The sequence below is a fragment of the Musca autumnalis genome, unplaced genomic scaffold (assembly GCF_047663935.1).
Source record: "Musca autumnalis isolate F117 unplaced genomic scaffold, ASM4766393v1 scaffold_2, whole genome shotgun sequence".
In the NCBI taxonomy this organism is placed as follows: domain Eukaryota; kingdom Metazoa; phylum Arthropoda; class Insecta; order Diptera; family Muscidae; genus Musca; species Musca autumnalis.
In genome coordinates, this window is record NW_027411755.1 from 6,220,221 (window position 1) to 6,508,578 (window position 288,358).

Here is a 288,358-nt window from a genome sequence, read left to right on the forward strand (position 1 = left end):
TCTTGTTGAAAAACAAGAAATAAGGGAACTGATGAAGATCTGTGGCGAGATCTGAAACTATAGTATTCCCTGCCTTACCCCTTGGTAAACATCGCCAATTTTTTCCCACTAATAAATTAAAGTTGTTTTAATAAAATATTAAAACAACGACTATGTAAATTAGGACCACAAGGACAACCGGTGGTAAAAATGTCAAAACTCTCACAGAAATTTTTTTGAATTGTATATAATAAACAAAATAAATGAGAAAAAGCTTATCACTGTAAAAAAACAACTTGTATTTAAGAAATTAAAAGTTCGACGACATAGAAGGCACTCTCCAGCCGATATGTCTAATGAGCTGCTACCAACAGCGAAACCGGTCACATAATGGTGGTTATGTGGGTTCGAATCTTCGGTTTTCCTTTTTCACTTGCAAATAATATTAGGTCTTTAAGCTCGATTCCAACGAAAAATTAGTTAAAAGAAACAAAATAATTTGTTTGGGGAAGTAATATAAAAATATAGACTATTTTTTATTTTAAAAATTTTTATTAAATTAAAATTTATAATAAAAAATTATATAAAAAAGCTCTAGTAACTAGGGCTTTCGGCTTTAAAAAATATTAAAATATTAGGTTAGGGTTACAGTCATGGCTAAATCGATTTCATATTGCATGAAGAGGATTTCGTCTTAACATATTTGGGGTCTAAAACCATTTTCAATCGTCTCAAAGAGTATAAAACTTCTTCAGCCATAAAGATGGAGGTATAATAAGTCTATGCTACGGTATGAACAAATCCTTTAGTAATATTTCAACATTTACATCTAATTATAATGCACAAAATAGAATTAAACACTTACAAAAAATCTCTTTATTTCATTCAACAACAAAAAATATTTAAAATTTCATTTTATACGTCATCCGATGATTATAAAGTACAACATTTTCTCACGCATTTTAACACCAATGTCTCAATCTGAAATCAGATAAGCGGTTCCAAATCATTAGTTTGCATTCTTTGGCCGTTTTAAAGATCGTTAACGATATAGCACGTTACCCTGTAAGAAGCAGCAGCCAACAACAACCCCTTTTCCAAGGACATTTCGACATTTCTTTGTGCAATTTTTGTCGAACTTTGTCTCGAACAACGATCAAGATTTCCCTTGAAGGCAAACCAAACTGAGTCAACTGAGAAAGGTGTTAAGTTAAAATAAGTAGTAAACGCCAAGGAGAAGAAGAAAACGCATTAAACATCGCATAATTTATGGAAGTCAGCAAGAGAGGCTGCAGGAGAAGAGATCTTCAGCAACTGATATGATGATAGGCAAACGAAAACGCACACACACGGGACGTGGAAAACGTTGAGTAAATAAAGATATGCCCAGGACACATCGGCAGCCATCATCCAGCAAGCAATATGCGAATGAATACTTTATACAGTTATAAACTGCTAAATGGGACAAACAAATGTACATATAATTTACCCAAAGACTACAATTAGAGGTGATGAAGGAATGGCAATACCCACAAAGTAAAAAAAACCTTTCTTGGAAGAAAGCAAAAAACAAAAAGAAAAAATAGGGACATCAATTTTGTGATGTGTGTGCAATTTTCGGGGAGGTATTTCATAAAAGATCTTTGTTTTTTCTGTTTGTGTCATTTGTAGCGTTGAAGTGTGTTGTGACTGAAGATAAAAAGGATTTACAAGGACTTTGTTTGCCAAGTCAAAAGAAGGAAATTAAAGGAGAAGAAAAAGGGTGGCGTCTGCTGCTTTGTTTTTTTTTTTTACTTTAAGACAAAGTTAAACGGGTTGCTACTTCCTTCCCCTGTTTTCACTCTGCCTGGGCTGTTGTCTTAAACAAAAGAAAGTAACAATTATTACTTATAAGGTGCCGACGACAACAACCATTCTTGCATTCAACCAACCAACCATTTCTCCATCCATTTACCCACTCAAAGAGTAGTTTGGTTATTTAAGAGTTGCCTAAGGGTTTTAATTGTGTGGAAAAGGTAAAGTAGGTGTGGTCGGCTAATTATGCCGCACAATTAATGTTTGACATTGTCAATGGATTAAATGAAATAATGATTGAAATAATTAGATCACACATTCATTTCGAAAGGTCAAATCCTGAGTCTTTACGAAAAGAGTTTGACGAAGAAAGGGATACAGACAGACAGTTATGACCATCACAACCACCATTAGACAACGCTTTTGTTTCGGCTGTGGAAAATTAAAACATTTTACCATAAATGTCATCATAAATTTGAAGAGTTTTTGATGAGTTTTAGAAAAATTCCGGTCATAAATACCGCCCCAATTTGAGGTTAAACTCAAAACACACAACAAAACAGTTTTCTTGACTCCAGTGGCCATAGTTTAACTTTAGTTTGTATACAAAATTTTTCTGTTCGGGTACAATGTGGCATCCTGTGGTGTCTGCACAAACTATAATTTTCCTGTGTTTTGTGGAAAATTATTTTCCATAGCTTATCTCTTTGTGTATATCATTACAGATCATGGGGATTTCTTTGTATTGTTCTACAGTTTTCCTCAAATACCATCATATTTTCGTTTAATTAACTTCTATTTCCCCGGTTTTGCCAATTGATGGCATCGGCATTCATGATGTGATGAGGAAAGGAACAAAACTTTACACACAATTAAAAACCACACATTCAGCAACCTTTTATGGGCTCTTAAAACTACTGAATTTTCAATCATCAACCGTTTTTAACATCCATCCATCGATCTTTCGATTCATACGTGAGAGAAGTTCCGGAGATGATCGCCACTGATAAGATGTAACGACAACAACGACGACAATGACTTGGCAATTCAATCGCACAATCAAACGCTGTTTTGTCAATGTCGTTTGTTTGATTTTGACTGGTTTTAATGGCACATTACCAGCCATCCGGCGTGTAATGTGTAGTCAATAACAACCCCATGGAAAACCTTTAATTAAGGCCGGCTCTCTACACATTGCCAGGGACTTGGGTTTATTAACCGCTTTTCATAAGTTTTCCTTAAACATTTGTATTTTAAAATCATTGGAAAGAAAGTCAAAGAGATGTGTTCGGGAAATTTTCACCACATCCCAATTCCAATACATCAATTGATAAATTTCTATGAAGAGTTGTCCAATTTGAGAATCACAGTGTTTTGAAAACGTTTGATGCCAAGTATGTTTTAGAATCATGAGTACAAGTTATTCCTCATATAATAGTAATTTTCAATTTGCCGTATTTAAGATGGGGCCACACTGCAACGAAGCATATCACAACGCCAATCCCACGACGCATAGTGGTTCAGAATAGTTTTTCCTGTTCAAAACTCTTTAACTTTTGAACGGATAGATATATTTTCAAAATTTTTTTGCTCGACAGATAACCTTTCCGGTGCAAAGGAATTAAAGGTCAAAGTTAAAGTTTTGAGTTTGTTATATTTTGCATCAAAAAATGAGTGTTTTTGAGTCTTTCATTTGTTCCAATTTATAAAAAAGTCAAACGCCAACAAAAAATTAAAAAAAAATAAATAAAAATAAATAAAAAAAAATTAAAAAAATATCAAAAAAAAATTTTAAAAAATTAAAACTTTTTTAAATATTAAAAAAATTTTATTTTGGTTTTCAAGAAACCCACATAACGCATATAAAATCTCATATATTTAAAAAATGCCCATTTGAGTAAAACAAAAAAAGAAACGGTATGGAAAACACAACTTTTTACCCATGTAATTTCAGTAAATTTAAAAAGTGTTAAACGGGTTCCTTTCAGTATGAAAGTATATATGGGCTGAAAAAGAGCACTCTCAGGCATTATTCTATGAATACCAAACCTTGTTCTATGCTGTTTCCTAAAAGTTCTAGTCCACTAAATTTGGAATTTCACTAAAATTTAGTACCTGAGCAAAAATAAAATAGCTCACTTGTTCGTGTAAACGCTACGGTATTTTATTATAACTGTTATGAAAGGCAACAACAACCTACCTTACAAAAAACAATGAACGCAATATCTGTTATAGTTTCTGAGAAATATATATTTCTTTCTCCAGAAATTAGCAAAAACGTCTTCTTTAGGAGCACGTCACGCCCACACCTTCCAATTATTTTGACCTAATTTTTTGGTTTCCTTACTTTCAATGTGTTTACTATTGAATCTTACACATAAATTAACAATCGGTGATGACAAAAAATTGGGGTTTGGCTAGGAAAATGTATTTCTGAACGATTGTGCGGCGGCCGGTTAAATACAGCGGATTGTCTCAGAGGAATCCTCGACCAAGGACCAACTCAACAATTATGTGTTTGTGTTCGTGTATTTTTTCCATTGGAGCTGCAATTTATCCCAGAAAACCTGCTCCGAGCTCTTTTGGTCCGTGGGTCTGTATGGACCTGTTCCGTTTTTCATATCCGCATCCACCACATGTCAACAATGGTGAGATGTAATGGATGTAGAGCATGGGTGCACTTCCGAGGGTGCTTTGGCCTTAGTCGCACCCAGGATTACTATTGCTGATTGTTCGCAGTGTGTCTCCAATGTCGTCGTTCGATTATTCGTCGTCGTCCTAAAACAAGACGCCCCACAGTCTCCTCAAGAACAACAAACGCAGCATCTAACACCACAAGTTGTTGTTTAGCACCCATCATTCAACATTTTCATCATTCCTGCAATTCAATTGCAACGGTCTTCGCAATAAAGTCCAGCACCGACCTATCTCGCTTGACTCTAATGGCCCATATATCGAATGCATGAGGGTGGCAGTAAAGTGTGGTACTGCCGAGGTAGAGCAGCTTAATGTGTACACACCGCCGATGAATAGCTGTGCTCTATATGCCCGATATTAGTTCGCTTTTAGATGGCAATAACCGTCTGGTGCAGGCCGACCAAATTGGTGGCTCCACATTTTGCACGGGAACGAAGACGCCCCTACGAGGATAAGATTAAATTCCACAGATCGTCAGATATCACCATTGTGGCTCCAGGTCTGATTAATGACGTATCCTGGCAACCCGTTATTTCCTTTGGCTCAGACCACCTCCCTATCATCGTCTGTGTGATTAGACCACCCGACATCATAACATCTGAACCCCGTACTTTTCTAATCCATGGGAAAGCTGAAAAGGGTTAAACGAATTTACCAATCACCGCTTCAAAGAGCTGTCCATTCCTTTAGATCCTCGGGTAGCTGAGAGAACTTTCCGGGACATCATCACGGCAACAACTGCTCGCTAGATACCTGCTGGTTGGTCGAATACCCGATTTCAGACCAAATTTCCCAGCAGAGGCGACTGGACTAGCAAATGAGCGTGATGAACTTTGTCGTACGAACCCTAAAGACCCAAAAATTAACAGGCTAGTTGGTGATAATAAGCGGAAAAGAGACTAGACTACCTGAATCAATGCAACATTGGCACAGAATTAAGTTAATTGTGGGCAACAGAATAAATCACTCTCGAATCCGGGAAAGAAGGATGATGGAACGGCTATTACTTTCAACGACTTTACAGAAGCTGGCCCAAATGACAGCACGTGTTATTTCAATTGGCAGTTTATAGAGCACCCCAAGAGCGATAGGACGAAGAGGATTGTCCTACGCCGTATAATTTGCGATTGTGGATGTTTAAGACATCATCCAAAATCATCGAAAGTGTTGGGCCAACACGGAATATCTATGGTAATGCTCAAGCACCACCTGGATGAAACTGGAGTTGAGTATTTAACAATTGTCCTCAACTTAACTTTAGCCAGCCATCTTGTACCAAAAGCGGGGCAGTTGGCAGGGTGCTGCTGAAGCCTGGCAAGAGGTGATTTATCTTCTGTCACCAGTAGCAAAAATTCTTGAGGCAGTACTCCTCCCCACGATGAGAAGCAGTTTTCCAGTTGCCCAACATCAACATGGATTCCGGAATATGCACAGTACTACAACAGCATTAGACGCCATATCCACACATATCAGTTGAGGACTGAACCAGAACAGGCCGTCAACCACGCGAGTCTGGTTGAGGATATAGAAAAGACCACGCTCCAGACGAAACGTTGGATAATCAACTATATGTGCGGATGCCAGTCGTTTGTGGACTTTAGAAACAAGAAATCCAAAACCCTTAGAGTGGACCATGGAGTTCCCCAAAGCGTGGTTGCATATCCGGAACAGTTCAGCCTCTACCTTTCTGAAATTCCACAACCCTCAGACGGTATTGAGATCTTAATGTAAGTGAATGATTGTACGATAATGGTGTCGGCTCCTATGGTCGATGGTATATGTGATAGGTTAAATGTCCACATAGTTGACCTAGTGCAGTTCTTCCATCTGAGGAATATGAAAACATCTGCCACTAAATCCAAATGAGGCTTTCACTGAAGATAGTGGTCGAAGGTGTCATGATTCCGACCACTAACTACCCCAAAATATTGGGTGTAACGTTCGAAGCATGTTTAAGTCGTCCGCACAAGCCTCAGCTATTTCCGATAATATCAGAAGCAGTTGGAGTGCTGTCAAAGAAACCTTGTTGACCTCTTACAAAGCAGTAGGCCGGTCTGTGTCGGCCTACAAAACAATAAGCCGGTCTTTGGTAAGCTATGCGGCGCAAGCGTGGTATGGAAATGTTAGTTAGCGCTACGCAGTGGAAGAATAGTTAAACCTGTCAGAATGCCGCCCTCGCCAGTGCAACATCTTCATGAGAAGACGAAGTTTTACCGGTGCATCAACTCAACAGGGTGTTAGCGATGCAGTACCTACGTGGTTGTTATCGCAGTGAACATCCCTATCACGATTTAATGGACAGGCTTCCCCCTCCCAGATCTTCAAGAGAGATTTTCATGATCAAGAGAAAGAGAGGCCCAAAGGTATAAACGGGAACTTCTAGACCAACGAGTCTATCAGCAGACTTGAATAGCATTTGTGCAGGCTGTGTAGACATACAGTATAAATGCATTTGTTATTTTTTCTAAACACTGTGACCTATGCAGTCCCAATACAAATGTCTAGTTATTGAGTTGGTAATAAAAACGCAACAACAGAACAATAGTCGAGAACAAGCTCATAAAGATCTACAATGATTGATAAAAAACAAACGAACGGACAACTAACAAAACAAGCTATCAATGTTTGGCACAAATTCAGCAGCGTTCAAGGCAAGGCAATTGCAATACAAATGCAATAAATTCTATGGCCACAGTTGGAAGTTCTATCCACATCACACTCAGGTTAATGGTGAGGTAAAATCAAAATAGCCTTCACATTACTAAGCTTGTACGCAATCGCCAACAATGAGAATGGTCTTAGGCAAATTTTTCTAGTCATCGACTACTCTCGATGGGTATGTGCGTGTGTGTCTCAGTAGTATCCTGCCGAGTTTTACAAAACTGGTAAGTGATAGACGACGTTTGCAGAGAACGTTACTTAGTTTGAAGTTGATATTTTTCAACTGATAACACAACAAGTTCGTAACAATAGAAAAAATTGACTTCATTTCTTTCTCTCTCAGTTTTTTTTTTCTGCTGGAGAGTTCATGGAAAGTAAAAATCTATACCACCGCTGTGTAAACTCATTTACTTTTTGGTCATTTAGGCAAAGGCAATCTTTGTCCAAAAGTCAAACCACTGAGTTAATGATAGTGAGCCCAAAGAAGGTACGGATTTCTGTGTTTACTATCTTTCATAACTGATAAGCTGAATGAGTTTTGTTGATGTTTTCACACCAAGCTAAAACCATGTAAAATTTTCGTATTTTCAACCTTCTAATGACTTATTAGAAAATATGACAGGTTTTTCGAGATAAACTACATGTTCTACGTAAGATGTAAACTGTTGCAAAAGTATCATATCGCATCGAAAAATATGTTGCAAAATTACAAATAAGTTGATAGAGATCCTCGAATTGAAGTAGTTGTGCAATTATTGTAACTGCTCCTGAAGTAATGTTATTCGATAATAAAATATGTTTTTTTTTCAGATTATAAGTTATTTCTTCGGAAAAGGTTCTTTATGTTCTGGGTTCTGTATTAAACCAGGGGCATAATAAAATATAAAATGTAGTGCTTGTATTGGAGTTTCATTAAACTCAAACGGATAATAAAACATGCGATACACTCAATACCCGGGAAAGGTATGGGCGATGTCAAAGAATATAACTTTGATCCGGGCTGTCAATAGTTTCACATTCAGTGGGATGAGATATTTTATCTGGGACAAGATATTTAGCAAATGGAAAACCACAACCCCCTAAGGCGAACTGACGTTTGTTGAGGCGTCAAGTTAATTCTATCTTCCTAAATTCACTAATTACAATACCTGTGAGAAATTCTACTTTTCATTAATGGTGGACTTAAAAAAAAATCATAAATAGTGGATTAAAAAATAATAAATCGGGGATTTAAAAAAAAAATCATTATTCGTATATTTTTATAAAAAAATATTTTCAAAAATCATTGATTTTTAAAAACTATTTCTTCATAAATCGTGGATTCAAAAAATATTTCTTCATTTTTATCAAAAATATAAAGTTTTTTTCATAAATCACGGATTTAAAAAAAAATATATTTCTTCATAAAAAATATTTTTCCTAAATAATCTTAATCTCCTTAAAAAATATTTTTTCATTAATCGTAAATTTAAAAAAAAATATTTTTTTTTCATTAAACGTGGATTTAAAAAAATGGCTTTCACAGTGGATTTGAAAAAATAACTTTTCACAGATCAATGTACGATTATTAAAAAGAATATCTTTTAATAAATCGTGGATTCTTAGAAAAAATATTTTTTCATAAATGGTAGGATTTGTAAAAATATTTTTTCTTAAATCGTAGATTTACAAAAAATATTTTTTCATAAATTGTGGATTTTAATAAAAATCTTTTTTCATAAAACGTAGATAAAAAAGATATTTTTCATAAATCAAGAATTTTTTAAACTATTTTTCATAAATTGTTCGTTTTTTTTTAAATATTTTTCATAATTTATGGATTGTTTTAAAAAAATATTTTTTCATAAACCGTCGATTAAAAAAAAAATATTTTTTCATAATTCGTGAATTTTTAAAAACTATTTTTGTCATAAATCGTGGATTTATAAAAAATATTTTTTCATAAATCGTGGATTTTTGGTAAATCGTAGATTTATAAAAATATTTTTTTATAAATAGTGGAAATTTAAAATAAATATTTTTTTATAAATCGTGGTCTTTAAAAATTATTTTTCATAAATGGTGGATTTGTTGAAAATTAGAAAATATTTTTCACAAATCGTGGATTTAAAAAAAATATTTGTTTCAAAAATGGTGGATTTGTTGAAAATTAGAAAATATTTTTCACAAATCGTGGATTTAAAAAAAATATTTGTTTCAAAAATCGTGAATTTAAAAAAATATTTTTTTTTTATAAATTAAAAATCGTGGATTTAAAAAAAAAAACATTTTTATAAATTTATAAATCATGCATTTAAAAAATATATTTTATATAAATTTAAAAAGAAATTTAAAAATCGTGGATTTTTTAAACATATTTTTTTCATAAATTGTGGATTTTTTAAAATATTTTTTCATGAATAGTGTATTTTTTAAATATTTTTTCAAATCGTGGATATTGGATATTGGATATATTTTTCATAAATAGTGGATTTTTTTTTAAATATTTTTTTGTTATACATCGTAGATCGGGGATTTAAAAAAATTCCATCAATACCATGTTTAAAAAGAATATTTTTTCATAAATAGTGGATTCTTTAAAAAAATATTTTTTCATAAATGGTAGGACTTGTAAAAAATATTTTTTCTTAAATCGTAGATTTACAAAAAAATATTTTTCCATAAATCGTTGATTTTAAAAAAATATTTTTTCATAAAACGTAGATAAAAAAATATTTTTCATTTATGGTGTATTTTTTAAAAAATATTTTCCCATAACTCGCAGATGTTATTAAAAATATTTTTTTTATTAATCCTAGATTTTTTTAAAAATATTATTTCATAAATCGTGGATTTTTTTAAAAAATATAATTTCATAAATCTTGGATTTTTTTAAAAAATATTATTTTATAAATCGTGGATTTTTTAAAAAAATATTTTTGCATAAATCGTGAATTTTTTTAAAAAATATTATTTCATAAATCGTGGATTTTTTAAAAAAATATTTTTGCATAAATCGTGAATTTTTTTAAAAAATATTATTTCATAAATCGTGGATTTTTTTAAAAAATATTATTTCATAAATCGTGGATTTTTTTAAAAAATATTATTTCATAAATCGTGTTTTTTAAAAAAAAATATTTATTCATAAATCGTGGATTTTTTTAAAAAATATTATTTCATAAATCGTGGATTTTTTTAAAAAATATTATTTCATTAATCGTGGATTTTTTTAAAAAATATTATTTCATAAATCGTGGATTTTTTTAAAAAATAGTATTTCATAAATCGTGGATTTTTTTAAAAAATATTATTTCATAAATCGTGGATTTATTTAAAAAATATTATTTCATAAATCGTGGATTTTTTTAAAAAATATTATTTCATAAATCGTGGATTTTTTTAAAAAATATTATTTCATAAATCGTGGATTTTTTTAAAAAATATTATTTCATAAATCGTGGATTTTTTTAAAAAATATTATTTCATAAATCGTGGTTTTTTTTAAAAAATATTATTTCATAAATCGTGGATTTTTTTAAAAAAATATTATTTCATAAATCGTTGATTTTTCTAAAAAATATTATTTCATAAATCGTGGATTTTTTAAAAAATATTATTTCATAAATCGTGGATTTTTTTAAAAAATATTATTTCATAAATCGTGGATTTTTTTAAAAAATATTATTTCATAAATCGTGGATTTTTTTAAAAAATATTATTTCATAAATCGTGGATTTTTTTAAAAAATATTATTTCATAAATCGTGGATTTTTTTAAAAAATATTATTTCATAAATCGTGGATTTTTAAAAAAATATTATTTCATAAATCTTGATTTTTTTTAAATAAAAATCGTGGATTTTTAAAAAAATATTATTTGATAAATCGTGGATTTTTAAAAAAATATTATTTCATAAATCGTGGATTTTTAAAAAAATATTATTTCATAAATCGTGGATTTTTAAAAAAATATTATTTCATAAATCTTGATTTTTTTTAAATAAAAATCGTGGATTTTTTAAAAAATATTATTTCATAATTCTTGATTTTTTTAAATAAAAATCGTGGATTTTTTAACAAATATTATTTCATAAATCGTGAATTTTTTTAAATAAAAATCGTGGATTTTTTTAAAAATTAATTTCTTATAAATCGTGGATTTTGTAAAAAAATATTTTTTCATTAATAGTGGATTTAAAAAAAATATTTTTTCATTATTAGTGGATTAAAAAAAAATAATTTATCGTGTATTTTTTTAAAAAATATTTTTTCATTAATAGTGGATTTAAAAAAAATCATTTATCGTGTATTTTTTAAAAAAATGTTTTTTCATAGTTCGCAGATTTTCTTACAAATCGTGGAGTTTTTAAACAATATTTTCTTAAAAATTATAGTTTTAAAAAATCATAAATCGTGGATTTCTTAAAATAAATATAAAAATGTATTTTTAATGAATCGTAGATTTAAAAAAATATATAAAAAACAAGTAAAAAAGTATCAGTCGGCTTTGCCGGCAGAGATATACCCTCGGCCTGTGTATATTGAAACAATTTTTTCCCAAAATACGTATGTATTAGGGGGTTTTAAAAATTTTGGGCGTTTTAACCGACAAAAATGTTGATTAGGATTAAAGATCAAAAGTTTTGCGGAGGAGATATGTACTAAAAGGAATGGATCGACATTGACCGTTATGGAAGTGGATCTCCAGCCACAACATATGGTGACATAGGGGGTTTGTATACTCTTCGGGCTGTTTGCTCAAGAAGTATGGACTTGCCCCTAAAAAAAACTTTTACCATCGTAATTGAGGCAGCGAATGCAAGTTGCCTCAACAAAAATCAAAGTGATTCAATAGCAGGTCTTAAAGTGAACTTATCCGAAATTTTGTGTGGGAGGTACCGGATGGAGTGGACAAATATAGTCCATATTTGAACCTGATCTATATCTAGTAGATATATTAGGATGTGTAAAGTATAGCCCAATTCGGCCACTCCCTTTAAGAGTTACCGTACGAACAATTTTTCCGAACATTTTTGAACTTTTGTGGGGGAGGTACCTGAAGGAGTGGACCGATATGGCTTATCTTCAAACTTAAATCATGTTTGGACAAAATATTACTAAGGCCAAATTTTGGACCGAATCGGCAGATCCGTTCGAGAGTTATCTTGCGCTCCAACCACCTCACGAGGTGTCATAGGGGTTTTTTTGCAACTTTCATGCTATTTTCTCAGGAAGTGTGGACTTGCCCCTAATGAAACTTGTACTGTCGTATGGAGGGCAGTGAATACATGTTGCTAAAACAAAAATCAAAGCGATTCCAGAGATGGCCTTAAACTGAACTTTTCTAAAATTGTGTGTTGGAGGTACCCGAAGGAGTGGATCGATTGAGCCCATATTGAAACCTTATCTTAGTCTGGTACACATTTCAGGATGTGCAAAGTATGTACCAAATCGGTTACTCCTTTCAGGAGTTATCGTGCGCACAAATTTTCCGAACATTTTCGAACTTTTGTGTGGGAGGTACCGGAAGGAGTGGACCGATATAGCCCATCTTCGAACTTAAACTAAGTTTGGGCAAAATATTACGAAAGCCAAAATTTGAATCGAATCGGTTCATCCGTTCGAGAGTTATCGTGCGCTCCAGCCAGCCAGGCAGGCAGACAGACAGACGGACGGACATTGCTCAATCGATTCCAAATTGTCTGAAACACATTTCGTCCAAACATACTTGGGGTCTAAAACCATTATTTCGATGAGGCACATTTTGCCCGTATGAAAGTGTATGTACATATATACCCTCGTTAGCATAAATGCTGAGGGTATAAATATTCTTTCATAAATCGTGGATTTAAAAAATATACAAAAAATCTTAAATTGTGGATTTAAAAAATATATAAAAAATTTCATAATTCGTGGATTTTAAAAAATATATAAAAAATATTTTTTCATAAATCGTGGATTTTGGAAAAAAATATGTTTTCATAAAAAACTTTTCTTTGGAAATCCATATGCCCAAAAAGATACACATTTTTATATATTTTTTAAAATTCGTTCACGTTTTTGTTTTCATAGAAAAATATTGACATGTTCGCCCCCAAAACACTACTGGAATTTGTTTTACAATAATCTAGGGATTAGATAAAAAAGGAAATAATTCTGAAAAAATTCCTATTTGGTGTAGTTTTTTATCTAATCTCCTGAAAACATTTGTTAACAAAACAGAAAACATGACCTCGTTGTGCAAAAACCAATTCTTTTCTACGATACAAAGAGACAAATTTCAAATGAAAGTAATGACCTTTCCATACATTGAAATGGATTGATGGTGATCTTTGTTTCCTGTGAATGTAATGTCGACTACAATAAGATTATGGCCAGTGTAACTGTGCACGTGTACAGGTACACACGGAAGAAGTGGAAGAAGAATGTTAAACATTGTGTCATTGTTAAATACCCTCAAAAGAGAACAGGAGGACAACAGGGGACAATGGCCGAGACAAAACAATTACCAATGCCAATGAGTTTGTTTTGAAAATAAATATTAAAACTAGAACAAGAGGATCTACAAACACACAAAGAAAGGATTAGCGAGGATGTTGTAAAAACAAATTTTCTCACGATTATGGCTAATAGATTTTAATTTGAATAGCGGAGATTTAAACTACAGTATGGGTTCTATAACCTTAAATTGTGTTTCAGATATAGGAACACTTTTTAACAAGTGTAAAATAATAAGGGCAAAGGACATTTAGGCTTGCGAAAAATAATGTATGCGAAATTATGTTTACATGAAACATAAAGAGTTGCTTTTAAGGAGATCATACTGTAACAAATAGATCATTATAAAAAACTATGCAATTTTATGCAGAAAAAATACACATTCAAAACTTCGAATGAATACCCAAATGCGGCAATTGAAAAACAATAATCCTTGGAACTACACAAAAACTCAACAGAGAGAGAAAAAAGATTGGGCATTTTGTAAGTGAGTGGACAATTGATGATCATCGTCATCATTGTCACTTTGGAATCAATCAATAAAGGAGCCGGATGTAGTTTTTTCAATTCAATTCAAAACTACACACATCCACAGAAATGTGTACATATTCAAAACATAGCAGTTCAGTATTTTTTTCATTCTTTTAATTGGTGTGAAGGGAGATTTTGTTCTTTAGTTTGTTTTTTTTTCTAGGCTGGACCATTGAATCATCTATTCTCATTATGTTCCCATCAATAGCTAGTGTCATTGTTTGTTGTTGTTGTTGTATCCCATTAATAAGGAAATCAATTTAAATCACAACCCACCAAAAACCCAAATTACAAACACTTCACTCTATACACTCCACACCACTCCAAGCCAACCAACCAACTTCCCTGCTGCCCAAAGCAATGGGAACTAAATACTGAAATGTAATTGAATTCAATGTCAATGAAAAGCTGCGGGCGTAGGATCATTCTGGTAACACATAACTACAGTTACATTTTAAGTAAATTGCAAAAAAACGCATAGAAGTGTCAACGTATTTTTGTTCTCAAATACACGTCGATGCGCAGGCGCATGCCTTACTTACAGTTCATTGAGTTCAATCATAATACCCATTCAGATTTAAAAACAAAATATTCCTAGTGTTTCGTGTTGTAATCTCTTTTACTATGCGGTGAGAAATTTTTGAAATGGAAATTATGATGGTTGTCTGTATAAGCATGCTTGAAACCTATGTAGTATGTGTGTGTGTGTGAGCGAAAGTAATATTTTTCAATAAAATTATAACACAGGAACTGACTGGTGTTGTAATGTTTGTTTTTCTAAAGAGTTGTCGGTGTTTTAATTACCGACAAAGGTTACCCCCTCACAAAAAGAATAACAACAACCCCTCAGCCTGCCAGAAATCAATTGCATAAAATTTGATTATTGGGTCATAGACTTTTTCCTTTGGGTAATAGGATTCTTTAATGCAGTTTTCATGGCATTTTTGGTTGGAAATTACTAAGCATTTTCGCTGGCTTACCCTTAAAGAAATTTTGCTATGCGGGCGAAGGATCAAGTCAATAAATAACTAGGATATGGGATCATAAGTTTGTGAATTAATGGCTGTGATGAATTCAATTTAAGGAAATACATAAGGAATAAGAGAATATTATTGTTTAAAATGAAAGTGGATGAGGGACATTTTGGAGACAGAGTTGAAATCTATGAGAGGAGAAGAGAGTTGGCGAGCCGAGTAGAAGAAATGTACGAATGAAATATACGCACTACCATTAAACAAATACAATTTATCTTATAATTGTAACAAGTTTTGTTTTACTTCAAGTTATATAATATGTTTTAAAATTGTTTAATATACATACATAAATCTTCAGTTATGATACAAAAATATGTTCACATAGTTCTGCATAGTGGCAACAGCTTGTTGCTATTCTTTTTATAAACTTCATGCCACACTCAACATGTTACAAATTTATACAACGACCTCTTGACAAATTCTCCATAGCATCCCTTGATGGTGCTATAGAAGTAAAGAAGGCAGTTTGATATGCTTGGTGCAATGGCTAGCATGTCCACCTCTTGTCGAAGAGGACAACTTGCATACATTGAAAAATATATGATATTACATATATACCAAATGATCCTAAAATAAGAAAAGTATTGGCCGGCTTTACCCTCAGCCTGCGACCGAAAAAACAATAACAGGAGCGGTAAACCTAAGAACAGTTCCCTAGTTTTAAAAATTAATAGAAAGTTCTTAGATGAAAAAATAAGTTTTTGAAATTTTCGCTGTGAATTTTTAGGAGTTTGTGGGGTGGTATCATAAACAATGGACCTAATTGTTCCACTGACAGACCTATTCAACACTAAATAATCGACAAAAAGGTGGTAAGTGTCGATCTGCATCTCTTGGGTCTTCTCCAGGATTTGCCGCAGTGTAAATATCTGGTCAATTGTGGATTTGCCAGGTCTAAAGCCGCATTGGTATGGCCCAATTATTTTATTGACCATAGGCTTTAGTCGTGCGCACATTATTACTGGCACTATCTTGTAGACAATAGGGAGAAGACTTATGCCCCTGTAGTCTTATCTCCTTTCTTGTGGACAGGGCACAGGATGCGCAGGTTCCAATCGTCGGGTACTCGTTCTTCCTGCCAGATGGTGCTAACTAGCTGATGAATACACCTTATCAGCCTGTCGCCTCTGGTTTTGAACAGCTCGGATGTTAAGCCTCCGGATCCTGCTGTCTGTATTGAGTGTAATACCATCTTCTGGGATTGGGACTGTGGTATCTTCGTCGTCTTCGCTACTATCGGATACCAACAGTTTGGAGAAATGATCTTTCCATATCCTGAGCACATTATCTGTATCAGTTATCAAATTACCTTGCTGGTCTCTATAGGAGGATGTGCCTGTAGCAAAGCCATCAGTTTGATGTTTCACACTTTGGTAGAACTTTCGGACTTCATTCTGGCTCCTATACATCTCGATTTTTTCACACTCCCGTCTTTCCATTTTTCTTTTTTTCCTGGGGAAAAAACGTTTCTCCTCTCTCCTTTTCTCCCGATACCTCTCTCGTGCGCTACGCGTTGCTATTGATTGTTGATTAGCCCTATATGCCGCATTTTTCTCTTCGGTAGCAGCGCGACACTCCTGGTCATACCATGAATTCCTTGGTGGAGGTCTTTGGTATCCAAGTGTGGATTTTGCGGCTGTTTGCATGGAGTGGGCAATATTTCGCCATTGTGCTAATATGTTATCGGGACGAGGAGTTCTTTCATTAAGCAATTGGGCTAATTGAGTGGAATATGCTGTGGCTAACTGTTGTGTTTGCAGCTTACCGATGCCCAACTTCCGCGTTGTATCTGTTCGTGCTTTATTTGCAACGTTTATACGGGTACGTACCTTTGCTGCAACAAGGTAGTCGTCCGAATAAATGTTTGCTCCTCGGAACGATCGTACATCCAACATCAATTTGATTACTTGTTCTTTGATCTGAAGACAGCCAGGTGCCCTTATGATTATCGAGATGCTTAAATCTGTTACTGCTAACTACCATGTTTTTTGCAGCTGCAAAGTCTATCAGCCTCATACCATTGTCAGATGTTTCACTGTGGAGACTGAATTTGCCGACTGTTGGGCCAAAGATATTCTACTCTCCAATTATGGCATTAAAATGGCCTAGAATAATTTTAATGTCATGGAAAGGGCAACGGTCATAAGTTTCTTCTAAGCGCTCGTAAAATATATCTTTGGTCTGTTCGCCCTTATCTTCAATGGGAGCATGAGCGCAAATAAAGCTGATGTTGAAGAATTTTGCTTTCAACTGAATTGCAGCGAGCCTCCGACCAACTACAAACTCATGCTTTGTGTCATGGCAGCTATAATACAGTGCGTCACTTTTAGGTGTTGTTGTGACGCGTTTCCTAATCCATCGTTTTTCCTGTATGTCAGTAATGTCGGCCTTGTACTTTTCAAGTACATCTGCCAATGCGTAAAGTGCACCTTCTCTATAAAGAGTGCGAACATTCCAGGTGCAGGTCCTAAAAACGTTTGCGGGGTTCGTCAACTTTAGAGGGATTTGTTTTTCTTTTCTTTCGTTTTTTCATAGTAGGCTGCTGTTTTTTTAGGGGAGGGTTACTAACCCGTCGCCCAAACCCAAGTTTTTAACGTTCTTATGGGTGAACGCGCGGCACATTTTAGCTCACTACATTTAACGGGTGTTAAAGGCAGTTCCCAAGGTGACACCACGGGGAGGTCAGTGTCCACTTTAGATGAGAGAGGGACCATTATAAATCCTGGACTTTGCCATGTTAAAGCCGGTCAGGACCGTTCCTTGGTATCTTTCATCCCCTACGTCACCCTTAAACTGTACTTAAGTGAATATTTTGAGCTTTTATGGGTGAGGTATCCGATGTTGTTGTCCAATAAAGACATTTTACCATGTTCAAAGTTTCTGCAAAATCGGATACTCAACTCGTAAGTAATCGTGATCATAGTTCTGGATTTTGAGAGCCTTTGGTCCATTATCTCACGAAGTATGGACTTGCACCATTCCGAGAACAAACTGCTGCAAAAAATTCAGAAGGTCGGAAAGATCTCCTTAAACTGCGTTTGTGTGAAAAATTTTGAAATTTTATTTGTAGGATGTACCCGAAGTAGTTGGCCAATTTAAGTCCATATTCGAACCTGATATATGTTTGAAAGACATATTAAGAGAACCACATCGGATGATCCGTTCGATAGTTATCGTGCACTACAGCCACATAGACAGGTCTAAATCGACTCCAAATTGTCTGAAACGGATTTTGTCCAAACATACAAACATACTCATTATTTCGTTAAGACGCATTTTTGATCGCGTCAAAGTGGATATACAACCGTTAGCCTCAGAGTATAATAAGTGGACGAGAATGAAACCTACCAAGCACAAACTTTTTAAGGCAGACCCACTTTGATGAGACCAAAAATGTGCCTCATCGAAATAATGGTTTTAGACACCAAAAATGTTTGGACGAAATTCAGCTCAGACAATTTGGAGTCGATTTAGCACACTTTGGTAGAACGGATCAACGGTGTGTAGTGGTTGGAGCGCAAAATAACTCTCGAACGGGTCTGCCGATTCGGTCCAAAATGTGGCCTTTGTAATATTTTGTGCAAATTTAGTTTAAGTTCGAAAATAAGCCATATCGGTCCACTCCTTCAGGTACCTCCCCCACAAAAGTTCAAAAATGTTCGGAAAAAATGTGCGCTCGATAACTCTTGATGGGAGTTACCGATGTGGTCCGTACTTTACACATTCTAATATATCTACCAGACATAGATCAGGTTCGAATATGTAAACTCCTTCGGGTACCTCCCACACAAAATTTTGGATAAATTCACTTTAAGACCTGCTCTCGAATCACTTTGATTTTTCTTGAAGCAACTTGCATTCCCTGCCTCAATTACGGCAGTAAAAGTTTTTTTCAGGGACAAGTACTTCTTGAGAAAACAGCCTGAAATTTGTAAAAACCCCTATTGCACCATATGTAATGGCTGGAGAGCCTGAACCGAATACTGCGTTCGTCCACACTTTGAATATTGTAATATTTCCTCGAATATTAGATGAAATTCTAAGGTGGTGTTTATAGGTCCACTAATTCCGGTACCTCCCCCACAAAAGTTCGAAAATATTCGCTAAAATGGTACGCGCGATTTCTCATAGACGTAGCAACCGATTTGGTCCAAACTTTGGATCTCTTAATATTGTCGAAACTTAGTTTATGTCCAAATTTGGGCCCTATCTGCCCAATCCTTGCGGTACCATCCACACAAATGTTCAACATTTTTGTGTGGTTCGAGGATCCTTTGGACAATTTTACCGAAGGTTTTCCTAGTGGTCCTGTTTACAGCCATATTATGTTTTTAGTAGGCTAGTGTGATAAAAAAAGCCCCGAAAATTTTTGAGCTTTAAAGGCTGTCTATGTATTTCGAAACGAAAATGTGTCCGCATGAAACTTTAGTTTTGGAAATATTATTTTCTTGGCCTTTGAAAAACACACTCAAATTTGGTTTTTTTTATGCATTCATTTTCTTATCGACATTCATAAACAGGCCCTTTATCCTATCCATACTATTGTCGGTTCATATAACCAAAATTTTGAAAACCTACCTAAATATATGTTTTTTGTTTTTGGAAAAAATATTTTAATCCACACAGGCTGAGGGTATATCTCTGTCGGCAAAGCCGACTGATACTTTTTTACTTGTTTGACATAATGTGTCAATGATTTGATATTGCCCCACATTACAGTACCTACAGATTCCACATATTTGGAAGCAAACTCGTGAGATAAAATCTATATATTTTATATGATGATTATTGTGTTTGCTTCTTGTTTGGACAGAGGCTGAGGGATTATCTCCGTCAGCACAGCTGACTGATGCTTTTTTATTCGTTAAAAGTCATATTTTATCGATCTTAGGGCTCGACCCATGATTTAGTCAGCATAGGCGACTAACATGTGATGTTTTGTATATAGGAACTCATATTACCTTTCTGCAAGGTTTTAAAAATTATACTAAGGCAGAAGTCAGAAACCTCGTTTATTGCAGCAAAGTTCCGATAGACTCTCTCCATTTATTAGTCTTCGAGTGACTACTGATGCCTTTACCTAAATTCTATAGCATTCTATTGGTCCGATAACAGATTATATTGCTCGTCTCTGTACATGGAGGGAAAAAAGCTTCTCTAACATATGTCCCAAACATATTTTGCAGCAAACATATATTTGTTCGCAATCAGTCCCAAACATAACATATGTTTGGGCCCTGCAAACAAATATATGTTTGGGTGCAAATAAATACAAAAAAAAAAAAAAAAAAACACATGTACTAGTGGGCGCTACATAAAAAATTCCAAAGAAATACATAATATTAATAAAAGAAAAACTGAATGAAATAATTTATAAAAATTCACACTTTTAAAAAGAAAAAATTACATAGAAACATCGTTGAACGCTTCTTTCTCCTTAGTTCTAAAATAAAACACATTTTCCTCAAAGTTGAAATCATCAGCGGGAAATCGCAGCTAGAATCAAATGATTATATAATATAATAAATAGGTACATCCATATTTCAAATATACATATGTATGTATGTATATGAAAAATTTATTGATGTAATTGCCAATATTAAATGCGATTTCTTCCTTGTCCAATAAAATATTTCGATTAAATGCATTGGGCATTTAATTTACTAAAAAGCACAATTTCTTTAAGAAAAGGTAAAACACTGATTTATTCACTCACTTTATCGTCTTTACTCAACGATTGTATTTAGACAACTGAAGAAAAAAGAACAACATAATTAATACTATTTTTTCTTTTCCTCTTCGCTTGCTACGTTGGTTTACAACAACAAAACACAAAACACACGTGTTTAACCGCATACGCAACACCAACGTTTCTGCGTCTCCTATTACTCCATACACACAGCTCTTTATTATAAACCAACATTCCGCAGCCGCGGGAGACCATAAGAAATATGTTCTAAAATAAAAAAATACGTTGGTACCCAAACAAATCAAATTGAGATATGTTACAAAATGTTGCCAACATATGTTTGTTTGAAAACAAACAAATTATGTTTGGATCCAAACATATATTTGTTTGCAATAAGCCTCAAACAAATATTTGTTTGGATCGTGTATGAAAACGTTTTCTGATTTTTTTTTTAGAAAAGCTATTTCTTCTTCCTTCTTTTGTTTTTGCACTCATTGGTATGAGAGAAGTCTCCCGTGTCCCTTCGGGAATGTGTATGGGAACACATGATTCCCAGATTCGGGTTTATCGTTTAGTCGGTGTTAAATGCAGATCCCCATGTGTTAAAGGCAGCTTTCCACTTGAGATGATAGACGCACCAAGATAAATCATGGACTTTGCGATGTTAATAACAGTCAGGACTGTTCTGTCGCTCTTTTAAGTACACCTTTTAGTGTGTAAACAGCAATTTCGGAGAGAGTCCAGCTGTAGTTTCGCAGGCCATGATACTTAAAATGTAACGTAGAAACTAATGACATATACATATATCAGACAAACAAACTACGCTCAGACAATTCTGAGTATGATACACAAGAGTTGAAAGATTTAAAACATGGGAGATTGCTGCAACTAAAGTTTGTATTTAGGTATTACTACTCAAAATTTTATACAAATTGTACAGCATCACTCCAGCTCAAAGAAATTGTGATTTTGGACATGGAGTCTTTATCCGCCTTAGTTTACCCGTTTAAATTTGAGCAGTTTTTGGCGATATACAGGTCTATTTTCTAGATGTATGCATTGTCTCAAACCCCAAGTAAGGCCTACTGTGATAAGGAAGAAGAGGGAGTATGATTAAAAAGACCATAAGAAATTTAAAAAAATATATATATTGGGGAAATTAATGACACTGTGATACACAATTTTGACCTTGAAGATGATTCGACGGGTTTTACGTTTTCTCTATGAAAGGGGTTATAAATTTGACTGTGAGAATAAGTTGAAGTTGAAGTTTATTGAGACTTGTATAACAATTAAAGAATTCGAAACGTTACAATGAAGAACTTAAAACTATTACGTATTATTTTAATAACAATAAATGGTTATCAACTCGTGTTTTTCACATAAAATGTATACGAAAGTATGTATGTGTTAGGTTAAAGAAGACACGCTTGCTCCCGGCGTTAACATATCATGGAGAGTTATTCTCCAAAAAATTTTATCTTAAAAACTAAAACTTACAAACTAAAACTTATATCTACATTAAAAAAATAAAAAATTAGCCCCTGTGTGTGCCCGCCAGAGTCTTAGTGTAAAAATGTGGAATAAATAAAAGGGAATTTGCATCTAATTCATTTTCGTTAAAACCGAGTGGTGAGATATAGTACGTGTTTGACCAATTAAAGGAGGATTGACTTAATAGAGCCTCTGTAACTAGGGGATTAGGCGATAGAGATAAACGCGAAACGAATGCAGCTACTCTATTCATAGCATAAGAGGCCAGAGGAACAATGTTCGCTTTGTCGTAAATGTAACGATTGGAATATCGCTTGTTAACAGATTGAAAATTACGATCGATACACAAACGAAGTATTTTCCTCTCAAACACTGAAAACTCGTTCATAACTGTAGGATAAATGCCAAACCAAATCGGAACAGCATACAATAACAAAGGACGAATGCTTACTTTGTATAACAAAAGTTTCGTTTCTGCTGGAAGAAACTTATTATTAAATAGACATGCAAAAGCAGCTTTAACTCCACAGGCTTTCCCGAGAACAAGTCGAGCGTGTTGGTTAAACTTCATCAATTTTGAAAAGTTAATACCCAAATACTTAAAACTATCTGTGAATGGAATATCCTGACCATTCAAGGATAAATGTAGGTTCTTACTTTGAGGAACTACATAGTACTTGCACTTTCCGGATGCATTCCTTAGACAAATTGCCTGACATTTCGAAACATTTATAGTGATACCCCAATTGGACAAAAAATTGTGAACTTTTTCTAAATATAGAGAAATAGCAGTCAAGGCTTTGTTAGGTGACTCATCATGTGTATAAAGTAAGGCATCATCTGCATATAGAATGCCCTGACATTCGCGGAATTGATGAGGAAAATCGCTCATATAAATATTGTAGAAGTGCGGCGCCAAAATTGAACCCTGAGGAACACCACAATTTACTTCTGCCATATGAGATTCACTGCCATCTAAATACAGAAAGAATTTTCTATGATTAAAAAAACTAGCACAAAGTTTTATGATATTATTTATGACAAAGCTTACCCTTGTATTTCTTGAGACTTTGATGCTTCTGCGTCTATCTTTCAAACGGAATTCGATATCGTCATCTAAATTGCATGGATGGTGTGTCAAGGATAGCTTAACAAACAACGTGAGAAGGAAGACTGTAGATGTAATGGGTCATGAGATATTTGCTCCCATATGGACATGTAATGGATTTGACAAAGCTTACCCTTGTATTTCTTGAGACAAACAACTTGAGAAGGAAGACTGTAGATGTAATGGGTCATGAGATATTTGCTCCCATATGGACATGTAAAGGGTTTGACAAAGCTTACCCTTGTATTTCTTGAGACTTTGATGCTTCTGCGTCTATCTTTCAAACGGAATTCGATGTCGTCATCTAAATTGCATGGATGGTGTGTCAAGGATAGCTTAACAAACAACGTGAGAAGGAAGACTGTAGATGTAATGGGTCATGAGATATTTGCTCCCATATGGACATGTAATGGATTTGACAAAGCTTACCCTTGTATTTCTTGAGACAAACAACTTGAGAAGGAAGACTGTAGATGTAATGGGTCATGAGATATTTGCTCGCATATGGACATGTAATGGATATGACAAAGCTTAAATTAATATATAATCCTGAAAAAAATATTTTTTTGACATCAAGGCCTCAAATCTGTGGGGGGCCATTTCTTCTTTTTTAGGGTCTTCTATCACTTTGAGGTGTCAGAATATGGTTAATTTTTCATGACTAAAAAATTGCAAATAGTATAATTGAAAGAAAATGTTTCAACGAAGATTTTCATTGACAAGTCTCAATAGATTTTAATTAGTTCGATTCAATTACTTGACCTAATTTTTAAGATTCCGTCTAAGCTTAATATAGCGTACTCTGAATTCTTGAATACCAACTACTACTCCAATACAAAATGCTTTTCATTGAAAACAAAACGAGCAAACAAAAAAAAACATATTGAAAGCCACAAAGCACTTGAAATGTCATAAGCATAAGAAAGGAAAGATCGCAGAGCACGGTCTCCTACTGTTAGGATAAGAGATGCACAAGTCGGCCACAGCAGACAAGGCATGAAGCGAAGCTTCAATTGTAACAATATTTAATTACAAACTACCACATTTAGGGGTTGAATCGCTTTTTTCCTACTGATGAACTTCAAGAAGTAGGCAAAAAAATCTCACGCCTCAATTGAACTTTGAGATGTTCCTTTTTTATGGGATTTTGCTTTTAATGATTAAATTGTGGTATTGCGGATTTATTTGTAATTAAATGTTGCATTTGAAATTTGCGCCGGGGATTTCGTATGGAATCCTTGATAACTTATTTTCGATATTCGCAGAATTAGCATTCAAAGAATCTCTCCGGCACTCTGCGGAGCATGTGAGGTCTTCTGAGTATGTTGTCCTACTAAATTGATATGTTGAGTATTGCGACATTTGAGATCTTTTCTTTTGTTGTGCTTAGCCTCCCCGAAAAAAAGGACAAGAACAGATCGTTTTCTTATTGTTGTGGCAATATAAGTTTTTATTGTTTTACAACAAAGAACAACACACAAAAAGAAAAAAAGGAAATACTGAAAGAAATTGAGGTTCTGTTTTGGGTATTTAAAGGCTACAAACAAAACAAATATTACAAACCACGAAGAAACGAAAAACACTTCACAACGAGACACACTTCTTTTGTGGTTGCACACACAGACACGTGGTTTTGTGTTTGACCCTAGCATAAGAAGGATCCTGCTACAAGACGCACATTACAAGGGCCTGTAATATGCATATGTAGAAAAGAGGAGTGGGTCTTGAGACATGTTTCAAAAGAATTGATTTTTTCTATTGTTTTTATCCGATGATTTAATTTATGAAAATCCATGAATTTTCCCCAGAGTATAGATTACAGATTCATTGAAGAGGAGTTTTCTGTTGAAAATGTCAAGGATTGGGCAAATTTCTAACATATTTTGTAACCCATGCCTCATTGTTTCGGCAAATCTTATTCTTATCATTGCAATAGCTGGCAAACCACCCCATAAGAATGGAAATTGTGTGTTATGCATGCTCGGATGAATCAATGAAAGATTGTTGAGCTCTCTTTCAAAGACTGTGAAAACGATATGCAAATGGGCTATGCAAACGCCTTTCCATTGTTACAATCAAAAAGACCTTTTTCTCAATTCATTCATTCTCACACACTCAATTCTTAAGCGGCAAAGGCAAGATCAATGTTCGGACAGACGAAGTAACATTTTCGAAAACATTGTTTCAAGTATCTTGTGCCTACAGAAATTGTAAATTGAATTGTTAAGATTTTTGGATTTGAATGTCGTACGACATGTGACCCTGCTGTCTTCTTACATATCGTATCGTTTTGATGGATTGCCTTTCCTTTCGGAAGAGAATATTATTTTATTATAATTGTCTCAATCTGTAGTATAATGTGTGGCTGCCCTTTGATGTGCTCTCATTGTTAGCATTGTTTCATTGAGTGGATTTCATATCTTAAGGCGTTTCTGAGCTCTTTAAGTGCCTAGATGGTTATACATTTGTATGTATATCGACATCATTGTCACCACGCACAGCCGTCGTTTGCATATAATTTTTGCCAATATTTCATGGTGGTCACTTGAGTTTGCATGGGCATATGAATTCGGAAATATTATACCTAATTATGAAATAAGATTTGCTTAAATAGTTTTAAGTGAATAACAGCTGCCAATGGAATGTAGAGGTGGAGGGCAATATTTTATGTGATTTGTCAATCTTTTTTTGTTTGACATTAACATACATATTTCACTGATATTCTTAAAAACAAGAATAAAAATTTGTTTGGGATAAGAGTGATATTGGCGTCCAACGTGGGTCCATGCTAAAAAAAAACTATTTTCCATGTACATATATCATCTCGATCGATATTAAGGAGACAAGGGGAGATTCGCCCCTATCATTAAGTGTATCACGATATTTAGTTCACCCTTAAGAACGATAAAAACTTGAGCTGGGAGTCGGGTTAGTAACCCACACCTATAAAAAGGACCATACTACGAAGGAAAAGGAAGGGTCGTACCAATGCGGTAATTCAAGTCCCAAAAAGATACCTAACAAATAGATCGGCACACACCATCTGTTTGGTCGCCTTCGAAAGCCCAATAATTTTGGCTTTCCAAGTCATGACTGAGTTTGACAAAATTCTTAAAAAGTTGAGAAAATCGGATTTTGATATAGCTCCAATATGCATATTTGGCCGAATTTGGGCCCTATATAAAAATCCGATGCAATTTTCATACATTTTTGTAGGAATCGTTTTTTAGCCACTACAATGAACTTTTTTTTATCGATTGGACCATAATTGCGGCCTTTAGAAAATTTGCACAATGCACCTTTGCACAATGGTTCCGCCCGTGTACAAAATTTGATTGTGAATGTATCCAGTTTTTTTGCCAGTTTACTGTGGTAATATGCCAAGTTGAGTCAAAGAAGTTGTAATTTGGTGTGGTACCTTAAAACGTAAAATAATTTGCAAAGTATTCCTAGTTTATGAGTGAAATTATAAACAAAACAAAAAAAAAAAAGTAAAAAATTGTCAGTCGGCTTTGCCGACAGATATATACCCTCAGCCAATGTGAAGTGAAACTTTCAACTACGTACATATCGAACGTATTTGAGGTCTCTTCAGAATTTTGTGGCCCTCTTTGGACATTTGAACTTGCCTACAAAAATGTGGATTAGGAATTAACTGCACTCAGACAAAAATGTTGAAACTTTTTGGGGGAGGTACCCTTAGGGAGGAACAATATGGGTCATTTTAGTAGTTAAACTAAATTTTGACAAAATATTTGGAGATCCAAAGTTTGGACCAAGTTGTTTTCCCCATTCAAGTGATATCGTCCTAGCATGTTAGCGACATTTTTAAATATTGGGGAGAAGTACCGGAAGTTGTGGACCGGTATTGCCCCATGAAACTAAGTTTGGATATAATATGGCGAAGAAATGTTCGAAAAATTTTTGCGCACGATAACTCTTGAAGGAATTAACCGATTTGGTCCATACTTTGCACAACGCGAAATGTCTACCAGACTTAAATAAGGTTTCAATATGGACTCAATCGGTCCACTCCTTCGGGTACCTACCACACAAAATTGCGGAAAAGTTCATTTTAGGAACAGTTCACGAATCGCTTTGATTTTTGTTGTAGCAACTTGTATTCACTGCCCCTCATACGACGGTATAAGTTTCATCAGGGGTAAGTCCATACTTCCTGAGAAAATTTCCTGAAAGATGCAAAAAGCCCCTATGACACGATGTGTAGTGATTGGGACGCAAAATAACTCTCGAACGGATCTGCCGATTCGATCCAAAATTTGGCCTTCGTAATATTTTGTCCAAACCTAATTTAGATAAGCCACTCCTTCAGGTACCCCCCCCCCCCCACAAAAGTTCAAAAATGTTGGGAAAAATTGTGCGCACGATAACTCTTGATAGGAGTGACCGATTTGGTCCATACTTTACACATCCTAATTTATCTACCATATATCAGATCAGGTTCGAATATGGACTATATTTGTCCACTGCTTCATTACCTCCCACACAAAATTTTGGATAAATTCACTTTAAGACCTGCTCTCGAATCACTTTAGTTTTTGTTGAAGCAACTTGCATTCGCTGCCTTAATTACGACAGTAAAAGTTTTTTTCAGGGGCAAGTCCATACTTCTTGAGAAAACAGCCCGAAAGTTGTAAAAAACACGTATGGCACCATATGTAGTGGCTGGAGAGATAGAACCGAATACTGTGTTCGTCCACACTTTGGATATTGTAAAATTACTTAAAATATTAGATGAAATTCGAAGGAGGTGCTTATAGGTCCACTCCTTCCGGTACCTCCCCCACAAAAGTTCGAAAATATTCGCTTAAATGCACGCGCGATTTCTCATAGTGGTAGCAACCGATTTGGTCCAACTTTTGGATCTCTAAATATTGTCGAAACTTAGTTTATGTTCAAATTTGGGTCCTATCTGTCCCATCCTTATGGTACCGCCCACACAAATGTTCGAAATTTTTGTGTGGTTTTTGAGGATCCTTTGGACATTTTTACCGAAGGTTTTTCTAGTGGCCCTGTTTTCAGCGATATTATGTTTTTCATAGGCTAGTGTGATAAAAGAGCTCGATATCCCCGCAAATTTTTGAGCTTTAGTCCTATTCATACTTTTGTCGGTCCAAACGCCCAAAATTTTGAATACCCTCCTAAAAACATAAGTTTTTTTTTTTTTGGGAAAAAAAGTATTTCAATCCACACAGGCTGAGGGTATATCTCTGTCGGCAAAGCCGACTGATACTTTTTTACTTTTGTGGGGAGGTACCGGAAGAAGTGAACTGATATAACCCATCTTCGAACTTAAACTAAGTTCGGACGGTTGATCCTTTCGAGTGTTGTCGTGCGCACCAGCCAGCCAGACAGACATACGGACGGACATGGCTAAATCAACTCCAAATTGTCTGATACACATTTCGTCCAAAAATACTTGAGGTCTAAAACCATTATTTCGGTGAAGCACAAATGCTGAGGGTATATTGAAGAGGTAAATGTACAATTTCCAATTTCTCGATATTTTTAAATACAGGGGAAAGTCTCTAGTTTACTATGATAAAAATTCCAGCTGTCCAAATCGGGAGGTAAGTTTATATGGGAGCTATATCTGAACTTGCATCTATATTGACCTTTTTTAAGGTGGTATTTTGATCACTCAGAACAGCAAAATTTTAATCAAATCGGTTGGAAAATTTGGCTAAATTCGTAAAAATTCCAAAAATCGAGCGGTATCTTTATATGTCGTCTATACCCAAATGTGGACCTATGTATATCCACTAAACTCGTATAAACCTATGTTTAAATTTGGAGGCGGTAGCTCGATTAGAACTATTTTTGACTCTTCTTTCCATGAGTGTACTGTGCTTTGGCCCCACATAAATTACTATGAAAACAAAGGTCGCTAGGTTGACACGGGTTAACGTTAACTGATCGCCATAAAATTTAATATATGTGGTTTTTGGATCAAAGGGAAAACATTAGGGGGGATAAGAGTTAAAAAATGTGTCGCTCTAACATACAATCAATGATACACTACATATAAAAATAATATTGTTGGCATGCGCAGATGATATCGATAAAATAGGTTGACCGAAGCCACCTGTAAAAAATTGAGAAAGAGTCTGCCAAAGTAGGTCTGACAGTCAACGACGGTTAGACAAAGTGTATAGTGTCAACACACAAGACGTCCAATTGACTTGGATCAAGATTTTGGAAATTAAAATTTTTAAGTTTTATTAACCACTGCCATCAATAAAATAAAGAAATACATTGGCCTAAGTGACTTTGCCTAAATAAAGAGTTTAACAGCAAAGTAATCTCTCGTCAAACAAAAATCGCACTTTATAAGACACTTCGCAAAATGTATCGATCTAGAACGATTGCGTTAGGTAGGTCATGCAAATGGAATGGATAAAGATGTCCCCGCCAGAAAGGCATATAGCATAGACGATTGAGCCGTTTGGAGAAGCGTCATAACAACATCACAAAGAATAGTACTCAATTATAACCTCCAGAACTTGCGCTTAAGTGCAATTTATGAGGTAAATGTTCTGAATGTACATCTTGTGATCCTGTTTACAGCAACATAATGTGGTTCGTGGGCAAGTCCATGCTTCCAGACTTATACCCTAGACAGACGGTGACGTTAATTTGCATTAAGAAGTGCATTTAATTTTACCATGACAGACGGCAGTTTCTGCTTTTATGAATCAGCTGATTGTTGGTTAACGTGTATTTTGTTGTTGTTTGCACTGCTACATCATTTAGCACTGCAATATCCATTCCTTGTTATAATAATAACTAGCTGACCCGGTCCGCGTTGCTGGCCCGTTGTTTGGGTTCTCCGTGTAAACTTTAGTTATCTATCCAGTATTGATACACCCATAAAATCAATGTTTAAGATATAAAATCGCTTTTATTATACCCTTCACCATAAATCGACAATTTAAAGCACTTTGTGACCCACATATAATGGTCAGTGCACGTCAATTAACATTGCTATCTATTGGATTGTTGGTGTCGGTTGGGGTCGTAATTATTACTGCAGGGAATTGTTAGTATAGGTCCACGTTTTGATATAGCTCCCATAGAACGGTACCGGCTGATTTTCGCTATTTTTGAGGATTTAACATCATTATCACACCGAAATGGCTGAGATCTGGTTTTCGGATCGACCGAAAGACTCGTCTTTTTATTTGCGCTCGGTATGTAAAAGTTATAGTTTCACGTTTTGATATAGCTCCCATAAAACAGTACCTCCCGATTCACGATAGTTCAGAGAGAATTATCAGTATACGTCCTCTTTTTGATATAGCTCCCATAGAACGGCGGCGCCTGATCGAGCGTAAAGCCTTTTTTCTTCGCGCTCTATATGCAATAGTGGTAAAATACCCCTCAGCGAAATGTATATTCCTTCGGAATATGTATGGCAACATTTATATAATTCATAAAAAAATACTTCTATAAATTGTAGTTGTTATTATAGAGATTTTGCTGTATTTAAAAAATGTATCTTTACCTAGCTATTCCAAGGACTGAAATCAATGCTCATGAAGTTTCGCTTCCCACATTTTGAGATTTTATCCGTAATTATAATATTTTCAAAAATCGAACACGATCGCGGTATTCTGATTCCAATGATGATATTGTATTGTATATCAATAAATTTGTCTGATTTCCAATGGATCTTTCTGGAATTTCGATCTTGTGACATCTCAAATTATCCGGATTTTACTGTATTCCAAAATGTGGAGTTGATCGCGCTGTCCCACTTATTGTTTAGTGTTCAGCGTTTATAGCGTTTTTTAGGCACACTTATAAAATTATGTATATTATCTGAAATAATAAATGTTTGCACATTTTGTGATGACCGCGATATTTCACTTCCGCGAAGACCATTCAGGGTCAAGACAGTAATTACAGTAGTAACGTTCAAAAATATCATGGACTTCAGATTTAAAAAAAAAATAAAAAATTTTGAAGGAGAACCTCCGGTCACTACACTTAGCAGTATTAAAATAGCTCACGGCCTTGCTATCCCACTTGTTCAAGATAGTGTTTATATCATTTTTGTGTCACGCTTACTAAAATTATGTATATTAATTGAAATAATACATTTTTGAAAACTTTGTGATGACCGCGATCATTTAGGGAAAACAATCTGTAAACAATACGTTCAAAAATATCAAAGATTTCAGATTTTCTTAAAAACATTGTGGGGGAGGACCACCGGTCACTACTCCTAGCCGTATAAAAACAGCTTACGACAGTTCTAATTAATTGAAATATAAATTTTTGAAAATTTTGGGATGACCGCGATTTTCACTTCCGCGACGACCATTCAGGGTCAAGACTGCAATTACCATATCATTGCAAACAATTTGTAAACAATATATAAAAAAATAGATTACGACCTATTCTCAGACCTAAAAACTCCACATACAAAATTTCATAAGATTTCCCAATCGATTTTTCGGAATTTCTATATAGTGACATCTCATGTTATCGGGATTTTACTGTATTCCAAACTATGGCGTTGACCACGTTATCCCACATATTGAAGCCAGTGTTATAGCGGTTTCGTAGTGACGCTTACTAAAATTAAGTATATTATCTGAAATAATAAATTTTTGAATAATTTGGGATGACCGCGATATTTTACTTCCGCGACGACCATTCAAAAAAATATATAGCCTATTTTCACCACCGGTGTTCCCAGTACATTATCTAAAATTTTCAAGAAAATCTATTCAGCCGTTTTTGAGTCTATTCGGAACATACAAACATACAAACAAACAAACATACTAACATACACACATTGTTTTTTATATATTAGATTGTTCCACAAACATCCTGGATGAGACAAGGGGGACTTCTCTCATATCAATGAGTGCTACTTTTACTACTTTTTTATCGCCGAGTCCGAAGGGCGTGTCGTAAGACACAACATGTAGAGAAGTTTTACCAACATTACTGAGGGGTATTTTGCCACCGTTGAAAATTGTTTGATGTTGCTTGGCCGGGGAATCGAAACCACGACCTTCAGCGTGCAAGGCGGGTGTGCATACCATTGCACCACGGTGGCACCCATCCATCCCTTTTTACTCAGTGAAAATCAATAGAATGTTGCTACAGTATTGACATATTAAAATTAGTAAATGCAGTTTAAATTCCGTTCGATTTTGTGGATTAAGAATGTGGATAATGCACGAATTAATTTGCAAATTAACGCTGCCGTCTGTCCAGGATATTAATCGTCCAAGAGCTCTCAACTTTGTAATTCGAAGCATTTCAATTGTAATTCGAAAATTTCATTTGTAATTCGAATTATCCCATTTAAGATTCGAATTATTTCGTTTATAATTCGAATTTTTCCATCTGAAATTCGTATTATTTCATTTGCAATTCAAGACATTTTATTTGTAATTCGAAAAACCAAATATAAGACTAACACAATTAAATGAAATAATACGAATTTCAAATAGAATAACCCTAATTACAATTGGAAACATTCGAATTACAAATGGACAAATTCGAATTACAAATGAAATCATTCGAATATCAAATGGAATGTAACAAATTACAAATGGAATAATTTGAATTACAAATGGAACTTTCGATAGAAATGCTTTGAATTACTAATGGAATTCTCGAATTACAATTAAAATGATTCCATTTACTCCAGAAAATGGTGTAGTTACTGTCTTGACCTTTCCAAATTACTACCGTCTTATATCCGCCCTATATTGATGGTTTTAGACCTACCTTCCTTACCTAATATATTCCTGAAAAGTATATGATATAACGCTAGATCATTCCATCACATTCGCCACATTAGTCATCATTGATTTTTCTAACACACTATGCAATCAAATTTTTCCCAGCACCTTCATTGTGGACGGACAAAAAATCTTTATTATCTTGCAAAACATAAAATCCCATCCATGTCTTTGTTGTGTGGTAAATTAGGAGGAAACTCATAAAATCTCCTAAAAACACCAAACATTTGAAATGGCATTCAAAGAACACCAAAACAGAAAAATCAATAGCAATGTTAAGATTAGAAAAATATTGGCCCGCATTTCCCACTGATAAGCGGCAGCAATTCTCTCCGTACAACAAAAATCGTTTTCAAATATTCGTTGGTTTGTTCGTTCACTGGTACAGCGTTTTGTTACAATCATCAAACAAACTGTTGTTGACAAAAATGTTGAAACATTAGAAAAAAACAACGTTACATTGGCAAAATGGACTTTAGAAGCGAGTAAAGAAGTGTCATAAAGTGGTGGGTTAAAGTTTTATTGATTTCTTTAAAACAAAATGAAAATTGAAAAATTAAAAAATACCAACCATAGAGCAACACCACTTACATGACAGCGGAGATCGGTTGAACATCACGCAAAACGCGTGTCAGCCTTAAGTTAGCGAGACACCCGTCCCGCTAAAAAAACACATTTATTAAATACTTGAAGTGCAATGCCTGACTGAGTTAATCTATCTTGTGGGCAATTGTTGTTCTCATCCTCACCATCCATTCCCTTGCTATCTTTCGCTTGATAAGCGTTAAAAAGCCTTTTTGATTATTTATGTTTGTTGTTTTTTTTCTTTTCTTCCTTTATAAAAATTTTCCCGTCACTCCTTTTGTCACTCACTTTAAAATTTGGTGTCCGTGTGTGTGATTGTCACACAATGGAATTACGACGCTACTCTCTCCGTCACTCCCTAATGTAATGATCACTACTGGGACTTTCCTACGCAATCATACGGATTTCCGTACATACGTAGAACATTAGTAATGGTTTCTGGTAGCGTTATCACTTTTGTTAGTGTTGTTGTTTTTGTCCGTCGTATCATGTCCTGTCACAAAGACGTTGAAAAAAAAAAACAATAATACATTTTACACTTTAAAATGCCAATTACATTTTTTAATATTTCATTTTATTACAACAACAGCAAACACAAACAAAAGAAGGACAATTGTTGTTTTTCTTTTGTTCACAAGAATATCGTTTTTTGAAAGTTTGCACATTTTTTTCTAGATTGTCTAAGGTTTGTTAAGGGAGCTAATATTTTTTGCAAGGGGTGATATTGTTGTTTTATTGGGCAAATGGGTGTGTGTCCTTTAACATGCCTGTGAACATAAGAGGGGAGTGTCCCATAGTTGTTGTTCTTAATTAAGGTGTGTAATGATCTTTTACCGTTTACATTTTTTCTAAATCCCGCTAATTGTCGTTTATTGCGTGTGTCGAATTTCGAAGGGAAAGGTAAAAAATTGTCTTAGGTGTTTTTTTGACAACTTTTCAAAAATTCATTGCTTATAACGAATTGTTGAGTTATAGCTGATTTTGTGATTTTTAGTTGGTTTTAAAATTTTATAGCTTATTTTTCAAAAGAATTATCAACATAAAAATCTGTTGAAAAAATAATTTTGTCAAGAATGATGTCTCTCAGTATTCAGGTAAAATGTTGAAAAAATTAGTTTTGTAATATATTTTTCATTATAAAGGCGTTGAAAACTAACAACTCCTGATAACAATGGCTTACAACCGACAATCAAAATGATTCCCAACACATCCTTGTATTTTAGCATAAATTCCAACCGGACTTAAAATAAATTAAATGGACACGTTATTAATATTTCTTTTTAAGTTTCCATTGACATTTACATACATCCTTAAATTCTATCGACACAAAGAAACCTTATTCCATTTTCGGAATGATTGTGATCTGCTTGTTAATAAGAAGGTTCAAATCAAAAGGTACATACGTCAGCCCTGCTCAAACAGAACAATATATAACACTGTACAACACAAAAAATAATTACAAGATAATTCGGCCAGATTATTAAAGAGGACCGAAAAAAAATTAAACACATGTATTGGCGTTTTGAAAGTTTACATTGTTGCGGGGTATCTTTTTATGAAAAAATTAACCCTCATGCGATTCACTAAAGTGGTCATTTTGGTCCCATTTTTGATAAAACGTTTAAAAATTCCTTAAAATATAATCTTATCAGATCAAAATATTCTACAAAATTATTTGTCATAAAATTTTACTATAGGTCTCCAAATACACCAAAAATCTAAATCGTACATAAACGCCAGGAATCTACCAAAATTAAAATCACGTTTTAGGGTTAATGTTGTACTTTATCTGTACTTTATCCCACAAAACTTCATTCTAGATAGAAGACGTCAAAGACAAAAATATTCTCCATCAATTTTCAATATAAGTCGACGATTAAATGAAATATGTATTTACAATATATATCAAGAAAATATATACATCAAGTTTGCCAACAAAACACCCAAATATTTTTTGAATAAATTTGCTTTGTTCTTTATTCGAGTTGATGCATGAAAGTAACATGGAATTTAGTTTTAGACGAAAGGCGTTAAAAGAAGAAATATTCTACACAAAATTTTACTGTAAGTCCCAGAACAAACTAGATATCTATGTAAAATAGTTTGTTAAGAAAATGACGTTACAAAATTATATATTATAGGTAGAAACTATTTGTTAAAATAAAATAAAATATTTTTGTTCTGGTTTTTTGTTGGGAAAGCCGAAAAGTGAGCATCATTCTCAATAAAATGAGAATACTCGATGCTTAAAGAGTTGAGGGTTTTAAGCAGCGGCAAAGTATACCCCATCTTCTTCAAACTCCCACAAAATCTATACTTGGGTATCAAAAATCAACAGCTAAAAATCCATGGTACTATCAGGAGTGTCGTAGGGTTACTAAATAGAAAAACGCAACACAAAGTGCCAACGAAAAATATCGGGTGAAGAGAAGAGAGTTATTTTTAGAGAAAAAACAAAGAGCAGGAAACACGCGACCGTGAGAAACTGGAGATGTTCTGGAGTCAGAATGAAGCCCGAAAATGTTACCAACGCACATTCTACTGAAAATATGATGACGGGATTCTGATAACAGATAGCGTACTGAGGATTTGGAAATAGCATTTTATCAAGCTCTCGGTACCGAGATCATGACAGCAATTAATCGATTAAAGAACAATAAAGGCCTCGATACACAAAAAGCATGCCATTCCCGCTTAAACCATTTTAGGCAAAAGAATAAAGAACGGGGGAGCCAAATTCGAACTAGGTTGACCTTTGCCTTTCAATATTTTACCAGAAATGATTTAAGGTAGTCGGAGCTGTATTGGAATTCTGTACCTCATTTCTGAGTTACCGACAAATATCGGTAATATGGCCAGGTCGTATATACAATATTCGAAAGATTTACGTATAAATGCTAGTTTCACGCTTAGCCTTCCTTCACCCACTAAAATAACATTCTAGTATGCCTGACGATCGGACCAGGGGGATATACCTATAAGAAGTATACATGATGATTACCAAAATTTGGCCAACGATTGGAGCCTCAGTCTGCTATTGCCTATACACAAGCAAGGTGACAGGATAGTTTGTGCCAACCACAGAGGCATAAGTCTACAGAGACATATGGTGTGAACGGCTTAAACCTATGGTCAATAGAATAATCGGGTCATACCAAAGCGATTTTAGATTTTTAACATCCGTACTCTTCGCCAAATCCTGGGAAACGCATGAACAGACCGACACATACCATCCCAGCAAACAAAAATCCTTCCTTAATAATGGGTTTTATAGTACTTTTTTGGTAGTCGTAAGTACTTACAAAACCCCCTACTAACCCATTACATATTTTAACAAGGGCATGTCCTCTGAATTACTGGTTATTCTGTGGCCACTAAAAGTTTAAAAATAAGCTAAAAAAATTATATTTTTAGAACAGTTTATTTTATTTCTCTCTGTTGGGTTTGATCATGCGAACTTCTGATTTGTAGCCGAAAACACAACACACTATGTGACGCGTAGGAACATTAAGGGTTGTTTAAACCGTACTCATAACTGAATAAGGAGTAATATACATAAGTAATTTTTGTACACATTACTTCGTAATGGTTTACATAATGACTAACGAATCCGCATTTTTCTGGGATCTGTTAGTCGACTATAAGACCAAAGGCCAATAATATCATAAGTGTTGTAAGCCTTGTCTGAATTTCGCATTCCTGCAAACTTATTACGATAATGCAGGATAAAATAAATTCACACAAGATCAACAGTGAACAAAGCAATTTTTCCTGAGTTTTTATCAAGAAATCTACCAAAATTTGATGACAATTTTTTTCATATGAAAGTTCGCACATTGAGCTTTTTTCGGATTTCTTTTTTTTTTTGAAAATGTTGCATAGTTTTCTGACAAACCGTGCACACTGTACCTGTAAGGGATAGTTTTTCGCCATAAATCCATCAAACAATATTAATAAAAAAAGACTTTTGCTTAAGAATAAGATTTTGATTTGATGCCACAAAAACATATGAAGATCCGATCATCTGTACAGCACTGATTTCAAAACTTCGGTTTCGAGAAAAACGCGTTTCAAGTTTTTTAAGAAAACCTATATTTTTTATAAACTTACAAGGAATTATCTATTCCTGGTCCATACAGAAAGAAGCTTTTGCTGACGTTTGGTGTTGCCTTCGCAACATTCTTCCTTTAAGAGCGCATTTGGCCGAACGCCTCTCTGCCAGTGCAATTCGTGCTTCGTCGATATTATTAGAGCATTTATGAGCGTTGTATCCACAGCTCCCTCCATCTAAGTTCAAATAAAATAATGATGTTGAACTTTCGCAAAAGAGATCAACGTCAATATATGCTGCTACAATACAATTGTTCCACAAACATCCCGGAAGGGACAAGGGAGACTTATCTCATATCAATGAGTGCACCCCGATTTATATTTGATCAGTGATATGGGACCTACTGTTTATCGCAGAGTCCGAACGGCGTGTCTTAAGATACCACTTGTAGAGCAGTTTTACATGGCTGAAATACTCAGAAAATGTCGCCAAAATTACTGAGGGGTATTTTGGCACCGTTGAGAATTTGATGTTGCTTGGTCTGGGAATCGAACCGCAGACCTTCTGAGTGCATGGCGGGTGTTCATACCATTGCACCATGGTTCCACGATTTTTAAATATAAATATTTGAAAAATCCAAGATTTTTCAAATACAAATATTTAATAAATCCACGATTTTTCAAATACAAATATTTAAAAAATCCACGGTTTTTCAAATATAAATATTAAAAAATCCAGGTTTTTTCACATATTAATATTTAAAAAATCCAAGATTTTTCAAAAATTAATTATTAAATTTAAAAAAATAATTTATTGGTCCATTGACCTTTCAAAACTATTTTTTAAAAATCCACGTTTTATTGGTCCTTTGTCATTTCAAAAAATATTCTTTCAGAATTCAAGTTTTATTGGTCCTTGTGCCTTTAAAAATCAACGTTTTATTGGTCTTTGGCCTTTATTTAAAAACCCACGTTTAATTGGTCCTTTGGTCTATCAAAAAATATTCTTTAGGGAATTCACGTTTATAAGTCCTTTGGCCTTGCAAAAAAATATTCTTATTAGTCCTTTCAAAAAATATTCTTTAAAAAACCACGTTTTATTAGTCCTTTCAAAAAATATTCTTTAAAAAAAACACGTTTTATTAGTCCTTTCAAAAAATATTCTTTAAAAATCCACGTTTTATTGGTCCTTTGGCCTTTCAAACAATATTCTTTAAAAACCCACGTTCAATTGGTCCCTTGGCCTTTCAAAAAATATTCTTTAAAAATCCACGTTTTATTGATCCTTTGGCCTTTCAAACAATATTCTTTAAAAATCCACGTTTTATTGGTGATTGTCCTATCAAAAAATATTCTTTAAATATCCCGTTTTATTGGTCCTTTGGCATTTCAAAAAATATTCTTCAAAAATTTTATTGGTGATTGTCCTTTCAAAAAATATTCTCTAAAAATCCCGTTTTATTGGTCCTTTGGCCTTTCAGAAAATATTCCTTAAATATCCACTTTTTTGGTCCTTTAGCCTTTCAAAAAGTATTCTTTATATGTCCTTTCTTTCGCCTTTCAAAAAATATTCTTTCAAAATCCAAGTTCTATTGGTCCTTTGGCCTTTCAAAAAATATTCTTTAAAAATAACGTTTTATTGGTCCTTTGGCCTTTCAAAAAATTTTATCGAAAAATCCACGTTTTTGGTCCTTCGGCTTTTCAAAAAGTATTCTTAAAAATCCACGTTTTTTGGTCTTTTTGGCCTTTCAAAATGTATTCTTTACAGGTCTTTTCTTTGGCCTTTCAAAAAATATTATTTCAAAATCCACGTTTTATTGGTTTTATCGGTTAAACTATGTATAATGAAGAAAGGTATTAATATAAGGTCTCACATAAGACGGGCTGGAGTTGTAGGATTAGGATATGGTAAAATATAGTAAAAAGTATAGTAAAGTGTAGTAAAGTGGTTATAATATTACGAAGTCCCATACAGGACTAAGCATAGGGGAATATGTAATATTACGGACCTGACATAGGAAAATAACACGGTGAATGGAATCACATTTTGAAATCTGAATTATTTGGTTTCTGACAAAAATTTGTTGTTGCAGCAACGACAAATATTTTTCCATAGATTGTTACAACACCAATGCTGTTATAATATGGTTCATGTGACCCTGTTTTCGTGAGCGTGAGGTGTAAGAGAATAAAATTCAGATCGCGAAATTAGAAGACAAGTTACATCTACAACATATTAAAAAATATATTCAAATGTTGAAAAACTAATCAAGCAAGTTCAATTTGTAAATCAATTCTAACTTCCAAAAACGTAATTAACTGTACGCTGTATCTTAAATAGTCTGCAACATGCATACAATAGTTTAATTTAAATATATTATGCATTCTCCAACAAAAATAGTTCATTTGTGTTAATTTCCCAAAAATAATTAGAAATATCATAAAAATCTCTTCATTTCATTTGAACTTCCCATTTTGACAAAGTTCCCAAAATGTATTGTCATTTCGTTGGGTGCATTCTAATTGAAATAAATGATATTCCTGTTCAAACAATAAAAATAGTAAAATTCAACTATCCATTAGTGCATTGACCTCTCATAAATGGATTCCTCCCAACTCCGACTACCACTGAACTGGGTAGTTATGGAGGAATACGCGTGATTTGCTTGTATCACCCCACAATGACTGGGAGGCTCGACAATAAGAGTAAACTATTATTCCCAAAAAACTCATTGACTTAATTCATCTGCAGACACAATACTTGCTGCGTATTTATAGAATTAAATGACTTGGGATCTGCATACAACAAACACGAGTATGTGCAGCTTCTCCACACATACCTCCCCGGAACTCTCCGCCTTTTCTAATTTAACTCCAGACTTTGATGCATTGGAATTGTTGGTTGGTTGTGTGACTGGCTGAGTTTATGACTTTGTTTTATAGGTTTATTATTTCTACTTTATTAAATTTAATTAAAGATTACGGATTATGGTTTTCGGGGTGCGTTTTTTCTCTATTTCTCACTTCTCGCTTCTTTTTTAACACAATAATTTCTAATAAACATTTGTTTGCTTATTAACAGCAACGACAACAACAACCAATTCGAAAAATATCAGTCATATTTTCAAGTGAATGGCATTGTTTTGTCTAAAACAAAATGGAGTTTTTGAGCTTCAATTTATAAAAACAAAAAAAAAGAACGAATAATGTAAAATGGGAATAGACAGACATTTACGTATCCCAAAATGAAAGATGAAAGGCCTAACAAAAATGAAACATAATTTCGGTGTTTTGTGTTGTTAAAAGTGACGATGATGATGAGCGTTGTTTTTCAATTAATTTCAATTAAGTTGACGTTGCTGCACACACGGCCACGGCCTCTGTCGCATCAAACGCATCTCTTAGTCCATCAAATAAATTGAAGTACATGATCTTAATGTTTGAAAATGGATAAATGTGTTTTTAGAATATATGCATAGATGTGGAAGAATTTTTATTTCGTTTTTGCTTGGCACATTAGGGTTCATTTCCCTTTGCCTAGGTTTTGTGTGCTCGCTCAGATCGGAGTGGGTATAAATTGCGTGTGAGCTCTAAACATTTGGCTTTTGGAAAACTCTGTTTGTGATCTTTGTTAATGCCAGGTTTTGGTATTGTGGATCTTAATTGACAATATTTTTCTGTTCAATTAAAATGATTTAGTTTTATTACTCGTAAATGTCCGAAAATCATCAATTTTCCAATGAAAATGAGTTGTCACTTTATTCATATAACTCGAAAACGTAAACTTTACTTTTTACATTTATTAACTTGATATACAGAAAAAGAGATATTCAATAATTTCCATTAATCAATATTTAAAAAAGTAAGGGAGGAACTAATGAGAAAATATAGTGTCTAACATCAGACACGTTTTAACAATGTCTTAATGCAGTTAAGTTTTATCCGAATTGTATGTGAATGTAGGTCTATTCTGAAAAATTTAATACCTTTCACCTTTTTCTACAAGTCTTTACCGATGGTACGCAGTTCGTGGGTAGAACTGTGTTTAGCTCAAAATAAAAGTTAGCAAGGGTTTGAAACGATTTGCCAGAGAGAGATACTAGTAAATTGTATCTTTATCTTTATATGTTTCACTAAGGACAGTATCAGATTTATGCTTCGGGATTAGTAATACCAACTCTTTTTTAAAGTTCTATTACCACCCATGAGCGAATGTTTATCATTTTAGAATACCAGAATACAATACACCCATGAGCGAAAGATTGTTTAGCATTTTAGAATACAAGATTTTGATGTACTTAATAAACCAACAAAAATGTATGAAGATATATTCATTCATTTTCGAAAAGTGACAAGTGGAGTAACCCTTTAATAAGCTGAGCGGTTCATTCGTTTTTCATGATCCCGATAACCAATCTTTTTAATATTAAAAAAAAAAAAAAAAATACTGAAAAATTCTTTAAGAAATTTTTATTCATCATATTGACATGACCCAGTCAACGCAATCATTATAGCTCGATGCGCTATACTATATGGATGTTGGTCGCCTTGTACAACTTGTGGTTAATACGACGCCACCGTTAACGCATATTGGTCCATAATATTTCTCTCAGGCACACCAAGTTCTGCCTCATCTACCTTCGCAAATATAAATGGATCCATAGTTAGTTATCGTTATAGTGTCTGGTAGAATATGATTTTTGTTCGACGAGAGGGTGGTTTGCTTTTAAGCTGTTGACATAGACCAATGTACCATCTGTTGGTCAATATTATTCTTCTCTCTACTCGTATTTCAAAACTGATATTTGTATTATTTCTGGCAGTGCCGATGCAAATAAAGTCATTAGCTACATTAAATTTTTAGTTTTTTAACGTTGGTCCTAGTCTGCTGGACGTCTTGAGAGTTGACACCAGAAATTTGGTCGTATCGCCGTTACTGTCAAACCCACATTGGTAGACCATTTTTTAAATTTTACCAAATGTTTTCCTATGGCTCGCTTTTATTGATTATGTATTATCATTTCTTTATTGTATATAGCGATTTTGTATGATTGCTTGTATATCGTCACCTGAAATGCCTTTTCATCTCTTCATCCACTTGTTTGCACCATCTATTCCTTGGCCTGCCAATTCTGCGTGCACCGCGAAGCGGTTCGTATTTATACGCCATTCCAGCGGGTTCATCTTCGCCCATTCTTATGATATGGCTTAGCCAACGCAATCGCTGCATCTGGATACGTTTAACTACATCAGCACGGATAGTATCAGTGTTTTGAAGAGCGTTATTTTTATTTGACGAGATATGGCTTTGTTTTTAAACTGCTTACTTAAACCAAAGTAGCATCTGTTGGCCAATACAATTCTTCTTTTTATTTCACAACCGGTGTCGAAGTGTTTTACTACCTCAAAATTATAGGAACCAACTTCCACAGTTGGTCCGAGCTCAATGGACGAATTGCGCGTCGACACCATCAGCTTGGTTTTCTCGCCGTTTACCGCCAGACCCACTTTAGCAGATTCTCTTTCGACCTTCATAAAGGTATCAGTTTCTTCTTTTACTGATCGTCCCATGATGTCTATATCATCAGCATAAGCAAGTAACATGTGTCTATTGGTGTAGATTGTGCCACTTCTTTTGACGTTTGCATCTCGTATAACCTTTTCCAGCAGGATGGTGAAGAGATCACACGAAAGGCTGTCTCCTTGTCTGATACCTCTTTTGGTACAAAACTCTTCGGTGAGGTTCTTTCCTATTTTAACTGAGGATCTAGTGTCCGTTAAAGTCATTTTACAAAGCCGGATGATACCAAATTCAGACATGGCTTGTAATAGCTTTGAACCCAGCGGGCTGTCGAAGGCTGATTTATAATCGACAAAAAATGTGATATGTGTCGATCTGCATCTCTAAGGTCTTCTCCAGGATTTGCCGCAGGGTAAATATCTGGTCAATGGTGGACTTGCCAGGTCTAGAGCCACATTGGTATGGTCCAATTATTTCGTTGACCATTGGCTTTAGTCGTTCGCACAATATCCCTGACACTATCTTATAGGCAATAGGGAGGAGACTTTTGCCCCTATAGTTGGAGCATACAGTCTTATCTCCTTTCTTGTGGACGGGACACAGGATGCTCAGGTTCCAATCGTCGGGTACGCGTTCTTCCTGCCAGATGGTGCTAACTAGCTGATGCATACACCTTATGAGCGCGTCGCCTCCGGCTTTAAACAGCTCGGCTGGTAAGCCATCGGCTCCTGTTGTGTTGTTATGTTATCGGGACAAGGAGTGCTCTCATTAATTATGAATGCTGTGGCTATCTCGGGTATCATTCTGTGAAAATAGAACATTGTTCCAAGGTGTTCCCAAAAACTTCTACACCTTTTTCAGATGTAATTCGAAACATTTTAGTTGTAATTCGTAACATTACATTTGTAATTCGAGAATTCTATTTTTAATTCGTAACATTCCATTTGTAATTCGTAATATTCCATTTGTAATTCGAATTATTCCATTTGTATTTCGAATTATTCCATTTGTAATTCGAATTATTCCATTTGTAATTCGAATTATTCCATTTGAAATTCGAATTATTCCATTTGTAATTCGAATTATTTTATTTGAAATTACAAATGAAATAATTCGAATTGCAACTGCAATAATTCGAATTACAAGTGGAATAATTCGAATTACAAATGGAATTCTCGAAATTTGGAAAAATTACGTATTTTTTAAAATTGCGAAAAAATGTTCGTCTTTAGGAGCACGCCACGCCCGGTATTCACCGTTAACGCATATTAGTCCATAAATCTTACTGCCAGGCTCACCTTGGCATACTCTTTTCCATTTTTTCTAAAGGTGTAGATGTCGTCTACGTATGCCTATAACATTTTTTCTGCAATGCAAAACCCCCCGCCGGCGGTTTCATTAGTACCTCATTGATCCGACACAAAAATCAAAACAATCCAGCATCATATGCTGCTACAAGAACAATTATTTCTTAACTGTATATATTGCTATTTTTATCAGTTTTATATATACAGATTTGTTTTTTAGGTACAAAAACCGCATTGGTATGACCACAATATTCCATTCCCCATATGTTTTGTCGTTCACACATTACGCTCGACAGCACTTTATATGGGTAACAGACCCATATTGTGCATGGGACAAAGCAGACTGAGGTTCTAGTTAGTGGGTACAGATTCCTCCAGCCAAATTTTGCCAATCAATTGTTGAACCGTACGGCAGGAAGTCCATCAAACCCTGCCGCTTTATTGTTCTTCAGCCGAATTGCTGTCGTAACCTCACTTTCGCTTTGTGGTAAATACCCGAGGTTGTTGTTTAGGATTGACTGTGGGATATCTTCATCGCCGCCAATGCTCCTTCTTCATTCTCAGCACGCTATGTGTATCCGTTACCAGTAGGCCTATTCTGTAACTTTTATCGATTGAAAAGTTGTTAAAATGTCTTTTGTTTTTGTTACAACTACAAAACAAACAAATGAAATTGTTGTAAAATAAACAAAAAGTGAAGTTGTTAAAAAGTTACAGAATAGGCCTACTGTAGGCCGATATAGATCGATATTGTTTAAATTCGTTTTGTTATTGTAACAAAAACAGTAGACCTATTCTGTAACTTTTTAACAATGCGACAATCGACAACGTTGTCGACACTAAAAATTGTTTGCAGTAACGATTGTGCTATTCTGTAAAAATGTAGACAAATTGTCTATAAACTTTCAAAAGCTTTCAATTTTGAATGTATTCGTAAACAAAACATACACACAAACCAAAGGCAAATCCAATATTGAACATTTTTGTCGATTTTTAACAACTACTATTTTGGTGTTGTTTTCCTAACGACATTTTTAACAAAAGTTGTTAAAATTTGTTTACAGAATACAAAGCTTGTTAAATTTGTTGTTAAAATGAGTTTCTCGAAAAAATAACAATATCGTTAATGTTACAGAATAGGCCCACAGAACAAAAAAATGAAATTGTTGTAAAATAAACAATGAGTAAAGTTGTTAAAAGGTTACAGAATAGGTACCCAGATTACTTTCTTAATATCTGCCGTAGAATAAGTCGAAACAATCCCTTCAGTCTAGTGTTTTACACTCTGGTAAAATGTTCGGACTTCATTTTTGAACGTATCGTGCTCGCATTTTTTCCTCTCTTTCATTTTCTTTTGAAAATACGCTTCTCCCGTTTCCTCTTCTCCTGATATTTTGCTATAGCACATCGTGTTTCTATTGACTACAGGCTTACCCTGTATGCCTTGCTATTATCTTCAGTAGCCTCACGACACTCCTTATAGATTGGATTGTTAGAAGGTGGTTTTGGCAGTTCGAACATAGTGGGATCGTCTTTGGGACTAGGCTTCCATATTATCGGGACAAGTAGTCTTCTTCCAGCGTGTGGATACGTTGAACGGAGAAGGCCTGTGCTATGTGTTGTGTTTGCAACTTTTCGACAACTAGCTTCCGTCTTGTGATAGATCGCGCTTTTGCTGCTACACGAATGTGTACCTTGGCTGCTACAAGGAAATGGTTCGCTCTTCGAATCGGTCGGACATCTAACACACTGAACGAATGCCTTTCGTCTATCACGACATGATCAATCAGGTTTCTGTTTTTCCATCTGCGGACATCCACGTTTGTGTAAAGGTGATGGAACCTGGTGCTGCTCACTATCATGTTCTTCTCTAATTTACCATAAATCCAACACCTAGCTCATGTTTCGTCTCAAGGCAACTTTAATACATTGTGTAAGCTTTGTGATCATTATGTCGGCCCGATTCCATCTCGGTCCCAGCAATGCTTTGTACATTTCATGTGCATCCGCCAGTGCCACTGCACCTACTATGTAAAGATTTCGGACGTTTCAGGTACAGAATTGCAGATCATGGGGGTCGTCAACTTTAAAGAGGTTCGTTTTTCATAGCAAGATGCTTTTTTATAGGGGTCGTTTACTAACCCGATAGCCAACCTGCATCTACCTCACACTATTTTTAGAGCATTTTATTAGACTAAAGCCGGCCAGGGCCGTCGCTTACGTCACCCGATCATGAAAAGTCGACATTTCAATTTTCTCCATAAACAAAAACTCGTCAACGATTTTGAAACCTTTCTCCAAATGTCGACTAATTGAAAGTCGACTTACCATACCGTGGAAGTGTCCGCTTGTGAAATTGGACTCGATATCAATGTGTGATATTTTATGTATAGTGTACCATTTCTAAACACAGGGACGTACGAAGGGGAGGGGGAGGGAGGGTTTACAACTGTACGAGTAAAGGTCTTGAGGCTTTAAACTCATTCTGTATTCAAAAAATGACGGGTTTATTATTGTGCGGATTGGAAGTGCATGAAATGACATGTTTACTGGACAAAGTGTACAATATATCAAGTGTTTTCCGTGGAGTATATCTCTAAAACCAATTAGAAATTTGTTTTACTACCTTAATTTTTTTATTATTTATTTAATAGAGAAAAATTTATTGTTGTGCGTCATAAAGTGCTAATATCTGCTATAAGTAGCATACCCACCAGAATTTCTTTCCTACCATTAAAGTTGTAGCTGAAAACAACCGTAAACGAAATTAATGCTCAAATATTGGTTAAATGGTAATAAAATCTGCTGTAATTTCGGTCTATAGGCTAACGATAAAAATGTATCTCATCGAAATAATGGCCTTTGACTTTTCATCTCTTTCGACAAAAGCCGCTTCAAATAATTTGGCGTCGATTTAGCCCAGTTCGTTCTTCTGTCGGGCTCGAGCGCATGAGAACGGATCAATCGGACTTTAAGTCATATTGGTCCATTCCTTTTTCCCACAAGACTACAAAATACTCGTATTTCACTAAAATTGTGCGCACAATAACTCTCGAAGGTCCAAATCGATTTCTTCGAGACATACATTAGGCTCGAATATGGATTATATCGGTTCACTCCTTCAGGTACCTCGCACACAAAATTTCAATATCCGATTTCACCCAAACTTTGAACATCCTAAAATTACTTCCAGACGTACATATATGTATATCAAGTACCAAGAGGGTTTATATTCGATAACATCTTCGGATACCTCCCTCACAAAATTTCAACATATGTAAGTGCAATTTATGGGCTGTTCGAGAATCCATTGGACATTTTGACCAATGCTACTGCTTGCGGTCTTGGTTACAGCGATGTTCTATTTTTCGTGGTAAGTCCATGCTTCCTGACATAACAGTTCAACAGCTCTAAATCTTACCATGACCAACTAAAATAACGGCTTGACAATATAACTATCAAAAGGAATGACTTCCAAAATTAGGTCAACTTCCAAAATGGACCATTCTTTTAGGTATCTTCTGCACAAAAGTGCAAAAGTTTTGCGCCCTTATCGAAGTCAAACTTATGAGCTCAGCATAAGCATTTAATCGCATAGCCCACAATCTTGAAGTTTTATACCCAAATGTTTCGATAATTTTGTCGGAAAGTTTATACGTCCAAAAAAGCCACGAAATTCTGAAACTCCCTGACTACACAATTTATGGGACAAAAAGTTTGGTTATGAAGCCCGTATTTTATCTGTCTATTGATATAAGTCTCAACTCACACAAGCTGTCGGCAAACCCGACTGATACTTTTTTACTTGTTTTCGAGAAAACAAAAGTTGTGAATTTTCATAAGTTTGCCTCCGCTGTGCCGACAGAAGTCATAGTCCTTGGAAAGTTTTAAATGTCATCGAGTTCATAAACATCTAATCGTACAATTAAGATAGAAATAAGGCGAAACAACAACCATTGGTATGCCAGTAGAGCGATTCTCTAACTCAATTTTTGAGTTACCGACAATTGTCGGTAAAATTAAAATACTTATAATTTCGGTAATTACCGATTTTTCGGTAAGTTAGCGACGAATAAAAAGCAGTCGTAAAGTTATACCGATAGTAAGACTCATGGTAGAATAAAGTAACGGTAGGCCACAGCTCACAGCTGATTACAATTTTTTTCTCTTTATGGCCTAATCTGTCAAAAGCAGGGTTGTCATTTTGTACTGTTTTTGTCATTATGCAATCATAAAGGTAGATGTATCGCTGAATTGTTCCAAGAAAAAACTTCTGCTGTAACACTATATCTTAAAATTGAAAACAAGGACAAAAAATGTGTATTCGCGTGGCAAAATAAAATTGTTGATTTTTTTAGCAAAACTTACGAAAGAAAGTTTTATCAAATATTGATATTAATTTAAATTTGTTCCAAAAGTACGGGAATGTAAAAATTAAAATTTTTGTAAAAATTCTGCTGACATTTATCTGCAAATCGGATGCCAGCAGTCACGATGTCAGATTAGCCAAACTTGTCAAGTAGAAAATAAGTGAATGACATTTTTTCACTGTCATAAGTTTGGGAAGAACTTTTGCTATTTTTGGAACACTTTACCAACAAGAATATTCTGGAGCCTAGCTAAAGAAATGTTTTTACACTATATGACACTTTTAACATATAAAAAGTGAAGCTCTAAGTTCCATATGTTTTTGTAATACGGCATAGCAGGTACATCTACCATTATTATTGTACCATGCCATTTGACGTTTTAAGCCATGGCTGCAGGGTGGCATTTCTCAGTGATTTTCATACCTGGCCTACCTCTCCTTTATTGTACCATGGTAAGACTGTTGTCAATTTTATTGAAATTTTCATACATAATTTTGCGTTGAAATTTTACCGATTTTTGTCGGTAACTCAAAAAATGTGTTAGATAATCGCACTACTGATGGAGTTTTTCGACTTAACCTATTTTGTCAGGACTTAGCTAAAATTTTGCCGAGACAGAATGTTGATTTCGTAGTCTCAAACAGTACTGCGAGTAGAATTCGGAGTCTATGAGTCGTAGTTGATTTCGCTCGACTCCAGACCATAAATGTAATTGTCTGAATTTTTTAGTTGGCTTGCATGGACTCTATCACTTCTGGTAAAATAGTAAAGTTTTGGTGTTTTTATGACATAAAAGAATATTATTTTCTAACAATAGTTCGGTACAAGCCCAATCTGCGCTCGCGGATTCGATTTATTCTTTTTTTTTTTTTTTGGAGTTATTTATTTTAATTAATTAATGGTACACAAATAACATTAATAGGTTTTTAGATAGATCTTCTTATCAGAATCAGTCCTCGTGGTAAAAATGTTTTCAATTAATTACTTAATAAGGCAAAATAAGACAAATCTTTTTTAATGGGACTGAAGTTAATGTGGGATATATGGATATGTACTTTAAAGAGGAAGAAATACTGAAAATCTTTGAAATATAAAGACTACTCGTAATTTATTATACTCTGTTCCAAATTTCAAAGTTACATCTAAAATATTGTAAACTCCCTCTATTGAAATTATATACTTTGTATCAATATTTCATATAAAATTTACTAAAAGCCCTTTAAAATAGCTTTATGTAACGCTACACAACATTTTTATACTCTCCACCATAGGATGGGGGTATATTAAGTTTGTCACTACGTTTGTAACTACTCGAAATAATCATTGTAGACCCCACAAAGTATATATATTCTTGATCAGCGTGCAATTCTACATCGATATAGCCATGTCCGTGCGTCTGTCTGTCTGTCCGTCTGTGGAAATCACTCTAGCGTCCGAACGGATTGACGTAGGTTGATGAAATTTTTGGGAAAATATGTTATATTTACGTAGGACTTTTGGTATTGAAAGAGGGCTATGTAGGTCCACGCTTTCGTATAGCCCCCATACAAAATGACGCGTGACGCGTTGTCGTTGGTTGTAATTTGGTACTTTGTGTCTCCAGAGGCCAAAAAATATTTTTACCAAAGTTGGGTTATATAGGTCCACATTTTGGTATAGCCCCCATATAAGGCCCCATATAAAGTACGCGTCATTTTAATATATTTTGAATGTATTAGACCCATTTGACCAAAGAATCGGTTGTAACTTTGTATTTTGTGTTTCCAGAGGCTAAGAAACATTTCTACCATAAAATGTTTATATAGGTCCACGTGTTGATATAGCCCCCATAATACAATATCTCCCGATTTTCGATATTTTGAACGTTTTAGCCTCATTATCACACCGATATGGCTGAAATTTGGTATTTAGTCTTCTTTAGGAGTATACAACTTTCCCCCAGAAATTTGTAGGTATAGGTCCACGCCATCATATAGCCCCCATAGAACGGTACCTTCCGAATTTCGGTATTTTGAAGGTTGTGGCCACATTAATCCACCGAAATTGCTGAAATTTGTGGTGGAGGGTATAAAAAGTTCGGCCCGACCGAACTTAAGGCTTTTCTTACTTGTTTAATTTCATAATTTTTGGTCAAGTTCTGCCCCACCCCAAACTTTACGGCTCTCTGCAGTGTTTTATTAGTTGCATAGGTTAAAATTCTAAAACATTTACAACTTAATAAAGTTAATGTTTTATCATAATCATAAAAAATAACAGTTGCGTTCGAGAACTAAAAAGTTTCTGTAATGTTCAACACTTTTGCACATTTTCCCGAAAAAAACGTCCGCCTAATTAAAAGACTCAAAATGCTCTTAAGAAACCTTTTGCTAACGTTGGGCAAAATGAACCAGTAGTGCGATTCTTTAACTCATTTTTTGAGTTACCGACAAAAATCGGTAACATTGAATCGCAAAATTATGAATAAAAGGTTCAAACAAAAGTTGACAACAACGTTGCTATTGATAGAACTTTACGACTACTTTTTATTGGTCGTTAACTTACCGAATAATATCGTTAATTACGGAAATTATAAGCAATTTAATTTTACCGACATTTGTCGTTAACTCAAAAAATGAGTTTGAGAATCGCACTACAGGTCGTTCATTTATTTCGTTGGTTTTTATTCTTCTATACTATGACATCTCTCATTTGAGTGTAAGGGAGAGCTAATGTAAAACAACCTGAAGAAAGTATATTCACTCGTTAAACTTAATAAACTAGATCTATTTGAAGGATATACTCTAAATGAACGATATAAACGAATGAGCTGGGTAAGTTTGCGTTTCTTTATTTCGCGGTATTGTTCCTTTGAAATTGTTCGTTAAGGAACGAAGCAACTCTACATTTTACACCAATAATTCTTGCGAGCAACAAGTTGCAACATGTTTGATGTCTTCTGATTGGCTGGTACGGTGTTTACGCTGATGTTTTTCAGCTTTTTGGTTTTTAGCTTGATCGATTTAGGCCTATATTGCTACCTATCTGTTTTATATTAAAAAACTCTCAAATATTTAACTAATTAATTTTTTTTCGATTGATTCAAAGAGTATTTCTCCTAAAGCAAAACCTCTTCCAATAGCTAATAAGAGTATTTACCGCTATGAGCGATTAACATCTTAAATGCCAAACAATCGAAAAAACACTCAACTTGGAGAAATCTTATCAGGAAAGTGTCCATAAAATGTTATGTTCGGACATTGTTTGATAAAAAAAAACGCTTATTTTAGTTTCAATTCGAAAGTCGATATGAAAGCATTGTGGCTGACAATATTCGTCAATATTTTATTATTACAATGCATTGTGCAAGTGCGGACAGACGATGAAGATCCCGATCCAGGTGTTCCTGTGGTAGAAACATCGTTGGGTAAAATTCAAGGCAAGGTGTTGACCACATTGTATGGCAAACAGTTTTATGCTTATCGTGGTATACGTTATGCCAAGGCACCAGTAGATGAGTTAAGATTCAAACCTCCTGTGCCAGTTGAACCATGGAGTGATACCTTGAAAGCGACTTCGGACAGTTTGGTATGTCCTCAACCGGGTGAATTGCAAATTGTGATGAGTGAGGATTGCTTGAAATTGGATGTCTTTACGAAGAATGTGACCGCACGTTTGCCTGTTATGGTTTACATACATGGTGGTGCCAATGTTTTGGGTAGTGGCCATAGCCTCTATGAAGCTGGAGCCAATTATCTGTTGGATCATGATGTGGTTATGGTGGCTTTCAATTATCGTTTGGGTGCCTTGGGTTTTTTAAGTACTCAGACACCGGAATATCCTGGCAATTATGGTTATCTGGATCAAGTCTTGGCCCTGCAATGGGTAAGAGATCACATCGGCAACTTTGGTGGTGACCCCGAATCGGTAACGATATTTGGCATGAGTGCTGGCAGCATGGCCGTGTCTTTGCACATAGCATCGCCGTTATCTCAGGGTCTATTTCATAAAGCCATACTAATGAGTGGTTCGGCAGCTAATCATTATCACATTGATAATATTTATTGGACAAGAAAATTGGCAAGAGAACTGTCGTGCCCCCAATACAATCCCGTTGATATGGTGGAATGCCTACGGGAAATAAGTTGGAAAACAATTGTCAGTAAATGTGCCGAATGGGAACCGTATTCCTTTGTCAATATGAAATGGAATTATGAAGTGGATGGCCACTTTTTACCCCAACATCCAAGTCAGCTTTATGCTGAGGGTAAATTTAACAAGGTACCCATGATTGTGGGTTTTGCACGCAATGAATTGGATTTTTCAGTGCAGCGTGAGTACAACAGGCACTATGTGGCTCTAAAATCATAACAATTTCCTTGTTTTTTTATTTTATAGACCAAGAAAACAATAGCCGTTTACTTAATGATTTATCTGTCAGTTTTGATTTATATGCTCCGGAAATTTTCCTTTACAAACCCGAGTCTGATGATGTACCAGAGGAACAACTGAAAAGTCGTCGCCTCTGGAATTTCTATATTGGTCCAGAGAAAACACCACTTAATGCTACAAATCTTAAACATTTTGGAGAAATATTTTCCGATGCCATTTTGGGTCATGGTATCCATCGCCTGGTAACGTTGGCCAATAATGCCACACCAGTCTATTATTATAGAACAGATTATGTGGGTCGCAGAAGTTTGTATCCGGATAATATGGGAGAATCACAGGGTAAGCAAAATATGGGTCAAGATCAACTATCTTCCATGAGGGGGAAGAAGTCATAAAAAATTTTAGAAAAATATTTAAAATAATTAATGCCTAAAGACTCAGCTTGCAAATTAAAAAATTTGTCAGTAAACCCCGGTTTAATGGGTCGGATGAGCAACCAGTCCACATCAAATGGCTCAGATTAATTCAAAAATAGTTTAAAACTATTCTTAAAAAATAACGGGTTGAAATGTTCTAATAAATCGCCTACAATGACTCTGAAAGATATTCTATAAAATTTGTTGAAGGCTAGTCCCTGAAAATTGACAATGTTGATTTTTTTTAAATCTTTCTTGAAAATTATGAATTGCCCATTTAATAACCTTGTCCAATAGTCATGGCCTGAATACATTTTTATATTCATTGATATTTCATTCCTTTCCAGGTGTTGGTCATGCCGATGATTTACAATATGTAATGCCTGGCTTATGGTATGGTACACAACTTTCGGAAGATCATCCTGATATTTTTATGGTAAAACGTTTGACCCAGCTTTGGACCTCTTTTGCCACAACTGGGTAAGTTTTCTAACAAAAATCCCCAACATAGAAATTGTATTTAGTTGTCAACTTTTCCCAACTCTAGAAAACCCACCGCAGATGACGTCAAAGAATGGCTGCCAGTTGGTCAGACTGATTTACCAATACTCTACAATGACGAAACACCCACAATGGGACCTTGGCCCTATCGGGAACGCTATCAATTATGGGATGAATTATTTCCCCTGGAACGAAGTGCCAGCAGTGGACGTGTTGTAGCCACATTGTGGACAATTACCTCATTATTGTTAATCATTTGGAAATTAAGTTAATGTTTTTAAAGATAAACAATAAGAAGATGGTGTTTTTCCCCCACCATTGGTAAGAAAACATTAACGGCCATTAAGATTAAATAAAATGTTCTCTCTCCTGTGCTTTTCACTTCAATTAATCAACAGCGTTTTTGTCGCCTTGATTTTGTTCTCTTGCTAAGTAAGCATATATGTAACACATTTATATTGTAATACTCAAATTGTTATCTCTGTATTTGTGTTTAAGTGCGCTACACCAAAGGATGGTAGGATATATAAAGTTTAGCATTCCATTTGTAACGTTTGTGGGGTGTCAAGACGGTGACGTAGTGATGCAACGTTTAGATTGCCAGCCTTTCTAAATGAATGTTGGAGTTCGATTCTCATGCAAGGTAAATAAAACCTCTGAAGGAAATTCGATTGTGAGATTGTGAAGTAAACAATTTTAAACGAGTTCTTTACGAAATCGGAAAGAATCTCTGCATAAGTAACCGATTCTGATGCCATTTTTATGCAATAACGGGGAAAGATTTTGTGAACCTGTTCCGCGACCACGAAATGTTTTGTCGGTGAAAATTTGGAATGATAAAACCGTCCGACAAATTTCAAAAAAAAAAAAATAGTTACACATGAACCAGACTATATACATCTGAAACTATAGGCAAAATGGAGTAAAATTGCAGTCAACATTTTTCGTTTACTCATCCTGTTAACCTGTTAAAGACATTCAAATTTCAAAGGACAACATTAAAAAAAAATATTTTAAATACTTATACTCACCACATCAGCATTGAGCGGTATCATATTAAAGATGAGAGTATTGACTTTATATAATATGTAATTATAAATTATTGCATTCAAGGATAACAAGGGCATCAAAAATGTCCTTGAAAAATTAAATACTAAACAATCCTTTGAAAACATCCAACAACAAAATTTTTCAAAAAATTATCAAATGGTGTTAAAGAATTTCATGTAAATATTTATTAAAAAATAACATACTAAGCTAGGATATTGAAATTTCGGGAGGTATTACACTACATAAAGGATTTTAACATTTTTTTTTTTTTTTTTGAAATGATGTTTTCAAACTATTTTTAGTATTTAAATGTTCAAGGGCATTTTTGATGTCCTTGTTATCCTTGAATGCAATAAATAAAAATTGTTATACAAATGCAATATTCTCCTCTTTAATATGACACCGACACCAGCATCGTGCGATGAGTACAAGTATTTAAAATATTGTCCTTTTGAAATTTTAATGTCCTTTAAAAGGCCAACAATCGAAAATTCTTAAATGCCACCTTATTCCATTTTGCCTACAGTTTCAGATGTATATAGTCCGGTTCATGTGTAATTTTGGCTATCGGAAGGTGTAATTGGAGTTTCCTTATGCAGTTTTTTGGAAGTTGTAAGAGAAATCTGAGGAAATTCTAAAAAACGTTAGATTTTTTATGCAATAACGCACAATGGCGACAACATTTCTGAATTGGATAACTATTTTGGAAACACCATGCAGTTCCGAGAAGGGGAGGACAAAGGTACAAAATTAATAACTTACACTGCGACACAAAATGGAGGTGAAAATCTGGGGCCGAGATAATTCCTTTTGGGGATGAAAGCCCTTGGTGAGTATATAAGAATCCGGAAGGACAGATTCGCCGTGAGTAGAACTTCCGAGTTATGCCGTCATGAAGTTTGTGCTGAAGACCTTGCAAGGCATCTGAAATTAGCGTTATATCTTTGTTAACTGTTGTTTTAGCTTATTTATGAGATGACATGTGCAAAAGGGCCATGAAAACGAGACCAAATCGATTAGTTGTCAATGAGAGCCGTACCTAAAATTTTCTTAGCGACATTTTCGCAGAACATTTCGAAGCTGAAAAACGTCATCCGGTGGTACTTTTATCGCGGTTCTCTAAATAAGGGACGAAAAGGACATTGAATGAAGCAAGTTAGAAGATCGAAATGCTCTACGAAAGTTATCCTCATTTGATTTGACTGAAGACATGTCATCTCATAAATAAGCTAAAACAACAGTTAAAAAAGATATAACGCTAATTTCAGATGCCTTGCAAGGTCTTCTGCAGAAATTTCATCACGCCATAACTTGAACGTTTGACTCACGGCGGATGTGTCCTTCGGGATTCTTAATATTCTCACCAAGAGCTTTTATCCCCAAAAGGATTTATCTCTGCCCCAAAATTTCTGTTCACAGTGTTATCGAACATAGTCTGGGTTATCAAGGCAGTTTGCGTCTAACCATTCTAGAGAAGACGGTGGCCCTAAGTCTCAGCCACGGTAGTTCTTCTGCTAGATCCGAATCAGTTTATCAGATGATTAACTCGATAGCATAGTCGTTCCAGCGACTGTAGTCGTCGATACACTGGCACCGGTATGGTGAAAACTAATCCTTTAAAACCACATACACTAGCCAGGCTGAGGATGAAACCCAGACCAAAACGTTTGGTCGATAGTGGCCTAGGGTTGAAGGGACAGCGGTTCCGGAATTTGTAAAGATAGTCTAGCTGAACAAAGCAGACAGCTTTTGGTATTTTCTAGAACAGACGGTGTCTCAGAGTCTCAGTCCTGTTAGTATGTTGGAGCCGATAACAGATTATCCGATGACGAGGAATCATATCACGCTTGCTTCGGTCTAAATGCAAATAGTAATCCTTTGAAACCAGTAGCGCCGAACACACAGGAGGATCGTTCATCGTACTAAGCCGACAGAACTGAGGATGGAACCCCGACCAAAACTTTAGACGATGATTTTCCCAGAAAACACCTAATCATGATCAATCTCAAGTTCGAAAGACCATATCTTCACTTTTACAAGAGAGATACTTACCTTAGTATGCTTCCTCCCATCCCAATGACCGAAGAGGAGAAGTCGAATTCAATGTCAACATCGACCCCTAAAGGTCACACCCGAGGCGACCACAACATCTGCCACCATACCGGCAGGACACCCCTCAAAGTCAAAGAATATTAAGTCGACAGGGATAAATCAGCCCCAGATTTGGAATGCAGAATATTACGAAGTCTGAGTCGGAACCGGCCTGTGTACATAAACGTGTAGTTCCTTCCAATTCTTCATTAAATAACAAGGTGAAGAGTGTTAGGTCAACGGAGGAATCACAACCCAAGGCAAAGTAACCCGAGCTACCAGATGAACTACGAGTGGCAGTCATCGATAGAACTGACCTTGATGGAAAGATCAGTGACAATCGATTGATGCTTAGCGAAGATCATCTTCGTGAAATTGTGTCCTCGATGGGGAACCTTCCAAACATACGATACCGCTGCCACCTACGGGGCAGTCAAGTTTATATGTCATGCCAACTAGTGGTTATCAGTGTGAATATTATCCCCTGCAAAAGGGTTTTTTTCAGCATAGGTGCCACCGCTCCCTATGGACCCTGCCCGCCAACTGACAATACTCTGTATTCAAAATCGCAATATCCAGACCTTCTCATGGAAACTGGTTAGCCAATGGACAATCAGGGACAAGAGTAGTTAAGGACTCACGAGGGCAATGAATTTTGGTCTAGGATGGATATGGTTCCGCCTAGCACAAAAGCAATACAAGATAGTAAGCAACAACTAACCACTTATAACGGCTGCTACTGAACTTCTTCTAGCCCATAAGAAGTCGGAAGTTGAGATAGACTTAGCCCAGAAGCCTTATTTATACAAAAATAGGGCTGGTGCGATAAACGGTGGCAACTTCGCTCCATCCAATGGAGATAATTCAGGGGAGGAGATATTATGGCTTTAAGGTTAGACACATTCCTTGTCGTGGGGAGCATAATACTCAATGAACACGGTGCGCCTGAACTAACTTTAAACGAAAGGTGCTTACACTTGGGTAGTTTTTGAGAAAAATCTAAAAGGAAAAAAATCACCGGATAGATTTTTTAATAAATCGCGGTCGACGGTCATATTTTTGTTTTTTTTAGGTTTCCACGATTTAGCTTGAAAGCGGGAAGTCTTATCAAAATGGGACTAAGGAAATCTTATCGCAGTGAAGATTCTCTACAAGATTGGTTTTTTTTTCCTAGGTTGTACCATTTCTGAGATCTATAAGTTTAAATTGGGACCTTGCAGTCATGACATTGTTCTATATGCAGGCGGCAATGTTCCAATTTGAACTTCTATATCTCAAAAATTGTAAAACATAAGAAAAATTCATAAAGGTCAGTCTTGTAGAGAATGTTCACAGCTACAACATTTTCTCTAATCCCATTTCGATAAGAATTGCGAAATCGTGAAAACCTAAAAACCCTGCAAATGCGAACTTTGAGCCCGATTTATTTAAAAATAAATAAAAACCTCCGGCGATTTTTTGGTTTTTCTCATCTATGAACATTGTATTTTCAGAATTTACAAAAACTTCCCAGGTGTAAGCACTTTTCATTTAATGTTAGTTCAGACGCACCGTGTGGACGTATAGTGAGAGTATTGATGCTGACACAAGAATATATTTTAACCCCGTATATATTCAAAATATATGTACGGAATTTTTGGAATGTAGGCGAAATTTCCTGAATATTTCAGCCAGGAAAAACACCTCTACAAGTCGTGTCGTAAGACACCCTGACTCATCAGTTCGGCTGGTTGTTGTTGTTGTAACAGTGTTTGTTATTATGTTTGTATGTTCGTTCTTCTGTTCAATCTGGCTCTGGGTCTATCTCTAGTTCCAGGAAAGTGGCTGCTTCGATGGGATGTAACCACAGATCCACTGGATTTAGATGAGTAGGTTGGGCTGGGCAGTTGAAAAGGTGTCTTGTGTCGTGCGGGCCCATGCCACATACTGGGCAGATGTCTTGCACGGCGCTGTCGATTTCCGCCCAATAAGAATTTAGGCGACTGCAATATCCCGAGCTAGTTGAGCCAAAACTACTCTAGTTTGTCGTGGCTGCAATAGATGGGGGATGTATATCGAGGACTTTATTCACACTATAATTGCTTATGGCCTTGGCAACTGCATCCGTGTGAATACTATTTAAACCTGCTTGATATGCTTGTTGATCTAGGGGTTATCTCCTGTATCGTTGGACCTTTCCCTCTAGAGCATGGATATCCTTCCTGATCTGCCTGAATGTGTCGGGCCTACCCACAAGGTGGTGATTGGGATGGCTCACAAGGTAACACTCGAACAAGTACTGCAAGAAAGCATCACATTGTGTTGCTGTACTGGAAAAATCTTTGCCTCCTCATTTGCCAGGTGGTCCACTGAAGATTTGAGCAGGCACCCTGTTGCTGTTCTCAGGGCGGCATTGTGGCAAGTTTGAATCTTTTTCCAATTCGTATCACATAATCTCGGGGACCAGACTGGCGCCGCATAGCTTACCACAGACCGACCTAACGCGTTATATGTGGTCAACAAGGTTTCTTTATCTGCACCCCAAGTGCTGCCGGCTAGGTACTTGAGGACCTTGTTCCTACTTTTCAGTTTGTCGCAGATAGCAGTGAGGTGCGCGCGCGCGCCGCGAAAGTTGTGTCGAATGTGACCACTAAAATTTTGGGGCAGTTTTTGGTCGGAATTCTGCTACCGTCGACCACGACATTCAATTCTCTTCCAAACTGCGCTATCCATGTGGTGAACAGAGTGGCTGTTGATTTTGTGGCGGAAATCTGCATATTCCTCGAATGGAGAAAGGTGGTTAGATCGGTTAAATAGTTGTTCAATCTCTCACAGATGTCATCAGGATAGGGGCGACAAAAGCGAAATCGGCCTGTACGATTCACTGTTGCTGGCATCCTTGCCGTGCTTCCGTAGTGGGACCATCCTGCCCATTTTCCAGACTTCGGGAACAATGTGGGTGGATAGCGACAAGTTGAGAACTTTATTGAGATAATCCACTCCCGGCTCATCCCGCTGCTTCAGCATTACCATGGAGATTCCATCAGGGCCCAACGCTTTGGATGATTTAGCGTTCCTGATGGCATTGGCAACAATTTCCATTGTAAACTGTTGTGGTTCCTCCTCGGCAGGAAGAGATCTGATGCGACGTAATACTCTTCTCTTCGCCCTGTCACTCTCGGGGTGCTCGACAAACTGTCGATTGCAGCAGTGATGATGTCTCGGAACGTCCTTTCCGCTACCCGAACATCAGAAGGATTGGGCAGTTCTCTGAAGCGGTGATTGGTGAACTCTCTGAAACCCGGCCGATTGGCGAAAGTACGGCGTTCAGATATAATGAAATCGGGTGGTCTGCCGATGGAGACAATTATGGGGAGATGACCTGATGCAAGGGAAATGACGGGTTGCCAGGTGACACGATGGTTATGTCTGGCGAACTGTGACACTCTCCTCTAATTCTGGTACGGACGTCCTCATTGACCGTGAACAACGTAGAGCTGCCAATCTGCTCAGCCACCGCTGTACCTCTCTGATCGTTTCCGAGGGCCGAATGCCACATATCATGATGCGCATTAAAGTCCCCCAGGACCAGACGATTTTGACCTTCCAAAAGCGCGCTAATGTTAGGCACGTAATCTGAGATACAGCTATTTCTCGGCGGGATGTATACGTTCAGCAACTCTATCTCGGCAGTTCCACACCTGCTACCCCCCATACATTCCATGTATGGGTCATTAGAGACAGGCTCAAGCAAGATAGGTCTGTATTGGACAGACTGGTGCAATAGGAAAGCTAATCCCCCACCTTCACTTCTGGTGCGATCGTTCCTTAGCACGTTGTAACCATCGCAACGTTGTAAGCTGCAGTTGTTGTTGAGCTTAGTTTCTTGCACCGCAGCGACCTTGATATTCCTCGGGCTCATAAAATCTACTACTTCCTCGATCTTAGCTCGGAGTCCATTGCAATTAAATTGTAAAAAGGATGCATTTTCCGGGATTGGGACAACAACGGCTGGTGTTAAAGGCTGCATGTGCGGTTGTTGTCGAGGGGACTGCGGGGGAGTCTCATAATCAGACGACGAGGGAGTTTCGTAATCCGATGACGACTCACTGGGGACTGTATTCACACAGCATGCAGCAATATAGTCCCTGTCGTAGTGGAGAAGTCCACCCACTCCTGACATCTATTGCATCTCGGCGAAGGCTGGATGCCAATCTCACGGCAACGGGTTCTTTGTACCGGATTGACCCGGAACTACACAACATCATTGTTCGGCCATCGGCTGCCACCTCAGTGGGAGCAGCATATCCCGGAATGCCTGTTCCGAATCCTTTTGGTCCCTGCCGGGACGGAGGAAAACCCAGGACCAATATATTTGTGCTCGGTTTGTCACATCCGCATCTTCACCCACATCCAGTTCGGCTGGTAACCCATTGTTCTTATACTTATTCTGGTTACTGTTGTTTTGACATTATTCTGCTTAGGCAGATTGAATACAATAGTCTAAGATCGTCATTTTTATTATTCTTCTCTTATCCTTCATTACCTGCGGATCATAAAGGCTCATCCTTTTAAAATTAAATCTTATGCGCGATGCCCGGTCGATGTCCACAATGAATAGTTTGCTACTTGTTGGCAGTTCTGCATCGAAGTACCTTCTACACGTTTTAACTAGTCCTCCTCCCTAAGGATTCCAACGATGTCTTTCTCAAGCAACGTTTCAGCAGGACTTCGATGCGTGGGGCCGATCCAACGACATTTCCGTTCACAGACCTCAGTAGAGACGGCGATTTGCTTAAAGTTTGACAGAAAATAGCTCAGAACAAATGTCAAACTTTAGTTTTGACAAGGCATCCATCATATGCTCCTTCCAGATGCTCACAAAATATATATTTGGTCAGGGGGTCCCGTCATTAGAAGGGACATGGGCGGAGATAAGACTGACGTTCAAGAATTTAGCTGTTAATGGTTACGCGTCTTATGCAAACTTGTTACCTTTAACGGAGAAAAAGTGGTTCCACAGGTGATAACAAGGATATAAAAAAGGAACAGCGATGAGTCCTGGAATCTTCAGAACCGTTGGCCTGTGTCTTACATTCCCCTACTTCACCCAACATTACTAGAGGGACGGTTCACAGCTAAAGCCGGATATCACCCACTTTACGAGAAGTGTCTTGAAGGGTATCGAAAATTCGTCATTACCTCTGCCTGCCTTTACTTGTGTGATTTCACTTCTTTTGTGAATGTGTGTTTGTCTTGTGTTGTAATTAGTCTTAAGGGCTTAGCTAAAAATCTCAGTGCCTTGAATTGGAAGGAAGGACTGTGCGGCATGAGTGTTTAATTTTTTCTTCTTTCACTTCTAAGGATATGAGCCTGTTTAGCATGTGACTGTGGCCTTGTGAGATTATGTGAACGAATGTTTGTGTGTGCAGATTGTATATTCATGCTATTTCTCTCTCTTGGATGGTTGTATTTACAAAGCTATTTGTTTATGTGTAATTACTTCCTTAATTGCCTTTGTATGGCGCCTTTCTTTGTCTTTCTCCTTAAGTTTGAGTGTGTGCCATAAAGTGTCAAAAGTGCGGCAGAAGAGGGGGATAACGACAGAAGTGTGGAGTGGTATCAATGGTTGTTTATTTGAAGGATGATACTGATGATGAAGTGTTATTGACATTTAAGATTACAGCGTATTATGTTCATTGCATAAACACTTTATAAAAGGATTATTTATCCATTGAACTCACCCCCACAACACCTTGTGACCTCTAATGGTTCTCTCCCCCTGACGATAACCGGAGATAGGTAATTTACAATCAACTTTAGAGTCTGTGTGCGATAAAGCTACAACCCCAAAAGCTTATTGAACCCTTTGTAGAGATGCAAAAGGAAATCTGGCAAACTTTTGTTTAAATCCAATCATGAATGGGAATTGTTCATTTGTCCTTTGACTTAACTGTGACCAAACAATTAATTCAATTTTAGATATGTGAACACTATGCCCTCCTGTTTTGTTCTTTGATGGCATACCTCGGCTCGGCTGCTACAATTGAGTTGTTTGTTTATCTGTATCTCTGTGCCTATTTGTATTTGAATGTTTAATTTAACAAAACAACGATGATTATCCTTTGTTTTAGCTCTTCATTTTGTAGAGGCTTTTGTTTGTGTTATCCTCACAACAGCAAATGTTGCCAACAAAAGGTTCCTTATCATTTGCTTTTTGGCTCTCCTTGTCACTCATTTACTCATATGTGTGTATGTTTGCTATGTGTGCCTGCCTATCACAAGCAACACTTTGAAGTTGAAGTTTGTTGTTGGTTTTTGACAAAAGGGCTTGTTGCTATTGTTCCCAGAGAGAGATTTTTGTCTGTCTTAATTTTTGTGTAAAAAGCCTGAGATAAATTCCAAATGTTCATTAATATTCGTTGGAATTTTGTAGTTGTTGTTGGTATTTGGAGATTACAATTCAAAGATAAAATGCCTACAGATAAATTTGTCAGTTGCAGGTTTTTTTCTTCGACTTTTGTTTGATCGGTAACTAATTAATCATTTGGGAGTGACTGACTGCTTGGTTGGTAGCCAGTTTAAGATAAAATATTCTTAGATTCCTGGAAACGTATGGTGTCCAGAGTTGTAGAGTAATGAGTCCTACAAATATGTATGTACATTCGACTGTAGCCACTGGGTTGTAAATATAGATAAAATTATGAATAAACCTGTGAAGCGGAAACCACTATGGGTTTGCATATTCACCTTTTATATGGAAGTTCGCAAGTTCGAGTATCCGACAAGACAATACCATATGCTTTTATAGTTTAGTTTAAAGGACGAAAAAACACGACACGAAAAAAATCTTCCTGGATAAACTTTTTTCTACGGAAAAAAATTCATCCTGGATGAACTTTTTTCTACGGAAAAAAATTCATCCTGGATGAACTTTTTTCTATACGGAAAAAATTCATCCTGGATGAGCTTTTTTCTATACCGAAAAAAATTCATACTGGATGAACTTTTTTCTATACGGAAAAAAATTCATCCTGGATGAACTTTTTTCTATACGGAAAAAAATTCATCCTGGATGAACTTTTTTCAATACGGAAAAAAATTCATCCTGGATGAACTTTTTTCTATACGGAAAAAAATTCATCCTGGATGAACTTTTTTCTATACGGAAACTTTTTTCTATACGGAAAAAAATTCATCCTGAATGAACTTTTTTCTATACGGAAAAAAATTCATCCTGGATGAACTTTTTTCTATACGGAAAAAATTCATCCTGGATGAACTTTTTTCTATACGGAAAAAAATTCATCCTGGATGAACTTTTTTCTATATGGAAAAAAATTCATCCTGGATGAACTTTTTTCTATACGGAAAAAAATTCATCCTGGATGAACTTTTTTCTATACGGAAAAAAATTCATCCTGGATGAACTTTTTTCTATACGGAAAAAAATTCATCCTGGATGAACTTTTTTCTATACGGAAAAAAATTCATCCTGGATGAATTTTTTTCTATACGGAAAAAAATTCATCCTGGATGAACTTTTTTCTATACGGAAAAAAATTCATCCTGCATGAAATTTCATCCAGGATGAATTTTTTTCGTATAGAAAAAATTTCATCCAGGATGAGTTTTTTTCGTATAGAAAAAATTTCATCCAGGATGAATTTTTTTCTATACGAAAAAAATTCATCCAGGATGAACTTTTTTCTATACGAAAAAAATTCATCCAGGATGAACTTTTTTCTATACGAAAAAAATTCATCCAGGATAAACTTTTTTCTATACGAAAAAAATTCATCCAGGATGAACTTTTTTCTATACGAAAAAAATTCATCCAGGATGAACTTTTTTCTATACGAAAAAAATTCATCCAGGATGAACTTTTTTCTATACGAAAAAAATTCATCCAGGATGAACTTTTTTCTATACGAAAAAAATTCATCCAGGATGAACTTTTTTCTATACGAAAAAAATTCATCCAGGATGAACTTTTTTCTATACGAAAAAAATTCATCCGGGATGAACTTTTTTCTATACGAAAAAAATTCATCAAGGATGAACTTTTTTCTATACGAAAAAAAATCATCCAGGATGAACTTATTTCTATACGAAAAAAATTCATCCTGGATGAACTTTTTTCTATACGGAAAGAATTCATCCAGGATGAACTTTTTTCTATACGGAAAAAAATTCATCCTGGATGAACTTTTTTCTATACGGAAAAAAATTCATCCTGGATGAACTTTTTTTCTATACGGAAAAAAATTCATCCTGGATGAACTTTTTTCTATACGGAAAAAAATTCATCCTGGATGAACTTTTTTCTATACGGAAAAAAATTCATCCTGGATGAACTTTTTTTATACGGAAAAAAATTCATCCTGGATGAACTTTTTTCTATACGGAAAAAAATTCATCCTGGATGAACTTTTTTCTATACGGAAAAAAATTCATCCTGGATGAACTTTTTTCTATACGGAAAAAAAATTCATCCTGGATGAACTTTTTTCTATACGGAAAAAAATTCATCCTGGATGAACTTTTTTCAATACGGAAAAAAATTCATCCTGGATGAACTTTTTTCAATACGGAAAAAAATTCACCCAGGATGAACTTTTTTCTATACGGAAAAAAATTCATCCTGGATGAACTTTTTTCAATACGGAAAAAAATTCATTCTGGATGAACTTTTTTCTATACGGAAAAAAATTCATCCTGGATGAACTTTTTTCTATACGGACAAAAATTCATCCTGGATGAACATTTTTCTATACGGAAAAAAATTCATCCTGGATGAACATTTTTCTATACGGAAAAAAATTCATCCTGGATGAACATTTTTCTATACGGAAAAAAATTCATCCTGGATGAACATTTTTCTATACGGAAAAAAATTCATCCTGGATGAACATTTTTCTATACGGAAAAAAATTCATCCTGGATGAACATTATTCTATACGGAAAAAAATTCATCCTGGATGAACATTATTCTATACGGAAAAAAATTCATCCTGGATGAAATTTTTTTCTATACGGAAAAAAATTCATCCTGGATGAAATTTTTTTCTATACGAAAAAAATTCATCCTGGATGAACTTTTTTCTATACGGAAAAAAATGCATCCAGGATGAATTTTTTTCCGTATAGAAAAAAGTTCTATACCGAAAAAATTTCATCCTGGATGATCTTTTTTCTATACCGAAAAAAATTCATCCTGGATGAACTTTTTTCTATACGGAAAAAAATTCATCCTGGATGAACTTTTTTCTATACGGAAAAAAATTCATCCTGGATGAACTTTTTTCTATACGGAAACAAATTCATCCTGGATGAACTTTTTTCTATACGGAAAAAAATTCATCCTGGATGAACTTTTTTCTATACGGAAAAAATCTATCCTGGATGAACTATTTTCTATACGGAAAAAATCTATCCTGGATGAACTATTTTCTATACGGAAAAAATCTATCCTGGATGACATTTTTTCTATACGAAAAAAATTCATCCTGGATGACATTTTTTCTATACGAAAAAAATTCATCCTGGATGACATTTTTTCTATACGAAAAAAATTCATCCTGGATGACATTTTTTCTATACGAAAAAAATTCATCCTGGATGACATTTTTTCTATACGAAAAAAATTCATCCTGGATGAACTTTTTTTCTATACGAAAAAAATTCATCCTGGATGAACTTTTTTTCTATACGAAAAAAATTCATCCTGGATGAACTTTTTTTCTATACGAAAAAAATTCATCCTGGATGAACTTTTTTTCTATACGAAAAAAATTCATCCTGGATGAACTTTTTTTCTATACGAAAAAAATTCATCCTGGATGAACTGGATGAACTTTTTTTCTATACGAAAAAAATTCGTCCTGGATGAACTTTTTTTCTATACGAAAAAAATTCATCCGGTATGAAATTTTTTCTATACGGAAAAAAAATCATCCTGGATGAACTTTTTCTATACGAAAAAAATGCATCAACAAATATCTTCTTAATAATTCAGGATTAAGGTTATGAAAGATCCCTTTCTCCTGCACCTGGTTATTAAATCCGCCTTAACAATGACCTATGCTCTAAAAACTAGGCAGCGTCGCATGGGGTCCTTTTGTGTTGCTTTTTTTGTAATAAACCACTAAAACATTCGATTACACACTGAGGCCAACGCCAATGTTTTTGCAACATGTCCTGCCACTTCAAATTCTGGATGACTTTTTATGAGATTTTTAAAAAACGTTTTGTGAAGCCACGGCACGTAAATGTTTTTCCACTATTAATGGCAATCAACCGGTGAAACAGGAATCGATAAATCGAAAGCGTTTTTCACGATACACACACTCACTTACCATCATTAGATGGTGGTTGGAGTTGGTGTTTGTTTACTGGGTGGTAGTGGTGGTGGTGGAAATAAAAATCGCAACAATCTCCGCTTCCGCAGTTGTCACATTAGATTAATAATGGACTTTTAATAACGTCACACTGGAGTGCAGGAAACAAACATTCAACCAACAATAATGGCAACAACAACAACAAATATTGCAAAACGTATGCTTCATGTCACAGAGGACAATAAAATGAATAAAAGGCTGGTTGCAGGGTGTGAGTCAAAGTCATCACTGGTAGCAATCATTACAGTATCTATTACCAGGGAGCTACAGTTGAACTACTGTGTGTACGGAAGGGGATGCAACAACAAAAGAGAAATGAAATTATTGATGTTTGTTTAAAACGTTACAAAAAAGAAGATAGAATGACAAACAGACAATGCTGCCAAAAAAAAAGTTTACAAAACAAAGGTCTCAAATGTTTGAAGGTCCCTTGGAATTTTGAAGTGGGTTTTACGGCTTTTGTTAATTTCAAAAACAAATAATCACAGATAAAAAAGGAAACTTGAAATAAGGGACAGGAGAGAGTTAGTTGAATATGCGAAATTGAGAATGGGTTAGTTTTGTGGGGTGACATATAATTTGTTTTTGACTTTTTCTGAACAAGTCAGAATTCCGCTGACATTTTCTCAGAATTATTTTTTTAACAAATCAATGTTACAAATGATTTGAAATTACAAGATTTTAGTTTTACCTTAAGGATAGTTTTTAATAGGGTTTAACTCCCCTGCAGTCTCATTAAGAATTTCATTGATGAAAACTAAAACAGTAGTCCAAAGTAGCCTTGGGATAAGGGAATGTCTTTGACAAATGGAGTATTTAACTTTTCATTCATTCAAAATGTTTTTTACTAAGGCGCCACTTCCATCAATTTGGCGTCTAATTTTGACTTCAACACAATATAGTTTCAAAACAAAATTGAATTTAAAAATCAATTAATTTGTCTGTGGTACCCACAAGCATGCCACAAAACAAGTGCAGACCCAAGTGTAGGGCTTGAGGTGCTTTGGTTTTGGGGGCTAAACTGTAACTAATGTTAATTTTGACTACTGTTTGGTCGGGTAACAATTAATCAATCACTCACTCACTCGGAGTCAAGTTGATCGAGAATCAATTAAAAAGAGATACCCAATGCGGAACAAAAATCTTCCCAGGTTGTAGGAACTTCTTGTTCTGTATTATTTGTTTTCCCTAAATAACAATTATTCAAAATTGTAAGTAAACAGTGACACACATACGCAAATACACACACAGACTCTTACAGAAACTACTAACCTCAACCTCATTTTCATTAATTGTTGCAGAGCAGCAAAAAAGTTAAGTTAGAGGAGAAAAATGATTGAAACCAAACCAACCAACTCCACACCCGCATGCCACTCTAGAGAAATTCCCACGACGCAATGTACTCAAAACAGTCAGCCAGCCATCCCGCCAATGAGCCCACCATCCATCCATCCATTTTAGGTTGATGTGAAGTAAAAATAAGTTGTTGTCTATTCTATGTCGTCTCCCTTATTCCAGTTTACAAAATTTGTGCTCATAGTTTGTGGCAAGTAAACGTTTTTAGTTTACTTTTTATTTGATTATTTATTTATTACTATGTCTACAACTATTTTGCTGTTGCTATTTTACCCATTTATTTGTGTTTTTGCTTGAAAGATGAACTAAATTTCCCGCTTCAGCCGGAAGGTGATCTCACATTTTGTTACGCTTTCTTAAAAACATGTGGTCGATTTCATTTCGTTTAACGAAAAAAGGAAACACCACCATTTCCACCAACAATGTTAGGAACTAAATTTGTAAAGTGGTTAATTAAAAGATCTAAGCACGTAGTACGAGTGGAATTCTCAGGCTCACGGTTCAAGGTGTTTATTTTAACTCCTTTTTTTGTGTGTAAGTTTCCTTGTGGCTTGTTTGTTTTTATTCGCTTGAAAAAAAAAGTTGTAATGCCTAACACGTGATGAAACATTCATAAGCGGTTTTTGTGCATCTGCCAAAATTAAATATTCTGTAAGTGAAATACCACTGAAATACCTATTTTCAATGGAAAAGAAGAGCATTTGCTAGAAATGATCTCAAATCGATCGATTATAAAATTTGCTGCTTGCGATTTAAAATCGAACAATTTCCGTTCAGAATTGTATAAAACCAAGGTACAGATATACTGGGTAGGTCCATAGTTTGGTATCGCATGCATCCATCTGTGATCAAAAATAGCCGCAGAACATTAAATATATCTGAGTAGAGTCTTTGAGTCAATGTCTGAGTGGCTTCTATTCCTGAATCCAATCTATGCAATGCCGCCTTCATCTATGAATAGATTAAAAGTGAAAAACATATGAAAAGTGTTATCACGGCGTGTTAGCGTTAAGAGCCAAACTCATAACTGCTACCAACATAGCTGCTACCAACTATTAGGGTTCTAGTGGACACTAACTATTCCACCAAAAATTGTGGACATTGGTCCACGTTTGGGTATAGCCCCATAATCGGTACCACCAAATGTTCACTATTTTTTAAGCTAAATTTTACGACCAAATTAGGTGTAATTTGGTATTTGGTGTTCCCAGTAGTCACAAGCATCCTCCACCAAAAATTGTGAACATAGGTCCACGTTTTGGTATTGCGCCCATATAACGATACCTCCCAATATTCGGTATTTTGAGGATTTTATCCACGTTTTCAGACCAAATAAGCTGATATTTGGCATTGGAGGTACATCTTCTCCACCAAAAATTGTGAACATACATAGGTCTACATTTTGATATAACACACCATATAACTGCCGCCAAAATTTGGTTATTCGGAATCTAAGTTCAATTTTAGTCGTTGAAAAAGAAAATTGGGAACCGATTTCAATATAGTTTATAAAATTTATTTCAAGACCAAATTCCTTCACACATCCAAAATATGGAGACATTAACAGGAGACATTCTATAAAAATCTAAATTTTTTGGAGGTACCTCCGATTCTGATGCTATATCTCCGCAACGCAAAATTTTCAGAAATTGTTATAGCCTTTCAGGCCATGTAGTAATATACTCTGAAATTTTCAGGAAGATCGTTTCGGCGGTTTTTGAGTCCATAGACTTCAAACAAACAAACAAACGTACAAACATTTTTCTACTTTATATACATATCGCTCATTTACTCAAAGAGTGACACATTTCAAAAAATCAAGTTTCGAGAAAAACGAGTTTTAAGTAGACGATTGAATTTTGACTTCCCAACTTGAAAAGATTATTACACAAAAACTAAAACAACTACTTAGACCATATTTTGTAAACAGCTTGCCAGATATCAGTGCTAAATTTATGTGCAAGATCAAGCATGATTTAAAGTGTTTTAGCGCTTCATAAACTCAAAAAACTTTTGTGTTGAATTATGAGAAACTCGTAGTAAATGAGATGTTACTCGTCGAGTTTTAGAGATATCAGCATGAAAATTTGACACAAGATAAAGTAGATATCGTAGAAAAAATAGAAATTGCTAACTCAGAAAACGCCTTTTTTGAGTTATGCCACTCTTTGAGTAAATGAGCGATATATAGACTAGCTGAACCCGGTGCGATTCGTTAACCTGCAGCACATTTACTTGTAGGCCCAATTCCGCTACACATTCCAAATTTCATTGAAATCGGTGCATCAAAAAACTTGAAATCGGAAGTTTAATGCATCAAATACTTGAATTCGGACGAAAATATATATGGGAGCTATACTCAAATCTGAACCGATTTCGACATATTTTGGCACATTTAGTTATAGGCAACATTTTGTCATACACTCCAAATTTTATTGAAATCGGACATATATAGCGTTTTTGGGGCATCAAATATTTGAAATCAGACGAAAATATATATATGAGCTATATCCAAACCTGAACCGATTTCGATATATTTTGGCACATTTAGTTATAGGCTAAATTCCGTCACACATTCCAAATTTCATTGAAATGGGACATATATAGCGTTTCATACATGCCCTGTGTTGTTGTATCAACGTAAATATGTTCATTCATATATTTATCAGTCATCTGATGCAGGTTCCTCTAATTTGAGATTCAAAAATTTTGCGGCCTGGACTAGTTGCATCATAAAGTGTATCTGACCCATACTTTTTATGTGTGTGGGTTAAGCTTTACATTTAAACAAATGCATCTCATCGTGCAGTCGCAATTCACATACAGGACTTTTATTGGATATAGTGATATCAATTCGTGCCCAATATGGACTGAGCCGCCTCTGTCGTCAATTAGATTGGCCTAAATCCAATCGTGTTTGCCTTGGTAGCTGGCTTTCTTCCGCTGCAATGGTTGGGGGTTGTCTCCTAGTACGCCATTCACACTGCATCAGTTTGAATCAGGGTTTCGGATTCGGTATCTACGAGTCGGAGTCGAGCAATTTTGCTGAAGTCGGAGTCGGAATTTGAATGAAAAAAATATCTCGACTCGAATCTATATATATAAAAGAGCTTAGTGATGACTGAGTGAGTGAGTGAGTGAGTGAGTGACATGTATATCATCGCCCAGACGAAACCGCTGAAGATAGAAAGCTGAAATTTTGACTGTGGGTTGCTGTCGGTGTGTAGGGGTGAGATAAGGCTGGGTTTTTGGAAATTCGAACTGGAAGGGTACGAAAAGTACTAAAAGGTACTAAATATGGTACCCTTTGTATTAGGCAAACGGGAAGAGCTAGAATTCTGAAATTTGGAATGAGTGTAACTGATGGAGAGCTAATAAGATGGGTTTTTGGAAATTCGACCTCTAAGTGTACGAAAAGTACTAAATTTAGTACAACTTGGATTTGGATGAACGGATACAGCTAGAAACCTGAAATTTGGAATTAAGGTTACTGACGGTGTATGGGATTGCGATATGGGGGTAGTTTTCGAAATTTGTACTTTAGATTACAGTCGATGTGAAATACGGGGGTAGTTTTGGAAATTCATACTTATGTGAACGAAAAGTACTTAATGGTACTAAATTTGTTAAAAATTGGATTTGGATAGACCTGGAAAACTGAAATTTGGAATTAAGATTACTGATGGAGTGAAGGACTGAGGTAGTTGTGGAAATTTGTAATCATGAAGGTGGTCCACTGGTGTCATAAGGAGTTTGAATATTCTTCCCCAGCGTAGCGCTCATTTCTACCATCGTAGTGATGAATAGTGTGGCAGTGGATTTTGCTGCGTATATTTTCATATTCCTCAGATGGAAGAACTGCACTATATCAGCTATGTAGATATTTAACCTATCACACATGTCATCGACGATATGAGGGTGTGGAGTTTAAAAATGGTCTAGTATAAACTGTTCCGGATATGTCACACTGCCTTGGGGAACTATCTGTTCCACTCTACTGGTCTTAGACTTCTTATTTCTGAATAAAAGCGGATGGAGGGAAGTCTTCTCTGTATCCTTAATGCCTTCTATAGGCCAAAAGCCACCATGACTGTTCGGTTGCACGGCCTGTTCGGAATCCCTGCTAATTTTGGGCAACTAGGAAACTGTTTCTCATCATGATGGGAAATAGTGCCTCTAGATGCTACGCTACAGGCAATAGAAAGGAAATCGGTCTGTACGATTCACCTTTGCTGGCACCCTTGTCTGGTTTCAGTAACGGAAACACACTTCCAACTTTCCATGCTTCTGACAAATACTCATCCAGTTTCTTAAGTATTACCATTGAGATTCCTTGTGGCCCAACGCTTTAGATGATTTCGCGTTACGGATGATATCTGCAACATCGCTTATCGTAAATTGTGTTGATACTTCCTCGGCTAAGAGGGATCTTTTACGGCTTAGAACACTTATCTGCGCCTTATCACTCTCGGCGTGCTCTATAAATTGCGGGTTAAAATAACACACACGCATCTTCGGATCTTCGTTGAAAGTAACTGCCGTTCTATTGTTCTTCTTTCCCGGATTCGGGAGTGACTTAACTGTTGCCCACAATTTACCTAATCCTGTAGCAATGTTAAATTTTTTCAGGTGTTTTAGCCACTTTTTGCGCTTATGCTCGCCAACTAACCTGTTCATACCAAGAAGCTCATAACCCACATTTGCTAGTATAGTAGTATAGTCACCTCGCCAGGGAAATTTAGTCTAATTTCCCTGTATTCGACAAGAAGATATTGGGAGCGGCTGCAGCTGTGATAATGATCCCGAAAACTCTATCAGCTACCCGAAAGTCAACGGGAATGGTTAGCTGTTAACAGATACGATGATAGGAAGGTGACCTGAACCCAAGGAAAGGGTGCCAGGGCACGTTATTTATCAGACCGCAATGTCAGACGTTTAGGAGCCAAGTGATGCTATGAATTTGCTAGGCTAGTGCTGTAGGTCTCTGGTCATTTCCACCTCTAGCACCAGGTTGTTATTGTTTCCCAAAAGCGAATTAATATGAGCCATATGTATAACGCAGGGCACATCTGTACAATCATTGAGTAACTCTACCTCGGCAGACCTATATTTTACTGCTACCCCGTCGGATAAATTCCATGTATGGGTCCCTAGAGTCCATCGCAAGCGAGATAGGTCTGCACTGGACAAACTGGTGTATAAGGACGGCAAGTCCTCATCATCCGCTTATTGTACGATCCTTCCGAAGTTCGAGACACCAAAATGTTCGATGCCAAAGATGCCATTCAATCATGGGTGCAAGTGATCTGGCATGTCATCTTTTTAGCATCTTCATCGATGAATTTTATATGAGCGTGGACCCCAAAAGATTCTATTCCTTTTTGGATCAAAAGCATGTCATTTACACCAATGCTTTGACACGCCATTTTTACCAATGCTTTGACATGTCATTTTCACCAAACCTTTGCAATGACATTATCATTACGACGAAAGTTTTAACAACGTTCGTTGTGATTTCGAGTCTCCGACAACATCAAGCCTATTGTAAATAATTAATCGTATATATCTAGAAAAATATGTATAAATAAAACACAAAATTCATGCTAATGAAAATATCGGATCTTTCACGACTTCGTTTGAACCAATGCAAAATATGCCATGAAATCACGTCATCGCATGGAACCCCTTCCTTTAAATTTTGCTGGGTTCTTGAACAGTGAACAGCAACAGTAGTCCTGGAGGCGGCTAAGGGCAGAGCGACAGAGAGGAAAAGACCAGCATAGTGCATTATAGGAGTGGATCTAATTTTGGTTGTCATTCCTTTTTATAGTTATGGTGCCAACTAGCCGTTTTAGTTGGTCACCGTAGAATTTTTTAAATCTCTTGGGTCATTGTGTGAAGAAGCATGAACTTGCCTACGAAAAAGATCATACCGTTGTAATCAAAATCTCAAGAACTACCTTCGATGAAAATAATCAACAATGTTTAAATGTGTTGAAGGTGTCCGTAGGTGTTGTCCGATATAGACTATATTCTATCTTGATTTATGTTTGAAAGAAATATTACGATATGATATAGGACCAATCTCAGTCACTCCTTTCGATTAGCATAACCACCAGCTATTTAAGTTGGTCACCCACCGTAAGATTTTTTTTTTAGACCCTTTGGGTCATCATGAACTTACCCACGAAACACATTATGTCGCTGTAAACAGGACCACAAAGAGTAGCTTCGGTAAAAATTTCAAAACGAAAACCTTGAACAACATTTAAACAGCGTTTAAGCGAACATTTCGAATTTTAGGGAGGGAGGTACCTGAAGGTTTACGAAAATTAAAGTTTTGGCCAAACAGAATACTCAATTCGTAAGTAATCAAGCTTTTTAGGTGTTGCCGGCAAGGTTATATTGAGTTTTTGGGACAATTATCTCAGGAAGTATGGACTTGTCGTTGCAAGGACAACATGATGCAAATTCAAAACGGTCCGAGATATTAAACTGCACTTGTCCGAAAAATGTTGAAATTTTTTGTTGTAGGTACCCTAAGGATTGGACAGATAAGGCCCATCTTCAAACTTGATTTAAGTTTGGACAAAATATTAAGCGAGTTACAGAGATTATTTTGCCTAATTTGGATGTTACATTAGAAAGGCTTCTGATGGCAGTGCCGGAAGACCACGATTAGCATTTATTCATAGGTTCAGTTTAACTCGTGAATAAGAATGTTCCCATTAGGAATGCCTACGACAACGAACCTCTGATAGCAGTGCGTGAAAGCCAAGGTTGGTATTTATTGATAGGTAACGGAAACGAAAAACAAAACAGCAGATTTGAGCAGATAACTATTCTTAGGATGTATGTACGTATAGGTGGTAATAACTAGACAGTGGAATCCTATGCAAATGCATATATGTTTAGGATGGTCGTAGAGAAAATCTGATTAAACAGAAACTTTTGCATGTTTTGAATATTTTGCATATCGTGCATATTTTGACATATTTTTACATATTTGCATAAAATAAGCATATACAAAACAATATGCAAAAATATATACAAGGATTTGTGGTCTACAAATCCCACCAAATGGCTGAAATGTGGTATTAAGTCTTCGTAAGGAGTATGGAACTTTACACCTGAAATTTGTCCGCATAGGTCCACGTCTCCATATAGCCACCATAGAACGATACCTCCCCATTTCCGATATTTTGAAAGCTGTGGTCTCAACAACACACTTAAATGGCTGACATTTTGTATAAAGTCTTCGTTTGGAGTATAAAACTTTCCACCTGAAATATGCCAGGATAGGTCTACGTCTTCATTAAGCCCCAATAGAACGGTACCTCCAGATTTCTGGTATTTTGAAGGTTGTGGCCTGCATATCCCTCCGAAATGGCTGAAATTTGGTATTAAGTCATCCTTGGAGGAATAAAACTTTCCACCTGAAATTTGTCGGTATAGGTCCACGTCTTCATGTAGGCCCCAAAGTACGGTACCTCCCGATTTCCGGTATTTTGAAGGTTGTGACCTCAATTACCCGCCAAAATTTTAATTTTACATACAAACATTTTTGTACCTATTATTGAAATATTTGTTGCATAAGAAAATATGTAAAATGCATTAATTTTGCACATGCAAAAATTTATGCATTTTGCATAATTTTGCATATGCAAAAATTTATGCATATGCAAAAATCATTGCATATGTCATATGTTTCGATTGCAATTTAATCAGAAGCCAATAATATGCCCAGTCCCAAAATTTGACATGAATCGGACCAAATATAGGGGTTGCATAAAATTCCGCTGTCTAGTAATAACAGAACGTTTGTTATTGCAGCCAAAGTCAAAATAAACTTCTTAATGACTCGGTCTTTAAACTACTGTAACTAACACCGAGTTTCGAGATTTCCATTCATGACAACTTTCCATTGTAATTGTGGCCTTTCTTTCCTTCCATTCAGTGGGGATCTTCTGGCACCATCGAGGAAATTTGGAGGCATTTGGGAATCTCAGTTCTGCAGATGTACTACATATCCTTAGGCCGTTGTATCTTATATGCTAAACACGATCTCTATTAACAAAAGTCAAGTTAAAGTAAATTTTCCCACATTTTACCTAACCCTTCAACAGCTATAAGAATAAAATTCCTCCGAACTTTCCCAATCAATACCTATTGGATTTCATAGACCGAAAAACTAACGCTTATTAGGCCACATCCTTATTGTGTTCCTTTGTTATGGTAATAAAACGATAAACCTATTTCCGTTTCGTTTTCTGTTCTGTCTGTTCAATACGGTAGCCTAATCCTCTTTGGTAGGGAAATTTTCTGTGGCTTTCTTTCATTTAACATTTGTGGTATTACAAAAACGAACATAACTAAGCGTGTGGTGCGAAGTATTTTACCGCAAAATTTCACCAGGTAATAAGCAGCCACCTTGGTATGAGTGTGTGTGTGTGTGTTTGTATGCAGCATGGAGTGGAAAGTGTGAAATATCTACCATAAGTGGGATAAACCTCGATACCAAACAAATTAACCCAACTTAAAAAAAACAACATATCACACATTGTGAGCCCGCCGCCAGTGATCATCATCGTCACATTGTGGTGTGTGGTTGATTGTTTATTTTTAAGCTAAGCTATTATTGGAGAGCAGTTTTGAAAAAACAAATATTAGAACACAGAAAAAACAAAAACACACATATGAAGTAATTTATCAGTTTTAGCGCGTGCTATATAAGCAAAGCATTCGAATGTCTGCCTGCTAGCCCGTATCCATTGCAATGCATTTAAACAAAATAAACTACAACTAACCACAAGTCTATGGCGTCTATTGCTGCGTTGAATGTTGTCGTCAAAACCTATAATTAGAATATTATCATCATCGGTAGTAGCTTTTATAGGCCATAAAGCCAACAATGTTAAAGTAGAGGAGTTACAAAATTTGCATAACAGATAACAGAGTAGATGAACTGAAAATGTGGATACACGTAAACATACACCCATCCATCACCCCTTTGCCCATTTGAACAGTAAGGCACGTTCCAACTTTTTGGTGTAAGACAATTTTCCGTTATCACCAAAAAACAAAAACTGTTATTAAGTTAGGTGGTATATATTCGAGAAAGGTAGTTGGTGGGGGTGATGATCATCAATATACAAAGGTTAATTTCCTTTGTACACAACAGGGATATGAGTTGTCCATCCTAGTCGATTTTTAGGAACATTTGCTTAGTTTAAATCTTTCAACTTTAGTTCAATAATTCGAATCGACACTAGGTAAACTTGATAACAAATACAAATACTTCATATCTGTAAATTTGCAATAATGTCCTTATAAATAGAAGTTATGAAACTTCGTCTTTGTCTTCTAGCCATTTACATCCGGTATGCCTGATGAGCTGAATTAAACCACCAGCGAAACGATCGTAGCATATTGGCAGGATGTGTGAGACTTCGCTAGAATTCACTTTTTCAATACAAACTCCTTAGGACATGTGAAGGCCTGGGTACATAATCTGCTTTGCCTTGCTTTCCTGCTTCATTTTTGACATAATAAAAATAAAAGAATAAAGGAGGCCGAGCAAATTTCAAACTGGGTTGCCCTTTTCTTTTTTATTCTTTTATCAGAAGCAAGCAAGGCAACCAGGCGAGGAAGCTTATGTACGTAGGTCTTTAGCTCGAATAATTTAATTAATCAACAAATTTCATAAATAATAATCTTCGTCCTAATAAGACAACAAGTCCTAAAGTTCTAAAATTTCTTTTCATTTTCTGTTATTTAATTTTGTTGTTTTTTGTTGCCTTAAAAATGTTATGAATTTATTTTACATGTATAAAATAGTTACATAATGATGGCAGACTCATACACCAATCCGGATATGACTAAAGGATGATGAAACTGGATTCAAATTAATACTAACCTGTTAAAAAAATATACTTCTTCTTTATTTGCAAATCCATATTCGGATGTTAGCGATCATACAATGTTATTTATTACAGAGTTGTTTTATTGTATATGTATAATAAAATTCAAATATTTCATTCAATTATAGCTAGATCTCTGTTTCTGGCGGCGCTTAAAAGGCTTATTTCATCTTGGTGTCCTGTCTATTCCTGAATGTTTTTGATCCATGGTATTTATCTTTCTATTTTGGATCTTATGATAGCTTGGAGGAGATTATATTTTTTATTTCTCATAAGATGTCCCAAATAAGCAGTTTTTCTCGTTTTTATCATTCTGATCATTTGGCTTTCGGTATTCATTCGCCTCAGTACTTCATTATATGAGATGTGATCTATCCAGGATATCTTTAAGATCCGTCGGTATATCCAAATCTCAAACGAGAGCAGTCTTCTCTCGTCTGCTGCTTTTAGTGTCCATGTTTCTGCCGAGTATAATAATACTGACCATATGTAGCATTTAACAAATCGTGTTTCTGTTTCCAGGGTTATGTCATGGCTCGTTAATATTTTTCTATAATTAAAAAATTGTTTCTTGTCATTTCAATTCGACATTTTATTTCCATTGATGGATCCCAGTTTTCATTAATTTGAACTCCTAGATATTTTAATGTTGAGACTCTTTCTATTGGAGTACCATTGATGCTTAAAAGAGTGTTGGATTCGACGCCTCTTCTACTTATAATCATGAACTTTGTATTTTTTATATTAATTTTTATGGCATATGACGTACTGGCATGTTCAAGAGCATCCATTAGTTTTTGTAGTCCTGCGAGGCTGCTTGCAAGTAGGGTGGTGTCGTCGGCATAACGAATATTGTTTATATTTGTGTTGTTTATTCTAATTCCGATATTTATACCCTCAGCCTTTAGGCTAAGGAGGGTATATACACTTTGATACGATGAAAATGTGCCTCATCGAAATAATGGTTTTAGACCCCAAGTATGTTTGGACGAAATGTGTTTCAGACAATTTGGAGTCGATCTAGCCATGTCCGTCCGTCTGTCTGTCCTGCTGGCTGGAGCGCACGATAACTCTCGAACGGATGAACTGATTCGGTTCAAATTTTGGCTTTCGTAATATTTTGCCCAAACTTAGTTTAAGTTCGAAGATGAGCTACATCGGTCCACTCCTTCCGGTACCTCCCCTACAAAAGTTAGAAAATGTTCGGAAAGTTTGTGCGCACGATAACTCTTGAAGGGAGTGACCGATTGGGTTCATACTTTGCGCATCGTAAAATTTGTACCAGACTTCGATAATGCTTCAATATAGACTCAATCGGACCACTCCTTCGGGTACCTCCCACACTAAATTTCGGAAAAGTTCAGTTTAGGGCCACCTCTCGAATCGCTCTGATTTTTGGTTTAGCAACTTGTATTCACTGCCCTCCATACGACGGTACAAGTTTCATTAGAGGCAAGTCCATACTTCCTTAGAAAATAGCCTGAAAGTTGAAAAAAACCCTATGACTCCGTGTGGGGTAGTTGGAGCGCAAGATAACTCTAGAACGGATCTGCCGATTCGATCCAAAATTTGGCCTTAGTAATATTTTGTCCAAACATAGTTTAAGTTTGAAGATAAGCCGTATCAGTCCACTCCTTCAGGTACCTCCCCCACAAAAGTTCAAAAATGTTCGGAAAATTTGTTCATACGGTAACTCTTGAAGGGAGTGGCCGAATTGGTTCATACTTTACACATCCTAATATATCTACTAGATATAGATCAGGTTCAAATATGAACTATATTTGTCCACTCCACCCGGTACCTCCAACACAAAATTTCGGATATGTTCACTTTAAGACCTGCTATCGAATCACTTTGATTTTTGTTGAAGCAGCTTGCATTCGCTGCCTCAATTACGATGGTAAACGTTTTTTCAGGGGCAAGTCCATACTTCTTGAGCAAACATCCCGAAGGGTGTAAAAACCCCCTATGGCACCATATATAGTGGCTGGAGATCCACTTCCTTAGTGGTCAATGTAGATCCATTCCTTTTAGTATCTCCTCCGCTAAACTTTTGATCTCTAATCCTAATAAACATTTTTGTCGGTTCAAATTCCCAAAATTTTTAAAAACCCCTTAATAAAAATAAAAATCGCAGCCAAATATCGAAACTAAATGTCAAATATTACTGTTAGTAAATTATATGGAAAAAGTGTTCTGCCGCCGCGAATTTTGAGGAGAAGGGAAGGTGGTAGATCATTAGGAGGTACCGCAATTTTAGTTAAAAACATCTAAAGGGCAAAGAATCTGCGACCATACAAAACAAAATATAAATATATTTTTTTTCATTTAAATCTACCTCTTTACTTATACCATGCCTGAAATTTGTGTTAAAAACCGTATATTTCGCGAATTGGTTTTTTAACCAAACTAGCTGTAATTTGACATTTGAGGTTCTCAGTGGTCACGAAAGTTCTCCACCAAAAGGTTTGGAAATATGCTCCAGATTCGGAGGAAGATAATCTGATACGAAAACAACCGTATTTCTGCAGACCCGTTTCAGATTTGGATATAGCTCCCATATATATTTTCGGCTGATTTCGAAATATCGACATTCAAAACTGACAATGTGTACTGCTCTTTAAACGTTGTTCTAAAAATTATGTTTTTTGGATTACAGTATGAATGTGTGTTTTCACATTTGTATGTTTTTGAAATATGGTGTTCAAAAAACTTTGTCAATGTCAGATCGCTAACCCTACTAGGGTTTTTGTAGTCTAAATATGTACTTTCAAAAAATGCATACTAGAAGTTGTTGGCGAAAAAGTTAGCATGAAAATATTCTACAAAAATGTTGCTAGGAAAATTTTACGTAGGGTCGGTCCAAAATTTCAGACAAATTACAAATGTGTCAATATGTGAGGTTTTTAAAAATGTACCTAAGATCTCAGTAAACAACTTTGTAGAACATATGAACATTCTAGAGGGCAAAAAAATTGTAAACATGTTACGTAATTATAGCGGCTTTAAAAGCCCCTCATTAAGTGCGCTAACCTTCTCAATATTCTTCTGTATGTCCACATTTCAAAAGCTTCTAGTTTTTTAATATCTGTTGCCAAATATTTTTGGGAGTACAGATTAAACAGAAGAGGCGATAGTAGGCACCCCTACCTTACACCTTTTAAAATTGAAACATTTCCAGTAATTTCACCATCTACTTGAATGTTTGCGGTTTGTTGACAGTATAGGTTTCTGATGCATTTTATATCGCTATCCTCTATCCCAATTGAAATCAAAATTTCCATCAATTTGTGGTGGTTGACCGTGTCGAATGCCTTTTCGTAGTCGACAAAACATACGTAGACATATTTTTGTACATCTAAGTAGGGCCTCTCGAGTTCCCATGCCTTTCTTGAAACAAATTTGCGTTTTCCCCAGATGTGCTTCGCATATTGGGTATATGCGCCTATGTATTATCTTTAAAAATATTTTTAGGGCATGACTCATAAGGCTTATTAATCTATAATCTCCGCATGTCTTCGCATTATTTTTCTTGGGAATCATAGTAAACGTAGATTTTAGCCAATCTTGATCTTTTTGAATATATTTCAGATGCCTCTTTCTTTCAATTTCCTGATACTGTTTGTTTAGTTGCGCATTTTTTGCGGTCCGAGTTGCGACTTTTATTTCTTGATTAATTTCCCAATATCTTTTATAGTTTGAATTCTTATGTTTGCTCCTTTCTTTGCGAAGTGCGCGTATCTCGTCGGTCATCCATGTGTCCTTATAGCTTTTATATGCGACTTTTATTTCTTGATTAATTTCCCAATATCTTTCATAGTTTGAATTCTTATGTTTGCTCCTTTCTATGCGAAGTGCGCGTATCTCGTCGGTCATCCATATGTCCTCTCTTTTAGATGTTGTGGTTCCAAGGATATTGCTGGTTATAGTATTCATGGAATTTTTTACATTGTTCCATAAAGTCTCGACATTTTCTCCATCAATATTTTGTAGTTTTGCATTAAGGTGATCTTTCATGGATTGTTTAGTAAAAGGATCGTTTAATTTTTGAATGTTAACTCTTCGCTTTGGTGTTTTCTTTCGGAGGGTAGTTAGCTTTATCTGTAAACAGAAGATTATGGTCCGAGGGAACATCACCTCCTGGATACGTAGAACACTTATTTATGCAGGGGGAATATCGCCTATTTATTAAAATGTAGTCAATTTGGTTTCTAACAATGTTTCCGTTATTGTCTTGTGGCGACTTCCAGGTGTAAAGTCGTCTTGGATGGAGGCGAAACATAGTATAAGCAACCTTAAAACTGTGTTCTTGACAGAATTGTATTAGTCGTTCCCCTCTTTCATTCCGTTGTCCGTTGTTGTTGTTTCTTCTTGCCCAACTTTAGCATTAAAATCTCCCTGGATTATTGTAATATCGTGTAGTTTTGTCATCTTTAATAAATTTTCAACGTCGTAATAAAACTTTTCCAATTCATCATTATCGCTATCACTTGTAGGTGCTTGTGGGTACTTATATTATGTTCATGTTTATTGGTTTTGCAGATATTTTTATCATCATCGCCCTATCAGATATTGGAACATATCCAGTGGCACAGGTCGCTATGTGACTTTTTACTATGCGACGCCCTTTCTATGAATTCCCTCTCTATTTCCGGAATGATAAATGTTTACGTTCTGGGAAATAAATTCCGCATCCTCCACCCACCACGTTTCACTGATACCCAGGATATCAATTTGTAGTCTTCCCATTTCGCTTATGGTGTTGTCTAGTTTTCCAAGCTCACAAAGACTTCTCACATTCCAAGTTCCTATTCTATGTCTGGTTTTGGTTTTACCTTCGGGGATTCTTAGCGCCCTCTGATTGCCGGAGACTGAGGGCCGTATGTTATTTTCTGTATTCATTGTAATTGTATGATTTTTCTAGGGATTATACTTCAGTGGTTTGCCGAGGCCTTCTGAAGGGTTTAGAGTTTTCCGTATCCGTATTCAGCCGCTCCTCCTGGAGTTCAGACGGTGTTTGCTGCCGCCAATCCTTTGGTCAGACGCTGCTGTTTTCCTTTTTTTTCTTTTGGTTCGCCCCGCATATTTTATTTGTGCGGTACCCGCCATATCTGATGAGCTTTCCCCTATCCACCACCTGGGGAGGCGTCCGATGGGAGAGAAAAAATAACTCCGTACGAAAAAAATATACATACAAAATTATTAATTAAGAAACAAAAATGCTTTGTAAGTTGTCAAAAAATAATAAAAATATATTTAAACTCTACGTAATGAGTTTTATTTGGGTACAAAATGTAGGTTTGTTTGACCCAGGACTTTTCAGCCCAGGGCTGATATTGAATATTTTTGCTCGAATTAGATTATCACAGCTTTCATTGGCCACCTTTTTCGTTGAAATAACAAATCTGGTTTCTGTGAGGCCACTTATTTTTCTCAAGATTAAATTAAAATTTTCATAACTGCGTAACTAATGGAGTTTTTTAGATAAGAATGAGCTCATGTGAAAGCTATGAGAATCTATTTTATATAAAAATATTTGAGTACTATTGGGCTGAAAGTGTTCGGACATAGCAATGAAAATATAATTGTTTCGTGTGGTGAGACCAAGACTTTTCAGCCCAAGTGCAATTTGAGTTTTTTGAAACAAAAAGGGATTTCTGACCTTTCATATGACACATGTTTGGTCCCGATACGACTATTAGTTTCAAAACTATAAGCGTTTAAATTAAGTTAAGAAAAAAATTTTGACTCCACGGGGGTTATGTCGGTCAATAGATGGCGTTGCTGTCGCATTTTTGTGAGGCCAACAATTTTGCCATGGTTGATTTTAAATGCTTGTAAGTTAGTAATTAATTATGCTATCAGCACTTAAGTGGTGTCATTAGAAAGGTGAGACATTCCTCTTTCTTATGAATAGACAAATTAAGACCTGGGCTGAAAGTTCCGGTCTTGACAAAGGAAAGTAATATTGTTTCTTCTGTTTAGTCCAGTATTTTTCAGCCCATATATAACATAATTATTTTCAATTAAAATTGTCTATCACAGCTTTCTTATGCCACCTTTTTCGTTTAAATAGCAAATATGGTTCCAAAATTATAAGCATTTTAGTTTGGTCATGAAGAATTTATTGGCCTCATGCAAACGCGACCGCAACGCCATCTGTTGGCAGACATGATGCTGTGGAGCCACTCATTTTTTTCAAGATTAAATTGAAAATTATATAACATCGCAACTAATGGTGGTATTTAGATGAAAATGGGCACATATGAAAGCTACGAGAGTCTATTTTATATGAAAATATTTGAATACAAAATGGGCTGAAAAGTTCCGGACTTAACAAAGAAAATATAATTGTTTCGTGTATTGAGACCAGGACTTTTCAGCCCAGAGGGGTTTGAATTTTGCGACACCAAGAGAGACTTCTGACCTTTCATATGACCCATGTTCGGTACCGATACGACAATTAGTTACAAAATTATAAAAGTTTGAAGTAAGTTATGAAAAAAAATTTGGCTCCACGGGGGTTATGTCGGTCAATAGATGGCGTTGCGGTCGTATTTTTGTAAGGCCAATAATTTTGCCATGGTTGATTTTAAATGCTTGTAAGTTAGTAATTAATTATGCTATCAGCACTTAAGTGGTGTCATTAGAAATGTGAGACATTCCTCTTATGAATAGACAAAATAAGACTTGGGCTGAAAGTTCCGGTCTTGGCAAAGGAAAGTAATATTGTTTCTTCTGTTTAGTCCATGATTTTCGTCCCATATATAACATAATTATTTTCAAATAAAATAGAATATCACAGCTTTCATATGACACCTTCTTTGATGAAATTGCAAATCTGGTTCCAAAATTATAAACATTTCAGTTTGGTTATGAAGAATTTATTGGCCTCATGAAATTACGACCGCACCGCCATCTATTGACAGACATGATGCCGTGGAGCCACACATTTTTTTCAACATTAAATTGAAAATTATATAACATCGCAATTAATGGTGGTATTTAGATGAAAATGGGCACATATGAAAGCTATGAGAGTCTATTTTATATGAAAATATTTGAATACAAAATGGGCTGAAAATTTCCGGACTTAACAAAGAAAATATAATTGTTTCGTGTATTGGGACCAGGACTTTTAAGCCCAGAGGGATTTGACTTTTTCGACACCAAAAGAAACTTCTGACCTTTCATATGACCCATAATTGGTACCGATACGACAATTAGTTACAAAATTGTAAGAGTTTAAAGTAAGTTATGACAAAAATTTTGGTTCCACCGGGGTCATGTCAGTCATGGCGTTGCGGTCGTAATTTCGTGAGCCCAATTTTTTTGTTCATAGCTGATTTGAAATGCTTATAATTTTGTAAATAATTGTGCTATCAGCACAAAATGGGTATCATTGGAACGCTGAGACATTCCTCTATCTTATGATTAACCACAGTAGGACTTGGGCTGAAATGTACCAGGCTTGTCGAATGCATTTAATATTCTTTCCTCTGTTGAGTCCAGTATTTTTCGTCCTATATATTACAGGTTTATTTTCAATTAAAATAGACTATCACAGCTTTCTTATGCCACCTTTTTCGTTTAAATAGAATATCTGATTCTAAAATTATAAGCATTTCAGTTTGGTCATGGAGAATTTATTGGCCTCATGAAATCACGACCGCAACGCCATCTGTTGACAGACATGATGCTGTGGAGCCACTCATTTTTTTCAAGATTATATTTAAAATTATATAACATCGCAACTAATGGTGCCATTTAGATGAAAATGGGCATATATGAAAGCTACGAGAGTCTATTTTATATGAATATTTTTGAATACAAAATGGGCTGAAAAGTTCCGGACTTAACAAAGAAAATATAATTGTTTCGTGTATTGGGACCAGGACTTTTCAGCCCAGAGGGATTTGATTTTTTCGACACCAATAGGGACTTCTGACCTTTCATATGCCACATGTTTGGCCCCGATACGACTATTAGTTTCAAAATTATAAGCGTTTAAAGTAAGTTATGAGAAAAATTTTGGCTCCACGGGGGTTATGTCGGTCAATAGATGGCGTTGCGGTCGTATTTTTGTGAGGCCAATAATTGTGCCATGGTTGATTTGAAAAGCTTATAATTTTATATATAATGGTGCTATCAGCACAAAATGGGTATCATTGGACGGCTGAGACAATCCTCTTTCTTATGAATAGACTAAATAAGACCTGGGCTGAAAAGTTCCGGTCTTGACAAAGGAAATTAATATTGTTTCTTCTGTTTAGTCCAGGATTTTTCAGCCCATATATAACATAATTATGTTTAATTGAAATAGACTATCACAGCTTTCATATGCCACCTTTTTCGTTTAAATAGCAAATCTGGTTCCTAATTTATAAGCATTTCAGTTTGGTCATGAAGGATTTATTGGCCTCATTAAATCACGACCGCAGCGCCATCTAATGACAGACATGATGCTGTGGAGCCACTCATTTTTTTTCAAGATTATATTTAAAATTATATAACATCGCAACTGATGGTGGTATTTAGATGAAAATGGGCACATATGAAAGCTACTAGAGCCTATTTTTATGAAAATATTAGAATACAAAATGGTCTGAAAAGTTCCGGAATTAACAAAGAAAATATAATTGCTTCGTGTATTGAGACCAAGACTTGTCAGTCCAGAGGGGTTTGAATTTTTCGACACAAAGAGGGACTTCTGACCTTTCATATGACCCATGTTTGGTACCGATACGACAATTAGTTACAAAATTATAAGAGTTTAAAGTAAGTTATGCCAAAAATTTTGGCTCCACTGGGGTTATGCCGGTCAATAGATGGCGTTGCTGTCGTATTTTTGTGAAGCCAATAATTTTGCCATGGCTGATTTTAAATGCTTGTAAGTTAGTAAGTAATTATGCTATCACCACTTGAGTGGTGTCATTAGAAAGGTAAGACATTCCTCTTTCTTACGAATAGATAAAATAAGACCTGGGCTGAAAAGTTCCGGTCGTGGTCAAGGAATGTAATATTGTTTCTTCTGTTTAGTCCAGGATTTTTCAGCCCATATATAACATAATTATTTTCAATTAAAATAGACTATCACAGCATTCATAGGACACCTTTTTCGTTTAAATAGCAAATCTGATTCTAAAATTATAAGCATTTAAAGTTGGTCATGAAGAATTTATTGGCCTCATGAAAACACAACCGCAACGCCACTGTTGGCAGACATGATGCTGTGGAGCCACTCATTTTTTTCAAGATTAATTGAAAATTATATAACATCGCAACTAATGGTGGTATTTAGATGAAAATGGGCACATATGAAAGCTACGAGAGTCTATTTTATATGAAAATATTTGAATACAAAATGGGCTGAAAAGTTCCGGACTTAACAAAGAAAATATAATTGTTTCGTGTTTAGAGGCCATAACTTTTCAGCCCAGGGGGATTTGCATTTTTTGAAACAAAATGGGACTTCTGACCATTCATATGACACATGTTTGGTCCCGATACGACCTTTAGTTACAAAATTAAAATCGTTTAAAATAAGTTATGAAAAAATGTTTGGCTCCACGGGGGTTATGTCGGTCAATAGATGGCGTTGCGGTCCTATTTTTGTGAGGCCACTAATTTTGCCATGGTTACATTTAAATGCTTATAATTTTGTAAATAATGGTGCTATCAGCACAAAATGGGTATCATTGGAACTCTGTGACATTCCTCTTTGTTATGATTAACCACAGTTAAACTTGGGCTGAAAAGTAACGGGCTTGTCGAATGCATTTAATAGTCTTTCCTCTGTTGAGTCCAGTATTTTTCGTCCTATATATAAAATGTTTATTTTCAATTAAAATAGACTATTACAGCTTTTATATGCCACCTTTTTCGTTGAAATAGCAAATCTGGTTCCAAAATTACAAGCATTTCAATTTGGTCATGAACAATTTATTGGCCTAATGAAAACACGACAGCAACGCCATCTATTGTCAGACATGATGCTGCGGAGCCACTAACTTTTTTCAGGACTAAATTAAAAATTATATAACATCGCAACTAATGATGGTATTTAGATGAAAATAGTCGCATATGAAAGCTTTGAGAGTCTATATTATATAAAAATATTTTAATACTAAATGGGCTGAAAAGTTCCGGACTTAACAAAGAAAATATTATTGTTTCGTGTATTGAGACCAGGACTTTTCAGCCCAGGGGGATTTGAATTTTTCAGCATAAGAAGGGACTTCTGACCTTTCATATGATTCATCTTGGGTCCCGTTAAGATAATTAGTTTTAAAATTAAAAACATTTGAATTTGGTTATGAAAAAATTTATTTGGTTACCTTTGGAATGGAGGAACAATTTTTAAACTTTATTTTTATTTTATTGAAAAGGAAACTCGAAAAATCCTCTATATAACAATAATGCTACATATCAATAATTATTTTAAAATACAAAATGATTTAAAATAATTTTGAAAAATATATTTATGAAAATGCCTCTGTAAGTGTTTTGTGCGGGAATCAGTCTCTGGTGGATTCATCAAGTCGTAGCGGAATTTTGAGATGTTGCATCTGGATGACCTTTGATGTGGATTTTTGAACTAAATGGCGAGGGTGTTGGGAAATTCGCACTGAAATGATAAGAATGAAGATACGTAAAGTTAAATAAAAGTCATGTTATATAAAGAAATAGTTTAAAATATTAATGCAATTAAAATATAAATAAAACGTGGGTTTACATAAAAATGTATTTAAGATAGATATCCATGGAGTATCTCATAGATGCATAAAAGAGAGAAAAGCAACCTTTTGGGTAAGTTGGGCTACAAAAATGGGATATTTTCATGATTCATCCAACTTTTTAGTCGCAAGTCGTACTCGTTTTTTAGTAAAGAAATTTTTATATACCATGTTTATGTAGACGTGTAAAACAGCCAGTCACTATATGTGTATAGTGTTCAGTTTAATTCCCAAAGAATTCTCCACGCCAGAAAAATTAGCAAAGAATTCCTTCAGTCCTAAGTACCTTATATACAATTTGTACACCATTTGCTCCTGGGGTGGTCCACCACTAGTCTTCGACATACAATCAAACAATTATTAACTACAAGGAAATTAATGGTGCCAATCTGTTTGATTTTGAATTTTAATGACAATATTAAATTATAGCTCACTCAACAGAATTTGAATTTTCCATTAGCAAATGGTTTTTATTTTGTTAAAATTATAATCCAACTGGAGTGAATATGGAACTCTCCTTTTCCATTCCAATTTAATTTGAATATTCCATCATTTTAGGATGATATACAACGTGCGATAAAACAATTAACACCAATCTTCCGGCACATACACGCACACACATATGGCAATAAGTGGAGGCCACTTAAGGCCAACATACCATACGCGAAGAATGATAAAGTCGACGATAATGATAATTACCACAAGTTGACACCCCAACACCCGGTCAGTATCTCACTTCGGTCACTCTATTTTCAAATTCAAATTTCATTCAAATGAAATTGTTTTCCATTTCTTTTGAAAACCATTAATATTTTTCCTAATAGGATCCCTTCAGACATTGCGTGTGGTACAAATTTTCAAATTGGATTTTTGGGTGCCTCACTGCTGTTGCCAGTCATCATAACTAACCCCCGCGACAAAATATAAAAAATGTATTTATGGTAATATGAGTAACAAAGGTATCATCATTCTGTTCAGGGGGATCCTCTCCATGTATGGCACGCGACATTCGTGTATTTGTTTCAATTCCATTCATCATCGCCGGCCCAGCGTCACATTGCACACAGTCAACACGAGAACATCACTATCACCAACGTCATCCTCTAATCATTTTCACGTTTTTGTGTCTTTTGTTTCCTCCTCTCTGGTGTTGATGCGCTTAAAGTTTCATCTGTTTATACACAAAGTCAAATTTGTATCCATTTTCAATGTTAAGAGAGGTGGTACCCTATATGGACGGACGTGTAGATAGATAGATGAAATTTTATTGACACAACATAACGGATCATATTACATGTCATCTTTTCTGTTGATAAAGATGACTGACTGACCATGTTCAGATGGTGTTGATGATTATGGATTAGATCGGTTTGTTGTTGTTTTAGATGTGGATGAAAAGGTAAATATAGGAAGTCAGTTAATAGAAGATGGAAATGTGCTATCATCCCCCGGACTATATTAAAAAAATTCAGCATCAAAAACGTTGCGAATATTCAGTAGCGAAGGGAACAAACTAATTGGAATACGAGTAAGACTCAGGAAAATCAAAAGTTGATCCCAGAAATAATCTACAGACCAAGGAATATGCAACCAGGAATATTCATAGACGACGTGAGTCTTTATAGACGAGCTAAGGGCCAAAAGCCAAAATATAAAGCTAAAGGTCGTCTTTATAGACGAGCTAAAGATCGTCTTTATAGACGAGCTAAAGGTCGTCTTTATAGACGAGCTAAAGGTCGTCTTTACAGACGAGCTAAAGGTCGTCTTTATAGACGAGCTAAAGGTCGTCTTTATAGACGAGCTAAAGGTCGTCTTTATAGACGAGCTAACGGTCGTCTTTATAGACGAGTTAAAGGTCGTCTTTATAGACGAGCTAAAGGTCGTCTTTATAGACGAGCTAAAGGTCGTCTTTATAGACGAGCTAAAGGTCGTCTTTATAGACGAGCTAAAGGTCGTCTTTATAGACGAGCTAAAGGTCGTCTTTATAGACGAGCTAAAGGTCGTCTTTATAGACGAGCTAAAGGTCGTCTATTTATCGACGAGCTAAAGGTCGTCTTTATCGACGAGCTAAAGGTCGTCTATTTATCGACGAGCTAAAAGTCGTCTATTTATCGACGAGCTAAAGGTCGTCTATTTATCGACGAGCTAAAGGTCGTCTATTTATAGACGAGCTAAAGGTCGTCTATTTATAGACGAGCTAAAGGTCGTCTATTTATAGACGAGCTAAAGGTCGTCTATTTATAGACGAGCTAAAGGTCGTCTATTTATAGACGAGCTAAAGGTCGTCTATTTATAGACGAGCTAAAGGTCGTCTATTTATAGACGAGCTAAAGGTCGTCTATTTATAGACGAGCTAAAGGTCGTCTATTTATAGACGAGCTAAAGGTCGTCTATTTATAGACGAGCTAAAGGTCGTCTATTTATAGACGAGCCAAAGGTCGTCTAGTTATAGACGAGCTAAAGGTCGACTATTTATAGACTAGCAAAAGGTCGTCTATTTATAGAAGAGGTAACGCGCTTCTATAGATTCTTTCTGAAAGATAGGGTGCTTCTATAGACCCTTTCTGAAAGAAAGGTTACTTCTATAGCCCTTTTCTGAAATAAAGGGTGCTTCTACAGACCTTTTGTGAAAGAAAGGTTATTTCTATAGCCCTTTTCTGAAATGTAGGGTGCTTCTACAGACCCTTTCCGAAAGAAATGTGACTTCTTTCTGAAAGAAATGATGCTACTATAGACCCTTTCTGAAAGAAACGGTGCTTCTATAGACCCATTATGAAAGAAACGGTGCGACTACAGACCCTTTCTGAAGGAAACTGTGCTTCGATAGACCCTTTCTAAAAGAAAGCGTGCTTCTATAGACCCTTTCTGGAGGAAAGGTTGCTTCTTTAGGCCCGTTCTGAAAGAAAGGTTACTTCTTTAGAAACTTCCTGAAAGAAAGGATACTTCTATATACCCTTTCTGAATGAAAGGGTGCTTCTATATACTTTTTCTAAAAGTAACGTGCCCCTTTAGACCCTTTCCGAATGAAATGTGACTTCTATAGACCCTTTTTGAAGTAAAAGTTGTCTTATGAAAAACGGTGAGTCTACAGATCCTTTCTGAAAGAAAGGATGCTACTATAGACCCTACTATATAACCTTTCTGAAGGAAAGGGTGCTACTATAGACCCTTTCTGAAGAAAGGGTGCTGCTATAGACCCTTTCTGAAGAAAGGGTGCTAGTATAGACCCTTTCTGAAGAAAGGGTGCTACTATAGACCCTTTTTGAAGGAAAGGGTGCTACTATAGACCCTTTCTGAAGGAAAGGGGGCTATTATAGACCCTTCCTGAAGTAAAGGGTGCTACTATAGTAAAGGGTGCTACTATACTTTCTGAAGGAAAGGGTGCTAATATGGACCCTCTTTGAAGGAAAGTGTGCTAATATAGACCCTCTCTGAAGGAAAGGGTGCTACTATAGACCCTTTCTGAAGGAAAGGGTGCTACTATAGACCCTTTCTGAAGGAAAGGATGCTACTGTAGACCCTTTCTGAAGGAAAGGATGCTACTGTAGACCCTTTCTGAAGGAAAGGGTGTTACTATAGACCCTTTCTGAAGGAAAGGGTGCTACTATAGACCCTTTCTGAAGGAAAGGGTGCTACTATAGACCCTTTCTGAGAGAAAGTGTGCTACTATAGACCCTTTCTGAAGGAAAGGGTGTTACTATAGACCCTTTCTGAAGGAAAGTGTGCTACTATAGACCCTTTCTGAAGAAAAGGTGCAACTATAGACCCTTTCTGAAGGAAAGGGTGCTACTATAGACCCTTTCTGAAGGAAAGGATGCTACTGTAGACCCTTTCTGAAGGAAAGTGTGCTACTATAGACCCTTTCTGAAGAAAAGGTGCAACTATAGACCCTTTCTGAAGGAAAGGGTGCTACTATAGACCCTTTCTGAAGGAAAGGATGCTACTGTAGACCCTTTCTGAAGGAAAGGGTGTTACTATAGACCCTTTCTAAAGGAAAGGGTGCTACTATAGACCCTTTCTGAAGGAAAGGATGCTACTGTAGACCCTTTCTGAAGGAAAGGGTGTTACTATAGACCCTTTCTGAAGGAAAGGGTGCTACTATAGACCCTTTCTGAAGGAAAGGGTGCTACTATAGACCCTTTCTGAAGGAAAGGATGCTACTGTAGACCCTTTCTGAAGGAAAGGGTGTTACTATAGACCCTTTCTGAAGGAAAGGGTGCTACTATAGACCCTTTCTGAAGGAAAGGATGCTACTGTAGACCCTTTCTGAAGGAAAGGGTGTTACTATAGACCCTTTCTGAAGGAAAGGGTGCTACTATAGACCCTTTCTGAAGGAAAGGGTGCTTCGATAGACCCTTCCTGAAGAAAGGGTGCTTCGATAGACCCTTTCTGAAGGAAATGATGCTACTGTAGACCCTTTCTGAAGGAAAGGGTGTCTTTATGACGGGGTTATGGTCGTCTTTATAGACGAGCTATAGGGAATCTTTATAGAGGAACTGACACGCCGTTCGCCATCGCCATTGATACAAAGAATTTCAGATCTTCATAATTTCTGATTTCATTTGCACTTTTTTGGCATTTTGTTCTTTCAAACCGAAAAAGGAGGCTTCTTCAAGGTGGCACTATTCGATCAATATTCAATCTCTAATGAATTTCATATGGAATACGACAAAGTTTTAATAGGTTTATCCCTCATGTTCTCAGTATTTGTTTAGATTTGTTTGTGTATTTTGTGTTCGAAATTTAAGTTAAATCTTTTTAGTTATTAAACAAATATTGAAATTAAGGGAGATGCGCTGCTGCTCTACACTTCTCACATTTTTGTATGCGTTTCCCAGAAAAATTGAAATCAAAACTGGAACACAGTGTGTGCCATGGTTAACAAACAAAAGGACAACAAAATGCATCAATTTGTATTGTCATTAGCAAGAGAGAACAAACGAGCGTACGAGCGTACGTTTCGACCAAATGCCTGGAAATCCATTGAAACACATCGTACATTTCGAGTGTGGTGTGCCATTGAAATTTGATATGTTTACGAAATATTGATGAAACATCCATTCCATTAAGGCCCTACCAGCCGCTAGCCAGCCATCCAACAACAAGCTGGAAAAGACCAAGCAAACGTAAGACAATTCTGCTATGAAAATCGATCTTCATGTTGTTGTTTAGCCTATTTGTAAAGGCAAAGAATGTGTGAGTGTTTGTTTTTGTAGTTGTGTATCCTTTAATAATCAAATAAAAAAACCCCAGAAACAAGGAGACAACAAATGGGATTCTTGGATTTTTACTCCTTTTCTCTTCTCGTACTCTTGAACATTTCATCTGGAGTGTTGTGTAATATCATCGTCATCATCGATTCGTCATAAGCCGGGTTGTTTCTTTTTTCCTAAGAAAGGCAAGGGAACCCATCACAGCCAAAGAGTAATCAAAACCAAAGCAAATCGAATTCATCAACGAAAGGAATCAAAGTGCTGCTCTGCTTGGTTGTTGGGCATGATTAGGGCAAGGTTGTATAATGAGAAATATATTGATATCGATGATGATGTTGATGCTGCCGCTGCTGATATGATGGTGGAACGGTTAGCCATGAAATGTACACAATACGAAAACAGGCTAAACAATAAGCCCGGCAATTGTGTTCTATGTCAAGAAGCAGCTGTAACTGTCAAAGCAATGTTGAACTCATTCACCACAAACAATCCTAGAAATGTTGTTTGCTGCTCATGCCATATTCTGGTCTCGTACAACAACACCTTGCAAAACACAGAGATAAGACAGACTACCATATATGCATGGAGTATAAAAACAGATAGACATACAGACAGACAGACAACGAGGATGATTCAAAGTCAAAAGGCTCGTGCTTGGATTCCTGATGTTCTTTTCAGTTGTTGTGTGTGTTGTCTGAAATATTTTACTTGGTTTTGGTTACTTCCTCCGAGTCTACTCTTCACCTTGTTTAGAGGATGCAAAAGGGGTTTTGTATTCCTCTTACCAATCAAACATACGATACATGGAAACACATCATTTATCCATTTAAGCAAATGAATGAAGTGTTAATAGACTTATAGACCCCTCTCTCTCAGAGAATAATAGCAAAATAATTGGGTAACCACTTCATATGCCAACCAAGGGACCCCTGAGTATCGAATAAAATACTTTACATGCCAAACAATATAATCCAATCAATTGAATGCACCCAAAGCAGAAAGAAAGGCAAAAAGGTGCAACGCAAGGCGGTAGCAGAAGGCTTAAGCCTATCAATCTTATAGGGCCATGTGTCAAAAATCTGCACACACAAAAAATTAAAGTATCAAATTTAAGAAAATTCCCACATTTTCGCAAGAAAAAAGGATTTGTTTCGTTAAGCCACCACTAAACCGCATAGAAATCCCTGGTTTGGAATGATGATAAACATTTGTGGGTTTGTTGCTGTTTAACCCCTTCTTATGCTTGGCCTAACATGTCACTAAGCCACTCAACAAAGAAATCTGCCTGTAATATCATACAACTCTATCAACGCTTAACCTCAGCTCCCTCTACACACATGCGTCGTAATAGAGTTTCTTTTTCCGCAGTTTTTTCCTTTCAACAGGACACACCTTTTTCTTGCTTCCTACTTTCATGTGGTAATATCCGCATATAAAGGATGTTAGGCTGCTGTCCCAAATGTGAATACTGCATCCATGAGTGGGATTCTATTGTCCTTTGTTAAACAAGTTAATTTGATTTTCTTTGTCCCAGGAATTTCTGATGATGACATTACGACATTTTGATGATACGACCATTGCTTTGCGGTTGTTACGCGCATTGCCTGTTGACATGACTTTGCCAAAAACTTATAAACAAAGCCCAAAAAATTATTATCGCTTACAGATTCCAGACTCCCTCATATGTGCTAGTTTTTGTTGTAATGAAAGGTGAAAGGGTTTAATTTATCCTTTCTTTGTTATTGTTAAAAGAAAAACCAACAAACACATTTTGCGATAAGAATTTCTATTTCAATTTGTGGTGGGTTGTAACTTAGATAAGATTACTTGATGTGTGGGAATGAACGATAGTGACTTGGCCATTCTTATAGGAAACGTATGTATGTAGATATTTAATCCTCAGGAGGATTGACTTCTGTTAATGTGGCTTGACTTTTGTAATCCTTGGGAAGAGATTGATATTTAGGAAGAAATTCCAGGTTTTATTTGATGCAACTAAAAGGGTTAAAATGATCCCACATAATCCGCTTAAGAACCGCAGGTAAATATTTGTATTTGTTTTGAATGGGCTTAAGATTATAAAAGGTTTGGCTTTTCCAACTAAAAGTTCTTACGTTTGGTTTTAAGACAAATGATGTCTTATTGGCTACGAAAAATAGTAGCAAGAAAAAAGAGGATAAGCCAAAGGCCGTATATATAGACGAGCCATAGATTGTCATTATAGACGAGACAAGGTCATCGATAAAAACGACCTAAAAGTCGTCTTTATAGAAGAGGTACAGGTTGTCTTTATAGACGAACTAACAACAAGCTAACAGTCGTCTTTATAGACGAGCCAAAAATCGTCGTTATAGACGAGCTTCAGGCTGTCTTTATAGACGAGCCTAAAATCGTCTTTATAGGCGAGCTTAATGTTGTCTTTATAGAAGAGCGGAAGGTCGTATTTATAGACGAGCGGAAGGTGGTCTTTATAGACGAACTAAAGGTCGTCTGATGAACGAGCCAATGGCCGTCTTTATAGACGAACCAATGGATAAGGCTTGTCTTTATAGACGAGTCAATGGTCGTCTGTATAGACAAGCCAAAGGTCGTCATCATAGACAAGCTAAAGGTCGTCTTTATAGACGAGTCAAAGGTAATCTTTATAGACGAAACAAAGGTCGTCTTTATAGACAAACCAAAGGTCGTCTTTATAGAAGAGCGAAATATCGCTTTTATAGACGAGCGGAATGTCGTCTCTATAGACGAGCCAAAGGTAGTCTTTATAGACAAGCTAAAGGTCGTCGTTATAGATGAACTAAAGCTTGTATTTATAGACGAGCTAACGCTTGTCCTTATAGAATAACTAAAGTTGTCTTTACAGACGAACTAAATCCATTTTTTATAGACGAGTTAAAGCCTAAAACAAGTATGGTAACATGGGGCGCCTTCGCCACTGGGGCGGCTACGCCAGTGCCGATTTTCTCACAAACTACTAGTGCGGTAAAAAATCTGTTAAAGGCAAAATTGTGAGTTTAATGAAGATCTATCATCTCCCAAAAGTTGGCAGTTGAGTCATAGGTATGATAGCGGACGCACGCTGTTTTGTGTTTTCAGGGAACTGGGAAAAATAATTATGGTAGGTATGTTTTGCGGTATCTTCTTTACCTTTTGTGATATCAAAAACATATTTTGTACCGTTAGAAGACAACTACTGAAGAATATAAATCCCAATAATTCGTATGAAAAAAGCAATTACAAATGTCAATATATTATTATTATGAAGTATGTAAGGGGTGGGGCGCCTACGCCATGATAGGGCTGTGGTGGATTAATGTTAGAAATTTGTAATGTTTAACTTAAATTCTTTATGCCATAGATATACCACCCTATAATGTGAAGTTAAAATCAAATATTATCCTAAACGTATCTTGTTTAGTAGTATTATGATTTTTGTACCTAAATTCAAGGTAACTAGTTCAATTAAGCACTAGAATCTGGTTCTTTTTGTAAATTTTAGAATCATTTTTGATTATTCAATAGAAAACATGTTCCTTTTTTCATAATGTTGGTATTTAAGGAAGAAGTATGGTAAATTACAGTTTTAGAGTTCGTTGGAAAATGTTCAATATCGATGGCAAAGCTGCCCCATGGGTGGGGAGGCTTCGCCACTTTTTAGACATTTTGTAAATTCTCAAAAATAATATTTAAAAAACAAAATTATAACCATTTATATATCAATACTGATAGTTAAGATATGCTTATATTTTTACCAAAAATAATATTTGGAAAAACTTTAACGGTGTCGATATGAGAACATTTTGAACAAAAACGTGGCGAAGGCGCCCCATGTTACCATAAAAAAGTATCAGTCGGCTTTGCCGACAGAGATATGTCCTCAGCCTGTGTAAATTGAAACACTCTTTTCCCAAAAAACTTATGCATTTAGGGGGTTTCAAAATTTTGGCGTATGAAGCGGCAAAAATCTTGATTAGGATTAGAGTTCAAAAGTTCTGCGGAAGAGGTACTTAAAGGAATGGACTGACATAGACCTGGGGGTGCCATTGGGGGTGGTTTTAACTCCTTTCGGACTGTTTCTCAAGAAGCATGGACTTGCCCCTGAAAAAACTTTTACCATCGTAATTGAGGCATAGAATCAAAGTGATTAGATAGCGGGTCTTAAAGTGAACTTATCCCAAAGTGTGTGTGGGAGGTACCGGATGGAGTGGACAAATATAGTCCATATTCGAACCTGATCTATATCTGGTAGATATATTAGGATGTGTAAAGTATGGACCAATTCGGCCACTCCCTTCAAGAGTTACCGTGCGAACAATTTTTCCGAACATTTTTGAACTTTTGTGGGGGAGATACCTGAAAGAGTGGGTCGATATGGCTTATCTTTGAACTTAAACTAAGTTTGGACACAATATTACGAAGGCCAAATTTTTGACGGAATCGGCATATCCGTTCGAGAATTATCTTGGGCTCCACCCACTACACATGGTGTCATAGGGGTTTTTTCAACTACTACTTTCTCAGGAAGTATGGACTTGCCCCTGATGAAACTTATACCGTTGTATGGGGGCAGTGAATACAAGTTGCTACAACAAAAATCAAAGCCATTCGAGACCAGGTCCTAAACTGAACTTTTCCGAAATTTTGTGTGGGAGGTACCCGAATGAGTGGACCGATTGAGTCCATATGGGAACCTCATCTAAGTCTGGTAGAAATTTCACGATGTGCAAAGTATGGACCAAATCGGTTACTCCCTTCAAGAGTTATCGTGCGCACCAATTTTCCGAACATTTTCGAACTTTTGTGGGGGAAGTACCGGAAGAAATGGATCTGTATAATCCATCTTCGAACTTGAACTAAGTTTGGACAAAATATTACGAAAGCCAAATTTTGGACCGAATCGGTTGATTCAGACAGACAGACGGACGGACATGGCTAAATCAACTAAAAATTGTCTGAAACGGATTTCGTCCAAACATACTTGGGGTCTAAAACCGCTATTTCGATGAGGCACATGAAAGTGTATATATCCTTGTTAGCATTAATGCTGAGGGTATAATGAAAGACGAGCTGAAGATCTTCTTTACTTACTTACTTAGTTGCCCTATTACAGAACATTCGTCCTATAAGCCAAACTTATAAAAGATTTCCATTACTGTCTGTTCGTTGCTTTGTTTTTTGAAATACAACTCTTTCCATCTCTTCTTCCACCTGTTTGATCCATCGAAGCATCGACCTGCCTGTTCGGCTTGTACCGCCATGTGGCCCGTATGTATACGCCTTTTTAGTAGGTCCAACTTCGCTCATTCTTATCATATGGCCTAGCCAACGCAATCGTTGCATCTCAATACGTTTATCTATACTGATGTCGTTGTATAGCAGATACAGTTCGTAGTCCATACCACGTCGATATTCAACGTGAACGCAGATTGGTCCGTAGATCTTTCGAAGATGTTTTTCTCTCAAACACACCAAGCACTGCTTTGTCTGCTTGCGCAAGTTTCCTGGCTTCGGAACCATACATCAGCACGGGTAATATCAGTGTTTTGTAAAGCGTTATTTTTATTTAATGAGATGTGGCTTTTTTTAAATTGCTTACTTAAGTCAAAGTAGCAGCTGTTGACCAATACAATTCTTCTTCTAATTTCACAACTGATGTTATTTGTTGTGTTTATGGAGGTGCCGAGGTCGACGAAGTCTTTTACTACTCTAAATTATAGGAACCAGCTTCCACTGTTGGTTCAATCTCTATGGACGCTTTGCACGTCGACGCCATCAACTTCGTCTTCTCGTCGTTATCCACCAGACCAACTTTAGCAGATTCTCCTTCGGCCTTCTTAAAGATATCAGTTACATATTTTACTGATCGGCCCATGATGTCTATATCGTCAGCATAAGCATGACCCATGATAAGCATGAGGCCCATGATGTCTATATCGTCAGCATAAGCAAGTAACATTGGTGTAAATTGTGCCATTTCTTTCAATATCTGCATCTCGTATAACCATATATTTCAGCAGAATGTTGAATACGTCACACTGCGGGGATACCAATTTCAGACATACCTTTGAACGTATGCTGCTTTTTTAATCGACAAAAAGGACATGGCTTGGAATGCCTTTGAACGAAGGCTGATTTTTTAATCCACAAAAAGGTGGTGGATCTACATCTCTAGGGTCTTCTCCAGGATTTGCCGCAGGGTAAATATCTGGTCAATGGTGGATTTGCCAGGTCCAAAACCGAATTGATATCGCCCAATTATTTCGTTGACCATGGGCTTTAGTCGTTCACACAATATTCCTGACACTATCTTGTAGGCAATGGGGAGAAGACTTATGCCCCTATAGATAGAGCATACAGCTTATCTCCTTTCTTGTGGACAGCGCATCCTGTGCAGGTTCCAATCATCGGGTATTCATTCTTCCTGCCAGATGGTGCCAGCTAGCTGATTAATACACTTTAACAGCGTGTCGCCTCCGGTTTTTGAACAGCTCGGCTGGTAGACCATCGGCTCCTACTGCCTTATTATTCTTCAGTCGGTTTATTCCTGTATTTACTTCATCTTGGTTAGGCGGTATACATTCAATGCCATCTTCTGGGATTGGATCTGTGGTATCTTCGTCTTCTTCATCTTTTTTGATACCAACAGTTTGGTAATATCTTTCCATATCCTGAGAACACTACCTGTATCAGTTACCAAATTACCTTGTTCGAATCTACAGGAGGTTGTGCCTGTACCAAAGCCGTCAGTTCGATATTTCACACTTTGGTAGAACTTTCGGGCTTCATTCTGGCTCCTGTACATCTCGATTTTTCACACTCGCGCTTTTCCATTTCTCTCTTTTTCCTGGTCATACCATGGATTCCTTCGTCTATGGTCTCGAACTAGTGATTTTGCGGCTGTTTGCATAGATCGGGCCATATTTTGCCATTGTGCTGATATGTTATCGGGACGAGGAGTGCTTGGATTAAACAATTGGGCCAGTTGAGTGAATATGCTATGGCTATCTGTTGTGATTGCAGCTTACCGATGTCTAACTTTCGTGTTGTGTCTGTTCGTATATTATTTGCTACGTTTAACCGGGTACGTACCTTTGCTGCAACAAGGTAGTGGTACGAGTCTACGCTCGATAAATGTTTTCCATCTATCACAACGTGATCAATTTGATTTCTTATTTTTTGATCCGGAGACAGCCTTATTAATGGCGCGATGCTTAAATCTGATTCTGCTAACTACCATATTTTTCGGCCTCATACCGTTGTCAGATGTTTCACTGTGGAGACTGAATTTCCCGACTGTTGGCCAAAGATATTCTCCTTTTCAATTTTGGCATTAAAATCGCCTAGAATAATTTTAAAGTCATGGGTAGGGCAAAGGTCTTAAGTTTCTTTTAAGCGCTCGTAAAATATATCTTTGGTCTGTTCGTTCTTGTCTTCAGTGGGAACATGAGCGCAACTAAAGCTGATGTTGAAATTTTTTTCTTTTATTCGAATTGTAGCAAGTTTTTCATATACTGGGGTGAAGCTGGAGATCAGATGTTTTAACCTCCGTCCAACTACAAATCCGCAATCAAACTCATGCTTTATGTCATGGCAGCTTTCCAAATCCATCGTATATCCTGTATAGCAGTAATGTCGGCCTTGTACTTTTGAAGTACATCTGCCAATGCTTAAACTGCACCTTATCCATAAAGAGTGCGATCATTCCAATCATTCCCCACCATAATATGGAGGTTATAATTAAATTTGGCATTCCGTTTGTAACACATCGAAATATTCATCAGCGTAAAATTCTAAGTCGATATAACCATGTCCGTCCGTCTGTTGAAATCAAGATACAGCTTGCAATTTTTAAGATAGAGCTTTGTAATTCTGTATAGAAGTTTCTATTACTCCTAGGATATTGGGTATTGCAAATGGGCTATACCGGTCCACGTGTTGATATAGCCCCCATAGAACGGTACCACCCGATTTTCGGTATTTTGAAGGTTTTAGCCTCATTAACACGCCGAAATTGCTGGAATTTGGTACTTAGTCTTCGTTGGGTGTATAAAACTTTCCCCCATACATTTGTCGGTATAGGTCTACGTCTTCATATAGCCCCCATAGAACGGTACCTCCCGATTTTCGGTATTTTGATGGTTGTGGCCACAATTATCCACCAAATGACCGACATTTGGTATTTAGTCTTCGTTTTGGATATAAAAATTTCCGTATGAAATTTGTCGGTATGAGTTCACGTCTTTATATAGCCCCATAGAACGGTACCTCACGATTTTCGTAATTCTGAAGGTTGTGAAGTCAATATTCCACCTAAATGGCTGAAATGTGTTATTTAGTCTTCCATGGGGTTATAAAATATTCCAGATAAGAATTATCAGTCTTCTTATATCCGCCATAGAAGCGTATCTTTTGATTTTCGGTATTTTGAAGGTTTTAGCCATATTACTTTACCGAATTATAGGAAATTTGATATTTAGTCTTATTAAGTCTACAAACTTTCAGTCAGAAATTTGGTGGTATAGATCGACGTTTTGATATAGCTCCCATGGAACGGAATTTGGGTATTTTGAAGGTTAGCCACTTAGTTTTTCCGAAAATGCTGAATTTTGGTGTTTGGTCTTCTTCATAAACAAAAGGAACTACTTGATCCATTTTACTTCATACAACTCGTAGTGGAGGGTATAACAAGTTCCGCCCGGCCGAACTTAACGCCGTTCTTACTTGTTTCATAGTAGGATGCTTTTTTCTAGGAGAGGGTTACTAACCCGACGCTCAGACCCTAGTTTTTATGGTTTTTATGGGTGAACGCGCGGCACATGTTAGGTCTCTACCTCTAACGGGTGTTAAAGGCAACTCCCCAGGTGACACCACGTGGAGGTCAGTGTCCACTTGAGATGAAAGAGGAACCAAGTTAGTTCCTGGGATTTGTCATATTAAAGCCGATCAGGACCGGCACTTGATATCTTTCATCCCCTACGTCACCCAGGTGCTCTTTACAGACTACCAAAAAACCTGTTAAAATTCTGAATGCTAAAAATTCTTTCCACCACAACAACCCATTCCCATTTAAGATGCCTTACAGCTAAAGAAATCAATTGAGTTGTAACATTTGTCTCAACGATCATCTTTGTTGACATTTCCAATGACACTTTGCAATACAACTCAATTCAATTGTGAAAAGTAACAACAACAAGAAAAATCAAAAGGAAACCACGACTCAATTGTGATGATGTGGTGAACTAAGAGTCGTCGTCAAAACACCAGCGTCTCAATACACTTCTTCGCAGTACTAAAGCAGAAGAACAAGATGACCGATAGTCAGATGTATTGACTTGAAACAGTCCACCGAATATCTTATTTCTCAATAAAAACAAGAAAACAAAAGAGCAATTTGGACTCTCTTTACTCCTCTCCCTGGGGATCCATGTGACCCAACTAAACTTATGCAGCACAAATTCAATCATTGCCTTCCGCATGTCACAAGTGTATCAAGATTGAAGTTCATTATGCTGCAGCAGAGCACATCACAGCACTCAGGAAAAAAACAAGCAACGGCAAGCGGCATTGCATTGCTCTGAAAGTAGGCAAACTTTGCCAGACCGTATGGAGTCAGTTTTTCCAAGGTTTATTTGTATTTTCTCTTTCACAGCTTTTAAACAGAAACAAATTGAATTTATTTGATTTTAGTTTGTTGAAGCTTCTTCTTCTTCTTCGCTTTCAAATATTTATTTTTGAGGCAATTGATTTTGAAGAACAACAAAGACAATGTCTTTGGACTACGATGACCAGTGTTTTACAGTAAAATGTTCATCTGAAATGGGTGATTTCAATCGCAAAAATATCGCGCACACCAGGAACAGCGTGAAATTTTCAGTTTTAAGCACGACTCTCAAATAAATTTTGTGAAAAATGCCAAACATGTTGCTCAATACCATGCCAAAACAAAAACGAAGTAAAACACTGGCTCAAACACCTCACTCACAGCTTAAAGTTTGGATCTATTGCTGTTGATATTTTTGTTGTTGTTTTTCTTCATGGCTCTGCATGCTGTAACTCACTGAGCTTTGTGTGAATCGACAAATGCAACGACGACTCTATTTAAATTCGTAGCTGGTCTGCGTTAGTTTGACTTAGTCCAAACCCATGATGACCCAATAGGTGCCACATGTCAATTTGCCACATTGTACATGGAATATACACATGTGAACTATACGCATACAATGCACACTAACCAAGGATATATTAGGGTGATGTGGATATACTATACATTTTTGGCAAGGGAATAAATTAAAAAATTAGGAATAATAATAAGAATAAGAATAAGCCTTTACCGAAGGCGAAACATGCATGTCACATAGTGGTGGGTGTGTGGGTTCGAATCGTCGGCTTTCCTTTTTCAGATGTATTATTGATCATTAAGCTCGATTTCAACGAGAAATTAATTAAACATTGATACTAAAAATGATCTTCGCCTAAAAAGGCAAAATTTTCAAATAAATAAAATCAACTGAGCCAGGCTGGGGTTTGAACCCACGTCCTTGAAACACACAGGAAAAAAGTGTTGTCACGTCGTGTTAGCGTTCAGAACCAAACTCTTTACTTTCAAGGCAGCGCTAAGCGTTTGTCATGAAAGCTCAACTAAATGGGAAAATCCCCATTGTTGTTGAAAAAAAAAAACAAAACTAAAATGCATTTGAAAGAAGAAAAGTTCGAGGACAACGAAGCCGCTCCTCATCCGATATGTCTGAAGAGCCTTTACCGAAGGCGAAACATGCATGTGTGTGTGGGTTCGAATGGTCGGCTTTCCTTTTTCAGATGCATTATTGATCATTAAGCTCGATTTCAACGAGAAATTAATTAAAAATTAATACTAAAAATGATCTTCGCCTAAAAAGGCAAAATTTTCAAATGATGAATAAATGTGGTTTGTACTGATCATGCAATTAACCTGGTCATATTTAAGTGTTTTAAAACGCGCAATAGAATATGTCAACGGATATTTTAAATAGTATCCATAGTGATATAGACATTCATGAAGCGTATGACTTCTATTTCGTCGTGGATCATGTCCAATAATCACAGTATAAAAATAATGAAGGATTTCTGCCAGTTATGTTGGCTATAAGCACAAATCGATAGGAGTTAGAGTCTTGAGAGCGTACGGGAAGTTGTATAGATGTGATGGCTTTATTGGCAGGAATGACACTTATTAAGAGTACCGGGGACAACGCGTTTTCAGTATGAGTTTATAATGCTACTGTAACTGGACCTTGGTTAAGCAAATATGGAAGGATTTTGCCTTGGAAGAAGACACTCTAATCCAAAATATTTGGAAGATGTTGATTTAAGACTTTGTTGAATCTCTACACACAGAGAAGACATATTGTTGGAACAATCATATTCTAAGAGCAAAATAGTGTATTTTAAAAATCTGAAAATATATATTGTTGTTTCAACCATATATTTTTTATTAGCAAACATGATGACACAAAATATATTGTTGCGCCAAAAATACATATTTTAAGAATTTTAAAATACACTATTTTGCTCTTAGAATATGATTGTTCCAACAATATTTTTTCTCTGCGTGTAGCCATTCATGGCTTCGGATACCGCCTTTTTGTGCACAGTGTTTACAAAGTTCGCTATCGACAGTCGGCTGATGTCCGATGGAATGACGTCTTAGAAGTTCTCACGATAGCTGAAAACTGATGGCAGATTTAAGCCATTCGTTATCTCTGTACTTATTTATTCTAAAGCCTTGGTTGTACTTATCATGATGATGTGAGATAGGTGGAAATGCTGTTTAAGGGATGGAACAATTGGGATTCTAAAACCTTTGCTACATGTTAAGGAAGGGAGATCGGGCGGTAGCGGATTTGCCTGGCTTTATGCTGGGAATTATGAGACCTTCCAAATGTCCGGAATTACCAATTGGGAAATTGATACTTCAAAGACCTTTTTCAAGTAGCTCAAGTCTGCTGTTCTCAACTTCTTTAAGATTACCATGGATACGTCTTCGGGAACAAGGGTTTCGGCTGGTTTGGTCTTGGATATAATTCGCTCAACTTCACTGAATATGAAGGAGATGACCTGCTAATCACGCTTAAGTGACTTGCATCTACGGAATACAGCTCGCCTGTACGTGTTCTGCAAGGATGGAATTACCAATTGGGAAATTGAAACTTCAAAGACCTTTGTCAAGTAGTTCAAATCTTCTGGTCTCAACTTCTTGAAGATTACCATGGATACGTCGTCTGGAACAGGGGCTTTGGCTGGTTTGGTCTTGGATATACATAATTCTCTCAACTTCACTGGATATGAAGGAGATGACCTGCAAATCAAGTTTAAGTGACTTGCATCTACGGAATACAGCTCGCCTGGACGTGTTCTGCAAGGATGGTCGGATGTAGTCGCGTGGAACGCTTTGGAACTGAATTGTACAATTATTTCTTCAGTTGGTTGGTTGGCACGTATTGAGTCACGCTGCTGTGCCAAATGTGATGTCCTGGATGGATAATCGGAACTCATAAGAGGAATTCTGCTCGCTGGAATGTAGTTCTTTACCACTTTGGGGTTTATTTCTATGAATCATTCTTTCTTGCACACCGTGATGGTGGTAAGTAACGTAGCATTATGCGCTGGTTGGGCTCAACGAAATCGCTAGGTTTCTCCACCGTAAACTGTATGAGAATGGGGTTCTAGGAACCTGGGACTCGAGACGAATATTAATTTCGGTAGCCCCCTAGACCAAATATGACTTTGAAGCAAAATGTTAAAAATATTATGTAAAACAAGTATAAAAGTGTCAGTCGGCTTTGCCGACAGATATATACCCTCAGCCAATGTGAAGTGAAACGTTAACCTAACAGATCGAATGCATTTAAGGTCTCTACAGAATTTTGTGACCTTTTTTGGACATTTGAACTTGCCGACAAAAATGTGGATTAGGAATTAACTGCACTAAGACACAAATGTTTAACCTTTGTGGGGGAGGTACCCTTAGGGAGGACCGATATGGACCATTTTAGATGTTAAACTAAATTTTGACAACATATTTGGAGATCCAAAGTTTGGACCAAATTGGTTGCCCCATTCAAATGTTGGACCAAATTGGTTGAACAGTTCGAGAGTTATCGTGCTCTCCGACCGCCACATATGGTGACATAAGGGTTTTTTACATCTTTCGGGCTGTTTTCCCAAGAAATATGGACTTGCCCTGAAAAAACTTTTAGTGTCGTAATGGATGTAGCGAATGCAAATCGCTTCAACAAAAATCAAAGTGATTCGACAGCAGGTCTTAAAGTGAACTTATGCGAAATTTTTGTGAGAGGTACCAGAAGGAATAGACAAATATAGTCCATATTCGAACGTGATCTTTATCTGGTAGATATATTAGGATGTGCAAAGTATAGATTACATCGGTCACTCCCTTCAAGAGTTATCGTGCGCAAAATTTTTCCGAACATTTTGAAGTTTTGTGGGGGAGGTACCGGAAGGAGTGGACCGATATAGCCCATCTTCGAGTTTAAACTATGTTTTGATAAAATATTACGAAGGCCAAATTTTGGACCGCATCGACAGATCCGTTCGAGATTTATTTTGCGCTCCAACCACTTAACAAGGTGTCATAGGGGCTTTTTGCTCAGGAAGTATGGACTTGCCCCTGATGAAACTTGTACGGTCGTATGGGGGGAAGTGAATACAAGCTGTTGCAACAAAAATCAAAGCGATTCGAGAGCAGGTCCTAAACTGAACTTATCCAAAATTTTGTGTGGGAGGTACCCGAAGGAGTGGGCCGATTGAGTCCATATTAGAACCTCATCTAAGTCTGGTACAAATTTCACGATGTGCAAAGTATGGACCAAATCGTTTACTCCCTTCAAGAGTTATCATGCCCACAAATTTTCCGAACCGAAGTGGACCGATATAGCTCATCTTCGAACTTCAACTAAGTTTGGACAAAATGTTACGAAAGCCAAAATTTGAATCGAATCGGTTCATCCGTTCGAGAGTTATCGTGCGCACCAGCCAGCCAGACAGACAGACGGACGGCCATTGCTAAATCAACTCAAAATTGCCTGAAACACATTTCGTCCAATCATACATGGGGTCTAAAACCATTATTTCGATGAGGCATATTTTGACCGTATGAAAGTGTATATACCCTTTCTAGCCAAAAGGCTGAGGGTATAATGAACAATTTGGGGGTCTCGTGCCAACTAAAATCAACCTACGTACGCACCTGCTCCAGTTCTTTGCTAAATTCATATGACACCAATTTTTGCAGCCATTGTACTGAAAGGATGTTAAATTTCTCCGCATCTCAAGTTTGCAGAACCAGTGCAACTGATCAGAACCAGTGCAACTGATCAGAACCAGTGAACAAGCTGAATATTTCGCCTCGAGCAGATAGAATTACTTTGAGCTGCAAGAGACACGTGCTTGATGTTGTTGTTGTAACAGTGTTTTTTATTTCAAGTTTGTGCGTTCATTTTCTGCTTAATCTTGCTCTGGGTCTATCTCCTGTTCAAGGAATTTGGAGGAATGCTTCGAGTTGAGTAGGATTGGCAGGACAATTGAACATGTGCAGTGTATTGTGCGGGCCCGTGTCACATGCTGGGCAGATGTTTTGCAGTGTGTCATCGATTCTTGCCGTAGAGGGATTAAGACGGCTGCACCATCCAGATCCTAGTTGAGCCAAAATTACTCTGATTCGTTGTGGCAACTGAGGCACCACAGCACAGTGGTCCCACTTGTATGGAAAGGAGTGCCAAAAATAGTTCTAATCGAGTTAACGCTCGAAATTAAACATAGTTTTATAACGGGCCCAAAAGGGAGAAAAACAAATTTAATGGATGTAGGTCCACATTTGGATGTAGCCCATATATAAAGTTACACCCCGATTTTTTATATTTTGATGATTTTAGCCAAATTTTCCAGTCGATTTGGCTGTAATTTTGCATTTTGAGATCTGAGGGAACACCATACCTCCTTGCAAAAAATTTTCAATATCGGTCCACGTTTCGGTACAGCTCCCCTATAAACGTTCCTCCCGATTTTCGATTTTATTTTATTTATTTATTTTACAGCCGTGGAATATAAGGGGAATAACTTTCAGGCTGGATTTTTTTTATCGTAAACTAGAGACTTTCCCCTATATTTAAAAAAATATGGACTTTCCCTTACACGGCCAACATTATTAAAACTCAACATAAATTTATAGCAAAGATATTAAAAATAGCACAAAAAGTCATTTACAAAGAATTTATTTTTAAGGAACTTAGAAAATGAATTTTGAATTTGTTTTTTCGTAAGAATATTGTCAGTGCCATCAACTATAGTTTTATTTTGGAAATTGTACATTTACCTTTTAATTTTTTTATAATTTTACTCATAAGCTACGATTGCTTTGCGGATCTTTTTTTTTCGTTTTTAAGATACCACATACAAATCTCAACTTCTTCGACTTAACTTGGCATATTACCGCTGTAAATTGGCAAAAATAATACTGCATAATAAAAATTTAATGTGTATAGAGAATATTTATTCAATTGCAATCAAATTTGTCGACATAACCTTCTTCGATTTTTGTCCACTGGCGGTTTTGTCCACAGTGCACAGCCGCGATAGATGGGAGATGTTCTCCGAGGATAGCATTCACATGATATTTAATTATGGCATCTGAGACTGCATCCGTGTGAATCTACGGGTTCTCTCTTGTAACTTCGGACCTCTCTTGATCATGAAGATCCCTCCTGACATGCCTGGGTGGGGAAGTCCTATCCACCATATGGTGATTAGGATGTCTCTCACTGTAACACCCGAGCAAGTACTGCAACGACAGCATGTCATTATGTTGATGTACTGCAGCATCAGGCAACCCATACTAACGCACATTGCGTTGTTTGCATTAGTTTTGGAGACTTAACATGCTCGATAGTCATTTCGCTAAGGGGACGCTACGCAAAAAACAAAAGAAGCGACGCACAACCTTCTTCTTTGTCTGCTCAGCTGTGACTAGAATGTTTTGTTCTCTCCACATGTTGTATACGTGAATAAATGTACGCTCCCAAAGATACTGCTGTACTGGAAGAATCTTTGTCTCCTGATGTAGATGGTCCACATGAGGAGGCACCCTGTTGCAGTTCTCAGGGCGATAGTCTGGCAGGTTTGAATATTTTTCATCGCGTTGCACTTATATTCCCGGACCATACCTGCGCCGCATAGCTTGTCACAGAGGTCGGTCGGTCGCGTTATATGTGGTAAACAAGGTTTCTTTATCTGCTGCCGGCTAGAGACTTGAGGACTGCGACAGGCTGATATGTAGGATCATATCAGCTTGTCGCAGATAGCGGCGGCATGCGCGAATTTTGGGGTAGTTTCTGTGAATTATTGTGAAGTGGTGTGAGGTGAGTCCTGTGTACCTCCCCAGGTGACTCCAGTTATTGCAAGCGTTGCCCCTTAACGTGATAGAATTTGCTGCAATAGGTCTACTGCCCAATTAAAAAATGCAGGGATTTTGTTCAATGCTGGCTCGAATTAGGAAGATGATGAACAAAGGTTCCGGCATATTTTGCTGCTTTTGTAATTGGCTAAATTTGTCATCAACTGTTGGCCATGTAGTCAATTAACTCTTCAATAGTTGTCCATTGGGACCATTTATTCTACAGTAACAGGCTGTGGTGGAAATAAAGTTTACAGAAGTTGGCCATGGATGCAGAAATTTGTGACCAGTAATTGGCGTCATGGCCAGTAGGTTGCCGCAATAGGGGCGGAACCAACATACCGCCAAAAAATCAAAACAATCTGAGGCATGTTCTTAAATTGCACGTTTAGGGCAAATTGTCAAATTTTGTACATGAAGGAGTGAACCGATATAGTCCATATATCATCGAGATCTATGCATGGAAGGATTGTTGCAAAGTTGGGATTAAATCGTTTACTCCCTTCGTGTGTTGTCTTGCTCACCATTTTAGCGACAATTATGGATTTTTTTTTCGGAGGAAATCGAACGTTCTGACCGATATGGTTTTGGATTTCCACTACTAAGTTTAGACAGAGTATTACAAGATCCAAAGTTTGGATCAAATCAGTTGATATGTTTGGGAGTTATCATGCGCTCCAGCTAGGCATACACGCAGCGCTAAATCAACTCTGAAACGGATTTTGTCCAAACATACTTGGTGCCTAAAGGCAGAGGGTATATTAATATATTCGGGTATGTTCTGATACACACTTCACCTCTCACTTCACGCCTCAAGAATTTTGTTCATCCCATTTACTCCTATTATTGCGAATTTATAGGGGCTAAGATTCTTTAGGTTATTTAAAAAGGAGAGTACACCCATAAATTACACGAAAAATAAGCGTAAATGGGGTGAACAAAATGCTTGAGGCGTGAATATCGTATAAGATTAGGTAGTCATAATGGGTTATTTAATCAAGGCTATTGAATCATATATTCTTTCATTATTTAACGGAATTTTGAGGAATGTCAATATAGCCCAATAATTGTTCAAATCCACACTCCTTTAAACCAACTCTTGCTTTATTAAAATGTGAATTGCAATGCCACCCTAATATAACCATTTCAATAGAAGAATATCACTGAGATATAAGACAAACATTGTTTTGTTTCTTTCACAAACTATTGGCACTTTTTGATAGAAGTTTTCTTGGGAAATCAATGAAATGGGAAATTCATTGGAAAATTGAGCCATCAAACTAAAAAAAACAACAACAAGCAAACCAATGACCAGCCAGACAATCCCGAAAAACATTTGAAACCGCAAAAGTAATGTTCTCATTTTATGGCATTCTGGCAAAGTTATTCAATTGCCAAATGTTTTCCAGTTGTTGTCGCTCGTTGAGAGGTTGTAGCGCAATCGTCATAACACATCTTTTGGACAAATACTTTGAATTGCTAAACAAAATATTTCTGTAGTGGATGACACTTATGCTGTTGCTGACTCTGCTGCTGATGATGATGATCATGGTCCATTTTTATTTGCATTGACATTGCCACCATATGGTCAAACAACCATCCTCCGATCATTAGTTGGAATGCATTTCCACAGGCACAGAGAAATGGAAAAAAAGTATGCAATTATGCCACACAGCTTATCGCACGAGCTAAACAAATTAGTTTGTCTGTCTGCTATGGCATGTGACACAAAACAATTAAAATTAAGTGGAAACGATAAAAATGAACAAAACTAAACCACATGCAAAAGAAGTGTTTACATTTATTTGCATAAATTAAAAAAAAAAAACAAGAACAAAATGTAAAATATAACCCCCAACCACCCACCAATATTCCAACCAACCACCCTCGCCCGAAACATATCCTTTGAAATTGAGTTCGGTTGGATGAGTCACATCCATCCTTAATTTTGAAAAATTAATTTATTCCAATATTGCGTTTGATGGCAGGCCAACAACACATGCTAATTGGAATTGAAAATAGCATCAGTGTAGGGCACACAAAAAAGTGTTGGTAATAAGTGGTATACAGGAATTTTATTCCTCCTCCTTGCTACTATTACTCCTACCATTCGGTTACCACCTCCACCAACCAGCCAGTCAACCAAACAAACTATCATCAGCGATGATGGTATTCTCTGATGCGTGACTTAAGTCCGATAAGAAAACAATTGGTGTAGTTAATTGAACAAAATATGTACGAATGGGTGACGACGGAATGTATTCCAATCTACATTACACAACCAACCCCTTTGGCTGGCTATCATGCCACCCATCCATCCTACAAATAGCACTCTGTCTGAAACAGTAGCCTTAATAGATTCCACTTTGAAGTTCATAATTTGTATAGACCATCTGTGATCGTAAAAGGATGAGTTGTGTTTTGCACTGAAAGAAATTGTGAGGAGGGTTCGGCAATGTTTATATGAATGAAGGATATCAGACCCATAATCGTGGATATATAAGAATACTTTTGAAAGAGACAGCAGGGTTCTTTCTTCATTTTTGGATTATTTTTTGTAGCATCTACACCACGAGGAGTGTTAAAGAATGTTTTCAAATTATCTAGGACCTCAAGCTAGGATTCACATGAATATGTCTCTAAGACCTCAATCGCAGATTTTCGAGAATATTTTCCGAGGACCTCAAGCATGGATTTTCAAGAATATTTTTCAAGGGTCGTAAGATTGGATTTTCAAGAATATTTTTGTAGGAACTCAAGTGTGGATTTTCAAAAATAGTTTTCTAGGACCTCAAGTGTGGATTTTCAAAAAAAATCTAGAACCTCAGGCGTGGGTTTTCAAGAATATTTTTCTAGGACCTCAAGTGTGGATTCTCAAAAATATTTTTCTAGGACCTCAAGTGTGGATTTTCAAAAAAATGCTAGAACCTCAAGCGTGGGTTTTCAAGAATATTTTTCTAGGACCTCAATCGTGGATTTTCAAAAATATTTTTCAAGGACCTCAGTTGTGGATTTTAGATTTTTAAGATTATTCTACTAAGACCCCAATCATGGATTTTCATGAATATTTTTCTAGGAAACCAAGCGTGGATTTTCGAGAATATTTTTCTAGGACCTCAGTCGTGGATTTTCAAAAACATTTTTCTACGACCTCAAGCGTAAATTTTCAAAAATATTTTTCTAAGACTTTCATTGTACATTTCTAAGAATATTTTTCAAGGGCTATGAGCTCAAATTTTCAAGAATATTTTTCAAGTACCATAAGATTAAATTTTCAAGGGACTTTCAAATTTCTCTCTAGGACCTAAGCTCAAATTGATAAGAATATTTTTCGAGGACCTTAAGTTCGAATTTTCAAGAACATTTTTCAACTACTTGGAGATCCAGGCTTGAAGTCTTTGTAAAATATTCGTTAAAATCAAAGCTGGATGTTCTAGAAAAATATTTCCAGGAATATGTTTCTGGGCCCTTGGATCTCCAAGTCCAATTTTCCATGTTTCTCAAGCACATATCCAATATTTTTTTTAATGAATGAAAGTGTGTGTTATTTTGTGGATAGTTATGATAATATAATAGCTGTTCCAGAAACATCCCCGAAAGTGGATGTGTGCACCCGATTTATGTCAGCTCAATGATATGGGATCTGCTAGTAGAGATGTTTTATATACGATTGTTCCACAAACTTCCCAGATAAGACAAGGGAGACTTCTCTCATATCAATGAGTGCAACCCGATTGACATTAGCTCACTGATATGGGACCTACTGTTTATCGCCGAGTCCGAACGGCGTGTCTTAAGACACCACTTGTAGAGAAGTTTTTCATGGCTGAAATACTCAGCAAATGTCGCCAATATTACTGAGGGGTATTTTGCCACCGTGTGCAAGGTCGTGAAAATTTGATGTCGACTGGCCTGGGAATCGAACCGGGCATTTAGCGTGCAAGGAGGGTGTGCATACCAGAACCACTACAGAAAATAATTTTAAGAAACTACAAACAACTTGGATACTTTTTGAACAAAAAAACAGACCTACAGTCCCGGATTTCTAAAATATTATGAACCATTTCCAGTCTTCAAAGCTCCTTGTAAACATACTCATCAAAATTACACATCATGTTCCCTGCATAATAATTTCTCACAGTGTACTTTATCCCACTTCTACCATGTGTTCTATGTATCTCACTTCATCCATAGAAATGTACCAGAAAACCCAACTTTACTTTTAACTGTTTGATAGTCCGCCTATGCGTGCTAGCAAGTCAGCAAAAAATGACTGCCTGACTGACGACTAGCTTTAGCTGGTTGAGTGCATACGCCAATTGGTCTGATCGGGATGACACGAGTTTTTCATTTTGGTGACTCGGCAGCTATTTTCCAATTGCATTTTCTTGTTTTCATTCAAAATTTTTGTTAATTTATTCATTGTTTGTTTGGCCATCAAACCGCTCATAAACAACTAACAAAACGAAAGCAATAAAATTCAGAGCATAACCGAAACTGATAGTGAAATAACAATTTTCCACCACCACCACCAGCGTCGCAACAATAGCAATAAACAATGCCACAAAACATACGATTAACAAATAATTTATTTCATAATTGATGACATTTTAATGGAAAAGGACACTTGTGAGGAGTGGGGGAGGCGAGATGGTCAAAAAAGCAAACAAATGGTTGTTGGTTGCTAGGTCATGAAGAATATGTAAATAAAGCCAAGTAGCCAATTTTAAAAATATTTGTATAGAAATTAAAAACACTTCTAATATTGGAGAATGAGATTTTAAACGGTAATAGGTCTTTTGGATTTGGAGTTACTAGTATCATTTTTATATTAATATGATGATTCTATGAATTCTTGAATGTCAGTTCTGCCCAAATGTTGCTAATTTCATGGTATGACCATTTGCGTTTGTCAGTCATTAGGTATCCACGATAATTTCCATGTGGTTGTTGGGCAGATCGATAAATAAAAGTGTATTTCAAAACCTATGGTGTCTAACGAGCTTTAATGAAGAAATTTAGAGATTTGAATGTCATTGGAAGTGACACACTTTATAAAAAAACCTTTTACTAGTAATGACAGCGATCAGGTGGGGTCGAAAAGTAAGACCGGTAATAGACAAGAATGAATCTCTAAAATTATAGTGGTAGGCAAAGACTCGTCGCCGAATGGACCAGAAGAATCAAGCTGCATCCATTGATAGGAGAGAATCCTCCCCTTGTATTTCGTGGGAATTAGTTTTATTTTGATATTTTTATAAAACTAATATATGCTGTGCTAGAGTTACGCAAGTTAGCAAGTAACGCTTGCCGAAATCAAAAAATGCTAAAAAAAAGTCTTTAGCTAGTCCATCTTGATTAATCCAAGAGATTTCCCATTTATATTTAAGAAGAAGAGTCAAACGTTTAATGGCATTTGCAACACCATACATTGTAACTTGTGGTGGATCTTCCTCGATAGGAAGAGATTTGTAGTGCGATTTTCTAACTAATTTTTTGAGTTACTGGCAATTGTCGGTAAAATTAAAATGCTTACAATAGTTATAGTAATAGTTATAATAATATAGTTACCGATGTTTCTCGGTAAGTTAGGGACGAATAAAAAGCAATCGTAAAGTTCAACCGATAGCAAGAGTGTTGTCAACTTTTATTTGAATTTTCATTCATAATTTTGCGTTTTAATTTTACCAAATTTTTGTCGGTAACTCTTCGTCTATGTTTTAATTAGTCTATGTTTGGCAATGTAGCACTCTCCGCTAATTCTTGTACAATTGACAGTGATATACCTATCTAGTTATTACCAAGGACAGAATGTAGCAACTCAAGATGTGCATTAAATTTCCAATATACCAGTCCGTTATGACCTTCCAAAATCGGGCTAATGTTGGGCCTATAACATGGAGTACAGTTCTTTTTCGGCGGGATGTAAATATATGTTAAGCAACTATACCTCGGCGGTTCGACAACTGATTGGTACATTAATACATAACATGTACTGGGCATTAGAGATAGGATCAAACAAAATACGTCTGTATTGAAAAGATTGTTGCAACAGGAAGGTGTCCTCTACCTCCACTTTTGGTGCGATTCATCATCAGTACGTTGTAACCATCACAACGATGTGAGCTGCAGTTGTTGTTGAGTTTAGTTTTTAGCACCGCCGCGTGATATTCTTCCTTCTCATCAAGTCCACAATTTCCTCGATCTTGCCTCGGAGTCCGTTGAAATTATGTTGCAAAATTTATGATTTTTTAGGGATTGGAACAGAATCGACTGGTGTTTGAGTCTAATGACGACTATGACAGACGTCCTTGTTCACGGAGCATGAAGGAGATTCACCTGCTTCCGAAAACTATTGTTCTCTTTCGACTTCATACGGAATGGGATCATGGATATGGTTTCGCATTCATTATCCAATGGGACATCAGATATAGTCTGATGGCACCTTCCCTCCCAATTCGACCCATCCTTGAAGTCATGAGCATGTCAGTTCGATGTCGAGATCATTAATTCATCATTCTGACGTCATATGCTCCAAGGGGATAATAGAATTGTCCTTGGCGATTTCAATGTTCATCACGAAATATGGCACTCTCAGTTGCCAAATGATCCCCCCTTAATGTTATTGCAAACAAGATAGACGAGTCAGACTTCGCTTCCATAAACATCCATGAATTAAAACTTATAAATAAATTGAATTCTGACAAAAAAGTGTGCAAAGTTTCAGTTCGATTGGTCAACTGCAACTGTGTTAAAAATGAGTTACAGATTTGAACTAAACGGACCAACGCACAGTGTCCGATTTTCCAAAAAACCTGGCCAAAAATCGAAAAAAATGTATCAATTTACACTAAAAAGGGTCAGATATTGTTTATAGGATCCCAGTGCGTGTAGTTATGAAAAATATATACATTTCTAGTTTAATATGTGGGTATAAAAGCAGGTCGAAGTGGCCCTATTTGGATTTTTTTTTTAATATTTAAGTTGTTTATAAATCTATGATAATATGCAAAATAAACAACGGTTATTAAATATTTTCTTTTTGTAATTGCAGTGAAAGGTATGTGAAACGTATTTAAGATGTTCAGTGTCGCCAATGAATTGTGCGTTCTTTAATAATTGATGTCCGTACTTGTTATTTTTTCAAGATCAATTTTCACAATAAATTATGAAAATAGTTGTGAGTAAGATCGAGTTGGGCCATGTAATTTATCATTTCATAAAAAAAGGAAGGGTTTTTTACCAATTTCCATCGAAACATCCTGCACATATTTGCACTTTTCGTTTTTATGTGGTATTATGTCTTGCAGGTTTATACAGATTTTCTTTCATTCAGAATGTCAGAATATAGTATAGGGTCACATTCCGGCGTTTGGGCATAATTTAGAGTTTTGATATATTTTAAGACCTTTAGTAAAATTTTATGGCGAACAAATGTCTAGAATATTTTGGTCTGATCCGACCACATTTTATAGAAGATTTTAAAGATTTGTGGAAAAGGGACCAAAATTACCCCTTTTATGACTCGCACGAGGGTTAATTTTTTTAAGACAAATATTCCTTGCATTCTTGTCAGTAAAGTTGCCAAAGACATTATACACCTAAAGTGCAAGGATTCCATGTGATCTTAACCCAAATATTTCCAAAACTGTAGAAATTGTGGAAGCTTGCACCCCTATTTTAGTTTCTTGGTTTTTTGGCAAAATTGATACCGATATTTCCTTGGTATGTAATGCAAATATAGATTTCTTTTCTTTGGTGACTTATAGTGAAATTTAGCGGAAACATTTTTGTCTTTGACGCCATTCTTCTAAAATGATTCTTTGTATGACAATTTTGCCATAACTTTGATGAAGTATGACATTAACCCTAAAATGTTTTTCTAATTTGCATATTTCTGGAGTTAAGGTAAGATATAGAGTTTTGATGTATTCTAGGACCTATAGTAAAAATTGATGGCGAAGAAATTTGTAGAATATTTTGATCCGATAAGATCACATTTTATAGGAGAAGGGACCAAAAAGACCCCTAAACCGACCGCCTGAGGGTTAAATAATATAAAAAATGTAATCAGCGGCCCGAAAAACATAAGAACCAAAGGTTAGGTCGAAATCCATTCATTTTTAGAGTTTTGGCCAGGTTTTTCGGAAAATCGGACACTGTGCAACGCAAGTTAAATAAAACACTGCAAAAATTAATGAATGAATGTAAAATTTCGAGCTCTCCGGATATTTCATGGTCAGCCCCCCACTCCTTCCATACAAATCCTGGTAAACGAAGGTGACACTAAATTCTGACCACATTCGGATCATGGTGACGGTTGAGTCCGACCAGCCACATTCGTGAATTGTAATAGAGCCAACTTATTCACGAATACGTCACTTGCCTCCGCCCTCATGAGCCAGATAGTGTGAGTGAGAAGATATTCAAAGAGATCTTCCTGAAGGCGACAAGGCGCTATATTCCAGCGGGCATAATTCCTCTTATGAGGGAACAACAGCGCTACCAAACACGTATGTGCAAACGACCCAGCTGACTAAATAATTGTGCAGTTCGCTTTAGGCAATCTTATTCTCGAATGTATGCCTTTCAAATGGCTCCAACATCTCGACCTCTAAGCAGATTTGGTTTGGACATTTAAAAGGTGGCTCAAATATTTCATATTCAAAAACCAGACAAATCCGCTAACAATGGGGGATCGTACCGTACGTAAGATTTTAGAATCTCCACTGCTTCCATCACTGAAGCAGCATTTCACCTTTCTTCACATGTACATGCTTTACAAGATATAATCACAATGACATGCTGATTTCCGACATCAAGAATTTCTTTCTTCCTATTGATGTAAAACGTTGTGGATTGCTAACTTGGTAGACATATCTTCGTTGAATTCCGAGGCTAAAAGTCCAAGTAATTGTGGTTAACATCAGTCTGGCAAATTTCCTACATCCAAAAGCAGATAATTTGGTGGTGGATGCACTATAATTTCATCCGGTGTCAACATCGGCAACGTAAGTGCTTAATTTCCAGCCATTTACCCAACATTACAAATTTCTTCCGTAATCCCGGAACGTAATCAAAAGTTATCCCCGATAAATTCCACAGTGTCCGTTTTTACTTCTTCATAATCCAAAGATTCTAATTTTCGACAATATTCTTTACTCTTCTTTGCACGCCACCCACATCAACCAGAAAGTGAAATCCAGGAAAAAATCTTAAAAACATTAACTGGCAGCTTCTGGACTTTCTTCCAGAGTGACACACAATTGAGAATCTTGAAAACATCGTAAAATAATGCTGTCCGATTAACAAAAATAAGAACTCAAGATGCTAGTATCTTTGCAATAATTTACGAGACGCATCTTCTGAATTGAGTGGAGTTGGAGTCCATGTCGAAATCTGATCTAGTAATGGGAATATAAAAAACTTTTGAATGATGAAGCAACATCGGTTGGGGTTGATTAAATGGAAAAGTGGAGGATATGAACTCAGATGCGGTTGAATTAAACGGAGACATTTTATAATTCGTGCTAATATAATAAAGTTCTTAATAATGTTAATATTAAGAACGCACTACAAATTCAATCCAAACGATTACAGTAACATACGATTACAGACAATTCAACTCCTAGAGAGAACTTATTATTCCAGACACCCTAAACAGATGCCCCTCCTGCCATCAAGCCCTTGCGACATCGTGCATGTAAAGCTCTCACGACAACAAAATAAGCTTTCAATTTTTAACAACCCGCAAAGGAGGTTCCTTCATGAATCAGAGGTGATACAGGTGAATCAGAGGTGATACAAAGTGATACAAGTGAGGAACCGCAATATAACTCCAAGAAACCAAATATATATAAATGCCATAGATCACAAACCAATGAAAAAGCAGAAAACTCAAGCTGTTGATTAACGCCTTCCAGGCTAAATAAGCTAAAACGTGGATAATGTAACAATTCGATACGAAACGGACTGATGTCGAAACAACACAAGGTACAGCAACAAAATTAATTGTATATCTTCTATATTAAGGAATTGATAGTTGAGTATTAATAAACAAAGGTACACAATTTTCCCAAACGTCTTTAGAATGTTATATTACGAAAGTGAAACACATAAAATGCGGTTTTAGAATATACATTTTATTCATATGACATGTAACTTTATGTGTGACATCCAATTACTAAGTGTTCTGTCATGTTATTTATAAAAATCAATAGATTTCGATGCATATTTTGTATCCATTCATTCATAATCCACATCATTTACTTCATGTTTGCTTTGACGTCTCCAATTCAAAGGAAACAGGCGTTTCCATAACTCATAACGTTGAGTATTCAAGCCGCCACGCATAACCAATTCATCACCAATATCCAAATAGTATTGTTTCTTATAACTGAAGGGGCGCCAGCGTATGTTGCCCAAATATTTGTCGCTTGGTTTGTTGGGGTCTCTGAAAAAGGATAAAAGATTTATCCTTCTTATTCAATTTTAAAATCCTTACCCTTTATAAGCAAAGGCACTAAACATGCGAGTAAATATGTTCACCATACTTGAGTCATCGTCATCCTCGTTGAACATACGACTTACCGAGGGTTCCACAAATAAATACATTAGATCATCGTGATGGACAACACCTAAATTCAAGATGATTCAATAAGTAATTCAAACTTTGCAATATATCAAACACATTACCATATGGTCCATTTTCCGGATAATAGATATGACTCTTTTGACCCTGATAACTAAAACGATAGTAATAGACTTTGGTGGAACGTGCAGCTAGGTGAACAAAACGATGTACCGGAAATCCAGTCAATGCATCTGAATATAGCTGTGTTAGATTTTCCAATGAGTCACTTAAAGTCAGTGTTATGTTGTCACCGAAATAGTAGGACCATAGCTCACGTGAAATGTTCGAAGCTCTGGGATTACTTTGATTGTACATAAAACATATGGGCGCAACTAATTCGAAATTTCCCACAAAATAGTTTAACCAGCGATAATTTTCCAAGAGGGCTGAAAGAAATTAAATTGTTATAAGCAGAGTTATGTCGTTCATGAATGAACTAGTTCAATGGAACGATTCCGTGAAATGAACGAACGAAACCATATCCAGGTCATTTGTTTTTGTCGTTCATTTAGCTCCTCTCGTTTATATAGCTCTTCTACTTTATAAGATTGAATATTTTTCTTCAGATTATTTTACTTCAGTTTTCGCTCTATCTCCTTCTTAAATTCAAAACTGAGAGATGTCATAGTGTAGAATAATGAACAATAAAAACATTTTGTTCATTTCGTTATTTTCTCTTGTTAATATCAAACAAAAAATAATAATAAATTATTTTAATTAAAAAGAATTTAATTTTTTCAGATAAATTTTGAAAAGTTGATATACGAAACATTTTTTATCTTTTAGACTGATGAAATATTGAATAAAAATAAGCCAACGAACGAAATGAACGACCTGGTTTCTTTTCGTGAGCTGAATGAAAAAGACCCTTCAATGAGCAAGATTGCCCAACACTAGTTATAAGTCTTCAAGATTCCTGTTGATCCTGTCGTTATCGTATACTTGAATTCAATTATTTTATACTCACACAAAGCCGGTCCCACAAACTCATCCTTGGTCATGCCAGTTATAATGGGTATCTTCATAAAATCACCATTCTGATATAAACGAACCGGATCTTCGGTAAGAAAACGCTCTTGACCAAAATCACGTTCCACCACAGGTTTCCAAAGGATCAATGGATTTTGGCGACCAAATTCGAACATATTCCTCAAGCTGTTGGCGTATTCCAAATAGTGTTTCTAAAACAAAAATAATTAAATTTGCATTCGGAAATCCAACCTCTACTTCTTACCCCCTTTAGACAATCCATCATTTCCGTTATATTCATCATCGGACACTTCAACAGCAAAGCTTGCCTTTGGGCCACATATAATTGTTCCTCTGGTATTTCCCATTGGCCCGTTGCTGAACCACTCATCACAATGGCTTTGTGGAAAAGATTCTTAGACATGGGTGAAACCATGTGCAAGGTAATACTCATCGCCCCAGCACCATAACCCAATAAAGTAATCGAATTGGGATCACCACCAAATCTTGAAATAAGTAATTTCACCCATCTCAACAGGGCTACTTGATCTTTAAGGCCCAAATTTCCCGGAGCTTCCTTGGTGCCAGTACTCAAGAATCCCAATGATCCTAGACGATAATTAAATGTCACCAACACCACACTGCGATCCATGAAATATTGTGGCCCTGCGAAGTTTTTACTTTGGCCCGATAGGGAATAAAAGCCACCAGGGTGAATGAAAACAATAACAGGTTTCTTAATGTTGGGATTACTTTCCGAAGGCAGTTCCCGTGTGTAGATGTTTAAACGCAGACAATCTTCGGAAACATCTTGGCTACTGAGGCCTGGTTGAGGACACATGGGACCATCAAATGTGGCATCGAATATGTCAAACCATTGTTCCACTGGTTCTGGAGGCTTAAAACGCAGTTCACCAACCGGGGGTTTGGCATAGCGTATTCCACGAAATGCATAGAAATTCCTGCCTTTTTGCGAAGTCAGTAAAGTGCCACGTATCTTTCCCAATGCTGTGGTAATGACCAAATCTGAAAGTTCTTTATCACCACCCGTTGGAGAACGACCATCGCCATCATCATCTTCTTCTCGATGATCTACAGCTTTTGTTACACACAAAAATATCCAAAGCAACAGAATCACAATCACAAACGACGCGCGCTTAAACATATTCCACGAGTTTTAAAAGGCAACTGATTTCCAGCCACGTTCTGGCCAAGCTTTTATACTTGGCCAAAGTTTGGAGAGGCATAATCAAAGTCAATGGTATGGTTATAAACTTGGAAATTAATGAATATCACCCTGGCATCCAGACATCTTGACTGCGCTTTATAAATGAGCCTATTGTCAAACAAACATTCCTTGATGATGCTCTCTTTGCACTCCGCCTTTCCTTCTTGGCCATTTGAACTTTTACTTTTTATAAGCTACACACCGAACTAAATATTAGGTAATATTATTTAGTCCATTTGTTTGTCACTAATTTATAAGGACCTGAGATATGCAAAAGAAGGCTTGGCTTAAGGATGGTTTCAAAAAAATCACGTTTGTTTTCTAAGAAATCCTTTTAAAAATCCACGTTATTTGGCTTAAGGGAGGCTTCAAGAAATTCTTTTAAAAATCCACGTTATTTGGCTTAAAAAATTTACGTTTTGTTGTCTTCAAGAATTTTTTTAAAAAACATGGTCTAAGGCTTAAGGAAGGCTTCAAGATTTTTTTAAATCCACGTTTTATTGTTTAAGCAAGGAAAATGCACGTATTAACAGTTAAGGAAGGCTTCAAGAAATTCCTAAAAAATCCACATTTAAAGTCTTCAAGAAGTTCTTTAAAAAATGCACATTGTAAGGCTTAAAGAAGGCTTCAAGAAATTCTTTAAAATCTACTTTCTATGGCTTAAGCTATTCTTTAAAACCCACGCTTTAAGACTTATGGAAGTCTTGAAAAAAATCTTTTAAAAATTCACGTTTTAGGGCTTAAGGAACAACAACATTACATCCTCAGCCTTCTGGTATCTCGCAACTCGAAATCATGAATTTCCCATAACACTAAAATTTTTAAAAATTTCTTTATAGGTTATCCCAAATTCTACTCTCTCCCCCTTTTGAATTTGCCTTCATTTAAAACTTTTTTCCCAGGAAGAATTGAAATTGCATCATAAATTCTAAAGCCAAAATCACCTTTGGATAAAGCGTAACTAAAATTCAAGAATGGCAAGAAGGTATGGCATTAAACTGCACAGCAAAACCTCTCAACTTCCCACACACACCCATGCCACTGGAATGGCCGTGCCATAAAGGTGTTAAAGCCACACTCCTCCACACTAAAGATGTGACCAGCGAATAACTTGAGGATAAATTAATTACTCTACATTTCCCACGTGAGCCACACTGATACAGGCTTGCGTGTTCAATGCCAATAAGAACTACAAAAATTTATTAAATAAGCATAAAAAAAGGTAAACTAAATATCCCTCTAATAGCTGTGAATCAAAAGTGGTGGAGAGCAACAGCACAACTTATTCACTGAATGCCACACAAAAAAAAGACCAGTCACAAGGTAAGGCAACATAGTACGCCGATATAAGGATAATACCCATGCACTCCTTAAGAAGATAACCAACCATGAACAAAGACTAACCCTGCAAGTTTTTTTTTTTTATTTTGGGAATTCCTCAGACAACACCAAAACCAACAACAACCACAATCCACACAACAATTTACAACCTTATAACCAATTGGTTTTGGGAACATAGAGCAAAACAACAAAACTGTTAACACTTAATTTACCCTTAAAAGCCGAACTCTACTCCACTTAAACGAGTGAGTTGCAAGCTTCTGAGGAGAGTGAATGGTAGTCTAGATACAATTTGCTTTTCTTGGGTCATTAATTGACACTGTCCAAGGTGGCATTCCTGCTCGCCAAATGATGAAGAAGAAGTTCTGTTTTATGGAACCATTAAGAGGCGCTTAATATTGGTAATTTGTAAGTTGTTGTTTGTTTTGTTCTTTGTCCTTATTTTGTCTGTTGATTATCCTGATCGGCAACAAAATGTTAAACACACCCTTAATGTGAGCGTTTGGAGTTTTGGATATGCTCTTAATCACACTTATCACCTACAAATGAAAGATAATTGGGATTTAACACTTTTGATGCGAATTAAGGTTAGGCTTTAGTTTGATGACCATAAGGATATGGGGCTAGGTAGATGAGGTTATTTAAGTTAGCGTGGGAATATTCTCACCAAAGATAAAACAGAATGAAATCGTATTATAGCATTAAAAGAGAGATATTTACATGCATTGGAGTACTTTTAGACGAAATTCAAAGAAATTCTTAAAAAATACCTTTCAAGGTTCAAGGAAGACTTCGAGAAATTCTTTAAAAAATCCTCGTTTTAATCCTCAAAGAAGGCTTCAAGAAATTCTTTAAAAAAATCCTCGTTTTAATCCTCAAAGAAGGATTCAAGAAATTCTTTAAAAAATCCACGTTAAAATGCTCAAGGAAGCCTTCAAGAAATTTAAAAAAAATCCATGCTTTTTTTCTTAAAAAAATCCAAGTTTTAAGGCTCAAGGAAGCCTTCAAGAAATTTAAAAAAATCCATGCTTTTTTTCTTATAAAAATCCAAGTTTTAATGCTCAAGGAAGGCTTCAAGAAATTCTTTAAAAAAATCACATTTTAAGGCCCAAGGAAGGCTTCACGAAACTGTTTAAACAAATCCACGTTTTAAGGCTCAAGGAAGGCTTCAAGAAATTCTTTTAAAAAATCCACGTTTTAAAGCTCAAAGAAGGCTTCAATAAATTCTTTAAAAAATCGACGTTTTAAGGCCCACGAAAGGCTTCAAGGAATTTTTTAAAAATCCACGTTTTAAGGCTTAAAGAAGGTTTCGAAGAAATTTTTAAAAAAAAAAACACTTTTTAAGGCTTAAAGAAGGTTTTCTTTAAAAAAAATCCGCGTTTTAAGGCTCAAGGAAGACTTCAAGAAATACTTTAAAAATTCAAATTTTAAGACTTAAGGAAGGCTTTGTCGAATTTTTTTTTTAAAAAATCCACGTTTTAAATTCTTTAAAAATCCACATGTTAAGGCTCACGGTAGGCTTCAAGAAATTCTTTAAAAAATCCACGTTTTAAGGCACAAGGTAGGCTTCAAGAAATTCTTTAAAAAATTCACGTTTTAAGGCTCAAGGTAGGCTTCAAGAAATTCTTTAAAAAATTCACGTTTAAGGCTTAAGAAAGGCTTCGAGAAATTCTTAAAAAATCCACGTTATAAGGCTTTAAGAAATTCTTTAAAAAATCCACGTTTTAAGGCTTGAGTAAGGCTTCAAGAAATTCTTTAACAAATGCACGTTTTGAGGTTTAAGGAAGGTTCCATGAATTTCTTTAAAAAAATCTACGTTTTAAGGCTTAAGCAATGCTTTATGAAATTCTTTAAAAAAATCCATGTTTTAATGCTTGAGGAAGGCTTCAAGGAACTCTTTAACAAATGCACGTTTTGAGGTTTAAGGAAGGTTCCATGCATTTCTTAAAAACACGTTGTAAGGTTTAAGGAAGGTTTCACGAATTTCTTAAAAAACACGTTTTAAGGTTTAAATATGGCTTGAAGAAATTCTTTAAAAAATCCACGTTTTAAGGTTTAAATATGGCTTGAAGAAATTCTTTAAAAAATCCACGTTTTAAGGTTTAAATATGGCTTGAAGAAATTCTTTAAAAAATCCACGTTTTAAGGCTTAAGGAAGGCTTGAAGAAATTCTATAAAAATCCACGTTTTAAGGCTTAAGGAAGGCTTCAAGAAATTCTTTTAAAAAATCCACATTTTAAGGCTTAAGGAAGGCTTCAAGAAATTCTTTAAAAATCCACGTTTTAGGCTTAAGGAAGGCTTGATGAAATTCTATAAAAAATCCACATTTTAAGGTTTAAGGAAGGCTTGATGAAATTCTATAAAAAATCCACGATTTAAGGCTTAAGGAAGGCTTGACGAAATTCTATAAAAATCCACGTTTTAAGGCTTAAGGAAGGCTTGATGAAATTGTATAAAAAAATCCACGCTTTAAGGCTTAAGGAAGGCTTCAAGAAATTCTTTAAAAAATCCACGTTTTAAGGCTTAAGAAGGCTTGATGAAATTCTATAAAAATCCACGTTTTAAGGCTTAAGGAAGGCTTGATGAAATTCTATAAAAATCCACGTTTTAAGGCTTAAGGAAGGCTTGATGAAATTCTATAAAAAATCCACGTTTTAAGGCTTAAGGAAGGCTTCAAGAAATTCTTTAAAAAATCCACGTTTTAAGGCTTCAAGAAATTCTTTAAAAAAAAATCCACTTTTAAGGCTCAGGGAATGCTTCAAGAAATTCTTTAAAAAATCCACGTTTTAAGGCTTAAGGAAGGCTTTAAGAAATTCTTTAAAAATTCCACGTTTTAAGACTTAAGGAAGGCTTCAAAAAATTTCCAAGGAATCCACGCTTAAATGCTTAAGGAAGGCCTCAAGAAATTCTTTAAGAATCCACGTTTTAGGCTTGAGGAAGGCTTGATGAAATTCTATAAAAAATTCACGTTTTAAGGCTTAAGGAAGTCTTGATGAAATTCTATAAAAAATCCACGTTTTAAGGCTTAAGGAAGGCTTCGAGAAAATCCACGTTTTAAGGCTTAAGGAAGGCTTCAAGAAATTGTTTAAAAAAACCACGTTTTAAGGCTTAAGGAAGGCTTTAAGAAATTCTTTAAAAATTCCACGTATTAAGGCTTAAGGAAGGCTTCAAAAAATTTCCAAAATATCCACGTTTAAATGCTTAAGGAAGGCCTAAAGAAATTCTTTAGGAATCCACGTTTTAGGCTTGATGAAGGCTTGATGAAATTCTATAAAAATCCACGTTTTAGGCTTGATGAAGGCTTGATGAAATTCTATAAAAATCCACGTTTTAAGGCATAAGGAAGGCTTCGAGAAATTCTTTAAAAAATCCACGTTTTAAAGCTTAAGGAAGGCTTCAAAAAATTTCCAAAAAAATCCACGTTTAAATGCCTAAGGGAGGCTTCAAGAAATTCTTTAAAAATCCACGTTTTAGGCTTAAGGAAGGCTTCAAGAAATTCTTTAAAAATCCACGTTTTAGGCTTAAGGAAGGCTTGATGAAATTCTATAAAAAAATCCACGGTTTAAGGCTTAATGAAGGCTTGGTGAAATTCTTTAAAAAATCCACGTTTTAAGGCTTAAGGAAGGCTTGATGAAATTCTATAAAAAATCCACGTTTTAAGGCTTAAAGAAGGCTTGATGAAATTCTATAAAAAATCCACGTTTTAAGACTTAAGGAAGGCTTCAAAAAATTTCCAAAAAATCCACGTTTAAATGCTTAAGGAAGGCTTCAAGAAATTTTTTAAAAATCCACGTTTTAAGCTTAAGGAAGGCTTGATGACATTTTTAAAAATCCACGTTTTAGGCTTAAGGAAGGCTTGACGAAATTTTTTAAAAATCCACGTTTTAGGCTTAAGGAAGGCTTGATGAAATTCTGTAAAAAAAATCCACGTTTTAAGGCTTAATGGAGGCTTCGCGAAATTCTGTAAAAAATTCACGTTTTAAAGCTTTAAGAAGGCTATATGAAATTCTTTGAAAATTTCACGTTTTAAGGCTTAAGGTAGGCTTCAAGAAATTCTTTAAAAAATCTACGTTTTGTGGCCATAGGGCCATTAATTTGCTTCCAATTCCCTTGGCAAAATTTATGTAGACCTAGAAACAAAAACTCCCACGGAATGCCAAATGTGTCGCTCTGTTGCAAATTGACAGGCCTTCACCATGCCCACTCATCCTTCAATTAAGTGATGGATTAGTGTCCAGAGCTAAAAAGATGTTTACAGAGATTTAAACAATTAAAAGAGAATTTGACAGGAACACCCGTTAAAATGCGCACTCAAAGTGTGTTTATTGAGTGGAAGAGAAGGAAGCCAAAGAATTGTCTCTTGACGATGTCACATGCAATGATGGATTGATGTTGAGGACATTTATAGAGACTGTTGTCTGTTCGATTGTGTTCTGTTTGTTTTGATGATCTCATCTCTAGGACGAATTGGTATTTAGCATGGGATAAATGAAATCAAAAAGTCACTTATTTTTTGGAGAATAACAAAAGATCTGCAAATGTGATTATTACAGTTATGCTGGAGTTATGGTAATTAATATTCGATTCTTGTTCAGATGTAGGCGGGGGATGTAAATGTTCACTGCAGTTGCTGTAAAAGGACTACAGCGGAACTGGCAGCAGCTGGTCATCAGTACACCATGCCAGGCTAATAAGTACGTGCCTACGTTGCTATTTAGAAATTCATTAAAGGTATTGCTGCTGCCTTTGGGTACCATCCACCTTTTACCACGTTCGTTGACAATCGCTTGGTTAAATGCTGTTTGCGTCAATGTAATATCCATATACATATTTTTTGTTTGTAGCTTAGAGCCATCATCATAAACGTCAACTTAATATGCCAGACTGTACGTACACACGACAAAAATCGATGGTGACGTTGATGTCTTGCTTTTTGGCCACAAAACTATTTATGATGGTAGCAAAGAAGCTGAGCTTAGTGAAGCAAACAAAACTAACAACGATGAGGACGACGATGTTACATTTGCGGTTGGTTGCCAAGGGCCCATCAAAGTAAAGAACAATCAGCCAGTTTTAACACTCCTGTGTCGTTTGGCTGTTTACAATATTAGCTTCGGCTTCACGCCTTCATTGTATCCTCTGCAACACACTTTGCTTTGCAAGCAGTCATATGCACAAATGGCACGAGTTTAAAGGAGCCTGTAACGGCAGGTGGCATACGTCTTTGTTTTGTGTGTTTGAGATCCCTTAAAACTGAAAGAAAAAGAACAGCAAGAAACCCAGTCAGCCCAGCAGGGATGGAGAAATCAGAATCAGCCTTAAAAGGCGATTTTTTTAAGAATTTCTTGAAGCCTTCCTTAATCCTTAAAAGGTGGACTTTTTAAAGAATTTCTTCAAGCCTTCCTTAAGCCTTAAAACGTGAATTTTTTAAAGAATTTCTTCAAGCCTTCCTTAAACCTTAAAACGTGGATTTTTTAAAGAATTTCTTCAAGCCTTCCGTTGGCCTTAAAACGTGGATTTTTTAAAGAATTTCTTCAAGCCTTCCGTTGGCCTTAAAACGTGGATTTTTTAAAGAATTTCTTAAAGCCTTTTTTCGCCCTTAAAACGTGGATTTCTTACAGAATTTCTTAAAGCCTTCCTTAGGCCTTAAAACGTGGATTTCTTAAAGATTTTTTTGAAGCCTTTCTTAATCTCTAAAACGTGGATTTTTAAAAGAATTTCTTAAAGCCTTCCTTAGGCCTTAAAACGTGGATTTCTAAAAGAATTTTTGAAGCCTTTCTTAATCCCTAAAACGTGGATTTTTAAAAGAATTTCTTCTAGACTTCCTCAAACCTAAAAAACCTGGATTTTTAGACGAATTTCGTCTAGACTTCCTCAAACCTAAAAACCTGGATTTTTAAAAAAATTTCTTCAAGGCTTCCTTAAACCTTAAAAAGTTGAATTTTAAAAATTTTCTTGATACCTTTCTTAAGCCCAAAACGTGGATATTTTAAGGAATTTTTAGAAGCCTTCGTTCAGCCTAAAAACGTGTATTTTTTAAAGAATTCCTTGAAGCCTTTCCTAAGTCTTAATATGTGGATTTTTTAAAGAATTTCTTGGAGTCTTTCTAGCCTTTTAAACGTGGACATTTTAAAGAATTCCTACGATAGATGTCCTATAAAATCTCTTTCTTCCATGACAAACTACTTTCACACCTTCCCAACCCTGCTTTCCACCATGTATCGTTCTAACAACAACTGCAATGAGTTAGCACGAGATCAATGTTGTGTGATTTACTGTTGTTGTTGTTTTACTCAATGATCCAAAATAAATAAAACTGACTTCACCGCAGGATGTTGTCTGACCAAGTTAGTTTTTTGTCGTCTCTTGCCTAGTGCGTTTGTCTACACATCTTCTATTAGCCTAGAATGCAGAAGTGCGAATTATGTTGTTGTTACTTTGTTTTCCCTCAAGATCAGTTTTAGGGGCAACAACAACAATTGCAATTGCAGTCCTTATATTTATGGCGAGAAGAAGGTAATAAACCAAGAAAATAGTTGTTATTAGACGTTAGTCTGATATACATGAAATTACCACAAGAAGATGTGGCACTCATCTCATCAAGCAGACAGCAGCTGAGGTTCCCTAAGGTGTTATTGTAGACTTGTCTGGTTGGCGTTTGCCTAGTCATTGTGGCCTTCAGTTGGTTTTCTATTGCCAAGCGGGTGGGATAATGTTTAGACTTAATTTTGCCACATTTAATTACACACTCATGTTGACATATTACTGTGACCCAGAGACAGGAGGTTTTGACAGCAAACAGAGGTGCCAATAAACAAAATATGTGGGTGAGACGGCAAATGCTATGTGTGTGGCCAAGTTTAAGATTGTTTTCTTAATTAAAATACCAGGAAGAGGAAAGGTGATAAGATTTTTATGAGGAAATTGTCAATTCTAATTGGCAAAAGGATCAGGGCGTGACGTTTGTGGAGGTTATTTTAAAGTTAGAAGTATAGGAAAGCAGTAATTTAAATCTTGAATAGAATGAAATTAATATTAATAACATGTTTATGAGTTTTTGAAACAGGACCAACATAAATTTTAATTTTCAAACACTTTTCGTCTCCTTATTTTTTCCGGCCTTCTTCAAAACCTTCAAAAACACCTATTATCTTTCATTATCATTAGAACCCAATGTAACAACTTAAAATATGATAAAATTTGTAACCAAATTTCAAACCGTTATTGCATTCTTGTAACAATCTTCATTAAAGTTCATAAAGACTAATTCCAATGTTGGAAGAAACAACATTTATTATGATGTCCTATTAACACCTCGCCCAATATAATGACTTCAAACAAAGTGCGAACAACAAGAACACATGCCAGAAATTTATGATAATGATGATCGAGAGGACATCAATATTTTTGACACTTTTGTTGGTAGTCATTTAAATAAATTGCAAATTATTTATTATTTTATATAGCGAACTAAAAGGACCCTTCATATTATCATTAAGCAAATGACTGAAAACAGCGAGCTGACAAGACAAGTTCAATGTCTGTTTAAATTACGAAACAGAGGAGAAGGAATTAAATAAACGCTATCGACAAGACAAGTTGCAAGGAATAATTTATAAACGAAGACAACATGATTTATAACTCATTTTTTGTACCCTACAATAAGTTGGATGGGAGTATCGAAGGTTTGATGTGGTAGGTATTTAAATTTTTTCAATGACTTTTTTGAAGCCTTTTCTAGACCTTAAAACGTGAATTTTTAAAGAATTTTTTGAAGCCTTTTTAGACCTCAAAACGTGGATTCTTTAAAGAATTTTTAAGCCTTTTCTGGACCTCAAAACGTGGATTTTTCAAAGAATTTTTTGAAACCTTTTCTAGACCTCAGAACGTGGATTTTTTAAAGATTTTTTTGAAGCCTGTTCTTTTTTTAACGAATTTTTTTAATCCTTTTCTAGACCTCAAAACTTGGATTTTTTAAAGAAATTTCTGAAGCTTTTTCTAAACTTCAAAACGTGGATTTTTAAAGAATTTTTTGAAACCTTTTCTAGACCTCAAAACTAGATTTTTAAATAACTTTTTGAAGCCTTTTATAGACCTTAAACGTGGATTTTTTAAAGAATTTTTTGAAGTATTTTATAGACCTCAAAACGTGGATTTTTTAAAGAATTTTTTGAAGTATTTTATAGACCTCAAAACGTGGATTTTTTAAAGAATTTTTTGAAATATTTTATAGACCTCAAAACGTGGATTTTTTTAAAGAGTTTTTGTAGCCGTCCTTAAGCCTCAAAACGTGGATTTTTAAAGAATTTTTTGAAGCATTTTATAGACCTCAAAACGTGGATTTTTTAAAGAATTTTTTGAAGCATTTTATAGACCTCAAAACGTGGATTTTTTAAAGAATTTTTTGAAGCATTTTATAGACCTCAAAACGTGGATTTTTTAAAGAATTTTTGAAGCATTTTATAGACCTCAAAACGTGGATTTTTTAAAGAATTTTTGAGCCATTTTCTAGACCTCAAAATGTGGATTTTTTAAAGAATTTTCTAGACCTCAAAACGTGGATTTTTTAAAGAATTTTTTGAAGCATTTTCTAGACCTCAAAATGTGGATTTTTTAAAGAATTTTCTAGACCTTAAAACGTGGATTTTTTAAAGAATTTTTTGAAGCATTTTATAGACCTCAAAACGTGGATTTTTTAAAGAATTTTTGAAGCATTTTATAGACCTCAAAACGTGGATTTTTTAAAGAATTTTTGAGCCATTTTCTAGACCTCAAAATGTGGATTTTTTAAAGAATTTTCTAGACCTCAAAACGTGGATTTTTTAAAGAATTTTTGAAGCATTTTATAGACCTCAAAACGTGGATTTTTTTAAAGAATTTTTGAAGCATTTTATAGACCTCAAAACTTGGATTTTTTAAAGAATTTTTGAGCCTTTTTTTAGACCTCAAAATGTGGATTTTTTAAAGAATTTTCTAGACCTCAAAACGTGGATTTTTTTAAAGACTATTTTGAAGCCTTTTCTAGACTTTAAAACGTGGATTTTTTAAAGAATTTTTTGAAGCATTTTCTAGACCTCAAAATGTGGATTTTTTAAAGACTATTTTGAAGCCTTTTCTAGACCTTAAAACGTGGATTTTTTAAAGAATTTTTTGAAGCATTTTCTAGACCTCATAATGTGGATTTTTTAAAGACTATTTTGAAGCCTTTTCTAGACCTTAAAACGTGGATTTTTTAAAGAATTTTTTGAAGCATTTTCTAGACCTCAAAATGTGGATTTTTTAAAGACGATTTTGAAGCCTTTTCTAGACCTTAAAACGTGGATTTTTTAAAGAATTTTTTGAAGCATTTTCTAGACCTCAAAATGTTGATTTTTTAAAGACTATTTTGAAGCCATTTCTAGACCTTAAAACGTGGATTTTTTAAAGAATTTTTGAAGCATTTTCTAGACCTCAAAATGTGGATTTTTTAAAGACTATTTTGAAGCCTTTTCCAGACATTAAGACGTGGTTTTTAAAGAATTTTTTGAAGCATTTTCTAGACCTCAAAATGTGGATTTTTTAAAGACTATTTTGAAGCCTTTTCTAGACCTTAAAACGTGGATTTTTTAAAGAATTTTTTGAAGCATTTTCTAGACCTCAAAATGTGGAGTTTTTAAAGACTATTTTGAACCATTTTCTAGAACTTAAAACGTGGATTTTTTAAAGAATTTTTTGAAGCATTTTCTAGATCTCAAAACGTTTTCTAGACCTCAAAACGTGAATTTTTCAAAGAATTCTTTTTATTTTAATTTTTTAAAGAATTCTTTGAAGCCTTTTCTAGACAAAAAACGTATATTAAAAAAATGTTAAAGCCTTTTCTAAACCCCAAAACGTGGATTTTTTAAAGAATTTTTTGAAGTCTTCTCTACCCCTCAAAGCGTGAGTTTTTTTAAAGACGTGATTTTTTTAAGAATTTTTAGAAGCCTTCTCTACCACTCAAAACGTGGATTTTTTAAAGAATTTTTAGAAGCCTTCTCTACCCCTCAATACGTGGATTTTTTAAAGAATTTTTAGAAGCCTTCTCTACTTCGTATCAAACCCACCTTACTACTTCTTGGTTTGCAAATTTTAAAGTATTTCATATGCGACCTAATCCTCCAATATTCAAAATATTAAATTTCTTTGAAACGCAAACATAATGTGAAATTCTGCAATTCCACAGAATCCCTGAATTGCATGAGTCTTTTTTTTGCAGGAGAACATGATGTGTTCATAAAGTTTTGTACAAATTGCTAATTTTCTCAAATGCATCAAACACCAAATAAACGTTCGGCCATATTCCAATCAATGCGCCGGTAAGATCGATGGCTGGGAAAAGTTAAGGACCAATTCACAAATGTATTAAAAATAATAATGGGACAACACATCGTATACAAACAGTGCTGAGCCGCCCCGAGCTATTTAATGAAAGAGGCTTTCGCTGGTCATACATTATTACGCTGCTGCTTTTCTTTTTGTTTTTTGCACAAAGCAAGCATCCACGCGTCCAGTTCCCATTAAGATCTTGTGGCCTGACTGTCTGCTCATTTTGCTGATGGGTAAGCCAAGAAAGCCACAACCCAATATTTAGTTTACTTTGAACCTACAACTTACACATCATATGTGGAGAAAGAGGGATGGAGACGCCAGACCCCCAAAAAAATCCTGGTTTTTTTGACAGGAGCAACGCCACCACTTGTCCGTGAGCATCATTAATGCTCCAGCAAACGTGATCGTCCAAATCGATTTTTGTCGCCATTGGTGACAATAATAACAGAGTAGTGGACCAAAGCGAATGCTTGTTTGAACAACACTTTAATGGCCCTGAGCAATGGTCCAAAACCAAGAAACGCTCAAATCTAAATGAGCAAAAAATACAAATCAAAATATTTGGCCAACAAATAATATGCCCCCAGAACGTGTTCGGAATGCCAGGCAGCCAGCTTGGCAGCCAGAAAGTGAATGCAGTTTGATAATATTGGCCATTAAAAACGGACAACTGATGATGATTCAGTTTGAGGCTAACGGACACCTTTTTGCCAGCCTTCCTGCCCAACTAAGTCAGCAAACAAATGATGATAGTAGGTTCTGTGGCCACAAACCGATATCAAATAGGCGTTACTGGCCTGTCAATGTTTTGAGTTACTGTCAAACAAATTTATGAGATGCAGTTAAGAGCCTTGGGGCATTCTGCCAAAAAAAATACGCCTAACCACTATTCAAAAGCAAATCATCTCAGGGCCATTTTTAATCAAATGAGTGGTGATGAACTCTTCAAAGCTTCTGAGCAGTAAAGTTCTCTCGAATGATAGCCTGTAGATAAGCCTGCGTATTGGCCAAAGGCGGCTTTAAATGCGATCAGTTAAAATTTCAATTTCATTGCAGGCTTTATAATCGCTTGGGAATAATCAAAATGTAATAAAATTGATCATTTCATGTCATCAGCAGCAGCAGCAACCATTAAAGCTCAGTCATATTTTCCATTCAGCTTGTGGCACCTTCCAATGAAGTGGATACCGCATAGAAGATGCGCATGTCATCACCACCATAAATAAACTTGAGAAAGATGATTAGACTAGACTCCAACTTGTCAATATGATAATGACTACCAGTAGCAAGTGGTTGCCAGGCCATAACTGGTAGCAGTTACAAGACATTCGCGGCTATCGGCCGGCCACCCGGTGTAACACCAGGTGCCACAAAAACGTAACATCTTTAAGAAGAAATCGTTTTTCTCCGTTTTTGACATCCATAGTGGACATTAAGCCGGTGGCAATTTACCACTTAACGCGTTTAGAAAAAAACTTAATTGAAAGTGTCCCTCCAATTTTATGGTGGAAAAACAAACCTTATATATTTCACAAAATAATTAAGACCCATCATTGCAGAATAGCCCCTCAATTTAAGTGTCGTTTGGTGTAAATGCCATGATTCACGGCAATCAAGTTCTATTTTTAAAACCCCCACCAAGTGTCTTTGCTCTTCGGCATCTATCAAGCTATGTGGCAAGGCCATCTTTTTCTATTTGAAATCATGCCACCATGGCATGGATTGATCTTGTTTTAAATGGGACCTTGTTTGGTTAACAGGTGGTAAACTTGGCCATCCCCCCTATAATATTTCCAAGAGGTGACCAGACGACATCAATTAATTTACGACAAACCATAAAAATCCATTCAGCATGTCAACAGCACATGAACATCAAAAGCAAGGCAGATGCATATGACGAGTGGTGCAAGTACTCCACTCATGGAGTGCTGGTCGATTGATTGGATAAGCCCTAGTCAAACAAAAACAAGCCGCCAAGAACATGCTAATAATCACAATCATAGCTACAAGGAGGAGATGGCTAAAAGACAAACATTACCTCTTTTTACCAAAGGACAGATTCATTTTTTCCTTGGCGTTGTCCACTTACCATGCTGCTTGGATGCCCATCATAACGTGTCTTGCATAGTTTCTTGCTTATGTATTTGACGTCTGGCAAATTACACACTTGACCAATAACTAGTAGAAGTTGGTTTGTAGGCTCAGCAGCACGTGCTTTGAATTAATAAGCTGAAATTGAAAGTGTCTATTTTGTCGTCGTGTTCGAGAACATCTTGCCCGTTTGATCTACCAAGAAGTGATAACTAACTAAGTGACTAAACCGGAAGGTGATGACCAGTCTAGAGACTAGTGGAAGGACGTTGTTCTAATTTTGTATCTAATTTTAAATGTGCTATTTTTTGTTGTCGTTTATTTTTAGTAGGAAGGGGGAATGATTAGGAAATCTGGTTATTTTTAATTGGGACAGGTGAAAATGTGCTACTGGGTGAATGATAAAATCAGTTTCTTTTTAAATAATTACATGTTAGTAATAGAGGGTGAAGACAAAGGTGCAAAGAACATTAACATTTCCTAGATTTTGAGTATATGTGTGAGAGATTATATTAAATGTATTTGTCACTAGATATACATACAGTAGCCTCATAAATGAGGAGCGAATTCTGCTAAAACGAGACAAATGGCTGGGTAACCCATGATTGGACTGGAAACATTTCTATAAATGGACACATGATTGGGCCACACATTTTTTTATAAATAGACACACGATTAGCCAAGAAAATTTTCTATAAATACGATTGAGCAAGATTTCTATAAATAAACCCACGATTGGAGAAGAAAATTTTCTATAAACAGACCCACGATTGGAGAAGAAATTTTTCTATAAATAGATCCACGACTTGAGAAGAAATTTTTCTATAAATAGATCAACGATTGGAGAAGAAAATTTCCTATAAACAGATTCACGATTTGAGAAGAAAATTTTCTTGAAATAGACCCACCATTGGCCACAAACATTTTCTATAAATAGAACCACGATTAGCGAAGACATTTTTTTTATAAATAGACCCAGGATTGAAGAAGAAAGTTCTCTATAAATAGACCCACGCTTGGCCAAGAAAATTTTCTATAAATAAATCAACGATTGGCGAAGAAAATTTTCTATAAATAGATCAACGATTGGAGAAGAAAAATATCAATAAATTGACCCACGATTGGAGAAGAAAAATTTCAATAAATTGACTCAAGATTGTTCACGAACATCTATACTTATAAAAGAGTTCAGTAATGATGACTCACTGACTCACTGATTCACTGACTCACTGATTCACTGACTCACTGACTGACTGATAATCAACGCCCAGACTAAACGGCTAAAGCTAGAATCTTGAAATTTTGGGTGAGGGTCACTCTTGGTCCGAAGGTGTCAGATAAGGCTGGATTTTTGGAAATTCGAACTAGAACTGTACTAAAAGTACTAAAAGGTACTAAATATGGTACCCTTTGTATTAGGCAAACGCGAAGAGCTAGAATTCTGAAATTTGGAATGAGGTTCACTGATGGTGAGTTAGAAAGGTGTACCAAATGGTTTTTGGAAATTCGAACTATAAGTGTACGAAAAGTACTAAAAGTTACTAAATTTAGTACTATTTGGTATTACGTGAACGGATAGAGCTAAAATCTTGAAATTTGGAATGCAAATCAAGGTTAGAAAGATGAGTTGATACAAGGAGGTGGTTTTGAAAATGTGCACTCATGTGTACGAATAGTACTAAATGGTACTAAATTTGGTACAATTTGAATTAGGGCGAACCGATAAAGTTGGAATTCTGAAATTTGTGAATTACTATTACTGTTGGAGTGTAGGTTAGAGATATGGAGGTAGTTTTCGAAGTTCGTACATATGGGTACGAAAGGTACTAAATAGTACCAAATAAGGTGCAATTTGGATTTGGGGGAACGGATGGAGCTGGAATCCTGAAATTTAGAATTAGGATTACTGTCGGGGTGTAGGATAGAAGTATTTTGGAAATTCGTACTTTTGGGTACGAAAAGTACTAAATGGTACCAAATTTGGTACAATATGAATTTAAGTGATCGGATAGAGCTGGAATAGTGAAATTTGGAATTAAGATTACTATTGGAGTGTGGGATTGGGATACTTTTGGAAATTCGTACTTATGGCAACGAAAAATACTAAATGGTACCAAATTTTGTACAGTTTGGATTTGGGTGATCAGATACATTTGGAATCCTGAAATTCGAAAGTAAGATTACTTTTGGAGTGTTGGATAGAAGTAGGTTTGGAAATTCGGACCTATGGGAACAAAAAGTACTAAATGGTACTAAATTTGGTACAATTTGGAATACGGTGATCTGATGCAGCTGTAATTCTGAAATTTGGAATTAAGATTACTGTTCGCGTGTAGGATTGATGTAGTTGTGGATATTGGTACTCTTGGGTACGAATAGCACTAAATAGTACCAAATTTGGTACAATTTGGATTTGGGTGAACGGATATAGCTGAAATTCCGAGATTTGGAATAAGGAGTACTATTGGAGTGTGGATAGATAAAGTTTTGGAAATTTTTAGTTATGGGTAGGAAAAGTACTAAATAGTACTAAATTTGGTACAATTTAGATTTCAAGGATGGGATACATTTGGAATCGTGAAATTCGGAATTAAAATTGTTGTTGGAGTGTTGATAGAGGTAGGTTTGGAAATTCGTACTTTGGATACGAATAGTACTAAATGGTACCAAATTTGGATTTGAGTTATCGGATGTATCTGGAATTCTGAAATTCGGAATTAATCTTATTGTTTGAACATAGCACTGAGGTAGTTTTGAAAATTTGTACTTATGTGTACGAAAAGTACTAAATGGTACCAAATCTGGTACAATTTGGATTTGGGTGAACGGTGAACTGGAATCCAGAGATTCGGAATAAGGATTACTGTTGGTGTGTATGATTGATGAAGTTTTTGAAATTTTTAGTTTTATGGGTACGAAAAGTACTAAATGGTACCAAATTTTAATTTATGTGATTGGATACATTTGGAATCCTGAAATTCGGAATTACGATTACTGATGGAGTGTTGAAAGAGGAAGGTTTGGAAGTACTTACTTTGGATACGAAAAGTACTAAATGGTATCAAATTTGGTACAATTTGGATTACTGTGATCGGATGCAGCTGTAATCCTGAAATTTGGAATTAAGATTACTGTTGGCGTGTAGGATTGAGGTAGTTGTAGAAATTCGTATTCATGGGTACGAAAATACTAAATGGTACCAAATTTGGTACAATTTGCATTTGGGTGAACGGATATAGCTGGAAACCCGAGATTTGGAATAACGAGTACTGTTTGAGTGTAGGATTGATAAAGTTTTGGAAATTTGTAGTTATGGGTAGGAAAAGTACTAAATAGTACTAAATTTGGTACAATTTGGATTTCAGTGATAGGATACATTTGGAATCGTGAAATTCGGAATTAAAATTGATGTTGAAGTGTTGATAGAGGTAGGTTTAGAAATTCGTACTATGGATACGAATAGACCTAAATGGAACCAAATTTGGATTTGAGTTATCGTTTGAACATAGGACTGAGGTAGTTTTGAAAATTTGTACTTATGGGTACGAAAAGTACTAAATGATACTAAATTTGGTACAATTTGGATTTTGGTGATCTGATGTACCTGCCATCCCCAATTTTGAATTTAAAATACCTGTTGAATTGTAGGATTGATAAAATTTTGGAAATTTTTAGTTATGGGTAGGAAAAGTACTAAATAGTACTAAATTTGGTACAATTTGGATTTGAGCGAACGGATAGAGTTGGAATCAAGAAATTTGGAATTAAGATTATTGTTGGAGTGTAGGATTGAGATATAGAAGTAGTTTTTGAAATTCGTACTTATGAGTGCGAAAAGTACTAAATTTGGTACAATTTGGATTTGAGCAAACGGCTAGAGCTGTAATCTTGAAGTTTGGAATTAAGATTACTGTTGGGGTGTAGGATTGATGAAGTTTTGGAAATTCGTACTTATATGTACGAAAAGTACTAAACGGTACTAAATTTGGTACAACTTGGATTTGAGGGAACGGGTAGAGCTGGAATCAAGAAATTTGGAATTAATATTACTGTTGGAGTGTAGGATTGAGATATGCTACAACTTGGATTTGAGCGAACGGTTAGAGCTGGAATCTTGAATTTTGGAGTTAATATTAATGTTGGGGTTAGTTTTGGAAATGCGTACTTAGTTTTAAAAATGCGTACTTATGCTTACAAAAAGTACTACATTTTGTACAATTAGGATTTAGGTGAAATTATAGCGCTCGAATCCTAAAATGTGGAATTAGGTACACTTAGGGGTACGAAATGGTTCCATGTATGGTACAATTTTGTATTGGATGAACGGATAGATCTGGATTCGTCAGATTTGGAATTAAGATTAACGTCCGATTTAAGAAATATGTGCCATAAATATACGTAAAAAGTTGTAAATGGCACAGGATTTGGTACAATTTGTTATTGTGTAATGGGAATTTTGAAATAATAGGAGGAGGTTCGTATGTATATATTTACATGTAAAGTACTAAATAGTTCTATAATTGGGGGAACAGATAGAGCTAGAAATGAGGATGCCGGTTGTTGGGTTAGGCCGTATTTGCGCTGAGAACCTCAATTAAAATATCTCAAAAAATGTGGATTACTCTTGATGTGTAGGCGTGACAAAAATCGAACTAAGTGGTACGTATTAGTACACAAAATGTTTCCACCATTATCTATGCTTATAAAAGAGTTCAGTAATGATGACTCACTGACTCACTGATTCACTGACTCACTGACTCACTGACTGACTGACTGACTGACTGACTGATAATCAACGCCCAGACTAAACGGCTAAAGCTAGAATCTTGAAATTTTGGGTGAGGGTCACTCTTGGTCCGAAGGTGTCAGATAAGGCTGGATTTTTGGAAATTCGAACTAGAACTGTACTAAAAGTACTAAAAGGTACTAAATATGGTACCCTTTGTATTAGGCAAACGCGAAGAGATAGAATTCTGAAATTTGGAATGAGGTTCACTGATGGTGAGTTAGAAAGGTGTACCAAATGGTTTTTGGAAATTCGAACTATAAGTGTACGAAAAGTACTAAAAGTTACTAAATTTAGTACTATTTGGTATTACGTGCACGGATAGAGCTAAAATCTTGAAATTAGGAATGCAAATCAAGGTTAGAAAGATGAGTTGATACAAGGAGGTGGTTTTGAAAATGTGCACTCATGTGTACGAATAGTACTAAATGGTACTAAATTTGGTACAATTTGAATTAGGGCGAACCGATAAAGTTGGAATTCTGAAATTTGTGAATTACTATTACTGTTGGAGTGTAGGTTAGAGATATGGAGGTAGTTTTCGAAGTTCGTACATATGGGTACGAAAGGTACTAAATAGTACCAAATAAGGTGCAATTTGGATTTGGGGGAACGGATGGAGCTGGAATCCTGAAATTTAGAATTAGGATTACTGTCGGGGTGTAGGATAGAAGTATTTTGGAAATTCGTACTTTTGGGTACGAAAAGTACTAAATGGTACCAAATTTGGTACAATATGAATTTAAGTGATCGGATAGAGCTGGAATAGTGAAATTTGGAATTAAGATTACTATTGGAGTGTGGGATTGGGATACTTTTGGAAATTCGTACTTATGGCAACGAAAAATACTAAATGGTACCAAATTTTGTACAGTTTGGATTTGGGTGATCAGATACATTTGGAATCCTGAAATTCGAAAGTAAGATTACTTTTGGAGTGTTGGATAGAAGTAGGTTTGGAAATTCGGACCTATGGGAACAAAAAGTACTAAATGGTACTAAATTTGGTACAATTTGGAATACGGTGATCTGATGCAGCTGTAATTCTGAAATTTGGAATTAAGATTACTGTTCGCGTGTAGGATTGATGTAGTTGTGGATATTGGTACTCTTGGGTACGAATAGCACTAAATAGTACCAAATTTGGTACAATTTGGATTTGGGTGAACGGATATAGCTGAAATTCCGAGATTTGGAATAAGGAGTACTATTGGAGTGTGGATAGATAAAGTTTTGGAAATTTTTAGTTATGGGTAGGAAAAGTACTAAATAGTACTAAATTTGGTACAATTTAGATTTCAAGGATGGGATACATTTGGAATCGTGAAATTCGGAATTAAAATTGTTGTTGGAGTGTTGATAGAGGTAGGTTTGGAAATTCGTACTTTGGATACGAATAGTACTAAATGGTACCAAATTTGGATTTGAGTTATCGGATGTATCTGGAATTCTGAAATTCGGAATTAATCTTATTGTTTGAACATAGCACTGAGGTAGTTTTGAAAATTTGTACTTATGTGTACGAAAAGTACTAAATGGTACCAAATCTGGTACAATTTGGATTTGGGTGAACGGTGAACTGGAATCCAGAGATTCGGAATAAGGATTACTGTTGGTGTGTATGATTGATGAAGTTTTTGAAATTTTTAGTTTTATGGGTACGAAAAGTACTAAATGGTACCAAATTTTAATTTATGTGATTGGATACATTTGGAATCCTGAAATTCGGAATTACGATTACTGATGGAGTGTTGAAAGAGGAAGGTTTGGAAGTACTTACTTTGGATACGAAAAGTACTAAATGGTATCAAATTTGGTACAATTTGGATTACTGTGATCGGATGCAGCTGTAATCCTGAAATTTGGAATTAAGATTACTGTTGGCGTGTAGGATTGAGGTAGTTGTAGAAATTCGTATTCATGGGTACGAAAATACTAAATGGTACCAAATTTGGTACAATTTGCATTTGGGTGAACGGATATAGCTGGAAACCCGAGATTTGGAATAACGAGTACTGTTTGAGTGTAGGATTGATAAAGTTTTGGAAATTTGTAGTTATGGGTAGGAAAAGTACTAAATAGTACTAAATTTGGTACAATTTGGATTTCAGTGATAGGATACATTTGGAATCGTGAAATTCGGAATTAAAATTGATGTTGAAGTGTTGATAGAGGTAGGTTTAGAAATTCGTACTATGGATACGAATAGACCTAAATGGAACCAAATTTGGATTTGAGTTATCGTTTGAACATAGGACTGAGGTAGTTTTGAAAATTTGTACTTATGGGTACGAAAAGTACTAAATGATACTAAATTTGGTACAATTTGGATTTTGGTGATCTGATGTACCTGCCATCCCCAATTTTGAATTTAAAATACCTGTTGAATTGTAGGATTGATAAAATTTTGGAAATTTTTAGTTATGGGTAGGAAAAGTACTAAATAGTACTAAATTTGGTACAATTTGGATTTGAGCGAACGGATAGAGTTGGAATCAAGAAATTTGGAATTAAGATTATTGTTGGAGTGTAGGATTGAGATATAGAAGTAGTTTTTGAAATTCGTACTTATGAGTGCGAAAAGTACTAAATTTGGTACAATTTGGATTTGAGCAAACGGCTAGAGCTGTAATCTTGAAGTTTGGAATTAAGATTACTGTTGGGGTGTAGGATTGATGAAGTTTTGGAAATTCGTACTTATATGTACGAAAAGTACTAAACGGTACTAAATTTGGTACAACTTGGATTTGAGGGAACGGGTAGAGCTGGAATCAAGAAATTTGGAATTAATATTACTGTTGGAGTGTAGGATTGAGATATGCTACAACTTGGATTTGAGCGAACGGTTAGAGCTGGAATCTTGAATTTTGGAGTTAATATTAATGTTGGGGTTAGTTTTGGAAATGCGTACTTAGTTTTAGAAATGCGTACTTATGCTTACAAAAAGTACTACATTTTGTACAATTAGGATTTAGGTGAAATTATAGCGCTCGAATCCTAAAATGTGGAATTAGGTACACTTAGGGGTACGAAATGGTTCCATGTATGGTACAATTTTGTATTGGATGAACGGATAGATCTGGATTCGTCAGATTTGGAATTAAGATTAACGTCCGATTTAAGAAATATGTGCCATAAATATACGTAAAAAGTTGTAAATGGCACAGGATTTGGTACAATTTGTTATTGTGTAATGGGAATTTTGAAATAATAGGAGGAGGTTCGTATGTATATATTTACATGTAAAGTACTAAATAGTTCTATAATTGGGGGAACAGATAGAGCTAGAAATGAGGATGGCGGTTGTTGGGTTAGGCCGTATTTGCGCTGAGAACCTCAATTAAAATATCTCAAAAAATGTGGATTACTCTTGATGTGTAGGCGTGACAAAAATCGAACTAAAGTGGTACGTATTAGTACACAAAATGTTTCCACCATTATCTATGCTTATAAAAGAGTTCAGTAATGATGACTCACTGACTCACTGATTCACTGACTCACTGACTGACTGACTGACTGACTGATAATCAACGCCCAGACTAAACGGCTAAAGCTAGAATCTTGAAATTTTGGGTGAGGGTCACTCTTGGTCCGAAGGTGTCAGATAAGGCTGGATTTTTGGAAATTCGAACTAGAACTGTACTAAAAGTACTAAAAGGTACTAAATATGGTACCCTTTGTATTAGGCAAACGCGAAGAGATAGAATTCTGAAATTTGGAATGAGGTTCACTGATGGTGAGTTAGAAAGGTGTACCAAATGGTTTTTGGAAATTCGAACTATAAGTGTACGAAAAGTACTAAAAGTTACTAAATTTAGTACTATTTGGTATTACGTGCACGGATAGAGCTAAAATCTTGAAATTAGGAATGCAAATCAAGGTTAGAAAGATGAGTTGATACAAGGAGGTGGTTTTGAAAATGTGCACTCATGTGTACGAATAGTACTAAATGGTACTAAATTTGGTACAATTTGAATTAGGGCGAACCGATAAAGTTGGAATTCTGAAATTTGTGAATTACTATTACTGTTGGAGTGTAGGTTAGAGATATGGAGGTAGTTTTCGAAGTTCGTACATATGGGTACGAAAGGTACTAAATAGTACCAAATAAGGTGCAATTTGGATTTGGGGGAACGGATGGAGCTGGAATCCTGAAATTTAGAATTAGGATTACTGTCGGGGTGTAGGATAGAAGTATTTTGGAAATTCGTACTTTTGGGTACGAAAAGTACTAAATGGTACCAAATTTGGTACAATATGAATTTAAGTGATCGGATAGAGCTGGAATAGTGAAATTTGGAATTAAGATTACTATTGGAGTGTGGGATTGGGATACTTTTGGAAATTCGTACTTATGGCAACGAAAAATACTAAATGGTACCAAATTTTGTACAGTTTGGATTTGGGTGATCAGATACATTTGGAATCCTGAAATTCGAAAGTAAGATTACTTTTGGAGTGTTGGATAGAAGTAGGTTTGGAAATTCGGACCTATGGGAACAAAAAGTACTAAATGGTACTAAATTTGGTACAATTTGGAATACGGTGATCTGATGCAGCTGTAATTCTGAAATTTGGAATTAAGATTACTGTTCGCGTGTAGGATTGAGGTAGTTATGATATTGGTACTCTTGGGTACGAATAGCACTAAATAGTACCAAATTTGGTACAATTTGGATTTGGGTGAACGGATATAGCTGAAATTCCAAGATTTGGAATAAGGAGTACTATTGGAGTGTGGATAGATAAAGTTTTGGAAATTTTTAGTTATGGGTAGGAAAAGTACTAAATAGTACTAAATTTGGTACAATTTAGATTTCAATGATGGGATACATTTGGAATCGTGAAATTCGGAATTAAAATTGTTGTTGGAGTGTTGATAGAGGTAGGTTTGGAAATTCGTACTTTGGATACGAATAGTACTAAATGGTACCAAATTTGGATTTGAGTTATCGGATGTATTTGGAATTCTGAAATTCCGAATTAAGCTTATTGTTTGAACCTAGCACTGAGGTAGTTTTGAAAATTTGTACTTATGTGTACGAAAAGTACTAAATGGTACCAAATCTGGTACAATTTGGATTTGGGTGAACGGTGAACTGGAATCCAGAGATTCGGAATAAGGATTACTGTTGGTGTGTAGGATTGATGAAGTTTTTGAAATTTTTAGTTTTATGGGTACGAAAAGTACTAAATGGTACCAAATTTTAATTTATGTGATCGGATACATTTGGAATCCTGAAATTCGGAATTACGATTACTGAAGGAGTGTTGAAAGAGGAAGGTTTGGATGTACGTACTTTGGATACGAAAAGTACTAAATGGTATCAAATTTGGTACAATTTGGATTACTGTGATCGGATGCAGATGTAATCCTTAAATTTGGAATTAAGATTACTGTTGGCGTGTAGGATTGAGGTAGTTGTAGAAATTCGTACCCATGGGTACTAAAGTACTAAATGGTACCAAATTTGGTACAGTTTGCATTTGGGTGAACGGATATAGCTGGAAACCCGAGATTTGGAATAAGGAGTACTGTTTGAGTGTAGGATTGATAAAGTTTTGGAAATTTGTAGTTATGGGTAGGAAAAGTACTAAATAGTACTAAATTTGGTACAATTTGGATTTCAGTGATAGGATACATTTGGAATCGTGAAATTCGGAATTAAAATTGATGTTGAAGTGTTGATAGAGGTAGGTTTAGAAATTCGTACTATGGATACGAATAGACCTAAATGGAACCAAATTTGGATTTGAGTTATCGTTTGAACATAGCACTGAGGTAGTTTTGAAAATTTGTACTTATGGGTACGAAAAGTACTAAATGATACTAAATTTGGTACAATTTGGATTTTGGTGATCTGATGTAGCTGCCATCCCCAATTTTGAATTTAAAATACCTGTTGAATTGTAGGATTGATAAAATTTTGGAAATTTTTAGTTATGGGTAGGAAAAGTACTAAATTTGGTACAATTTGGATTTGAGCGAACGGATAGAGTTGGAATCAAGAAATTTGGAATTAAGATTATTGTTGGAGTGTAGGATTGAGATATAGAAGTAGTTTTTGAAATTCGTACTTATGAGTGCGAAAAGTACTAAATTTGGTACAATTTGGATTTGAGCAAACGGCTAGAGCTGGAATCTTGAAGTTTGGAATTAAGATTACTGTTGGGGTGTAGGATTGATGAAGTTTTGGAAATTCGTACTTATATGTACGAAAAGTACTAAACTGTCCTAAATTTGGTACAACTTGGATTTGAGCGAACGTGTAGAGCTGGAATCAAGAAATTTGGAATTAATATTACTGTTGGAGTGTAGGATTGAGATATGCTACAACTTGGATTTGAGCGAACGGTTAGAGCTGGAATCTTGAATTTTGGAGTTAATATTACTGTTGGGGTTAGTTTTGGAAATGCGTACTTAGTTTTAGGAATGCGTACTTATGCTTACAAAAAGTACTACATTTTGTACAATTAGGATTTAGGTGAAATTATAGCGCTCGAATCCTAAAATGTGGAATTAGGTACACTTAGGGGTACGAAATGGTTCCATGTATGGTACAATTTTGTATTGGATGAACGGATAGATCTGGATTCGTGAGATTTGGAATTAAGATTAACGTCCGATTTAAGAAATATGTGCCATAAATATACGTAAAAAGTTGTAAATGGCACAGGATTTGGTACAATTTGTTATTGTGTAATGGGAATTTTGAAATAATAGGAGGAGGTTCGTATGTATATATTTACATGTAAAGTACTAAATAGTTCTATAATTGGGGGAACAGATAGAGCTAGAAATGAGGATGGCGGTTGTTGGGTTAGGCCGTATTTGCGCTGAGAACCTCAATTAAAATATCTCAAAAAATGTGGATTACTCTTGATGTGTAGGCGTGACAAAAATCGAACTAAAGTGGTACGTATTAGTACACAAAATGTTTCCACCATTATCTATGCTTATAAAAGAGTTCAGTAATGATGACTCACTGACTCACTGATTCACTGACTCACTGACTGACTGACTGACTGACTGATAATCAACGCCCAGACTAAACGGCTAAAGCTAGAATCTTGAAATTTTGGGTGAGGGTCACTCTTGGTCCGAAGGTGTCAGATAAGGCTGGATTTTTGGAAATTCGAACTAGAACTGTACTAAAAGTACTAAAAGGTACTAAATATGGTACCCTTTGTATTAGGCAAACGCGAAGAGATAGAATTCTGAAATTTGGAATGAGGTTCACTGATGGTGAGTTAGAAAGGTGTACCAAATGGTTTTTGGAAATTCGAACTATAAGTGTACGAAAAGTACTAAAAGTTACTAAATTTAGTACTATTTGGTATTACGTGCACGGATAGAGCTAAAATCTTGAAATTAGGAATGCAAATCAAGGTTAGAAAGATGAGTTGATACAAGGAGGTGGTTTTGAAAATGTGCACTCATGTGTACGAATAGTACTAAATGGTACTAAATTTGGTACAATTTGAATTAGGGCGAACCGATAAAGTTGGAATTCTGAAATTTGTGAATTACTATTACTGTTGGAGTGTAGGTTAGAGATATGGAGGTAGTTTTCGAAGTTCGTACATATGGGTACGAAAGGTACTAAATAGTACCAAATAAGGTGCAATTTGGATTTGGGGGAACGGATGGAGCTGGAATCCTGAAATTTAGAATTAGGATTACTGTCGGGGTGTAGGATAGAAGTATTTTGGAAATTCGTACTTTTGGGTACGAAAAGTACTAAATGGTACCAAATTTGGTACAATATGAATTTAAGTGATCGGATAGAGCTGGAATAGTGAAATTTGGAATTAAGATTACTATTGGAGTGTGGGATTGGGATACTTTTGGAAATTCGTACTTATGGCAACGAAAAATACTAAATGGTACCAAATTTTGTACAGTTTGGATTTGGGTGATCAGATACATTTGGAATCCTGAAATTCGAAAGTAAGATTACTTTTGGAGTGTTGGATAGAAGTAGGTTTGGAAATTCGGACCTATGGGAACAAAAAGTACTAAATGGTACTAAATTTGGTACAATTTGGAATACGGTGATCTGATGCAGCTGTAATTCTGAAATTTGGAATTAAGATTACTGTTCGCGTGTAGGATTGAGGTAGTTATGATATTGGTACTCTTGGGTACGAATAGCACTAAATAGTACCAAATTTGGTACAATTTGGATTTGGGTGAACGGATATAGCTGAAATTCCAAGATTTGGAATAAGGAGTACTATTGGAGTGTGGATAGATAAAGTTTTGGAAATTTTTAGTTATGGGTAGGAAAAGTACTAAATAGTACTAAATTTGGTACAATTTAGATTTCAATGATGGGATACATTTGGAATCGTGAAATTCGGAATTAAAATTGTTGTTGGAGTGTTGATAGAGGTAGGTTTGGAAATTCGTACTTTGGATACGAATAGTACTAAATGGTACCAAATTTGGATTTGAGTTATCGGATGTATTTGGAATTCTGAAATTCCGAATTAAGCTTATTGTTTGAACCTAGCACTGAGGTAGTTTTGAAAATTTGTACTTATGTGTACGAAAAGTACTAAATGGTACCAAATCTGGTACAATTTGGATTTGGGTGAACGGTGAACTGGAATCCAGAGATTCGGAATAAGGATTACTGTTGGTGTGTAGGATTGATGAAGTTTTTGAAATTTTTAGTTTTATGGGTACGAAAAGTACTAAATGGTACCAAATTTTAATTTATGTGATCGGATACATTTGGAATCCTGAAATTCGGAATTACGATTACTGAAGGAGTGTTGAAAGAGGAAGGTTTGGATGTACGTACTTTGGATACGAAAAGTACTAAATGGTATCAAATTTGGTACAATTTGGATTACTGTGATCGGATGCAGATGTAATCCTTAAATTTGGAATTAAGATTACTGTTGGCGTGTAGGATTGAGGTAGTTGTAGAAATTCGTACCCATGGGTACTAAAGTACTAAATGGTACCAAATTTGGTACAGTTTGCATTTGGGTGAACGGATATAGCTGGAAACCCGAGATTTGGAATAAGGAGTACTGTTTGAGTGTAGGATTGATAAAGTTTTGGAAATTTGTAGTTATGGGTAGGAAAAGTACTAAATAGTACTAAATTTGGTACAATTTGGATTTCAGTGATAGGATACATTTGGAATCGTGAAATTCGGAATTAAAATTGATGTTGAAGTGTTGATAGAGGTAGGTTTAGAAATTCGTACTATGGATACGAATAGACCTAAATGGAACCAAATTTGGATTTGAGTTATCGTTTGAACATAGCACTGAGGTAGTTTTGAAAATTTGTACTTATGGGTACGAAAAGTACTAAATGATACTAAATTTGGTACAATTTGGATTTTGGTGATCTGATGTAGCTGCCATCCCCAATTTTGAATTTAAAATACCTGTTGAATTGTAGGATTGATAAAATTTTGGAAATTTTTAGTTATGGGTAGGAAAAGTACTAAATTTGGTACAATTTGGATTTGAGCGAACGGATAGAGTTGGAATCAAGAAATTTGGAATTAAGATTATTGTTGGAGTGTAGGATTGAGATATAGAAGTAGTTTTTGAAATTCGTACTTATGAGTGCGAAAAGTACTAAATTTGGTACAATTTGGATTTGAGCAAACGGCTAGAGCTGGAATCTTGAAGTTTGGAATTAAGATTACTGTTGGGGTGTAGGATTGATGAAGTTTTGGAAATTCGTACTTATATGTACGAAAAGTACTAAACTGTCCTAAATTTGGTACAACTTGGATTTGAGCGAACGTGTAGAGCTGGAATCAAGAAATTTGGAATTAATATTACTGTTGGAGTGTAGGATTGAGATATGCTACAACTTGGATTTGAGCGAACGGTTAGAGCTGGAATCTTGAATTTTGGAGTTAATATTACTGTTGGGGTTAGTTTTGGAAATGCGTACTTAGTTTTAGGAATGCGTACTTATGCTTACAAAAAGTACTACATTTTGTACAATTAGGATTTAGGTGAAATTATAGCGCTCGAATCCTAAAATGTGGAATTAGGTACACTTAGGGGTACGAAATGGTTCCATGTATGGTACAATTTTGTATTGGATGAACGGATAGATCTGGATTCGTGAGATTTGGAATTAAGATTAACGTCCGATTTAAGAAATATGTGCCATAAATATACGTAAAAAGTTGTAAATGGCACAGGATTTGGTACAATTTGTTATTGTGTAATGGGAATTTTGAAATAATAGGAGGAGGTTCGTATGTATATATTTACATGTAAAGTACTAAATAGTTCTATAATTGGGGGAACAGATAGAGCTAGAAATGAGGATGGCGGTTGTTGGGTTAGGCCGTATTTGCGCTGAGAACCTCAATTAAAATATCTCAAAAAATGTGGATTACTCTTGATGTGTAGGCGTGACAAAAATCGAACTAAAGTGGTACGTATTAGTACACAAAATGTTTCCACCATTCTATATTATATATTGTTCATTTGTTTTATATATTTAACGCATACGAAGTAGCGGGCACTTTGCTAGTTTTCTATAAATAGACCCACGATTGGCCACGGAAATTGTATATAAATAGAACCACGACTGGCCACGAAAATTGTATATAAGTAGACCCACGACTGACCACGAAGAGATCCACGATTGGAGAAGAAAATTTTCCATAAATAGATCCACGACTTGAGAAGAAAATTTTCTATAAATAGATCAACGAATGGAGAAGAAAGTTTTCTATAAATAGGTCAACGATTGGAGAAGAAAGTTTTCTATAAATAGACCCACGATTGGAGAAGAACATTTTCTATAAATAGACCCACGATTGGAGAAGAAAATTTTCTATAAATAGATCAACGATTGGAGAAGAAAATTTTCTATAAATAGATCAACGATTGGAGAAGAAAATTTTCTATAAATAGACCCACGATTGGAGAAGAAAATTTTCTATAAATAGATCAACGATTGGAGAAGAAAATTTTCTATAAATAGACCCACGATTGGAGAAGAAAATTTTCTATAAATAGATCAACGATTGGAGAAGAAAATTTTCCATATTTGTGTTTATTTCAGCTTTAGTCCATATTTTGTTGTATTCAAGTATTTGAATAACAACAAAATGTTTTACAGTGGATATGAAATTGATTAGTTGCGGGCGGAGGGTAGGGAATACTATAGTTTCAGTTGTCACCAAACAACTTCATCAGTTCCCTTTTCCGCCGACTCTGTATCGATAAACAGGTCAATAAGCCCATCCAGCAAATTAAACAAAATGAGAAATTTGCTATATGGCCCTAAAACTGATTACCCTACAATTTGAGTCGAACTAAAGAATTTTATATCCACCACTGTTTTTATGTCGTCTTTGCTTTGCAAAGAATACGAACATAGGAGTGTTGCTTCAATAAGCGGGGGTAAAACAACGAGAAAGTTGTTGTTTTTGCATTACGCATTGATCAACAAGGCCGTGCTGATGCCTATTATTGTTGTTGGCGTTTTTTATTGTTGGACTGCAGAATTTTACATATTTGTGTTTATTTCAGCTTTAGTCCATATTTTGTTGTATTCAAGTATTTGAATAACAACAAAATGTTTTACAGCGGATATGATCAACGATTGGAGAAGAAAATTTTCTATAAATAGACCCACGATTGGAGAAGAAAATTTTCTATAAATTGATCCACGATTGGAGAAGAAAATTTTCTATAAATAGACCCACGATTGGAGAAGAAAATTTTCTATAAATAGACCCACGATTGGAGAAGAAAATTTTCTATAAATAGATCAACGATTGGAGAAGAAAATTTACTATAAACAGATTCAAGATTGGAGAAGGAAATTTTCTATAAATAGATCAACGATTGGAGAAGAAAGTTTTCTATAAATAGACCCACGATTGGAGAAGAACATTTTCTATAAATAGACCCACGATTGGAGAAGAAAATTTTCTATAAATAGATCAACGATTGGAGAAGAAAATTTTCTATAAATAGATCAACGATTGGAGAAGAAAATTTTCTATAAATAGACCCACGATTGGAGAAGAAAATTTTCTATAAATAGATCAACGATTGGAGAAGAAAATTTTCCATATTTGTGTTTATTTCAGCTTTAGTCCATATTTTGTTGTATTCAAGTATTTGAATAACAACAAAATGTTTTACAGTGGATATGAAATTGATTAGTTGCGGGCGGAGGGTAGGGAATACTATAGTTTCAGTTGTCACCAAACAACTTCATCAGTTCCCTTTTCCGCCGACTCTGTATCGATAAACAGGTCAATAAGCCCATCCAGCAAATTAAACAAAATGAGAAATTTGCTATATGGCCCTAAAACTGATTACCCTACAATTTGAGTCGAACTAAAGAATTTTATATCCACCACTGTTTTTATGTCGTCTTTGCTTTGCAAAGAATACGAACATAGGAGTGTTGCTTCAATAAGCGGGGGTAAAACAACGAGAAAGTTGTTGTTTTTGCATTACGCATTGATCAACAAGGCCGTGCTGATGCCTATTATTGTTGTTGGCGTTTTTTATTGTTGGACTGCAGAATTTTACATATTTGTGTTTATTTCAGCTTTAGTCCATATTTTGTTGTATTCAAGTATTTGAATAACAACAAAATGTTTTACAGCGGATATGATCAACGATTGGAGAAGAAAATTTTCTATAAATAGACCCACGATTGGAGAAGAAAATTTTCTATAAATTGATCCACGATTGGAGAAGAAAATTTTCTATAAATAGACCCACGATTGGAGAAGAAAATTTTCTATAAATAGACCCACGATTGGAGAAGAAAATTTTCTATAAATAGATCAACGATTGGAGAAGAAAATTTACTATAAACAGATTCAAGATTGGAGAAGGAAATTTTCTATAAATAGATCAACGATTGGAGAAGAAAGTTTTCTATAAATAGACCCACGATTGGAGAAGAACATTTTCTATAAATAGACCCACGATTGGAGAAGAAAATTTTCTATAAATAGATCAACGATTGGAGAAGAAAATTTTCTATAAATAGATCAACGATTGGAGAAGAAAATTTTCTATAAATAGACCCACGATTGGAGAAGAAAATTTTCTATAAATAGATCAACGATTGGAGAAGAAAATTTTCCATATTTGTGTTTATTTCAGCTTTAGTCCATATTTTGTTGTATTCAAGTATTTGAATAACAACAAAATGTTTTACAGTGGATATGAAATTGATTAGTTGCGGGCGGAGGGTAGGGAATACTATAGTTTCAGTTGTCACCAAACAACTTCATCAGTTCCCTTTTCCGCCGACTCTGTATCGATAAACAGGTCAATAAGCCCATCCAGCAAATTAAACAAAATGAGAAATTTGCTATATGGCCCTAAAACTGATTACCCTACAATTTGAGTCGAACTAAAGAATTTTATATCCACCACTGTTTTTATGTCGTCTTTGCTTTGCAAAGAATACGAACATAGGAGTGTTGCTTCAATAAGCGGGGGTAAAACAACGAGAAAGTTGTTGTTTTTGCATTACGCATTGATCAACAAGGCCGTGCTGATGCCTATTATTGTTGTTGGCGTTTTTTATTGTTGGACTGCAGAATTTTACATATTTGTGTTTATTTCAGCTTTAGTCCATATTTTGTTGTATTCAAGTATTTGAATAACAACAAAATGTTTTACAGCGGATATGATCAACGATTGGAGAAGAAAATTTTCTATAAATAGACCCACGATTGGAGAAGAAAATTTTCTATAAATAGACCCACGATTGGAGAAGAAAATTTTCTATAAATAGACCCACGATTGGAGAAGAAAATTTTCTATAAATAGATCAACGATTGGAGAAGAAAATTTACTATAAACAGATTCAAGATTGGAGAAGGAAATTTTCTATAAATAGATCAACGATTGGAGAAGAAAGTTTTCTATAAATAGACCCACGATTGGAGAAGAACATTTTCTATAAATAGACCCACGATTGGAGAAGAAAATTTTCTATAAATAGATCAACGATTGGAGAAGAAAATTTTCTATAAATAGATCAACGATTGGAGAAGAAAATTTTCTATAAATAGACCCACGATTGGAGAAGAAAATTTTCTATAAATAGATCAACGATTGGAGAAGAAAATTTTCCATATTTGTGTTTATTTCAGCTTTAGTCCATATTTTGTTGTATTCAAGTATTTGAATAACAACAAAATGTTTTACAGTGGATATGAAATTGATTAGTTGCGGGCGGAGGGTAGGGAATACTATAGTTTCAGTTGTCACCAAACAACTTCATCAGTTCCCTTTTCCGCCGACTCTGTATCGATAAACAGGTCAATAAGCCCATCCAGCAAATTAAACAAAATGAGAAATTTGCTATATGGCCCTAAAACTGATTACCCTACAATTTGAGTCGAACTAAAGAATTTTATATCCACCACTGTTTTTATGTCGTCTTTGCTTTGCAAAGAATACGAACATAGGAGTGTTGCTTCAATAAGCGGGGGTAAAACAACGAGAAAGTTGTTGTTTTTGCATTACGCATTGATCAACAAGGCCGTGCTGATGCCTATTATTGTTGTTGGCGTTTTTTATTGTTGGACTGCAGAATTTTACATATTTGTGTTTATTTCAGCTTTAGTCCATATTTTGTTGTATTCAAGTATTTGAATAACAACAAAATGTTTTACAGTGGATATGATCAACGATTGGAGAAGAAAATTTTCTATAAATAGACCCACGATTGGAGAAGAAAATTTTCTATAAATTGATCCACGATTGGAGAAGAAAATTTTCTATAAATAGACCCACGATTGGAGAAGAAAATTTTCTATAAATAGACCCACGATTGGAGAAGAAAATTTTCTATAAATAGATCAACGATTGGAGAAGAAAATTTACTATAAACAGATTCAAGATTGGAGAAGGAAATTTTCTATAAATAGATCAACGATTGGAGAAGAAAGTTTTCTATAAATAGACCCACGATTGGAGAAGAACATTTTCTATAAATAGACCCACGATTGGAGAAGAAAATTTTCTATAAATAAATCAACGATTGGAGAAGAAAATTTTCTATAAATAGATCAACGATTGGAGAAGAAAATTTTCTATAAATAGACCCACGATTGGAGAAGAAAATTTTCTATAAATAGATCAACGATTGGAGAAGAAAATTTTCTATAAATAGATCAACGATTGGAGAAGAAAATTTTCTATAAATAGACCCACGATTGGAGAAGAAAATTTTCTATAAATAGACCCACGATTGGAGAAGAAAATTTTCTATAAATAGATCAACGATTGGAGAAGAAAATTTACTATAAACAGATTCAAGATTGGAGAAGGAAATTTTCCATAAATAGATCAACGATTGGAGAAGAAAATTTTCTATAAATAGATCAACGATTGGAGAAGAAAATTTTCTATAAATAGACCCACGATTGGAGAAGAAAATTTTCTATAAATAGATCAACGATTGGAGAAGAAAATTTTCTATAAATAGATCAACGATTGGAGAAGAAAGTTTTCTATAAATAGACCCACGATTGGAGAAGAAAATTTTCTATAAATAGATCAACGATTGGAGAAGAAAATTTTCTATAAATAGATCAACGATTGGAGAAGAAAATTTTCTATAAATAGACCCACGATTGGAGAAGAAAATTTTCTATAAATTGATCCACGATTGGAGAAGAAAATTTTCTATAAATAGATCAACGATTGGAGAAGAAAATTTTCTATAAATAGACCCACGATTGGAGAAGAAAATTTTCTATAAATAGATCAACGATTGGAGAAGAAAATTTTCTATAAATAGATCCACGCTTGGAGAAGAAAGTTTTCTATAAATAGAACCACGATTGGGAAAGAAAATTTTCTATAAATAGATCAACGATTGGAGAAGAAATTTTTCTATAAATAGATCCACGATTGGAAAAGAAAGTTTTCTATAAATAGATCAAGGATTGGAGAAGGAAATTTTCTATAAACAGACCCACGATTGGAGAAGAAAATTTTCTATAAATAGAACCACAATTGGGGAAGAAAAGTTTTTTATAAATAGAATAGACTCACGATTGGAGAAAAAAAATTTCTATAAAAAGAACCACGATTAGCGAAGAAATTTTTTTATAAATTGACTCAGGATTGAAGAACAAAATTTTCTATAAATAGACACACGCTTGGCCAAGAAAATTTTCTATAAATATGTAGATCAACGATTGTAGAGGAAAAATTTGAATAAATTGACCCACGATTGTCCACGAAAATTTTCTATAAATAGAACCACGATTACTTACTTAGCTGGCCCATTACAGAACATTTGTTCCATAGACCGAACTAAGAAAAGATCTCCAATTCTCTCTGTTTAGTGCTTCGCTTTTTGGAATACCGCTCCTTGTCATCTCTTCATCCACTTGTTTGCGCCATCTATTCTTTGGCCTGCCAATTCTGCGTGCTCCGCCATGTGGCTCGAATTTATACGCCTTTTTAGTGGGTTCATCATCGCAATCGTTGCATCTCGATACGTTTAATTATATTCATGTCGTTGTATAGCAGATACAGCTCGTGGTTCATGCGACGTCGATATTCACCGTCAACGCAGATCGGTTCGTATATCTTTCGAAGAAATTTTCTCTCAAACACACCAAGCACTGCCACGTCTGCTTGCCCAAATACCCAGGCTTCGGAGCCATACTTCAGCACGGGTAGTATCAGTGTTTTGTAAAGCGTTATGTTTGTTTGACGAGCTCTGGCTTTGTTTTTAAAGTGCTTACTTAAGCCAAAGTAGCATCTGTTGGCCAATACAATTCTTCTTCTTATTTCACAACTGATGTCGTTTGTTGTGTTTACGGCGGTGCCGAGGTATACGAAGTCTTTTACTACCTCAAAATTATAGGAACCAACTTCAACAGTTGGTCCGAGCTCAATGGACGCATTGCGCGTCGACACCATCAGCTTGGTCTTCTCGCCGTTTACCCACTTTAGCAGATTCTCCTTCGACCTTCATAAAGGTATCGGTTACTTCTTTTACTGATCGTCCCATGATGTCTATATCATCAGCATAAGCAAGTAACATGTGGTTATTGGCGTAGATTGTGCCACTCCTTTTGACGTTTGCCTCTCGTATAACCTTTTCTGCCTGAAACCTCTTTTGGTACAAAACTGTTCGGAGAGGTTCTTTCCTATTTTAACTGAAGATCTTGTGTCACTTAAAGTCATTTTACAAAGCCGAATGAGCTTTGCGGGGATACCAAATTCAGAAAAAGCTTGGAATTCCTTTAGCGGCCTGTCGAAGGCTGATTTATAATCGACAAAAAGGTGGTAGGTGTCGATCTGCATCTCTTTGGTCTTCTCCAGGATTTGCCGCAAGGTAAATATCTGGTCAATGGTGGACTTGCCAGGTCTAAAGCCGCATTGGTATGGTCCAATTATTTCGTTGACCATGGGCTTTAGTCGTTCGCACAATATCCCTGACACTATCTTGTAGGCGATAGGGAGAAGACTTATGCCCCTATAGTTGAAGCATAAAGTATTATCTCCTTTCTTTTGGACGGGACACAGGATGCTCAGGTTCCAATCATCGGGTCCGCGTTCTTTCTGCCAGATGGAGCTAACTAGCTGATGCATACACCTTATCAGCGTGTCGCCTCCGGTTTTAAACAGCTCGGCTGGTAGGCCATCAGCTCCTGCTGCCTTATTATTTTTCAGCCGGTTTATAGCTGTCTTTACCTCATCTTGGCCGGCTGGTATACATTCAATACCATCTTCTGGGATTGGATCTGTGGTATCTTCGTCGACTTCGCTACTATTGGATACCAACAGTTTGGAAAAATGATCTTTCCATATCCTTAGCACACTATATGTGTATCAGTTACCAGATTTCCTTGCTGGTCTCTACAGGAGGATGTGCCAGTTCCAAAGCCATCAGTTTGATGTTTCACTCTTTGGTAGAATTTTCGGACTTCATTCTGTCTCCTGTACATCTCGATTTGTTAAAACTCCCGTTTTTCCATCTCTCTCTTTTTCCTGCGGAAAAGACGTTTTCCCTCTCTCCTTTTCTCCCGATACCACTCTAGTGCGCTACGCGTTGCTACTGATTGTAAAGTAGCCCTATATGCCGCGTTTTTTCTCTTCGGTAGCAGCACGACACTCCTGGTCATACCATGGATTCCTTGGTGGAGGTCTCTGATATCCAAGTACTGATTTTGCGGCTGTTTGCATGGAATGGGCAATGTTTTGCCATTGTCCTGATATGTTATCGGGACGAGGAGTGCTTTGATTAAGCAGTTCGGCCAGTTGAGTGGAATATGCTCTGGCTATCTGTTGTTATTGCAGCTTACCGATGTCCAACTTCCGTGTTGTGTCTGTTCGCACTTTGTTTGCTACGTTTAATCTGGTACGTACCTTTGCTGCAACAAGGTAGTGGTCCGAGTCTATGTTTGCACCTCGGAACGATCGTACATCCAACACGCTTGATGCATGTCTTCTATCTATCACAACGTGATCAATTTGATTTCTTGTTCTTTGTTCTGGCGACTGCCAGGTGCCCTTATGAATATCGAGATGCTTAAATCTGGTACCTTCTAACTACCATGTTTCTTGCAGCTGCAAAGACTATCAGCCTCATACCATTGTCGGATGTTTCACTGTTGAGACTGAATTTCCCGACTGTTGGGCCAAAGATAGTCTCCTTTCCAATTTTGGCATTAAAATCGCCTAGTATAATTTTAACGTCATGGGCAGGGCAACGGTCACAAGTTTCTTCTAAGCGCTTGTAAAATATATCTTTGGTCTGTTCGTCCTTGTCTTCAGTGGGAGCATGAGCGCAAATAAAGCTGATGTTGAAGAATTTTACATTTAATCGAATTAAATGGGGTGAAGCTGGAGACCAGATGTTTTAACCTCCGACCAACTACAAATCCGCAACCAAACTCATGCTTGTTGTCATGGCAGCTCTAATACAGTGCGTCACCTTGTGACGCCTTTCCCGTTCCATCGTATTTCCTGTATGGCAGTAATGTCGGCCTTGTACTTTTCAATTACATCTGCCAATGCGTAAACTGCACCTTCTCTATAAAGAGTGCGAACATTCCAGGTGCAGATTCGCAGATCATGGCCCTTAAAACGTTTGCGGGGTTCGTCCACTTTAGAGGGGTTTGTTTTTCTTTTGTTTTTTCATAGTAGGCTGTTTTTCTAGGGGAGGGTTACTAACCCGACGCCCAAACCAAAGTTTTTAACGTTCTTATGGGTGAACGCGCGGCACATGTTAGCTCACTACCTTTAACGGGTGTTAAAGGCAGTTCCCCAGGTGACACCACGGGGAGGTCAGTGTCCACTTGAGATGAAAGAGGGACCAAGATAAATCCTGGGCTTTGCCATGTTAAAGCCGTTCAGGACCGTTCCTTGGTATCTTCCATCCCCTACGTCACCCAAACCAGAACCACGATTGACCAAAAAATTTTATATAAGTAGAACCACGATTGGCCACATTTTCTAAAAATATTTCCACGATTGACCACGAAAATTTTTTTATAGATAGACCCTCGATTGGCCACGAAAATTCTCTATAAATAGACCCACGATTGGAGAAGAATATTTTGTATAAAAAAGATCCACGATTAGACAAGCAAATGTTCTATAAATAGACCCAACATTTTTTTTCTTGAGCATTCTGTTCAGCCAACGTTATACCCCTCTGGTCAATACATAAAACCGAATGTCACAATTCATGATGAGCATTAAAGCATGACTTTCGGCAGTGCTTGACCGTCATGACCTTCTAAAAGCGGGCCAATGTTGGGTCTATAACCTGAAATGCAAATATTAATAGTTTTCTGTTGTAGCAGCATATAATGCTGGGTTGGCAGCCGCTGGCCGAAACACTTTTGGTTTCGGGTCAATCCGGTACGTAAAAACCCGCTGCCGTGGGGATTTTTAGCGTAAGAAACTCTACCTCGGCAGATCCCCACCTGACGACCTATCCCATACATTCAATTTGCGGGCCATTAGAGTCAATCTGCGTTGAACAGACTGGTTTAATAGGAAAGCTAGTCCCTCACATCCACTTCTGGAGCGATGTCTATTCTACATTTGGCTAAGTATGTAAGTAAGTAAATTCAGATAAGTTCCATATGAAATTATAGTTGCTTCGCTTAAACGAAAATATGTGCACGTTAGATGCCCTGATATGAAAATTTGCCTGAATAAGCATTGATTACCTTCTATAAATCATAAAACTCCAAAAACGGTTGCTCAAATGACCACGTGCCTCCATCAAACCGGACAGTATTAGTAGAAATTGTAGCACTCTTGAATAGCCCACAACAATTCAATAGCATTTTAGTGACCTTTTACCATCACTCGTAAAAGTTCGATACGATGCCCTTATAATCTAGAAATTGAACAAAATCGGTGGCCCAACAGCAGCGGGTGTGAACAAATTCTAATAAAATTAGCATAAAAATCTATTTCGGGAGAAATAACCCAAAAAATAGCAAAGACCACCTTTATTACATTCCAATGATCATCATCATCACCATCTTTTGTCCATAGCTTTGTTATGGTTTACCACCAACACCCCAACAAATTGTCCGATTGTCTTTGCTCCATTGTTTGTTAAGTGTCCGAAAAACTCATAAATTACTCAAGTTATGTGATCCTTAACGACCTTGTTTGCTGCATTGTAAATGATGATGATGATTGTCACACTATGCCGATACAAAACAGAAGAAAAAAACTAACGTGCCAACCAACCAGCCACCACTCACATTGCGACGAGGTTCATGGCGAATTCCTAATCAATTTGCAATGCTAACCAGTGATTTCAATAGGTGCGAGAACTTGCTATTTATTTGTTGTATTTTTTCTATTGAATCCTAGATTTTTTCAAGAGTTTTATTTAGTTTAGGTTTTGTGTGTGTTTGCGGCTTCGTGTTCATTAGTTAATGTTTTTGTTTTCCCTTTTTTGTTGGGTTTGGTGCTGCTGCCGATAAGAGTAGGTCCTCCTTTTGTCCTTTTTTGTTAAATGTCCTTTATTGTTGTGTTTAGTGGGGGAAGGTATGCGTTCGTTTTTTTTTTTTTGCCAACACACAGTTGGCCTGTTGTACAATATTTCAATATTTATTTTGACTGTTGTTGTTGTTGTTGCTATTATCTGTGTGTTAATGATTGCAATTATTTGGTTGTAGGTAAACAGCGAATGTTTGTGTGCGCAATATTTGTTTGTTGTTAGGGATTGTAATTTGTATTGAGTTCGTTATGAACATTGTTTTGTTTTCTTTGTTGTTGTTGCTATTATTGTTAGTGATAAATGTTGTTTACCTAATAATAGAATGCTAATTTTTGGCTGTTATTGATCGTCATCAATATTTACGTGCCCAAGAAAATACAACAACAACAATAACGTGTCAGCTTTCATGAAATATTAGAGAGTGGCAAAATAGAAGAGAATCATCAAGCACAGTTAAACGCTTTGGCCTATATCGGGGTAACTAATTCTGGTACATCCATCACAAAAGTTCATTGATTGTTTGAAATTTTGTAGTGAAGGATTTTTAAGGACGAAGGACCTAAAATGTGGATTTTTTAAGATTAGCTTTTAAAAAGCTAAAGGACGCATAAAACATTTTTTGAAATGCCAAAGGACCAATAAAACGTGAATTTTTAAAGAATAATTTTGAAAGGCCAAAGGACCAAAAAACGTGGATTTTTAAAGAATACTTTTTGAAAGACCGAAGGACCAATAAAACATGGATTTTTTAAAGAATATTATTTAAAAGACCAAAGGACCAATAAAACCTGGATTTTTTAAAGAATATTTTTTGAAAGACCAAAGGACCAATTAAACGTGAATTTTTGAAGAGTATTTTTTGAAAGGTCAAAGGACCAATAAAACGTGGATTTTTAAGAAATAGTTTTGAAAGGCCAAAGGACCAATAAAACGTGGATTTTTAAGAAATAGTTTTGAAAGGTCAAAGGACCAATAAAACGAGGATTTTTAAGAAATAGTTTGGAAAGGCCAAAGGACCAATAAAACGAGGATTTTTAAGAAATAGTTTGGAAAGGCCAAAGGACCAATAAAACGTGGATTTTTAAGAAATAGTTTTGAAAGTCCAAAGGACCAATAAAACGTGGATTTTTAAGAAATAGTTTTGAAAGGCCAAAGGACCAATAAAACGTGGATTTTTAAGAAATAGTTTTGAAAGGCCAAAGGACCAAAAAAACGTGGATTTTTAAGAAATAGTTTTGAAAGGCCAAAGGACCAATAAAACGTGGATTTTTAAGAAATAGTTTTGAAAGGCCAAAGGACCAATAAAACGTGGATTTTTAAGAAATAGTTTTGAAAGGCCAAAGGACCAATAAAACGTGGATTTTTAAGAAATAGTTTTGAAAGGCCAAAGGACCAATAAAACGTGGATTTTTAAGAAATAGTTTTGAAAGGCCAAAGGACCAATAAAACGTGGATTTTTAAGAAATAGTTTTGAAAGGCCAAAGGACCAATAAAACGTGGATTTTTAAGAAATAGTTTTGAAAGGCCAAAGGACCAATAAAACGTGGATTTTTAAGAAATAGTTTTGAAAGGCCAAAGGACCAATAAAACGTGGATTTTTAAGAAATAGTTTTGAAAGGCCAAAGGACCAATAAAACGTGGATTTTTATGAAATAGTTCTGAAAGGCCAAAGGACCAATAAAACGTGGGTTTTTATGAAATAGTTTTGAAAGGCCAAAGGACCAATAAAACGTGGATTTTTATGAAATAGTTTTGAAAGGCCAAAGGACCAATAAAACGTGGATTTTTATGAAATAGTTTTGAAAGGCCAAAGGACCAATAAAACGTGGATTTTTAAGAAATAGTTTTGAAATGCCAAAGGACCAATAAAACGTGGATTTTTAAGAAATAGTTTTGAAAGGCCAAAGGACCAATAAAACGTGGATTTTTATGAAATAGTTCTGAAAGGCCAAAGGACCAATAAAACGTGGATTTTTATGAAATAGTTTTGAAAGGCCAAAGGACCAATAAAACGTGGATTTTTATGAAATAGTTTTGAAAGGCCAAAGGACCAATAAAACGTGGATTTTTATGAAATAGTTTTGAAAGGCCAAAGGACCAATAAAACGTGGAATAGTTTTGAAAAATCGTGAATATTTTAAATATTAATATTTAAACAATCTTTGATTTTTTAAATATTTATATTTAAAAAAAATGTGGATTTTTTAAATAGTTATATTTGAAAAATCGTCGATTTTTTAAATATTAAGATTTGAAAAATCGTCGATTTTTTAAATATTAAGATTTGAAAAATCATCGATTTTTTAAATATTATGATTTGAATAATTGTGGATGTTTTAAATATTATTTGAATAATCGTGGATTTTCTAAATATTAATTTTTGAAAAATCGTGAATTTTTTAGAGCTTAATTTTTGAAAAGCGGGTATCAACGTGGTTCAGTTGTATGCACACCCATCTTGCACGCTGGAGATCGTGCAATCGATTACTCGGCCAGGCAACATCAAATTTTCAACGGTGGCAAAATACCCCTCATTAAATTTGGCGACATTTCCTGAGTATTTCAGCCATGTAAAACTTCTCTACAAAGTGTTGTCTTAAGACACGCCGTTCGAACTCGGCGATAAACAGTAGGTTCATATGAGAGAGTCTTCATTGCCCTGTATGGGATGTTTGTGGAACAATTTTTTTGAAAGATCGTGGATTTTTTAAAATAAATTTTTTAGAGGTTCATTTTCGAAAGATCGTCTATTTTTGAATGAATTTTGGATTTTTAAATATTAGTATTTGAAAAATCGTGGCGTTTTTAAATATTAATATTTGAAAAATCGTGGATTTTTTAAGATTAATTTTTGTAAAATCGGGGATTTTTGATTTAAGATTAAGTTGTAAAACTTGTGGATTTTTAAAGATCAATTTTAAAGATCAATCTTGATTTTTTTAAATATTAATTTTTGAAAAATCGTGAATTTTTTAGAGGTTAATTTTTGAAAGTTTTTAAATATTAATATTTGAAAAATCGAGAATTTTTCAGAGGTTAATTTTTGAAAATTTTTGAATATTAATATTTGAAAAATGGTGGATTTTTTTCAAGATCATATTTTGTAAAATCTTGGATTTTTTAAGATTAAGTTTTAATATATGGATTTTTTAACGATCATTTTTTTAAAAATCGAGGATTTTTAGAGATTAACTTTTGAAAGATCCTGAATTTTCTAAATATTAATTTTTGAAAGATCGTGAATTTTTTTATTTATTTTGGATTTTTTAAATATTAGTATTTGAAATATCGTGGCGTTTTTAAATATTAATATTTGAAAAATCGTGGATTTGTAAGTTTAATTTTTGTAAAATCGGGGATTTTTTGATTTAAGATTAAGTTGTAAAAATTGTGGATTTTTTAAAGATCAATTTTAAAAATCGTGAAGTTTTTAAATATTAATTTTTGAATAATCGTGAATTTTTTAGATGTTTATTTTTGAAAGTTTTTGAATATTAATATTTAAAAATTTGTGATTTCTAGAGGTTAATTTTTGAACGTTTTTTGAATATTAATATTTGAAAAATCGTGGATTTTTTTAATATCATATTTTGTAAAATGTTGGATTTTTTTAAAAATTAAGTTTTAAAAATTATCGATTTTTTTGAAGATAATTTTTTTAAAAATCGAGGATTTTTAGAGATTTACTTTTGAAAGATCCTGGATTTTCTAAATATTAAAAGATCGTGAAAGATCGTGAATTTTTTAATGTATTTTGGATTTTTTAAATATTAGTATTTAAAAGATTATTTTTTTCAAATCGTGGATTTTTTTAAACATTAAGTTTAAAAATTATAGATTTTTTAAAAATCAATTTTTTAAAAATTGTGGATTTTTATAGAGTTTTATTTTTGAAGGATCGTGAACTTTTTAAATATTAATTTTTGATTTTTTAAAGATTAATTTTTGAAAAATTGTGGATTTTTTAAATATTGATTTTTGAAAAATCCTGGATTTTTTGAATATTCATTTTGACAATCCTGGATTTTTTAAATATTTGAAAATTCGTGGATATTTTTTATATTTGAAAATTCGTGGATATTTTAACCTTTTACAGTTTTTGATTAGTTTAATGTCCCCTGCGTTTATCTTTTTTTCTAAGAACAATATTTTTATTAACACATAAATTTCTGTTTCACCACACTGTGCATCGCTGCTTCCATTGAATGGCGGTAAAAATTGCACAGACAAAAACTTACACACACACACACTCTAATGATGAACAGCTAATAAATTAACGATTTTGACACTTTTCTGATGGGCCCTAAATGAATATTCGATTTGAATAAGCGCAGAAAAAAAGAACTATGGTATGCATATTTGCGAACAATGTGCAATGGCAAGCCGCCACTCAACCATCCATCCATCGCTTCGACAATTTCAAATCATTCGACTACATGAAAAATAATCTGAAAAAATTCTAGCTACTTTTTTCGTACTAAAAATTACAACTACTATGTCGTAATGATGTTTAGTTAGTGTCGGTCGGCACTTTATAAACCATTAATATCGATTAATTGAGTGGATGTGATGCACTGTACTGTGATGTGCTTCAACACCTTTTGCATACAAAAAGGCTCATTTTGTTGGTGTGTTGTATGGCAAAAAAATAAAACAGAAATACTGGAAAAATATACATCATTTATTGTTGTCAGTATCTTTTTGCACATTTTGCTAGGCGTAAACCAATAATTAATGGCCGTGAGAATCTTTATAAGAAATCCGGGAAATTTCTCATTTATACTTATTTATAGATGCCATTTTTTTGTATTATAAGAAAAACACCGCTCTAAGACATTTTAAGATGCTTATAAGAATAGTTAGAAGTATCAATGGTGATCTATAAAGTTAGCTTTTAACGATTTTTTTACCTCTAAACTATTCTTTTTTCTATATGTTACCGCTTCTCCTGAAGCTGTAAAGATGGTATTAGTGCAAAAGTAATCATACCCGGAGATCGATTAAATTAACTCGCCTGGGTAAAAATATTTTAACAATATTAACACCTTATTTGTTAACGAAAATCCCTCAAGCTTTGCAAACAATTTAAGATGCCCGTTATTACAATTAAAAGGAGTATTGCCCCCAACACATCTGTATTGCCCACCTTTATGATGGTCGTCAGTTATTTGCATAATTCATTTGAAGAGTTTTGCATTTGAAATGTTTTTCATTGTTGACAATTTGTCGTCTTTGTATCACTTGAGGCCTGTAGTTAACATGCATTATGGCTGCCCTCCCATAATTGTTTAATTAACTTCAATTTAAATTCGACAGAAAACGGAACCACTCTCTAACGATGAAATTAACGAGACATCGGTGTTACTTGTAAACGCAATGGTGAAAACAACATTGTTGTTATTGTTTTTGAAAGAACTTGATGCAAATGTTCCAGCGAAATAAACTGAAAAAACAAACTTTTCACCTGATCAGCCCGCATCCAAAGGGTATACATGTGAATGGATATTGTTGTTGTTCTTCTTCTTCGAGTAATACTTTGTCGGCCTAAATGTTAATGTAAGTAAATGTCAACGCACTTACTCCTTTATATGTGAGTGGATTTGAAGTAATATTACACTGGGGAAAATTGGGACTTGAATATAGCTGAATGAAATTCTGGGAGACAGATATACATAAATATGATTTGCTACCTCAAAAACTATTCTTAAAAAATCCAACCTTATTGAACGGTTGGTCACTGGAAAAATATTCTTAAAAAAACCCAGGCCTATTGGAAGGTTAGTCTTTGAAAAAATATTCTTAAAAAAACCCAGGCCTATCGGAAGGTTAGTCCTTGAAAAAATATTCTCAAAAAATCCACACTTTTTGAACGGTTGGTCCCAGAGAAAATATTCTTAAAAATCGAGGCTTATTGCTTTGGTGGTCCCTGAAAAAATATTCTTAAAAATCCACGCTTATTGCTTTGGTGGTCCCTGAAAAAATATTCTTAAAAAATCCACGTTTATTTAACGGCTGGTCCCTGAAAAAATATTCTTAAAAAATCCACGTTTATTTAACGGCTGTCCCTGAAATAATATTCTTAAAAAATCCACTCTTTTTGAACGGTTGGTCCCAGAGAAAATATTCTTAAAAATCCACGCTTTGGTGGTCCCTGAAAAAAATATTCTTAAAAATCCAGGCTTATTGCTTTGGTGGTCCCTGAAAAAAATATTCTTAAAAATCCACGTTTATTTAACGGCTGGTCCCTGAAAAAATATTCTTAAAAAATCCACGTTTATTTAACGGCTGGTCCCTGAAATAATATTCTTAAAAAATCCAAGCTTATTGAACGGCTGGTCCCTGAACAAATATTCTCAAAAAATTCACGTTTATTGAACGGTTGGTCCCTTTAAAAATATTCTTAAAAATCGCTTATTGCTTTGGTGGTCCCTAAAAAAAAATATTCTTAAAAATCCACGCTTATTGCTTTGGTGGTCCCTGAAAAAATATTCTTAAAAAATCCACGTTTATTTAACGGCTGGTCCCTGAAAAAATATTCTTAAAAAATCCACGTTTATTTAACGGCTGGTCCCTGAAATAATATTCTTAAAAAATCCAAGCTTATTGAACGGCTGGTCCCTGAACAAATATTCTCAAAAAATTCACGTTTATTGAACGGTTGGTCCCTTTAAAAATATTCTTAAAAATCCACGCTTATTGCTTTGGTGGTCCCTGAAAAAAATATTCTTAAAAAAATCCACGCTTATTGAACGGCTGGTCCCTGAAAAAATATTCTTAAAAAATCCACGCTTATTGAACATTTGGTCCCTGAAAAAATATTCTTTAAAATACTCGCTTATTGCTTTGGTGGTCCATGAAAAAATATTCTTAAAAAATCAACGCTAATTGAACATTTGGTCCCTGAAAAAATATTCTTAAAAAATCAACGCTAATTGAACATTTGGTCCCTGAAAAAATATTCTTAAAAATCCACGCTTATACCTTCGGTGGTCCCTGAAAAAATATTCTTTATTGCTTTGGTGGTCCATGAAAAAATATTCTTAAAAATCCACGCTTACTGAACATTTGGTCCCAGAAAAAAATATTCTTAAAAATCCTCGTTTATTGCTTTGGTGGTGCCTGAAAAAATATTCTTAAAAAATCCACGCTTATTGAACATTTGGTCCCTGAAAAAATATTCTTAAAAAATCCACGCTTATTGAACATTTGGTCCCTGAAAAAATATTCTTAAAAAATCCACGATTATTGAACATTTGGTCCCTGAAAAAAATATTCTTAAAAATCCTCGCTTTATGCTTTGGTGGTCCCTGAAAAAATATTCTTAAAAAATCCACGCTTATTAAACGGTTGGTCCCTGAAAAAATATTCTTAAAAAATCCACGCTAATTGAACGGTTGGTCCTTGAAAAAATATTCTTAAAAATCTACGCTTATTGAACGGTTGGTCCCTGACAAAATATTCTTAAAAATCCTCGCTTATTGCTTTGGTGGTCCCTGAAAAAATATTCTTAAAAAATCCACGCTTATTGAACGGTTGGTCCCTGAAAAAATATTCTTAAAAAATCCACGCTTATTAAACGGTTGGTCTCTGAAAGAATATTCTTAAAAATCTACGCTTATTGAACGGTTGGTCCCTGAAAAAATATTCTTAAAAAATCCAAGCTTATTGAACATTTGGTCCTTGAAAAAAATATTCTTAAAAATCCACGCTTATTGAACGGTTGGTCCCTGAAAAAGTATTCTTAAAAACTCCACGCTTATTGAACATTTGGTCCCTGAAAAAAATATTCTTAAAAATCTACGCTTATTGAACGGTTGGTCCCTGAAAAATATTCTTAAAAAATCCACGCTTATTGAACGGTTGGTCCCTGAAAAAATATTCTTAAAAAATCCACGCTTATTGAACGGATGGTCCCTGAAAAAATATTCTTAAAAAATCCACGCATATTGAACAGTTGGTCCCTGAAAAAATATTCTTAAAAATCCAAGCTTATTGAACGGTTGGCCTCTGAAAAAATATTCTTAAAAAATCCACGCTTATTGAACGGTTGGCCTCTGAAAAAATATTCTTAAAAAATCCACGCTTATTGAACGGTTGGTCCCTGAAAAAATATTCTTAAAAAATCCACGTTTATTGAACGGTTGGTCCCTGAAAAAATATTCTTAAAAAATCCACGTTTATTGAACGGTTGGTTCCTGAAAAGATGTTCTTTATAAATCCACGCTTTTTGAACAGTTGATCCTTCAAAAATATTCTTAAAAAATACAAGCTTATTGAACGGTTGGCCCCTGAAAAAATATTCTTAAAAATTCCACGCTTATTGAACGTTTGGTCCCTGAAAAAAATATTCTTAAAAAATCCACGCTTATTGAACGTTTGGTCCCTGAAAAAAATATTCTTAAAAAATCCACGCTTATTGAACGTTTGGTCCCTGAAAAAAATATTCTTAAAAAATTCACGCTTATTGAACGTTTGGTCCCTGAAAAAAATATTCTTAAAAAATCCACGCTTATTGAACGTTTGGTCCCTGAAAAAAATATTCTTAAAAAATCCAAGCTTATTGAACATTTGGTCCTTGAAAAAAATATTCTTAAAAATCCACGCTTATTGAACGGTTGGTCCCTGAAAAAGTATTCTTAAAAAATCCACGCTTATTGAACATTTGGTCCCTGAAAAAAATATTCTTAAAAATCTACGCTTATTGAACGGTTGGTCCCTGAAAAATATTCTTAAAATATCCACGCTTATTGAACGGTTGGTCCCTGAAAAAATATTCTTAAAAAATCCACGCTTATTGAACGGATGGTCCCTGAAAAAATATTCTTAAAAAATCCACGCATATTGAACAGTTGGTCCCTGAAAAAATATTCTTAAAAATCCAAGCTTATTGAACGGTTGGCCTCTGAAAAAATATTCTTAAAAAATCCACGCTTATTGAACGGTTGGCCTCTGAAAAAATATTCTTAAAAAATCCACGCTTATTGAACGGTTGGTCCCTGAAAAAATATTCTTAAAAAGTCCACGTTTATTGAACGGTTGGTCCCTGAAAAAATATTCTTAAAAAATCCACGTTTATTGAACGGTTGGTTCCTGAAAAGATGTTCTTTATAAATCCACGCTTTTTGAACAGTTGATCCCTCAAAAATATTCTTAAAAAATACAAGCTTATTGAACGGTTGGGCCCTGAAAAAATATTCTTAAAAATTCCACGCTTATTGAACGTTTGGTCCCTGAAAAAATATTCTTGAAAAATCCAGGCTTATTGAAAGTTTAGTCCCCGAAAAAAATATTCTTAAAAAATACAAGCTTATTGAACGGTTGGTCCCTGAAAAAAATATTCTTAAAAAATCCACGCTTATTGAACGTTTGGTCCCTGAAAAAAATATTCTTAAAAAATTCACGCTTATTGAACGTTTGGTCCCTGAAAAAAATATTCTTAAAAAATCCACGCTTATTGAACGTTTGGTCCCTGAAAAAAATATTCTTAAAAAATTCACGCTTACTGAACGTTTGGTCCCTGAAAAAAATATTCTTAAAAAATCCACGCTTATTGAACGTTTGGTCCCTGAAAAAAATATTCTTAAAAAATCCAAGCTTATTGAACATTTGGTCCTTGAAAAAAATATTCTTAAAAATCCACGCTTATTGAACGGTTGGTCCCTGAAAAAGTATTCTTAAAAAATCCACGCTTATTGAACATTTGGTCCCTGAAAAAAATATTCTTAAAAATCTACGCTTATTGAACGGTTGGTCCCTGAAAAATATTCTTAAAAAATCCACGCTTATTGAACGGTTGGTCCCTGAAAAAGTATTCTTAAAAAATCCACGCTTATTGAACATTTGGTCCCTGAAAAAAATATTCTTAAAAATCTACGCTTATTGAACGGTTGGTCCCTGAAAAATATTCTTAAAAAATCCACGCTTATTGAACGGTTGGTCCCTGAAAAAATATTCTTAAAAAATCCACGCTTATTGAACGGATGGTCCCTGAAAAAATATTCTTAAAAAATCCACGCATATTGAACAGTTGGTCCCTGAAAAAATATTCTTAAAAATCCAAGCTTATTGAACGGTTGGCCTCTGAAAAAATATTCTTAAAAAATCCCCGCTTATTGAACGGTTGGCCTCTGAAAAAATATTCTTAAAAAATCCACGCTTATTGAACGGTTGGTCCCTGAAAAAATATTCTTAAAAAGTCCACGTTTATTGAACGGTTGGTCCCTGAAAAAATATTCTTAAAAAATCCACGTTTATTGAACGGTTGGTTCCTGAAAAGATGTTCTTTATAAATCCACGCTTTTTGAACAGTTGATCCCTCAAAAATATTCTTAAAAAATACAAGCTTATTGAACGGTTGGCCCCTGAAAAAATATTCTTAAAAATTCCACGCTTATTGAACGTTTGGTCCCTGAAAAAATATTCATGAAAAATCCAGGCTTATTGAAAGTTTAGTCCCCGAAAAAAATATTCTTAAAAATTCCACGCTTATTGAACGTTTGGTCCCTGAAAAAAATATTCTTAAAAAATCCACGCTTATTGAACGTTTGGTCCCTGAAAAAAATATTCTTAAAAAATTCACGCTTATTGAACGTTTGGTCCCTGAAAAAAATATTCTTAAAAAATCCACGCTTATTGAACGTTTGGTCCCTGAAAAAAATATTCTTAAAAAATTCAAGCTTACTGAACGTTTGGTCCCTGAAAAAAATATTCTTAAAAAATCCACGCTTATTGAACGTTTGGTCCCTGAAAAAAATATTCTTAAAAAATCCACGCTTATTGAACGTTTGGTCCCTGAAAAAAATATTCTTAAAAAATCCACGCTTATTGAATGTTTGGTCCCTGAAAAAAATATTGTTAAAAAATTCACGCTTACTGAACGTTTGGTCCCTGAAAAAAATATTCTTAAAAAATCCACGCTTATTGAACGTTTGGTCCCTGAAAAAAATATTTTTAAAAAATCCACGCTTATTGAACGTTTGGTCCCTGAAAAAAATATTCTTAAAAAATCCACGCTTATTGAACGTTTGGTCCCTGAAAAAAATATTCTTAAAAAATCCACGCTTATTGAACGTTTGGCCCCCGAAAAAATATTCTTAAAAAATCCAAGCTTATTGAACGTTTGGTCCCTAAAAAAATATTCTTAAAAAATCCACGCTTATTGAACGGTTGGTCCCTGAAAAAATATTCTTAAAAATCCAAGCTTATTGAACGGTTGGTCCCTGAAAAAATATTCTTAAAAAGTCCACGCTTATTGCTTTGGTGGTTTAAGGAAAAATATTCTTAAAAAAATCCACGATTATTGCTTTGGTGGTCCCTTAAAAAATATTCTTAAAAATCCAAGCTTATTGTCCGGTTTGTGAATAACAAAATATTCTTAAATAATCGACGCTTATTGCGTTTATTGCCCGGTTGCTGCATGAAAAATATTCTTAAAAATCCACGCTTATTGCTAAGATTGCCATTAAAAAAATATTCCGGAAAACTCCCCGCCTATTGCTATGTTTGCCCATCAAAAAATATTCTTAATGTTGTCGCCTTTGACGCAGTTGCTGTATCACGTACGGGTGATCCTTAAAGATATCTGTAACTTTGAATGATTTCTCTTGGTGTACCAGTATCAATGCAAATTTCAAATTTGGTACTTCCACATATAATCCGCCACTTCGAAGTCAACATGTTTTCATCATATTTTTTAAGGAAGGGAAATAAAGACAAAGAACTGGTGATGAAAACTTTGAAGAGAACAAATATGTTTGCTACGAAGGGAAGTTATTGCTTCTGCCGAATGCCATGATGGTTTATTGTCTTAGACAATATTCAGATGCCTACGATGATGACAATCATGTACTCCATTGCCTAAAACTATGAACTTGAAACGCATCGTTGATTGTATGAAGAAACACCTAGGCAACAGCTTAAAAGTCTGTTTTTCTATTACCAGATGGATGTACGCATGACTGCTTAGTGAAACCATGGTGTTTAACCAAAATGAATTAAGCGTGAAATGTCTAAGTCTGTCTCCGTACGTTTATACCATCATCATATGCGGGGCTTTAACACTCTCTTAGTACTCTAATTAAGATGGCCACAGAAGCTAGGGAACAATGTGTATTTTACAACGACAAGTCTTTCCTACCATTGGCTGTTCAAGTGTTTCCATTAAAAACAAAAACAATGGATTTCAGATGTCACAGGAAGCACGCCGAATGAACTCTCACATTATAGGCTACACTTGACAATTGTTTTGTTTTGTCTGTTTTAACGCGACCCTAATCGCCGTCAAATAACTTTAATTACCCCGAAGAGTAACGTATTTTTTTGTTTGACTAGAAATTTTTATCATAGAGGCACATAGAACGAACGGCGGCTGCTAATTCAATGTCTAAGTTAAATATTTTCCCTTGTGACCAAGGAACCGAAAGAGACAAATGTGTGTAATTTTGCTTGGCAAGGACCAGTAAGGATTTGTTCATTTATACGGGTCTCGTACACATACATTCTGCCGCACGTGGTATGGAAAAATTGAAATTATTGAAAATGAAAAACGACAATTTTTTTATTCATTGATAAACATCATCAGCTTGTTGTAAATTGATTGGCAACTTACCTTTTAAATTACTATGAAGTGCACATTTCATCCATTTAGGAGCAGCTGCCTCATAACTCTAACTAATGGCAAATCTATGTCCACACTTTCATCGAATAATCTCCGTTTAAACAACAAATAAGTTTGAAATATTTTCTCTAAGAGATTTAACTGTTTCAAACGCCATGTGTGGTCCAACCAGTTGATAGTTTTTGTATTTATAGCTTTTTTTATAGAAAAATAAGTTAACATCAAATGGTGTGGGAGGTATATTTGGTCGCGTCAAAGGCTTGCGACGCCGTTTTTAAGAACCAACAGAGTTACAAGGATATTTTTCATCCATCCAAAAAGCCATAAACGTTGAATTTTTAGAATATTTTTACATGCTCCAATCGGGCACTAAGCATGCATTCTTTAAGAATATCTTTTCATTTATAACCGGGCAATAAATAAGCGTGGTTTTCTTGAGAATATTTCTTCATGGGTAAACCGGGCAATAAGAGTGGATTTTTATACCCTCCACCATAGGATGGGGGTATATTAAGTTTGTCATTCCGTTTGTAACTACTCGAAATAAACAAACTATATATATTCTTGTTCTACGTGCAATTCTACATCGATATAGCCATGTCCGTCCGTCTGTCCGTCTGTGGAAATCACTCTAGCGTCCGAACGGATTGACGTAGGTGGATGAAATTTTGGGAAAATCTATTATATGTACGTAGGACTTTTGGTATTGAAAGCGGGCTATGTAGGTCCACGCTTTCGTATAGCCCCCATACAAAATGACGAATGAAGCGTCGTCGTTTTAAGGAATTATTAAGATATTTGTCCCATTTTACCACCGAATTGGTTGTAATTTGGTATTTTGTGCCTCCAGAGGCCAAAAAACATTCCTACCAAAGTTGGTTTATATAGTTCCACGTTTTGGTATAGCCCCCATATAACGCCTCATATAAAGTACGCGTCATTTTAATATATTTTGAATGTATTAGTCCAATTTATATTCTTAAATAATTGGGTGCCACCGTGGTGCAATGGTATGCACGCCCGCCTTGCACGCAAAAGGTCGGGGGTTCGATTCCCCGGCCAGGCAACATCAAACATTTTTCAACGGTGGCAAAATACCCCTCAGTAATGTTGGCGACATTTCCTGAGTATTTCAGCCTTGAAAAACTTCTCCACAAGTGGTGTCTTAAGACACGCCGTTCGGACTCGGCGATAAACTGTAGGTCCCATATCATTGAGCTAAATATGAATCGGGGTGCACTCATTGATATGAGAGAAGTCTCCCTTGTCCCGTATGGGATGTTGTGGAACAATGTTTTTTGTTTTTGTTTTTTTATTAGTCCAATTTAAAAACAGAAACGGTTGTAACTTTGTATGTACTTTGTGTTTCCAGAGGCTAAGAAACATACCATAAAATGTTTATATAGGTCCACGTTTTGATATAGCCCCCATAGGACGATATCTCCCGATTTTCGGTATTTTGAAGGTTTTGGCCTCATTATCACACCGAGATGATTGAAATTTGGTATTCAGTCTTCTTTTGGGGTATACAACTTTCCCCCTGAAATTTGTAGGTATAGGTCCACGCCATCATATAGCCCCCATAGAACGGTACCTTCCGATCTTCGGTATTTTGAAGGTTGTGGCCACACTAATCCACCGAAATGGCTGAAATTTGTGGTGAAGGGTATAAAAAGTTCGGCCCGACCGAACTTAACGCTTTTCCTACTTGTTTTAGAATAGATTTTCATGGACCACCAAAGCAATACACGTGGATTTTTTAAGAATATTTAATCGTGGACCACCAAAACCAAAAGCGTGGATTGTTTAAGAATATTTAAACGTGGACCACCAAAACCAAAAGCGTGGATTTTTTAAGAATATTTTTCCAAACACTAACTGGGCAATAAGTGTAGATTTTTAGGAATATTTTTTCATCAACCACCAAAGCGATAAGCGTGGATTTTTAGGAACATTTTTTCATCAACCACCAAAAAAAAAAATTGAAAAATCTTCTAGGGATAGAAAGCATTTTTAATGTAAATCGGTTCCATATTCAATCTTTAGTGTCTGAAAAAGATGTATCGTTTATGCATTCCTCAGGTTGTGGCAACCTCTTAAAACGTAATTTATTTTCATAACCTTTTTCGTCTCTAATACATCTATTTTCCTTTTTTGGTGGGTGACATTGTAATGGCGTATGTGTGCATTATCTGAGTAGGGCAATATAAGTTAATATTACTTAATTTCCATGAGAGATGACCAAATATGCTGCTTTGTGTGTGGCTAATGGGAGAGGGTGTAGAGGACTTGATTAATTTCTAATTTTTTAACAGATTTCCTTGTTAAAAAAAAATGTTCCGTAGAAAAATACCTTAAATGATAAAATGTGTTAAAGATATGAAGAAAATACACAGCTCAACAATGCCAACTAAACCACAAGTCCCCCACCTCAATAATGGGGCTCTGCGAGTTTTGTACTCTAATCTATCAATGATTGTCTTGATGTGTGTGTCTGTGCGGTTGTTTGACAGGGTGAAAAAAACTGTTAATCTCCACGACCGCCCAGTGTGAACACCAATTAATTGCGTAAATTATCCAAAAAATAGACGAAGACGAAGAAACAAAACATTTGAAATAGTTTTGTCTCGACTTGAGGAGACCTCCAACAAGTCACACTTTGTAGTTGGTTATGGCTTAAGCTTTACTTTAAATATGTTTTGGGTAATTTGTTTAAACAATAATCATCATAATATTTTACCCCAAAAAATTAGCTTGGCATTTTTTCACTCTACAGCATTGTTGTTGTTGTGTTTTTGAAATGATACGATGCGCGATTTCCAACGTAGTTGAATTTTTGATTAATTTGTGGCGTCTGTAACATTGACAGCTATTAGTCATACCAACGAAGTCAGTATGGGGAGTTTCATGGAGATCACTTCACTTCAAATAAATTTAAAGATTTTCTTCCATATGAAGTAGATAGAAAAAAATTTTTAAAGGTTTTCAATTTAAAGAAAACTTCTAGACATAACCATTACAGCGGGACAGAAATGCTTAGATAGATATCCTTTACCAAAGAAGATATTTGAAAGGGTTTTTATTCAAAAAATCTGTTAAAAGTTATTTTGTGTTAAAAAACTTTTAGAAGGTCTTCTAACCACAGATGACCTCAGGTAAGACTTCTACCAGTACAGGACCTTATCAAAGTTTATGGAAGATCTTTAGAATATTTTTAAATGGTCTTCTATGCGAAGCAAGAAGACCTTTTCAAGAACCTTTAGAAGGTCGTCTACCCACAGAAGGCATTTGCATGGTCTTCGATCTATGGACGAACTATAAAAGGTCTCCTAATCGTAGAGGTCGTTCAGAATGTCTGCTACATAAAGAAGGCCTTTGCAAGGACTTCTATTTATGAAAGCTATTTACAAAGTGGTGGATAGAAAATACTCTTAAAAAATCCACATTTATTGCCCGGTTGATACATGAAAAATATACGTAAAAATCAACACTTATTGCACGGTTTATACGTGAAAAATATTCTTAAAAAATTCTCACTTATTGCCCGGTTGATACATGAAAAAATATTTTTAAAAAATCCACACATATTGCCCGGTTGATACATGAAAAAAATATTCTTAAAAAATCCACACTTATTGCTTTGATGAGCCATGAAAAAGTACTTACTTACTAACTTAGCTGGCCCATTACAGAACATGTGTTCCATAGACCGAACTAAGAAAAGATCTCCAATTCTCTCTGTTTTTCGCTTCGCTTTCTGGAATACCGCACCATTTCATTTCTTCATCCACTTGTATGCTCCATCGAAGCTTAGGCCTGCCGATTCTGCGTGCACCTCCATGTGGCATGTATTCATACGCTTTTTTAGCGGGTTCATCATTGCACATTCTTATGATATGGCCTAGCCAACGCAATCGTTGCATCTCGATACGTTTAACTATATTCATGTCTTTGTACAGCAGATACAGCTCGTTATTCATGCGACTTCGATATTCACCGTCAACGCAAATCGGCCCGTAGATCTTTCGAAGAATTTTCCTCTCAAACACACCAAGCACTGCCTTATCTGCTTGCGCAAGTACCCATGCTTCGGAGCCATACATTAGTAGTAGTAGTATCAGCGTTTTGTATAGTGTTATTTTTGTTTGACGAGATGTGGCTTTGTTTTTAAATTGCTTACTTAAACCATAGTAGCATCTGTTGGCCAATACAATTCTTCTCACAACTGATGTTGTTTGTTGTGTTTATGGCAGTGCCGAGGTAGACGAAGTCTTTAACTACCTCAAAATTATAGGTACCAACTTCCACAGTTGGTCCGAGCTCTATGGACGCTTTGAGCGTCGACACCATCAATTTGGTCTTTTCGCCGTTTACCGCCAGACCCACTTTCGCAGATTCTGCTTCGACCTTCCTAACGGCATCAGTTACTTCCTTTACTGATCGTCCCATGATGTCTATGCCATCAGCATAAGCAAGTAACATGTGGCTATAGGTGTAAATTGTGCCATTTCTTTTGACATTTGCATCTCGTATTACCTTTTCCAGCAAAATGTTGAATAGGTCACACGGAAGGCTGTCTCCTTGTCTGAAACCTCTTTTGGTATTGAACTGTTCGGAGAGATTCTTTCCAATTTTAACTGATGACCTAGTGTCAGTTAAAGTCATCTTACAAAGCCGGATAAGCTTTGCGGGGATACCAAATTCAGACATTGCATGGAATACCTTTGATCGGAGGGGACTGCCGGAAGTTGCTTTATAATCGACAAAAAGGTGATCTGTGTCGATCTGCATCTCTTGGGTCTTCTCAAGGATTTGCCGCAGGGTAAACATGTGGTCAATGGTGGACTTACCAGGTCTAAAGCCATATTGATATGGTCCAATTATTTCGTTGACCATTGGCTTTATCGCGCATGGGTGCCACCGTGGTGCAATGGTATGCACGCCCGCCTTGCACGCAGAAGGTCGGGGGTTCGATTCCCCGGCCAGGCAACATCAAACATTTTTCAACGGTGGCAAAATACCCCTCAGTAATGTTGGCAACATTTTCTGAGTATTTCAGCCTTGAAAAACTTCTCTACAAGTGGTGTCTTTAAGACACACCGTTCGGACTCGGCGATAAACAGTAGGGCCCATATCATTGAGCTAAATATGAATCGGGGTGCACTCATTGATATGAGAGAAGTCTCCCTTGTCCCGTATGGGATGTTGTGGAATAAGGTTTTTTTTTTTTTTTTTATTGGCTTTAGTCGTTCGCACAATATCCCTGACACTATCTTATAGGCAATAGGAAGAAGACTTATGCCCCTATAGTTGGAGCATACGGTCTTATCTCCTTTCTTGTGGACGGGACACAGGATGCTCAGGTTCGAATCGTCGGGTTCCTCCTGCCAGATGGTGCTAACTAGCTGATGCATACACCTTATCAGCGCGTCGCCTCCGGTTTTAAACAGCTCGGCTGGTAAGCCATCGGCTCCTGCTGCCTTATTATTCTTCAGCCGGTTGATTGCTGTTTTTACCTCATCTTGGCCGGGTGGTATACATTCTATACCATCTTCTGGGATTGTATCTGTGGTATCATCGTCTTCGCTACTATTGGATACCAGCAGATTGGAAAAATGTTCCTTCCATATCCTGAGCACGCTATCTGTATCTGTTACCAGATTACCTTGCTGGTCTCTACTGGAGGATGTGTCTGTACCAAAGCCATCTGTTTGATGTTTCACTCTTTGGTAGAATTTTCGGACTTCATTCTGGCTCCTGTACATCTCGATTTTTTCACACTCCCACTTTTCCATTTTTCTCTTTTTCTTGCGGAAAATACGTTTCTCTTCTCTCCTTTTCTCCCGATATCTCTCTCGTGCGCTACGCGTAGCTACTGATTGTAAAGTACCTCTATATGCCGCATTTTTCTCTTCGGTAGCAGCACGACTCTCCTGGTCATCTCATGAATTCCTTTGTGGAGGTCTCTGGTATCCAAGTATGGATTTTGCGGCTCTTTGCATGGAGTGGGCAATATTTTGCCACTGTGTTGTTATGTTATCGGGACAAGGAGTGCTCTCATTAAGCAATTGGGCTAGTTGAGTTGAATATGCTGTGGCTTTCTGTAGTGTTTGCAGCCTATCGATGTCTAACTTTCGTGTTGTGTCTGTTCGTGCTTTATTTGCTACGTTTAGACGGGTACGTATCTTTGCTGCAACAAGTTAGTGGTCCGAAACAATGTTTGCGCCTCGGAATGATCGTACTTCCAACACGCTCGATGAATGTCTTCCATCTATCACAACATGATCAATTTGATTACTTGTTCTTTGATCAGGAGACAGCCAGGTGCCCTTATGAATATCGAGATGATTAAATCTGGTACTGCTAACTACCATGTTTTTTTACAGCTGCAAAGTCTATCAGCCTCATACCATTGTCAGATGGTTTACTGTGGAGACTGAAATTCCCGACTGTTGGGCCAAAGATATTCTCCTTTCCAATTTTGGCATTAAAATCGCCTAGAATAATTTTAATGTCATGGGCAAGGCAACGGTCATATGTTTCTTCTAAGCGCTCGTAAAATATATCTTTGGTCTGTTCGTCCTTTTCTTCAGTGGGAGCATGAGCGCAAATAAAGCTGATGTTGAAGAATTTAGCTTTTATTCGAATTGCAGCAAGTCTTTCATTCACTGGGGTGAACCTGGATACCAGATGTTTTAGCCTCCGACTAACTACAAATCCGCAACCAAACTCATGCTTTACGTCATGGCAGCTATAATACAGTGCGTCACCGTTAGGTGTTGTGACGCCTTTCCCAATCCATCGTATTTCCTGTTTGTTTTTCTCTTCTTTGGTTTTTTCATAGTAGGCTGTTTTTTCTAGGGGAGGGTTACTAACCCGACGCCCAAACCCAAGTTTTTAACGTTCTTATGGGTGAACGCGCGGCACATGTTAGCTCACTACCCTTAACGGGTGTTAAAGGCAGTTCCCCAGGTGGCACCACGGGGAGGTCAGTGTCCACTTTGTTCCACATGGGCTTTGCCATGTTAAAACCGGTCAGGGCCGTCCTTTGTATCTTCCATCCCCTACGCCACCCAAAAAAATTAAAAAGTATTCTTAAATAATCCACTCTTATTGCTTTGATGGTCCATGAAAAAATATTCCTAAAAAATCCACGCTTATTGCAGTGTATGTCCATGAAAAAATATTCCTAAAAAATCCACGCTTATTGCAGTGTAGGTCCATTAAAAAATATTCCTAAAAAATCCACGCTTATTGCAGTGTAGGTCCATTAAAAAATATTCCTAAAAAATCCACGCTTATTGCAGTGTAGATCAATGAAAAACTATTGCTGAAAAATCCATGCTTATTGCTCTGGTTTGTTCATAAAAAAAATATTCTTAAAAAATTATTGCCTAGTTGGTCCATGAAAGAATACTCTTAAAAACATCGCACGGTTGGTCCATGCAAAAATATTCTTTAAAATTATTGCCCGGTCCATGATAAAATATTCTTTAAAAATCCACGCTTATTGCTTTGGTGGTCCATGAAAAAATATTCTTAAAAAATCTCTGATTCCTCAGATTATATAGCCTGAATATTTCAAAAATGTCAAATGTTCTCCACTAGGGACTTGATATAGCAAATCCCCCCATTCCGCATTCAATTAATTTAAATGTCATCCCTACAAATCTCTTACAACACAGCTGTCATGGAACAAAATTATCCCCATTGAAATGGGGATACACAATAAAATCAAACTCTCCCACTTATTAAAACATCAACTGAGAGTTGTGGAGCAAAATTATTATAATTGGTCATCTCCATAACAATTTGGAGAGAGAATTGATTATTAAATGAGAAGAGATGAATTACATTCCTACATTTCTATTTACAATGTACATCAATTAAAGTGTATTATTTAAAAAATATTAATATACATTAAATTACAACAACAACGATAATAATAACAGTAATGAAGATGAGGTGCAATAAACAACAACAGTAAACACATTAACGATGAGAAGATACATATGAGGGGGAGTAGGAGGTTTATTTTTATTGACAAACAGTTAAACCACCCAGAGGAAGAGGAAGTTGTATTCTTCTTGGCTACTGTACAAAGCAATAATGCCCCGTTATAATACTAACACACTCATCTGTTCTTCTTCTTCTGCTTGTCTTTTAATTGTAAATGTGTTGGTGTTAGGCAAATGCATTTGAAAATATTTTTATCCGACCAATCAGAAGCCGAGAAATGTTAGTTAACAATACTCCACCACTAATAACAACAACCCACACAAGCACGGTTCTTGTGCTCACACATTACTCCACTTGGCATTTGAGAGCACACACATAATACAGTGTTGCGCATTGAAGCTCTTCTTGGTGTTTGGAGAGCTGCTCTTGCCCCTTATGGTATGTTCCTTAGGTTGGGATAAGTTTCTGCGGGGATTTGGAATTCTTGTTAGGTTTAGCCTTCATTAGTGTGTGTGTCTTTGGTGTGTGCAATGGAATTGGAGTTTGAGCATTGTTTATTAAGTGGCATTTATGCGGGTGTTAAGCAACGACGTTTGGCGCGTTTATATTTCTTCCTATTTCTTGGATAAAGGTTTTTTGAAATGCTTGAATGGATGAATGTTTGGTTGGTTGATGATGTTGATATCTGCACATACTTAGAGTGTACTATGTATTGCTATGCTGTGGTAGGTAGTAGTACTTCGGCGTACTTTTTTGTTGTTTTTTTTTTTTTTTTTGTATTTATTGTTCTTTGTTTGTTTTTGTAGGTGGAGTCTGGTTGTTTGTGTATATCTGTTATTGCTGCCGGCAGCAGAAGGGGATCATTGCATGTAACCGTTAACTGTGGCTGGGGTTTCATGTCGCCTTTCATTGTCCAAAAACAGTTTCAGTGTTTAACCCGTGCAAAGCCATAATAACAACGGATTGTTTTAGTAACGCTTCATCATTATCATTGCCAACGACGCGTCTTGAGCATTGTCGGATCTTTTGCCCCCACCAAAATCCAAGCAGCAAGCACAAACCACACAAAACAATTGAAAGAAATCATAAAATAAAAATTGCCAAATACGAAATTCTTGAAAACGCGTCGGCAAATGTTAATTGGAATAAAAGAAGAAGAAAAAAAAAAAAAACAACCACCAAACTAAACTATTGTTATCAAATTTAACAATTGTTCTTGCATTTAATTAATTCATTGTTGTTATAATACAAAGCAAAAAGCATCCAAATTAAAAAAAAAAAAACAAAACAAATGAATAAAAAATAAAATAATTGAAAATAAGAAAATGATTTAGAACTAATTATGCACTTATATAATTGGCGCTTGTGGCCGGAACGTGTAAAAAAATATAAAGAAAAGTGTACACAAAGAAGCGTTTTAAAACTCCCAAAAGAAAATTTGTTAAAACAACACAAGGATATAAAGGAATACATCGCATATAAAAGCATTATCATAACAGTTTCATTTCTATTGTAGGCAGTTGTGGAATATGGTTATATTGTAAGTTTTTATTTTTTTAAACTATATTTTCAGCATAAATAAAAACTATACAATTGTTCGATGGCTAAGAGCATTTTATTTGGCAAACAAATTTTACTCTTACATCCACGGGCCACATCCTTTAAATATCAAGACTTGAATTCCAGCATAAAAGTCATGGTCTAAAGCATAAATGTCATAAACTTATTATCGAACTATCCATTAAGTGCGATAATTATGGTCATAATCATAATTATCAAACTATTTACGAAAAAGCACTGGATTTTTTGCATGGTATTGTTCCAGCAATATACATATTTGATTAATGATAAATCCTTGATATTAGCAGGCGAAACATACAAACTTGAATTCAAGCGCATTTTTAAATCTTTCAACTTAAATTAGCCCCTAATCTAGTTTTTTTTTCACGGATCTAAGTGGAAACACGTGATTGGCGCCCAACGTAAAGTATTTACACTACTGTAGGTTTTATCAAATATCTTGAATATGTTGGCACTCTAAGACTTTCTAATACGATTTGACAAAAGATAAAGTTATTGACCAAGTTCATTATATAATATTTGCTCAAAATGCATATCTACGCAGCTATGTATATGAATTCTTGGCAGATCTTATATTTATATTTTACGATTTAGCCGCTAATGTACCATTCAACGCGTCCACGGTTTATGCTAGCAACGCGACAACGGTTTATCTTTGACTTGGAATGGCCATAAGATATATTCCGAATTAAATAAACAGCCACGGATAATTTTGCGAATCTGGGGAAGAGACTAGAAGTAAATGTTTGAATGTTTATGTTCCCTGGGATGATGGTGTGAGTCTCATAATAGTATTTTTAAACATTTTGTATTTTATATTACTCGGCGCATAGTGCGAAATATGGGCACTTTAGCGGAACTTTACTCATAGCTTTTAATGTGAAGAACGTAGGTTACTAAAATGTTCCAAAAATGTTTCTTATAGTTGAGGGTCGTATGTGGATAAATATGGGCCACATAGACCTGCGGTTTCCTATAACCACCACATATCGGTGGTGACCGTTTTTACGTATTAGGTTCATTTTTCAACCGATTTTGCTGCAAATTGGTATATTTGGGTTTCAGTGGATGGAGAACATATTTACAAAATATTGTCAATATCTGCTAGCGTATTGGTATAGCCCCCATTGAACGGTATCGGCCAATATAACATATTTTACATATTCCAAGCACATTTACCAATCTATTTGCTTGCATTTTATGTTCTCCGTAGGTAGAAAACCGTTTTGCGAATTATTAGCAACGTATTTCCTCGTTTTACTATAGCCCCAATATGAAGCGGCAACCCATTTGAGATATTTAAATGGTGTTAGGTAATTATTGCCCACCGAGTTTGGTTTACTTTATAATGAGTCTTCATTAAATAGAAAATATTCTAAAAAAAACAATTCAGAGCATAGATCCTTGCTTTTGCCCCTCCCCCCAAGCATACACATACATTTGTAAATGAAAATAAAAAAAAAAATAATTTTTGAGATTTTTTATTTTTAGTATAGTGTCATTGATATAACATAAACATAACATAAATTTTACAAATTGACCGTTTCGACTGAGGATATGTTTATCTTATTACACGGTTCTGACAATGAGTATATCACCTAAAAGCATCTGGTGCAACTATTCTTTGACTTAGGTACTTAACGATGTCCTGAGAAAACTGCTCAAATTTGACCATTTTTATACCCTCTACCATATAGAGGGTATAATTAAATTTGTCATTCCGTTTGTAGGGGGCCACCGTGGTGCAATGGTTAGCACGTCCGCCTTGCACTCAGAAGGTCTGCGGTTCGAATCCCAGGTCCCATATTATTGAGCCAATATGAATCGGCGTGCACTCATTGGTATGAGAGAAGTCTCCCTTGTCCCATCTAGGATGTTTGGGGAACAATTATAATTATTACATTCCGTTTGTAACACATCGAAATATTCGTCGGAGACCCTATAAAGTATATATATTATTGATCAGCATAAAATTTTAAGTCGATCTAACCATGTCCGTCTGTCTGTCCGTCCGTCTGTCTGTTGAAAACAAGATACAGCTCGTAATTTTTAATATAGAGCGTCAAAGTATGGTATAGAAATTTGTATTACTTCCAGGATGGTTGGTATTGAAAATGTGATATATCGGTCCAAGTTTTGATATAGCCCCCATAGAACGGTACCTCCCGATTTTCGTTATTTTTGAGGTTTTAGCTTCATTATCCCACCAAAATGGCTGAAATTTGGTATTTAGTAATCGTTGGGTGTATAAAACTTTCCACCTGAAAAATGTTGGTATAGGTCCACGCCTTCATATAGCCCCAATAGAACGGTACCTCCAGATTTTCGGTATTTTAAAGGTTGTGGCCACAATAATCCACCGAATTGTCTGAAATTTGGTACTTTGTCTTCGTTGGGGGTATAAAACTTTCCCCCAGAAATTTTTCGGTACAGTTCCATGTCTTAATATAGCCTCCATAGAGCGGTACCTCCCGAATATGGTTATTGTGAAAATTAGCCAAATTTTTTATCGAAATTACTGAAATTTGAAAATTTGTCTTCTTCATACACGAAGGGAAATTGTTCCATTTTAATTCAATACAAATCGTGGTGGAGGGTATAACAAGTGAGCGTTGAACTGACAACTCTTGGTTTTGTAGTCGGACACACACACTCTGTGCCACCGTACTCATTACTTGTTAAAAATAAATTTTAAAGAAATAACCCATTATTTTCTTGCCTACAGGTAATGTCTAAGTTGGTTTGTTACATTACTTGGTAAATGATTATTCTGCTGTTGTGGCTTACAATTTTTGCTGCGGTACCATGAACGACATCTGCGTACGTTTCAAGGCCCAAGATCGGCGAATCGATGTCTGAAAAAGTACGCGCCCAATATTACCAAAAACATATTTACATCATAGCCGACCAAGAAGAGCGAGCGCTTAAATTGTTTATGTGTGGGTAAAATTACACTAACTGAACAGGGTGATGATTTTCATATTGAGTGTGAAATGAAAAATATATTGTTGGCGCGTTCGCTTTGTATGACTTAAATTAAAAATAATATAAATAACTTCATAATTTGAAAAGTATTTTTCTTCATACGTTAATTTTTTTGAGAGAAAAAACAAATTGTATATAAAAATGATTTTTTAAGACTTTCTAAGCATACATACATTTTTTATTGTTGCATTGCAGACGAGGCATTCTGCGTCATTAAAAATATTAACACAAAACAAAAATCATTTTCAAATTCTTCCCTCCACATATTTGCTGTACAACTGCAAAATCTTTTCTGTGTACCCAAAAATAAACAAATAAAGCGGCATCAACCTGCTTGCATGAAATTCAGTACAAGACTGAAGTAAAAAAATCAAAACATTTGCTCTCTTACTTTGCGTTCGGGTCGCGTGTGTGTGATTTGCCGAAAAACTTCGTAACCAAATCAATACCCACGAACGGGTTTGATGTACGGTAACCTGACCACAATATTAAAATTGGCATTAAACCAAATATAGAAAGGTGCATATCTCATTTGTCCAACTGTCTGAAAGACTTGTGGACCGGCAAAAGTATGGAAGCTAACAACAGCACAAGATTAAAACACCATGATATACGTAAGGCATATAACAGTCATCAGATCAACTTATTAGAAACTAAATATATCAGGTTGTTTATTCAACACACACAAAATCGATTCGAGAAGTAAACATCGACTGGAATCTAGAGTTCGTTACTTCACGAACGAATTAGTTCAATCATAAGTTTCATTAAAAAGAGCGCATGAACTAGGTTAGTCGATATAATAATTGTTCCACAAACATCCCAGATGGGACAAAGGAGACTTCTCTCATATCAATCCCCGATTCACATTAGCTCAATGATATGGGACCTTAGTTTATCGCCGAGTCCGAACGGCGTGTCTTAAGACACCACTTGTAGAGAAATTTTACATGGCTGAAATACTCAGGAAATGTCGCCAACATTACTGAGGGGTATTTTGCCACCGTTAAAATTGTTTGATGTTGCTTGGCCGAGGAATCGAACCCACGACCTTCAGCGTGCAAGGCGGTGTGCATACCATTGCACCACGGCGGCTCCCGACCAGCTGGGTAAGTCATTTATTTGTTTTGACCGCCTTCACAATGTTAGGTTCATAGTAGTCATAAATTTAGCTCTTTTCAATTTGCAAGACATTTACCTGACTGATACCTACTGGTAGTTTCAGGTTGGATTACTTCAGGGAAAGTGCGGACGTGTTTCTTCGTTTAGGGAGGATTGGTAAGACTGCCTTGGAAACCTTGCAGCTGCGTTCATTGCGCTAAATCAGGCTAGCTTTATCGCGATAGATTTGTTCTAACTGCCGCATGAAGTTACACAGGGGTGGTGGCTTGATCGAGCTGTCGATCGCAATAAGGGGGACACGATCCGCGAAGCGCCATTTCATCCGATATTTAATTTCCATCGATGTTGCAAACCAAAATTGATTCTTGCTATCCAAAACTGGCACAGACATGATAGTGTGGGACCTAAGTTATTTAAGGACCGCTTGACTATCGACGTAGATAGCACTGTGAACCGAAATTTTGGGTAGTGGAAAATTCCTTTTGGGGGTGATAGCACCTGATGAGTATATACAGAACCCCAAAGGGCAGATCCGCCGTGAGTCGAACTTTTGAGTTATGGCGTGATGAATTTTTCACTGGAGACCCTATAAGCCGTCAGAAATTAGCGTTATATCTTTCGCTGTTGTTTTGGCTTACTTTTGATATCACATGTCTTCAGTCAAATCTAATGAGGATCTTTTTCGTAAAACATTTCGACCTTATAACTCGCTTCATTCCGCGTCCTTTTCGTCCTTTATTTCAAGAACCGCAATAAAAGTACCACAATATGACATTTTTCAGCTTCGAAATGTTCTGCAAAAATGTCGCTCAGAAAATTTTAGGTAAGGCTCTCATTGACAACTAATCGATATTGTCGCGTTTTCATGGTCCTTTTTGCATTTACCCAGTTTTTGTTTTTGCTTTCATACGGGCAAAAAATGTGCTTCATCAAAATAATGGTTTTATGTTTGGACGACCCCAAGTATGTTTGGACGAGTCGATTAAGCAATGTCCGTCCGTCTATCTGTCTGGCAGGCTGGAGCGCACGATAACTCTCGAAAGGATCAACCGATTCGATCCAAAATTTGACATTCGTAATATTTTGTCTAAACTTAGTTTAAGTGCGAAGATGGGTTTTATCGGTCCCCTCCTCGGTACCTCCCCCACAAAAATTCAAAATGTTCGGAAATTTGTACGTACGATAACTCTTGAAAGGAGTAACCGATTTGGTCCATACATACCTAATATATCTACCAGATATAGATCATGTTCAAATATGGACTATATTTGTTCACTCCGTCCGGTACCTCCCACACAAAAATTCGGATAAGTTCACTTTAGGACCTGCAATCAAATCACTTTGATTTTTGTTGAAGCAACTTGCATTCGCTGCCTCAATTACGATGGTAAAATTTTTTCAGGGGCCATACTTCTTCAGCAAACAGCCCGAAGGTGTAAAAACCCCTATGGCGCCATATGTAGTGGCTGGAGATCCTTTCTTTTTAGTATGTCCTCCGCAAAACTTTTGATCTTTAATCCTAATCTTTAATCCGGTAAAAACGCCCAACATTTTAAAACCCCCTAAATACATACGTTTTTTGGGAAAATTTTCTTTCAATATACACAGGCTGAGGGTATATCTCTGTGGGCAAAGCCGACTGATACTTTTTTACTTGTTTTTATTTCACTGGTTTAAATTTTTATTATTTTATTTTATTTCTTTTTATTTTGCTTTGACACAGCGCGTAGTTTTCTTTTTCCTTTTGCCTTAATTGTCAAATAAATGTCAAATCAGCAGTTTGACAGATCTTCCACTTTTTACACAACGAAATTTGACTCTCTTAAAAATTGCTTCCAGTTTTACTACTTTATGGTGTTAAGGAACGCTTTCCGAATTAAAAATGGTTAAATTTGAAGAAACTTTAAGGTAAAAGAACAAAGCTATAATCACTCATTTCCCCCGATCTCAGTGGTGCACAGGTTTGATGATGGGTAGGCAGAGGTGGTATAAACGCCTTTGGTTTCGGGTCAATCCGGTATAAAGAACCCGCTGCAATGGTAGTTCTATTTGCCGTATGATCTCAGCGTGACCGTTAGTATTCGTAGCTCCGCCATTAATTTAACTTGTGGAGCCGAAGTGGACTCTTGGATGCAAGATCCAGAGGATGGAGATCAAGTAGCACATTGAGGGCAGCACATTGCGGAGTGGCCTTCGTGGTACTGGAGACTAGATTTTATGCCGCTTTTTGGATGTTATTTATTTAATTTAATGCAATGTCTAACTCAAACCATGCCACCACATCAGAGCTCCATAGGCAAGATGGTTATGAATGACCTTTAGCTTCAGTCGCTAGCTATTGCCAATGGAATTCTTGCAGAGCTATTATTAATTTCTTCCGATCTGAATTAAGCATGTTTGTATCTTTGTCAAATATTTTGACATTCATCAAGTAACCAAATATTTTATTTTTAATACTGCCGGGGTTTAGGTGACATAATTTGGGAGTTTGGGTCCATATAAGTACCGTTTGTTTTAATACGATGACGATTTTGTGTTCTATCTTTTTTTATTTCTTTCTCTCTTTGAGTTCCAAAGCTAACAGATGCCTCATAAGACAATATTCCAAATTATAACGTTCACTATATTTTATAATATTTTCTAAATTCTTACGATATACTTAGATTCTGAAGCTTTAAAAATAATTTTAGTTTCTGTGGAGGTGGCGGTGTAAACAATCCATTCGTATTTTCTTATTGATATTTCAAAATTATTTTAATAGCACCATAGACTAATAAAAAGATAGACGAAGGAATACTCAATTTTGCGCCGTAAACCTACTCAAACACGAAAACTCAAAAAAGTTCGAAGACGATTTTTGCGGAAAATGGCAATATTTTCATGGATATTTTTGTCTGAGGATATTGTTCCCATCAAAAACTAACCCCATGTAGCCTTTTGCCAAAACAAAATACTTATTAACTTGTATTTTTTGGCATTTTATTTTGAGTACCTCTGTAAGCATACTCAATTCGAACATACTCGGTGAGAGCATTCCTTCGTCTATCTTTTTATTAGTCTATGATAGCAAAACTTTTTTTTAAAAGTGTTCTCATTTTCAATGTTTTTGAGTGTTTGAATATTGATTTGTTTCGCACAGACAAAATGTGTTTTTCTGGTCAAATCTGCATCGCTTGGGGCCGATGCATGCTAAATATAAAAAAACAACATTTTCGGCTTTTAATGCTTGGTTTACATTTACGAAATCCACTCGATTTCAACTGTCAATTCCATTGCATAAACGTCAAACGAAATCCTATGGATTTCAGATGAGTTTTCATTTGACGTATACGCAAAGGAATTGACATTTGAAATCGAGTGGATTTCGTAAATGTAAACAAAGCATAACTATTAATTTTATATTTGATCATACCGCCAGATTAAGCGTCAAAGAAATCAACACAAATTATAAAATATGAATAACTAAATGGATAACTATGATATAATGCCTTTAACATGGATAGGATTGATTGATTCATCAATCAGTCACCATACCACCGATTAACTTATGTTTCAATAAAGCCGAGGATGATTCCCCACAAAGAAATATATTTTTTAATTTGCTAGACATGACCGGTGTGATAAGAAAAAAAGTGACAAACTCTTACCTCTCATACCCATACTTTCCCCAACAAAAATAACAAAATAAATAAAGCTATTTCTTTAATAAATTTATCAAAAGTGTTAAAGTCAACTCACTAAATGTCATCTAATCCAGCCCTCCCAAATGCCCTTCTAGACCTCACACGTTGAACAGCATTCGTATTAAATGCATAAAAACCCCACAAAATCAAAGGCTAACAAAGATTTCCCAAACAAAAGCGATTAACTCTATCATAGAAACATTTCAATAAAAAACCAAGAACAACCAACAGAAAACTACAACACGAAAACATAATTTACTCATTGATAACACATTATGATGTCAAAACCCTAAATTATGGTCAATTGGATGGACAGACACACACACAATAGAATCACTAAAGAAGAAAATAAAGAAATTTCTAACCAAATTTTCTTTAGCTGAGAAAAAAGAATGGGTATCAATTTTACTTACTGACCAACCAAAAAAAGATCACATCTAAACAACCAACCAACCAACAACAACAATGGTTAATCATAAAGAGAGGTGACAAACTTATTATGTTTGTGTGTTTTGGAAAAGATCACAACACTAAACTATGACATTATCAATGGATAAAATCTTTATTTACCATTTGACCAAAAAAACACTAAACTCCGAATGAGGAGAATTAGGCAGCAGGGTTATTAGCAGCCCTGAAGAGAAGGAATCCTCTAAGGAATGTTACAAGAACAAACATTAAATGAGAATGAAAATTACAAATATTCTAAATAACATTATTTGAAGGCAAGTAGTAAAATTAGTTTTAACAGTAAAGAGAGAGAGAGTAAATTGAATATTAACACTAGTGACGTTTTGAAAATGGAAAGGTACGTATTTCACTTGAGAATTTTGGGGTTTTGAAGCAGAGTTTTAACATAAGATAGTTTGACTGTCTCTTAAAATTTATTATTTTTCTGTAGAAATTGTCATTTTAGCAAACTTTTTCTACAGAAAAAATGAATTCAGCATTTCAGATCGTTTTTTCCTGTAGAAAAGGTCAATTCAACAAACTTTTTCTATAGAAAAAGTCAATTTAAACAAATTTTGCTATAGCGATAGTCAAAACATCAAGAAAAAGTAAATCCAGCCGACTTTTTTAGAGAAAAAGACAATTCAGCCAATTTTTTCTGTAGAAAAAGTCAATTCAACCAACTTTTCCCATAGAAAAAGTCAATTTAGCCAACTTTTTCCATAGTAAAAGTCAATTCAACTAACTTTTTCTACCGTAAAAGTCAATTCAGCTAACTTTTTCTATAGAAAAAGTCAATTCAGCTAACTTTTTCTATAGAAAAAGTCAATTCAGCTAACTTTTTCTATAGAAAAAGTCAATTCAGCTAACTTTTTCTATAGAAAAAGTCAATTCACCTAACTTTTTCTATAGAAAGAGTCAATTCAGCTAACTTTTTCCAAAGAAAATGTCAATTCAGCTAACCTTTTCTATACATAAAGTCAATTCCAGCAATTTTTCTATAGAAAAAAATCAATTTTCTGTAGACAAAAATCAATTCAGGCAACTTTTTCTATAGAAAACGTCAATTCAGCCATCTTTTTTTTATAGGAAATCTCAATTCAGCCATATTTTTCTATAGAAAAACTCAATTCAGCAAATTTTTTCTATGGAAAAAGTCAAATCATCCAACTATTTCTATAGAAAAGGTAAATTCAACCAACTTTTCCCATGGAAAAAGTAAATTCAGATAAATTTGTTTATAGAAATAGTCAATTCAGCTAACTTTTTCTGTAGAAGAAGTCAATTCAGAAAAATTCAACTCAGCTAACTCTTTCTATAAAAAAGTCAACTAAGCTAACTTTTTTTCTATAGAAAAAGTCAATTCAGCCAACTATTTTTATAGAAAAAGTCAATTCAGCCAACTTTTTCTATAGAAAAAGTCAATTCAGCCAACTTTTTCTATAGAAAAAGTCAATTCCGCCATCATTTTCTATAGAAAAAATAAATTCGGCAAATTTTTCTATAGAAGAAGTCAATTCAGCAAACTTTTTCTATAGAAAAGTCAGTTCAGCAAAAAATCAATTCAGCTAACTTTTTCTATAGAACAAGTCTATTCAATAATTTTTTTTCTATTGAAGTAGTCAATTCAGCCAACTTTTTTAATTTAGGTAGCTTTTCTATGGAAAAAATGAATTCACTTCTTTCTATAAAAAAAAACAATTCAGCCAAGTTTGTAAATTCAACTAACTTTTCTATAGAAAAAGTCAATCCAGCCAACTTTCTGTAGAAGAATGCAATTTTCAGTCATTTTTTCTATAGAAAAAGTCAATTAAGCTAACTTTTTCTATAGAAAAAGTCAATTAAGCTAACTTTTTCTATAGAAAAAGTCAATTAAGCTAACTTTTTCTATAGAAAAAGTCAATTCAGCCAACCTTTTCTAAGAAAAAGTCATTTCAGCCATTTTTTCTATAAAAAAGGTCAATTCAGCCATCTTTTTCTACAGAAAAGATCAATTCAGCCAACGTTTTCTATAGAAATATCAATTCAGCAATTTTTTTTCTATAAAAAAGTCTATTGAGCCAAGTTTCACCCAATTTTTCTGTAGAAGAATACAATTTCAGTCATTTTGCTATAGAAAGTCAATTCAGCTAAATTCTTATATAGAAAAATCAATTCAGCTAATCTTTTCTATAGAAAAAGTCACTTCAGCTAACTATTTCTGAAGAAAAAGTAAATTCAGCTAATTGAAATTCAGCTTCTATAGAAAATGTAATTTCAACTAACTTTTTCTATAGAACATGCCAATTCAGCTATCTCTTTCTATATACAAAGTCAATTCAGCTAAATTTTTCTATAGAAAGTAAGTTCATCCAACTTTTTCGATAGAAAAGGTAAATTCAACCAACTTTTCCTCTGGAAAAGGTAAATTCAGATAAATTTTTCTATAGAAAAAGTCAATTCAGCTAACTTTTTCTACAATTCAGAAAAATTCTACTCAGCTGACTCTTTCTATAAAAACGTCATATCAACTAACTTTTTTCTATAGAAAAAGTCAATTCAGCCAACTTTTCCTATAGAAAAAATAAATTCGGCAAATTTTTCTATAGAAGAAGTCAATTCAGCAAACTTTTTCTATAGAAAAAGTCAGTTCAGCAAACTTTTTCTGTAGAAACATCTGTTCAGCCAACTTTTCTATGGAAAAAAATCAATTCAGCTAACTCTTCTATGGATAAATCAATTCAGCCAAAATTTTTTTATAGAAAAAGTCAATTCAGCTAACTTTTTCTAAAGAAAAAGTCAATTCAGCCAACTTTTTCTATAGAAAAAGTTTATTCAGCTTACTTTTTTCTATAGGAAAAGTAAATTCAGCAAAGTTTTTTATAGAAAAAATCAATTCAGCTAACTTTTTCTATAGAACAAGTCTATTCAATATTTTTTTTTTCTATTGAAGTAGTCAATTCAGCCAACTTTTTCAATTTAGGTAGCTTTTCTATGGAAAAAATGAAGTCACTTCTTTCTATAAAAAACAATTCAGCCAAGTTTGTAAATTCAACTAACTTTTCCTATAGAAAAAGTCAATCCAGCCAACTTTCTGTAGAATAATGCAATTGCAGTCATTTTTTCTAAATCAATTCAGCCAACTTTTTCTGTAAAAAACTCAATTCAGCCAAATTTTTCTATGGAAAAGTCAAATCATCAAATGTTTTCTATAGAAAAGGTAAATTCAACCAACTTATCCTATAGAAAAAGTAAATGCAGATAAATTTTTCTATAGAAAAAGTCAATTCAGCGTACTTTTTCTATAGAAAAAGTCAATTCAGCCAACTTTTCTATAGAAAAAGTCAATTCAGCTATCATTTTCTACAGAAAAAAAATTGAGCAAACTTTTTCTATAGAAAAAGTCAATTCAGCAAACTTTTTCTGTAGAAACGTTTGTCAGCCAACTTTTCTATGGAAAAAATCAATTCCGCTAACACTTCTATGGATAAGTCCATTCAGCCAAAATTTTGTTTATAGAAAAAGTCAATTCAGCTAACTTTTTCTATAGAAAAAATCCATTCTGCCAACTTTTTCTGCAGAAAAAGTCAATTCAGCTAACTTTTTCTATAGAAAAAGTCAATTCAGCTAACGTTTTCTATAGATAAAGTCAATTCAGCTAACTTTTTCTATTATATAATAATTGTTCCACAAACATCCCATAAGGGACAAGGGAGACTTCTCTCATATCAATGAGTGCACCCCGATTCATATTAGCTCAATGATATGGGACCTACAGTTTATCGCCGAGTCCGAACGGCGTGTCTAAGACACCACTTTTGTAGAGAAGTTTTACATGGCTGAAATACTCAAGAAATGTCGCCAACATTACTGAGGGGTATTTTGCCACCGTTGAAAAGTGTTTTGATGTTGCCTGGCCGGGGAATCGAACCCACGACCTTATGTGTGCAAGGCGGGTGTGCATACCATTGCACCACGGTGGCACCCAACTTTTTCTATTGAGAAAGTAAATTCAGCCAACCTTTTCTATAGAAAAAGCCAATTCAGTGACTTTTTTCATAAGAAAACATAAAAAAAGTCAGCCGCCTTTGCATATGCCAATGCTCTCCAGTGTTCACTGATTCCTCAGAGGAAAAAAACATAATCATCCATAGAGTTATTGACAAAATAGATACATTAATTAAAACTATCCACAACGAGAATAACAACAACAAACATTAGTCAAACAAAGGTTTTAACGCCACCAACCAACCCAACAATCCAAAAAACAACACTTAAAGACATGCAATGAAAACCTAGTAAGCTGAACGACCACATGGAATGACAGACGGACAGACAGACAAATATATTTACAACATAGGTAGGCTAACACCGCACAGAAACAATAACAACGACAACAGTAATGAAACCAAAACGAGAGTCATTAACGCAGACAGCACCTAAGCAGATTGATATGAATCTCCTCTTCGTGAGATTTAGGCCTTAAAATATTTGGGAAGATGCTGCAGCCTCAACAATATTTTTCTTAGCCATATTTTTGTTGTTGTTGTTCATCTTTGGACCACACTTCGATTTTGTTTTGTGGCATTTGCCCTACAAAACGTAACAATAACCTGCTGACTTCCTAGTATCCATAATAAAAATAATTTTTATGTCTAGTTTGAAAAGAAATAAAAAACACCAACAACAACAAACTTAAGAAGACGAAACGAATCACAAGCGTCAAAACAAATCATAAACATTCCAATAAAATCTAGGCTTGAAATAAATATTACAGATAGGTGGTGATGAATCAAAGTGTAACAAATGGCCCTTCGGCTCAGTAGATATAAAAGCTGATTTTGGGTTTTCAATTGGAAAAGTTTGCTGAATTGATTCTATCAATGGCAAAGGTGAGTTAAATTGGGTTTTTCTATTTAAAACAGTCGTCTGAATTCGCATATTCTTGGAAAAAGTGACTTAATTAACAAAAAAACTCTATAAAAACAAGTTAGCTGACTTAGCTTAGAACTTGGCTGATTTAATTCTATATAGAAACAAAAAAATCCATTGATATGTGGATCCATCCACAAATTATTTCTTAAAATTGTTATTTTGCGTTTTAACTCCATGGGATACTCTAGAAAGCCATTGTCTATTATTTTATTGCTAATTATGGCCTTAACGCCAAACATAATATTTTGATGGAGCATCATGTAAGACAAATTACTAAACAAAGTGTGCCAAGCTAACCTCAGTTGAGCTGTGAAATATATAACGTTTTGTTTTAAAAATATGAGCCATAAAAAATTTTAAATATTACAAAAGGGTCATAATGTGAAAAAAAAAAATACCACCAACCATACCCTTTACACCTGGTGGTCGATACTGTAACACAAGTAGATTTTTTATTTTGATTAAACGATGATTATCATTAAAAGAAAACCAGGTGGGATCAAATTCCTCTTCATAAAGAGACTCCCCAAAGAGAAATTTCGTTAGGAATTGCTAGTCGTGTTAGGAAATATCTTCAATTGGCCATCTTCCGTATGACTTGTGGTCATTTGATTCCCTATTAAGATATTATTTCCTCAATAATTAAAACATTTGCACATTAAGTTTTTGGGCCTAAACCCATAGACGAAGATCATTGATAAGACTTTTGTCACTTTCCATATTTAGAGAAAGTTAAAAGGGTCATCATATTTCCATCAGGTGTCATAGAGGAAGTACTAATACGATAATTAGGGAAGATGCTGCTTTATTATTAACATTTTTTCATTTCCTCTAGTATCGAATGTCTTCAAATGGTAAACAAAATATCAGCTTGCAGTCTTAAATGGGATGTCTTGTGATGAGAAACAAATTTGCTGAATTAGCTTTTCTAAAGGAAAAGTTAACTAAGTTGACTTCTCTAAAGAAAAAGTTGACCGTATAGACTGTTTTCTATGGAAAACTTGGCTGAATTTACTTTTTCTATAGACAATGTTTGCTTAATTGTTTCTTTTACAAAAAAGTTGCTGAATTGACTTTTTCTAAAGACAATTTTGCTGAATTGACTTTTTCTTTAGAAAAAGTTGACTGAATTGATTTTTTATAAAAAAAGTTTGATGAGAAAACCTTTTCTATAAAAAAATTACTGAACTGAATTTTTCGATAGAAAAAGTTAGCTGACCTGACATTTTCTATAGAAGAAGTTAGCTGAATTCACTTTTTTATAGAAAAAGTCAAGTGTATAGACACTTTCTATTGAAAAAATTGGCTTAATTGACTTTTTATAAAGGATAAGGTGGTTGAATTGGCTTTTTCTATAAAAATTGTTAGCTGAATCGACCTTTTATATAGAAAAAGTTGGCTGAATTGTCTCTCTCTATAGAAAAAGTTGACTAAATTGGCTTTTTGTGAAGATAAAGCTGGCTGAATCGGGGTTTTGTAAGGAAAAAGTAGGCTGAATTGACTTTATGGAAAAAGTTACTGAATACACTATTCCAATAAAAAAGTTCACTGAATTGACATTTTCTATAAAAAGTTTTTGTTAAAAAAAATTTTTCTATAGAAAAAGTTAGCTGACTTGACATTTTTTACAGAAAAATTGGTTGAATTCACTTTTCCTACAGGAAAAGTTAGATAAATTGACACTTTTTAATGACAAAATTGGCTGAATTCACTTTTTCTACAGAAAAAGTTCACTGAATTTACATTTTCTATAAGAACATGAACTTATTTTATAAAAAAAAATTGGCTGAATTGAATTTTTCTATAGAATAGATTGACTGAATTCACTTTTTTATAGAAAAGTTTGGCTGAATTGACTTTTTCCACAAAAAAGTTTGATTTTCTATAAAATAATTCATTAATTGATTTTTTTCTATAGAAAAAGTTAGTTGGCATGACATATTCTATAGAAAAAGTTAGCTGAAATGCTATTTTCTATAGAAAGAGTTAGCTGAATTGACTTTTTCTTTAGAAATAGTTAGCTGAAGTGACTTTTTCTATAGAAAAGATTAGCTGAATTGATTTTTCTATGTAAGAAGTTAGCTGAATTGGCTTTCTACAGAAAAATTACTGAAAATTGCATTCTCCTACAGAAAAAATTGGGTGAAAGTTGGCTCAATTGACTTTTTTATAGAAAAAAATTGGCTGAATTGATTTTTCTATAGAAAACGTTGTCTGAATTGATCTTTTCTGTAGAAAAAGATGACTGAATCGACCTTTTCTATAGAAAAAACGGCTAAAATGACTTTAAAAGGTTATTCAGCCAACCTTTTAAAGTCATTTTAGCCGTTTTTTTGATTTTTTCTATAGAAAAAATGGCTGAAAATTGCTGGATTGACTTTTTCTATAGGAAAAGTTAGTTTAATTTACAAACTTGGGTGAATTGTTTTTTATATAAAGAAGTGAATTATTTTTTTCCGTGGAAAAACTACCTAAATTGAAAAAGTTGGCTGAATTGACTACTTCAATAGAAAGAAATATTGAATAGACTTTTTCTATAGAAAAAGTTAGCTGAATTTACTTTATCTATAAACAAAATATTACCTGAATTGACTTATCCATAGAAGAGTTAGCTGAATTTATTTTTTCCATAGAAAGGTTGACTAAACAGATGTTTCTACAGAAAAAGTTGGCTGAACTGACTTTCTATAGAAAAATTTAGCTGAATTGACTTTTTATATAGAAAGAGATAGCTGAATTGACATGTTCCATAGAAAAAGTTAGCTGAAATGACGTTTTCTATAGAAAGAGTTAGCTGAATTGAATTTTCTTCAGAAATAGTTAGCTGAAGTGACTTTTTCTTTAGAAAAGATTAGCCGAATTGATTTTTCTATATAAGAAGTTAGCTGAATTGACTTTCTATAGAAAAATGGATGAAAATTGCATTCTTCTACAGAAAAATTGGGTGAAAGTTGGCTTAATTGACTTTTTATAGAAAATAATTGGCTGAATTGATTTTTCTATAGAAAACGTTGGCTGAATTGATCTATTCTGTAGAAAAAGATGGCTGAATTGACATTTTCTATAGGAAAAATGGCTGAAATGACTTTTTCTATAGAAAAGGTTGGCTGAATTGACTTTTTCTATATAAAAAGTTGGCTGAAATGACTTTCTATAGAAAAGGTTGGCTGAAAATTGCATTCTTCTACAGAAAGTTGGCTGGATTGACTTTTTCTATAGGAAAACTTGGCTGATTTGTTTTTTTTTTTTATAGAAAGAAGTGAATTAATTTTTTCCATAGAAAAACTACATAAATTGAAAAAATTGGCTGAATTGACTACTTTAATAGAAAACAATTATTGAATAGAGTTGTTCTATAGATAAAGTTAGCTGAATTGACTTTTTCTATAAAAAAACTTTGCTGAATTTACTTTTTCTATAGAAAAAGTTAGCTGTATTGACTTTTTCTATAACAAATTTAGGCTGAATTGACGTATCCATAGAAGACTTAGCCGAATTGATTTTGTCCATAGAAAAATTGGCTGAACAGATATTTCTACAGAAAAAGTTTGCTGAACTGACTTTTTCTATAAAAAAGTTGGCTCAATTGGCTTTTTCTATAGAAAAAGTTAGCTGAATTGACTTTTTCTATAGAAAAAGTTGGCCGGATTGATTTTTCTTTAGAATTTTTGTCTTTTTTTCTTTTTCTTTGTTTCTATAGACTAGATTGTCAACTTTTTCTATAGAAAATTTGGCTGAAGTTACATTTTCAATAGAAAAAATGGGATAAAACGGACATTTTCTATTAGAAAAGTTGGCTGAATTGACTTTTCTTAGAAAACTTGATTGACTTAAAATTGTCCATAGAAAAAGTTAGCAGAATTGACTTCTTCTATAGAGAAAGTTACTAAATTGATATTTCTATAGAACAAGTTGGCTGAATTGACTGGTTCTATAGAAAAATTAAGTGAATTGGCCTTTTTCTTTGAGAAAACTTGAATGAACAGTTTTTTAATAGAAAAAATTATTTGATTTTTTCCATAGGAAAACTTCCTGAATTGAAAAAGTTGGCTGAATTGATTCCTTCAACAGAAAGAAAATGATCGAATATACTTGTTCTTTAGAAAAAGTTAGCTGAATTGACTTTTTCTATAGAAAAGCTTTGCTGAGTTGACTTTTTCTATAGAAAAAGTTAGCTGAATTAACTTTTTCTTTAAAAAAACTTGGCTGAATTGACTTGGTCTATAGAATTGAATAGACTTTTGCTATTGGAAAACTTGGCTTTTCCATAGGAAAACTTAGCTGAATTGAATTTTCAATGGAAACGGTTGCCTGAATTACTTTTTCTATAGAAAAGCCAACTAAGAAAAAGTTGGTTGAATAAGCTTGTTCTGTAGAAAAAGTTAGTCGAATTTTTCCAGAGAAAGATTTGGCTGAATTGACTTTTCCTACAGAAAGAGTTGGCTGAATAGACTTTTTCGCTAGAAAAGGTTGCTGAATTGATTTTTATATAGGAAAAGTTTGATGAATTTAATTTAGTTTCCAAAATTCACCCTTTCCTATGCAAAAAGGTAGCTGAATTGGGTTTTTTAGATAGAAAACTTTTGCTGAATTGACTTTTTTGCTACAAAAAGCTTTCTGAATTCAATTTTCCAAGAGAAAAAGTTGTATAAATTCTTTTTTTCTTTAGAATTGTTTTTGTTTTCTAGTTGGCTAAATTTTCCTTTTTATAGAAAAATTTTTGCCTAAGTCCATTTTTTATAGAAAACGTAGTCGGAATAAACTTTATCTATAAAAAATTGACTGAACTGTTTTTTTTATAGAAAACTTTTGCTGAATTGACTTTTTTATAGAAAAAGTTACATGAATTAATTTTTTCTAGTTGGCTTAATTTACATTTATATATATTTTTATTTTCTATTTTGTTTTTCAAAATAGTCAGGCTTTAATATTTATTTTATTTTAATATTTATTTTCTATAAAGCATTTTGGCTGAAATGATTTTTTCAATAGAAATTCTTTCTAAATTAAATTTTTCTATAGAAAAAGTTGGTTGAATAGATTTGTTCTGTCCAAAGAGTTGGCTGAACTGATTTTTCTAGAGAAAAGTGACCCTCAAAAGTTCAAAATTCTTAGCTAAAATGGTGCGCACGATAACTTTCAAACGGATCAACTGATTTGCTCAAAAATTGTTCCTCATAATATTTCTTCCTGACATGTATCAGGTTCGAATAGGGTCTTTATCTACCATCCACTTCATTGGGTATCTCCCACACAAGTTTAATTTAAGAACTCTAATAATAGCACCTACAATAACTGATGAGCACGATTACTTACGAATGGAGTATCTGATTTGGCCGAAACTTCATGCATAGTAAAATGTCCATGTTTCAAGAGGGTCTATAGCACTTTCGGGCACCTCTCTCCCAAAGGTACAAATTTTCGTTTTAAAAATTGTATTGAAGGTAATAGGACCACCTCAAGTCTGTTTACAGCCATAAAATGTGTTCTGTTGGCAAGTCCATGCTTCCTGACATAATGGTCCAAAACTTCTAACAAAATGCTATGATGATCAGCTTAAACGACTGGTGGTAACCGTAATCGAAAAGAGTGACTGACATTTGTCCAACATTTGCACATCGTAATATTTCTTTCAAACGCACATCGAGTTCCAAAAAGGGCTATATCGGGCATCACTGGATTTGGACAACATACATATGTCGGTGCGTACCTCCACCGCTTATGTACTTTAATTTAATTAAAGGCCATTTCTCACTTGTAATCATGACTACAAAATTGTTTTTTTTTTAGGAGAAGACATTAAATACTTCCTGAGACATGGGCCCCGATTTGTTCCAATATTTAAGGCAACTCTTCCATACATGTCTCTAAAATATTAGTCTGTGTTGCAGTTTTATAATTTTATTCTATGCATACTCGTATTGTGTTGATTAGGTCTGTAGGTGGAATCATGGTACCTATTTAAATACGCCTAAAACTTGCAAATCTTCTTTTGTCACCTACAAAAATTCTGTTTATTTTTAAAATTAGAGATCATTTTGGTCCACCACTCCTACTATTATTTTTGGTACAGTCACAGGTTGAGGGTATACATCTGTCGGCAAGACTGACTGATACATTTTTTATACCCTCAGCATTTATACTAACGAGGGTATTCAAATAAACTCCTTTAGAATTTGAATTTTATTAATTTAATTCTCCTACTTTTATATCTTTTCAGAAATGCCTATTGTTTCAATTCCCGCAAACAGCAACAGATGAATATGGGTGGTCACAACCGATCGAAACGAGACTGGGATATCAATGATGCGGTTGTGCCACAAGTTACAGATACCGATTTTGATGAGTTCAGTGAATGGACCGATGGTCATGTACGACTCATCTACCCGATTAACAATGAAGAGGCTAAGAAACACATCTCCGGTTGGGCAATGCGCAACACCAACAATCACAATGTAAATATTTTGAAGAAAAGTTGTTTGGGTGTTTTGGTATGTTCGCAAAATTGTACCCTACCGAATGGTAATAAAATCAATTTACGTCCAGCCATTTGTGATAAGGCCAGGCGGAAGCAGGAAGGTAAAGCTTGTCCAAATAAAACATGTCGTGGTGGTAGACTGGAAATTAAACCCTGTCGAGGACATTGTGGTTATCCGGTAACACATTTTTGGCGTCACTCCAATAATGCGATATTCTTTCAAGCCAAGGGTGTGCATGATCATCCAAAGCCGGAACCAAAAAATTCAAGTGTATCTAAGAGGGCGTTTGGCAGAGTATCAACGGTGCCGCGTAATCCGAATGCTACTGGTGGGAGGGGTAGCAAAAAGGCTGGTGGCTTGGCAGGCAGTGGTTTAACGACAAGTCTAAGACAAATGAAGGCCCACAATAGCTTTCTGAACAAGGTTCTAAAACGTTCTAGCAAAACAGCGGCGGGCGCGGCACCCATTACGCATACCACAGCCTTGGAGATTTATCAATTTAATGGTTATTTCTTATTAAAATATATTTAAGAGAATACAACTTAACCCATTTCTGTTTTTTCTTGCAGCTTGCACCAAATGTTCTGCTAGGAACCAGTGCACCTGCGTCTTGGATCCTTTGGCGAATAATGCGACATTAAACTACACCTCTACGCCACTGAATCATTACGACAGCCTGACTGCCGCAGCTTCTCATCCAAATTACGTACACAGTCATAATGTCTATAATGCCATTGAAAATGTCAATCCCAAATGTGAGCCTCCACCACCCACAGCTCTGCTCACTGTAAATCATCAGCACATAACCTACAATTATCCAATTTATCATACTCCTGCAGCTCCCATCTTAACAACCAATGCATCTGTGAATTCTTCACCCAAATCCAGTTCCGATCAGCATTCTTGTATAGCTTCATCACCGAATATGGCCATACATGGGCCTCACCACTATAATGTACCACAAGAGGATTCGAAAGTAATGGCTAGCAACTATCATCATTATCATCATCACAATGCTGCGGCAAACCTACCTACCAACTATCCCAGTGAAACGTCCTTGTGTTACAACAACAATTGTGAAACGGTGAACTACAATCAAACTGCTGCAGCTTATGATTATGGCGTATATACCAAACATTTAACGACCTCGCAGCAACACCAGGAACAACATTCCACAAGTGAACCTGCCGAATATATCAATTATTCAGATTTAAAATGTACCACATTACGACCTGGCAACAATTCCGCGGAAGCAGGAAACAATGAGCCGGAATTCATAAATTATGCGGAATTGAAGCATTTTCCTCATATTATGGATTCCACAAGCCATGAAATTAAACCCAGTAAAATCAATCAATCAGAAATTGCAACAACGGCATATACAGAGCTACCGCCGAGTAATACACGTTCACCCAATGACACCTATGAGTCGTGTTACTATAACTCCGCCATACGTCCAACAAAAATGGAAAAGTCGAAAGAGAAATATGTGGAGCCAAGTCCACCAGCAGCAGCGGGGGTCTATAACTATGATACCACCACCAATCAGCATTATCCTGGTAGTGCTAACTATTTTGCCAATGTAACAGCAGCTAGTGCTAATGCCACCTCGGGGAATATACCTCACCAATATGGTGGTGTTAGTAATTATTATGACACTGGAACCGCATCAACTTCTCCAGCCTCTTCGTTACACTCCCACTCCCATCATCATCACCATCATTCACACACACCATCTGCAGCACAAACCCATCCACATCATCATTCGTCCGTCTATGATTACAATGGTTCTACAACAACCTCATCATACATATCCCCCTATGCCTACGATCAAATGTCAAGCCGTAGCTCGGGTTTAGTGGGGGCCACAACAACTCCCTCAGCACCATGTCAAACCTATGCTCATTAGTTATGTAAGAAAGCGTTTTTTAATTAGAATTACTACTATTTAATATTTATAAATCTAAGATTTTGTTGGAAAATTTGAATGTATGTTGAAACTTCTTTTTTGGGAAAAGAAAACGGAAAAGAAAAGATAAAAAGTTTAATCAAATAAATGAAAATGGATAAAATATAAAAATAATATCTTTAACTTTTTGATTTCTAGAGCGTTTATCATCCAAGAGATGTGGATAGACGCTGAAAAAATATTCTTTAAAAATCCACGTCTCTGAAAATATATTCTTTAAAAATCCACGTCTCTTAAAATATATTCTTTAAAAATCCACGTCTCTGAAAATATATTCTTTAAAAATCCACGTCTCTGAAAATATATTCTTTAAAAATCCACGTCTCTGAAAATATATTCTTTAAAAATCCACGTCTCTGAAAATATATTCTTAAAAAATCCACGTCTCTGAAAATATATTCTTTAAAAATCCACGTCTCTGAAAATATATTCTTTAAAAATCCACGTCTCTGAAAATATATTCTTTAAAAATCCACGTCTCTGAAAATATATTCTTTAAAAATCCACGTCTCTGAAAATATATTCTTTAAAAATCCACGTCTCTGAAAATATATTCTTTAAAAATCCACGTCTCTGAAAATATATTCTTTAAAAATCCACGTCTCTGAAAATATATTCTTTAAAAATCCACGTCTCTGAAAATATATTCTTTAAAAATCCACGTCTCTGAAAATATATTCTTTAAAAATCCACGTCTCTGAAAATATATTCTTTAAAAATCCACGTCTCTGAAAATATATTCTTTAAAAATCCACGTCTCTAAAAATATATTCTTTAAAAATCCACGTCTCTTATAGACGTTGAAAAACTATTCTTTAAAAATCCACATCTCTAAAAGACGCTGAAAAAATATTCTTTAAAAATCTCTTATAGACGCTGAAAAATCATCCTCAAAAATCCACGTCTCTTATAGACGCTGAAAAAATCATCTTTAAAAATCCACGTCTATTATAGACGATGAAAAAATCATCTTTAAAAATCCACGTATCTTATAGAACCTGAAAAAGTCATCTTTAAAAATCCACGTCTCTTATAGACGCTGAAAAAATATTCTTTAAAAATCCACGTCTCTTATAGACGCTGAAAAAATCATCTTTAAAAATCCACGTCTCTTATAGACGTTGAAAAAATATTCTTTAAAAAATATCCTCTCTCATCTCCTATAGACGCTGTAAAATATTCACGTGTCTTATATACACAGAAAAAATATTCGGGTATGTTCTGAGACACAGTTCACCTCTCACTTCACGCCTCAAGCATTTTGTCCACCCCATTTACTCCTATTTTTTGCTTCTTTCTAGGGGCTAAGATTCATTAGGGTATTTAAAAGGAAGAGTACACTACACCCTAGTCCATCCATAAAATACTCGAAAAATAAGCGTAAAGTGGATGAACAAAAAGCTTGAGGCGTGAAATGAGAGGTGAAGTGTGTCTCAGAACATGCCGGATGCTTTAAAAATCGACATTTTTTATTTTATAGACGCTGAAAAAATATTCTATAAAATCTAAAAAATATTCCTTAAAAATCTACATCTCTTATAGACGCTAAAAAATATTCTTTAAAAATCCACGTCTCTTATAGACGCTAAAAAATATTCTTTAAAAATCCACGTCTCTTATAGACGCTAAAAAATATTCTTTAAAAATCCACGTCTCTGATAGACGCTAAAAAATATTCTTTAAAAATCCACGTCACTTATAGACGCTGAAAAAATATTCTTTAAAAATCCATGTCTCTTATAGCCGCTGAAAAATATTCTTAAAAATCCACGGCTCTTAAAAACGCTGAAAAATATTCTTTAAAAATTCACGTCTATTAGGTTCGCTGAAAAAATATTCTTCAAAAATCCACATCACTTATAAACGCTGAAAAATAATCTTTAAATACTAAATTTTATTTTACAAACGATGAAAATATATTCTTTAAAATATTCATATTTCTTAGTCCCGGTCTACACTAGAGCGATTTCAATGAAATAATTTCATGAAATTTGGCATTCTTAGGTAGAGTTGCCCACTACAGCAATTTCATAAAACTGCTTTAGTATGTGACTCGACCTAAGAACGCAAAATTTCATGAAATTTTTTCAATGAAATCACTCTAGACGACTCGTAAAAACTGTTGCAACTTTTGATATAGACTAGGGGTGAGCACGCCTCACAATGTCGCGAGTTCATATTAACTGTGGCCAAAAATAGAAGGAGTTGTCGTAGGTGCATCAATTTTGGTACACGTACCTATTATTGACTTGAAATATTCAGGACAAAATATTGGGTTGGTCGGTCCACGTTTTGATATAGCCCCCATAGAACCGTACCTCCCGATTTTCGGTATTTTGAATTTTTTAGACACAATGACCGACCAAAAGTATTCAAATTTTGTGTTTAGCCTTCGGCAGAGGTATCAAACATTCCAACAGAGAATTGTGGGCTTAGGTCCACGTTTTGATATAGCCCCCATACAACGGTACCTCCCGATTATCGGTATTTTTAAGATTTTAGCCTCATTATTACACCGAAATTGCTGAAATTTGGTATTTAGTCTTCGTAGTGGGCATTATACCTTCACCTTGAAATTTGTCTGCATAGGTCCACGCCTTCATATAGCCCCCATAGGACGGTACCTCCCAATTTTCGGTATTTTGGAGGTTTTAGCCCGATGATCACACCGAAATGGCTGAAAATTGGTATTAAGTCTCCGTTGGGGGACTTATAACCTTCCACCAGAAATATGTCGGTATAGGTCCTCGTCTTCCTATAGCCCCCATAGAACCGTGCCTCCTCAATTTCGGTATTTTGAGTGTTTTGGCCTCAATATCCACCCGATATGACTGAAATTTGGTGTTTAGTCTTCATATTGTTTGTGAGCATATTGAATATATCAAACTCCTGTCTTTATATATGAGAACTTTCCTTTAAAAAAAAATTTTTGACCGATTAGTGGTCAAAAAACTGTCAATTTTTTTGTAAAAATTCGATTTTTTTTTTTAAAATTTGTTTTTTTTTTTAATTCTTTCGTTTGAAAGCAAGATTATTAGGTACCTAATAAGCCCACAAAAATATATGATGATCGGTTCATTCGTTTTCGCGCTATAGCCAACACCGCAAAACGATTTGTTAAAAAAGGGGGTATCCTCTCAGTGAGGTGGTCGCCGAAAAAGAGAAATGACACATTCGTCTGCAAACCTCTGCAGCTGGGACCTTTATATATTTGAAGTACTCACTTTTTACTACTCATACAGCAAAAAATATCGATATACACTTTTATACAATTTTTTTCCCACTCCACTCAATTTAAAATTTGCTTCAGAAAATTAATAAACTTAGTAATAAATGTTTGGGTAAATGTAAACACCATATGATTAATATTTACATGCAAACAAAAGTATAGCCAAGTTTATTACATCCCAGGAGAACTTAGGAACCATTTTTGCAGCGACCGTTACTTTTAAATTTTAAATATTAACGCATAATATAATTTATTAATTTTAGAAAAAAAAAACACAAAAATACGTATTAACTAAAATTGTCGTATTTAAATCCTCATATAGCAAAAACTACTTCACGTATTAGTACCAAAATTCAGATTCTTCTTAATTAATATGTTTTCTATCACTTCCCATCAATAAATTTGTTCAACGAAGTATTTAGTTTTTACCATTTTTGGCCACGGTCGTGACACTGTGCGCCTGTGTGCTAGCAAATTGTGAAAACGTACTCTTAGTTTTTTGTGATCCATAAACAATTAACAGTTTATGCAATTTTTTTATATTTTTTAATAATTTGCATTGTGGACGATTTTAGACAACATTAATGTTTAAAAAATGTTGAAATAAGTAATGAAACATTTATTTTTGTTATTTTATTTGTAATAAAATCGTTTTTTGTAATTGTTTAGATGCCGTCTGTGTGTTAAAAATATTAAAAAAGTAAAACAATTCTAACAAAAACGCTGTTTTATTTTTCCCTTAAAAATATTTAAGAGTAATTTTGACCATCTATGTCAGAGCTGAGCAAAATCGAGAGAGAGGCAAATTTAAGAGATAATTAATATTTAATTTTTCTTGATGTTTCATTACTTATTTCAACATTTTTTAAACATTAATGTTGTCTAAAATCGTCCACAATGCAAATTATTAAAAAATATAAATAAAAAATTGCATAAACTTTTAATTGTTTATGAATCACAAAAAACTAAGAGTACGTTTTCACAATTTGCCTGTGTGCTAGCACACCGATTGCAAACAAAAGACGCGTCTTTCAAAAAATCAGTGCCATATCTCAGCTTTTGTGAATGCTAGAGTGATTACCACATATGGACAGACATGTATAGATCGACTAAGAATTTTATCATGAATATATACTTTATGATTAGTTCAATGCGCTGCATATGGAAAAACCAACCTTATATACCTTCTGTACTGTGGTGGCGGGTATATTTGATTAAAAAATAACGTTTTTAAATTTAGCATTATTTTTTGGCATTTTAATATTTTAGCATTTTTTAGCATTATTTTAATGCTGATTTTTAGCTGCAACACTTTTTTTCAAATCTGGTCACACTGGTTAGCACACAGGCGTGTTCACCCCTAGACTAATGAAAACATAGACGTCGGAACTCTCTCACCGAGTATGTTCGAATTGAGTGTGGTAACTAAGAAACTCAATATAAAATGCCAAAAAATACAACTTAACAAATATTTTGTTCTGACAAAAGGCTACAAGGGGATAGTTTTTGATGGGAACTATATCCTCAGATAAAAATATCCAAAAAAATATTGCCATTTTCACCAAAAATCGTCTTCGAACTTTTTTGAGTTTTCGGGTTTGAGTGAATTGACCGCGGAAAAATTGAGTGATCCGTCGTCTGTATATTTATTAGTCTATGATTTTGACACAATTTGAGAACAGTAGCAGTTGTTAGTCAGCTGTTTACACCAATCGTGAGTGTACTTAATTTTGGGTGGAAAATCTGGATAAAATTGGCGATATTAAGCAAATAAGTCCTTATAAAGGAGGCAAACCCAAATATAACAGTTCGTTCTGACTAGTGCCACCTATCGCTCACATTTGTCACTAAAATTACACTCCTCATAGACTTTTTAAACACAGACAACTGAAGATAGTGTTATCTTATTCCGCCAGATGCCACACCAGCATATTTTGCTGATGGTACATACTCAGTGTTGAGTTTTTTTATTTTTCCGCATCGTAGCTACTCAATTCGAGTTGAGGGGTAGTTTGTTTTGTTTTTGCCGGTTTTTTTCAACTCAACATCACATGTGTGAAGCACTTACAATGATAAATAACCATTCGCTGTATGGAACGTTTTACAGCCTGTTTCTGTATGTCGAAAGAAGAATGTGAGCTGAATTTGATAATTTTTTCGAACAATAAAGTAGAAGCATTCCGTTGTCTATTTTTAATTATTCTATGGTATATGTCTATGGTACAATATTATGTGTGAATGTTCCTTCAACGACATATAGAGGGCAAATCGTTGTAGCAAAATAGTTTTCATAAACATTAGCTTTCTCATATGTAAAGTACTAAAGACGAGCAGAGTCACAGCCTGTTTCCGTATCTGGGGAATTTCCATAAATGCTGCTAAATCAAAGGCAATTTGCATCAGAAATGCTTCAGGAAAATGCCACAGAAGTGTAGTGCCTGAATCCAAGATATTACATCTCTCTCTTGATGGTGTAGAAATTCCATTTAGTGATACCTTCAAATATTTGGGAGTGAATATAAACAAACTATTTAAATTTAATGATCACGCCAGAGCCTCATTAAAAAAAGCCAAAAGGACAGCTGGCCGTCTTTCGTTTATGATGTGTAATACTTATCTGCGTCAGAGTACCAAGTTGCTGCTGTACAAAGTTGCAATTCGCCCCATTATTTGCTATGGTTTCCCAATGTGGTTTTCCATTTCTCCAACTGTGGCAAAAGATATTGAATTATTTGAACGGAAAATCTTGAGAAAATGCGTTGGCAAGAATTTCCAGAATCCCACTAAGCGTTTCTCTAATCAACATATTTACAGCAGCGCTAACATTGTGCCGTTCTGTAGATATGCGCTGTCCTTGCAAAAGAGATTTGTAGAAAATCTGGAAGTACATGACAATCAGTTATTAAGCGATATATATGCTGCTGAGAGAAATATAACATGGTCCGGATCCACTTACCTTTCGCCAATTGGCATATTAAATGAAAATCTTGACAACGATCCCGATCAATACTCACTACCTCAATTTTTCAACAAGACGATTCCTGGAACACACAGGGGATAATTAGAACATTGTTCGCCATAATCTGTGATAATTTATTTACAATTATTTATTCAGAGCCTAAGTTACCACTATAGTACCTGATTTTTATATACACTTACCCTGTTAAAAAAATTATTTATTATTGATCTCCATTCGTTACATTCCAAATGATTTACCCTTTATCTACGCATTGTTTACAATTTTCACAATTGATTGCTGTCGCAATTATTTGTTGTTTTCGAAATGTGTTTTCGACACACATCCATATGTTTTCAATTTTTTATTTGATACCACAGTTTATCAGTTCGCTTTAGCATATATATTTGTTTTTATTAAATTTAGTATTTAAGTGTTGATTAGTCTTTAAGTATTTTGCAAACATTTGCTTTGCATGTCAAAACATAGATCGTGAGCAAATCTAAACTCTCTCATTCACATGTTTCTATATTACTATTACTCTTTATTTATAATGGCAAGTAGCCTTTACGAATGTCATTGTGCAGCGAAACAAAACGATTACAGTTTTGCGATTTATAGTTGTTATCGATAAGTACAACGAATTGTAAACGAAAAGAAAGAAGACTCAATAAATTTTATTACTACTACTACTACTGTTTCTGTATGTCAAAATAAGAATGTGTGCGAAAGAAACACGTCCAAACTCTAGTGTGTTTTTCCAATTTGTTTTTGTTTTGAAGCAAAAGCAAAGGTAAAATTATTTCGAAAACTAAAGTTCGGGCTTGTTTCATTCGCATACATTCTTCTTTCGACATACAGAAACTGGCTGTCAAAGTAAATGGGGCAATTCCTAATTCCTCGCACAGAGCTGAATTTCGGTGGAGTGCTAGGGTTTGTCATTAGCTGTACTGATAGACCCCATCGAAAACAAATGTGCAAAAAACTTATTCGCAGTCAAGGGGGCTATATTAAACCATATGCTTTTTCAGCTGATGTCATACATGTGAAAAACATATGGTTGTTGTTGTTGTAGCAGCTAGAAACCTACGTAAGCATAGGTTTTTTGCTGGGTTGGCAGCCGCTGGCCGAAACACAATGGTTTCGGGTCAATCTGGTACGAAAGAACCCGCTGCCGTGGGATTGAAAACAAAAAAACATATGGTGTAATATAGCCATTACACCCTACACCACTATGTTGGAGGGTATTATAAGTTGGTTTTGGCCAAAAAGTTTGTAACGCATCGAAGTAATGGTTGTGGACCCTTACATATATATATATATATATATATATATATATATACATATATATATATATATATATATATATATATATATATATATATACCAAAATGAATGTCTCGGCGAGCTGAGTCCATAAGGCTTTGTGTGTCCGATCCTCCGTCCGTCGGTCCGTCTAAACCTTGTAATCACGCTACAGAAGAAGCCTTTTGATTTTGGTGATGGTCGGATAGTATTTAGGGGTCAGAATGGCAAAAAACATATGTGGAGAACATTCAACGTTTTATTCATATGCGAATATCACAGCTTCTAGTAGGCGTATTCCAAATGGAAAGCCCGTCAATGGAAGATGATACGATTTCCTTTACATTGTTGCAAATTAGGTTGCCGTAGGTGAAACAACGGAAGGTCAAACAACGGAGACATCGCAAAAGTCGGCAATGCATCCCATTTTTGCATTTTTTGTAAAAGCGCTACAGGTAGCAACTTTGATAGGATCGTCACGATAGGATCGCTAATAGGTTCTCTCAGAGAGGAAGAAGCATATTGAGTTTGGTGATGGCCGGATAATATTCGAGAGTCGGAATGGGCAAAAAACTTATCTGGACAAAAATTCAAAGTTTCGTTCTCCGCCCGTCAATAGATGAGGAAAATACCACCTTTCTCATTTTTTATTTGAATTGTACTGACGAGTACCTCAGCTTTGGTTGGATGCGTTTCAACAATGAAGACATTCCGAGCCTTAAAATGTTCCCAATTGCGTTACCAAAATTGGTGAAATGCCTGTGGTGTTGCAAAAGACTCAGGGATATCCCAATTTCCAATTTATGGAATTTTATTTCCATGTCACATATTTCTGTTGGACATATTCCAAGTATGTAGATTTCATTGTCATATTCCTGATAATGGAACTAAACCAGGAGGAGGCATTGTGACTCACAAGAGAGCCCATGTGCTCTAAGTGAGCGTAAATTTGTTATCGCTCACAGCCTGTGTAGATGCTAACACGTTGTGAACAACAACAAACTTACGCTCATTGAGAGCACAAGAGAGACCCAAAAATGTTCTCTGCCTCACTCTGAACTAAACCACCTGAGCTTCAAATTAATACAAAAAGTGGCAATGATGGTAAAATAGAGTTATTGCATAAGGCGCTAAGCTATAACAATTTTAATATTTTGAAGTTTTTATTTTAATGACAAATACCTCCGCTTCTATTTGGTGTATTAAAGACATGTAAAATGTTAATCAAGAAGACCATCAAAGCTTTCAGTACCAAGTAGATGTCGACAGTAGTCAAATATAAAATTAAATATTAATTATTTCGGTTCAGTTCGTCTTATGTCATTTGGTATAAAATTCTGATAGGTGAAAACGTTAGTATCTCCCTAAAAGAAATGTTTACGAGCGAACAGCTTATGCACAGGGGTAGTGGTGTAGGGTATGACATAGTTGGCCCCGTCCCGACTTTTCTCAGTTGTTTATTTTTTGAACAAACAAACCGGTAACTGAAGTAAAAGTTTTAAATTAAACAAGTAAAAATGCCTAAATTAGGTCAGAAAATGTACCTAAAAATGTCTTCACTTCTATATGGGGTCCATATGAAACAAATTTGTTGTGATACACGCAGAGAAAAAATATTTTTCGCTTTTGTTGGAACAAAAATATATGTTTTGATTCCAAAAATGTATTTGTTTTGTTCAAACATTGTAATCCAAATCCAAAAATACCATCTTTTGTTCCAAACATAGAAAACAAAAACAACTTTCGAATTTCCGCAATATTGTTAAAATCGTTAACAATACCGATTGTAGGAACTATCATAATCTAATTTTGTTTACAAAAAGTATTGTCAATACAGAAAACCAGCCCAGAAATTTTTGATTTGAGTGCATATACTTCTCATATACACTTTTCGCATAACTTGGATATAAATGTCGCGTATAATATTGCAATCATTGATGAACACAATACATGGTTTGCTGCATTGGCTGACAACAAAGACAAACAAAAAGCCACAAGAACCCACCACAACATTAAGGAATAATTAAACACCATAACAAACATGAAAAGGAAAGAAGAATGAAACAAAACAGAAACAAATAAAAACAAGAGTCTCACAAGTACATACACACAAAAACAAATGTAAAGGCAGCATGTCATACAAACACACCACAACTCACCAAAATTGTTTTTTCAACACGGCATCGAATAGCGAGAGAAGAGAAACAAATTTTCGAAGAAAAGAGAGAAATATTGTTCAGTTGACACAAACTATTTTTGGATTTACAATACTACATGAGGAATCCAACAATATGTTAACAATACATATTTTGCTCTTGGAATATTGTTGGATCAAACATATTTTTTTCTCTGCGTGTAGTAAAGAACATTCAATAGAAAACGTTTCCGCTATTTTTAAGTGTAGAATGTTTCTCTAATTAATACTAGAAAAAGTGTTCCTTTTCTTAGTGTAAAAACAATTCCTTGACAAACTGTATTTATCATATAACTCTTGATTTCGAAAAATGGGATAATAAATGTTGTAAACAACTCAAGCCATGCTATTATTGGCTGGTATCATTCAAAACCAACTACACTTATTAAACACTTTTCTCAATTTTTAGAGAAGTTCTTTCCATCCCCATGTATACGACGAATCCCCTTACTTCCTCAATTTCATATTATGATTTTGTTACTTTTTTAGTATTTCCTGATTTGTATCCTAGAAATCCTCATAACATTGATTTTTATAACTAAAACTGGTGTTTAATGGCTTCCTTACTAACAATCTAATTACTAACAACAATCTAATTAATATGAACATTATCGGATAAAGTCCCATTGATTTCTTATCAGATAAAGACAAGAAAAAGGTGGATATTTTTCAAATTGACAAATAACAGTATTGTTTCTCCTCCACAATTCGTAATTATAACGTTTATTTTCCGGTAATGGGTGGTCAAATACAACTCTGTTATCCGGTTGTCATCAAACGGCGCCTTCTCTTTGCCCAGTTGTCGTGACAACAAATTATTTCTCTCTTTCTTTCTTCTGTTCTCCCTTTCATTTATGCGCTCACCTCTATTGGCATTCTCACAGAATAAATATTTTAATGTATTGGTATTGGTACTAGCGTATTTAAGTATTTTAATATGACTTGCTTTTGTACGTTTTTTAGTGGCGGCATTCCATAAAGTAACAGCACAGCGATAAGGTTGCTAGTAGCTCCAATAAATTCAAAAAGACTCAGCATTTAATAAAAAAAAAAAAAAAAACAACAGCAGCAACATGGTCTACACTGTAACAAGCAAGGTAAGTTTTAAAAAGTTGTGCAAAGTGAAAAATAACGATAACTTTTCTACGGAAATGAAAGGTGCTAAATGTGACCAAAAAACAGCGTGTTTTGTGAAATAAAAAAACCAAGTGCCGAAGCATAACGACCGACGTATAATGAAAGGTTATAAGAAAATAGGAAAACAACGTACAAACAAAAAATGACGTGTTTTCTTTTGATTAAAGGGTCAATTACTTAGTTTTGCATTCCATAGAGCAACTAAAGAAAATGGAAAAGTGTGGTTGTTTTTGTTGTAATTAAGTAATCGAGAAATGTGTCAGACACTAATAATGACGCCGCACCGCACATAGTTGCCGTATAACATAAATTGGCTGTCATTTCGATTGTCGGTGGTGTTTCCTCCATTGAATGGGCAAAAATATTCCTTGTCAAAAACCGCCAACCTTTAGCGTAACTTCTTTAGATTATCCCCACCAAATGTGGATGATATCATCTTTATATTGGAGGAGAATTGTGTCTTCTTTTTGCCAATATCTGTACGTATGAATGTACGAACGTCGAGGTTTTTTGCTGTTGCTTTTGTTTTTCTATCTGCCGTTTGCTATGACTTTTTAGCATTGTGGTGTTTTTTGTTATTATTGTTTGTCTCATGGTGAATATGCAAATCGAGAGATAAAATACCAAAAACAGTAGAAGGCAATACAGACAACACACGAATTCAATGTAGAATTTTTATTTCATAAAATGTTTGTGGAGAACTTTGTATGGCGGGGAATTGTGATAATGATCATTACTGTCCCTTTTTTGAAGAGGAGGAGAGAGAATAAGTGAGTAAATGGTTTAGTCAGAGATGGAAGTTTGTGATAAAAACTTGGAAATTTCCAGGATGTAAAATTTGTGATTCAGAGCTTCCGGATTAGTCCGCCAAAAACACAGAAAATATTATTATTCCGTTTTTTCTAAGTGTAGAATGAGTAATGTGTTTCATATTCAGAGATGGAAAGTGCTAATTAATAAAAACAAAAGCGTAGTTTAGTCATGTTTTTCTAACTGGCCAAATGAAACAAATTGATGGGGCTGATTCCGAAACGTCAGTTCTGCAATTTTAAGATACATGTTTGCTTTTTAACTGCGTTAAAAATTAATTTCGGAAGTCAGCCATGCTGAGCGGCACTATTGGTGAAAAGAGACCAGACAAACCGGAATTTTACGAAATTTTTATTATACAGGTAGAAAAAATATTATAGTACGTTTATATATATGCGGATTTAACAAACCCACTGGGTTTCAAATGTCAATTCCTTTACGTATACGTCAAGTAAATCCTAATTAAGAAGGTTAACCCCGCAAAAGGCTATAATATAAACATGGCATAAAATTTGTGCGTGGGCAAATGAACTGCTATGAATGTTGGGAAAGTTAAACGATGTGTTTTGTTTCACAAAACGTATATGTGCTGTAAGTCCCAGTCCACACTAGAGTAGTTTAATGAACAAATTTCATTAAAATCTGCGTTCTTAGATTGAGTTCATAAAATTACTCCAATATGAAATTCCACCTAAGAAAATTTCTATGGCTACGAAATTTTCAAAAAAAAGATACAATTTTTGTACTAAACAGATCTGAGAACCAATTTTCGCATCAAACGTATGGCTTAACCCACTTCTTGCCACTGTCCAAACTTTGCACTTGTCAATATGTCTGGCGGCAGGTTGTACTTGCGAAGCACAGTGTGTCCAGTTGTGTCGAAAATCTATATTTTCAGAAACGGATGAGGATAAAACTATGAAATTTGGAGGAGATGTTTACGAAATGGCGATCGTTTATTTTACTGCGATAAAAAATCATATATTTATAACCTCAAAGCGGAGCTATCGTCATTGGGTGGCTATATCAAAACGTTGATCTATATAGAAACTTTTTTGCAGGGATGTGCCCTACTCACTAATATCCCAAAATGTAAATTTTCAGAACATTTTTTAAAAAATGTGGGCAGAAATCTTGACAGTTTTTGTTAGTGTAAAACTAGGTTTAGACTATGCAATTATACGATGATTAAGTGCATTATCTCGATTTATTTGACATATATTGTATGAAAATGACAACTTAAGTCGACTGGATTTGCTAAACCAAGTATAGTCTAAACGTTGTATTATTTTCTACTCGTAGAAAGCATTACACTAATACCTCGATTTGCGTTAATGATTTGTTTCGACGCAAATCAAAACACATGCCTCCAAACATTTTGAATAATCTCATCACAAAATTCAAAGCCACACATATAAATTTTAATAATGCAAATCGATTCAGCATAGAAACATCGCAAATCGAGGTATTAGTGTATATTTAAATTTGTCGGTTGAGTATTGTAGGTAAAATCCTAAATATACATAAACTCGGGTGGTACCATTAAGGGGGTCTATACCCCGGCGTCGCATTTATTTGCACCTAACATAATAAAAAATTATCGTTCGTGATCCCCCTTAATTTTGTGTTTTGTTTAGAACAGGGGGACATTGTGAGACTTAGTTATGTATATCCTACTAAAAAATATACACTTAAAAAGTTATAAAACAAATACGGTTGCTCTATAGAACGGTAATCAAATACAATTACTTCTAAGCACGTTTCAATACGTCAGGCTTCATATCATCGAATAGCAAAAAGAACCATAAAAATCCAGTAACTCCTGATAATTTGATCCACACAAAACCTAAGAATTTTCTTGCGATTTTGATTATTTTTTGACAAAAAAGGTCATGTTTAGGTGCCGTTACTTCAAATATAAGCGTACAACTATAGAAAATTTCCCCTTTTTCTCTTAGCCATCTTGTTGTCTATGTCCCGGCCCACACTAAGGGTAATTTCACTGGAATTTTGACATGCGAATATTGCAACAAAACAAAAATGACGAACACATGAAACCGTGTACACTAGTTTCTTGAAATTATGTGTTCCCAAAAAACGCAAAATTTTATGTCAAAATTTCAGTGAAATTACTCTTGCGTAGACCGGGACTATTACTTCATGATAATTTTTTGGAAATGCAATTTTTTGTGACAAAATATTGAATTTGATACAATTTTTTTCGAGGAAGGTACCTTTCAAACGTTTTAATATATACTTCCTGACATAACGGCACAAAAGCTGTAAAATACAATGCCGGCACTAAATAAAATGGCCGATGAACACCATAACATACGAAATGAGTATCAGATTTGACAGAAACATTTCTCAAGTTCTAAATTTTCGATTAAAAGCACTTTAATGGCTGTTCGAAAAAGGAACCACTTGTAGTCCTGACATAATTACCCACCAAATTAGCTGGTGAGACCGATAACTATCGAAAGGAATGATTCCTAAAATAAGGTACACTTCCATATGTGTAGGTCCATTTTTCTGATACCTACTTCGCAAAAGTTCAACATTTTTGCACTTTAAATTATTTTTCTACATTTATTCAGAACTTCCACAAATTTCAGATAAATATCCGAAAATTTTCTATATTTTTGTCGACAGATTCATACGTCCATTGAAAGGTCACAAAATTCAGAAAAATTTTGGGGAAAATGATTTCGGTTGTTTCCCGGTTCTCCATTCCATATCACCCAGGCTGAGGGTATATTTCTGTCGACAAAACCGACTGATACTTTTTTACTTGTTTCATTTGACATTACAACTTTACCATAGACTAAAGAAGGTATAGGCAAAGGAAAGGTCTAACGGAGAGTGTTCAATTTATGTTTAAAAACGCAAAAAATATAGGTATAAACTTTTGTTCTGTCGAAGGTCTATATGTGGTTAGCTTTTAAGGAAAACTACATTCTCAGAGTTGAGTTTTTCGGTTTGACCACACAAACATTGATCATTCCTTAGTCTAAAAATTGATGGATCAATATTCGTATTAAAAGAGACAAAGTATTTGTGTTAAACATTGAAAAATAAAGTTACCTAGTCGGGACTATAGGAAACATGTGGGTAACAAAAAACTATCATAAAAATTCGTGTATACGTTTATCGAATGATTTACGTATAAATAAATGGTAGTTACCAAGTGTGCCTTTCGTCCTAACCACTAAAACTAACACCTAATATGCCTGATGACCGTGAAACGCGTAGCATAATGGTTGATGTGTGGGACTTCTTCGGTGGACTTATAATTTTTCAAAGTACCTCTTAGGTCATAATAGCTCGAAACGAAAGAGAAACAATTAAAAATATAATTTAAAAAGGCCAAAATAAAACATATACTTTAGTCTATGATTTTTTCCCAAAAGTTGGGGATTTTATGTAGTTTATTTAATTTGGTACAGAATAAAATCAATTTTTTTGTTTTGTGCACTTAATACGTAAATCTATATAATTCCAAAATATACGAAGGGTTTAACTGTTAAAGTTTAACTCCAAATGGGTTCAAATACAATTTTCATATAAATTAAAGGAAATGCCAAGAACAGTTTATAACTCCCATCTCTGCAAAGAGAAAAGAGGGCTATTTAAATGTGGAAGAGTTTGAGAAAGACACTGATTCTCTTAATTATGTGAGGGGAATGAGACAGCACGAATTCCGTGTAGTTCTGTACTTGAATGAAACAACAACAAAAACAATGCTAGCCAGCATTGTGTTTGAATTAACAGGGTGCCTCACATGCAATGGGGACTCTGCGGCAGTGTCAAACTTGAAACGATTGATGGCCGAGCTTCCAACAATTGGAGTTGTTTTGTTGGTTGGTGGACACGCGAAGGAGAAATATGATTAGGACAAAAATCTATTAGAGTTTTATTTTATGGAAGCAGGTGGGGATGGTAAAAACAAATAAGGTGTGTGAGTTGTTTTTTTTTATTAAAATAAAGTCTCGTGTCATTTTATTTTTTTAATGTCGGAGGGTGGATTTTTGCGTGGTTAGAGGTGACCTCAAAATCAAATGGAAAAGCGATAAGACCGATAAGAATGCCACACATTTATGTACAGACATTTATTATTATTGATGACGGACGGTTATTCTCGGAGGTAAATGTGCATATTAGCAAAATGGATTGCATTAGTAAACTATTATTTATATTTGTAACTGGTGGTGGTTGTGGTTTTTATTTCATTCGGTTTTATAAAGTTGAAATAAACCACAGGCGAACATAGGTTTTCATTTTTATTTGCAATTTATTCAAAATAGAACCAAGTTCAAACAGCATCATGAATACCACAATATATAACCACTTTATATTTCGAGAAAAAATGAGGAATTACGTTACCCTTGCGGAGTTTTAAGGTTACTAAAAAAGCAAACATATCCCAAATTCAAATAAGATAAATAACCATTTATGGTATGTTCTAGAATTGCAAAAATCTACTAATTTTTACTATTTTTTCGATCAGGCCAATCATGAATATTTCCCTCGGAATTTTCCGCACGGAAAATAATTTTAAAAAGTGAAACTTAGGCATGGCCATACATATATTTTTGTTGAGTCATGAAAATTGCATTATGTAATTGTTTAAACTAAGACAAAATATTGCTAAATTTTTACACGGTTTTTTTATGCGCCATATTAGTATGTCTCCACAGCAAATAGTCATAGTTCAAGTACAATAAATTAATTTGCTGCCTCCTAACAATCTGAAATTATAAAACAAATACTAACAATAGAGAAATCCCTTATCAAAAATGATTTCACCATGTCCAAAACTGATAAACCGGTAATAGTAAATTTGATTTATGGAACAAGATAAGGATGTATGTAACTACCATAATTTCTTTTATTGAAAGTAGTATTGGAATGTAATGTAAATTTTAGACTCTTTGGTTCTAAAAGGTGATGGTTAATCAGAAATGTCAATTGTAGTGAGAAACCTGATATGTACTGAGAAGACCCACAGACTGACTCCCAGTAACAAATGATTGAGAGCAAAAGGTATTTATAACGACTCCAGATGAACTTCGAGTAGCAATCATTGACAATATCGATCCCAAATTTGGCGGGCTGAGCTTTTTATATCCTCCACCATAAAATATCCTTAACTGAATTGGAATAATGAGTTTCCATTCCCATAATCTAAAAAATCGGTTAAAAATTTTAGTTATAATCCTCAAAATACCGAAAATCGAGAGGTACAGTTATATGGGGACTATACAAAAACATGGACCTATGATGACGATTTTTAGTAAAGAAGTTTCGTCACCATTGAAAACTTAAATATCAAATTATAGATAGTTCAAAATCTTCAAAATACCAAAAATCGAAGGTACCGTTATATGGGTGCTATATCAAAACATGGACCTATGTTGACGAGTTTTAGTAAAGAAATTTCGCCACCATTGAGAACTTCAAATATCAAATTACAGCTAGTTCGGTTACAAATCTTAGCTAAAATCTTCGAAATACCTAAAATCGGGAGGTACTGTTATATGGGTGCTATATCAAAACATGGATCTATGTTGACGATTTTTGGTGAAGAAGTTTCGTGACCACAGAGAAACTCAAATATCAAATTACAGATAGTTCGTCTAAAAATTCTAGCTAAAACCTCAAAATACCGAAAATCGGGAGGTGGCGTTATATGGGGAATATACCCAAAATATGGATCTAATTTGACATTTTTAGTGAAGAAGTATCATGACCAATGAAAACCCCAAGTGTCAAATTATATATAGTTCGGTAAAAAATTGTAGCTAAAACCCTCAAAATACCGAAAATAGGGAGGTACCATTATATGGGGGCTATACCAAAACATGGACCTATGTTGTTTTGGTGGAGATGTGTTGGAACCACTAAGAACCTTAAATGTCAAATTGCAGCTAGTTTGGTTAACAATTATAGGTAAAACCATCAAAATAGGAAAATCGGGAGCTACCGTTATATGGGGGCTATACCAGAACGTGGGCCGATATAGCCTATCTTCGAACTAGACTTGCCTATGGCAAAAAGACCCTGTTGCAAAAATATAGCGTTCTAGCTCAATTGTTGTGGGCGTCATTACAACAGGCGGACATGGCTATATCAACTCAGAATTTTATCCTGATCAAGAATATATATACTTGGCACCCTAAGTTATTACTTCAATGTGTTACAAACGGAAAAACAAACTTAATATACCCTCCATACTATGGTGAAAAAAAAACAAATAAAAAAGTATCAGTCGGCTTTACCGACAGAGATATACAATCAGCCTGTGTGGATTAAAATACCATTTTCCCAAAAAAAAAAAAAAAAAAAAAAAAAAAAACATGGGTATGAACCGACAAAAGTATGGATAGGATTACACCTCAAACATTTGCGGGGATATCGACAGATAGGGCTTTTTTATCACACTAGCCTACGAAAACCATAATATCGCTGTAAACAGGGCCACCAGCAGACACCACACAAAAATGTTGAACATTTGTGTGGGTGGCACCACAAGGATTGGACAGATAGGGCCCAAATTTGAACATAAACTAACTTTCGACAATATTTAAAGATCCAAAGTTTGGACCAAATCGAACTTTTGTGGGGGAGGATACCGAATTTTATCTTATATTCCAAGAAATATTCCAATATTCCAGTGTGGACGAACGCAGTATTCGGTTCAAGCTCTCCAGCCACTACATATGGTGCCATAGGTTTTTTTAACAACTTTCGGGCTGTTTTCTCAAGAAGTATGGACTTTTACTGTCGTAATTGAAGCAGCGAATGCAAGTTGCTTCAACAAAAATCAAAGTGATTCGAGAGCAGGTTTTAAAGTGAATTTATCAAAAATTTGGTATGGGAGGTACCCGAAGGAATGGACAAATATAGTCCATATTCGAACCTGATCTATATCTGGTAGATATATTAGGATGTGTAAAGTATGGACCAAATCGGTCACTCCCATCAAGAGTTATCGTGTTCACAATTTTTCCGAACATTTTTGAATTTTTATGGGGGAGGTACCTGAAGGAGTGGACCGATATGGCTTATCTTCGAACTTAAACTAAGTTTGGACAAAATATTACGAAGGCCACATTTTAGACCAAATCGGTCTATCTTGCGCTCCAACCACTACACACGGTGTCATAGGGGTTTTTGTAACTTTCTGACTATTTTCTCAGGAAGTATGGACTTGTCCCTGATGAAATTTATTCCGTCGTATTGGGGGGCAGGGAATACAAGTTGCTACAAATAAATCAAAGCGATTCGAGAGCAGGTCCTAAACTGAACTTTTCCGGAGGTACCCGAAGGAGTAGGCCGATTGAGTCCATATTGGATCCTCATCAAAGTCCGGTAGAAATTTCAGGATGTGCAAAGTATGGACCAAATCGGTTACTTTCTTCAAGAGCTATCGTGCGAAGAAATTGTCCGAACATATCCGAACTTTTGTGTGGGAGGTACCGGAAGGAGTGGACCGATATAACCCATCTTCGAACTTAAACTAAGTTTGGACAAAATATTACGAAAGCAAAATTTTGGACCGAATCGGTTGATCCGTTCGAGAGTTATCGTGCGCTCCAGCCAGCCAGACGGACGGACATTGCTAAATCAGCTCCAAATTGTGTGTAACACATTTCGTCCAAACATACTTGGGGTCTAATACCATTATTTCGATGAGGAACATTTTGCCCACACATTTTGTGTATAATAACGAGGAAATATATTCAAAGATCAAACTTCCATTTCCTATCCGATCCGATTAATTAATTACCTCTTATATGCCCCAAAATACACCTCAATATCGTCCATTTTAAAACAATTGCATAACATGAGAGAAAATTCACTTTAGAAAAAAAAAATTAACTACTATCATGACTCAGCAAAAAAAACTAAACATTTGATGAATAACTTGAAGCTATTTTGACGTTATGTGACGTCAATTGTTTTCAATGAATGATGAATTCACTCATTCAATAGATATTATTTTCTAAATCTTACACAATCCATCAACATTAAGTCAAGAATGTTAGTCATTTTTGTATTATTATTTTGTGCAAATAATATTTGGAATCTAAATAAAGTCAAACTTTTTTCTGACTCCATTGTTTTCTCAAAAAAAGTAAAAAATTACACTGTGGAATAATACATTTATTATTGAAAACTCTATTCAAATGGCATGTTTCACTAAGACGATTCGAATAAAAATTCGTTCGAACTACTACCAAATGTTTTTTTTTTTTTAAATATTTGAATTATTTTTATTTTCAATCAAACAAATATAACCTACAACAACTGGAGTTTGGTAGTAATTCTAACGAATTTGAATTCGAATCGTCTTAGAGACTTACAGCCAGTTTCTGTATGTCGAAAGAAGAATGTGTGCGAATGAAACACGTCCAATCCTTTTGTGTGTTTTCAAATTTGTTTTTTGTTTTGAAGCAAAAGCAAGGGTAAAATTATTACGAAAACTAAAGTTTGGGCGTTTTTCATTCGCACACATTCTTCTTTCGACATACAGAAACTGGCTGTTATTGTCTAATTTTGAATCATTCATCTAAACAAGTTTTGCTTAACAGCCTGTTTCTGTATGTCGAAAGAAGAATGTGTGCGAATGAAACACGCCCAAACTTTAATTTTCATAATAGTTTTACCTTTGCTTTTGCTTCAAAACAAAAAACTAATTTGAAAACACACACAAGAGTTTCGACGTGTTTCATTCGCACACATTCTTCTTTCGACATACAGAAACTGGCTGTAAGAAATTGAATAACCTTTAAGCGAAAATAGTTAAAACGTGTTCTGCCTACGTTTACACTAAATATTTACACGGGTTATTTATAAAATATACAAATTTCACAATGATTTCATGTTTTATCTCCCTAGACCACATGATTCACAAATTGATCTCACATTGTCTCATCAGAGTTGTTGCTTTTATCAATCTTCAATCAAAAACTAAATGAGCGGCGATGAAATGAGAATACAAAATTCTCAAGAATTTAAGCTATGCTTGGCTATTTGTAAAATTTAAAATGTGTGACTCACAAAAATGTTTTCTTTTTTCAATATGATAATGGTTATAAATAAATTATTAGCTATAACCTCAGCTTTGAACAAAAAAAAAACGTAGATATGACAAACAAAGAATACTGGTTTTGTATATTAAACAAAATAGAAAGAGAGTAATTAATTAATGTTAATGAAAACAGGTGTATATGTGTATATATGCGGATATACCCATTCCCTACAATATGACATAATTTCAAAATTTTTTGAAAATAATTTATTTGAAAAAGAATATTGTTGGAATCTATTATATATTGCTGCCTTCTTCATCCTCGATTCCCCTTTATTTATTAACACAATTTGATTTTAATAAATATTTTATCTTTTGTATGGAAATTGTGGTGTAATTGTTATTTTTCACAATTCTAACTGTCCCACTGGCATACATTCAATCTAACAACTAGAGTATGGCCTGACATTCAATTATGGGTGTTGGAGGAGCAACGATGCAAGGTTAGATATTACATTTGCTATTCTCTTGCAGTTACATACAATAATAGCAGCAACAGCTGCGGCGTTATGACATTTATTCACAATATTCACCTTCATTTCATTGGCTTAACTCAGTTATGGCGACAATGACAGTTGCTATTGCATTTGATTTCTATACAAGGTATGCCGGACACCTTAAAGTTCTTCACCACCAGTAAGCAAAATTATTCTTTTGCCTAATATATTCCATAAAACGATGAGTAGCCGGTGGATAAGAGTGTGAACTACACATATGTGGTTAAATTCTGATAAGGTTTTTGGATTTTTGTTTAAACCTTGCCGTCTAAAAGAAGCCCATAAAAACTGTTGTGGTTTCTTTTTTAATCGAAATTCTCAAACGAACTGCCATTGTTTTGTTTAATAGGGCGGAATATAACAAAGAATGCTTTATATTTGCAGAATGTGTATCTAAGCAAATGATATGTACCCCGGACACTTTTCAGTTGTTCACAGTAAGCAAAAAAAGTTTTCTTGTACCTAATTTATTCCCAAAGACAATATTCGGCCAACGAGTGTGAACCCTGTGCTTTTATTCTGATAATGTTTTTGGATTTTCGTTTCATATTAAATCCCCAGAATGAAACCCATTAAAACTGTACATAATCGCTTAGCAATGATTAAACATAAAGATTAGTTTTTTTTTTAATAATTGTTGTAGTTACTTTTTAATTTATATTTTTTTTAATCTATATTCCCATATCATTTCAACTTTATCTAATTTCTTTGTTTTGTTTAGTAGGGTGGAATGATAAAAAAGAAAAAAAATTAAAATTCATAGACAATGTGAATCGAATTTAAAATGAAAAACTATAAAGGCCTCGACACATAAGAGGCATGGCATTCTTGCTGAAGTCATATCTGATAAAAGGCTAAAGACCAAGTTCGACCTAATAAAAAGATTTCAGAATCACATTTGAATTAGGTCGAACTTGGTCTTTAGTCATTTACCAGATATGACTTCAGCAAGAATGCCAAGCTTCTTATGTGTCGAGGCCTTAAGAAATTCTTAACGTTTTTTAAAATACAATATCTACACCATTTTCACATGTAATTCGAAGAATTTCAGTTGTAATTTGATTATTTCATTTGAAATTCGAAACATTTCACTTGTAATTTGAGAATTCCAATTGAATTTCGAATTATTTAATTTGTAATTTGAGAATTTCATTTGAAATTCGAATAAATTCATTTGTAATTTGAATTTTTTCATTTGTAATTCGAATTATTTCATTTGAAATTCGAATTTTTCCATTTGTAATTTGAATTTTTCTATTTGTAAATCGAAGTTTTCATTTGGAGTTTCAAATGAAAAAAATTAAATTACAAATGGAAAAATTCGAATTACAAATGAAGTAATTCGAATTACAAATGAAATAATTCGAATATCAAATGGAATTCTCAAATTACAAATGAAATAATTCGAATTTCAAATGAAATTCTCAAATTACAAATGAAATAATTCGAAATTCAATAGGAATTATCAAATTACAAGTGAAATGTTACAACTGAAATTATTCGAATTACATGTGAAAATGGTGTAGTCAAGTTAATATTGAGTTCAAGAATGAGAATTTTGGAAATTGAAACTGACAATTTGATTAGAATATAAAAAATCCATTATAGAAAACAATTACAAATCAAGCATGTATACAGAATTGCAATTCGGTTCGGATTCGAGTCGAACATAGTACGCACGACTTGAAGAAAAGTTCACAATGCCGTTGGGAACATTTTGTTGTTGTAGCATCAATATTAAAAAATTCTGCAACAATGTCGGGCTCAGGAGATCGTACAGTCCCAGTCAATATGCAGAGCCTTAATGAATGTTGCCAATTCGAGTCCATTACCATCTGTGACGTTTGCATCGTCGTATCTTTGCCTTGGCAGCTTACTTTATTCTGTTGCGATGGATGGCGGTGGTCTTTGAGTACGGCACTCACAACATATCTCTGAACTCATTGATCTATATGTTCTCGCATCTCTATATCATAATGATCTCTCCAGACATTTCTGGGTTAGAGAAGCCTGCCCTCAAGATTGTGACAGCAATTCTAGCGGCGATAACACCCAAGCAGGTACGGGTAACATTTCCTTATGAAAAAGTTTTCGAACGAGTAATAAAGTATCTGTCGGCTTTGCCTTCTGCATCTTATTTTGAGAGTCATATCTTTTCGATAGATATCGCGCCCACTAATCATTTCAGTGGTTTATCGTACACCTGTTGGACCAGTATGCCAGGAAGCATGGACTTGTCCACGGAAAACATAATATGGCTGTAAACAGGACCACAAAGAACATCATCGGTATAAATTTCCAAAGGATCTCCGAACATACCCTACACTGCACTTGGCCACAACTGTTGAACTTTTGTGTGGGAGGTATCCTAAGGAGAGGACCGATATGGACCATTTTAGAAGTTGAAGTAAGTTTGGGCAAAATTTGACGAAGGCCAAATTTTGGACCAAATCGATTATTAGTTCGGGAGTTATTGTGCTCTCCATCTACTACATATGGTGCCATAGGGGTTTTTTACAACTTTTGGGCTGTTTTCCCAAGAAGTATGGACTTGCCACTGAAAAAACTTTTACCGTCGTAATTGAGACAGCGATTGCAAGTTGCTCCAACAGAAATCAAAGTTAGTCAAGAGCTGGTCTTAAAGTGAACGTATCCGAAATTTTGTGTGAGAGGTACCCGAAGGAATGGACAAATATAGTCCATATTCGAACCTGATCTATATCTGGTAGATATATTAGGATGCGTAAAGTATGGACCAAATTGGTCCTTCCCTTGAAGAGTTATCGTGCCCACAATTTTTCCAAACATTTTTGAACTTTTGTGGGAGAGGTACCTGAAGGAGTGGACCGATATGGCTTATCTTCGAACTTAAACTACGTTTGGACAAAACATTATGAAGGCCAAATTTTGGATCGAATCGGCAGATCCGTTCGAGAGTTATCTTGCGCTCCAACCACTACACGCGGTGTCATAGGGGTTTTTTTGAAACTTTCAGGCTATTTTCTCAGGAAGAATGGTTTTGCGCCTGATGAAACTTCTACCGCCGTATGGGGGGCCGTGAATACAAGTTGCTACAATAAAAATCAAAACGATTCGAGAGCAGGTCCTAAACTGAACTTTTCCAAAATTTTGTGTGGGAGGTACCCGAAGGCGTGGACCGATTGAGTCCATATTGGAACCGACTCCAAATTGTCTGAAACACATTTCGTCCAAACATACTTGGGGTCTAAAACCATTATTTCGATGAGGCACATTTTACCCGTATGAAAGTGTATATACCCTCGTTAGGATAAATGCTGAGGGTATAAAACTGTAATGTTGCCTTGTCCGTGACCTGTGCTAACCAGTTCTCCACGATGACATCCTAGAAGCATGGGGATGCTCATGGTTGTAACATGGGGCAGCTTCGCCTCTGTAATGCCTCGTCATCGCCGATGCTTTTGATGCTACGTACAAGTCTTCAGTTGCAGATCTTCGATAAACTCGAAACATTCCCTTGGAGATCCTTTATGTAGCATCAATAAAATCGGCGATGGCCTCATGTTATCCTACTGTCACCTATGCTCTCTGTGCAATACAAGTGACGAATGGATGACGGACAGATGGATACAATATCTGTTTTCTTGAAACTTTCATTGATTTTCCGTAGAACGAAAATTGTATCCTTTATTCCTAAGCACGACCTTCTGCGACGGTCGCTTTCTCAATGAATTAACATTCTATCTAATATTATTACAAGCCTTAATTAATTATATTAGTTTCAGTTTTGTTCTCAAATGTGTCACATTTTGAAGATTAATATTTTAATTTTAATATTAAAGCGTTACACCCCAATATCTCTACCCTTTAATTGTGTGCATTTTATCAATAAAACTGTTGACATTATTGGCCAGGTTGAAGATACCATCTATGTACATACCTACCTATCTATACACCCATAATGAAGCTATAATTTCATTAGACACCGGGTAAACACAGACACAAACCTTAATAAACATGCTAAATTATATAATTATAATAAAAATGACACCCATTTCCATTGATGGCTATCAAATGTCTCCCCTGGTGAATTTTTCGCAAAGTAAAGCCAAGCGAGGTAAATATGAAAATTGGGGGAGGTGTAGTGAAATAAAATCAATGATTAAAATTATTATTTTAACTTTTAGGTGTGTAGTAGCTAACAGAAATAGAGGTTTTAACAGAAGTAATAATGGGGGTTATCATGAACGACAATTCGCCGTGAATTTTTTCACTTTCTCCCTTAAGTTGCAACGGCGGAAAGACAAAACTCACGGGGAAATTTCATTCATGATAACCCCCAATGTATCGAAAGTGATAAATCATTGGTATGTAATTAGAAATTCCAACCCAACCCAACTTGGTGGGAATCACTAGGGAAAATTTTTAAAATCGGTGTTTAGTTGTTCTAGGACGTCTTCTAAAAATTAAAAAAAATAATATGTATATATTCAGCAACGGGGTCCTCAAAGGTTAGAAAAAATATATATACGTATATAGGTATAAACTTGCAAACTCAATTTGGGCAACCTCTCGAAACGCTCTGGAAAAAAATTGAAAATCCGAGTTTATTTGCTCCATTCTGTTTTCAATATTTCTTTGAATACTCAAATCACCAAAGAATTTTTAAGACATCGACGTTTACAAAGACCTTCTACAAACCAACCCAAGGTTTATTAGGTTGTTTGGTTCTTTACTCATAGAAATTGTTGAAAAATATCTCTTATTATAATCCTTGGGTCCCCCTCAAAATCCATGTTTATTGCTTTACTAACATTTGTTTCTTTTTTATTTACAGTCTGATTTCGATCAACAATTGGAAAATGCCGGCGATAAATTGGTCGTTGTCGACTTCTTTGCCACCTGGTGTGGTCCCTGCAAAATGATTGCTCCCCGCTTGCAGGAATTGTCCAACGAATTTGCTGACAAAATTGTTGTCATCAAGGTAAATATAAAATTAATCCTCAACAACACAATATTAAACGAAGACCCAATATCGATCTCAAAAAGAAACTTAAAATTATTGACTTGTTTCACTAACATAATTCGAATGCGAATTCTTTCGAATTACAACCATACTTCTGTAATTTTTTCAGTCTAACAAGCATGTTCTACTACAACAGGAGTTTGGTAGCAATTCGAAGGAATTTGAATTCGAATCGTCTTAGATCAACGTGTCATAGCATTTGAAAAATAAATTATGTATTATTCACCCTTCACATTGTCCCTGGTTTAAAATAATATAACAATTTCTAACTTTGACTTACCTTCTTTCTCCTTTCTCCAGGTCGATGTTGATGAATGCGAAGATGTTGCCATGGAATATAACATTTCCAGCATGCCCACATTCTTGTTCATCAAGAAGAAGCAAGAATTGGAAAAGTTCGCCGGTGCCAATGCCGAAAAATTGTTGGCCACCATCCAAAAACACGCCTAAATAAATATTTAAAAAGAATAGCCTTAAAAAAACTTCGCTTTATATAAAATATAAACAAATACAAGATACATTTATATACATAAAACAAAAAAATTATGTCATATACACACATAGACCACACTTGTCTTAGCTAATTATTGTCTTAGGAGAAACTTTAATTTCTGGCTACTGTTGTTTTATTTCCGTTTTTTTATTTAAATTATATAAATTGGAGAAAAAAATTAAAAATCTGGTTGTTATTGTTTTTTAAGATAGAATGAAAGAAATGCTGTTAGTCCAAATCATTAAGCCAAGCATTTGGACAGACTTGGATGCCACGTGGTATTGGCCTGCCAATTTAAATTTACTCCCCATTTTGACTTTTGTATTTTTTGTTGTTATCTTTTATTTTTGCTAATTTTTTTTTTAATTTATTATGCTGCGTCTTCTTTAAACAAAATACACACACATATACTTTATAACCCATCAATAGGAAAAGTAATAAATGTCAGAACTAGTTTATTTACAATCATGTTTTCTTGAAATATAAAATGACTAAAGAAGACTAGAATATAATTATTTAGCATAATTTTATTGGAATATAAAATCTTATCTGTTACCATATTAGGTGTCTGACCTTTATTCCACAAGGTTTGAGAAAATAAGCAAAACATGATAAAACAACTCAAAAATTATAAGTCGGCTTACCGAGTGCTGTATACTCTCAGCATATGACAAGGAAAAGAACAATGAGGGCTCTGATGGAAACATCATTGTTAACTTATATTTAATGTTTTAATTCACAATGTTGAGTTCTAATTTTACCTATTTTGGTGTATATTACTATGCGCGACGTTAAAATTAAATGAAGAACTCCCGTCAAGAGCTTTCGTGCTCACCAATCATATTTGTGGGGGGAATCATTGATTTCTCTAGAAAAAATATATATCGCCATGATCAGGACCACAAAAATATCTGCAGTAAAAATTTGGGTAGGATCCGAGAAAGGTCCCTAATTTACTAACGTGAACAATGTTGGACTTTTTGTGGAAGGTACCAGAATTAGTGTGGTCCTATTTAGTTGTTGTTGTTGTAACAGTGTTTTATTGTTATGTTTGTATGCTCGTTCTCCTGTTCAATCTGGCTCAGGGTCTATCTCCAGTTCCAGGAAGTTGGCTACTTCGATGGGATGTAACCACAGATCCACTGGAGTCAGATGAGTAGGCTTGGCGGGGCAGTTGAATAGGTGCTTAGTATCGTGCGGACCCATGCCGCATACTGGGCACATGTCTTGCACGGTGCGATCGATTCCCGCCCAATAGGAATTTAGGCGACTGCAATATCCCGAGCGTAATTGAGCCAAAACTATTCTGGTTTGTCGTGGCAGCTGACGCTCTTCAGCTGCGATAGATGGGGGATGTGCTCTGATGACTGCATTCACACAATAACTGCTTATGGTCTTAGCAACTGTGTCCTTGTGAATGCTGTTCAAACCTGCCTGATATGCCTGTTGATCTAGAGGTTCTCTCCTATATTGTTGGACCGTCGTCTCTAGAGCATGAATATCCTTCTTGATATGCCTAGGTGTATCGGTGGCCAGCGGATGGTGATTGGGATGGCTCTCACGGTAACACCCGAGCAAGTACTGCAACGATAGCATATCATTGTGTTGTCGTACTGGAAGAATCTTTGCCTCCTCATGTAGATGGACCACTGCCGATTTGAGGAGGCACCCTGTTGCTGTTCTCAGGGCGGCGTTCTGACAAATTTGAATCTTATCCCACTGCGTGTCACATAAATTCGGTGACCAAACTGGCGCCACATAGCTTACCACAGACCGACCTATCGCTTTATACGTGGTCAACAAGGTTTCTTTATCTGCACCCCAAATGCTGCCGGCCAGGAACTTGAGGACCTTGTTCCTACATTCAGTTTATCGCAGATAGCTGTGGCATGCGCGGACGACGTGAAAGTGATGTCGAATGTGACCCCTAGAATTTTGGGACAGTTTGTGGTCGGAATTCTGCTACCATCGACCCTGATATTCAACTCTCTTCTATACTGCGCCGTCCATGTGGTGAACAGAATGGCCGTCGATTTAGTGGCGGGTATCTGCATATTCCTCGCTTAGAAAAAGGTGGTAAGATCGGTTACATAGGAGTTCAGTCTCTCACAGATGTCGTACAATCATCCGCATACGTTACGATCTCAATGCCGTCTGGAGGGGGCGGAATACTGGAAAGGTAGAGGTTAAACAGTTCCGGAGATATCACCCCTCCTTGGGGAACTCCCTGTTTCACTCTACGGGGCTTGGATTTCTTGTTCCTGAATTGAACATACGACTGGCGACATGGCATATAATCGATTATCCAACGTTTCAGACTTGGCCGGACTTGGCTCGATGTCCTCGAACAGCGTGGAGTGCTATACAGTATCAAAGGCTTTTGATAAGTCAAGCGCCACCATCACTGCTCTATCACACGGTCGCTCCTGGTTGACTCCTCGACAAATATGTGTGGAGATGGAGTGCAGCGCTGTTGTCGTGCTGTGCTGCTTACGGAATCCATGCAGATGATCGGCAACTTAATAGCTATTTTTTACTTCGGGTATTCGACCAGCAGGTATATGGCGGGCGGCTGCAGCATTGATGATGTCTCGGAACGTCCTTTCCGCTACCCGAACATCAGAAGGATTTGGCAATTCTCTGAAGCGGTGATTGGTAAACTCGCTGAAACTCGGCCAATCAGCTTTCCCATGATTGACGAATGTGCGGCGTTCAGGTCTGATCCAAGGGAAATGACGGGTTGCCAGGTGACGTCATTTATCAGACCAGGTTACACGATGGTTATGTCTGGCGAACTGTGACACGCTCCTCTAATTCTGGTAGGGGCGTCCTCATTGACCAAGCAAAACGTAGAGCTATGTTGAGCAGCTGTGGTCGTTCAGCAAGGTTTCCTGCACCGCCGCGACCTTGATCTTCTTCCGATTCATAAAGTCCACTATTTCATCGACCTTACCTCGGAGCCCATTGTTATTAAATTCAAAAAGGATGCATTTTCTGGGATTGGAACAACAACGGCTGGTGTTAAGTGGTGGCCAGCGCGTGCGGCTGCTGTTGGGGGGACTGCGGGGGAGTTTCGTAATCCGACGACGAAGGAGTTTCGTATCTGACGACGACTCACTGGGGGCTGTGTTCGCGCAGCATGCAGCAACGTAGTCCCTCGCGTGGACAAGTCCAAAGCAACCCCTTAAATGCACCCACTCCTGGCATCTATTGCATCTCACCGAAAATTGGATATGGGTGAAGATGCGGATGTGACAAACCGAGCACAAATATATTGGTCCTGGGTTTTCCTCCGTTCCGGCACGGACCAAAAGAATCCGGAACAGACATTCCGGGGTATGCCTTTCCCAGCACAGAAAAACGAAACAAATACAAACTCATGTACACTGAGGTGGCAGCCGCTGGCTGGAACGCTGATGTTGTGTGGTCCCGGGTCAATCCGGTGCAGAGAACCCGCTGCCGTGGGATTGTAAATATTTAGTCAAATCTTTCAACATAATCTATTTCCATATTTACATTCGGCAATTTTCCTGGCGGTGATTGTTAATTGGAAAGAGAGCTGACAATTACAGCTTAATGTAAATATGTATACAGTTTATGTTAAAAGATTGGAGAAGTGGACCAAGATATATCCCATCTTTAAATTAGATCTAAGATTGACAGAAATATTACGATATGCAGAGTTTAGACCAACTCGGATACTCCATTAGTGGCAGCTCTTTTCTCAGGAAGTATGGTCATATCCCTGAAAAAAAAACGTATACCATCGTAATAGAGGCAGCAAGAACAACCTGTTGCAAAAAAATTAAGACTGTACATTTGAGACAAATTTTGTGTGGGAGGTGCCCGAACTTGATCTGCGTCTCGAAGAAATATTATGCTGTGTAAAGTGTGGACAACATTGGTTACTCCCTTCGAGAGTTATCGTGCGAGCCTTTTATTAACTTTTGTGGGGAGGTTCCCCACGGAAAGGACCGATACGGTACAACTTTCAACTTATTCTAATTCTGTAAAAAATATTACGAAATCTGTTGATCCTTTCGAGAGTTATCGTGTGCACCAACCAAACAGACAGACGGACCGACAAATCTAAATCGCCTCTAAATTGTCTGAAACGGATTTCGTTCAAACACACTTGGGGTATAAAACCATTATTTCTATCAGGCACATATGTCATTGTATCAAAGTGTGAATACCCTAGTTAGCCCAAAGGCTGGAGGGAGTTTTTTCTTTTGCAACAAATGGTGGATGAACGTTGGGGATCGTATTCATTGCGGCTGCATTGTTATCTGATAAGCTTCTTGGTCTAGCAGCTCTTCGGAGTAAGGTTGGAGCTATCTCTATACATTAAGACCCATCCTAAGACGCATATGTGAGAAAATTATATTCTTAACTATATCTCAAAGAACTCAGCAGAGCGCAGAATGTTACTAGGGTAGATATATGACATTTACTTCATAACTTCCTGCATTGGAATCTTTTCCACGTATGATTGGTGTCCTCACATACAGGCTGACTTCCGTATCGTCAGTTGCTTGGCAAATGTATGAAGTATTCTGCGTATTCATTGCGACTGCATTGTTATCTGATAAGCTTCTTGGTCTAGCAGCACTTCAGAGTAAGGTTGGACCTATCTCTATACATTAAGACCCATCCTAAGACGCATATGTGAGAAAATTATATTCTTAACTATATATCAAAGCAATCAGCTTTGACATCTAATTCATAACTTCCTGCTTTGGAATCTTTTCCACGTATGATTGGTGTCCTCACATACAGACTGATTTCCGTATCGTCAGTTGCTTGGCAAATGAATGCAAATGTATGAAGTATTCCGTTTCTTAACGCCGTTGAACTTAACAACTGCGAAGCTAAGTCTTTTAAAACGCCAAAAATGCGCATTTTTAACGCAGGTAAAAAGCATATATGTAATATAATGTGTGTTCGTTTACTCAAAATTTGTACAAATTGTTACTGGATGTTGTTCGTTTACTCCACAGTACAATGCAAAAGAAATTAGTCGTTTACAAGAAGTTACTGGACTTGTACAAATTTGTACAAATTATTGAGTAAACGAACACACCTATAATTGTTCCACAAACATCCCATAAGGGACGAGGGATATGTATCATTTTTATTTCTGATGCATTTAGTTGCATTTTCGAGGAACAATGCATGAGTGTGCAACTGAAATATTTTGATGAAGTTTAAACATCACAAAGCAAATGCCGATACGGAAGTCAACCACAGTTAGTGACACATGTTTTAGCACAATGCCATCTAGATTAGAGAAAATTTTCCAAATTTGGAGAATTCTCTCATATGTGACCCTATTTATAAAAGCTCAATGATATGAGACCTACTTTTTATAGCCGAGTACAAACGGAACGGTGCACAGTGGGGAGAAATGCAGATCTAGCGTGCAGAAAATAAAAACCGATGTTTGATTGTATGTTTATACATAATTATGCTAAGAATAGCTTCAGATTGACAATTTTACTTCATTATTTGAAAAATTTGGTCAATTTGTATTTTTTATATTATTTTGTTATAACTCCCGCCCGATATTGGTAGTTTTGAAGGTTTTAGCCTCACAATCCAACCGAAATAGCTGAAATGACTAAATGCGTTGGTGGTATAAATATTCCGACAGATAATTGTCGGTACAAGTCCACTTTTTGATATGGGCGCCCGATTTTTGTAATTTTGAAGTTTTTAGCCTCATTTACCAACCGTAATGGCTGAAATTTGGCATTTAGTCTTTGATGGTGGTATAAAATATTTCGACAGAGAATTATCGGTACAGGTCCACTTTTTGATATAGCCCCCATAGAACGGTACCGCACTATTTTCGGTATTTTTATGTATTTAACCGTGTATTTGGAGCATCACTGCATTCATTTTCCTACTTCCACCTATTTCGTAGGAACCATCGGACGGACTTTTTCATGTTGTATTTTCTTATCTGTTATGCTGCGATCAATTCCAATTGATATCTGATATATTTATCAACATTTTTCCCATACACGTAGTTTTATATGAACCAAACTGAAAGAAAGTGTTATGAGTCAACTTGGCATATTTCCTAAAAATCATTATAAAACCGAAAGTCGCAGGAAGTCGCAAGTAAAAATTTAGGACATTATTCTAGCCAAAGATACATAAAAACATTAAAAAATAATTAAAGCTGAACTCGACTAATTTCCATACAAAACCAAAATTTCAATTGAAAAAAAAAAACTAAAAAAGTGGACTTTACATTTAGTTAGCCCGAAACATTAAATTAAAATAAAACTATTTCATTTAGTTAAATATCTTTGCGATATATCACAAATATAAAAGATTCCACAACAAAATATATATTTACAGAATGCACACGTCTATACCTATGTTGCAGCTAAAAATGTCATTGTAAAAAATAGGCCTGTTCGATAACTTCGAAAGTAAAAAGTATTTGAAAGTGCTTGAAACTACTTGCAAGTACTTCTTATTTCTCTTTTACTGAACAAATTTGTTATCGAACATCATTTTGTAAAAATTTTTACATATTTGTACAAATTTTGAGTTATGATGCAGACCTAATATCTATTTTAAATGTACCGTTATTCCATTGTGACTAATTATTTCCAGTTATTATATACATATGTATGTATTTCATTAAGTACAGTCAACATTCTAGTTCAATACTGATTTTCTGCACGCTAGATCAGTATTTTTTTCCACTGTGCGGGTGTTTTAAGACACCACATTGTAGAGAAGTTTTACGTGGCTGAAATACTCGAAAAGTCACTATATTTTTTTGATATTTTTGCCCACGCACGTTGAGTATGTGATGTTGTCTGGCCTGCTAATTCAGTGTGCAAAGCAGATGTGCTTTCTATTGTACCACGGTAGCAACCTTTGGATCTACCAGCAATAAAATTGAAGTCATGCAATGTGAAACAGGGATTTTAGTGCATGTTTCGATGTCGTAGGATTGTGTTCTGGAATAGTACACTACAAAATATGTATGAAAAGTTAAAATTTAATTGCCATTCGTGATAGTCTATTAGGAAACTTTAGAATCTTCCATATCGCTGTGATCACTACCTTCAACTACCAGAATGGAGACACTAAACTGGATCTACGCTAAATCTACTTTAAATAAAAATTCCAGTTCTGTAACTAGTTACATCATTTTCCTTTAAGTATTTACTGATACTTTATATGGAGGGTTGTGCTCAACGTTACAAAGGTCGAGCATCGTTTGGATCTACAACAGGAAAATTTCAACAAAAATCAAGATCAGCACCCACAGATGGAAAAGCTGTTTGAAAATGCGATCGTTATATATTCGTTAATATGTGCAACATTGGAGATTTTCCTTACGCCATTTACTCTGTGCGTCCACACCAGCAAAAATGTAAAAAACTACGTCTCCATATTGCCTCCGTGCGTAGATAAGGAATATTTTTATTTCGTGTCATATGACATTTACCTATAATGTAAACTACCCCTTAAAGACGAACCCAAATGTTTATGATTTCGTAGAAGAGCTTCCGTAAGTACAAAAGCTTCGACATTTCGTGCGCTACATTTTTTTTTTTTTTTTATTTATTTATTTATTTATTTATGCTCATGTAAAAACCTAGCCCATAGGGCCATGATCGGTTCCAAAAACCACTATACATTTACTACTCTCAAAAACTTAAATTTAACAATGATCTGATTCTTAAAACAATAAATCTAACAAATGAATACAATGTTAAAGCAAAAGTTCTAAACCAGCCATGCAATTATAGTTCGATAACAAATTAACATAACAAACCATGAATTTTATATTACACTGCTATTAAAATGCTCATATAACTTTCGTTTGTAACAATTTAAAGAGGAATTAAATACCTTAAGCTCTGGTGGCAAAGTGTTAAATACACGAGATACTCTTACAAGAAAAGACTTCTCCAACAATGGAGTCAAACACGGCACTTGTATTTGTTTGTTCCTCTCCGATCTGGAGAATGTAAAAAGGTCTAATACAGTTGAAGGTGTCTGCATTTTATGTACCTTATAGAAGAATAACATTGATCTAATACTCACAAAATTATCAAATGTGCAACCAAGGAACTCTTTAACATACAGAGAAATATGATCACGACATCTAACATGATAAACATAGCGCATAACTTTATTGAACAGAAGTTTTAACTTTCGTAAGACAAAACCACGACTACCCCCTAAAACCTCAATACAATACACAAAATGAGGCATTATGAGTGCATGAGCCAATTGAATTCTTATGTTCTTAGGCAGAACTAAATCCAAACAATATAACTTCCTTAAAATGAAGTTTACCTTGGACACTAAAGAATTAACATGCACGTCGAACACTAAAGCACTATCAAGAAACAAACCAAGACACTTCATGGAGCTTACAACATTTATAGACGTACTATAAATGGAAACATTTATTGAATCATCCAGCACGTTCCCGAAGAACATCACTTTAGTTTTTTGTGTATTAATTGAGAGTCCATTGCGAGACAACCAATTAACCAAAATACTAACATTAAAATCAATCGACGACTGCAAAACATCCATAAACACATACTCTCCCTTGAACAAAAGCTGCACATCATCAGCAAACGCAAACGACATACAACTCCTACTACTAACACAACTCAGCAAATCATTAACATACATCACAAACAACAGGGGACCTAGAACAGACCCCTGAGGCACACCACTACTCACTGGTAGAGTACCAGAAACACAACTTTTACAACATACATACTGCTTCCTTCCGAACAAATAAGAAAAAACAAGTTTACAAGCTGAGGTAGAAAACTTGAAAAAACGATGTAATTTATTTATTAACTTTGCATGATCAATTCGGTCAAACGCCTTCTCAAGGTCGAGAGATAATAGAACACAACATCCCCCAGCACCGACCGTCATCCGTATATTATCGGTCAACCCAACAAGAAGGGAAGTTGTGCTACGATTGCTTCTGAAACCATACTGACTTTCATGAAGCAACGACATGCTATTAATATAGGCAAGCATTTGATCTTTCATTACATGTTCAACCATCTTAGAAAGTATTGGCATTATTGAGATAGGCCTATATTCACTGGCATCACCACTTTTATGTATCGGAACTATCTTCGCTATTTTCCAGACCTCAGGAAAAACAGACACTGTCAACATTGTATTGACAACATGTAACAAAAATCGACCAACAAGAGGAAATACAAGTTTGAGAAATTTAAGCCGAAAACCATCGTAACCTACTGCATTAGATTTTATTTTATCAAAAGCACATACAAGCTCAGCATAATCAATAGCACGAAAAGAAAAACCATCACAAACTCCAACAGGAACACACGAGACATCAAATGCAGTCACAGATTGATTGGAAACAAAAGCCAAATTCAATTCATCAACATTTATATTCTCAACCTCGTTATCCTGTGTACACAAACCATTTCTATTTAATATTGACCACATTTCTTTGGTTGTTTTATCAACAAACATTTCCTTGTGGGCAATCAATTTTAATCTTCTAATAATTTTCTTCGCTCTGTTCCGACATCGGCAAAATATTTTCCAATTTTCAACATTCCTCTCACGAAGATATGCCCTGTACGCTATGTCCCTTAGAGATATATGATAACAAATATATAAAAACAACAAATATATAATAACAAATGATAAAAATTTGCACATATTAGACAATTTTTGAAGAATACTTTATTCACAGAATAAATGGGGTAAGTAACTTGATTTTTGCTAGATTTCCGCGCCTTTATTAACGTAATTTCACCGAGATTGTACAATAAATTGCAGAAACAACAAAAATCTGATATCAACTCTGTGTGTAGTTGCTTGTTGTCCCATGTAAAAGTACACAATTTTACAACGTTGCACAAAATGTCAAAAACAAATGATTTTTTGCTCTCCTCTCTCATGCCATATGTGTTTTTGTTATTCAAATTCTCTCTTTCTCGCCATGCAGCAAACAAACATATACTCACTGAGAATCAAACAACCCACTAATAATCTCTGCAAAATAAACGAATCAAATAAATAATTAGCAGTTTTTGTTGTGCGGAGGCAAAATCAAGCAAATGGGCAATAATCGTGCTAAAACGCTTATTAAATAAAAAACTCTGCTAGTTTGTCGTAACGCCATATATTCATTGATTAGTGGAAGTGGTTTTAACTAAAAAAAGACGAAATAAAGAAAAACAACAAAAAATGCACGCATTGCTCTGATTTGGCAACATTTTTGTCAATGTGAATTATGAAATTGTGGAGTAAAGAAAACACGCCTAGATATTTATCAAATCCATACGAGAATAAAGAAGAAAAGAAGTGTTGTGGAAGTTGTCATTGTTTAAAAGTTCCCAAACATTAACTTACTCCAAAAATAATCGATTTTATTGAGGTTACCTCCATTACTACTTGCAAATTCTATGCATTATTGTTGGGGGTAAATGGGGATTGTCATTGCTGGACGACGTTGGCAGATGCAGCAAATAAAGCAGTCGGCAGTGTTTTGTTTGACCCCCACCCCAAAGCAAACAGCACCAGCCGCAACAACAACAATAAAACCCCCAGATACAACGATTTAAATGCAAAAAATTGGTTGTTACTGCTGTTGTTTGGCTGGCTCTGGCTGTCTAATGTGAGGAGATGAGTACTGCTGCAGTGTATAGTCGGTCGATACTATTACTTTAATACTGTTCACGTTCAGAGGGCAGGGCAAAAGTACAAAGAAAAACAATTTGGTGCTATGTATAAAAAATATCAACAAAAAGCAACAACAACAACAAGTAAAAATAACAATAATTTTTTATTGCAAACGAGTGTAATTTTCTGTGTTATTGTAAAATAAATTGAGGTGATATCATGCCTAGCTCAGCCTTATACCGTCCACTTGAATCAGGCAATGGCACCACAAGGTCGAACCAGACATCTACCGGTATTCGAACATCGGGCGGCAGTAAAGTGCGTTCCTTATGGCCAAAAACAGCCAACAGTCGTCGCTTATTTGTGGTTGTTCTAATATTAATGACCCTATTGGTCTATGTCGTCTGGAGTGCGGTACTCAACGATACGGATGATGGTCGAGGATCCTTTGGATCTACAACAGGTAAATTTCAACAACATTTAAGCTTACCTAGCACTTTAGTAGGCACCAACAGCAACACTGTGAGTCCAACACCACCCGCACAACCACCTGAACATGGCTTTTTACTGCCAGCCAAGGTGGCGCCGCTTATGCGGGAAAAGCTGTTACAACAAAAACAAAGGGCAAAGGATAATAATCCTTCCTTCCTTGCGTCCCAATTAACCACGTTAGCAACATACCCAACAAATGGCAGCAGTGTCAGTGCACGTGATATGCAAAACTCTTCAAGTGAGTAGCCAAGCCATGCAACCAACCCACAATCAAAAATAACAACTAGAAGGAGGGGAAGGGGTGGTATGTGGGCGCATTGCATACACATGCGCTGGCTCTTTATCCTCCATAAGAGTGTATGTTGTTGTCACCTCCCCCATCCTACCCAAACGATTGTCACCACCTCATACCCACTAGTCATAAGCATTAAATTAAACTGTAATATATATTTTTGTTAAAGATATATATATCAATTCCACTGTTCATATTGAATCAATCCATTCACCCAATTCCCCATCCTTCCTCACAACTATAAAAAAGCATGCCCACAACAAAGCACAACTCAGCACAAATAGAACAACAGCAATCGGCACTTCATGTGGTGTAAAACTTGGTGATGGAGCTGTGCTAACAAATAAAAAAAACAAAAAAAGGAAATATCCAAAAATAAGACATGAACACACGATTCCTTGGCTTAATTTATCCATTAAAAAACAAACATTGAAATGGTGTTTTCTGTGGACACGAAACATGGAACAAAAATATACCTACCCATTGTTTAATTTTACTTGTTCTCTATTAACAATAAATAAGTTGCCCACCACCGCCACCCACCCATACGCTTATGTACATACATACATATTTGTTTAAGTTACAACAAAATTGCTGTTTGCTTAATAAATATTTAAATGTGCTTTTATATTATTATAATGGAAAAGTAATGGAATTTCAGAGGAGTTATATCAATAAATCTGTAATATGGGAAAATGTAAATAGTTTCATACGTATGCACATATAATATATTTTATAGTTCATGGATAGTTTTATTTACTATCAAGACAGTGAGCAGTGAAACACCCAGTAAAAATATATCAAATAAATTGTTAATGCATGTCGTATAGAACTACCAGCATTATATGTATGTTTGGTTTCAATCACGTAGCATCCGAAAGAACAATTTTTAAAACACAGATCTTGTACAGTGATAGAGGTAGAGAGCTGACCTTAGCAATTTGTGATATCCAGAAGAAGAAGGCCGAATCTTCCAAAAGCTATGACGATTTGAAATCAAATCAAAATTCTAACACAGGTAGTATTTTTTACTGATTTCAACGATATATTTTTTTCTTCTGGAAAAATATTGTTCCCGAGATATGGCCACCTGCAGTTCCGAAAATTCCATTATTAAAGGCCGGCTAATTGAAAAAAGTTACAATTTGAAAGAAAATTGTGTTCCCGTGCCCGAGATTTTACACCTGTCCATAGTCGAAAGTCTTAAATCCCGGGCCGAAGTAGAGAATTTCCAAAACCTCTTATTTCATTGAATCTTTGTAACAAAAATCGGTACTGTTTCGAAATGACGTATACTGTTTAATCAGTTAATATCTTATCAAACTCCATATGACGTAGTTTTCTTAATTGCAAATCATATTCTTAAGTTTGTCATAAATCAGGAACATAACTACGAACACTTAAATGCGACTCAATTTTTTATGTTTTATTGGCATTAAGGTAGTTTTATCATCACTACAGAATGACGGATATGAATTTATTCAATCAATATTTACAGTAAAAAAGCCTTATCATTATGTCACGAAGTCGATATGAATTTTAGCTTAGCTTTTCTAAATTGAAAACTCTTACTGATTTTTGTACTTAGGTGGCTGCTAACTTCGGATTTGAAAACTAGACGACATTTTTCGTTTTAATGGGGGTTATCATGAATGAAATTTCCCCGTGAGTTTTGTCTTTCCGCCATTGCAACTTAAGGGAGAAAGTGAAAAAAATCACGGGGAATTGCCGTTCATGATAACCCCCAAAAAGTTCAATTGGAGATTCAAGGCACATTGAATAAGGTAGCCGATTTAAGCTGATTGAACATGAAATGTGAAATATGTTGTCGTAAACAACATAAACAACAATTCTTCATACAAAACATAGCAAATGATGATTTTTTACAATAAATCTACCAAACTTTTTTAAAAGATTTTGTTAGGAGGGTTGGCGTTTTTTGTTTGGGATGACGACTTCTATTTTGTTTTTCAAAATAGTCAGGCTTAATCCCATAGTCGTTGTTTTAATATTTTATTAAAACAACCTTAATTTATTAGTGGGAAAAAATTGGCGATGTTTACCAAGGGGTAAGGCAGGGAATACTATAGTTTCAGATCTCGCCACAGATCTTCATCAGTGTTTTTCAACAAGAAACTTTTTATACCCAAGTGTCAATTGCTAACTCAAATATATACGTGCACAAAGAAACACTCTGATCGAGAATTTCTTTGGCACTACCTAAACTCTAGCAACTTCACTTGCAAACAAAACCTAATCTTTCCCACTGCTATGCGTTCGTCGATTCTCGACGAAAAAACACATAACTAATTTGTTGGTATTGCATACTACAGCAATAAACAACATTTCGACGGTGCCCGGTCTCACAATTAGGAGGGTTGGCGTTTTTTGTTTGGTTGCTAGAGTTTAGGTAGTGCCAAAGAAATTCTCAATCAGAGTGTTTCTATTAAAACAACGACTATGGGATTAAGCCTGACTATTTTGAAAAACAAAATAAAAGATTTTGTTTTCATCTGAAAGGTCACACCTTGAGCTTCTTTCGGATTTTTCTGTTGAAAGATATTGCACAGTTTTCTGATAAATAGCCGCCTACGAAACGCTGTTACTAAGGCAGTTTGTGAGCACACTGTAGTTCGAAAATGAATAAACAGATCAGTATATGTTAAAGAACATAATAATCTTGTCCTTCAGCGAAAAGGAATTAAAAAATATCCATTTAAGAAAAATCAATGTTAACTAAAAAATTGATCGTTTTTTCGCCATAAATCCGTCCAACATTTTTTGAAGTCTCTCGCTTAAGTACAAGCAGTTAATGTGTATAATAATCCCATAAAAACATATGAATATCGGATCATCCATTTTCGAGCTACAGTGGGCACAGTTTTTAAAAATGCCATTTCGAAAAAATCGCGTTTAAAACTTCGATATTACATACAAATCACAATGAATTTTTTTCTTTCTAAGGCTCATATCTCAGCAAATTGTTGTCATATCGACTCGAAGTTTTTGCAACATATTCTATTCCACCTGTACTTCAAAATTGGCCAATAAACATTTTTTGAACTGAACCCTTATGCCGTTTCCCCGTTCTTCCAGTTTATAATATTGGCTGACTTCCGTTTCGTAAGATGCTTGGGAAATGACTGCAAATGTCTGAAGTATTGTGTCATAACGCCGTAATACTTAACAAATGCGACGTTTGTATTTCAAATCGTCACAATTGTGCGTTTTTAACGCAGGTAAAAAGCAAACATGTATCACTTTATTTCTGATGCATTTTCAAGGAACAATGGCGCCCCATTACTTACCACAGACCGACCTATCGCGTTATACATATGTCGTTAAGTTTCTTTATCTATGCCCAAGATGCTGCCGGCTAGGGGCAAGGTCCTCAACCTTTTTTCTACATCTCAGCTTGTCGCAGATAGCTTTTTCATGCGCAGACGACGTGGGCATCCTGTCGAATGTCCCCCTAGAATCTTAGGATAGTTAGTGGCCGGAATTCTGCTGCCATCGACCAGACGTTCAGCTCAATGCTGATATACAACAATGTGGTGAAATCCCTAATGCGAAAATAAACTGCTTGTGTGAACAGTAGTATCATCTGCTGAATATTGTCCTGATAACAAAAATGCGTGTTTTAGTTCGATGGGGTTAAAAAAAGTTTTAGGCACCGACAAAGACTTGTAAATGCCTTTTGTACATTTTTTTAAAGAATAATTTTGATTGTTAGATTTTTTGTTTTTTTTTTTACCTTTTTCAATCAATTTTGAAATAATAAGAGGTTTATCGACATGACCTCAGGCTCGATAAACCTCTTATTATTTCGAAAAATCTTGATTTTAGTTTTTTTGAACAAACATTTTATTTATGCTAAAATAAACTTTAAGCGTTTATTTTATCGCGTTTTTTATGTCGCGATTGGACGAAATTTATGCATTGGACGTGTTTAGAATTTTTCGATATTGAAGATTATATTCAATTTCAATAATAAATAGCTTATTTATCTAATAGATTATTTAACAACGATGTGTAATGGAAAACATATAAGATATATAAGAAAAAAAAAAAACTGCAAGGAAAAACTTGTATGGAATAGCTGCGGATACTATTTTAACGGTAGGCTAAAAGTAATGATGCATTTCTTAATATTTTTACATGCTCTATACGGCTATGTGTTGGTATTTTTTAGATATTTGCAAAAAATGAAGAAAAGTTATAACCCTAGTGAACAGTGTTTGAAATACGTGTTGTAAAAAGTATGATACTAAATACCGCTGAAATGACATGAAATTGCTGAGAACATTACTTGGAAGATTTGCAGTAGGTTACTTTGTTCAACCCGAAATAGTTTAGCTGATATCGACCAAAATTCTTGACATTATGTAAAGTTCTATTTCTGTATTTATTAATTTTGGATGGAGTTTTTCTTACGTTCAGCAGATAAGTTGTACTAGTTTAGGGTTACAATGTTGCTAAATACAGCAAGGCCAAACTCCTACCCGCTTCTGACATAAAGGGCCGATAAATGTAGTTTTAGCACGGTTTAGATGAGACCATAAAATTCGAACTGGATCTGATAGGACAAAACCCATCTAGGGTTTTGTAGTCTCAATATGTACTTTCAGTGTTGCATAATGTTACCCAACGTTTCGATGTTTTTTTTTTTTTTTTGCTCAATTTCCTCAAACCGCATGGAGTGGTTGACACTAACGATCCTACAGGCCGAAATCCGAGCGATCACAGAATGTCAGAAATGGTTTAAAGCTAACACAAGGCCAATCACAATTAAAGCAATAACAAGCAAGACGGTGAAATCAAAAACTGTCCTGCGGTGTAAAAAATCAATCAACGACTACTCCCACCATGGTTCGGTTAACATTATTATATGGGTACCAGAACATAAAGGGATTAGGGTTAACGAGATAGCTAACTCCTTGGCAAGGCAAGCCAGGGAGCAAACTACGATAAGCCTAGATAACGCTAAGCGCTGCGTCTAGAGTTAAAGGCATGGACAGAAAACGCCCATACATCCCTCTGGAACACTGAAGAGAAAGGAAAAAATACAAAAATCCTCTAGGGAAACCCAGACTAGGATAAAACAAAGGAACTCCTTCAAATGAGTAAAAAGGACATTAGTAGACTGGCAGGCATCCTTACAGGACACCTACGGCTACAAGCACACCTGCACAAAATTGGTTGTGCAGAAAGCAGCGAATGCAGAGCATGCGGAGTGGACGACGAAACGTTGGAACACTATCTCTGTCATTGCCCAGCCTTCGCGACGCTAAGAAACCAATTTCTAGGAAATAACACTATACTAGAACTCCACCAAATTAGGGCAAGCGAGTTCAAAAACTTAAGAGATTATGTCAATGGCACAGAATTTCTTAACTGATAAATTTATTTTCTTTCAATAAATTAAGCAATAAAAAATTTATTCCCCTTAGGTTTCCGCAATTAGAGCGCACAACAGGCCTATACTGGCTTAAGTGTATGTCCATACGGGCATGTGGCGATTCTTATACCGTCCCTCTTTTCAACCTAGCCTAACACTATCCTATCATACGGCTTGTTCTGCTTGAGTCCTCGACAACTATGTATGCCGATGGCGTGCAGCTCTGTTGTAGTGCTGTGCTGCTTACGGAACCCATGCTGATGATCGGTAACTGGATAGCTATTTCTGATGCTGGGGAAGGGTAAAGACTCAAGATTCTTTGTTTCGGGCGACAAATGCGAATCGGTCTATAATGTTCACCTTTGTAGCATCGTTGAATGGCCTCACTAGTGGGACCACCCTGCCAATTTTCCAGACTTCGGTCACGATGGGGATGGCTACCGACAGATTGAGAACTTCCGTGGGATACTAAACTCCCGGTTTTGCATGCTGTTTCAAAATTACTATGGATATATCTTCAGGGCCTAACGCTTTGGATGATTTAGTGTCGTAATACTAATCTCTTCTCCTGGGTTGTTCGATAAATGATCCATTAAAACTTACTTGCTAACTTCTTTGGATTAGTCAACCCAACCCTCGTATTTTGAATCAGCTTTAAGGTGTTATGGCCACTTTTTGAGCGCGAAAAAAGCCATTTTTCATGAATTTTTTAAAAGAAAATTTTGAAGATTTTGTTTTCGCACCTTGAGCTACTTTCGGATTTTTTCTATATTACACTGTATTCTGACATATAACCGACTACGAAACATTGTTTTTACTCAAGCAGTAGCTCTAAAACAAATAAACCGATCAGCACATGTTTTTGTGGTATCATTAAGAACCTAGTGAATGAATTTTTGTATTTTGAAATATGAATTTTTTCCTTTCTAACGCTCATATCTCAGCCAATTTTTGTCCGATCGACTCGACATTTTTTGCAACATATTCTATTCTACCTGTACATTAAAATGAGCCAGTAAACATTTTTTCGATGTTGTAGCATTTGCAAGTGACCATAACCACTTTCGTGTTCAATGTGGACAAAGAATAATCTCTTAAAATATTGTTGTTATTGGTTAATATTTTAATATAACAGCCTATATAACCTCAACTTAATCATTAGAAGATTATAGGCGCATTTTCCAACCGTTAACAATATTTTGAAAAGTTCCTAAATATTTTTTTGGGAAAAAAGGTTCGTTTGTGTATTCAATATTTCCACATATCAATGTCTCCATTTGTAGGCCTCACACGGAAACTGTGATTCTAGGGTCAAATTTTAACGTCATGTAATGGTACGATGCCTATAAAAGTACGATGTCTATAAAAGTCATAGAATGGTTGCGGGATTTTTTTGATGTACAGAGAAAACACACTGACAAGGCTGAGGGTATATATCTGTCAGCGATGTCAAAGCCTGAGGGTATATCTCTGAAGCTCCCAATGCAAATTTCTATGACGTTGTTTTTCGAAGAAAGCTCTGCTTATCAATATAAAATCCAGACTTTTTTCAATATTACCATCATACTAAACGTTTGACTTAGTATAATGTGGCTGTTATTAGGGTATATTACGATATTTATTTCCCATGACCAGAGTTAAATAATATTCAATTATTATATTTGAATATATATTATATTTTAATAGACCATTCAATTGATAATTTGACTTCAAATACAATGTAAATAAATAAAAGAAATAAAAAATAAGCTTCTCCCTCTTAATCAGTAAATAATTTGTTAAGTTGTTTTGTGTTGACCATCAAACCTCGTTCTGTGTTATGAGGTTATTTTATTTTTAACGCTAATTTTAGTCGCACCAAATATAGAACCAAACAAATAACCAAAGTCGGTGACATTTTTATATAATTGTTTATTTGTGGTGTATGTCTGTTGTGTACCACCTTAACTCAAAATTTAAAAGTAATACATAACTGTGTTTTGATGTGTTTTTTTTTTTATTTTTTTATAAAACATACTAAAGAGAAAGATTGTAGTAGGGAAATCAAATATCAATCAATCCCACTGCAGAGGGTTCTTACGTACCGGATTGACCCGAAACCATAGCGTTTCGGCCAGCCGTTACCACCAACCCAGCATCAAACCTATCCTTCTACGTAGGTTTCATGCTGCTGCAACAATAACAAAAACAAGTAGCGAAATAGTTTCTACAGTGGAATTTACGATCAGAGTCCTACTCCAGGCATTCTGTAATAATTGTAGATATCTCTATTACTATATCTAAACTTATTACCTTTAACTCTTCTCTATTAGCCAAAATCTCTATTCAAAACAATTCAAGGTTTCACTCTCTGCATTTATCGATATGCATCATTAATTATACTTGATATGTTTTCTCCATTAAATTAATGCTACCATTTCACGCTTTAGGGAGATAGGGATTTTGGCTTGCTCATGCTCTCTATATATGTACATACATACATATATTATCAATAATTTGTGGTCATGCTTCCCATAATTTTCTAAGTTTTTAGACGATAATATATGTTTTGCTCACAACTTTCATTGTTAAGGCTTATCAGTAACAAATAAAATTATTTGCTCTTCAATACAATTTAATAAATGAAATTTTAATAGCCAATGTATATTTGTATGTAGGCAGGTGGTATATACTTTTTGCGTACTAACAACTCAACTATGTATTTATTCACATACCTATAGATATATCTTCCTATTTATGTACATATATGTTATTTGTTTAGTCCTCCGTGTCCCCCCTTTCTCAGCATATATAGTTTTCTAAACAAATAAAATCAAGTAAAAACGCATATTTTATCTATTCCAACTTGTGTGAACATTCACACAGCCTTTGGAAATTTATACATTTTTTGTGAGCGAAGGGGGGTTGCAAAACAAATATGTACAGACAGTTTTTTGGTTGTTTAGAACGATTTATTATAATCTTTATCAGAGTGATAACACTTATCTTTATATTTGGACATGTCTTTTATTAGACGACGATGTTGTTTTATGCAGTAAAATATTTGAACAGGTTGGATGGACACTTTAATGATGGGTTGCATATAATTCCTAGATAACACAAATTATTTTCTACCTTGTAGTACACTACATATCTACTATGATTCATGGATGAAATTGGAAAGCATGGACATCGTTCTTAATTACTAATTTAATTTATATTCTCTTTAATAAATTCAGCTGCTGCTATGTAAGCTTTTTTCAGTTTGCATCTTTAAGGTCATAAACCATAAAATATAACGATTTGAAATATCATTTGTGAGTGTATGAGATCATCTTGGGAAGGTACACGATAGTTAGGAATATTGCTGAAATATTGACCACATAAAATAAGTTGCAAAAATTAAATAGAACACTGTGCGACAACAAAAAAATTACAAGGAAAACTGAGTAGATTATGAAAGTAGAGCTAAAAATATGAGACACGTTATCGGCGTTTTTAAAGTTTACATCGGAAAGTAACCAAAATTGGAGGTTCAAGTTTGGTCCATTTCTAGTTTTTTTTCGATATATTCGAGTTAAGATATCTTGGAATCTATGCATTTTAGGTATATAATGTCCTTGTCAACTTTACTGAGGAGGATGTGGGGAATTTTTTTCTTAAAAATTGCTACCCTCATGCGGTTCACCAAAGGGGTCTTTTTGTCCTTTTTTCGAAAATTTTAAACCCAAACCCAAATTTTGTACAAAATTGTTCGTCATAAAATTTTACTATAGGTCAGAAATCTCTAAAAATGGACAAAACGTTTTAGGGTTAAAGCCGCACTTCATCTGAGTTTATTCAAAATTGTTTCACAAAACACAATTTTAGAGAGATGGCGCCAAAGGAAAATATATTCTACGTAAAATTTCACTATGGGTCACCAAAGAAATGAAAAATATCAGTATCAATTTTGCTGGAAAAACATGAAAATATTTCCCTTTTTTTTAAATTGTGTCCTTTTTTTCGAGTTGGTGTGTGAAAGTAATATGAAACTTGGTTCTAGGTGAAAAGTGTCGAAAGGTGAAAAATTCTACACAAAATTTCACTAAGAGTTTCAAAATAAACTATATATCTAGGTATACTATTTTCTTAAAAAAAATTAGATTAAACATTTATATACTTTAGGATTATTTGCTTTAATTTTGGACTGTTAATTTTACACAATTCCATTCCATGCGAAATGTTTCAAATGAAATTTCATTAGCGGTATTCACTCATGTTGGTAAAGTGGCATTGTAGATCTTGTTAATATTGTAGATCTACAAGTGTTTACAATACCACAACAACAAAATACATGAAAGTTTAATTTACCACAGGGTTGTTAATTTACTCGACGTAAAAGTATTGTAAACATTCCATTGTACTTTTACAAGGGTTAGAACAGCTGATTGTTGTGCCGTCAGTTTTATTTTATGTCGGAGTTTTGTTTTTTGGTAGAAAAGTGGGAAAAATAAAAAGAATAAAAGAATGGAGGCCAAGAAAAAAAAAAAAAAAACAATTTTTTATGAAAAAGTGTAGTGAAACTGAAACTAAAATATAGACTTACGACGACGTTAAGATACTTCACATTCACACTTCGTTGTAAAAAAACCCTGGTACATATAGTACATTAACAACCCAGAAAAATAAATTGGAAGTAGTGCAATGTAGTCTAGTTCTTTCACGTCATGTTTTTATGCAGTTCAAACGGAGTCGTGAAAAAGGCACTCCATTCCTCACATTTTAACCGCATTTGGATGCAATCCAAAGAATCACATCCATTTGTCACATTTTAACATCATCCGGAGGCAGTTCAACGGAGTCGTGAAAAAGGCACTCCAATTCCTCACAATTTAACAGCATCCGGATGCAGTGCAAACGGAGTCGTGAAAAAGGCACTCTGTTCACTACATTTTATTAGCAATTGTTAGAGATCCCTACATGTACATAAATCAGTTTGTACATCTCTACAGGCAGCGGAATACATTTCCAAAAATAGATAATCGTGTTAACATTTCCAAACATTTGTTAATACAAACTAAATAATATTTAATTTGTGAACATTTTTCCGGTAACTCACGAAAGAAAATTTCCCAATGGAAATCGAAATCTTAACTGATGATGGGAAGACAATATCAAACCCATTTAGCAGATGAAGCAAAAGCACTTAAGCTTGGATTAAATGAAGAGCGGAGGAAACACATGTTTGCGATTGAATTCAATAGAGAATTTTCATAATTTGTGTTAATTTAATAAAAATATTAATATTTTTGTTTTACAAAAATAATAAATGTATTTTTATTTTGTTATTCAAAACATGTGCTCTGGACTGCCTCCTATTCTACCCCAAAGGGTCAGTTAAAATGCAATGCCAAAGGGTCAGATAAAATGCTGTGCCAAAGGTTCAGTTAAAATGCAATGCCAAAGGGTCAGTTAAAATGTGGTGCAATGGAGTGCCTCTTTCCGGGGTCACTCCCTTGTAAAAATCATGAGTGAAAATGCATAATTTGATGCACTTCCAAATCACTTGTACATATCATTTAACTGCCTCTTTGGAGGCAAACTTTTCGCTGGGAAGAGTTGTAAATCTACCACAATGAGTGAATACCGCTATTATGAGTCTCTGAATATGACACTACAATCCCACGGTGACGAGTTCTTCGATATCGGATTGACACGGAACCACACAAAACCCGTGTTTCGGCCAGCGGCGGCCACCTGTGTACATACCCAGTAAACAATTGTTGCCGAGCGCTCTGATATTACATTCTTTTAAGAGGTTTTCCAAAGTTTGTTCAGAAAATGTACGGAATTCTCAAAATTTCCTTCAGAAATTGAAGTGATCTTCAGCAAGATTTCGTTTAAGAATTTCTGCACACTTTCGTGCGCTTGTTTTCGAAAATGTTGCGAGTAATCTGCACATACTCTAATGGGAAATTTTGATTCGTTTCTCTCTCTCTCGGGAACAAAATTGCCGAACATTCGTCGAGAGTTGATTTAAAGAAAAGGGAGAGTTTTTTGTGTCTTCACGATATTGCTTGTTTTTTAGTTATTTTGCAGCTGTTAAGTGAATAAGACGTAACGGAACAAGTTATTTTGTGATGAAATTGGCACATGTTTTACAATAAATGAAAGTGTAAGATTGTATACACATTTTCTAAAACGTTGTTTATAATATTGTTATTTCTATTTTAGATAAATCAAATGGAAAATTTGTTCGCAAGGACTGTGCTTTACGATTTTATAAATGTGCAATTCAGTGGGCAGCAGCGACGAATACTATTTCATCATCATTGTAAAAATAAAAAGTTCAACAAATATTTTAAATAAAGTTAAAATTTAATCGATGAGAAATTCTAATCGTATCCTAATAAACATTGAGAATTTTGGGAGAAAATATTCAGAATATCTAATAAAACATCAGAATAGTTTCCGATTTACGGAGAAAATATCTAGAATTTTTTTAGAATTTGTTCCGAAAATTTTCAGAATCTCGAAACAAATCTCCGAAAAGAATTCTTTTTTCTTCAGATTTTCGAATATTTCTTCAGAGTGTTATCAGAAAATCTTTCGAATTCTAAACGAATTCGTGTAGAAACTAGAATGTTCTTTCCGAATTTCCCTCAACAAAACGTTCCGAATTCTTCGAACCGCTTCACACAAATTCGGACCTGCTTTGCATGCGATTACGGCATCAGAAATGGAAACTTGTGCAGAAAATACATCCGAATTCGGTACGATCTCGGCAAAAATTGTTGGCTGGGTATCTTTGAATTTGTATCTTTTTTTCTGTGTAGGGTGTAACATATCCTGGACTACTTCGGATTTTTTTGTTCCGTGCCGGGACGGAGGAAAAGGATTGAAGTAGGATCGCAACAGTAGTTGAGTTGAGGGATTAGCTTTCCTACTGCACCAGTCTGTTCAATACAGACCTATCTCGTATGGACTTGTTTTAATGACGCATACATAAAATGTATTGGGTAGCAGCCAGGTGTGGAACTGCTCAATTTTTGGAAGGTCACAGCCGCCTGGTCTTGGGGGACTTTAATGCTCATCATAAGTTGTGGTATTCAATCCTCGACAATGATCAGAGGGGTATGGTGCTAGACGAGCAAATTAATAGTTTTACGTTTTGCACGGTCAATGAGGACAGCATTAGTAGAGAGTGTCACAATTCGCCAGATATAACTATATTTTCACCCGGTCTGACAAATGGCGTCATTTGGAAACGCGTCGTTTCTCTTGGGTCAGACTATCTCCCCATAATTGTCTCCAACACATACCACCCGATTTCGTCACCTCTGAACTCCGCACTTCCATCATTCATGGGAAGCTAATTGGTCTAGTTTCAGAGAATTTACTAATCACCTGCTCACAATATACCTGGTGGTCGAATACCCGAAGTGAGACCAAACTTCCCAGCAGACGGGATTAGTAAATGAGCGTGATGAGCTTCGACGAGCCAATCCCAGTGACCCCAGAGTAGGGAGCTGACACTGGAAGTTAATAGTGGGGGGCATAAGCAGAACAAATGGTTTAATCATCTGAATAGTTGCAACGGTTAAGTGACTTTCAAACCTTGGAAAGAAGGAAGATAGGACCTAAGTCACGATTGGCGACGTTACGTTGACTGACTCGACGAGGAGCGCAAGTTATTTCAATCGACAGTTTGTCGAGGGCCCATCAAATATCTTCCTGCCGGGAATGAACCACCACGATTAACATTGGATAATGTTGCAAATGCCATTAGGAACTCTAAATCATCCCAAGCGTTGCTTCCTGACGTTATCTATATGGCAATACTGAAACAGCGACATGAGCCATAGTGCGCGAAATCTGGAAAATGGACAGGATGGTCCCGCTACTGGTCCCATATTGTTACGTGTCCTTTACTGCTGCAGCCAGGAGATGCTTAGATAACGCCAGTGGGGTAGGTACCATCCCAACGTCTCGTGCTGAGGGCCGCCAACAATAATTAAAACGATGACATCTCTACAGAAACTCTATAAGCCAAACTCCTTTGTCGCTCGTAGAAAAGACTCTCGAGGCATTACTCCTCCCCACCATCAGAAACAGCTATCCAATTGTCGATCATCAGTAGACAGCGGAATTTTATACAACCGCTATTTTTGGTCAGATTCATGTCAAATTTTGGGACTAGGCATATTTTTGGCTTCTGATTCAATTGCAATCGAAACATGTGACATATGCAAAATTATGCAAAATACATAAATTTTTGCATATGCAAAATTTATGCATTTTACATATTTTCTTATGCAACAAATATTTCAATAATAGGTACAAAAATGTTTGTATGTACAATTTTTCTGTTTAAAATTCTTTTCAGACAAGTCAATAAAATAGAGAAATGTATAATCACAGCCACAACCTTCAAAATACCGGAAATCGGGAGGTACCGTACTATGGGGGCTACATGAAGACGTGGGCCTATACCGACAAATTTCAGGTGGAAAGTTTTATACCCCCGAGGAAGACTTAATACGAAATTTCACCCATTTCGGAGGGGTATTGAGGCCACATACTTCTAAATACCAGAAATCCTGAGGTACCGTTCTATGGGTGCTATATGAAGACGTGGACCTATACCGACAAATTTCAGGAGAAATGTTTTATACCCCCAAGGAAGACTTAATACCAAATTTCAGCCATTTTGGAGGGATATTGAGGCCACAACCTTCAAAATACCAGAAATCCGGAGGTACCGTTCTATGGGGGCTATATGAAGACGTGGGCCCATATCGAGAAATTTTAGGTGGAATGTTTTATACCCTCAAGGAAGACTTAATACCGAATTTCAGCCATTTCGGAGGGATATTGAGGCCACAACCTTCAAAATACCAGAAATCCGGATATACCGTTCTATGGGGGCTATATGAAGACGTGTACCTATACCGAGAAATTTCAGGTGGAAAGTTTTATACCCCCAACGAAGACTAAATACCAAATTTCAGTCATTTCGGTGGGATATTGAGGCTACAACTTTCAAAATGCCGAAAATCTGGAGGTACCGTTCTATGGGGGCTATATGAAGACGTGGACCTATACTGACAAATTTCAGGTGGAAAGTTTTATACTCTCAACGAAGACTTTATTCAAAATGTCAGTGATTTAAGTGTGATGTTGAGGCCACATCCTCAAAATATCGGAAATCGGGAGGTACCGTTCTATGGCGGCTATATGAAGACGTGGTCCCATGCGGACAAATTTCAGGTGTAAAGTTTCATACCCCTAACGAAGACTTAATACCACATTTCAGCCATTTCGGTGGGATTTTTAGACCACAAATCCTTCTATATATTTTTGCATATGCTCATTTTATGCAAATATGTAGAGATATGTCAAAATATGCACGATATGCAAAATATGCAGAAATTTCTGGGCCTAATTCGTTTTATTTTGTTATAAAAGGAGTTTCTGCCTAATCAGATTTTTTCTACGACCATCCTAACCATATATGCATTTGCATAGGATTCCGCTGTCTAATCATCAGTATAGGATCCGTAAGCAGCACATCACGACAACAGTGATGTACGCCATCTCTGTCATCTCTACACATATTAATCGAGGACTCAACCAGAACAAACCGTGTGATAAGACAGTGTTGGTGGCTCTCGAGATATTCTAAAACCTTTGATACTGTCAAGTACTCCACCCTCTTTGAGGACATCGAGCGAACTACCATCCAGCCAATTTTGAAACGTTGGATAATCAATTATACCTGTGATCACCAGTCGTACATGCATTTCAGTCGAAGCCCCTTGAGTGAAACAGGGAGTTCCACAAGAAGTCGAAGCCCCGTAGAGTGAAACAGGGAGTTCCACAAGATAGTGTAAAATCTCAGGAACTGAGAGGGATTCCACCTCCCATGCACTCCACCCGCTCCAGACTGCATTGAAACCGTTACGTAGGCGGATGATAATCCTTTTTGATGGATCTTACCACCTTTTTCCGCACGAAGAATATGCAAAAATCCGCCACTAAGCCTACATCCAATCTGTTCATGAACTACGGAGATGAACACAGAGCTGAATGTCCTGGTCGATGGTATAAGAATTCCGACCACAAACTACACCAAAATAATAGAGCTCACATTCAACACAGGTACTCAAGTCCCTAGCCGGCAGCATTTGTGGAAAAATGTTCAAACCTGTCAGAATGCCGCTCTGAGAACTGCAACAGGATTCCTCTTCACATCATCAGTTGACCATCTTCATGAGGGGACAAAGATTCTTCCAGTATAGCAACACAATGACATGATTTCGTTGCAGTACTTGCTCCCCCACTCAGGCATGTCAGGATCTTCATGATCTAGAAATAGATGTTCAACGTTACAAGAGATAACCCCTAGATTAGCAAATCTATCAAGCAGGCTTAAATAGTATTCACACGGATGCAGTCGCAGATGCCATAAACAACTATCGTGTAAATGCGGTCTTTGAAGAAAATTCCCAATTTATCGCGGCTAGGGAGCGTCAGCTGCCACGTCGAACCAGAGTAGTTTTGTCTCAACTACGCTCGTGGTGATGCAGCTGTCTAAATTCCTATAGGGCAAGGATTGATGACACCGTGCAAAACATCTGCCCAGCATGTGGCACGGGCCCGCACGATACACTGCACCTGTTAAACCGCCCTGCTTAACCTACTGAACTAACTCCAGTAGATCTGTAGTAACATTCCATCGATCTTCTTCCAGAGCCAGATTAAGCTGAAAATTAACTTTAAAACAACAGCAAAAATGGGAATCACATACGGGTCTACTCGTTTATTGTCTTTTATATTTTGATTTTTTTTCCGATATTTTTAATTAGTTCCGGAAAATCTCTAAATATTGGAGTATTTATTTTCAGTTTGTAAAAATTACATTTGGGTTATTGTTGTTGTTTTAAATCTCACAATCGATGACAATTTTGTTATGCCAACATTATTGGTGGTGTGGTTGGTGGTCATTGTTCTTTTTGGTTTACATCTCTCAATTGGTGACAATTTTGCTATGCCAAAATTATTTGTGGTGTTCTGCATGTTGTTATCGTTGTTGTTATTCTAATCTTTAAATAGATATTTTAGCCAATTCAAATTTGTGTTCAAATGACAACCAACGACAAAGACCCACAGACAATACAGACGGACAAAACTGCCAAAACATAAATATGTAATATAAAAGCAAATGTGCCACAATGATACCCAGCCGGGTAGGCAAATTTGCTAGACAATCACAACTACATACATACACATGTACATACTCGTCTATGAATTCTATGGCAAGAAAATAATATTTTTAGTTCTGATGCTTGCCGTCTGGTGTTGAAAATTTGTTATATGCCCATCTTCCTTTGTCTGTTCTTAGCTATAAGAAAATAAGCCAAAACATTTAATTTACACTACCCCAAAACCTCACTAATCATCACCGTTTTTCGTTTCTATTCCCTCTTTCTTTCATTTCCATTGCAGATGTACTTGATAACAAATTGGCCAATGAATCTCCCACAACGTTGTGCGGTGAGTCATTTAATGACACACGGCTTTACATACAAGATCGTCCACGACAGGAATGGGCTAATTTAAGTACAATTTACTTTGTAACTCCCACATATCCAAGGCGAGAACAAGTGCCGGAATTAACGAGACTGGCCTACACACTGATGCATGTGCCGCGCTTGCATTGGATAGTGGCCAATGATCACAATGCATGCAATCCTTATTTGGATACTTTACTTAATCGATTTGGTGAGTAAGAGAATGAGTTGTACATACAATCACACACACGTATCTGACCAATATACAAACATTGCCAAGAGGAGCGCCAAGTAAATAGGGCTAAAATCCTAGTTGATGATGATAATGATGTCGATGGCGTCACATAGTACAGCCAACAGTTTTGTACTGTTTGTATTACGGTCGTGTGGGTTGGTGTTTTCTATTGTGTTGTAATGTATTCTCTGTTGTTGCAGGTATTCCCTATACCCATTTAGCAAGTCCGATGCCACAACGTTTTCACAAAGCTGACTCAAAGCCAAGAGGAGTAGCCAATCGTCGAGCTGCGATGCAATGGTTACGCCAGCATAATATTACAACGGGTGTTTTGTATTTCGGCGATGACGACAACACATATGATCTCAAGTTATTTAGCGAAATACGTGACACCAAACATGTATCCATGTTTCCTGTAGGCCTAATTGCCAATTATGGTATTAGTGGGCCAGTGGTGCGTAAGGTTTGTAGAGTAGTTGCACATAAAAGCACATAAACTCAATGTGTGTGGTTATTAAACAAAATTTCTCGTTTTATCAACAAACAGGGCAAGGTAATTGGTTTCCTTGATTCCTGGGTGGCTGGCCGGCGTTGGCCTGTCGATATGGCGGGATTTGCTGTTAGTCTTTCCTATATGGCTGAACATCCAAATGCATCAATGCCCTATAAACCAGGCTATGAGGAGGATTATTTTTTGCGCAGCATTGGTTTAACGTTGGACATGATTGAGCCGAAGGGTAACAATTGCACAGAAATTTTAGTTTGGCATACACAAACTAAAAATCATGAACGGACAATGGTTAAACTTAATCACGAGTATCTGGATGATCGTTCGAATTTAGGTGCTCTCTTTAAAGCTTTATCGGATATGGGTGTATCGGGTGCATCGGATAGTGAAGGTAAGTAAAATGAGAGTAAGAAAAGTACTTAATAAAATGCAAAACTTATATGTAACATTTGTGAATAATGCAGACATACAATATTTTGAATAGAGCTACATTTCGCAATCCTAGTGGGTATTATTAGAGTAGCTGTATAAATTTTCGATGTTGGAAAAATATTTGTTGGTTGTTCTATACGAGTAAAGTGCCAAACGGAATATTTATGTTAATGGAAAAATGGTTGAAGAACTGGCAATGTAAAAGATAGTTTTTATCAGAGTTATGCGACTCAAGTAGGGCCATTTTATGGAAGATAAGAGCCAGAAATAAATATTATGTTAGAGGTTTGTGACATAACCTTCTGCAGTGGACAGTGGATCCACAAAAATAATGCATGAAGGAACAATTAAACGGAGATAATGACGAAAAGTTTCATTCTCTCGGATATAAAGCCCAGACCGTATAATTTTCTTGCAAATAATGTTCATATAGGACTATTATCACAGAGGTAAAGGCCAGGCAGAACAATTATAGAAGAGTATAAGGCCAATTGCAGAGTTAGATGCCAACCCGGATGGTTATCTAAGAGGTGATGGTGATAGAGGATTTTTATTTCTGATATAATGGACCTTATCTAAATGATAACTGTTTTGACTGGCTAATATCCCGACAGAATCAGTATCTCGGAAGTAACTCAGACCATTAACTCTGGATAGTGTCGTTTCTGAAGTACGAACTTATCAGCACCATTATCATTGAGATAAAGGGTCTCAGAAATTTGATCCATACTGCACTATATCAAAAAAAGAACCTGCTTCAGAAATAAGGTTCAGACTGGATGATTATCTCAGAGATAAGAACTAGACTGGATGATTAGAAACAAGGCCTAGCAAGATCGGAAAATATCATTAACGCAGATATAAAGGTCACACAGGGCAATTATCTGGAATATAACTATCTGAATCAATAGTTCTCTTTTCCGATATTTTGCTACGATTTGATTTTACATCCATTACATCCAGATATATATTTTCTGGACAATAGCCTAGACTATCCCCGCATTTTCACATACAATATCAGGAACCTATGGCTTATCCCTATGACGTTATTTTAGTTTATAGTTCTAAAATACGTAATTTTTCAAAGTCCGATCTGGGTTATCAATATTTTCCCTATATATACACCATAGATATTTCAAAAACAGTTTGGATCGAGCACACATAATCTTCTGAAAGAATTTATTATGAAAAAACATCAATAAAATATATTTTGTGACCGCAGATAACGAAAATGTGAATAAAAACGATAAAAATGGTCCTAAATCATATATAAAAAGCAAAAGCTTCTGGAGATGTTAAATATTATAGCTACAAATTTCCTTTGTTCAGAGACTCATAATGAAATTTGATTTGGAACATTTCTTCTTTTGGCACAACCCCCAAAAAGTGAGGTATTTTAGGAGATTTAGACTCAGTATGGAATAAATTTTAATTGAGTGTCTAAAAGTTTGGCAAATAATTTCTACCTATAATATCTAATTTTGTAACGTCATTTTCTTAACAAAGTATTTTACTTAGATATCTACTTTGGTCTGGGACTTACAATGAAATTTTGTGTAGAATATTTCTTCTTTTAACACCTTTCGTCTAGAATTAAATTTCATGTTACTTTCATGCATCAACTCGAAAAAAGAACAAAACAAAATTATTCAACAAATATTTGGGTGTTTTGTTGGCAAATTTGATGTATATATTATCTTGATATATATTGCAAATACATATTTCATTTATTCGGCGACTTATATTGAAATTTTATGGAGATTATTTTTGTCTTTGGCGTCTTCTATCTAGAATAAAGATAAAGTACAACATTAACCCTAAAACGTGATTTTACTTTTGGCAGATTCCTGGCGTTTAGGTACGATTTAGAGTTTTGGTGTATTCGGTGACCTATAGTAATATTTTATGACAAATAATTTTGTAAAATATTTTGATCTGAAACGATCACATTTTAAAGGAGTTTTTAAACGTTTTTGAAAAAAAGGGACCAAAAATACCCCTTTAGTGACTCGCATGAGTGTTAATTTTTTCATAAAAAGATACCCCGCATTGCTGTCAGTAATATTGCCACAGACACTTTATACGTAAAATGCGAGGATTCCAAGGAATCTGATGTCGAATATTTCAAAACCTGTAGAAATGGGCGGAACTTGCCACGCCTATTTAGGTTACTTATCGACGTAAACTTTCAAAACGCCGATACACGTGTCTTCGTTTATTCGGTCCTCTTTCATAATCTGGCCGAATTATCTTGCAATTATTTTTTGTGTTGTACAGTGTTATATAATTTGAAAAAATTTAAATCGGACTTCGGCTGGACATTATTTACGAGAGTATAGGATTGATCTTCGAAATCATGAACTAATTATGCGGGTAAGAGGGCAAGTGCTATGAAATGGAGATGTGTTCAGAACTACGGAAGAGGATGCCTGCCTTTAAGTACTCCAAGGGACCAGTCACCAGTCTATAATATAGAGTCGTCATTTGAAAACAAATTTTTAAAATTCGGCCTCCCTTACTGAGTGTCGCTAAAGATTGAAGTCGGGCTGGATCACTTCTCAAAGTTAATCTCACGTAGTTTCCCAATAGCCACATCGGTGGCCTAGCAGATTCATCAATTGGTAAAACGATTGATTATATTATTATGATCTGGAACCCTGCAAAGTTATAAGGTTCTTTTATCAACTATACACCTTCAAAAAATTTTTCACCTTCTCCACATAGAGGTTCTTGCACTAGGGCGGCTGCATCAGCAATGATGCAGGTTTATCTGCACAGAGCTAAGCTCTGTGATGGGGTTATGTGATGGGGAATGATGATGTTCGGAAACGACAATGATAGAGAATGAAGAAGTTGCTGCATTATCGGCTTCTACGATTTTATGAAAGTCTGGAACGACTATGATAGGAATCGATGATACTCGGGATCGATGATTAAAAGACTAGTGATTAGATCATCCCTCACAGGTCACATTCTAGCACAAAGTAATTTAGTCTATATATCGAATATGAGATTGAATTCGAATGAATACCTCTGTGGAGGACAGGAGAACGAAGTATTTGTGGTGGACAGGCAGCCGAAGCCTATCTGTGAACTGAAGTCTCTGTATGGGACAGAAAGCCGAAGCATCTGTGGGGGAAAGGTGAAAAGGTCTGTTATTGTCCTATAGGAATTAGGCGAGCATAGATGAGCCAAAACAAATCTAGTTTGTGCTAGAAGCTGACATTCTTCTTCATTCTTCGTTAAATGGGGATTTACTCCGAGACCGAATTTTCACGATAGTTGTTTATGGTATCAGCCACTCCGTTTGTGTGAGTGCTATCCGAACCTGCTTCATAGGCTTGCGTATCTAGGGGTTCTGTCCTATACAGTTGGATTTCTCTCTCCCTAGATCATGAAGATTCCTCCTGGTTAGGGTAGTATGAAAACAGTTCCATCGAGTTATACGGCGGCTAGGGACGACGTGAACATATTGTCTAATGTTATCTCAGGAATCATAGGGTAGTTAGTGGTCGGAATTCTGTTGTCATCGACAACGACATTCAGATCGGTGCTTATCACCGAGTGGCCGTAGACTTAGTGGCGGATATTTTCATATTGCTCGCGTGAAAAAAGGTGGTAAGATCCATCAAATAGGAGTTTAGTTTAGGAAAGGTAGAGGTTAAAGGGTTCCGAAGATACCACACCAACTTGTGTGCTTGGACTTGGACTTATTGTTCCTGAATTTCACGTACGACTGGCGTTCAAACATAAAATGGATTCTCCAAGGTTTCAAACTTGGCCGGAAGGTAGTTTGTTCGATGTCCTCAAACAATGTTGAGTTCTTGACAGTATGAAAGGCTTTTTATAAGTCTAGCGCCACCAACACTGTCCTAGCGCACGGCTTATTCTGGTTGAATCCTCGAGTAATATGTGTTGAGAAAATTGCGTGCGTCGTGAACTAGGTAGGTACTTATTTTTGACGCTGGGGAGGAGTAAATCCTGAAAAGTCTTTGCTACGGGTGACAAAAGCAAAATCGATCTGTACGATTCATCTGCTGCCTTGCCTGCTTTTAGTATCGAGACCATCGTGGTAATTTTCCACACTTCGGGGACGATGTGGGTGACTAGCGACAGGTTTACACTTTGGTGAGATACTCAACTCCCGGCTTACGTAGCCTTTTCAGTAGTACTGTCGTTTCGCACGGTATATTACGGTGTATACAGGTGTATTACGAATGTCAGCTTAGACGTGGTTGGCTGTGTGAATATTGAATATGGAGACTCAATCGTGTTTAGCTAAAGCGTTGTGGTAGTATATAGTTATATTCGCATTTAGTTATATTCGCATTTAAAACTTTCCAAGGGCTATAGGAATATGGTCCTTAATTCCTATAATTAATGTGTTACATATAGGGGGTTATCATGAATGAAATTTCCCCGTGAGTTTCGTCTTTCCGCCGTTGCAACTTAAGGGAGAAAGTGAAAAAATTCACGGGGAATTGCCGTTCATGATAGCCCCCGTTACCTTCTTACTAATCGATATTTCTTTCTTTCCCTTTTTCAGGTCAAAAAGCCATTATAAGTAAAAATGGAAAATCCAAACCCTTGGGCTATTTCCTTAGCTGAGATGCAATGCAGTTTGAACAGTTTATACGTAACTTATTTTCCGTCTAAAACTGTTCCTGGCCTGGTCAACTAACTACTGCTGTTTTTCCCATTCTGGCGAAAATTCCCCATGGATTTTTACAAAATTTTAAGTCCCTGTTAATACTCTCTAAATTTGTAATTCTAAAAACAAATTGTATCTATGTTTATTATTAGTTATAAATTGTATAATTTATAGAACTTATTTTGATACTAAAGAACATTTTCTTCAAGTCTGTTTTTATAGATTAATTTTTTAAGATTATATAATGTGTGTGAATGGTTCTGTTTATTTTTGTTAAATATTATTTTTTCAATATTTATTAATTTGCTAGGATTCCTTTAAGAAGCTTGTGATAATATTTAGGATATGTATGTACTGTGTATGTAGATTTTATGTTAGGAAAAAGTTCATTTTGAGATTGTTTAATATTTAAGGGGTTAGTGAATGACCTTTCCTCGAAAAGTGCTAAGCCACAACGGGAAGCTTGTTGGGTTCTTTTGTAACCACTAGATTATGGCATGGCCACACTCAGGAAAGTAGTAGGCTTCTTCAGAACAAAGAAATAAGAATAACTAAGCCACTATTTTTTTAATTAAATTTCGAAATTTTAAGGAAAAAATAAGCACCAGGTTCGTTAATGCTAAAGATCAACAATCATGCAATAATAACCTTCTACGGTTTGCAAACAAAAAGACAATTTTTTTCACTAGGCAATAAGTTTAGCTTTTAATAAACCAAAAATAGAAACGAAAGTTATTTAGAGAAATTTGCCATCAGCTGAGAAAATAAAGAATTTTAGGTTGTGTCGCTAAACATATTTATCATACATTCATTGACGACCTCTTTGGATTAGTTGCTATGCAATGTTCACATGACTCTTATTGCGGGTTATCATGAACGGCAATTCTCCGTGAATTTTTTCACTTCCTCCCTTAAGTTTCAACGGCGGAAAAACAAAACTCGCGGGGAAATTTCATTCATGATAACCCCAATTGTTATTAAATATAGCATTATTTAAATTTGTATATTTAGTTTATTTTGTGCTCCATATCATTACGAAAAAGCAGAACAAACAAAACGAAGCAAATTAAACGCGGCGTATTCGACTAGAACAAATATTCTAAAAGTTACAATTAAGTTATGATGATGGTAGTCCCATGGACTATTCCATGCACTTTATATATATGAATGCAAAGTGAATCACATAATGCAAATTAAGGATAATAACACAAATGACAAGTAGAATTAGAATAAAGAGGGAAATTGTAAAAACATTATTACCTTGGATTGATGCCATTGTTGCTTATGTCTTTCATACTCTGCAAAGAAATAAAGAATATTACGAAAATTGTTTTATTTGATTCTATTCTTGTATTTATATAGAAAAAAAAACTAAAAATGTAAATAAAAATTTAATTTATTAAAGCTAAAGGTGCATCATTTATTTGAATTGTAAATGTAAATACATATCGACATTTCATGACTACATGGCAGAATCTTAAACATTCCGTCTTAGGATCACAGATATGCCTTTGATTTCTTCTTTATCCATATAGACGATACACATTGCTTCAAGGACATCATGTGGAATATGTACTTATAAAACAAACATAACAAAAACAAATAAGCCTTCATATTTCCAGCTTTATCCTTAACTCATGTACCAACGAAATAAAACCAATGCTCTCCAGCTACATAAAAAAATATTGCCAACAATAATAAATATCTTTCGAAATAAGGATGATAATTTATGAAGCAACTGTGATGACCAATACTGGGCGTACGAATCTGTGACCATAAAAACTATGCCATAAAAAAGGCCAACTATTGCAAATGAAGCATTTTTCTTTCTTTATTGATGACTTTAAGCAAAGATATTCGTCGTTCTTCACTCTTTGTGTTGACGAACTTTTATTACTGACCCAGCTGGGGGAATAATATGAAGCGTATATTTGTGATCATTCATAATTCATTAAAATTATTACGCCCTTGAGAAAAGCAGCAACTACAGAGCAGCAGCAGCAAGCAACTGTTTCGTGTTCTTATTTTCTCGATACATTAAGTGCGGCAAACAAGTAAAAGGAGGATGGAAAAAGGATTATTATTGTGCATGGATGGCCTTTTGTTAAGTGGCAATGTTTGTTAACTTTATCCTGCTACATATGAAATAATATAAATACTATATGGGCAACATAATGGAAGTAATTTGAAAAACACAAAAAAAACCTTTCTTATTTACAGTCATGGTAGTAAATGTTTGTAAACAATTCTGTATTTTTTGACGTGATGAGATGAAATGAAATTTACTACTCACAAAATGTCAACATGTCAAGGTCGTAATAGCTCAAGCTAAAGTTATGATTGTTACTTCGTCCCCATGGATGTATTCCTGTATATGTTCCGGATCTTTATATATGAAACAGAGTATTTCACTACGCCCTATGCTTTTACTACTCTTTCTCACACACAATAAACGTGAGCAAAACGAAACAATAAACATCTTCTGGTTGTTGTTTTGTTCTACCCACACATACATATGTTTTTGTTTTGATGGTATTTGAGTCTATGGCGTTACTTTAAAAAAGGTCTAGTCAGGATCATCATCATCAGAATAAACGTCAATTAATACCATATGAGAGAGTGTTTAGACACGTCCATTATCTCTATTAAAATTCTGGACGATTATCTCTGACTTGATTAATAGTCGATCATCATCTCTTACTTTTTCGGGATAATTCATGGCTAGTATTTAGATCTCTGATATAAAAGCCTGTCAATATTATTATCTTGACTATAAGTGCCAGTCAGGACCACTATTTCTGTGATAAGTGGAGGTCACAACAACATTTTTGAGAGGCAAGGACAACATTGACCCTTGATTTCTGAGATAAGAACCAGATAATTCTATGACTTAGGACATCAGGATTATTGCTTCGTTAATAGGGGCCGTGTGAAGGCTAGTCATATCGATTTTTTCTGAGATAAGGTGAACTCAGGATTACTCGATCTCCTTTCAGTACACTTATCTCAGAGATAAAGCAAGTCAGGGTCATTACTTTAAAGATAAATACCTTCCAGGACAATTATCTCTATGAGAAGAGCTAATTTATACCATTATCTGTGATATAAGAACTTGTCAGGACAATTATCTTTGAGATAAATGTTAGAGAAGTGTTTTTCTCGAAGATACGAAAGAGCCAGTCGAACCTTTATTTTTGCATTTAAAACCAGATTGGATGAAGATCAGAACTAAGGACCAGTTGGACAAATTTATTGGTGGTAAGGACTAGTTAGGACAATTATATTTTACACAAAAGCCAGTCACAACTATTGGCTAGTATGTAAGGATATAAGTACCTGTCCGAAACATTATATCTGGCAGGTGTATTTCACATAATTGCCCTTTCTGGCCCTTATATTTTTAGGTCCTTATCTCTAAGATTATGATTCTGTCTGGCCCTTACTTCTGAGATAATGGTCCCTTAAGTGTCCTGCCTGGTCTTTATCTTTGAGATACTGTTGAATCATTAACTCTGAGATAATCTTCCAGCCTGACCCCTATCTCTGAGAAAAGTATTTATCTCTGCAAAAATTACCCTACTTTTCACCTTTATTAAAGATAAACATCCCGCCCTGCCCATTGTCTTAGATAATAGCCCTGCATGACCCAAATTTCTGAAGCAATGGTCTTCTCTGGTCTTCTCTCTCCGCTATAATGTACCTGGGTATTATCTCAAAGCAAATAGTCCCAATAAGTTCACACTTCAGAAATAACGGTTGCTACTGCTCTTATTTTAGAGGTAATGGTCCCTTATTCGAGATAATAGTCCTGACGTGCCTCTATTTCCGGGACAATGATCTTGAATCTTCCTTATCTCAGCAATAATGGGTACTGTCTTATATTATCTCTCAGATTATGGTCCTATCAGAATCTTACATCAGAGATAATGATTCTGATTGTCCCTTATCTCAGAGATTATGGTCCTAACTGGCCCTTATCTTAGAGATAACAGTCCTGATGACCCTTATCTCAGAGATAATAGTCCTGATGACCCCCTATCTCGGAGATATCGGTCCTGACGGACCCTTAGAGATAACAGTCCTGATGGGCCTTATCTCAGAGATAAGGCGCTTTTTTTTTGAGATGATGGTCCTAACGGAATCTTATTTCAGAGATAATGGTCCTGACTGACCCCTGTCTCAGACATTGTGCTCCTCACTGACCCTTATCTCATATATTGTGGTCCTGACTGGCCCTTATCTCAGAAATAATCATTCTTAATGGCCCTTATTTCAGAGATAATATTACTGGCCCGGCCTTAATCTTAGAAATAACAGTCCTGATGGCCCTTGTCTCAGAGATTACAGTCCTGGTGACCCCTTATCACAGAGATAACGGTCCTGACAGGCCCTTATCTTAGATATAACGATCCTGACGGGCCCTTATCTTAGAGATAACGGTTCCGACGGGTCCTTATCTCAGAGATAATGATCCTGACAGGCCCTCACCTCAGAGATAACGATCCTGACGAGCTTTAATCTCAGGGATAATGGTCACAACTGGCTTTTATGTCAGCGGTAATGGTCCTGATTGATCCTTATCTTAAATATAATGATTCTGGCTGGCCCTTTCATCAGAGATATGGTCCTAACAGCCGCTTACCTCAAAGATAATTGCTCTTTTTTCAGTGATAATGGTCCTGATTTTCCCTTATCTCAGATATAATGATCCTGACTGGCCCCTATCTCAGAGATACTGGTCCTTATCTCAGAGATAATGGTCCTGACTGACCCTTATTTTAGAGATAATAGTCCTGATGACCCCCCTATCTCAGAGATATCGGTCCTGACGGACCCTTATCTTAGAGATAATACGCTTAGCTTTGAGATGATGGTCCTAACGGAACCTTATTTCAGAGATAATGGTCCTGACTGACCCCTGTCTCAGACATTGTGGTCCTGACTGACCGTTATCTCATGTATTGTGGTACTGACTGGCCCTTATCTCAGAAATAATCATTCTTAATGGCCCTTATTTCAGAGATAATATTACTGGTCCGGCCTTTATCTCAGAAATAACAGTCCTCATGGCCCTTGTCTCAGAGATAACAGTCCTGGTGGCCCCTTATCACAGAGATAACGGTCCTGACAGGCCCTTATCTTAGATATAACGATCCTGAGAGATAACTGTTCCGACGGGTCCTTATCTCAGAGATAATGTTCCTGACAGGCCCTCATCTCAGAGATAACGATTCTGACGGGCTCTAATCTCAGAGATAATGGTCGCAACTGGCTTTTATGCCAGCGGTAATGGTCCTGATTGACCCTTATATCAGATATAATGGTTCTGGCTGGTCCTTTCATCAGAGATAATTGCCCTCTTTTCAGTGATAATGGTCCTGATTTCCCTTATCTCAGAGATAATGATCCTGGCTGGTCCTTATCTCAGAGATACCGGTCCTTATCTCTGAGATAACAGTCCTGGCTGGTCCTCATGTCAGAGGTAATGGTCCCGGCTGGTCCTCATGCCAGAGGTAATGGTCCCGGCTGGCCCTTATATCATAGATAACGATTCTGGCGGGTTCTTGGCTCGGTGATAACAGTCCTGACGAGGCCTTATATGAGAGATAATGATTGTGAAGAGCCTTATCTCTGTGATAACGATTCCGAAGAGCTTTAGCTTTGATCCTAACGGGTCCTTATCTCAGAAATAACGGCCAACCTGCCCTTATCTCAGATGTAACTCTCCTGACTTTCTCTGAGATAACGATCCTCGGGCTCTAATCTGAGAGCTAATAGTTCTGATTGACCCTTATCTCAGAGATAATGGTCCTAACTGGCCTTTATCTCAGAGATAACGATCCTGATGGTCTCTTATCTCAGATGTAACGGACCTGACAGACCTTTACCTCGAAGATAATACCCCTGCCAGATTCTTATCTCAAAGATAATGGACCTTAATGACCCAATGTTCGAAATAATGGCTCTTATTGCCACCGCCTCAGTTCTAATGGCCCTGTCCTTGCTTTATCTGGAAGACAATCGCCCTGGTTGCTTTATATAAGATATATAGTTGGTGCCGATTTGACATTGCTTTAAAGATAATGGTCCTGATTATCCCTTACTTCTTACATCATTGTACATACTGACTCCTTTGAAATAATACTCGTTACTGCTCGTTATTATTTATGATAATGGTATATCTTGGAGATATTGCTTCTGAATATCTCTAACTCAGAGGTAAAGCTTCAGACGAACCCTTCTGTCGAAGTAAATTGTCCGACAGGCCATTATCTCGAAGATAATTATTTCCGAGATGATAAGTCTGATTGATCCTTATCTCAAAGATAATTGTTCCATGCCTGAGATAATAGACCTTGCCCCATATCCCCAAGTTAACTATCCTGATTTTCTCTTATCTCAGAGATAATTGTCCTGTCTTGTCCCTATATCGGAGATAATATTCCCGTTCTGCCCCTAAGTCCAAGAAAATGATCTTAACTGCCCCTTAAATTAGTCGTCAATAACCTGACTGATGATTAGTTCTGAGTAACACATTTTTCTGACAGGCCATTATCCTAGAATTAATTGTTCCGACTTGCTGGTATTTCTTTACCTGAATTATTATTTTATCAGTTTTATGGTTATATTACACTATGTGCAATGGGCCGATTGCCCCTTATCTTTTGTCTGTAGAAGGTTAAGTTCCAAAATAAGGGAATAAAAAACAAAATAACCTGTAATTCGTTGTCGAAGTCCTAAGAAATGGGGGTTATCATGAACGGCAATTCCCCGTGAATTTTTTCACTTTCTCCCTTAAGTTTCAACGGCGGAAAGACGAAACTCACGGGGAAATTTCATTCATGATAACCCCCATGATGTTTTTGCGAAATTTTTTCCACTGCTGTATAAATATTATCGATTCTCTCGTTATAGTGAGAGATATTAAAGAAGTCTGCTGCTTTGGCTTTTATTTATGATGCTATTATGAAATAATTTTAATGAATAACTTAAATTGCTGCCTGTGGCTACTCAAACGAAATTTATGCAATGAAAGCTTCTGTTCTGTTCACAAGGATATGTGAAGAAAAACGACAACAACAACATATATTTTATTTTTAATTCATGGACACACGCACACACATGGATGTCTGCAGACAAGAGCCAGGCTGTGTGATGTGTAAGGAAGAAATTGAATGAAACTATATTTCACATAAAATATTTAGCCTTAATGCTTCTTTGCCACACAATAATCCTGTCGCCGACTTCCTTCCCATTTTCACACACAACTCAACTGGACATTGGAAAATTGCATGCATTTTTAGTAGTTTGTAGGTGTGTGCGGGTGTTTATACATTTTCACCCACACACACACATGTCCATATTTGTGAGTTGAAACATGTAAGACACTGTATATCCCAGTGTAATCCGTTGTACTTCATTAGTCTGGTCAAAAGGATGGCAAACTAAGTGAATGCGAGTAAATAAATCTCTTCAGTGGCTAGAATGTTGATGGTCTCGGAACCTGTAATGGTCGTCTAGATCATTTCACAACATATTCCAGTGTATAGAATATTTCAGGTCTGTAGCAACTGAATGAAAATGCATGAAGCGCTCTCTCCCTCTCCCTCCCACAAGTAATGTATGAGGCAATGACGTGAAGAATGAAAAGAAATCAATGTCCAAATAATGCAATGTTGAAATATTGTGGTTTACTATGGTGAAAATTACAATTTCTGGTCGAAAGGAACCAAAGGATGTCAGTGAGTGAGGATGGTGGTTGCTGTACGTCCGTTCACTTAAAATGCCTTTGGTTATTATGATATAATTTACAAAATTTGTTTGCATTTCATAGAATTGGAAAGGACACAAGAATTTTATATATGGTAGACGACGGACGAGCTAGTAGCTGGTCAATTCCAAAGAGAAGTTGGTTGTGTAAAATGTTGGTAACAAAGGATAAACATAAACACATTAGGGAGGGAGATATGGATAAATGAATTCCGTTTCTATTGAATGGAGGTAGATTTCCATAAAATATTAGCACAGTAAACAATGAGGCAAATAGATAAGGGGAAAGAGCTGTAATCATTTGTATTAGAGAACAGTTAAGGTTATTATTTGAGGGGTTGGGAGAAGCTGAGGACAATTGTCTGTGATAAGGGACAGTGCAATTAATGTGAGGAAAGAACATATTCTTGGAAATAATGTTCAGCTAAGAGAAAATACCGATCAGGTATACTATAACTGAGGTGAGAATACGTCGAACGATTATCGACAAGATTAGAGCCAATTAAGACCATGATTTCTAATATAGAGACCAGTAATGAACGTTTTTTCTGAAGTAAGAGTTAGTCTAGATGGGCTAGTATGGAACTTTACTTCTAACATAAGGCCTATTAAGGATCATTATTTTAAAGAAAGCCCTAGAAAGGATTATTTTTTTTTTTCAGAAAGGCACTTTAAGGTTATTACCCCGGACAAAGTGTGGCTATTCATTATGTTGTATAATCTCAGAGAATCATTATTTCGGAGAAAATGCGAATCATAAGTATTATCTCTAGTATTAGGCCCAATTTTTTATATAGGGACAATTCAAGATTATTATCTTTAAGATATGGAATGGTAATTATATGACAAGAGTCAGTCGGGAGAATTATCACTGAGATAAGTGGCAGTTAAGACCATTATCTCTAAGATAAGGGTTATTCGGGACGATTATCTGTGGGATAAGGGCCAGTAAGGACCATTGTCTCTAAGATAAGTGCCAGTCGGGTCCATTATCTCAGAGATAAGTGGCGGTCAGGCCCATTATCTTAGAGATAATTGACGGTTAAGACCATTATCTCTCAGATAAGGGCCATTCGGCACCATTATCTTTTCTAAGATAAGTGAAAATCAGGACCATTATCTCTATGACAAGAGTCAGTCGGGACTATTATCTCAGAGGTAAGTAACAGTCAGGACCATTATCTCTAAAACAAGAGTCAGTCGTGACCATTATCTCAGAGATAAGTGGCAGTTAGGACAATTATGTCTATGATAAGAGTCATTCGGGAAAATTATCTCTGAGATAAGGGCCAGTAAGGGATCATTATCTCAGAGATAAGTGGCAGTTAGGACAATTATCTTTAAGATAATAGTCATTGGAGAAAATTATCTCTGAGATAAGGGCAGTAAGGAACATGATCTCTAAGATAAGTGCCAGTCAGGACCATTATTTCTAAGTAAAGTGTCTGTCGGGACCATTATCTCTAAGATAAGTGGCAGTTAAGACCATTATCTCTAAGATAGGGGTTATTCGGGACCATTATCTCTGGGATAAGGGCCAGTAAGGACCACTGTCTCTAAGATAAGTGCCAGTCGGGTCCATTATATCAGAGATAAGTGGTGGTCAGGACCATTACCTCAGAGATAATTGGCCGTTAAGACCATTATCTCTCAGATAAGGGTCATTCGGCACCATTACCTTCGAGATAATGGCAAGTAAGAACCACTATCTCTAAGATATGTGAAAATCAGGACCATTATCTCTATGACAAGAGTCAGTCGGGACCATTATCTCAGAGATAAGTGATAGTCAGGCCCATTATCTTTTTAAGCAAGAGTCAGTCGTGACCACTATCTCAGAGATAAGTGACAGTTAGGACAATTATCTCTAAGATAAGGGTCATTCGGGAAAATTATCTCTGAGATACGGGCCAGTAGGGAAATATTATCTCAGAGATAAGTGACAGTTAAGACAATTATCTTTAAGATAAGGGTCATTCGGGAAAATTATCTCAGAGATAAGGGCAGTAAGGAACGTGATCTCTAAGATAAGTGCTAGTCAGGTTAAGATTGTCGGTTAAGACCATTATCTCTAAGATAAGGGTTATTCAGGACCATTATATCTGAGATAAGGGCCAGTAAGAACCATTATCTCTAAGATAAGTGCCAGTCAGGACCATTATCTCTACGTAAAGAGCCTGTTGGGACCATTATCTCCGAGATAGGTGGCGGTTAAGACCATTATCTCTAAGATAAGGGTATTGGCCAGTAAGAACCACAATCTCTATGAAAGGTGAAAATCAGGACCATTATCTCAGAGATAAGTGGCAGTCAGGACCATTATCTATAAAATAAGAGTCATTTGGGACCATTATCTTTGAGAAAGAGCCAGTAAGGACCATGACCTCTAAGAAAAGAGCCAGTCGGGATCATTATCTCAGAGATAAGTGTCAGTTAGGACAATTATCTTTAAAAAAAGAGTCATTCGGGACCATTATCTCTAAAATAAGGGTCAGTACGGACCATTATCTCTAAGATAATTATCAGTCAGGACTATTACCTCAGAGATAAGTGGCGGTTAGAACCATTATCTATAAGATAAGGGTCATTCGGGACCATTATGTCTGAGATAAGGGCCAGTAAGAACCATTATCTCTAAGATAAGTACCAATCAGGACCATTATCTCCAAGACAAGAGTCTGTTGGGGCCATTATCTCCGGGATAAGTGGCGGTTAGGACTATTATCTCTAAGATAAAGGCCATTCGGGACCATTATCTATGAAACAAGGCCCAATAAGAACCATTATCTTTCAGCCAAGTGCCAATTAGGACAATTATCTCTATGACAAGGGTCATTCGTAACCATTATCTCAGAGATAAGTGCCAGTTAGGACAATTATTTCTAGGAAAGAGTCATTCGGTGCCATTATCTCTAAGATAAGGGTCAGTAAAGACCATTATCTCTAAGATAAGTGCCAGTCAGGACCATTACCTCAGAGATAAGTTGCGGTTAGAACCATTATATCTAGGATAAGGGTCATTCGGGACCATTATCTCTGAGATAAGGGCCAGTAAGAAGCATTATCTCTAAGATAAGTACCAATAAGGACTATTATCTCTATGATAAGAGTCAGTCGGGACCATTATCCCAGTCAGGAACATTATCTCAGAGATAAGTACCAGTCAGGACCAATATCTCTAAAACAAGAGTCAGTCGGGACCATTATCTCAGAGATAAGTGGCAGATAGGACAGTTGTCTCTAATACAAAAGTCAGTCGGGATCATCATCTCGGAGATAGGTGGCAGTTAGGACCATAAGATCATTATCTCTATGACAACAGTCAGTCGGGACCATTATCTTAGAGATAAGTGCTAGTCAGGACCATTATCTTTCAAACAAGAGTCTGTTGGGACCATTATCTCGGAGATAAGGGACATTAGACAATTATCTCTAAGTCAGGTGTCAGTCGAGCCCATCATCTCAGAGACAAGTGGCAGTAAGACAATTATCTCTAAGACAAGTGTCAGTCGGGACCATCCTATCTGAGATAAGTGCCAGTAAGAACCATTATCCCTAAGATTAGTGCCACTTAGGACCATTATCTCTGCGATAAGGGCCAGTCAGGACCATAATCTCTCTAAGATAGGTGCCAGTCAGGACCATTTCTTCCGTTATAAGGACCGGTAAAGACCATTATATTCCACATTACTGCACGACCATTCCCTCCGAGATAAGGGGTAGTAAAGGTCATCATATCCATTGTTATGGCCAGTGAGCACAATTATCTTCAAAACAACAGCTATTAAATTTAATTCTTCACCTTCCGTGTGCTTCCATCAAATCCATTAAAGCCCTTTTTTATTATCCAATCAACTCAAATGGATAATTTAATTGCACAACCAACCAAACCAACCGAAAATTTATTCCTGTAACTTTTCACATTTAGCTCTAAATTTATTCCTTCATTACTACCAGCCTGCTTTGCGCACACACACACCCACAAGACTCAACACTTATCTTTCTTTAATTGCTGGCATTGCCAACTACAAAAAGAAACCGTAATAGGATTAAGCGTCTTATTTATTGCTCAAGAATGGAAGACCAAGTAGAATATAAGACGTCATGTAATTTCTTTCGCACCACCGCCACCACCTTTTTAGCATTGTCACAAAATGCAATGTAAATTTTTTTACTGTGGGAAATCGATTTAAATCTAATCGTTTTACACAATTTCCGTTTTTGCATACTTTTTCCTGAATCTATCAATAGATGGCAGGCAGCATCAGGCACAAAAGTTCATTAAACGTTTAGCAAAGAGCAAAAAAAGGAATGAAATTCAAAAAGGAAACGCAAAAATCGGAACTGAATTTATTTTTTGTTCGTTTGTCGAACAATAAGTTATCGCCTTTGGAGACGAAAAAACAGAAAAAGTTTTCTGTCTTTTATTTCTGCACTATTGCAGCCAAATTACTGTGAAAACATTGTCGCAGGGTCAGAGAGGTGGCGTTTGCGGGAGTTCAAAGTTATTCGTAATCCAAACTAAACTCCACCGACCAAAGCTATGCCAACAACAATAACAAAATGCATGCCAGACGAAAACAATAACAATGTATTGGAACTTTTCCCACACTTTTCAGAAGATGAGTTTAAAGCAAACACTGACTGACTCACATTCTCACTCTGGAATTTCATAAACAAATAAATTCAAACGGGTGAAAAAGTGAAATGGACTAACAGCATTATGAGTAGAAAGGAGCTGTATAAAGACCAGTTAGGTGAAGTCAGTCAAGAGATTAGGGAGAGAAATAAGGGCTATTTAGGATTAGCAAACCTATTCAGGACAAAAGAAAACCCTTATCTCAGAGTAAAGGCCAGTCAGGACTGTGAGACCAGACAGGGACCAGTTAGGAAACAATCTCTAAGATCGTTATCTCCCAGATAAAGGCCAGTCAGAACCATTATCTCTGAGATGGGGTCTAGCTATGACAATTATTTCTGAGATAAGGGCCAATCAGGGCCATTATCTATGAGATAAGGGCCACAGATATAAGCCTAATTAGGGCAATTATTCCTGAGATAGATTTCCAGTCAGAACCTTAATCTTATTTTATTGAGTCAGTCAGGACTAGTATTTTTGACATAATGGACATACAGGGTCATTTTCGCAAAGCTAAGGGCCCATCACAACTATAATCTTTGGAATAAGGACCTGTTAAGACCAATATCTCCGAAATAATGGCTAGCTAGGGTCATTATCTATGATATAAATTTTCTATCAGAACCATTATCTCTCAGATAAAGGACAGTTTTGGACACTACCTCTGAGATAAGGGCCTGAGATAATGTTCCTATCAGAATCATTATATCTAAGATAAACACCAGTCAGCCAGTTAGCTCTTTCATAGGCCCAGTTTGCAACCATTATCCCTGAGATAAGCTTCCTATCAAAATCATTACTTCCGAGATAAGAGTCAGTTAGGTCCATTATCTCAGAGATAAGTGTCAATTAGAACTATCATCTCTGAGGCAAGGGCCAGTCAAGACTATTAATTCTATGATAAAGGTCAGTCAGGATAATCATCTCCGAGATAAGCCAAGCAATATATATAAGCCATCCCGGAAATAAGTTTCCTGTAGTAGAATTAATATTCCTCAGATAACGGCCAGTTGGAACTATTATCTCTGTGATAAAGCCAATCATGGCCATAATTTATGAGATAAGGGCTAGTTAAGACCATAATCTATGGGATAAGGGTCAGTTAGGACAGTTATCTACGATATAAGGACAAGTCTGGACGATTGTCTTTGAATCTCTGAGATAAAGGCAAGTCATTTCTTATCGGAACTATTATTCCTGAGACAACCCCCAAATTAGGACAATTTTCTCTGAAATAAGGGTCCGTCAGGACATTATCTCTGAGATAAGGGTAGGTCAGGACCATTATCACTGAGATAAGAGTCAGTCAGGACCATTATCTCTGAGATAAAGGTAAGTGAGATGATTATCTCGGAGATAAAGGTGAGTCAGCACATTATCTCTGAGGTAATGGCCAATAAATAAGGGTCAGTCTCTGAGATATGGGTCAGTCAGGGCCATTATATCTGAGATAGGGGTCAATCAGGGCAATTATCTCTGAGATAAGGTTCAGCCAGGACCATTATCTCTGAGATAAGGGTCAGTCAGGACCATTATCGCTGAGAAAAGGGTCAGTCAGGAACATTATCGCTAGGAAAAGGGTCAGTCAGGACCATTATCTCTGAGATAAGGGCCAGTCAGGATCATTATCTCTAGATAAGGGTCAGTCAGTCAGGACCATTATCTCTGAGATAAGGGTCAGTCAGGACCATTATCTCTGAGATAAGGGTCAGTCAGGACCATTATCTCTGAGATAAGGGTCAGTCAGGACCATTATCTCTGAGATAAGGGTCAGTCATGACCATTATCTCTAGCTAAGGGTCAGTCAGGAACATTATCTCTGAGAAGGGTCAGTCAGGACCATTATCTCTGAGATAAGGGTCAGTCAGGACCATTATCTCTAGATAAGGGTCAGTCAGGACCATTATCTCTAGATAAGGGTCAGTCAGGACCATTATCTCTGAAATAAGGGTCAGTCAGGACCATTATCTCTGAGATAAGGGTCAGTCAGGACCATTATCTCTGAGATATGGGTGAGCCAGGGCCATTATATCTGAGATAGGGGTTAATCAGGGCAATTATCTCTAAGATAAGGGTGAGTAAGGACCATTATCTCTGAGATATGTATGGGTCAGTCAGGGCCATTATATCTGAGATAAGGGTCAATCAGGGCAATTATCTCTGAGATAAGGGTCAGTCAGGTCCATTATCTCTGAGATAAGGGTCAGTCAGGACCATTATCTCTGAGATAAGTGCCACTCAGTACTATTATCTGAAAGAAAAGGGCCAGTCGGGATCACTATGACTGAAATAAAAATCAGTCAGGAGCGTCATCTCTGAGATAAGGGCTTGTCAGGACCATTATCTCTAAGATAAGGGCTTGTCAAAACCATTATCTCTAAGATAAGGGCTTGTCAAAACCACTATGTCTGACATATGTGCAATCAGGACCTCTATCTCTGTGATAAGGGTCAGTTAGGACAATTAGCTCTGAGGTAAGGGCCAGATAGGATTATTTTCTCTGAGATAAGGGCCATTCTGGACCATAATCTCTGAGATAAGCGCCTGTCAGGACCATTATCTCTGAGATAAGGCTTAGTTAGGACCATGTTCTCTGAGATAAGGCTTAATTAGGACCATTATCTCTGAGATAGGAGCCAGTCCGAAGTATTATATCTGAGATAAGGGCCAGTTACGCCCATTATCTCTTAGAGAAGGGCCAGTCAGGGCTATTATCTCTGAGATTAAGTCTATTATCTCTGAGATAAGGACCTGTTAGGACCAGTATCTCTGAGATAAGGGTTGGTAAGGGCAATTAGTTCTGAGGTTAGGGCCAGATAGGATTACTTTCTCTGAGATAAGGGCCTGTCAGGACCATTATCTCTGAGGTCAGAGATAGTCAGGACCATTATTTCTGAGATAAGTGCCAGTCAGAACCATTATCTCTAAGATAAGGGCCAGTCAAAGCACTATCTCTGAGATAAGGGTCCGTTATAACCATTGTCTCTGAGATAAGTGCCAATCAGGATCACTAAGGGTCAATTAGAACCATTTTCTCTAAGGTAAGAGCCAGTCAGGACCATTATCTCTGAGATAAGTGGCAGTCAGGACCATTATCTGTGAGACAAGGGCCAGTCAGGACAATTATCTCTGAGATAAGGACCTGTAAATATATTATCTTTGAGATGAGGTCCAGTTTAGACTGTTATCTCAGAGATAACGGCTAGTTATGACCATTGTCTTTGAAATAATCTCAAAGATAAATCCATTATTCCTTAGGCAAGTTTCCAGATAGGATTATTATCTCTAAGATAAGAGTCAGTTAGGACCATTATCTTTTAGATAGGAGTAAGTGATGACCATTATCTCTGAGATAAGGGCCAATTGGGGCCGTTATCTCAAAGATATAGACCAGTTAGTGTCATTATCTTCGAGGTAAGGATTAGCCGTGTCCATTATCTCAGAAACAATCGCAAGTCATGACTAATAAAAGTAAAACTAAACATAGTCCCTTCTTTCTGGCCAATGGCAATGTGTTTATCCAAAGTGTGGGTATAAAGGAGAGTTGGTTGAGGGCAACTGGATTAAGTGAATGGTTGAGCGAGTGCATTTTAACGTTTGTTTATGTGACTAAGCTTTCTACAGCTGAAAAAACAACAACCAATTTATAGGTGAACATCTACATATGACATGAGCTGTGAGGGTGTCGGTAGTGTGTTAAGCGTGCTCATGTTGTGAAGATGTTAAATTTATTTAAGTTTACCAGAGGTTTTGGTGGTTTCTCTCTTCCCTTCATGTGTAAGGGCCAAACCAGATTTTATTACTTTCAAAGAGGTTTCGGGTTACGAAAAAAGAAACCAAAAAAGCCATAGCAACAAGGTTATTTGCAAAAAGGATAACAGCTAGGAGACGTTGTCGTCATATAGTTCACAAGCACTCGCACAGAGACACACATATTTACGTTTACTCTGCTTTACAAAATTTGCGGTTTTATGGCACAACGCAAAGCTGGAACACGACATCTCTAATCAAAGGATTTATTTATTTAACAGTCAAATATGTATATCCGAACAACATGTGACCAACGACTATGTTGTCCACTTCATGGCTATGTAATTGTGTCCAGCTAAGTACTGAACTTCGAATGGTGATGAGATGTTGAGAATGATATGAAGGCTTGTCAATGCCAAATGTTTCCGGATAATCATGTTGATGTGTGTACATTCATCAAACATTTAAAAGAGTTGGGAAATGTTAAACGAGTTTATGTGTGTGGAGATGTACACTGAAAGTAAGGTTAGTGGAAAATAATAGAGTTTCAAATGACATTTGTCTGACTTAATGGTCCTGATGACAGTGATAGCGGTGATATATATTTATAGATCATCTGGTCATTGTTCTAGGGATAGCTCTCCTGACTTACACATCACATAGATACACAGAGGTAGTACCGTCGCTTGTCTCCAATCCCAAATATAATGGACACTGATGGAACATATCTGAGAAATGCCGACCCACAATAATTCTTTTAGCCCTTAACACAGATATAATAGTCCCTATAGCTCCGTACCTAATAGATTATCATCCTTATAAATAATTGTCTCAGAGTGAATGATATTGACAGATCTTTAGTTAAAAGATAACGGTCCTGACAGGGTCTGCGGTAATGGCAAACCCGACCTTTATCTTTTTGTTATTCTACAAAACTTGTTTATTTTCCATCAACCACAATTTCTCCTTGTGTGTTCAACATATTTACTGCTCATAGTGCATCTTTAGAGGACACCAAAGTTCATAATCTCTGGCACACATGCCAGTTTCACATGGTCTTCTTTCCTTCTGACAACGCAGCAGTAGCAACAACAACAACATCATCATCATTATCCTTAGGCAAATAAAATCTACGGTGTCTGTCAAAGACTAACCACGTTCCACACTTAATGCAAACAACTACTACACCAACTAACACCGACCACAAACAGGGCAAAAGGAAAAAATCAACAACAACACCAACACTAAAGTTGGGTAAGGTAAAACTGCCAGACAATACAAAGAAACCAAACATCAAAATTTGCTTGTGATTTTTTTTTTCATTTTTGTGCTCTTCTTTTCCGAGAAACTTTAAAAATAAATGCTCTGCTGCATTAGGAAACTTGAATAAGATGAATTTTCTGGTTGATATTTCACTTTATTTTTCTGTTATAACCTGATGATGTTTTACTCTGCAACTCTCATACATCAATGTCCTGCTGGCCGTCAGTCGGCAGTGAGCCCCCTACCTCTTCTCCTCCTAGTAATTGTCCGGCCACTTTGAATTGTTGCTCTAGGTTTGTCTTGGTGGTAAATAACTTGTATTCTTTGTTAACTAACCGGAAATCTCTTTTAAAGAACCAAGGATTGGAAAACGGAAGGAAGTTGGCTTTTCGTTGTGGCTCCCAACACCATCACCACTTTTTTCCTGTAAATTGTACCGCTTTAATTTTTAATGGAAATAAATTTCAATTTAAAACAATAAATTGCTTTAAAATTTTCAATTAAACTTTTTTTGTAGCTACGAAAAAGAAGAAGAACAAGAAGGAAGATAGTCGGAAAAAACAAAGACCATCAACGCTGTTACAACATCTAGCGAAACATGTAGATGAGTGGTGCTATGTTGCAATAAGAGAATGTGGCTGACTGATGAAATAGCGGAGCAGAAGCTAGTAAGTAGTAGTGGCAGCCATGTAAGTAGGACCACAAAAGACCATCACCACCATGGCCATGGATGGCATAGCGTCAGCAGCAACATCATCATAAAAAGCTGTAATTTAAACAGCCATCAAAATGTTATTACCAAATTGTTTTTATTGGATGTCTGTGGCCCAATTTTACAACTAACCAAAGGACTTAAGGATGAAACGGTGGGATCACTAAGAATTATATATTATGACTTTATCAGGCATAAGGAACGCTTGGGACCATTATATAAAAAATAAATAACATTATCTCTGAGTTAATGGCCGGTCAGGAACATTATTTCTCAGTAAGGACCAGGAGCGACCATTGCCTCTGAGATGAGGCAACATTATCTCTCAATAAGGAATATTCACAACCATTATAGTTAATATAAAGGTCAAGCAGGACTATTATCTCTGAAACAAAGCCTCTTCAGGACATTTATATCTGAGATAATGACAATTATCCTGCAGCAGATCCAGTCCCGACAACTGTCTCTGAGACTTGGGCGTGTCAGGAATATTACCTACGAAAAAGGCCAGTAGAGATCATTATTTCTCAGATGAGGCTATTTAGGACAAATACCTCAAATACCTCTGGACAAATAACTCTCACACAAAGGTAAGTCAGGAATATTAACTCTGATACAAGGGCTCGTACGGGCCAGTCAGGTCTTAAATACATGTCAGTCAGGACCTTTCTCTTTAAGATAGCTGTCACTCAGTACTGTATTCTTTGATTTAAGTGACAATCAGACACAATTAGTTCTGAAACAATTGCTAGATAGGACCATTATCTCTACGATAAGGGCCCATTATCTTTGAGATAAGAGCCAGTTTGAATCACTGTCTCAAATATAAGCGAAAGTCGGGACCATTATCTGTGAGATAAGTGCACTACTTCTGAGATAACTGCCAGTCAGGACATAAGATAAGAGGTAGTCAGGGCCACTATCTCTCTCTCTGATATAAGGACCAGTCGGGACCATTATCTCTAAGATAAATGCAACTAGGACCATAAGTTCGAGATAAAAACCAGTCAGAACCACTATCTCTAAGATAATGGTGTCAGGACCATTATATCTGAGATAAGGGTCAGTCAGGACCATTATTTCTGGGATAAGGGCCAGTCAGTACCATTATCGATGAGATAAGGTCCAGTCAGGACCATTATCGCTAAATAAGGGCTAGTCAGGGCCATTATGTCTGAGATAAGGGTCAGTCAGGACCATTATCTCTAAGATAAGGATGTCAGGACCATTATATCTGATATAATTGTCAGTCAGGACCATTATCTCTGAGATAAGTGACATTAACTTTTGGGTAGGAGCAAGTTGGGACCATTATCTCTGAAATAAGGGAATGTCAGGACCATTATCTCTGAGATAAAGGCCAGTCAGGACTATTATCTCTAATATACGAATCAGTCAGGACCATTCTCTTTATGATAAGGGTCAGTCAGGATATAATCTCTAAAATAAATGCCAGTCAGGACCATTATCTCTGAGATAAAGGTCAATCAGGGTCATTATCTGTGAGATAAGGGTAAGTCAGTACCATTATCTCTAAGATAAGGGTAAGTCAGGACCATTATCTCTAAGATAAGGGTGTCAGGACCATTAT

The 288,358-nt window shown here is 35.6% G+C and overlaps 5 protein-coding genes and 1 long non-coding RNA gene across 10 annotated transcripts; 4 read left to right on the forward strand and 2 right to left on the reverse strand.

Annotated features, from left to right (window-relative positions):
* Positions 1 to 52,666: 52,666 nt before the first annotated feature.
* LOC141395350 (esterase FE4) lies at positions 52,667 to 56,977 on the forward strand. Its single transcript, XM_073971034.1, has 5 exons — positions 52,667 to 53,393; positions 53,459 to 53,791; positions 54,216 to 54,348; positions 54,416 to 54,595; positions 56,839 to 56,977. Exons 1-5 carry the CDS (start codon positions 52,682 to 52,684, stop codon positions 56,975 to 56,977), a joined length of 1,497 nt encoding a protein of 498 aa, XP_073827135.1. The 5' UTR covers positions 52,667 to 52,681.
* Positions 54,626 to 207,853, forward strand: gcm2. 3 transcript variants are annotated; one of them, XM_073966788.1, is made up of 4 exons: positions 185,016 to 185,239; positions 185,321 to 186,054; positions 205,470 to 206,233; positions 206,298 to 207,853. In XM_073966788.1, exons 2-4 carry the CDS (start codon positions 186,044 to 186,046, stop codon positions 207,635 to 207,637), a joined length of 2,115 nt encoding a protein of 704 aa, XP_073822889.1. In that variant the 5' UTR covers positions 185,016 to 185,239; positions 185,321 to 186,043; the 3' UTR covers positions 207,638 to 207,853. The 3 variants fall into 3 exon arrangements, with proteins under 3 accessions (XP_073822891.1, XP_073822889.1, XP_073822890.1); XM_073966790.1 differs by lacking the exons at positions 185,016 to 185,239; positions 185,321 to 186,054 and adding an exon at positions 54,626 to 54,690; XM_073966789.1 differs by lacking the exon at positions 185,016 to 185,239 and having other exon boundaries at positions 185,264 to 186,054.
* LOC141392120 (juvenile hormone esterase) lies at positions 121,685 to 128,621 on the reverse strand. Its single transcript, XM_073965072.1, has 5 exons — positions 123,429 to 128,621; positions 123,162 to 123,375; positions 122,257 to 122,580; positions 122,066 to 122,198; positions 121,685 to 122,014 (listed from the first exon to the last, which is right to left on the reverse strand). The coding sequence occupies exons 1-5, from the start codon at positions 124,326 to 124,328 to the stop codon at positions 121,807 to 121,809; spliced, it is 1,779 nt and encodes a 592-aa protein (XP_073821173.1). The 5' UTR covers positions 124,329 to 128,621; the 3' UTR covers positions 121,685 to 121,806.
* A 5,217-nt stretch (positions 207,854 to 213,070) lies between the features above and the next one.
* On the reverse strand, positions 213,071 to 214,434 carry LOC141393589 (uncharacterized). 2 transcript variants are annotated; one of them, XR_012410142.1, is made up of 3 exons: positions 214,086 to 214,434; positions 213,883 to 213,967; positions 213,071 to 213,804 (listed from the first exon to the last, which is right to left on the reverse strand). It is a non-coding gene; the product is annotated as an uncharacterized lncRNA (long non-coding RNA). The 2 variants fall into 2 exon arrangements; XR_012410143.1 differs by having other exon boundaries at positions 213,883 to 214,009; positions 214,086 to 214,409.
* Positions 214,435 to 218,315: 3,881 nt separating this feature from the next.
* Trx2 (Thioredoxin 2) lies at positions 218,316 to 234,929 on the forward strand. The gene is made up of 3 exons (XM_073966776.1): positions 218,316 to 218,478; positions 233,736 to 233,882; positions 234,225 to 234,929. Exons 1-3 carry the CDS (start codon positions 218,455 to 218,457, stop codon positions 234,372 to 234,374), a joined length of 321 nt encoding a protein of 106 aa, XP_073822877.1. The 5' UTR covers positions 218,316 to 218,454; the 3' UTR covers positions 234,375 to 234,929.
* A 9,456-nt stretch (positions 234,930 to 244,385) lies between these two features.
* GlcAT-S (Glucuronyltransferase S) lies at positions 244,386 to 270,043 on the forward strand. Of its 2 annotated transcripts, none has more exons than XM_073966792.1 (5): positions 244,386 to 245,554; positions 262,743 to 263,018; positions 263,243 to 263,505; positions 263,590 to 263,941; positions 268,529 to 270,043. In XM_073966792.1, the coding sequence occupies exons 1-5, from the start codon at positions 245,311 to 245,313 to the stop codon at positions 268,588 to 268,590; spliced, it is 1,197 nt and encodes a 398-aa protein (XP_073822893.1). In that variant the 5' UTR covers positions 244,386 to 245,310; the 3' UTR covers positions 268,591 to 270,043. The 2 variants fall into 2 exon arrangements, with proteins under 2 accessions (XP_073822893.1, XP_073822892.1); XM_073966791.1 differs by having other exon boundaries at positions 244,431 to 245,821.
* Positions 270,044 to 288,358: the final 18,315 nt, after the last annotated feature.

What these genes read in the sequence shown, in the direction of transcription:
- LOC141395350 (XM_073971034.1), top strand. Translation starts at nt 52,682, where the DNA reads ATGAGTGAGGATTGCTTGAAATTGGATGTCTTTACGAAGAATGTGACC. An exon ending in ATTGGATTTTTCAGTGCAGC is followed by an intron (nt 53,394 to 53,458) that starts GTGAGTACAACA and finishes TTTATTTTATAG; the next exon opens with ACCAAGAAAACAATAGCCGT. An exon ending in GGACGTGTTGTAGCCACATT is followed by an intron (nt 54,596 to 56,838) that starts GTGGACAATTAC and finishes TTCTGTTCACAG; the next exon opens with TGTTATCGAACATAGTCTGG.
- LOC141392120 (XM_073965072.1), bottom strand. Translation starts at nt 124,328, where the DNA reads ATGTTTAAGCGCGCGTCGTTTGTGATTGTGATTCTGTTGCTTTGGATA. An exon ending in TGATGGATTGTCTAAAGGGG is followed by an intron (nt 123,376 to 123,428) that starts GTAAGAAGTAGA and finishes TTTTTGTTTTAG; the next exon opens with AAACACTATTTGGAATACGC. An exon ending in TCCGGAAAATGGACCATATG is followed by an intron (nt 122,199 to 122,256) that starts GTAATGTGTTTG and finishes TCTTGAATTTAG; the next exon opens with GTGTTGTCCATCACGATGAT.
- gcm2 (XM_073966788.1), top strand. An exon ending in GGAGATTTATCAATTTAATG is followed by an intron (nt 206,234 to 206,297) that starts GTTATTTCTTAT and finishes TTTTTCTTGCAG; the next exon opens with CTTGCACCAAATGTTCTGCT.
- Trx2 (XM_073966776.1), top strand. Translation starts at nt 218,455, where the DNA reads ATGGTCTACACTGTAACAAGCAAG. An exon ending in TCTACACTGTAACAAGCAAG is followed by an intron (nt 218,479 to 233,735) that starts GTAAGTTTTAAA and finishes TTTTATTTACAG; the next exon opens with TCTGATTTCGATCAACAATT. An exon ending in ACAAAATTGTTGTCATCAAG is followed by an intron (nt 233,883 to 234,224) that starts GTAAATATAAAA and finishes TCCTTTCTCCAG; the next exon opens with GTCGATGTTGATGAATGCGA.
- GlcAT-S (XM_073966791.1), top strand. Translation starts at nt 245,311, where the DNA reads ATGCCTAGCTCAGCCTTATACCGTCCACTTGAATCAGGCAATGGCACC. An exon ending in TGATATGCAAAACTCTTCAA is followed by an intron (nt 245,822 to 262,742) that starts GTGAGTAGCCAA and finishes TTTCCATTGCAG; the next exon opens with ATGTACTTGATAACAAATTG. An exon ending in TACTTTACTTAATCGATTTG is followed by an intron (nt 263,019 to 263,242) that starts GTGAGTAAGAGA and finishes CTGTTGTTGCAG; the next exon opens with GTATTCCCTATACCCATTTA.